This window comes from Daucus carota, chromosome 3 (assembly GCF_001625215.2).
Source record: "Daucus carota subsp. sativus chromosome 3, DH1 v3.0, whole genome shotgun sequence".
NCBI classification, from domain to species: Eukaryota; Viridiplantae; Streptophyta; class Magnoliopsida; order Apiales; family Apiaceae; genus Daucus; species Daucus carota.
The window spans coordinates 56,859,003-57,085,575 of record NC_030383.2 but is presented as its reverse complement, the minus strand read 5'-3'; the positions used below and the strand labels follow the sequence as shown (position 1 = coordinate 57,085,575).

Below are 226,573 nucleotides of genomic sequence, written 5' to 3'. Positions count from 1 at the left end.
TTATGTCATAATTTTGTCTTTTTTTTTTTTTAATTTATCCGGTAGATGAGAATGTTGGTGAAGTGTAGTCAAACTTATTCTGTATATTGTGTGCTTAATATGTTGTTTTTTTTTATCAACTTTTGAGTCACAAGTTTTATTTGCAATTGTATTTTATGATCTTCTAAGGTCTTGTTCATCGTGTTGTTAGTGACATAACGAGATATGGTGATTGTTGGTGATGATAAGAGGGTAGTATCAATTAGTGTGATTTTGAAAAATATTATTCATTAATTTTCATGCATGATTAAAGGCTTTGTTTTGTAAAATTGGTAAGTTTCTTGCCCTCTTTTATTACTCTCTCTGTTTTTTAATATATAACGTTTGACTTTTTGACACACACTTTTAAGTGCTTTGACCGGGTAGTTAAAAGTATTATTTTTGAAGTTTTCTTTTTTGAATAAAAATATATAACCAAAATTTTAATTCACAAAAAAAATTAATTTTTACTAGCCGGTCAACGCACCTAAAGATATGTGCTCAAGTCAAAAGTGACGTATAAAAAAAACAGAGGGAGTATATTGAATTGGCTTTAATAGTAGTTATTGCAGTTTTAAATTTTAGCTATTTTAAATGGTAAGTTGACTCACTTGATTAGTGTTAATTTTTGAATTTTATTTTTTCTCGAATAATTGTTTGTTTATATATGCTTTAAATGCTTTAATTCTCATTAATTAGAGTTTAATGCAATACGTTAACCGGTGTATATTGAATTGTAGTCTTAAATAATGGTTTTTATTTGTACCATTTATGGGTGGCCATGATTGATGGCGTATATTATTGGCCTAATAAACGGCAATTCAGTGCCATTTTGTTGGCTTGTTTATTACATTTTATTTAATTGGTTACTTAAAATTTTAGATATTTTTTGAAGGTTACAGTTTTATATTTTAATACTTTTATCATTAATTATTCTTAATAATTATTTATCTTTTTATATATCTAGCCAAAGTGTCTCCCTTTGGTTAGATATATATTTTTCTTCTGTTTTCTTCTTATATTATCTTATTTTTTTGTCGAATTATTTTTATATTTATCATTTCATTCACTTTTACCATCTTTTGATAAACTATACTGATTTTAATTATTAAATTTATTATATTTTCTTATTATTAATGAATCGTATTTGTTTCAGGTAGCGTGGTCTTACAAGTTGGGACGTTTTCTTTTCGGACATTAAGGTGTTATTGTCTAAACTTCCGGAGATATTTTCATGTCTTTCGGTTAGATGATAAGTTTTTTTAAATGAAATAAACTCGTCGGAGTATTGGCGTATATCGATACGAGCAAGTGTATTTTCTGTCAAAATAAATAAATAAATAAATAAAAAGTGTTAAATAGTAAGAAATATAGAATAGTGATACGATCATTTAATATTTGATTGATTGATAAAAAGATATATATGAGATTAGCGGGTGAATTTAAATTTTGTATCATAAATTATTATTATTTTCAACAAATTCTGAGTAGTTGAGAAATTTTCGTAAGAATATAAAATTCCCGCGGCCTTTGGAGAAAAACTGTGGAGTATAAATATAATGCAAGAAAAATATTTGATGCACATAATTGTATACAAAATTTTGTAAATAATAATATATGGTGGGTTTTAATTGAAATGAGCTTATGTATTCACATTAACCATCCCAATTGAAATATTTCACATCAATTGTCATGTTATGTACAAATTTTAAGTGCATAGTTACGTGCACCTAGTAATGCAAAGCTGGTCTTATCATACAGTGCTTTTAGCTATGGATGACGATCGGGTCAGATTTCATCAAATTCATATCCAATCTGTTAGTTGGATCGGGTTCGGGTTTGAATATTAAAATATAAATCCAAATCCAATCCGTCGTGATTTTTTGGGTTTCGGGTTTCAACCGAATATCTTAAAAAAATATTTAAAAATAATTTCTTTTTAAACCTATATAAACTATGATAATTAAAAATATTTTTTTTAAAATTAGGATTATTGGATGGGATTCTGTTTGTTTAATTTAGAACAATATAAACTTAAATCATATTAATTTTCATTATTATCAATCATTTGATTTATCAATTATAATAAATTTATGTAAATTATGCTTGTACTTGAACTATGAGATAGACGATAGTGGATCAAATTTTTTTTAAATTAATTTTATTTAATAACATGACCTCATGTCATTTAATAACATATTTCATACAATATATTATTGATGAAGTATTTGTCTTGAATTGAATCTCTTATTCTTTTAACCTAATATATTGATATTGTGATAATTATATTACATTCATTAAAAAATTAAATAACATATGCAAAATATACTATAAATAATTTAATATGAATATATTATATGGTGTATAAATTATATATGTGCGTGTGTTCGGGTTTTTTTCCGGATTTCGAATTGGGTTTATGATCGGTAAAGGTCATATCCAAATCCATATCCAAATCAAAAAATCGGGTTGAGTATATCCAAAAATTCGGATTTCCGATCAGGTATCCGTCAAATCAGATTATTTTGCCATCCCTACTTTTACCTTCAGGTGAACCATTTCCTCCGTCCGGTGAACTTTTGGCTATTATATTTTTTGTGAAATGAATGTCTAATTTCAACATGATTCGTATAAAATAGAATGAATAATAAATAAATGTATAATAATTTTATCCCTTCTATCATTCCATTCATTTCATTTTTAAAGAACTCAAATTCTCTATTTTGGAATGCTCCATTAATCCATCCATTTCATCTTTAAAGAACTCAAACCCTCCATTTTGGGAAGAAATATTCCATTGCATTCATTACATCCTCTTAAGGAACTCAAACCCTCCATTTTTCTATTCAAATTTCGTCATACAACATTTGAACTCCCTCATTTTTTTTCAAAATTCTCTCTTCTACCCTATATTATGCTTTTGTTTTCATTCATTTCATTTCATTCATACCAACTAAACATAATATTATCATTTATAAGTGAGGATTTACTTACATATAAAATAACTTTTGATTAATATTTTTGAATAAATTTTTGATATCTACAATTTATTAGATATAGAAATTATTAATTGAATATTATAAATTATTTTTTAAAATAATCTTATACATATTTATAAATTTAATTTCTTTAAAAAATAAATCACTAAAAACATATAGATTTTTAACTTTTTAAATTCTAAAATTCTGATTATATATAAAAAAGAAGTCGGCTCATAATTATTTCTGATCAAAGGTACAAATGAGCTTATCAATAGAAAAATGATCTCTCTAGTGTGTGTTCATGTGCACATAATAACAACTATTTTTTTATATACGTGAGAGATTTTGATTGACAGAAATTTTTGTGCATGTAGCGGGCTATCATTATTATGGGATGGGAGCCGATCAAAATCCACCAACTAGTTGAAAAATGATTGTTATGGACACATACCAGAAAACCAGATACTCTCTCTGTCCCAGTCAATTATATGCGTTTCTTTTTCACTGCTCGCCACGCTTTTTAAGGCTCTTAAAAAACATAGTTATACAACTTATTTTTAAAATTTTCTTTTTTTTGTATAAGAGTATAAATGTTATATTTTTATATAAAAAAAATCTTAAAAGTAATTTACAGAATTATACTATACTAGATTTTCTTACCCGCGCTCCGCGCACGGGTGTCCTAATATTGTAGTTGTTTTTTTTTGGCGTTGTGAAATAATTTTTATGATTAAGAACAGAAAATTAAACCATCAAATAATCCCAAATTAAAAATTAAATTAATAAAATAAAATGTCATTTAAAATCAACATAGCCCGGATGAAAATACTTCGTCCATGATACGAAAACATCAGACTTACCACCCATCATTTCTTCATGCATCATATTTGTATTAGTCTTGCAATTCGTATTTTGAGCAAGTCAAGTTAGACCGTAAGCTCCGAATCTGAAGGTACCTGAAGAAACAATTTCACAATCAGGTGGTTTAGTACCTTATGTGGTCTTCGTTTCTTCAACCATTTTAATAAATTATCGTTTGAAAATATTTTAAATAAATTTAAATTTTAAATGTTTTGAATTATAGCACTTATTGAATCAATGCTTACGTATTAGTTAAGACAGTTAAAAACAAAAATTAGAATGAATGCATAATTTATGGGATTGTGCTAGAATCAATGCTTTGAATTATCGTTTGAAAATATTTTAAATAAATTTAAATTTTAAATCCTTTTTGCTATGAATTATAGCAGTCTATATCCATGTATCGGGAAATATAAAAAAAATTAATATATAAAAATTTCATTATCAAGAGCTAAATTGTAGTGTTAAAAAGTGTTCCATTGATCAGGAAGTATAACAAAAAGTCTTGATTTGGAAATTAAATGTGTTGAATATGGAAACCAGTATATATTATACAAAAAAGTATTGTAATAATAACAGCCAAAATCAGTTAAATCAAATAAATTTTGACTGTTTTTCCTTATTTACATATGGGTTATAGCAGGCTAGACCCATGTATCAAAAAATTTAAAAAGTCAAAATATATAAAACCTTCCTTATCAAGAGTTAAAATTATGGAGTGAGATTTTATTCGAAATTATGACAAAAAGTCTTGATTTGAAAATTGAATATAATGAACATGGAAACTGCAAAAATTTAATAGAAAAGTATTTTAGTACTTAATGTCAAAATCAGTGGAAATCAAATAAAGTCTGACTTCCCTATTTGCATATGAGCTATAACCGTCGAGATCCATGTATCCGAATATTTAAAAATCTAATATATAAAAACTTCCTTATCAAGAGCTAAAATTGTGGAGTGAAAAAGGACTCCATTAATTTGAAATTATAACAAAAAGTCTAGATTTGAAACTTGAATATAGTGAATAGGGAAACATCTTCATATTATACAAAAGAAATAAATGCCAAAATAATTGAAAATCAATATTTTGACTACTTTTCCCTATTTACATATGAGTTATAGCAGGTTAGATTCATGTATCTGGACAAAAATTGCGTCATATTCATTCTCGGTGGTTCTTGTCAAACAACAATGACACACGATAAGATGTAAACAAAAAGTCTAGATCAATAAGCAGATGTTGAGGAAAAGTGAATATAAATCTTCACACGATGAGCATCCGATAGTTGCATAGACGAATCATCTTCATTCAGCAGCTGCAAGGAAAACTCAATAACAAAAAGTGGCTCAATAATGCATTAGAGTACATATGTGCATCCTAATCACTATCAATACGAAAGGAAATTATGCAAAAATAATCATTAGAAATCAAAAATAATCTCAAATTCCTGGAACATGAAATCAATAGAAATCGTGAGGACGGATTTCTTAGCTTTTCTCTGTAGCAAATTATCAAACACGTTAAATACAAAATCATATACTGATTATGATACCTGCAGCGTTCAAACAACAAACTTCAGAACCCGTTCAACAATAATAGAATAAACAAATATACACAATGGAGCAAATATTGTAAATTAAGCTCGAAATAGTGCAAACCTATTTCACGACCAATGGTGTTATTCTCTTTTTGACTTCGAGACGTCATCCCTTGTCGAAGCATCGTCGCAAAAGAACTTTGACAGATACTACCTGATGGATACACGGATCAACGCGTTTTGTGCAAGATAAGTAGAATTCTATTATTAAATAAAGTAAATAAGCGCAAAGCAAAGTTCGTAGGTAGAAAAATTAATGTGAAAAGAAAGCCAAGATCAGTAGTACTGTAGTAAAATCCAATCGAGGACACAAATCAGTTCGAAAACTAAGCAAGAAAACATACTCGTCACGATTAGAGGCTTGGAAGAAAGAATGGTTTTGAATGTGAAATTAAAATTATCTACTTTCATCTGATAAGAATATCATATGCAAATAAGTAGTAAAGCTTAAATCTGAACTGACGTCGTGATCAATGGCACGATTCAAGGATGCGTGATTAATGCTATTTTGAAATTCTAATCTTGATATGATGATCGTGATATGATTTGAATGTGCTCTCAGATCCAACGATACTCGGGTCGGGTTTCTTGAAGATCCGAAATGTTTCATCACAGTGTTAATTTGAATAAGAAGATGCGGGGTCGAACCGGAAGCTTGATGGGTTGATCCACTCCAATGTGAAATTACCATATCAGCCTTAAAAAAGAAAAAGAAAAATAAAGATGAATACAAACAATCAAGGATATGAGGTCTTGATGACGGTTATATATATATATCCACTCTCTACCAAATATATAGACATATAGACATATACATAAATACATATATAGATATGAAATCAATCAAACAAATTAGCATAATATATATATCCACTCTCTACCAAATATATGGATATATAGACATATACATATACATAGATATGAAATCAATCAAACAAATTAGAATAAATAAAATCGTTGTTTTAATTCTTGTCATACTATTGTTTAACGAAAGCTATAATCAAGGAAATTTGAATCTAAAATTAAAGAGAGACAACCATATGATTCCAATTTTGCAAATTTTTAGATGGTAATGGAAAGAATCGAATGAAATTCACTCCATTCCCATTCTGAAGCACCAATCATGCATATAATCAACCAGAGCTAAATATTGACCACATGTGCCTTCTAAATTGCTTACAATTTCTGATCCTCAAAAGATATTATTTTTCAAATAAAATTAAAAAAAATTCAAACCAATTAAATATATAAAAAGCATTGATTATGCAGCTGATTGAACATGCTTAAATATCAACTAAATGCTGCTTCACACACCCTACCATTGCGACGCTCTGTTAGTGCTTTAGTATATAATTTTGAACTAATTTCATATTTATTTTAAAATAAAAAATAAGAGAGTAAAACATATATAATGACACATCTCACATTTTTTATATATAAGAATTACTTTATCAAAACTATAAAATAAAATAATGAAGAAAACAATAACACATAAATAAATTGAACAAAATAATAGTCAAATCATAATTTTTTAAAGTATAACATATTTATTCGTGCATTAATACCTTATTCTTTTTAATATAATCTTATGAAAATATTTTAACTTTACTTTATTTTTAAATATTTTAAGAAAAGACGATTAGTAGTTTAAGAGGTAATCACTCTTTCAATCTATTGAATTTCTTAATGCAATATCATACAAAAATCTTTTAAGTGCTTAGGAAGTCTTTACAAATTTAATTCGAAATAGATAAGCAAAAAATTATAATCAAAAATAGGTAAATATACAAAAATATATATATGTAGATGTGAAATATATTAAATGTATAAAGATAAGAAAATTATTGTTTGAAATTTTCATAAATATATTATAATTTTAAATATTTTAAGATAAGATGATCAACAATTTAAGAGATAATTCAATTTTTGAATTTTTAATTTTTCATGCAACATCGTATAATAAAGTCTTCAGAGTGCTTAGGATGTCTTCTCATATTTAATCAATGAGAAATTGGAAGTAATTAATTACAATTATAGATACGCAAATATATGGATATACACACACATATGAAATCAATTAAAAGAATCAAAATAAGTAAAATAAAGTCTGTTACAATTAGTAAACTTCCCGTGCAAGTTATACTAATTATTCAATTAACATACTTGAAACCGGAGGAGAAAAATAAAAAAGATGAGAGAGATACCGATGAATTTGAGTTTTTAAAATAGATGATAAGAATTGATTTGATTTTGAAAAACAATCAATGCTTTACATATTAGTTAAGACAATTAAAAATAAAAGCTGGAATGATTGTAAGGAAGGAAAGAAAAAATAGGATACATACTAAAAATGACAACCATTCAACACGAATTAAATGTGTCATAATGACATGGAAGGAAGAAAAGGAAAAAATATCAACCATTCAATAGGAATCAATTTTGTTTGTAGTGTGCAATGAATAGGAAGCACAAATTAAGGCTGAAATTATGAGATTACATATTTATAATAACCAATGAGCTGGATTTTACGTGGCATTTACGTGGCATTTACGTGGCTTTTACGTGGCTTTTAAAAAATGAGGTGGACTTTGTGACTGGGCATCATTCAGGAATTATTATATAAATAGATAAATAGATTGAAGTATTAAAGTCTGTGCCGCGCTCCCGTCTCCTAATGTATACTATTGATCGGGCCGGAGGGAGTAGAAAAAATAGCCAAGCATGCCCCCAGCAAAGATGACTTTAAATCTTTGGGCGCCGTCAAGTTTGTTATGTTAAAGTGTATATATATGTCAGCGTTTATTAATAACATGGAAAGTGTTCCGTTAAAGTGCATGTATATTGTATACACCAGCGTTTATGATAAACATCGAGAAATAACACGTGGAGATCCCAAGTGTATACAGGTGTCAGCATCGCCCTCTTCCATTTTGTACAAGTGCATGCTTTTTCCGGTATAAATTTAAGCTTTTTCATCCATTTTATACATCAAAGGAAAAACACAAAGTACTCTCTAGAAGAAAATAGAGAGCCGAAATGGAGGAATCCCATAATTATGACGATTTACCTAGAGACAGTGATGACGATTTATGTAGATTGTGGGGCTTACCCTATTGTCAAGGTAAGCCAAATTAGAATCTCTTCTGATAATTTTCGAAATTAGTCAGAGTCGAACTCGGGTGTCCCGAGACGATAAATCTACCGGGCTATCCAATCGTGTTCATATTATTTTTATTATTTAAATTTTAGTTAGTGTAGTATTGTCTCACAATTGAAGTGTGAGTTCTTTTTTTTTAAATGGCAGGGATTCCCTTCCCTCCTAGACTGACAGCAACAGCAGGTAATTCCGTTTTAATATTTTGTATATTTCTTATTTATAAACTTACATATTGAACTCAACAATCAACTCAAATCACTATTGGTTAATCAAAAATGTCTCTAAAAAGAACGATTTTGTTTTTTAATTTGCTGTATTTTTTGTCCCACTTAACTAAATTCCTAGATCGTTCCCGGTCAAGTGCATACAAAATAGTAAAATTAGTACCGTTAAATTATAGTTTCACAATGTTGTGTAACGATGATGATATTATTTGGAATCACCTAAAAATATAGGGCCAGAGCTCGTGGGACAGAAGGGAGATGGAGCACAAATGATATCTCGCTGTCCAGGTACGAAAGCGTGATACGAGAACAGGATTTGTCTGAGTTATGGTTCCGCAATGTTGTGTAATGACGATGATTTTATTTGGCTTCAGGTAAGAGCGCATGGCCTGAGCTGGTGGGAGAGAAGGGAGAAACTGCGGCGGCGAAAGTGGAGAAAGAGAATCCAGGAGTCCATGCGATTGTGATGCTGGAAGGGAGTCCGGGGACACTGGACTTTAGGTGTGACAGAGTTCGGGTCATGGTTAACGAACATGGAATCGTTGTTCATCCTCCTCACATTGCATGAGCCACGGCCATAACCGTTCCGCTTTACATGTCTCTTTTTAATAAATAAATAAAATGTAGCTGCTGGATGTTGTTTATCCAGTGGCATAATCCTCCTATTTTGTAATTCGAGTTAATATAAGGAATTTTGTCTGAGTGTTTTGCTACTCGGTGGCTTGATTGCAAGACGATATAGTGTTAGACAAAGGCTTGACAGAACAGTTTGAGCAAGTCCAATAGTGTCTTAGTAAAAATCTTATATATATAATAAAATATAATGTCCTAGTGATTTAGGACACTATACAATACATCTATTACAACAATATACCTTATCTTCATGTCTTAATATTAAAATATTAATATATTTGAATATAACTATATATAAGTCAAGTATGAAAAAGTGTGAAAAGAGAGAGAAAGTAAATATTTTATAGATTAAAATGGTTTAGTACAAGTGTGGTAGTGCCTTATAATAAATAAGGCACATGTAGTATCTCGTGTTTTAAGATACCACTAGGACACTGTTGGATTACATCTTTATCCCAAATATGTTAAATTTTAACTTAAAACATCATTATAGGGCACTGTTGGACTTGCTCTTGTAAGTATGAACCTACTACCTATTCTTGATCATAACATAAATTTTCTACTAATGGAGACCGGTATATCGTGATCTTATCAAGACATCCTTTTAACACTAGGAGGTTTTTAAGAGAATCGTTAAATTAACACGGTGACCTCTGAAAGCAAATAGAAATGTTGATTGATCAGAACAGAGTCCTCTACTTAAATTAAGTCAACTATGATTAATGTATTTCTTTGATTTAATTAAACTTGCCTGCATTAATGCTGGTTCCTAATAACACCAAACTTCTTCTCTTTTTTTTTTTTGAAAATAATAACACCAAACTTCTTGATATTTAGAAATTTAATTATTTATTATATATTTAAGTAAATATACTAGATTACTATTGAAATGCTATAAATATATTTCAAGTCATCGTATTTTAATTTAAATTAATGTTAAGTGAATCTCACACATTGGATTTGAAGCCGAGATATCTGATATCATTATTTAGGTAACAATTAATTTTTTTGATGACTAGATGATTGGTTGATATTCGTATCAATTTGTACATATTGTTTTCTAGAATATTGTATCTTATGAATAAAAGAAGTAATAATTCAAAATCTATACAAATATTCGTTAAACGAAGAGTCACAAATTGTTAAGTCTAACAGGTCAAAATGGGTTTAATTGAAACGAGAACTATAATATAATAAAAAAGAAGTTAAAATTTGAGCATTGGGATCTCAGCTGGGTCCGATAAATTCTGAGGTTCAAAAATTTTTATGTTAGTATACATAATAAAAAAATGCAGCACGAATGGATACAGAAGACTCAAATTTTTTGAGAAGATGCTGCGGTTTTAGAAAACTTAAAAAAAAAGTGATTTTTGTTCAAAGTAAAATAATAGATTAAAAATGAATTATAAATAAGTTAATATAATGTTTGGAAGAGAGGTAGAAGTTTTAAAAGAAAAGCTAGCCTTCTGATCAATTTCTAAGAAGAGCTTTTAAGTAAAAAAATTAGAAGTTAGAAGAAAGTTTTTGCTTCCATGACCGGCGTGACATTTTCTTTATAAGCCGACACTTCTGTTATTGTTAAAATTGACATGGACACCAGCATATTTTGATAAGGGTTTTGGTGCATGACAATCCAATGTCCTTGGAGTTCTTATCCAACACACACCTCTATTATCATCAGATCTGTATTTCAAGAGTTGGGATTGAAATTTGTTCTTTTAAGTATCCGTTATAATTTTCCGCAAATATGAAAGGTTCCTATCCGCGGAAATTTTACGCCTATCCGTGGAAAATTATAACGGATACTAAAAAAACGAAGTTTTAATCTGAACTTTTATAATAAAGATCCGACAGTCCTGAAAGTGTGCGTTAAATAACCTGTCATCGCTGATAACAGTACCTTTTTGATAAACATCAAAAAGAGGAGAGTTTTAATTGAACATAACTTACATATATGACTGGGATAACACGTGTTGGAACGCAAGGGTTCACACGTGTCCACTGACATCAAGGTAAGTTCGACCACCTTGCATGCTTTTTTACTATAAATATGGGGCTCCCTCTTCCATTTTGTACATCAAAAAAATCACAGAATACAAGTGCCTACCTGTGGAAACCATGGAATCGTTGCTTAGCTGTCAAGGTAAGTGTTTATAATTAAATAAAGGTAGTAATAGTTCCAAGGTTCAACTCTAATACAATGTAAAAAAATTATAACATTTAGGTTTTTAGTCGTGTTCCCTACAAACCGGTTGCCGGGAAAAGATTATCTAACACACTGTATGGGGTCGTTAAATTTAGATTTCAAAAGCTCAGATCCAATCTTGAGTTTTAAGTTAAATTTTGGCAATATTATTCAGGATCAGGAAAAAGTTCATGGCCGGAGCTGGTGGGAAAGAAGGGACACATAGCAGCTAAGAAAGTGGAGCAAGAAAACCCTAACGTCCATGCAATTATTATGCATCAGGGGAGTCCGGCTACGCAGGATTTCAGATGTGACAGGGTTCGTATTGTGGTTAACAATCAGGGAATCGTGGTTTCTACTCCTCGTATTGCCTGAGCCATATCCAAGTGCACGGATCATCCACTGCATCTCAAAATAAATAGTGAGTTCTACATGTATCGTGTTAGAGCATCTCCAATGTGAGGTGCCAACCAAAGTTGCTAAACATGCTTATTCATCAAAAATATCAATATTTTATTTTCTCTTTCTTTTAAGTTGCTTTTGGCACCCATCTTATCAATATTCACTCCAATGGTTGGCAACTAAAGTGGTCAAAAATACTATAATTTTGTTTATCTAAAACTAGATAGGATATTATAGGTTTTTATGACAATAAATGAATTTTTCCCATTTTGGGAGGGTGCCAAAGGGTGCCAAAAATTGGCAACTTTGCTTGGCACTCCTATCACTCCAATGGATAACCAAAAAGATTGTTATGTCATGTCATGCCACATGGCATTTTGTCACCTCTCTTGGCACCCCCATTCCCCATTGGAGATGCTCTTAATAAATAAAGTGTATGTATGCCGATGATCAACTGGCACTGTAATGCAGCTGGTTTGTGGTTTAATAAACTAAATAAAGATGGCATGCATCTCGCAGCATCGTGCTCTTCTTCAAGAATTTGACATGATTTCTCAGTATTACCGGACCGTTCGGACAAATTTTAAAAAAATAACTTTTAACTTAAAATAAAGAAGTAGATCAGAAGTTAGAAGTAAATAAGTTAATAAAATTTTTTTATGAAAAAAATTGACATTCTCAACTTTTTAAAAATATTTTTACTTATTTCAACAAGTCTAGGTCAAGCATGTGTCGAGTAACTACAGGACTGCCATCTTTTGGGGTGATTGAAATCTGAACTTACAAATGGGAAACAAAGCAATGGAATTATACACATATAAGATATTTGAATACTGCATGTCATATTGACGATGCTTTTGATCAAGAAACATCTGAATCTTTGCTCTGTTTAATTAATTGACAAGTCAAACAGAAAAACTTAGCCATAAACAAAAAAAAACCGGCTTGAAATATAAAATAGTATATCATTTTAATGATTATTTAGAATAAAAGATCATCAATATTTGAACCAGTTTATGAGCATTTTTATTTTCTTTTTTATGGGACACTGATAGCTTCGATCATTTTTTATTTTCTTTTTGAAAATAAACTTTCACTAATTTTGAAATTCAGAAGGTAGCATATCCAACAAAACAAACTTGGAGGAGAAATGACTCTAGCTAACACATGATCCTTAATTCAAATAAATATATGCTCGAATAAAACTAAGTACGGTTAAAATTAACAACCAAACATGTAACTTTGGACATCATGAAATGCTAATGAGAAACAATTATTAAATATTAAAATTAGAAACATAAAAAAGGATCTGTAATAAGTGGAGACACAGAAGATAATTTTTTTTTTCACTACATATATATATATTGGTAGCAAACATCTTTTTTATACGCCGAAATATATGTTATGTTAAGATAAAATAGTTTAACACGTCTGTATTCATATTTAAAATAAGACACATAAGCGATGTTGAAATTGACGATGCTATATTCATAAATTTTTACTCTGTGTTCACAATCTTTTTCAAAAAATCCGTTTGACCTATCAACCACAGTTACATTTCTCGGAAAGTTTTTATCGATAAACCAAATAACCTACTCTCACAAAAAAAGGAGAGAAAAATCACCCATTCTCACTAAACGGAAAAATCAAACACAAACTAAAATGATTAGTTCTGTACCAAAAACCTATATCACGAGATAATCGATCCACTCACAAATTCAAAAAACCCCCGGCAGCGAATAAGAATGAAAATCGAAAATTTATTGATATAGATCTAAAAAAATTTTGCTTAAAAAAAGAGAGATTTATTACGAAAATCAATGAGCAAAAACAATCAAAGAACAAGCAAAGATTTGTTAAGTAAAGTTTGATATGCACATAACAGCATTTTTTTGATAAATATCAAGAGGAGGAGAATTTTAAAATGAACATAATTACAATATATGATTGGGGTAACACGTGTTGGTAAGCAAGTGTATACATGTGTCCACATGACATCTAGGCATCTATATTAACAAAATAAATTCGACAACCTTGCATGCTTTTTTTGAGTATAAATATGGGCCTCGTCTTCCATTTTGTACATGAAAAAAAGAATAAAAATCACAGAGTACAAGTGTCTACCTACCTGCAGAAACCATGGAGTCATTGTTTCGCTGTCGAGGTAAGTGTGTATAAACTATTATAAAGTAGTAATATATATATCGTTTAAATCGAACGAAAATGTAAACAAGAAGAGATTGTATTTTTATAAGTTATAGTTTTACAATATGAATATGTAATAACAATATTATTCATCAGGATCAGGAAAAAGTTCATGGCCGGAGCTGGTGGGAGAGAAGGGACACATAGCAGCTGTGAAAGTGGAGCAAGAAAACCCTAACGTGAATGCAATTGTGATGTGCCAGGGGAGTCCGATGACCAAGGATTTTAGGTGTGACAGGGTCCGAGTTGTGGTTAACAACCAGTATTGAAATTCAGAGTGTGTTGCTATATGAAGAGAAAAGTTGCAGAGAAAGCTCTGTATATTGAAACTTAAGCTACTGTTTTACAAACTGTATGGAAAGGAGAAGATAAGCTATACAGAGTGGTGTTGAGTATATATACAGAAGACCACCACTAACTATGTAACTAACTTCTATATATACAACTTCTATCACTAACTGTATCTATTGTGTCTCTAACTAACAGCTGTAACAACTCAGCTGCTGATGTGGCTGACAAATCAATCATGTTGGTTGAAACTGCACTGCTGGTATATGCTGCATGGTGTGCATGATGTGTGGTTGATGTACTAGTCTCAATAGCCCCCCTCAAGTTGGAAGGGGATGAAGAATACACTCCCAACTTGGATAGAAGGTGATCAAACTGTTGAGATGGTAGAATCTTGGTAAATACATCTGCTAATTGATTGGTAGTAGGTAAATATGTGAGCTGAAGTAATCCTTCCAGAACTTTGTCACGTGTGAAGTGACAATCGATTTCGATATGTTTAGTGCGTTCGTGGAAGACGGGATTTTTAGCAATAGCTATGGCAGATTGATTGTCACAATGGAGGGTGACAGGTTTTAAATTGGTAACACCTAATTCTTCAAGCAAACGTACTGTCCAGGTAACATCTGCAGCAGCAGATGCCATGGCACGATATTCACTTTCAGATGAAGAACGTGAAACTGTACTTTGTTTCTTAGATTTCCATGCAACAGGTGAAGAACCAAAGAGCAGAACATAGCCAGAAACTGATCGACGTGTGTCTGGACAAGAAGCCCAGTCACTGTCTGAATATGCTTGTAATGTGAGAGTATCAGAAGCCTTTAAAAGAATACCCTGATGTGAAGAATGAGCAACATAACGTAAAGTATGATTCAAAGCTTCAAGGTGAGGAACACGAGGTGAATGCATAAATTGGCTGAGAACCTGGACTGTGTAGTTGAGATCAGGATGAGTGTGAGTAAGGTAATTCAGTTTACCAACAAATGAGCGATAAACTTCAGGATCAGATAGCAAAGGACCAGTAGAATTATCAAGTTTAAGAGCTTGGGGAAGAGGTGTAACTGCTTTCTTTGAGATATCAAAGGGAGAATCATGAAGCAAATCTCGAATGAATTTAGACTGTGTTAATGTAATCCCAGCATCAACATAGTCGACTTCAAGACCCAAAAAATAATGCAGCTTCCCTAAATCCTTTATGCTGAAAGTTTCATGGAGATGTGTTTTGATACTCTGAATAGAAGATATGTCAGTCCCTGTGATGATAATATCATCAACGTACACAGCCATAATTGTGATGTGATGATCAGTTTTCTTGATGAAAAGACTGTAGTCATTTTTTGATTGACAATATCCTTGTGTAAGCAATTCTTGTAACAGTTTATCAAACCATTCTCGTGATGCCTGCTTTAGGCCATAAATCGACTTTCTAAGTCGACAAACCAAATTACCAGGATTTGGAATACCTTCTGGTACAGTCATGTATACCTCTTCTGAAAGATTACCATGCAGAAACGCATTGTTAACGTCAAGCTGGTAAATAGACCAATTTCTACTAGCAGCTAAAGCCAACAAGCAACGTATTGTGTTCATTTTAACCACAGGGGAAAAAGTCTCTTCATAATCAACACCATATTGTTGATTAAAGCCCTTAGCAACCAAGCGTGCTTTACAACGTTCAAGGGTGCCATCTGCTCTTAGTTTTACCTTAAACACCCATTTGTGTCCAACAGCTTTCTTTCCTTTAGGAAGAGGCACTAAATCCCAAGTTTTGTTTGCTATTAAAGCTGTAATTTCTTTATCCATGGCTTCCTTCCAGAGTGGCTGTGAAACAGCTTCTTTGTAGTTCTTTGGTTCAGAAATCAAGTCCATCTGTGATAGTAATGCAGCATGATGTGTATAAGCAGTGTGACACTAAAAATCATTAAGATATGCAGGCTGCTTTCTTGTTCTGGTTGATGTTCTAGCAGGTATAGGATCAGAAGTGGAAGAAGTGGAAGATTCAGATGAATTGAGTGAAGACTCAGATGAAGTGGATGCAGTACTGCTATGAATATCAGGTTCAGTAGCAGAATGACTATTTGTGATATTAGGAAAAAGATCAGAATAAAATTCTGATTGAGGAACAGTAACAACAGGAAGATAAATGGGATTAGATGAGTAAAAAGATGGATCAGTTGCAATGTTATGAAAGGGAAAATGAAACTCATGGAAAACAATATCACGTGAGACAGAAATCTTATAAGAGTTGAGGTCAAGAATTTTAAAACCTTTCTGTGTAGGAGTATAGCCAAGAAAGACACTTGGAGTGGATCTTGGATCCAACTTTGCTCTGTGAACCTGAGAAGTAGCTGTATAGCATAAGCATCCAAAGGGTTTAAGAGTACTGTAGTCAGGTTCCTCATTATAGAGTAGCTTGTAGGGAGTTGCATTATTAATGCTTGTAAGTGGCATTCTATTTATCAGATATGAAGCACATAAAACACATTCTCCCCAAAATCTATCTGGTACTCTTGACTGGAATAGCAATGCTCGAGCTGTCTCCAACAAATGTCGATGCTTTCTTTCTACAACCCCATTCTGTTGGGGTGTGTAGGCACAGCTAGTCTGATGTAAAATCCCTTTATCCAGAAAAAATTGCTTCAATCTGCCTTCACATAACTCAGAGGCATTATCTGATCTTACACATTTGACAGTGCCTTTGTATTGTTTTTCAGCAAAAACAATAAAATTTTCAAGAACAGCAGGAGCATCAGATTTATATTTAATGAGATGGATCCATGTATAACGACTAAAGTCATCAACAATAGTAATGAATTGTGCACAACCAGAATGAGTTTTGACCTTATAAGGTCCCCATAAATCCACATGCAACATTTGCAAAATTTCAGTACTCTTTATTGTACTATGACTAAAAGAAGGTCTGGTTTGCCTAGCTAGAGGACAAACATGACAGATAGAGTCATTGACTGTTTTAAAATCACAAGAGAGGGAATTCTGGAGAAGCTTTAACTGAGCAAAAGGCATGTGTCCAAATCTGAGATGCCATTTCTGTGCTTCACTTGTAACAGCAGCAAAACATTGTTTTGGAGAGAGCTTGGATGGAACAGTGTAAAGACCATTTCTCAGGTTACCAAGAGGAGTTGGTTGTCCTTTCTGAGAAAGGTCCTGTAAAAAACAAGAATCATTGGTGAAAAGAATCTGACAATTCTGATCTCTACATAACTTGTGCACAGAAATGAGCTTAAATTGGAAATCAGGCACATGTAGGACATCTTTGAGAATGATATTATTTCCCAAATCAACTGTTCCAATATGTAGAGCCTTAATGTGACTACCATCAGGAATTGTGATACAATTATCAGATTTAGTAATAATTTCATATGTGATGAAATTATCCAATGTTGGAGAAATGTGGTCTGTTGCACCACTATCCAGCAACCAATTAGAGTCAACAAAAGACAACAAGCAAGTTTTACCTGCCAGATTAGCTTGACTGTTGTCAACTTCATCAGATGTGGAAGTCAATTTGTGTTGAGAAAGTAGATTGAGCAAAGTGTTGTACTGTTCTGAGGACAAAGCAGCTGGACTAGTGTCATCAGTACCAGCCATTGCAACAGCAACTCTTCTTTCTTTTGGCTTAAAACCTGCAGGGTAACCATGAATTTTAAAGCACCTGTCAATGCTATGACCTGGAACCTTACAATTGGTACAGTAATAGTTAGCCCCTGATTTAGGCTTCCTGTCCTTGCCATTGTTGTTTCCAAAGTTTTGTGAAGAATTTCCAGAATACTGGTTCTTGTTGTTTCCAGAACCTCTTTTATCTGCATAAAATGCCATACTCTCAGGTTTTGCAAGAGTCATTTCTTTATGATTCTCTTCTTGTGCAATCAGCCTATAAGCTTGATCCAGAGTAGGAGGTGGAGACATCATCAATATATTTGCCCTCACTGCTGAATATTGATCATTCAGCTTCATTAAAAACTGCATTAGACGATGATCTTGAGCCTTCTGTTGGACTCTCAAACTAAGACCACAAGCACAACTATTCTGAAGAAATGGATCTGCATCATCAAGATTGTCCCAAAGAGTTGTAATAGCAGTATAAAATTCAGAAACACTCAATTTTCCTTGAGTGATCTCAGCCAGTTTCTGTTCTAGAGAATAAACTTGTGTGAGAGACACACTACCAAACCGAGATTCAAGATTCATCCAGATTTCTTTTGCAGTTTTCTTAAAAAGAACACTACGAGCAATATTGTCATCAAGATTGAACAACAGCCAAGTAGCAACCAGAGAATTACAACGCTCCCAAGCCAGAAAATCAGCATCAGATTCATCAGGTACCAGTATTGTACCATTCACAAAACCGAGTTTGTTCTTTACAGTTAAACTAAGCAACATAGATCGCTTCCAATTAGCATATCCAGTACCATTAAACTTGACAGAAACAAGTTGAGTAGAAGTATTATCATTAGGATGAATGTAATATGGACTAGAAGGATCTTGATTTGCATTATACGCAGGATTCGTAGATCGAGACATGATGAAATCGAAAGAAATCGATGAAATGTATACTCAGAACAATAGATCAATCAGTGAATCAAAGCAATCAGCGAATCAAACGATGAATTACACGAGAAAACAACGAACAAAAAGCGTAGAAGAGGCGCAAATGAACAGAAAACACCTGGATCGAAGATTATACTAGAGGATCGATCAGATGTCGCAGAGATGAAGATCTGAAATCGCCTAACCAAGGTCGTCCTGCTCTGATACCATATTGAAATTCAGAGTGTGTTGCTATATGAAGAGAAAAGTTGCAGAGAAAGCTCTGTATATTGAAACTTAAGCTACTGTTTTACAAACTGTATGGAAAGGAGAAGATAAGCTATACAGAGTGGTGTTGAGTATATATACAGAAGACCACCACTAACTATGTAACTAACTTCTATATATACAACTTCTATCACTAACTGTATCTATTGTGTCTCTAACTAACAGCTGTAACAACTCAGCTGCTGATGTGGCTGACAAATCAATCATGTTGGTTGAAACTGCACTGCTGGTATATGCTGCATGGTGTGCATGATGTGTGGTTGATGTACTAGTCTCAATAACCAGGGAATCGTGGTCTCTCCTCCCCATATTGCTTGAGCCGGTTCAAAGTGCACTCATCATGCATATTCCATCGCAAAATAAAAATCTACAAGTCTGCATGTACCATGTTTTTAAATAAAGTGATGCCAATGATCCTGCTTGCAGTTCAATAAATTAAATAAAAATGGCACACATCTTTTAGTAGCTTTCATTTGATATGACTTAACAGAACTGCCCTCTGTTGTATATGTATTTCTAAATTAATAGAAGTACATATACAAGGTCTTTGAATACAGCATGTCATGACGATGGATTTGTTTATGGAAAATCTGAATCTTTGCTGTCAAATTAACTAGCAAGTCCTATCGAAAAACTTAACCAAAAAGATGAGGACTTGAACAAAAAGATCAGGGCTTAAAATATACAGGCATCTCCAACACAATAGACTCTTAAATCATATAAAAAAAATTAATCATATATAAATCAATCACGGCTTAAAATATACCAGCATCTCTAGCACAATAGATTTAATATGTCATATTGAAAAATTTAACCATGAACTAAAACGACCCGTGCTTAAAGTACACCAGCATCTCCAACAATTTTAATTAAAATTAATTAATATATTATAAATAAAAATTATGTAAAAAACCAATTTTAATGGACATTGTTGTCTATAAATCAATCTTGATATCGATTATAAATGCACAACCTAAGACCTCTTGTAAGATTCCACGTCATATACTATCATACTATAAAAATATACCCTATTTATAATAATTTGAATGATAATAACATATCATTTTACAAATTTAGCAAATTTTATTCGATGAGTTAATATATCAGCTCGTAGAATCTTTAGTTAAAAATAATTAAATATATACTAACAAATAAAAAATATGTAAAAAATTCAACTCCAATTAGGCATCGCTGTTGTCTATACATGTAGCAAGATTTCATATTGTCTATTAATACGATATTAAACAAAATAAATTTTATTTATAATAGTTTGAAATAATAATAATATACATTATTACAATATAACTAGTACTATCAAAACAAATGTCCTATTAATTCAACAAGTTTGTTAAAAAATTAACAAGCAATCTCAAATATATATTACATAAAAAAATTTAATCAATAAAACTTACTATCTAAAATCGATCGTTGTTTTTGATCGGTTTAAACTCTAAAAGTGACATACATAACCAACTTATTTTAACTGTCGATTTTGTCCTTTTTTTTAGTTCATAAAGTTGAAGGCTTAAAAACAGTTCCCAATAGAACTTCTAGGCTCTAGCCATCCCATTCTTGATGAAAAACAAAATTTCAACTAGCTGGAGATCGGTAAACAAATAAATATTTGTATGATCTTATTAAGAAATCCTTTTAACACCAGAGACATTTAAGAGAGCCGTTAAATTAACACATAAATTTGAAGCCAAGTAAATCTATATAGGCAAGTTATCATAAGTATCAGAAATGTAAGCCGCGTCTCAAATGGCTGCATTGAGCCACATAAATCACACAAAATTTTTACTTCAGGCTCGATCGTCTAAGATAAAGCTTGAGCTTCCTTAAAAAACATGTCATGCTATCTCCAACTCTCTAAAATCAGCGAAAATATGCCGACATTTCTGTTATGTTAAAGTGTTTATGTACATCAGCATTCACGATAACGTACGGCTGGGAAAACACGTGTTGGTGCCAAGTGTATACACGTGTCCACATGACATCTAGGCATCAATTTTCGCACGTAAGTTCAACCATCTTTCATGTTTTGGTTTCGGTATAAATACGGGCTTCATCTTCCATTTTGTACATCAAAAAAGAAATTAAAAAATCACAGAGTATACTAGAGTCAATCTGATGAGCAACCAAATGGAATCTAACAGTTCAGGTAAGTAGTAATCTATGTAGGGTTTTAGTTTTGGTTTCGTAATAAATTTGGATAATGATGATAATATAATTTGGGATCAGGTCGGAAAGAAGCATGGCCAGAGCTGGTGGGAGAGAAGGGAGATGTAGCAGCGGCCAAGATCGAGAAAGAGAATCGGAGAGTACATGCAGTGGTGGTGCTTGAGGGGTCTCCGGTGACACTGGACCTTAATCCTTACAGAGTTCGGGTGTTTGTTAACAAATATGGACTCGTCGTTGATCCTCCTCGAATTGGCTGAGCCATTTTATAGTACTACATGCACTATGTAACTTAATAAATAAAGTGTACTTGGATGCCAATGACCCAGTGGCATTGGCCTCGTGCTTCAAAATGTGCATGTTATATTGTTATGTAATAATTAATAAATGAGTTAATTACAGTTTGTAACCCCTAGGATTGCTCCAAACGCACTTAAGATTTTGAACTATCAAACGTGACATAATGTACCCTGAACTTTACATTCCTGTGCAAGTTATAACCCATAGTCACTATTCCGTCCAAATATGCCGTTAACTTTAACTGTTTGAGAGGTAACATTGTGTATATTAGTTTCCAACAGCTACTTTACCCCCAGTGACTCCTCAAAGTTTATGTATTATATTTTGAAATTATTTCTGAACACACACAACGATGTAAAAACTATTAAAATAATTTTTAAAATATGTATTTATTTTAAAATTTTAAAATAAGTTACATCGTTTATGTAAAATAATAATAAATTTTCAGATTCTAAATCTAGATACATATTTTAAACTTATTTTAAATTTTTTTACATCCTTGTGTGTGTTCAGAAATAATTTCAAAATATAATACATAATTTTTGAGGGCTCACAAGAGGTAAAGTAGCTGTTGGAAACTAATATACACACTGTTACCTCTCAAACAGTTAAAGTTAACGGCATATTTGGACGGAATAGTGACTATGGGTTACAACTTGCACATGAATGTAAAGTTCAGGGTGCATTATATCACGTTTGATAGTTCAGGATCTTAAGTGCGTTTGGAGCCATCCTAGGGGTTACAAACTGTAATTAACTCTTAATAAATAAAGATCATAGTCATCTAGTGCCTTCAGGCTCTCTGTCTTGTTCGTGGACTTCTCCTAGTAAAATTCTGAATCTTCAGATCCATTAACATTATAATCCCATTATATATTTTGGGTTCAGGGCTTCAAAACTCAAAAAAGAAAAAGGAAAAACGAATTGGAAGTCCGCGGCAAAGAACCGCATAAATTCAACATCACATTTTTGTCGAAGTCAACTAATTTTGACGGCATTCTATCGAAAATATATTTTTTGCCGAATAATGATCGTCGAATAGATAGCATGTCGACTATAACTATTTTTGACGGGTTTTCTTTTTGATAATTTATCTTTTATAAAATGCAATCGAAATTAAACTTCTCAAAATTTTGGACTCTTAGTAGAACATTGTTTCGAAAGTATGAATGTCTAGCGATCCATTCTCCATTCAAAATGAGGATTTGATTAGCGTTAAACATGTGATAATTATATATGCATGCTTTAGCCTCCTATATAGACCCGGCCATTCGGGCGGGCCGGGGCGGTTCGGGCCGGTTCAGACGGTTTTCGAACCGTCACAGGAGGAACCGTGACCGGCACGTCTAGGTTGGCGGTCCGGTCCGTGCCGTGCCGGGCTGAAGAAAGTGGAAACCGAAACCGTCTTATACCGATTCTACGGGTTTGGAGTGTTAAGCGGGTTGGCGGTTCAACCGGTTCACGGTTTGGCGGTTCAATTGCCGCGGTTTAGCAGACAAAAGGCAGAATCACACTCACAGTACTACAGTAGTCACAGTAGGTGATCAAGTATTACATAAATCTGATTATGAAGAGATATGATTGGTACATGTATTATAATCAAATTTCTAAAAAAATACTTACTTTAAGAGTTTGTTTATTTATATGAAATATTTATCTTTTAAATTTTATTTAGAATATTTATATTTCTAACAGATAGATTATTCAAAAATTATTTGCAAAACATTTTATTGAAAGAATTTTTTTCACAAAATCAGCCGATTTCTTATTTTTCTAGTTATAAAAAATAAAAAAATCATCAAAAATACTAATTAAAAAATTATTTATCTTAAAGAAATAAAAGTAATTTATTTCATATAATGTTCTTTTTGAAAAAATCCTTCAAAAAATATATTATATCCTAAAATAAAATGACAAGTAAAATATTTTTCATGAGTTTGATTTCCAAATAATAAAGAAATGAAAGAAATTATTATCCCGGTTTTCTCAAACACAAGTCTACTACCCTCGTCTCTAAAAAAAAAGAAAAAAAAAGTCTACTACCCTCGTGTTTTCAGTAATGAATAAATTTAAAATCAAATTTCCAATGAACATGGTAACAAAGTTAATCTAACTGGCATGCAAATCTAATCTAATCTAATGAAGGAATGTACCAAACATAATCCCGGATATCGCGTATAAATAGCACAAACGGTTCGCGGTTCACCGCGGGCTGCGCGGTTTACCGCGGGCCTGAGCGGTTTTGGCGTGCCGGTTCGTAGCGGTTCGCGAATCAAACATACAGGAACCGTAACCGGCTCGTCAGCAACTACGGTTCGTGCCGGTTTGAACCCATCATGTTAAAATACGAGTCAAATGACGGTTCGGGCCGGTTCGGTCCGAGCCAAACCGCCCGAATGATCGGCTCTACCTATAGATAGGGGCGCCGGATAATGGCAAGACCCGAGAAAGTGTCATTGGGGCGTTTAGGCAAGTTTGAAAAAGTGATTTCTTATTTAAAATATAAAAAATGAATTAGGAGTAAGAAGTAAATAAGTTAACAAAATATTTAAAAAAAGTAAAAATTATCAGATATAAGTTAACATTCTTAACTTCTTAAAATGATTCTATTTATTTACACAAACAAGTTAGGAAAATAGAAGTCAAAAGCAACTTCTGCAATTTAAAATCAAACAGGCCCGATGAAATCTAATGTTAGTTTAATTTTAAGAAGCATAAGCTAACATGGAGAAGGTGCCCGTGGCTTTCTATTATCTTTTTGTTCGCTTCTCCATATTAGTTTATGAAATTTAATGAATCACAAACTGATATTAGATTCGTCAATTAGTTAAATACAAGCTCAAAATAATAATTTTGTGTCTTAAACAAGAGCTTAACTTTTTTACAGGTTTATTCTATATAAGATATAGTAATTTGATATGGAAAAAAAAGATATAGTAATTTGAACGAACTTTAAAAAAGTTTTTGCTATCTAATACAGCTAAATGACAGGGACCCTTATTAAAATTATGATATGCAGCTCGGAAGGACGGTGCTTTTAATTAAGTTTTATTGCGAATTACAACTTCACAAAAGAGAAAGAGGTTGTAATCAAATTTGTACATGAAATGTTTTACAAAGTTAAAAAGAAAACAAAATATGATTAACCGCACAAGAAAAATCTCGAAATATTGGTATCGAGACGTATAACACTCTTTCAAATATTGGTCCCCCGGTCCTTGTCTCTATCTTCCGAGAATTAAATTATAAGATCTTCTTGGAATAAATCACCAATCACACTTTGAGAGTTGAGGCGTTGGCACCCTCTTGACACTTGACACTGCCTGTTAATGAAATATGTACTTGAACACTACTCAAATTTATCAAAATATTATATCAAAACTTGAAATCAAAATTGTGACATATATCAGCTCGCCAAGAGGAACTTTGGTTCTTCCTCTACATGCTAATAAATCACTAGCCTCAGTAAAAAAACATGTCATGCTGTCCCTCAAAACTTTATAAGAAGCAAAAATACGACGACATGTTTGTTATGTGCTAAAGTGTACATGTATATCAGCGCTTATGATAAACATCCAGAGGAGAATTTCAAATGGACTATAGTTCGTCCGGTTGAGATAACACCAACACGTGTCGCTGCCAAAGCCTAGACAGGTGTCAACATGACATCTAGGCATCATTGTTCGCAAGGGAAGTTCGACCATCTCTCATGTTTTTCTTTCGAGTATAAATATGGGCTTCATCTTCCATTTTGTACATCATAAAAATTACAATCAAATGGAGTCTCACTGTCTAGGTAAGAAGTGAGTATAAAGTAGGTGTAAAACAGACGGTGCTAAAAAACAGAAGTTTTTTATGACGATTGACGAGTAACTTATGACGGAATTTGTGCGTTTAAGTTATTGTTTCATAATATTTTGTAACGATGATATTATTGTTTGGGATCAGCAGGTAAAGCTTTATGGCCGGAGCTGGTAGGACAGAAGGGAAATGTGGCAGCAGCGAAAATCGAGAAAGAAAATCCAAATGTACATGCAATTGTGTTGCCGAAGGGGAGCCCGGTGACACGGGACTTCAGGTGCGACAGAGTTTGGGTGTTTATTAACAAGCACGGGCTTGTGGTTGATCCTCCTCAGATTACCTGAGCCGTTTCTCGTTTACAAATATACGTACGCTACAATAAACAGGTCTTTTTATAACGGAAACATGTTATAACATAATAAACAAGAAAATAAAGAGTGTACTTGGATGCCGATCATACATGGGCATTCCCTTGGGCTTTTCACTATATGCGTGTTATATTGTTGTGTAATAAATAAAGATGATAATCATCTACTACTATAGTACTGTTATCATGTTCTTAATATGGGTTTGATATATTTTTACGTTCATGCTTCGATGGGATGAGGAGTCTTTGAATACCGCATGTTATAGCTGATCATCACGGACGATCCTTTTACATATTCTAAATCTATGGTGTCGAATTAACCCGGGGGAAATAGATTTTTTCGCCACCCAACTTATTGTTTATTTAAAAACTTACCACATAACTATAACTTTTTTTTTTTTGTCACTAATATTAGGTTTAGATTTTTTTTGTCACTAACGTGAGGTTCGGATTTGATTATTAACACTATGTTATTCTTTTTGGCATTATTATAATTGTTAGGAATCAATAATTTTTGATGATAACATAAACATTTTTGTAACATGTCTTACTTAGAATCTTTATCAAATTTCAGTTGTAATTGTTACATTTCTTGTCTTTGGGAATTATCAACGGATGGGTAGAATAGGATGGCTAATTGTAAATATCCAATGCCATGTAATTTTATCTAAGTGAAGGATATTCAACTGATGAGATGTAACTGTTCAACTGATAAAGACTGGATGATGTTTCAACTGATGAAAATCAAGCATTCAACTGAAGACAAAGTATTCAACGGATAATGCTGAGGAATTCAACTGATGAGACTGGAACAGCATTCAACTGATGGAGTTTGTAATTCATTCAACTGATGAGCCAGGCATTCAACTGATAAAGTCAATAGCAGTTGAAAGCAACCAGAACCTTCAACTGATGAAGCAAAGAGCAGTTGAAAGTGACTAGAGCTTAAGTCTGACAAATCACATGGATCGAATTACACTAAAATAGACATGGAAGCCTAATTAGGAAAATAAAGAAGAAGCAGAAACATACTTATCTCATGCAGTGCAATCTGGATCAAATCAAGATAATGGTCAAAGATGAAGACATCTCAGAAAGCATGCATAAGACAAAGTTGTGCAGCATTGTTTTTAGATTAGAGTGCATTTTGTAATCTAGCTAAAAGCTTTGTAAAACTTGGAGTATATAACCAAGTTAGAAGCATCAGTTGAACTTGTTCAAATTACTTGAGAGAAAAATCTGAGAGTTAGAACTTGTTTGAGTGATGAACCAGCAGCTGTGCGAATTGTAAAACAATCCACAGATTCTTCTATATAAAATCTCACAGGTGGATCATTCAATCCACCCGTATTTTTAATACTTGGTGTTTTTCTGTTTATTGTGTTCTTAGTGTATTGTTCTTGAATCTTTTAAATTTGTAAAAGATTGTATTCAACCCCCCCCCCCCCCTTCTACAATCTTTCTCATAGTTGGTGTAAAATAACAATTGGTATCAGAGCGAGGTTCCCAACAAACAGGGAAAAAGATCAACACTGCTAGAGAAAGATGGGAAAGAAGGATGCTGGAGTGAAGATTCCTGTTCTTGACAAAGACAACTATTTTCACTGGAAAGTGAGAATGCATCTGCATCTGTTGTCCATTGATGAAAGCTATGTGAACTGTATTGAAAAAGGACCTCATGTCCCCATGAAGGTCTGCACAAGTATGGGAGCTGATGGTGAAGACATGGTAGGTAAGATGATTCCAAAACCTATCCATGAATATTCTCAAGAAGATACTGAAGAAGTGCACAAGGACAAGAAAACCATGAATCTTCTGTTCAATGGTTTGGATCAAGAAATGATTGATAGTGTTATTAGCTGCACAAGTGCCAAAGAAGTTTGGGACACCATCAGGACCATCTGTGAAGGGAATGAGCAAGTGAGAGAGAACAAGATGCAGCTTCTGATTCAACAATATGAGTCATTCCATTTCAAGGCTGGTGAAAGTTTGAGTGATACATTTAACAGATTTCAAAAACTGTTGAATGGTCTAAAGCTCTTTGGAAGAGTATATCAAGTTAAGGATTCAAACTTGAAATTCTTAAGAGCTCTTCCTAAAGAATGGAAGCCCATGACAGTCTCTCTCAGAAATACACAAGAGTTTAAAGACTATACTCTAGAGAGACTGTATGGAACCTTAAAAACTTATGAGCTTGAAATGGAGCAAGATGAAGAAATTGAGAAAAACCAAAAGAAAGGGCATTCATCTGTGGCTCTAGTTGCATCTCTGGAGGATACTGTCAAGGACAAGGGAAAGTCTCAAGTTGAAGAAACTGAGAAGTTGGTCAAAGAGGAGAGCTCAGAGTCAAGCAAAGGAAGAAGAAAGGAGAAAGAAGTAGCTGATTCTGGTGAAGAAAGTGATGGAATTGATGAACATCTAGCCTTCCTGTCAAGAAGATTCTCCAAACTAAAATTCAAGAAGAATTTTAATTCTGCAAAATCTTTTAAAGGCAATCCCAAGTCTGATAGAAGCATGGTAGACAGATCAAAATTCAAGTGCTTCAACTGTGGGAATGCAGGTCACTTTGCAAATGAGTGCAGAAAGCCTAAAGTTGAGAAGAAGTCAAGTGAAAACATTGACTACAAAAAGAAATATTATGAACTTCTCAAACAAAAGGAAAGAGCATTCATCACAAAGGATGATTGGGCAGCTGGAGATGATTCTGATGAAGAGGAGGAGTTTGTCAATCTAGCTCTAATGGCCAACTCCACAGATCAAGAAGAAAACACTGGAAGCAGTAGTCAGGTATTCACTACAAACCTAGTTGAGTTAACTAAAGATGAATGCAATGCTACCATTAATGAAATGTCTACAGAATTGTATCATTTGCATGTTTCTTTAAAATCTCTCACTAAGGAAAATAGTAGAATTAAGGAAGCTAACACCTTTCTTAGTGATAGAAACAGTGTTTTAGAAGCTCAATTTATTGAGTTTGAGAAGCTGAAAATTGAGTGTCAGACAGCCAAGGATGATCTCTTGGTTGTTCTGAAAAGAGAAGAGATCATAAGAAAGCAGCTTGATAAGGAACAAGAGATTATTGCCAAATGGAAATCTGGTAGGGATGTTTCCACCAACATCATCAACATGCAAGGTAGAGAGACCTTTGTAGAGAATGAGTGGAAGAGGAGTAAGAAAGTGCTTGAGAAATCTGAGAACAGTTCAGGTGATGAGAATACTGATGATGATCATCAGTTGAAAGGCAAAGTCTCAACTGATGAGAGTCATCAGTTGAACAAAAACTCATCAGTTGACAAGAGTGTTCTCAAGAAGCTTAACAAGAAATATGGTCCTGTTAAAAAGAATTTTGTTAAAGGTGAGAATAGTTTTTCTGAGACCAGTGATAGTATTAATAACACTCTTAATTCCAGTAACAAGAACAAGAAGAAGTTGGATACTAGTGAGCATAAATCTGAGGAGACTAAAAAGAAGAAAGGAAATAGAAATGGCAAAATAGGAGTTAACAAGCACACCAATTACACTCCCAATGCTAGTGCTCTTAGGAAAACCTGCAGCAAGTGTGGTAGTGTAAATCATTTATCTGCCAATTGTAAAACTGTGATTGCTCCTAATTTGTCTTTGCCTATTCCTATGACATCTGTTCCTCACATGAATTTATCTGCTATGAATATGATGCCTGGTTTATTGCCTCACAATCCTTACTCTCAGCCTAACATGCCATATATGTTCAATCCTTACTTCAATGCCTTTAACATGCCTCAATTTCACTCAAATTTGCATGGAATGAACAATTTATGCATGTCTCAAAGGCCTGTGTTTGAAAACAGAGTTGATGTTCCAATTTCTCAACCAAAACCAAAGATTGAACCAATTCAATCCAAGGAAAAGGCTGAGAAAGTGGAAAAGGCTGCTAAGACTAACAAATCTGGACCCAAAGCAATTTGGGTACCAAAATCAACTTGATCTGTTTGTGAAATGTGCAGGGAAACCACAAGAAGAATTTGTGGTACTTGGATAGTGGATGCTCCAGGCACATGACTGGTGATTCCTCCCTGCTCACAAAGTTTGTGGAGAAAGCTGGCCCTAGCATTACCTTTGGAGATGACAGCAAAGGATATACTATGGGATATGGCTTAATTGGTGTCTGGTCTTAAGCACAACTTGCTTAGCATCAGTCAGCTCTGTGACAAAGGTTACAAAGTCAATTTCACTCCTGCAGCCTGTGTTGTCACCAAAGGAGATGACAACAATGTGGTTCTGATTGGACAAAGAAAAGGGAATGTATATGTAGCTGACTTCAATTCTGTCAAGTCTGAATCTATTACTTGCCTTCTCAGCAAAGCAAGCTCAGATGACAGTTGGCTATGGCATAAGAGATTGTCTCATCTAAATTTCAAAACCTTGAATGAGTTAGTAAAGAAGGACTTGGTAAGAGGTCTACCAAAGCTGGAATTCTCAAAAGATGGACTTTGTGGAGCCTGTCAGCTAGGAAAGCAAAAGAGAAGCTCTTTCAAAAGCAAAACTCTTTCATCAATTGTGAAGCCTCTTCAGCTCTTGCATATGGATTTGTTTGGACCAGTCAACATCATGTCTATTTCAAAGAAGAAATATTGCCTAGTGATTGTTGATGATTTTTCAAAATTCTCTTGGACTTTCTTTCTGCATTCTAAGGATGAAGCTGGGAAAATCATCATCAATCATATCAAGGCATTAAACAACAATCCAGATGTCAAAGTTGGAAGGATAAGAAGTGACAATGGAACAGTATTTGGTACCCTAAAGACTCTGGATTTGATCTAATTGGATATTCAGATGCTGATTTTGCAGGATGCAAAATTGATAGAAAAAGTACAACAGGCACCTGTCAATTTCTTGGTGACAGATTGATTTCTTGGTTTAGCAAAAAGCAAAATTCTGTATCAACCTCTACAGCTGAGGCTGAGTACATTGCAGCTGGAAGCTGTTGTGCACAATTATTGTGGATGAGAAATCAATTACTTGATTATGGATTAAATCTCTCAAAAATCCCAATATTTTGTGACAACACCAGTGTTATTGCTATAACTGAGAATCCAGTACAACACTCAAGAACCAAGCACATTGACATCAAATACCACTTCATAAGAGAACATGTGATGGCTGGTACTGTTGAAATGCATTTTGTTCCAAGTGAAGAACAGATTGCAGATATTTTCACAAAGCCTCTTGATGAATCCACATTCACAAGGTTGGTAAGTAAATTAGGTATGTTAAATTTCTCCTAATTTAGAGTGAATTTTTCTGTAATTTGGCAGCCAGAATTTTGATTAATTTTGATTTATCAAAATTGAATTAGTTATAATTCTGGATAAAGTCTATAATATTTCAACTGATGAACTAGTGAAATTGTTTCAACTGATGTTTGAAACAATATCCTCTTGTTTTGTTTTTCATTCAACTGATGACACCAGTTGAAGACGCTTTCAACTGATCTTCATCAGTTGACTAGGAAGTTTAAAGAGGCGCTTATTTCATCCGTTGAAAGTATTATCAGATCTGAGCCGTTGAAATTTCTTTTGTCTCTCACCTACTTTATACACACGATCGTGTGTGTAATTTTTGTAGAGATAAATAAGAGTAATTTCTTCTCAACGGTAATTTCTCAGCCAATCACAGCAATTTTCTGAGAAAATATTTAAGTGTTTTAATTTATTTTCACTTCCTTTCATCTCACTCTTTCGAATTCTCAAAGCTCTCTTCTCTCTCTGTGCAAAAACAAGTTCCAATTTTTCCTCAAGCTTTCTCTGTAACTACAATGGCACCAATGAAGAAGTATACTGCACCAAGTGGGTTTATTTATGAGAAGAACAACTTTGCGTCATTTGTGGATACCAAGGCTGTGGAGGAGAAGGAGTATCACAGGATGATGGAGTTCATCAAGTCAAGCCAGCTCTCCTATGCTATGACTGAAGCTCCCATCATCTACCATGAAATAGTGGAGGAGATGTGGACCTCTGCAGAGTTTAATAGTGAGAATGAAACTCTAACTTTCTCTATTAAAAATGAAACTCATTCTGTTAATGCTGATATTATGAAAGCATGCTTTAAGATTCCTGAAGATACTGTTTTATCTTTGCCTAGTGATGTTCAGTTGGTTAATTTACTTTATGCTATGAATTATGTTTTACCAACTGATGCCTTAGGTAAAATAGAAAGGAGGGGTCTTAGGAGAGAATGGAGTTATTTATGTGATGCTTTTATTAAGGCATTTTCTGGTAAAATTAGTAATTTTAATGCTCTTACTTCTCAGATTTTACAAATGCTTTACATGTACCTGACTAATGAATATTTCAACTTTGGTGGTTTGATGATCCAAGAAATTGGGGAGAAACTAGGTGATAAAACTGATAGACCTAGGAATATTTATTATGTCAGATTTCTTATGATGCTGGCTAATCATCTCAATGATAAGCTAGTTATTACTAACAAGGAAGCCAAGCTTCCCAGTTTTGTGCAGGAAAAGAGAGTCTTTAAAGACCTCTTTAGGATGAATTTATACCCCTCCTTGGAGGTGGTGTACCTGCCAAAAATGGAGGCTGGAAAGCACAAAGAGGTACATGGCTTTCCTACTACTCTTTCTCAACCCTCACCTTCTTTGCTTTCTGCCATCAGGGCTGTTGAAGAGGCCCATCAACAGTCCACACAAGTGGCAAAACCTTCTAAAAACAAGTCTTCTAAACCAACCTCAGATGCCTCCCAAAAGACATCTGTTGTAAAATCCAAGAAACACAAACCTGAGGGGAGTGTGATTGGAGGTTGTGAGGGGGAGGGAAAGGGTGAACATAAAAGAAGCCCTAAGAATAAGGATGGAGAGATGTGTGTTAACCAGCCAAGCCACTCTGCAGTCTCCCAAAAGACTGTAGATGTTAATATGGAATTAAACTCATCCCTAGCAACATCCTCCCAAAAGGATGTTGCTATTGAAAATAGTCCTCAACCAGGGACACAGTCAAAAAGGGGGAGGGACACCACTTCTTCACCAATAAAAGCCTATGGGAGAAAGAAACTAAGAAGTGAAAAAACTGAAGCACTCTGCACACACACAGGCATCCATTCTGGATTTTATGCCTTTAACTTCTCAAAGTCAGATTGATGTGACTTCAATAAATGTGGAGTCACAGCCCCCTTCTTCATCTCAACCAATCACTCATATTTATGATCTTACCATCTCTACTCCTCAAACACAATCCCCAACCTCTTCTGTGGATGTGGAATTAATTCACACCACACTTGTAAATTCTCCATCTTTGGATTTCATGGAGAAGCCCCCATCTGAGATTGATCATCATCATTTTGATGATTTGTTGGATCTTTCTCTTCCATTTCCTTCTTCTGTGACAGTGTGTTCTGTGGATTTTCCTTTAAAATCAATCACCACAGACTCAACTATCACAGCTTCTAAACCTATTTCTTCATTTTCTTCAACTGATCTCCCTCATCAGTTGACAAGTGTTTGTCCTTCAACTGATCTGCTTAACAGCTCTCATCAGTTGAATGCCTCTTCTACTAATGTTTCAACTGATGTCTCTCATCAGTTGACAGCTGCTGCTACTTCAATTACTTTACCTCTTTCTACAGCAGTTGATCACATGGTAGCACAAACACTTTTAGGATTGAGTGGAGTGAGCTATGGAGTGGAGAGGCAGCCTAGTGAGCTGGCAAAAGGAGAGGGTGTGGAGAGTCTGGCATTTTCTTCTAGCCAGGAAAAAGGAGAGGATAAGAGTGACCCTTTAGTAAGGGTAAGTGAGGGAGAGGTGAGTTGTGTGGTGAGCCAAGGGGAGCCCTTGATGCAAGAAAAGAGAGAAATTGAGAGAAATGCAGGTGTCAATGAAGGGTTTAGTGAACAAGAGTTTCAAGCTGAATACAGATCCATATTGGATGGTGTTTCACTAGACCCTGAGACTTTTACTCATGGGATGTCCTCCATTCAAGACTTTGCCAGATTGGACAATCAAGCAGCTGAGAGGCACCTCAATCTGATTCACACTACATCTTCAATGCTTAGAGCAAAGGAGGCATTAACAGCTCTGCCTGCCAATGCTGGAGATGATTTCCATTATGATGATAGTGATGAAGACCTCAATGATGCTCTTGAGGAATCCCTTGTTGAACAACCTACAACTTCTCTACCTTCATGGCTCTCCATGCAGTCTGCCAATGCAATTGTTGTTAGCATGGAGCTGGAAAGGCAAGCCTCCACCATTCTTCAATCACAACCTGGAAGCTCATCCTCCTCTCCAACCATCTCTGCCACCATTGCCAGTCAAGCTCTAGAAAACCTCAAGCTTCACAAGTTTCAATCTCTTCATTTTCAGCATGAGATAGAGCATCTCAATTCTCTTATTGCCTCTGTTAAGACTGATCTGACCAAGCAAATTGATGAAAAGCTTCCAGCTCAGGTCAAATCAGCTCTTTCTGCATCTGAGCAAAAACAACTACAATTGGAGAAGCAAGTGGAAGCTCTGGAAGGAAATGTCTACACCTTAAACTCTAGAATGGATGAGATGTTGCAGCATCAAAGAATTCAGACTGGACTGCTTCAACATCTTCTTCTTGCCTCTGGTGTTTCACTTCCCAGTCCATCCCCTACACTTGCTGCTAACAAAAAGGGGGAGAAAGAATTACCAACTCCTGCAGAATTGATCAGTCAAATTCCTCCCCCTTTCCACACTGAAAGGGAAAAGCAGAAGATTGCAAGGATGAAAGAATTGGACTCCATTGCAAAGAGAGTGGCTCAACTGGGCAAGAAATCATCTACATCTTCTACAGCCACTACAGCTCAAATCTCTTTTCCAACCACAACCACAATTCTCAGGGTGATTACACCTGAGATTGTTATCCCTTTCAAGACAGAAAAGGGTGAGCCATCAATTGTGAATGAATTCAAGCCCATTCTGTTTCCAAACAATTGTGGTTACTCTAAGCCTGGGAAAGATTCAAGCTCAATCTACTTTCCACCAGCCAGGCCTGACAAAAATGAGTACAAGCTTTTGGGCCAAGAGATCAAAAGTTACAAAGACTGTGCAGATGTGGCTTTAAAAGCTCATTTTGCCATCATCTACAGAGAAGGCCAGAAGCTGTTCATTAGAACTGGCCATCCTCACTACTCATTTGCAAAAGCTGAAGAGGTGGCCAGAGAATGTGAAAAAGAGGAGTTTGAATCCCAACTCTCTTTGAACCAAATAGAGGTTGATGAAAGGTATGCTATTGAGCTGGAAGAGGAGTTGGCAGCTGAGTTTTTAAATGAGAAAAGATTGCCTCTTGAATCTTCTCCAAAGAAAAAGAGAGTCAAATCTAATACTAAGATGCCTGAGGCAGCCAAGAGAAGAGAAGAAGTGCCAGAAAAGCCTATCTCAAAGCCTTCTTCTCCAATCAAGGATACCACAGTAGTGCATCCAGATGTCAACTTCCATGATGAGCCAATAATGCCAAAGGAGGAACCAATTGACTTGGAAGATATCCCAATTCCAGCTTTTCTTGTTCAAGAATCCTCTAAGCCAAAGAAGAAAGTCAAGTCTGTGGCTAAGAGGATGGCTAACCCTCCTAAACCTCCAAAAGAACCTGAAAATCCTGATGACTATCTGATCATTGCTAACATTGAAGAAATTTCTGAGTTGGAGCTGGATCTGGATGATCTTCAAGAAGTAAGAGGAATAGAAGCAACTTCAAAGTTACCTGAAAGATTGGCATTCTCTTACAAAAACAAGGGTGATGTCATCTGGCCTCTTCACAGAGTTCTGAATTCTGAGGGATTCAGTTCTCTAACAAAAATATATGGATCTATGAAGAGGACTGGAGGATTTACACCACCTGCAAAGCAAATGGTACTAAAGAGAATCCTTGAGATCAGAAAGGAATGGAACTCAGATGCTAGTCTACAAAGAAGGCTGAAAATTCCCTATACTGGAAAGAAAATTCATCATGAACCTACTCCAGTCATGGAATTTAGGGACAATCAAGGTGTTAGGAGATTTTTCAGACCTAAAGATCAACTCAAAGTTGCTAGCTTGAATACTCTGAAGACTCTCCAATCCAAGCTCAACAGACAAGACAGTGATGAAGAATGGTTTTACAGGATCTTTCAGAAACAGATCAATATTCTTGAAGAAAAACTTAAGTCCAGAAGAAGAAGATCTTCTAGGAACAAGTAACTGCTCAGTCTAGTGGAGCATAATCATCTGTAATCTTTTCTAACTCCAGTATTTAAATTCTGCATTTTATTTTATTAATGTTTTGTTATCATCAAGTGTAGAATTTATGTCTGCATCTTCTCCAGTCATAAATTGGGGGAGATTGTTAGGAATCAATAATTTTTGATGATAACATAAACATTTTTGTAACATGTCTTACTTAGAATCTTTATCAAATTTCAGTTGTAATTGTTACATTTCTTGTCTTTGGGAATTATCAACGGATGGGTAGAATAGGATGGCTAATTGTAAATATCCAATGCCATGTAATTTTATCTAAGTGAAGGATATTCAACTGATGAGATGTAACTGTTCAACTGATAAAGACTGGATGATGTTTCAACTGATGAAAATCAAGCATTCAACTGAAGACAAAGTATTCAACGGATAATGCTGAGGAATTCAACTGATGAGACTGGAACAGCATTCAACTGATGGAGTTTGTAATTCATTCAACTGATGAGCCAGGCATTCAACTGATAAAGTCAATAGCAGTTGAAAGCAACCAGAACCTTCAACTGATGAAGCAAAGAGCAGTTGAAAGTGACTAGAGCTTAAGTCTGACAAATCACATGGATCGAATTACACTAAAATAGACATGGAAGCCTAATTAGGAAAATAAAGAAGAAGCAGAAACATACTTATCTCATGCAGTGCAATCTGGATCAAATCAAGATAATGGTCAAAGATGAAGACATCTCAGAAAGCATGCATAAGACAAAGTTGTGCAGCATTGTTTTTAGATTAGAGTGCATTTTGTAATCTAGCTAAAAGCTTTGTAAAACTTGGAGTATATAACCAAGTTAGAAGCATCAGTTGAACTTGTTCAAATTACTTGAGAGAAAAATCTGAGAGTTAGAACTTGTTTGAGTGATGAACCAGCAGCTGTGCGAATTGTAAAACAATCCACAGATTCTTCTATATAAAATCTCACGGGTGGATCATTCAATCCACCCGTATTTTTAATACTTGGTGTTTTTCTGTTTATTGTGTTCTTAGTGTATTGTTCTTGAATCTTTTAAATTTGTAAAAGATTGTATTCAAACCCCCCCCCCCTTCTACAATCTTTCTCATAGTTGGTGTAAAATAACAATAATTATAGTGGGAGTCTGCAATAATATGGTGATCTGATATCTGATAGTTTATCTTGGAGGACGAGAGTTTTCCACACATTTTTAAGGCTCCTAAAAGTTTTGGTTTCATAAATTATTTTAATTTTTTTGAATAAAAATTTAACATTTGAATTTTTATACACAAAAAGAAAATCTCAAAATTAAGTTATGGAACAATGTTTTTTAAGAAGTGAGAACCTTAAAATACGTGTCAAGCAGTGGAAAGAACTATAAATAAATTAATGAGATGGACGGAGGGAGTAATAATAACATAAATGAGCGTAAAATCGGGAATAGTTATAATTAGAACTCTAAAAATTCATTAAATCATAAATTTGAAATCAATGACTTCAAATAATTTATCATTTTCAATCTATGTATCTATGTATATTATAATTTCTGAACGATGCCAACTCATCAATGCCACCTAATTAAAAAAACTCCACATCAATGCCACATATTTAAAATACTGACACGTCAAGCATATTTCCATATTTATCTAAGAATATCAATTTTAATTAAAATATTGACACGTCAAGCATATTTCCATATCCTATATTATAATACCTGAGTCTACCCAAGTATGCAGTTAACCAATCAGAAAAGAGGAATTATTTTAGGACCAATCAGAATTCATTCCTAAATTTTAGACCAATCATATTGATTCTCCAACTTTCCTTCTACCACTATATGCAGTTAACCAATCAGAAAATAGGAATTACTTTAGGACCAATCAGAAGTCATTCCTAAATTTTAGACCAATCATATTCATTCTTCAACTTTCTTTCAACCACCTTATGCAGTTAACCAATCAGAAAAAAAGAATTATTTTAGCACTAATATTATTTATTATACAATATAATTAATCAATTCCTTTTCATTATCTGATTATAACTCAACTAATTAGACTCCTTTTCATTATCTAATTAAAAATAATCTAATTAGATAATAATAGAATTTGAGATTTACTTTAAGTAATTTAATTTAATTCAATTCAATTTATGAAAAAATAAATTATTTTAGGATGTTAACCAATAAAAAAAGAGGAATTAATTTAGTACCAATATATCATTCCTTATTTTAGGCCAATAATATTTATCCGTTAACTTTAGATAATTTTAAAACAAATCAGAGTCCATCCTCAAATGCAGTTAACCAATCAAAAAAGAAGAAATAAAGCCGCGCTTCGCGGCGGCGTTATAAATTTTGTATAAATTTTGATATGAATTAATATTATAATAACATGAAAATTATTTTGAGTCATCTTCCGGTTAAACATATCACTAATAAAAAAAATATTATAATTAGTATAAAAATTTATTAAAGTGGTCATCCAGTCAAACACAATACTAATAACAAAATTAGTTCGAACCGCTCTCCTGTTCTCTTATTAGTTTTCAATATCTCATATTATAAAAACAAATTAGTTTAGATCAACATCGGTGCAAATTCAAGATTCAGTATGAAATTGAGATAATTCAGATTTTTGATCCGAAACCAGGAGCAGGGATTGCATTCGTATTCCATGATCTCTAAACGATAGTCGATCCTTATATAATATTTGATTGAAAAGAAAATATGATTATTTCATTTCATATAATATGAGGGTGTTGAGCAGAGTATTTAAGAAATAATATTGTTTTTTTTAAAAATTTATACCTATATTATGTAATAAAATTATATAAATGATAAAACAATATGTACTTGAATTTGTAAGTATACAAACTTATTTTTATTTTATAAAAATAACCATTCGGTGCGTAGCACGGGTAAAATGCTAGTTTAAAATATTGACCCGGTGGCATTGGCCTTGTGCTTCAATATGCGCATGTTATATTGTTATGTAATAAATAAAGATCATAGTCGAGGTTTTTCTCACTCCTCTGTTTTGAGAGTCAACTCCCGTAACTAGGGTTCAGGCCGCCACTTCTCCATCTTCTAAATATTCATCTCTTCAGCGGTTAAGCCATCTTCGCTCTCTCATCCTCTCTTCTATATTTTAGCTTTTCAATAAAACCAAGATCTGTGAGATGTTGTTGAGTACTTTATTATCAAGGTTGTTATTCGTGACCATATTTTTGGGATGTTAGTATATTATGTTTGAGTTTTGTGTGTGTTATTATAATACTTTTTAGATCTAAGAATTCGAATATTCTATATGTTAAGCAATTTCAAAACAAAACGGCTATTTGTTTAGCTCGTTCTTTGTTTCATAATCTGATTGTAGTTGACAGTTCAGGAGTTTGTCCCATCTGAGTTCCGATCAGTGAATTCTGTTAATAAAACCAATTGTTTGTCAAAAAAAGATTTTAGTCATCTAGTGCCTTCATGCTCTATGTCTTGTTCATGGACTTCTCGTAGCAAATTTCTGAATCTTCAGACCCGCTAACATTATAATCTAGCCCTCTAACTTTGTATCGTTTGTCCAACTCCCATGATATATTTTGGGTTCAGGGCTTCAAAACTTAAAAGAAGAAAAAAGGAAAAAAGAATTGGAAGATCACAACAAAGAACCGCATAATTTTGACATCAAATTTTTGCCAAAATTAACTAATTTCGACGGCAATCTATCTAAAATAGTTATTTTTGACAGATTAATGACCGTCAAATATCTAGTCTGCCAAAAATAATTATTCTTAACAACTTTCTATTGATAATTTATCTTCTATTTAATGTGGTCGAAATTAAACTTCTCAAAATTTTGGACTCTTAAAAAAACATTGTTTCTAAGACCATCTCCAACCCATAACACCATTTTGGTGTGAAAAATACACCAATTTGGTGTGAAAACTACACCAAATCAAAATTTCACTCCAACCCATCAACACCATATCCTACACCAAAAAGAATCTTTTACACATTAAATGGAATATTCTCTCTTTTTAAGTTATTTATATCATTATTGAATTTGTACTTAAATTTTAACATGTTCAATAAACAAGGACCTAAAATAATTATAAATTTATTAATAAATTCAAGAGGACAACTTAAATATATGAATTCCCATGCTCTTCCCATATGTGCTCGATCAAGGCATTGCGAAGTTCAAAATGAGCTTCCTTATCTTTAATTTGTCGATATCTACTAAGAAAATCTTGAAATTCGTCATCTCCATTTCTTTCCATTTCGACAGCAGCAGAAGATTTTTCCACGTAATCATGTACATGCAAATTCAAGTCTCGTTCATCCTCAACTATCAAGTTGTGCATGATAATACATATGTGAGGTAAATTTAATCATTGTGTATTTAATTTTTAATCAAATCTATTTAAAAAAAACATATCTTCTATATAAGAATATAAATTTATTGATATTTGGAAATAAATAAAAAATTGAGTAAAATAGTAAAGAAGGAAAATTTAAAACAATTATAATTAAAGAATAAATAATATAACATAAGACAACTTTAATGGGACATAGATGGAATAATTTTGTTTTCTTTAACATATGTGAGGGTATAGTAGGTATTTTGGAAAACTCCAAATTTGGTGTAAAAGTTGCACCAAATCAATACTTGACACCAAATTTGGTGTCAACCAATTCATTTGGTGTCAACTTTACACTAATTTGGTGTTGGGTTGGAGTGAATTTGACACCAAATTTGACACCAAAATGGTGTTTTGGTGTTGGGTTGGAGTTGCCCTAAAAGATGAATGTCTAGCGATCCATTCTCCATTCAAAAATGAGGATTTGATTTATGAAGAGCGTTAAACATATGATATTTGTATATGCATGCTTTAGCCTCCTATAGATAAATAGAGGTGCCGGAACGTATTCGCTTCTCCATGTTAGGTTGAGAAATTTAATCTATAAGAGGCGCCAGAGCCATATTCGCTTCTCAGTGTTAGCTTATGAAATCTAATGAACCACGGACTGATATCAGATTCCAGATTCGCCAATTAGTTAAACAGAAGTTCAAAATAATTACCTTTTTGTGTCTTAAACAAGAATTTAACTTTTTTACAGATTTATTTTATATAAGATATAGTAATTTGAACTTATTTTAATAAAACTTTTTGCTATCTAATACAGCTAAAAAACGGGAACCCATATAAAATTATGATATGCAGTAGGGGTGTTCATCAAACCGCCCACACCGCATAAACCGCCCGCACCGCTCCGCACCACACCGCAAAATGCGGTTTTTCTTTTTCGTGGTGCGGTTGCGTGTTGAAATTTTAACAAACCGCGCGGTGCGGTGCGGTGCGGTGCGGGTTGCGGTTTGACATTATACAAGCGCGGTTCAAACCGCACCGCACCGCTGTTTTCTAATATATAAATATATATCACATATAATTACAAATATTTATATTATATAGATAGATTATTTATTATGATGTTATCTCCTGTGTATGTGTGTGTGTTTGTTCAAGTTACTCAACTTAATTTTAATAATTTTACAGTACAAATTAAGATTAGTTTTAAGAAGACAAATTAATATATCACATATAATTACAAATATTTATATTATATAGATAGATTATTTATTATGATGTTATCTCCTATGTATGCGTGTGTGTTTGTTCAAGTTACTCGACTTAATTTTAATAATTTTACAGTACAAATTAAGATTAGTTTTAAGAAGACAAAATTTAAATATTATAATAACTCCAAATTTGTGTATATATATATTATAAAAAATATTTTTAAATATATATAGTTTAAAATTATATTTATATTGTTATTCAAAAGTATAAATTTTTTGAATGTATAAACTACGCAAACCGCATGAACCGCACCACACCGCACCGCAATATTGTGGTGTGGTTTACGCGGTTTTTATATTACGCGGTGCGGTTACGGTTTACGAATTTTCCCAAACTGCATGCGCGGGTTGGTTTGCGGTTTTAGGAAAAATCGCACCGCCCGCACCGCGAACACCCCTAATATGCAGGGAAGGACGACGTTTTTAATTAAGTTTTATAAACTGGATTGCAAATTACAAATTCACAAAAGAGAAAGAGGTTGTAATCAAATTTGTTCATGAAATGAGTTTTACAAGTTAAAAAGAAAACAAAATATGATTAACCGCACAAGAAAAATCTCGAAATAATGGTATTGAGAGCGTATAACACTCTTTTAAATATTGGTCTCGCGGTCCTTGTCTCTATCTTCCGAGAATTAAATTATAAGATCTTCTCGGAATGAATCATTTTGAGAGTTTAGCGTTTAGGCATTGGTACCCTCTTGACACTTGACACTTCCTGTTAATTAAATATGTTCAAATTTATCAAAATATTATATCAAAACTCGAAATCAAAATAACATTATATCAAATATTGGTTACACTGGGTGATCACAAGTGTTACGAAATGCATAAGCAGTATCTGTATCATGACATATATATCAGCTCGCCGAGAGAAACTTTAGTTCTTCCTCTACACGCTAATAAATCACTACCCTCAGTATAAAAACATGTCATGCTGTCCCTCATATCTCTATAAAAAGCAAAAATACGACGACATGTTTGTTATGTGCGAGAGTGTATATGTATATCAGCGTTTATGATAAACATCCAGAGGAGAACTTCAAATGGACTAAAGTTCGTCCGGTTGAGATAACACGTGTCGGTGCCAAAGCCTAAACAGGTGTCAACGTGACATCTAGGCATCATAGTTCGCAAGGGAAGTTCGACCGCCTCTCATATTTCTCGATCAGTATAAATATGGGCTTCATCTTCCATTTTGTACATCACAAAAATTACAGTCAAATGGCATCTCCCTGTCGAGGTAAGAAGTGAGTATAAAGTAGTCGAAAAACAGACGGTGCTGAAAAAAATAAGTTTTTTACGACGAATAACTTATGACGGAATTATTGCGTGATAAACTTATTGTTGTAGTGTGCGCGTTTAAGTTATTGTTTCATAATATTTTGTAACGATGATATTATTGTTTGGGATCAGGTAAAGCTTTATGGCCGGAGCTAGTAGGACAGAAGGGAAATGTAGCAGCGGCGAAAATCCAGAAAGAAAATCCAAGAGTTCATGCAATTGTGTTGCCGGAGGGGAGCGCGACGACTATGGACTTCAGGTGCGACAGGGTTTGGGTGTTTGTTAACAAATATGGGCTCGTGGTGGCTCCTCCTCAGATCACCTGAGCCGTAATTTCTCGTTTCTCAGCAGACCCTACAATAAACTGGTCTTTTTATGACGGAAATATGAACTATATGTAACATAATAATAAAGAGTGTACCTGGATGCCGATCATCCAGTGGCATTCCCTTGTTATATCGTTATGTGATGAATAAAGATGATAATCATCTCCTGCTATAGTGCTATCATGTTGTTGATATGGATTTGTTATATTTTACGTTCATGCTTCGATGAGATGAGGAGAATTTGAATACCGCATGTTATAGCTGATCATCACGGACTTCCTTTAACAACTTCTGAATCTGTGGTGTCGAATTAACCGGAAGTTTTATCAAACTTTGTTGTATTCGATTTTTTTTGACAAATATGACAGCTTATTGTCTTACAAATGAGTATCTGTTCTACGAAACTCTCGGTGAGCCAGGGTCGAACCCACGACATGGGACGACAGAGGATAAATTTTTTATCACTGAGCTATCTAATGGTAGATTGTGGTTAATTAGTAAGGAAACGTAATGTTCGATGAAAAAGTAAAATAAAAACTTATAAACAAATTTTATCAAAAAATATATTATATGACACAGAAGGTAGGGAAAATGGTGAATAAAAATAGAAATATTCGATCTTAAAACATGTGAATGTTTGAATTTTAGAATATAATGAAAAAATAATTAATAGAAGTTATGAACATTTTCTATCCGTAGTACAAAAGTTAAATTTGCTTTCATACAGCACGAAATTATATAACTTCACGTTAAGGTTGTTTTTTTGAGTTCTCTAAGTTCAGAACTTAAAATAAACGCGAAATGTATTTTTGTGTTATGAATTAGAAATTGATTTGATAAATGTATCTGTATGTAATTAGAATTTTAAAATGTTTATTTATGACAATCATATGAATTCAATTTGGATTTAAAAATATAGTATAATCTTGATATCTTGATATCTTTCATTAGAATTTTAAATTATTCAAAAAACTATGTCGCATTCAATCGAAAAATTAAATAATACTTAAAATTTGATGATATTAAATTCAAGAGTATCGTTTATGCTTCCCGTGATATTCAAAAACTTATAACTTCTTTTGAAGTTAAAAAATGATGAACATTACGGAGTGTTTAGTACTCCTTCACTCCGTAACAGTAAGTTGTTTATGTTCACTGTTTGCACGTATTTTGAGACTCTCATAAAATATTGTTTCATAATTTTTGTTTTAATTTTTTTTCTGAATAAAAGTTAATATATCAAATTTTTATTCAAAGCAAAAACCATTAAAAATATATTATGAAACTATATTTAAATGAGTGTTGAAAATCGTGCCAAAAAGTAACGTAAAGAAATGATGGGGCAAAGGGAGTATATTTTACGTGTTTGGAAATTCTACCATAATTCACGAGATTTTGAAGAATTACGGTGAATTCTAAAAATCTTTGCATCAACTCGACAATATTTTATTTCAAATATGAAAATTACAAACAACCCATTGAAATTCATATATTATCATCGATTCACTAAAATTCGATTGAATTCAGATGTTCGGAGTATATATAAATTTGATACAGACTTGGTACAATCTCGCTTTTTAATGACTTATTTTATTTTTATGAGTTTTTTAAATTCTCCCTCCGTCCTTCCTAATTCTTAACATTGGGGTGTGACACTCATTTTAATGTGTCTAAAAAACATATTTCTATAACTTTTCTTAAAGAATTTCTTTTTCTGATGGTATAACTTTTTCTTTTTCTTGTTTTAAAAAAAAAAAATCTTTTTCTGAATTTAGCGTATAAACAGCAAATACGCGGAATAGTAATAAGCCGACATGTTTGTTCTGTTAAAGCGCTCGCCTATGACTGAACACGTGTTGGTGCGCAACTGTAAACAAGTGTCCACGTGACGTCTAGGCATCTATATTTACAAGGTAAGTTCGACCATCTTGCATGCTCTTTTTGGGTATAAATATAGGCTTCATCTTGCATTCTGTATTTCTGTGCATCAAAAAAATCACAGAGTACAAGTGTGTGGCTGCAGAAACCATGGAGTCGTTGCTTAGCTGTCGAGGTAAGTGTAATAAAACCAAGGTTTAACTAAATTACAGATTGTGTTCAAGTTATAACAGTTTTGCAATATTATTTATTGTGAGATAATGAGAATATTATTCAGGAGGAAAAAGTTCGTGGCCGGAGTTGGTGGGAAAGGAGGGACACATAGCAGCTGCGACAGTGGAACGAGAGAATCGTCACGTCCGTGCAACTGTTATGCGTGAGGGGAGTCCGACGACACAGGATTTCAGGTGTGACAGGGTTTGGGTTGTGGTGAACAACCGTGGGATCGTGGTTTCTCCTCCTCATATTGGCTGAGCCATATCCAAGTGCACGGATCATCAACCATGTCTCAAAATAAATATCCACATGTAGCATGTTAATAAATAAAGTGTATGCCAATGATGCAGTGGCATCCTATTAATCATGCTTGTAGTTCAATAAATTGAATAAAGATGGCATGCATCGGGTGCTATCGTTTTTCTTCCAGAATTTGACATGACTTGTGAGCAAGTATTGTGCACAAGTCTGGGTCAAGCACATACCCAAAAACTATAGAAGTGCATGCTGCTTTTTGGGTTATTAAAATTTGAACTTCCAAAACAAAGCAATAGAACTATACATATACAAAGTATCATGATGATGGATTTGCTCAAGGAAACTCTGAATCTTCACTGTCTAATTAATTGGCAAGTCATACCAGAAAAGAAAGAAAAAAACTCAAATGGCGGAATTAGGCTATGTAGTTCAGAGTTCAGACGACATTTAATTTTTCAGGCAGGCCAAGAGAAAGCTTTGATTCCTCCTCTACATGCTATGCTTTAGCCTCCTTAGAAAACATAACATGATGCTGTCCTCAAATATCTAATTAAAGGCAGAAGTATGCAGACATGTTAGTTATATATGGTAAAGTGTATATGTTTACCGGCGTTTATGATAAACATTTGGAGTACGAATTTCAGATAAACTAGACTTATATTTATAGACTCATCATCAAATAGAAACCGCTCTTAAAATAAATAGTACTAGAAACCAATACAAGTTAGTGATGATCTCTGTACAATTTAGTGATATTCCCTTTAGGATTTAGTGATTTGTGTTGTACGAATTAGGGAAAACTTGCAGAAACTGCCCAGAATCTCCAGATATGTTTTAAAAACTGCTCAGAATCTCCAGATCTGTTCACGTTTTTGATTCAGATGGTGGTAACGGTGGTGGAGGTGGAGATGGAGATGGAGGATGGATGATTGTAGTGGAAGTCTGGGCGGCTTGAAGTAAGGGGTTGGAGTGTGCCGGAATAGTGGCGGCTCCGCCGCGTTTTGAAGTTCAGCCGAGGTGGAGAAAGAAGCATGAACGGGGCGGAAGGAAGTTGAAGCAGCGAACAAGATGGGGCTGGTGAAGATGGAGGTGGAGATTGTGTTGTTAGAGAAATAATGGAGGTGGATGTTATGGAGGGGGCGGGCAGGATAAAGGTGGTGGTGGTTATGGAGGGGCGATGACGGAGATGGTGGCAATGACGGATATGGAGGTGGGGTTGGCGAAGATGAAGGTGGAGATGAGGTTGTTTAAGAATTTAATAGTATTTGCTTAAGAATGTGGTGATATTCCAGCTTGGTCTAAGGAGGTTTCTATTGGAGTAAGATTTTATAGTTATATATATAGACTTTATATGGTTGGGATAACACGTGTGCGTGCCAAGTTCGGCCATCTTTCGTGTTTTCTCAGCATAAATATGAGCTTCATCTTCCATTTTGTACATAAAAATAAAAAATACGATTAGTTTACCTTCAAAGCAACCAAATGGCGTCTCGTTGTCCAGGAAAGTGCGTACGAAGTAGTAGTACATATAATTTGTAGCTCAAATACGAATATAGAATTAGAACAGACTGTGTTCAAGACTTCAAGTTATAGTTTTCCAGTGTTGTATGATGGTGATATTATTCTTTGGGATCTTGCAAATGTTCATGACCGGAACTGGTGGAAGAGAAGGGACATATATCATCTGTGGATGTGGAGAAAGAAAACCCTCACATCAATGCAATTGTAATGTGTGAGGGGAGGCATACGACATTATGCAACAAGTCTAGGTGAAGCATATAGTGAATAATCATAAAACTGCCCTCTTTTTGGGTGATTGAAATATACCAAATCACCAAACTTTAATGGAAAAGATTCTGAATTTCCAAAAGGAAAACAAGGCAGCATCTGCTCGAGGCTTCCCATATTATCTGCACTCCCAGCAGTTCATAGAGAAACAAAACATTTGTGAAGTTGCATTATGGAATACAATCTAAATTATCTCCAAATTAACCATGACAACTAAGACCTTAAGATAAATGATACTGTAGGTATTGATGTATATACAGGCTTTAGCACTTGAAACTAGATAATGTAGTCAGACCACTGAGACATGAAAGATGTGTGATCCATAGATTCCCCAGGGACATCCTTGTGCTGTGATGGATGATCCTTTCCTCCCATCAGTCTTGCTGGATTCCCCACAGCTGTTGTTCGAGGTGGGACGTTAATGAGAACTACCGACCCAGCACCAATCTTTGCTCCCTCGCCAATCATCACATTCCCCAATATAGTCGCTCCAGCTCCAATTAGCACCCCATCACCAATCTTCGGGTGTCGATCACCTCCAGCCTTGCCAGTCCCGCCCAATGTCACATGATGGAGAATTGATACATTGTTACCAATTACAGCAGTCTCACCAACCACAACTCCAGTAGCATGGTCAAACAGTACGCCCTTCCCAATTGTAGCAGCAGGGTGTATATCAACAGCAAATACATCAGAGATTCGGGATTGGAGTGCAAGCGCAAGTGGTTTTCGAGACTCAGACCAGAGCTTGTGAGCTACTCGGTGGGCCTGATTGCAAGGCAATATATTGTTAGTAAAAGGCTTAACAAAACAGTTTACACAAGAGAGGAGCCGGAAATTGTGCCACTATCAACATGTACGCTGATAGATTTTTAACATAAATTGTGATACACATTCTTTTTATTGTGTAAATAGATACTCCCTCCGTCCCAATCATTTCTATACATTTTTTAATTTTAAAATTTTCTGAATAAAAAATTAAATGTTCAATTTTTATTCAGAAATAGAAAATCTTAGAAATAAGTTATAGAACTATACTTTACAAGAGCATTAAGGTGCGTGCCGCGTCCCCGTACCCCAATGTATACAATTCAGGGGGATGGAGGGATAAAGATTTAAGAAGACCACTAACAAACACTTCTTAATGCAACCAAATAGACCAAAACAACAGTACCTCTTTATTTCTAGAAAAAAATGAGGATATAAATATATCATATATGATGATAGAAAAGAGTCAAACCAGAGCAATAACTAAACCTGCTTCTCTTTCCAGATATACAGACATAAAAAGTTTGTACATGAATGACCCAAAGCAAAACAGTCATCTCCAGAAAGATAAAGGATAATTTTTTTTTCAAATATGACGATAGGAAAGAGGCGAACCGAAACATCCAAACTTGACTTCCCAAAGATAATAGAATATAAAAAGCTTGTATATGAATGACTCAAACCGAAACAAAATCCAAACTTTCTTCTCTTTTCAGAAATAATAAGGATATAATGAAATTGTTTATGAATGAGCAAAACCAAAACACAATCCAAAATTTCTTCGCTTACCAAAATTAACAAGGATAGACAGAATGTATATGAATGAGCCGAACCAAAACACAATCCAAACTTTTTCCTCTTTTCAGAAAGAATAAATATATATAAATGACCCGAATAAAAAAAAACCCACATTTTCACCCCTTTGCAGAAACAATAAGAATATATGACCCCAACGACCATAGAAGTCAAACTTTCTCCGCTTTCCGAAAAGGAAAAAAATATAAATGACCCGAACCAACACAAAAGGTCAAAATTTCTGCTCTTTAAGGATAAAAAATTTTGCATGTGAATGAGCTAAAACCAAAACAATATTAAAACTTTCTTCCTGCAACATATAAGGATACTTGCACATAAATCTATCCTAAATCAATTACGTAACCAACAAATATTGTACAACACTTCTGATTCCCAACATTACTACTATCCACACTCCACGTCACTAGCCATATTCACGCAATAAACATCTAAAGCATACAAAACAATCACATATAGCATTTCCACAATAACTGCATCAAGCCATCAACTTTAAATGTTAATATCGTTATAAAACTGCTGTATTCATAGTTCATACAAATTGTCCTCCTCCAACTTAATCTTACATTTCAACTACTTATATCTATATTAAACTCCAAAAATGCTAATACCAATCTCGTCAATTACACCTATAATCAACAAACAAAATTACCTAATCAATTTTTAACATAGCCTCTAGCACAACATTTTGTCCATTTATAATCACAGCAATACTCCAAACTACGTAATTATACACTTCTTTTCCACTTACTAAACCTAGATGACGGTAGCTCTCAATGGATAGCTCAACATTTCATCTATATATTATTACAACAATACTCCAAAACTATCTAATTACACACCAGAAGCAGTTGAAATATTATTATAAAAATGATATACATATTTTATCTCATCAATCTCAATTTAAGATTGCGCGCATATTAGAAGCAGTCACACGCACACTAAAAGCAGTTACACACACACACTATAAGCAGTTACAGTATCCTCATCAAGTAATATACATGTATATATCAAAATCAATTAATAATCGAAATACACACATTAGAAGCACTTAGACTTTGTAAAAAAATCTTGTGAATTATACGATAATAATCGAACATAATCCCCTAGGGAAGCCTAATTACATTTTAAACCTCTATTTTTAATTCATTTACAATCAGAACGTTTCAAAAAAAAAAAAAACAAGGAGTAACAAACTAAATTAAACTAATCAAACATCAATTGAAAAAAAAAAAAAAAAAATCACGGACACGAATTACCTGTATAGCTAAGAAGCCTTTGTAATTAAGCAAACAATGCGAGAACGAGACACACGCCGGATCTCTGAGCCTGGCGGCGCGTAGATCAGCCACCGTGGCGGCGCGTAGCTCAGCATCATTGGAAAAAGTATCCAAAAAGAGATCGTAAAGCAACGTAGACAAGAGCGTCGAGGAACAGAGCTTGTTACCGAGATGAAAAGCGAGAGAGCGCTCGAGTGACGAGTGAGAGAGAATCGTTGAGTAGAGGTAACTCGCGAGAGCCGGCTCGGCGTCGGCGTCGCGGCGCGCCTCGGCTTTGATTTGAGCCCACAGCCCGGCCTGCTCGGCGTCGGAGTCGGCCGTCGGTTGCGGCGGCGAGTTCGGCGTCGGCATGGTTGTGTGTATCGGTGTCTGAATTCAAATGCGAGGCTACGGAATATCTTCTATTTATGTTTGTATTTATTTATTTATTAATGCTTACAATAAGATTTGAAAAGGTTAATCTCTAAAACAAAGCGGCCACGAAAACTCCGCCAAGGGCCCAAGGGTCAAGGGATAAGAAATGATCTTGTGCATGAGCCATAAACGGCTGAAGGTTTTAAACGGACCGATTGTTAGGTCGCCTCGGTAAAAATTCGGCTCGATGATCAATTACGTTCAATTATTTAAATAGATATGTCTCTTAATTTTATCGATGAAATATACTTATGACATGCGATAGTACCTTTTATCGAGATTCTTTAATTGGTGAAATTGCAACAATTATGTGAATGATTAAGTTAAGAATTTTTACGTATGTGTTTATGATAATTTCTTTTTATTTAGGTGAATGATCGGTGAAATAATTGTTCATGCACGAGGCTCTTTGTTATCAATGAGATTAGCCGATAAAAATCAATCATCTAATTAAAAAATGATTGTAAATCTATTATCTAATTAAAAGAGGGTTGTATCTACTATCTAAATAAAAAATAATTAATGTGTGCGCATAAACAAACTACAAAATCCGTTAAACTAGTTTAAAAAAGCTACATAATGCTAAGTACTTGCGTTTTTAGCAAGTGAATTGCTTAAGTTGGTTTTATTGGTCAACTCTGAAAATATTTCTAACTTTGTAAAATAGTGTGTGTAGTTGTGCAATCATTAATGCATATATCTTCCATCTCTATACATATATAAATGAAAAACATCTTTTAAAAACACAATGAGTATATTAAACAAGAACATGAAACAAGCAGATAAAGAAAATAAGTAAAACATAAAGGAAATAAGTGAATCAAGACAATACATCTGAAGTCTAAGTCGTCTAAACCATAATAAAGGTTAGCACCAGTATCTATTTCATTTGAAGTCTTATTGACCAGTTCATTGACTATATTATAATTAGCAAAGTTTGTTTCTACTCTCTTTCCATTATTCCTTTTGAATAACCCATAGAGATCAATAAGATGTTTAGGTGTGCTATAGGTACATTGCCAATTGCCAATTCCTCTCAGATCCGCACCAATGACATATGCCTCGGTTCTCTCCTTGTGGCTGAAAAAAAATAATGAGTTGCTATTGAAAAACCATCATATACATCCCATAGGCTCTGCCCAGTTACCTAAAGTACATAACACATCATTCCTGAAGAATGAACGTGGGAAAAGGCACAGAGGAGGACGAGGTTATGGAAGGAACCGTGGACGTGGAAATTTCCGTAGTCGGTTTCGAAATCTGTATCATCCACCTGAAGTGGTAACGTGATGGTTACAACTCAGGCCACTAGAAATGGCAATGTGAAACTTTTTTTTTGAAACAAGTGAATCGCTGTACTTGAGTTTTGCGTGGATTAGCATTCACAGTATACACTACACTGCCGACCTGAACAAAATGCCCGTAGTATTCATATTTTAAGCAAGACATGCAAACAAAGTCTCCCTGTTCTGAAACATTTTAATGGCAATCTATTCTGAAAGTTGCTATGTAAATGTCTGTTTCCTCTATCAAAAATAAAATTATACATGCGAGAAGGTAAATATGCCCAAGGGTTTTCTGACAAAGTTGTGTCATGGGACTAAAGTTCAACTTTGCTGGAACTTGCTTTCTTTCCTCTCCACCACTGTCTGACTCGGTGGGAGACTTTGTTTGCGTGGTTGCGTAATACTTCACTTGTGTCTTGGATTCCTTTTGTAATCTTCTGTTTCCAATCATCCTTTTTAGCTTCTTTTTGCCTCAAAACTTTTCCCTGCAAGATATTTTTAAATATTAGTAATATTCCACAGTAAATAAGCGTGCTTGCCCCTAAGGCCCCGAAGCACACCCATATCATCTAGATAATTATCCTTCTCTTACCAGGTTTGAGGGAAACTCTGAGTCGTCATCATCATCATCTTCCTCATCTGCATCCTCGTTTCCGAGATTTTGCATGTTGTTCATCAGATCATCCCTCGAATACATTTTCATGCCAGGTGCACCAGGCATACCCTAGATTATAGCGACACAAAGAATTAGTGATGTCAGAATCAGTAAGAAGTTGACAGGAAACAAAGAATTCGGCTTTTTCATATATAGGATATGTATGCATACCTCCATGGATTTCATAAGCTTCTCCATTTCTGCTTCCTTCACTGACTTCGGGACAAATGCTTCACCAGGAGTCCTTCCCTGATTAAAATGTAATAGACATTTAAATTTAGTTGCATATGCCAAGCAGCTCATTGTTGAAATGCAATAGGTAATTATTTTTTCATTATGGAATATAAACTCGACCAGCTCACTCTGTGCTTTGGATTAGTACAACTTCTACTTCAGAAAGATTACAAGGAAAAAATTGCTGGGAAAATTGCATGTAACGTATTACATGATACTGTATGTAGCACTACTCTGAAAACATAAGCAGCACAGGACTACAAAAATTAGGCAGGATCTTACTTCCACGAGTTCCATCCAATACATTTCTCCGTTATTTAGCAATGTAAGAAGTTTATGCAACTAAAAAGAGGTAGCATAGTTAGAGCATGCACTGTGATATTATGTCCATTACACGGGAGTGATGCTTGGATATAATATGATATGGAAATGTGGGAACTAGCTCATATTATTTGGCAAATATGATCACTACTGGAGAAAGTTTCACAATAAATACCACAATCTGCTCAAAAAAAAAAAAAGAGAAGATACACAATTCAAAATATTGGCCTAAGACACCACATTGAATATTCACATGGGAAAAGAGGTAATTAGCATTTTATTATGTATATCATTTTATTTTTTATGGATATCAGAATCTCCCAAATGTGATGCCAATCCCTAGGGGTCGTTTGGAACACAGTGGTACGAGGTTGGAATCAAGAATCGGTTAAGGATATATAGGCTTGAGGTATAATTTCTGGTATCATGTGCTGGGTCAGAGTAGTGGAACAGGCATGTTCGGATTACAGTTTTGGATCATTAATTAAAACTAATTTAAAACATTAATGTAATTCATATTCTTTCCGAGTCATTTATTTAATTTTGTTTTCAATGATTCCAATTGATTGCTTCAAGTAAATATATTTGAAATCAAATTGATTCATCATCCCCTCTCTTGTACCCCCGGGTATCAAAAATGGGTTAATCAAAGTGGCCACTGAAGTGGATGCCACATCACTTTACTCACCGGTCTCAAATGAGTATTATTTGAACCATGATAACAAGAAAGATAGGCTGACCTAGACAGTAACTGAAAAGTGCATGAAGCGGGGATAGCAATCATGAAAATGATTCATTGCTGTTACCTTAGGAACCGGAGGTGGCTTGGTACTGCATGCTTTACTGAGGTCTTTACAGAGATAATCAACCAACTGAGTAATCTGGGGTTTTTTCTTGTACAAGAATTCTGCAACATCTGTATCATAGTACCCCATGATCTGCATTTAGGCAAGAAAAATATGTTAGTATATCAAGCAACGCAAAACAGAATTCCAGTACAATTTAAGCACTAAACTACACAAAAGTATATTCCAGCAATAATACATATGAATGTCATCACCTCTTGACAAGCCCGCTCAATCGTTTTGCATTCTGAATTACACTGTCCTTCAGAGTCATATTCAACAAGCTGAAACAAGAATATTTATAGGTAACTGGGTAAGAGTTCAAGACAGTTACCGAAGTCTATCTAATTGAGCACAAAACACACCAAAAATGTTTGTTACTACAAGATACAGAAAAACTTTCATCTACTTGTACTATTACAGCTTTCACTTACAATGTGAGTTCATATATAATCGCTAATTCTCTCTCACACATAACAGGCATTCACATATAACAACATTTAACCAATCAACAATGATCACAAAAATCTCCGCATTTAAAGCCCAAATTCACCATTCTCACCTCCAATCTATCTCCTTCTTCAACAATATCAATTTTCAGAATCCAATCCGCTTCTTGTTTCTTCAAATTACAAACATTCTCCGCAATCTCGATAATTTCATACTCCGAAATCTGATCAAATCATCAAAACCCCAAGATTAGCCCATACTCAAACAGCACACTAACTAATAATCAACCAAACTTACATCAAGAAAACGCACACGTAAAAAAGATGACCTTTTTAGGAGAGATCTGCTGTTGTTTAGCCTCAACTTGCTGATACAATTGATTTGTGAGTTTTTGACAAACCCCACATTTAATGTACGGAATGTCTTCTTTTCTGGCTACCCCAGCAGCTGCTTTCTTGGAGCAAAGAGATGGTACAAATGTGTATACAAATAATATAAGTACAATCAGCAGAGTTGATTTATTCATCATTCAATCTGAATCAGCTGATTTTGATTAGGGTTTTGTGGGATTTGAGATCTCAATTTTGATTAGGGTTTTGTGGAAATTGAGATGGTTTTTGACGACTCTGAGACTGTCACAAGGTTTGTATGTTCGGTTAGTTCGTTGAATATTTTAAATATTTTATATTTATAAAATATTAAGAAAATAGTTTTAAATTAGAAAAATGAATAACATGAGACAATCATACCAGATAAACCAAACCAAACCAAACATACTCAGGGGGTGTTTGGCTTAACTTAAAAAAAGTTACTTATTAAAGTGGAGAAGTTGATTATAAGTGATAAGTAAATTCGAAATTATAAGTTAGTTAAGTGTTTGGCTAATACATAATTTTCAGGTTCACATTTTAAAATTTATAAGACTGTTTTTTCAAAAAGATAATTTGATTTATTATAATGTGAAATTGTGAATTATTAATATTAAATAGACATTTGACAAATTTATTTAAAATATAAAACGACATAAATGACCACAAAGAAGTGAAAAGAGAAGAAGCACGAGAAAAAAGCTAGAGAATGTAGCTTCTTTATTTCTTAAACTTTAACCAAGAATAAGCACCCCCAGCTTCTTTCCCAAACGGTCACCAAAATGCAGAAGTTGGTTTTTTGTCAAAACAAGCAAGAAGCGAGGACTCCCAAACACCCACTCGGTATATCCCGCTTAGAGCAGGGTCTGAATAGTGTAAGATGTAAGCAGACCATGCCCCTGGACTAGAGAGACGGTTTCCGTGAAGACCCCGACTTAGTGCACAACAAATAAAATTGTGTGTGATATAATAGTATATAATACCTTAGCTCATTGCCTTCTTCACATGAAACTTACCTAAACAGTTCTGTTTGGCAACGATGAGTGATAATAATCTGAAACGGAGATATCAAACTGGATAAGAACCGTCATTACACACTTTCTTAAATTAACTTGATTACTTCTTGTGTAATCCATCCATATCCATTCTTCTTTATCCACGTTCCCAAAGCAATAATCGTCAAGACACTAACCGCCACCAACCTAGCTTTCTTTCCTTCCTCCACATCATGTAATACAATTGTAGATTGTGTTGACACGAATTCAGACACCCCCACCATAAGAATATGGTTTCCACTCCAAAACAATTTGGAAACCGTGTGAAACCTTGTCAAATTCTTCAATAAAACCAACATCCGTGATTATCCATTGATATGCGCTGGTTTCCGTAAAAGATCATGCCAAATCAAACTATTGAAGTTTGATTTTGATTTAAACCGATTGATAACTATGAATCACTGAACCATTTACTTGTTGAGTAAATCTGAAGTAGAAAATATGCATGGCCTTTTTTTTTCTTTCTCCGAATGTCCACTAAAACAATGCCCTGCCAATCCTACCAGCATCCACGCAAGCCCACTTCTTGTAACTTCGACAAAATTCTTTAAATAACTCTTTTTGAAGTCAAAACATAGCAAAATTTGGAACATGGAGGAGGCTAATGTTATTTCTCTCTTTTTCTCCTGATTAATGCACGAGTTTTTTTTAATTTCTGTTAAAAAAAAATATCTCATATCTCTAATATCAGGGAAAATTTAAAAAGATGTCTTGTGATTTTAAGTGTTCAATATGATGTTATTTCATATTTTCAATTTACGAATTTTATATTTATATTTTAAAAATCATACACGTGATACTCTTCCTTCTCCTAAACATTAGTCACATGTTAAATTATAATGGTATCACGTGCAGAATCTCAAAAAATAATGATATTTATTGGAAATATTTATAACACAAAGATATAATAAAACATATTTTTTGAAAATATTTTATGAAATTTTAAACCACATATTGTTTATATATTTTATATTTATATTATTTGAACAAAAATAACTGTGGTGAGTGTTGAATAACAAAAATTGGGGTTTAAATTTATATTTATATGTATGTATATTTTTAAATTATAGTACTTATCGGTTTTTTTTATGGTGTGCTCATGGGTACACATTAAGCACCAAAATTGATGAATTTGAATGGTTTCTGTTAGCTTAGCCTCTTTAATAATGATGGATCCCCTACATTTATAACCACCACACCAGTCAAAACCCTCCAATTCTATAGATTTTAATGCGTAGCATGTGCTTATGGGCACACACCAGACAAACCCTATACTTATACACATCTCTTCGTGACAATTCAGGTAAACAAAGTATAAACGTTTAACAATCCGGGTATAACAAGGTATAAACCCGGGTATAACAAGGTATAAACGTTCCATTTACGTATCAGATTGCGCTCATTCTCATATAATTCTAAATATTTTTTAATAATAAAAAAAATAAAATCATTACTATTATTACGAAAGAGACAAAATATTAGCGACATCTATTAAATAATCATAATATTTTAGCATTTTGATAAGAAAATATATTTTTCAGCTAACTTTTTTTTCTTGAAATTACTCTTAATTAACCTGATTAGTGTGAACGATTGGATAGCCCAAGTGGCGGGCATATCCTCTGTTGTCCCGGGACACCCGGGTTCGACTCTGGCTCACCCCGAGAATTATTAGAACATATACTAATTTGTAAGGCATATAAGTCTACATTTAAGTCTACATTGTAAGAGAATTATTAGAACAGATACTAATTTGTAAGAGCATCTTCAACGGCGTTGGCTATAATCGTTGGCTAAATTGGACCTGTAAGGCATTACGTAAAATTTGCTGAACCTGTAAGACATTTTGCTACAATGGTACTGGCTATATTGGTTGGCTATAATTTAAAAATTGTATGTTATTAATATTTTAAATTATTAAAATAGAATATATCAGTTCAATACGGTAATAAATGATGTACAATCTTTCTACAGATTTTCTTACAGACCTGTAGAGGTTCGACAAATTTAGCCATCCATAAGAGGTTGGCTAAATTTATGGAGTTGAGTTTTTGAACCTGTTGGCTAAATCTTTTTATTTTAAGTATGTCAACTCATCTTTTAGCCGAGAACTTTAGATGGTTGGAGATGGTCTAACAGGTAAGCCTGCATTGTAAAAAAAAAAACCCTGATTACCTGATTAGTGTGAACACAAAGAATAAACTATCTCATTATTTTCTTTCCCGTTCAACTCAGCCTTGATGCCCATGCCGCCGTCCTCTTCCTCTGCACTTTCCCGGCTTATAAAAAAGCAATTACAACACAGACCATCTTTACCTATCTCTCTCACCAACATCACACTCAAACGCTTCACTTCAACACTCACCTGTATCTATCACATTCTTTTAACCCTTTTTTGTTAACTTTAACTTTATTTAATCACTCAAGCTACTAATTTAATTCAATTTGGTTTCTTTTGTTGGTTTTACACACAGGTGAGAAAAACCCAGGTGGGAAAAGCCCTGCCTTTATTCATCCTGCTGCCATTGTGCATCCTAATGCTGTTCTGGGTCAGGTATAATATTACCTTTTTGCCTCAATTAATATTTTTTTTTAAAAAAATTATGTAACGGGGTTTCTTAAGGATTGGTGTTTGTGTTAAGGAAATTAAATTTGGAGAAACTTGATGTGTTCTTTTGGTGGTTTGGTCTGGTTTAACAATAATTCTTGGGCAATTGAGCATGTTTGTCTTAAGCTGAAAAATGTATGTTTGTATAATAAGTCTCAGCGCTCTCCTCCTTATTTTCTTCTTTTCCGCTGATCTTGTGTCTTTCATTTGGGTTTTTTTTTCCCGATCATTAAAGTTTTATTGACTAAGGGGCTGGTATTGTATCATGACTTTTAATGACTTTTACTGACTTTTAAAATCTAGGTGTATTCAATTACAACTTTTAAATACTCTTTAAAAGTAAAGAGGTATTGTATCAGGATTTTTAAAAAATCTTTCAAAGTTTGAGGTATTGAATTACAACTTTTAAAGAGTTATTAAAAGTCGGTTGTTATTCAATATATCAATGACTTCGGTGGAAAAATATAATTGATAGACTTTTAATGACTTTCTATGGAAAATTGCATATATTTTCTCAGAAAATTGTCAGGCCATTCTTGAAAAGATTTGACATGACTTTTTTTATCTTCCCTCAATTAACCGGTCGCTCCAACCTAGGGTTCAACCTCTGCGAAAAGTCTCCCCAATTTCGGGGGCCATCTCAGCATGGCCTTTGGTTAGTCAATTGACTTTTTTTAATGAAAGTTCTCCTTTTCTTCTTAATTCCGCGGATTTTGCTTTTCTTTCGAGTGTTTTTTTCAGACATCAAAATTTTTAGCTAAATTGCCGTGAGACATACATTTCTGCATGCCCTCTGTTAGATGAAAATTTTTTATGTATGAAAGAAGCTCTTCCGATCCTTTCGGTACTGTATTTCGGTACAATTCATTAACATGAAAGTCTTATGACAAAACAAAAAGTTGCATCAAGTCATAAGTCACAATTCTAAGCTCAGCCGGGCTGTTAGTAAGGTCTGGTTACTGACGATGTGGGAAGTTGAGAGTGAGGATTCGAACCCATGACTGTACCATAATGAGAATGGGAGAGGAAACCTTGCTGCTAGGCTATTAATCTGGCACTAGGACAAAAAAAATAATCAAAATCCTACATAAATCATCAAAGAAATCATATACAATTATATAGTAATATATTGCAGGTGGGGAAATTGGGATGGGGATCAGGGAATGGGGGTAATCGGGCCAAGGACTGGGGATCGGGTCGGGAAGATATGAAAAACCGTCCCCCGCCCAATACCCTTTTTTTTTTTTAATAAGTTGTCCCCATTCCCCGGCCCATACCTGAAAAATCCCTGCATCCCCTTCCATCTGGTGTGGGGATCGGGATCAATACCATCCCTAGCGGGAAGTGGAGATTGAGATTTGAATGAATAGCTGTGCGTGTAGTGTAGGATTCCTTTACTATGACAATATGGTAGTACTATAGGTAATAGGATGTCCAAATCAACTTTTATTCGTAGCTTTTTTGTTAGGATGAACTAGGACTAGTAAGAGTGATATTCTTTTCTTTTTTCTTTTTTTTTGACAGAAGAGTGATATTCTTTTTTAAAAGGATGGTTTACTGACATAGCTGGATCATTACTTCACTTTTTGATGCTTTTTCTTTGTTTGCTTCTCCGGGGTCCTAGATTTTTCCTTGAATGATTGTGGATTTGTTGAAACCGTTGTGCAGGGTGTTTCAATTGGTCCCTTTTGTAGTGTTGGGTCTACTGTGAAGTTAGGAAATGCATGCCAACTGTACCCTGGTAGCCATGTTTTTGGTAAGTCCGAATTGGGCGATAACTGCATATTGATGACGTAAGTCGACATCTTCAATTCCATCTTCAGTGCACCTCCCTTGTGTGCATGATGTATGAATTCTTGTTTTCCTCTGGAATAACCTACATTGTAACATGTTTAACTACGTAGTGGGGCTGTGGTTGGAGATGAATTACCTGGGAGCACAGCTATCGGGTGCAATAATAGAATAGGACATCATGCTGTGGTAGGAATCAGATGCCAAGACTTGAAGTACAAGGTTATATTCCTATTCTGTTGATGATAAAATTGTACCTGTTTCATCTGTCCAATGTATTTTTTTTAATGTGCTGCTCTCATTAGCTATAATGGGTGAGAAATACATGTCTCTTTATTCCCTTTAAATGTTAAAATTTACTACATTAAGAGGATAAAGAGACAAACTTCTATAGCTAGTAGACAACCTATACCACACTGCAAATGGACTTTACCAAACATGTCAGGCTGTAATTTCTTTTTTGATATTGTTTGATATATTTACTTTATTTCGTTTTACATTCATAATCTAATATTTTATGGGTCAATTATCAAATCACTCATTGAAGTCATTCAATATCAAGTTGGTCACTGATCTCCACGGGGTCTCGCTCGACTCACTAGAGTGATTTAATGATATCGTTTTAGTCACTGCCGTTATATTCTTTCAAATTCTTGACGGAAACCGTAAGACACATGGCAGGCTTCTGATTAGGTGGCAAGAGCTGGCAACATCTGTTTTACAGCAAAGACTATATGTTTGTGTATATATACAAGTGTGTATTTTTTTTACAATTTCAGTCAAACAACAAACTCTACCATGGCTGGTCTATCTAACTCATCTAATGTAAACAGTTTTGTTCCTAATTTTGCAGTTACACAATTCATATAAACTGATTGTAGTAGATGAATTAGATATACTAGCCATAGTAGAGTTTGTTGTTTGAATGCAATTGTTAAAAGGAAACCACACATGTTAAACACTAATATATAGTGACTGCTGTAGAAGAGACATTGCTACCCAGCTCTTGCCACCTAATCAGAAGCCTGTCATGTGTCTTACAGTTTCCGTTAAAAGATTTGAACGGCAGTGACTAAAATGAGATCATTAAATTACTCCAGTGTGTCGAGTGAGACCCATGGAGATCAGTGGCCAACTTGATATTATTGCATGACTTTAGTGAGTGGTTTGATAATTAACCCAATATTTTATATTGCTTGGTACGTTTGTTGGTGAAAAATATTCTAGACAAGAATGACAGGACATGCATTGAAATATCGTCCTATAACCTCACTTTTGAAGCATTATTAGTCTTATAAATACCACATCTGCCATATGTTTAATTGTTTGCTTTCAACACACTGTTCTCGTAAATCAGCTCTTAGCCAAATAGTTTGAATTGTGTTAGTGATTACTCTTCTTCCATGACTTCTTTATAACTGTATTCACAAAATTATTAGATGTCATATTAAATGGCATAAATAAATGGTAAATACATATCATGCCTTACTTTCTCTCCTTGTTGTATGAAATTGTTCTTGGTAGCCCTTTGAACATGCACCAACAGCTGCCTTACTTTATGTTGCTACGGTTTTAGCCGGGAACTGAATGCTTCTTAGAGGTGGGGGACAACAATGACATTAGAGAACATACGTCTATCCACCGATCTTCGAGGTCATGTGAAAAAACAGTATGTCAATATAAGCTATATTCTTATGCTTACTTTTCAAATTTAAACTTTTGATAGTGACTCGCCGTTTTAGGTAATTATTTCTCTAAAATAATTGCTTAAACAGATTATAGGTGACGACAACCTTATTATGGGGTCTTGCCACATAGCCCATGACTGCAAAGTGGGCAGTAACAACATAATTGCAAACAACACCCTTCTAGCAGGTCATGTGGTGGTAGAGGTGGGTCCATTTTGTTTCTGCTAAGCTAAGTGTGAATCAATAATATTATTTCAAAGTGTTTACTCTACAATTACCATTTTTTGATGTGATTCAAGTTTTACTATAGGATTATGTTCACACTGCGGGAGCAAGTGTTGTTCATCAGTTCTGCCATATTGGTTCTTTTTCATTTATTGGCGGTGGTTCTGTGGTAAAATTTTCTCTCTTAGTTTACAATTGTAACAATGAATTACCGTTCAAATAACCATCTGGTCTAACGTCTAAGTATACAATGTGAACATCTTTGAGAATATTAGCGAACTGAGGTGCTTGATTAATGACTTCAATGTTAGGACCATAGGTTAGGAAGATGCCTTTTCGGGTTTACTGAGTGATAGGCCACTTAGGCACTATGCTAAATTTTATTAAAAGGCTTCGTACATTAATTGCTTTCTTCACAAATAATAATAAAGAAAGTTGGTGCATGTTTCTAAAAAATTATTTTATAAAACTCAAAATTGTAATTCCAAATAATTTTTTCTAATTTGTTTTTAGCAACATAGTATTTTTACATTTTATATTATATGTTTTGGTATTAAGTGAAAACATAAATAAAGTGTTATATTTTTTGGTTTATGTTTAAGATACAATATGGCTCTAAATATCTGAAATAAAAATCTTAAATTACTTTATTGTGGTATTATATATTACACATAAATACAATTAAAATTTTATTTTTTTTAAAAGTTTTTGTTTATTTTGATAAAAATATACTTACATGTGATCAACATTAATTCTTTATTTAATTTTGTTAATTTTATATTCGTGTAGAAGAAGTAAATTGAATAAAATTAATGATAACTTGAATATCGCACATTATTATATATTTAAGAGCTAAAAGTTAAACATTTGAATCATGTTGCCCAAATTTGTTCCCCCAAATTAATTATATTAACAAAAAAACAGTCTAATCAATTATGACAGAAGTCACAATTGAATTCACAAAAGTATTTATTCGATAACAACAAATGACATGTATATAAAGTAACAAGTTTGTTAATAAAATGATTATAAGGATTTACAAATGTTTTTTAAATACCTTTGCAGTAAAGTAATATATTGACTGATCGGATCCGAAATTGTAGAATGGAACTTTGATGATTGAGACAATAGGGGTTGTCAATTAATATTGTGTATAGATGCCAAGTCTTGATCACAGATTTAGATAGTTACTCTGTATTACCTGCCAAGAATGTAAAACTGGTCTACCAAGTTATTTAAGACTTGGACAATAAGTGTAGTAAGTCTTGGTAATTAAGATTGTGGTGGACTTATAGCTATATATATAGTCTTTATATATTGATATTTGATAAGTATACTTAAATATTGTTTGGTAACAAGAGGGCGGGTGTTTGAGTTATTTTTGAGTATATAAATTTTGTGACTGGCCATTTTTTAAAAAAGTATTGGGCCTAGCAGCTTTTTGGCCTCATAGACTTACATTCAGGTCTATGAGATTGCCTATCATTAGAGGACTAATGTTTTTTTTAATGAATTTCTGATGCTCATTTCCTCAAAATAAAGTTTCATATAGATTTTTATACAGTGGTAACAAGATCATGCTGGACTAGGTGAAGCATGCAACCTTAAAACTAAACTAAACTGTGTTATATATTTTTAAAGGTGTCACAAGATGTACCAAAGTATATAATGGTGGCCGGAGAAAGGGCGGAGCTACGTGGTTTGAATTTAGAAGGCCTGCGACGTCATGGGTTCTCATCTTCTGAGGTTCATTCTTCTTATTCATAAATTGCTCGCTGTTTTTTTCCCAATATTTAATTGAGTTTCCTAGCTTTGTTTAAAAACAGTGTTTGCCTTCATAATTAATTAAGAAAATGAATAATCAAATTTGGGTTGGGGGACTATCTACTTATCTAAATTTGAAGGTCAGATATCTATCATGTTTAGGTACAGTTGAAGTCTTGGTGTTTTAATTGTTCCTTAACTTTACTGACCTGCTTTACTAGGTGCAACATGGTCGGTATTCCTTCATCTAGCCCGACTTTTAATAAATGTATAATACTTTGGGGATTTCCAGATTCTTTTCTGATTATTCAGTTTCTAGGTGCAAAATGGTTGGTACGGCAAACAGGATTGTCTGTGTGGTCTGTTTATTTTGTTTCGTTCAATTTGAGGGCGTCGAGCCTGTTTTCTGTGTTCTAATATGTACCTGCCTGAAATTTATTATGTTCTTCATAACTGGAGTCTGGTATAGTCTTCTACTATTGGGTTCGTCTACTGATGTATTGTTTATTTACTGTATATTATATTTGTAAAATTTGTTCCTACTTTGCTCGAGGATCTAGATGAGGAGCCTGAAATCAGCTTATAGAAAGATATTTATGGCTAGTGATGGAACTTCCGGAAGCTTTGAAGACCGACTTGCTGAAGTGGTATATCTTGTTATTTTTCTCTCTTTTACAAATTAGTGAACTGATAAAAAAAAAAAAAACCCTCAACGTTCTCTCTCTATACATAAATTGTGCAGGAGCAACATCAAGAATGGGCTCTTGTTCCTTCTGTGTGCTTTATGGTGCAATCCATCCGTAATTCTTTCAAAGAAGACCGTCGAGGAATCTGCAAATTTAGATCTCGGAGTAGTGCAGGATCTGTATGAAGTATGTTAGTTTCCTTATTTTTTCTAGGCAGACATATTTTTTTGTTTGAGAATCACCGTATGTGTCATTGGTTCATAAAGAACCTCGAGTTTTTCACTAGTCTGAATATTGGCAAATATGTGCCATATAATATTCATGAGTAATTTACTTAGCAAAAAAAAAAAAATATTCATGAGTAATTTTTGATAGTGCTATGTACTATTTTATCAATAAATAATATCTCATTCTTCATTTTTCTATGCAAATAGAATCTTTTAAACATTAGTGTATATGCACGGTGTTATTCTATCTGGTGATGTTTGTCTTTGTTAGAAATATTGAGTTCTAGCCGTTGTGAATTTTATTGATAAGTTTATTCGCAGAGAAACACTTAGCAAGTGCTACTTGGCTTTTTGGGTTTCATAAGGAACTGGAGAACAAGAATCATAGGCCCAATACCAGGCACCCTACTGCGTGGAAATATCAGGGTTGAGAGAAATATTTATAAAACTGACTTTACCTCCTGCGTTTTTTCGTATGGTAAGGAGCATGGACTGTAATAATAGCATAGCTCGAGTATCCTTGAACTTGAAGAAGACAGACAATTTGAAAATCGGTTGCTGAAAAGTTTTGCATTATCTCTGTAGTACAATATCTTACAGTCATATTTCAGGGTTTAGTTTTTTCTGTTTAAGCACTGGTAATTTTCTGTGAGTACCAGATTATTCTCTACCAGCTTCACCAAGAAGTCTGGGGTAATTTTTGCCCAAGAGAATGCTGCGGGTTCTTTCATTCCAGGTTTACCCCTGAAATATATCTAGAGGTCAGTATCAGCGGCAAAGCTAGAGGGTACAGCGGATCAACGAAGATGCCTTCTCGCTTAATTTATTTAGCAGTTTATGTTGTGAATTTCAAGGGGAACATCATCAGGTAATATTCTGGGTTCAAACCAGTCATTAATCATTTTGCTATCATTCTTCTTTGTTTCTTTAACTTTTTATACTCTAGTGACAATCAAGAAAAATGTTCTACACTTCTATTTAGTGCTTGTTTGTTTGCCTTTCCATGTCTAGGTATTTCAACTTCGTGGAAGATAGTTATAAATAAATTTGTTTGGTTGAGAAAAGTAAGGGTCTAACAATTTTCATGAAAGTATAAATCCCCATGATATGTTGGAATTACTAACATGCCCCATTCTTAATTAATTCCGGATGAACCCAAGCACTTGTTCGACCTATAATCATCTTGAGAATCTCTAGTTTTGCTCCTGATCTGCAACCGTATTTGCTAAATGAATAAATTATTTATAATTTCTGTTATGATAGTAGTATCTTTCATGTCTTAGGATATCTTAAAATCTTTTCTGTTATTATGTTGGACTTGAACAACTTGAGGAAACAGAAGAGATACTATAACATGCCAACTTGTTGGCATAGGGAATCTGAAAAATAGCTAAGCTAGACAAGATTTTATTATTATACAGTTGGGTCCGACTGCGACTACATCTTCTCACATGAGCTTCCTTATGGCAGATCAAAAGTTTCATTATTAAAAACATTAGTAGAGTAAAATATTATAAAATGAATGATTAAATATTGGGAGCTGAATATATTATTATACTAGTACTAGGAATTTCATTTTCACGGAGGGAGAGATTGCATCCTAAGGTTGATGAAGTATCCACTAATACCCCAAATATATAACGAATCATTACTTTGATATTTAGATAAAAAATAATTCAACTTGCTAGTGGTTCTTATATCATTAAAAACACGTACTATTAATCAATTTAAAAGTTGCATGAGGTCTATACAACTTGTACAGAGTTAATTTTGTTTTCTTGATCGGAAGGTCGGTTTACTGTATTCATGCCTATTTATTATTGAGCTAAATATTAAATTTTAAATTCATGTAACATATTTACTAAAATTATATTAATTCAACCATATTCTTACATTCTTAAATCTTTCTTAATTAATAATATATATTGTTTCAATATAAATAAATTGTTAAAAAAACTTAAATAGCAAATATGTATTACAGGAAAATAATTATTAGTATAAATTACGAGCACATTGTATAAGAGCAAGTGGCTGAATTCATTGCTGAATAAAAATGAGCATCGTTGTTTGAATATCCTCAAACTTTATGCAATTGGCTTGAGAAAGTAGTACTATAACTTATTTACAAGCAAATAGCCATAACAATTTATCTTTTTGGAAGCTGGCCTGTGAGATGGGACAAGTGCAAGTTGCTGAATTATGTTCCTTTAAGCATTCTGAGTTATTCATATCCCACTCCACGTCTTTAAGTTTATCTAAAATCTAAACAAGTAATATCTTATTAGTACTGTTTACGACTTACTAGTATCTTATGTCTTATTCATTACCAGTCATTTGTTTGATCAACTTTACCATGCATTCATCAGATATTTTGTACATTTCTAAAGATCTTGATCTCAAGTGTGCAGTGACGGAACTAGAAATTTTATATATCTAGGACACGAAAACGGAGGAACAATTTGAAGCACGGAAATCTGAACTACTTATTGATCAGAAAACTATTTCTCCTTTCTAGTAAAAGACTGATTATAAATGCTCAGAACAAAAAATTGAACGAAAAACCTAAGAAAAAGAAGGCAACAAGAATTTAACACGGGTCATACAGCAGGTGTCAAAATCATGCCTTTACCATAGGAGCATGACTATGTACTGTACCTTATCAATTTGTACTACAAAAATGTAGATATTTTACAAGTGGGGAGAGTCCCCCATGCTAACTCCATCCTGAGCATATAATAAGAGTAGGTCGGGTTTTTGACAGAGAATTGTTGCAACATATCTTCTCGTGATGACATGTTACTATAGCGTAACTCTTGTATCCAAACGTTTAATTGGTGCACTCTTATCTGATCATACAGTAAGGTCCTTTCTAGTGGTATTTTATTTATGGTGGGGGTTTATTATATTTTTACAATATCCATGATATGCTCTTTGCCTGAAGCTTTCCTCAACCAATTATTGGCCATTAAAGTCAAAAACTAACCAACTTGATAGTCACACTTGAAGAGCTGAAATAACTTAAAAGAAAACTCAAGAAAACAATTTGCAAGTGAGAAAATGTCCCAAGAACTTGGTGGAAGTAAGTAACAAAACATATCCAATCTAATATCTATACTCAAAAACCAGACCAAACCAATCAAAGTTGAAACTTGAAAAGAGGAGCATATTCAGATATTATAAATGAATCTCCTTTTGCTAGTGGGTCTTGATTATTCAAGATATTTCATGTCCTTGTTTCTTTAGATATCTTCTTCTAGCTTCTTCCAATTATCTGTCTCCTAATATCTACTCCTGCAACCAACTAGACTTCCTCTTGCTTTCAAGTTAGATATACATTTCTACTAACTGACGGAATTATACTAACCAAACCAAAAATATCCTGTAGTAAGAAGTACGCACACTTCACTCTTAATTTTGCACAATCTGTTTCCGTAAAATATTAATTTGTTAATCTTTTTAAGTGATAGAAATTGTTGAAAAGTACGAAAATTGTAATTTTTTTAAGGGTATAACCTGACTGACGTGGAATCACAACCGTATAGCCTGACTGACGTTGAAAAACAATTAAAAGGGAATTTGTTTTATAAATCATGAATTTTTGTTAAGAATCAGTGAAAATTGATTTTAAAGCTCCGCTAACTTCAAAATTTAATGATTTGTTATTTTAGATCAATTGTTTTGAAATCCCGATTCCAAAAAAAAAAATGTCAAGAAAGAAATATAAACAGGGATAATAATCCAAGAGAACATATTGGATGAGAACATGGTTATATTAATAGTTCAGTTGGGTTTAGCTAATTTCTGTTATGTTTAAAATTCTAAACAAAGTGGGTAATAAAATAATAATTTCACTTTCTTATCTCTGATAATAAAACATATATTCAACCCACACACAACTAAAATCTCTTATTTGAAGAAAAATAAACAAACTAACTTGTAATAATGAGATAATTCTCAAGAGTGAAAGTCACTCCATTTGATTATGTCTAAATGTCTTAGAGGCTAACCTTAAAATTTGGACAGATTCATATTTAGAACCCTCCTTTTATAAAACAAAGGTGCATTTGCTATATATAACAAGTGTGTCTATAAATATGCACACAAACATTTAGACACACTACTCACACCTCACACTATCAATCTATCATCATCTTTCCATTATATCTTCCTTGTCTCACAATTTATACTACAATATTTTCCCTTGTTTTCATGCTTGTGCATTGTGAGTTTGGTATTGAAAATGGGAAGAAAGTGCTCACATTGTGGAAACATAGGCCATAATTCAAGAACTTGCATAGCTTATAAGGGTAATGTTAGTATGGCTACTAGTGGAAACATTGGACTAAGGCTCTTTGGAGTGCAGCTTGTGGAGATGTCCTCTGCTTGTTCTTCTTCTTCCGTTATTTCGCAGGCTTTTGACATGAAGAAGAGTTTTAGCATGGATTGTTTGATGTCATCACCTAACTCACCATGCTCTTCTTCTTCTCTCGTGTCGATTAATGAGGTTTCGGATCAGGCTTGTATCGGGTATTTATCCGATGGCCTATTGGCTCGAGCTCAGGAACGGAAGAAAGGTATGCATATGTCCTATGTCCTCTGCATTCTACTTGAAAGAAATAATTATGTTATGATTTTTTGTTTTTTTGGATGAAAATTGAATTGTTTAATGAAATTTGAAGGAGTTCCTTGGACGGAGGAGGAACACCGGGCTTTTCTAGCCGGACTACAAAAATTAGGAAAGGGAGATTGGAGAGGAATCTCAAGAAAGTTTGTTACCACAAGAACTCCGACTCAAGTTGCAAGTCATGCTCAAAAACACTTTCTCAGGCAGGCTACTCTCGACAAGAAAAAGCGCCGTTCCAGCCTCTTTGACATGGTATATATACGAAAATTCCTAGCATTTTAATCTAGTGGATACCGTTACCTCTCTATAGTACTAATTACATTCTTTTTCATATTTCTTCGCGCATTTAATTTGTCCACTAATATGATTATCCCGATTCCAATGACAGAGTAACAGTTTGAACAGTAAGCAACGAGGCCTAAATGCAGCTCAGTACTTTGATTTATCAAGTTCATTTGATGAAGTTCATGAAGAGACCAACCTGCCTATGATCGACCTCAATTTATCCGAACACCATAACGAAACCAGGAACCAAGGAACCGACAGCTCTCAACCTGCAGCATCTCACCGTCATTCAACCATCTGGCCATACGGATCAAGAAATTCACAGACAAACTCGACGACATCTTCAAATCCAGATCTGGAGCTTAAACTTGCCGCGCCAAAGGCCAACGACGAAAACAAAGCATCTGAGAGTCTGCAACTAACAGGAGCTATTAGTGTTACCTGACTCAACCATATCTTTACAAAGATCAGATTGCATTATCATAATCACATTTTTTTTTCTCTTTCGGATAAATGGCATAAAGTAATCTGATGAATCAACACCTATAATTATTAATGTAATATGTTCCAAATTATATGCAAACACACAATTTTTTATGGACTTAAACAATACACTAATTATTAAGTCTTGTCTCTTGTGTTTTATCTTAGTGATCCTAATTTATACTACTAGATATATCTGTGATCTGTCAAAGGCAAATCCTTGTCACTAACACATTATAATACAAAACATCATCAATATCTATACCTAACTACTTTCTAGATTGTGCACTTGGGCAAGTGTACAATAATTCATATTTATATTGATACGAGACACATTCTAGCATTCTAGCGGGGCATGACGATTTTTGTACGATAGGTATCAGGTTCGATCCCCTGTATATTATCGATAATTTAACAACCAAACTTTAAATGCAAAAAGGTAGCTAGACATGAATATTGTTGATAACAAATGTAAGGCCATCAACAAAATTCTTGGCCAAGTAAGATTCGCATATTCAAATAATAAGAGTAATGATTATGCTGAGTATTAAAGATCTTGATATTGTACTGACAAGAATGGGCATGATGAATCCTGTCAAGGTACCATAATAGCCACAAAATACATACACTTTCATGTTCATTCACATCTCAAAATAGTATTTTGTGGTATTTTCATCTTATGATTGGAATATTTTTACTAAAAAAAATACATTAATCAAAAATTATCTTAGTTAATAAAAAGACAAATATTGAGGTCTTGTAGCTCAGTTGGTCAGAGCATTGGCCTATAGAGGCTAGGTGTCGAGAGTTCAAATCTCTTCGAGACCATTTTTAATATAGTTGTTACCAATTCCGACTTCCTAAAATAAGATGGAATGCCTGTTGTTATTTGATAAATTCATTAGATTTGGATGGCCTTCTTGGAGGATTCTTTAGCAGTGATTTTTTTTATTTTTTTACAAGTCAAGTGGTTGAGTTTCTTCGAGAGAGTCCTAAAACTGTTGTTTTCTTCTGTCCCTTATTCACTTAATGACATATCTATTGATGTATTTTGTCACTTACCTTTCATCACAGAAAAGAAACTGTGACTTGTGAAACAATAAGACAAGGTTCTTTTATCCTCCAGTATCTGCTTCCTACGTATATCCATTCTTCTTCACATCTTCTTGTGTGGAGGATACAATTCTGTAGACACATTTTCTTTTTGCTCAAACCTGATGCATCATTCTGTACCGCGGCACAGCTAGGCTGAGGCTGACCCTGTTTCCCTAATAATCGATGAAGATAAAATATAAGATTATATCTCTGCAAAAATTTAAAATTCGGTTAATTTCAGCTCATGTCAATTTCAAACCCTGCTTTTCCAGATTTTTGTGGGTGGACCAGTGAAGTAAAATATTAAGGTGATGTTTGGCTCGATCTAAAAGTCCAGTTTCTGGACTTACAAGTCAGAATAAGCTCATTTGTATTATTTAGATAAGGAATTTATAAATCAACTTCGGACCTATAAGACTCACAAGTCGAAAATGTTAAGTTTTTTGGTGATGTATTTCTATTTTTGAATTTTATTTTACAAAAATGTAAAGACCATGTTAAAAGATAATTTATTATATGTTATTATTATATTAATAAATTTTATACCCAATAAGTTGTAAATAAAAAAAAATTATTCAAACTTATAAATTTAAAATTATTTTTAACATATAAATAATAAGCATTTTTTTAAAGTAAAACTAAACCACCCCTGTAATCTGTATGGCTATATATCTGTTCAAAAATTTAAAATTCAGTTAATTTCAGCTCACGTCTATTATCCGCCTCCGGTTTTCCGGATAAACAGAATGTGAAATATGTGCTCTATAAAGCAACACATAACTTTCCCCTTGATGTCCAACAATATAGAAATTCAAAGAAATGGCAATTGATTAAAGCCAGCTAGTATTATCCAAAAAATGAGCCCACAAATTCTGAAGAAACACACATTCAACTGATGCACTTTTTGCCTTTTGTCGAGACTTGGCCCACTTCTTGCCATACAGTCACTCTCTGTATTGGATTTTTTGAAGAAATTTTGCTGGGTACAAACACTAAAGGACCACACTGCTATTCCTGGACACTTTTTTCTCATATTATTACTCATTTATCATTTTTTTGTGAATTTTTTCGCACATAAATAAGATATTCCCCGAGGCAAAGTATGTCTAGTATTTGACATTAATCTTCATCGGTTTTCATCCGTGTTTAGCCTAGACTATTGTAACATCCCACATCAGTTAGTTAGATAAAGAGTATTTGGAATCACATGACTAATATATAACAATTTGCTAGTATTTTTAGACGAAGTCGATGTCCGGAGCCCTTTTTAGAACATGTATAATGCAGGGAAACAGATATATTTGTTATGCATTTTGAAAAATGACGCACCTCTGAGATTTTGCTAGCTTGTGTTGTTGCCATCAGAAAGATAAGGAAGCCACTAAAAACAAAGCTGCTGCTGCTTCTCCTGATTGGAAGAAACAGACTACCTTCTACTGTCTTCCTTGTGTCTGCTTGTTCCTCCATATTTCCATCACTAACACCTTGTCCGTAAACTACACACCGGAATACCAGATGATGCAGCCGGAACTCATCTGCGTTGATATGGTTAATCAGATTAGTTCATGCAACCATTCTGTTGAAATATACCCTAAAATCCATTATGCGCCTTCCTCTGATACTCAAAGTGTTATTAAGTTTCAGATGGTCTAATTTTCAACATGATATGAGAGTCAGGTTTGGCTAAGCTCTCAAGATCAACTCTCCCTTCCCAAAAAATAGTCTAATACCTTAAAGTTTCAAATGAACGTATAACATTCATTCGAGACATTCCAATAATATCTTATGATTTTAGGTGAATCATTTCTCTATTCAACAAAACTTTGGCTAAGGAACTCGATTTACTCGAGTGTTAATACTTAAATACGGATAAGATATTTGAGAACTGCGAATTTGTTGTTACATGGGACAGTTTTTCCGATCATTTTTCACCGTAAAATTCCCCATGTATATTTCTCTGGGTTTTTTTTTTTTTTAACTACATACTGTTCTTTTTGTTACAAAATGAGCAATGTCGATAAAAAAAATTCTTAAGTAATACTTTATTCATGTGATAATTCATTCTTTAGATTTATTCTTAGAATTGTTATTTCAACTGAGACTAGAACGGTAGTGCGAAAACCATGTCAGTATATTGGTCTGATGCTCTAACCAATTGAGCTTCAAGACTTGTTTATTTATTATTTATATACATGATAAATATAAAAATAAATTTTAATTGATATAAGTCCTAAATCACCAACTTTCATTCTTGTTTAATAATAATATGGCTACTGCACAAAATTCGGTTATTGGGGAAAAATCAATATACTTCTAATGTCGAATCAGGATCAACTAGCACAGAAATAAAGCATTGGGTCGAACTTTCTTTGATGTCAAGGTAATAGCTATGAATAGTCATCGACTTCCGGGAAAGGGTAGAAGAATGGGACCTATTATGGGACAGACAATGCATTACAGACGTATGATCATTACGCTTCAACCGGGCATGAGTCAATTCACAAGTTCACCAGTTTTTCATTACTCTAGTTTGGCTCCTGCAGCCCTTCCCTGTCTCACATTTCTTATGCTGAAGATTCAGTTTTGTTTGCAGAGGCTGAAAGCTTCTACGTAGGCCCTTCCTGGGTATCAAAGAATGCTCAGAGAAAGGGATGTAATGACCAGCCCTAACGACACTGGATATTTCTTTGATTCTATGTTAAGCTAACAAGAGAAGAGATGGACAAAGAAGTATGTCTGAAGGGGCCAATTTACTTGCGCTCAGTTGAGACGAGAGAGCAACCACCAGGAAACTCGGCAGTTCTAGTTGCTCTTGAACAATTAGGAGATTCTCTTGAAGAAATACGGGGTCAGACTTATTTAAAATATTGGCTACTCGCAGAATGGAGAACTGGAGCGTTTTCAGCATCGGTGGATGGATCCCTGTTCCACAAGACCAAAAAACCACGATAAATAGATAAAATTTGACAATCCTCCGACCGAGCATAACCAAAAAATATTCCAAATTTCAAAGAATTCTAAACCTTTTCACAAACATCATAAACTATTTGTATAACTGAAATCTTCACTTAAGTGAACATCAAGATATGGAATATAAACTGAGCGCAAAAAAAAAAGATATGGAATATAATACGCATGTATGTATAAAGAGAGTAAAGGCCATATTTGGACAATGTTTTTTTCCTTGTAATCTTTATTCTTTTTGAAATGAATAAGTTATCAGTGGGAAATTAATTCTGAAAATTTGTCACCTGTTCAGCAGCTGTGGTATGGAACAGGACATGTAACATTTGTTTGTAAGGATTGTATTATTTTGTTTGTTTGTCTTATTTTGACTTTCTAATACTTTATCCAGCTGAAAATTCAAGTTTTAGATCTCAAGATGATCTTACAAAGACTGCAGATCAGACATTTAGTCCATGTAAGACGAGCTCTCTTTACTCTTTAGTGCTAGACAGTTTCAGTAAATTGATCAGCATTATTAAATATGGAACATGACCATGTAAAATTAGAAGACGAGGACACCTCTGTTTTAAAATCAGTATATATGAGCAAGTATATCTTTTTCAAGTTACTATTAAAATAAACAGAAACTGCAATCAAAGTTAGCTGACCCTTATCCTTACACTATTTATATACAAGGATTTATGTTCATCAAAATGTACAACATGCAACTGCCTAGATTCAGCATGTCAGGGACTTGGAAAGTATTTGAGTCTGACCTGAACAAAAGGCAGATATTGAGAAGAAGTTTCCATTACAATAAAGGAGAAACCAAGTTTTAGTTAATTATGTGTTGCCGGACAGTGGGTCAATAAATAGTAATCAAGTATAAATACTTGAAGCTTCTAATACCAAATACAACCAAGAGGACGGATTTGTAATGTATACAGAACCTGGGATCATAAGTAGAGAGAGAGTCTTTAAAAGTTAAAGTTGAGTGTGTCTCAGACGAATCATATGAGGACTTTATCCTGATTTAGTGTTTTGCATAGGACTATTGTGGTAGAGATAAAGCAATGTTCTGGAAAGCCAGATTGGCCAAGGACAGTAATTATACACAAAAGATAGAACATAATTGTTCTCCAATATGCCATGAGGTTTAAACATAGCTAGCCTACTTCTTGGTGATAGTCGTTCGAACCCCAGCATGGTGTGGGAGCCGAGGTTATGGCGATTGGTGCAGGACCCAGGTTCCTGTCCCCCTAAGAGGACGTGGGTTCAAATCCCACTTCTGACAGTTTTTTTTCCTTTAAACTGTTTTTGCCTCCAATACTAACTAAACCTGTTAAAGGAGCTCGTCTTAATTTTTTCTAAATAAAGAACTCAGTGCTAATATCATTAGGTGTAAGCAAATACTATGTCACACTCACACACGCAATAAGAATTAATGATGCTTTATGTATACAGATGTGTGTACAGTGTGCTAAAAAGTTTCCAATTTATTCCAACTTCATACTGATCGGACAAAAGCTAATACTACTATATTTAAGCAATTTCTATTTTTTAACAAAGACATTTATTCTTTTTATACTTAAAAATCAACTATTCTGACGACTTTCAAGGGTTAATGCTCTAATTGGTCACTGTACTGGACTAAAATTTTCAGTTGGCCTACCGAGTCAAAAAAGTTTTCATTTAAATAATAAAGTACGTAAAAACTTTCAATCACGAGATTAAGCAAAAAAAATATTTCACCGCCGTTGAACATGTCTTTGACTTTAACGGAAAATGTTAACTTTAACGGAATTTAAGGATTAATGCTCTGTTTCATCACTCTACTTGATCAAACTTTCAGTTGACCTACCGAGTCAAAAAAGTTTTCATTTAAATAATAAAACACGTAAAAACTTTGAAAATGCTACTTTGTTTGATACGTTGCATGGGAGCCGGGATTTTGATGGGATTCAGTCAATGAAAGTGTACATGGAAATGCAAGGGTTTGGGCTCAGGCCATCTGCAACCATGTTTGTTTCGTTAATCTGCCCACTCCATCTACCTATTCTTGTCTCTTGGAAATGCATGCTGCTACTGGCCAAATAGATTTTGCCATGAAGCTGTATAATTCGATGTAGTGTGCTGGTCTAAGACCGGGACCCAGTACTTATACTTATGTAAGTGCTAGTGATGTTTTAATGGTTTATATCAAGGATGCTTATGTTGATCTTGCCTTAAGATGGTTAGGTTTCATGGGTTGCACGGTTTGTGATAGAGCAAAACTTATTCGACATGTGCTTACCCTGGATTCAGTGGGTAATTTGGTTCAAGAAGGTTGTGTACTACGCAGGTTATCACCTGATATGTACTGATGAGATGAACTACACTGCAGATGTTGGCGAGCTTATAAGAAAAAACATCTATTTCCAGATTGCTTGTATAGTTGTCATGTACTCGGTAGGCCAAGTGAAAGTTTTGATTGAGTACAGTGATGAAATAGAACATTAACCCATTAGAAACTTAACGGAGACTGACGGAGTGGCCAATTTGAAAGTTTTTAATAGTACAATTAGTTGACTGAAAACTTTTTTGACTCGGTAGGCCAACTGAAAGTTTTAGTTGAGTAGAATGATGAAATAGAGCATTAACCCCGACTTTCAAGATAGCCAAGTGGTCCAAGGCGCCAGGCTAGGTTTCTGGTCCTCCGGGGCTTGGGTTCGAATCCCACTCCAGACACTTCTTCTTTTGATACTGTCAACGCCTCAACGGTTCTCCCATCTATCAAATGATCACCTGATGAATCAATACCTATTTTTCTTTTAATCGATACCTATGTCCACTATGTATATGTCATAAGCACGCACACACTCTCACACACACAATAAGAATTAGTGATGCTATCTTTAAACAGATGTGTACGGTGTGCTGAAAAATTCCAATTACTCTAAGTTCATATTGATTAGACAAAGCTATTACTACTCTATATATTTACGCAATTCTATTTTTTTCTTTTAATAAATTTCTTCTTTTCATACTTAAAGATAAACTGTGCTAACGACAGATGGCCGAGAGGTCCAAGGTGCCAGGCTGTCCTCCGGGCCGTGGGTTCGAATCCCAGTCCTGGCACTTCTTTTCTTCATACTATCAACGGTTCTCCCATATATCAAACGATCTCCTTTAATCAATACCTAATTTTCTTTTAATCACCTTATTTCCTCTGTGCTAACCTCATTTCGTTGTCATATCCCAAAAAGGCTAAAACCCAGAAAATCAGAAATTATAATAAAAACATAATCTTCATATTTTAACTCAAATTTTATTTTTTTAGAAAGGATATTTTAATTCAAATTTAGTTGGACTCTCTATGTCTTAATTTCTAAATCTCTAAATCACCCATTGTTGCTCTGTTACATAGTGCCCTTGCTTATCTGTTAAGGGATTATACAAACATTAAAGTGACAAAGAAGAAAAGACTTGATTCAAGTATAATACGGCACAGTTTTGTCTAAATCTCAAAAAAGGAATCTTAGATATATCTCAGGTTCCCTTTTCTCTTGATAACAAATACAACAATAGTCTGGATAGTTTGCCAGACTAATAATTTGGTTCGAGGGCATGGCCATATATTCCAATTGGAACAATTCTTTTCCTGGTAGAACTTCTAGAGCAATAGGGCACTCAGACATAACCCATATAATATACAGCAAAGTAATGAAATGTCAAGTTGCCTGTTATACTTGAAGGATGAATAATGATCTATTCCATGTAAGAGAGTGGCATCTGAATGCACAACAGTTGTATCCTTGCCTGAATTTAAATTAATGATTTTATTGTATGCTAAGATGTATTCATTTCAAGTTTGTTAATATATCAGACTGAAATAGACACTGCAAGCCAACTTACATGCATCATAGTAATATTTCTTGAGTAAATTACAAGTAGAAGCAAGCCAACTTACATACATGATGCGGGACTCTTCCACTATAACCTTAGCTGAACTTGGAGAACTCGGATTTTCATATATCCACCAAGCTCCATTCTATATGCAAACAAAAATACATATTTATCGAGGGCATCATGTAATTGATCTAAAACCAATGAGTATGGCTACCAAATCTGACACATAAATATGACACTGGAACATGCAGGATAGACGGTAGTAAGAACATATTCTCAGTACAGTGTTCTAACAGTTTCTGGGCAGTGAACTTACCTTCTAAAGATTGTGCTAGACTAACCAATGAATTCAACAATAGAGCAAGAGACAGTGACACTTGAACTGGCAGCCACATCTACTATGTGGGCAAAATCCAAATTAGTGCAACAACAGAAGTAGAATGCAGATGACCATCTAAAACTTGACTGGTTAGCACAGTAATTAATGTATTTCTACTTCATAATCTCAAATAGCACTTAAAAATGGCTTCAATACCTTTCCCAATTAAGCAAAGGGGAAATATGTTTTCTTTTCTCAGAAAAAAATAATAATTCATAATCAAACAACAATTGCATTCAACTATCAAGTTGAGATCCAATACTAGCTAACAATAATAAAATCATGAATAATGCACTGTAGCTACGATCAATAGAAGGGACAACAAGACTATAATAGCAAATTACAAAGACATCTAAAACTCCAAAAAGTTCATTAAAGACAACAACTTTGCATACCCTCATCATTCTGATATATCAGTCCGAGCTCGGAAAACTATAACAATGAATCAAGATACATAATTACAAAGATATCTAACGAAAAAGACTATAAAAAAAGACTACAACATTGCATAACCTATTGTTCCAATATATCAAATCAAGCTCTGAAAACTATAACAATGAATCAATATACACAATTACAAAGATAAAGATTTAAAGTTCACCACTTCATAACAGTGGCTACATCTAATTAACAATCTACGCGAGTACCATTTAAGATTATAATAAACCCAAAACAAAGATATGAATCAAATCCACAACACCCATCACAAAAACACACTTAAATCAAGATTATAATCAGCTGAAACGAAAAACTCACATTCAAATCTCCAATCTTTGGCAAAACCCATGACTAAAACACACTTAAGGTATAATCATCTCAAATGAAAACCCACCTTTAAATTCAATCTTGGCAAAACCCATGACTAAAACACGCTTAAAATCAAGAATCTCTCGCCAATTGATCACAAGTAATGCCTGAAAATAGATTGAGATAGATACATTGAAAATCCTTGACTGAAATGCCAGAGGGCACCGAAGGTTACAGAACGAGATGGGTTTTAAAATTTTGTGTCTTTTTACCTCGAATATTAAATAATAATTTAATATTTAAATAAATCCGATTTTCACTCCGATTAATTATCGCGCAACTGATTATATCCGATTTCCGATTCATTTAACATTGGTAGTCACTAGTGCGTGTTCCGGAAAAAATTATTAAAATGGAAAATTTTGAAATTGAAAAAATTTATTCGGTTAAGTAATTTTTTTCTGAAACAAGATGTTAATCTAGTAATAAAAAGTCACATGTCATCTACATCGAGTCGAACAAACAGTAAATTATAATCATATGTTCTCATGAAAAGCAGTTAAACGATATTTTGAAAATAATGTATATACAAATACAAGTATCAACTTTATGCATTCTCGTTAAATTAGTGGTACTCTCTTCATCATATCCCGATGGAGCTATCATTTGAGCTATCGACCAAAACTGCAATTCTATACAAAATGTCATCATCAAATCAAAACTCCCGATTACAATCAAGAAACGAAAACAAAACTCTCACTAAGGAAAGAGAACAATCTGAAAATACAAGCCAAAAACCGAAATAAAAGCAAACTGTAAACAAATGAAATTAAAAACTTAGATCCGATAATCGAAGCCACAAAATAGAGGGCTAACTCTCGAATCCGATAAGCTCTGCTTATATTGATTGAAAAATAAAATCAGAAACTCTATTGATGTAGATCTAGAAAAACAAACCAAGCCTAATCAAAATGATAGAAATCCCTTCCCGAAGAGGAAGATTAATGAAGGAAACAAATCAAATAAAACAAATAAAAAAATTTGGGGCTTTCCACAGGTTAAAAGTATGGAAGCTCCGTCGACTATGAAGTGTAAGAGGGAGGCGCCGTCGAGAGAAAAAAGAGCCCAAAGATTTTGATTGATAATGTTTTAATTTTTTGTGTAAGAGTGGTCGAGCATTTGTACACGTGAGCATTTGCCGAAAAGAATTGTCTTATTTTCATTTCTCCTTTATAGTCTTGATTTCGGATCACCTCCACAAAAGCGATTGCATCATCCTTAGGCACTTTGTACAATGTCTTCCTATTCCCATATGCATATAGTTCAGGTTATACAAGTCATGATCCTACATGTGTCGCGCGAACTAGTTAAACAACATTCCCATATACACCGCTGCAACGTAACCCCGGGTATATCATCCTCTATAAACCTCAATGAAAACCCTTTTGACCTCGCAGCTTCCCTCAAATTCCTCTCAGTATCACCTGCATTCAATTCTCGGTTAATCCATATGTGTCGCTCCTTCTGTCCAACTCCACAAATGTTGATCCGAGCATATATGGTTGGATAAGTATGCCATTTGCATAATCAACATCCGAGCATACTTGATCATTATTCATGGAGTTGGACAAAAGAAGAGGTATAGATGGATTGATAGAGAATTTGAATATGGGTGATTCTGATTGGAATTTGAGGGGAACATCGAGAGCAAAAGGGTTTTTGTTGAGGTCCATAAAGGATGATATACCCGGGGTTACGCTGCAGCGGTGTATATGAGAATATTGTTTAGCTAGTTCGCGTGGTACATGTAGGATCATGACTTGCATAGCCTCAACTATATACATACGGGGGATAGGAAGACATGGTACGGAGTGCCTAAGGATGATGCCATCGCTTTTGAGGATGTGATCCGAAATCAAGGCTATAAAGGAGAGATTAAAAGAAGATAATTCTTTCCCGCATGTATGTTTCTCAACCTCTCCTCTATCAAATTTAAAACATTTTCAGACCTTTAAGAATATGTAATTCATTATCATTAGATATTATCCATCGTTAGTCAAAAATATAGTCTAAATTAATATAAATTAAAAAAATATAATAAAAGGAAATTTTTTAAGAAAATATACAATATAATTTTAATAGTTGAGAAGATAAAAAAATTGAGTAGCCTGTAAAATTAATGTGTACAAGTTTGGATATATTGATGGTCATTGAATCATAACTTGTCAACTTCCATTAAACTCTCTCGCTTTTCGGGCTATTTTGCTTGCTAAATTATGGTCGGGATGTACATATTCATATACTGATTCATATAGTAGGGTACTCGAAATCAAAATTATAGAACAAATATGATCACTCACTATAAAGATGCAAATTTAAATGATTCAGAGTAAATAAGCCAATAAATAAGTCAAGAGAGAAACATATAGCATGTAAAATACACCTCAATATTAATAAAAGAATATTACCTGACAGCTTGACTTGATCTCAATCCTTTATGGATTATCATCTTCATCATTTAATAAAAGCAGTCCATAAACACACAATTATAATAGCAGAGCTGCGACCAAGAATGAAAATGTTAGGTTAATATCTCATGCCGCCTTACTCGGCCTGAAAATCATCATCATCTAGAATTCTTTATTTCTAAGTACGACATTAGAATTCATATCCAATATACAAATATGAATATCATCATTAAAATACAATTATACATAATTTAAAAATTCCAAACTAAGTGTATAACACAAATTCGATTAAACTTCTGAGTCATATGTAAAAGATAATATTCAATCAAGTTTATCATAAGAAAAAGATACAATGTGTAAATAAGGGGAAAAAACATACATATGTAGAAGGCTCGATAAAGAGAAAGAAGAAAGATGACAGGTAAAAGAAAACAGGGGAGGCAAAGAGCTGCGCGGCGCATAAAAAAATAGGGTTTGTATAGTGATAGGGTAATCAACCTATTTTATATGTATTTGTGGTGGGCCGTGTATCAGTTGGGCTTAAAATTTCATATGCTTAATCGGGGGTTTCAGAAAAAAATACTGATGGATTTTGTCAAAAAAAAGAAAAAGAAAAATCTAAAATTGATGCACAAACAAATGAATGATAAAAGTAAAAAAGCAAAATTAAAGAAACAATATAAGGAAGGCAAATAGATGTGGTAAAAATAAAGAATTGGCTCATAAAAAGAATGTTTAATATGATGAATTTTGACCAAAATATTCTATATGTATTTTATATGTATGGTTGGGCCTTGTATCCAATGGATTTAATAATATTTTAAATATATTTAGGTGATTCTCACTTGGATTGAGCTTATTCTTAAGACCATGCTTCTAAGAAGGATTGAATAATTCTCATTTGAATTGAACTCATTCCTAGGATCATGCTTCCTAGCGGGACATGCTTGATCCTTGGACCCTAGCAGTATGGTCGAGTTGGATTATATCCTATCATTTTCCCTCCACTCCCTTATACAAATTTTCTGTGTGAGGAAGTACAGAAAAAGAGAATAATGTAACCCTTAGTCCGGATTAGAGTTTTAGTGTGAGCTTTTTGGCCCCCAATCCGGATTAAGATGGATTAGGAGTGGAGTGGTTGCTTTTTTGCCCCCCCCCCCCCCCTCAATCCGAATTAAGACGAAAGAGAGTGTTTGCTTTTTTCAGTGGATATTGAATGATTGCTTTTTTGCCACCCCCGCCCCCAAATCCTGAATAATTCGGATTGGGAGTCCTCAATCCGGATTAAGATGGATTAGGTGGGAATAATGGTTGCTCTTTTTTTTTTTTTGCCCCCCAATCTAGATTAATCGGGATTAGGGATGGAGTGATTGCTTTTTTGGCCCTCGATTCAGATTGGTGCGGATTAGGATTGGTGTTTGTTTTTATAAACTATTCGTATTAAGAGTAGTAATCCGGGTTGATGTAGGGGATCAGGACTGAGACTCGGGTAAGGACTGGCTGTTGTTCTAGTAGGACTGAGATCTGGGTCAGGATTGGGTGATGTCCTAGCAGGGCTTAGATCCGGGTTAGGACTGGCTGTTGTTCTCGTAGGACTAAGATCCGAGTCTAATGTATAGTCCGGACTCATTGCTGAACTAGGACCAATATGTTGCTTTGATAAAATATTTTTTAAGGCATAATCTGGACTTATTGTTGAATCAGGACTAGTATGATGGCTTAGAAAAAAGTATTCTCTAATGTCTAGTTCGGACTCATTATGAGTCAGGATTAGTATGATGGCTTAGAAAAAGTATTTTCTAATGACTAGTTCTCATTGTTGAATCAGGACTAGTATCATTGCTTAGTCCAGAATTATTCTGAGTCGGGACTAGTAAGGTGGCTTTAAAAAAGTATTTTTTAATGCCTAGTATGGACTTATTATGGAATCAAGACTAGTAAGGTGGCTTAGAAAAAGTATTTTCTAATTCCTAGTTCGGACACATTGTTGAATCAAGACTAGTATGATTGATTAGAAAAAGTATTTTTTAATTCCTATGTCGGACACATTGTTTAATCGGGACTAGTAAGATTGCTTAGAAAAAGTATTTTCTAATATCCAGTCAGGTCTCATTCGATGCCAGGACTAGTATGATAGCTTAGAAAAAGTATTTTATAATGCATAGTCTGGGACTCATTGTTGAATGAGGACTAGTATGATTGCCTAGTTCGGACTCATTCTGATTCAAGTATAGTAAGGTGGCTTTTTCCTAATGCCTTGTCCGGGACTCATTATTGAATCAGGACTGGCATGATTGCTTTTGGATTTTGTTTTTCAAGTCCAAACACATTCGTGTCAGGACTAGTGGTGCTTTACAAGATTTATCTAAGTATTGTTAATTTTTTGTTTGATATTTCCTCGATTTTATTAATCCAGGGTCTTTGATTGCTTATCATGATAATAACATAGATTGCTAATAAAAGAAACTTATTCTCATTAATTTCAAAATACTCTACATACAGTATGAAAGATAACAAGGAAAGACTAATCTGTTATAGGATGAGAGCTCTTAGGATTGCTCTAGTTGTTCCTTCATTCTTTGTTTGCTGATTCTGCTTGAACGTCTTATCTTGATGGTAACCCTCTTTTGGTTGGTCATCAGGATTTTTGCCACCCAAACTCCCATTTCGGGTCATCCTCATAGCCCGGAGCCCTCATTCGCCTTGATGAACCTGATACATATACCATAGGTTGCTGCTAAGCTTTATGGTTCATTGTTGATTAGTTCCACTACATAACTTTCGTAGTGTTCTGTATGTAAGTTCCTTCTGAAGATTCTTAGGGCCTCCCTTTCATCCAAGTTTGAAATTTTAATGATTGCTTCCTGAAAACGTCTCATGCAGGCTGAGAGTGCGTCATTATCATATTGTCGGATCATTTACAGGTGACACATGTGAAGCTCATATGTCTTGTTTGCTCGGAACCTTTGAAGGAAGGACTCCCTGAAGTCTTTCAAGCTTCGTATGCTTCGAGAGGGGATCCTGCACCCCTCTTTAAGCCCCTCATTTGAAAGTTGATGCAAAAAACTTGCACTTGGTAAGGTCATTGTAGTAGTTGATTGAAGCTATCTGTTCAAAGTAATTCCGATGCTCCTCCGGGTCTCCTATCCCGTCGATGGATTCAAAATTGAAGTGCTTAATATTCTTTTGCCTGGGTATGGCTTCTAAAGAATGGCTGAAACGGGTTAGGGTTTCCCCAATCTCGAACCCGGAGTCTTTGCTAACTTTCTTCTGCAATTCATGGATCATGTCTCTTAGATTGGCCTGATCCTCATCATTCTCATCATCAAAGATTAGTTCAGGGGTTGCTCTTTTTTTGGTCCGCTTTGAGCAGGACTTGCTCATGAGCTTTTCTTCCTCCAATTGAATCATTCTCCGAATTTTGAGCTCTAGCTTTTCCCCTTCTTCTTTTCGCATATGTTCTCTCTTCGTAGGAGCTTTTGCTTGGTTACTTCACTCTCCTTTTGCTACTTTTCTTATTGTTGTCACCAATCCGATATACTAATAGATTAAAAAAAATATGAGAGTCGGCCGTCCCATCTTCCTCTAAGCCTAATCGCCTCCATCTCCATTTCTTGTACCATCTCTGTCTCCACCTCCATCTCTATCCCCTTTCTTCCTATAACAATTCCCTCTTCCATGCTAATCACAATTGCTAACCTCCGTTTCTCTATCCACAAAACACAGTTTTCTTGTTTTTAATTTTCTATCTAAGAAACATCATTTGTTGGTTTGTCTCTTCATCAATAAAATCGAGTTTTGCACAAAACTCGAAAAATCCTTTTAAGTTTTTTCGTTTGCTTCTGATTGAGTTGTTGTTTCTGTGTTTGAGTGTCTCGCTTTGTGCGATGTGTCAATTGTGAAACCATTGTTTTCAATGGAGATGCAGGCTGGATTACTCGGAAAATCATCATCTTTCATTTTTAATTTTCAGATTATTTGTATTCAAGTAGTTAAGCAATTCGGAAACAAAGCGGCTAATTATTTAGCTCGTTTATTTGTTTTTCAACCTGGTTGCATGATCAGTTGGAGGTTAGTCCCGATTGAGTCTCTTTCAAAGTATTAATGAAATCCGCTCTATATTTGGTAAAAAAAATAGATTAAAAAAATATTAATATTTTAGTTAATAGTAAAAAATTAAATAATACATTAATTAATAACTTTACCTTGTCGCTGCTCAGAGTCCAGACTTGTGTGATCACACTAAATCCCTGAATCAAATATCATTGAGGTAAATCTTTTTCGAATCAATTTGTTCTTGATTTGTTATCTTCTTGGGTTGCAACTACTAGTGTTAGTGTGCAATTACAGCATCAAAGTGTCAACCGCCTATTATTTTGGCTCGGGTTGCAATCTTGCTCAAATTTTATTGTCATTTTGAGAGATTGAACTCAATCTTCTTAACTTTGTTTTGTCTAAATGTTTGGAAGCTAGTTGTTTTGGTTAAATTTGCACCAGTAGCGCATATATTTACTAAGTGATTATGTGCCTTGTAAATTTCGGTTTTAAAAATTGGTTTTCAAAAATAATTGAAATATTAATTTTGGTTCAGTTTGAAAATTAAATTAATTTTGATTGGGTTTTTGATAACATTTTTTTAAAAAAAATTCCGTTTCAATTAACTAAACTAAATCGGTTTGATTTTTACTACATACACATCTCTACTTGCAAGAAAAGAAAAGTCAAAAAATATTACACCCAAGCAGGCATAACACCATACCAAGACGAGTAACATGCATTTCGAAGAAAACACGGTGAGATGAAAAGCTCCAACATGCAATTCCAAGAAAACACGGTGGGATGAAAAGCTCCTCCCTTGGATTGTTTATATCGAAAGACGAAAATTTGATATACATTTTAAATATCTCTCATAAAATATATTTTGATAGATTATTATAATTTTTTTAATAATAAAAATTTAATATTTAAATTTTACACATAACAAAAAAAGTTAAAAAAACATTTAATAATCTATACTTCTTGTGTATCTTAAAATACATGTCAATATCGTTCGAAAAAAATATAAAGAAACGAGAGGTGCCCTGAAATGAAATACCAGGGAAACTAACTTACAAATGTGTGGAAAAAGTACGAAACTCTCCACACAAAGTTAAAACTCGAACCATCATCTCATCTCCTCATCAACCAAACCACCTTTCAGTTTCACACCACCCCTGTCCCAAACTCACCACCTCCACCATGGCAGTAAGCAACAACCTCATAGCAATCCTCAACTTCATAGCCCTCATGTGTTCGATCCCCATAATCTCAGCTGGGATCTGGCTAGCCTCAAACCACGACAACCAGTGCATCAACTGGCTTCGCTTCCCTCTCATTTTCATTGGCATCATCTTTTTCCTCGTCACCTTGTCTGGCTTTGTCGGTGCTTACTGGAATAAACAGGGCTTACTTGCTTTCTTCCTGTTTTCGATGGCGTTTCTCATTGTTGTTCTCATTATTCTCCTTGTTCTTGCCTTTGTGGCTGCGAGGCCTTCGGGGGCTTATGATGTGCAGGGCCGGGGGTACAGGGATTACCGGCTTTCGGGGTATTCGGATTGGCTGAGGAACCATGTTACTAATTCTGATAATTGGGGGAGTATAAGGGATTGTATTTTTGATTCTAAAGTTTGTCCCAAGTTGAGTCAGAAGTATGCTTCTGCTGACCAATTTTATGCTGCTCGTCTTTCTCCTATTCAGGTATGATTTTCATGGTCTCGGTTTTTTTTTTGGATAAATTTTTTCATTTCCATCTTGTTAAAATTTATGAATTTGTGTATGTGGATGGTTTTGTCAAGAAACTTTGTTACAAATTTGAGAAATCAAGAATTCCTCTGTAATCGGTTACATGAATTTATATACTCAATTGCTCCTGCCCGTGTGAGAGACTTAAATCATCGACCTCTTGTTATTAAGAAAATATAATATCCGCCAGGCAGTAGGCTAAAGATGGATAAAATTGGCAGTAGAATAAGATTCTGAGTTGTGACTTAAATTGACTTTGCGAAGTGTTACAAAGAGGTTCTGCTCTGCAGTTTCTAGGATCATTCTGTGGTGAATGCATCCAAAACTTCATAATAGGACCACTACAGCATACTAATAAGTAAACAAGATACTAAAGGGACCTACCATGAGGACCTGTTGGCTCCCTGCTGTCAATTTCATACCAAACACCATCTTCATATGTTTCATTATTGCCAATCTTGCTTTTAATTTTATTAAATTCTGCTTTTCTTATGGTCAAATTTTGGATGATATTGAATTCTCTAGAGCACCTACTCATATGGTAGCTTGATTGATGCGTGTTTCATCTGCATTTATATCGAAAAAAGTGGTTTGATTGATGGGTCTTTGTGTTATAAGTGCAATTCTCCCCTTCAACTAATATTGAACTCGAAATAATTTTGATCCTAATTTTGATCAATTGCTAGATTTTTTCAGATACACCGCTGTTTGTAATGCAACAACTAATTTTAACTCAAATTCTTGAAAATGTACTTATTTAATGGTGTGTTTTGTTTCTAGCTAACGATGATTGTAACATGTGTGCAGTCAGGATGTTGCAAGCCTCCAAGTGTCTGCGGATTCCAGTATGTGAACCCTGTAACGTGGGTGAACCCGATGAACCCAGTTTCTGATCCAGATTGCGCTATCTGGAACAATGAACCAAACCAGTTGTGTTACAATTGTGATTCTTGTAAAGCTGGGCTACTCGGAAATGTAAGAAAGGAGTGGAAAAAGGCCAATGTTATAGTGATAATTGCGGTGGTGGTTCTGATATGGGTTTACCTAATAGCCTGTTGCGCGTACAAGAATGCACAAACTGAAGATCTTTTCAGCCGGTACAAACAAGGCTGGACATAGATTGATTCCCAAATCCCAAACACACAACGCGAAAATATGATCTTGGGCGTGTTTGGTTCATGGTTAATGAGACGGTTAACGAAATCGGAACCTCGTAGCCATCTGGTGGTGTTTGGTTCTTGCTTTAGGCCAGCTTCTTTGTTACTAATGTGCATACTTTACTACTTTTTGATCTAGATTAAATGGCAAAAAATCCAAGACTAGCTGCAGCTTTACTCTTTTTTTTCGGTTATATTCGATATTCGTTGTGCAGTTTATATGAAGATAATGCATATAGTTTCCTTTCTCACCTTTCAATCTCTGCATTTGTTTAATAGAAAATGTTGCACAATGAAAAGGATAAATTTCATTCACCGATCTCCTGTCTGCATGCACATGCGTGCGCACCCGAGTTTTCGGGTTTTCGAAATGCACCTTGTGATTTGCGATGAGATGCCGACCTGAACCGACCGGTGTTCGAAAAATAAGAAGTTTTCTTTCACTAGCCTGAAACTTTAATACAGGAGTTTGGTTGTGGTTACAATTTTTTGGTTTTTTAGGTTTAGTTTAAGAGTCGTTTGTTCTGTGAAACGGTGCAATCGAGAAAATCGGGAGAAGTTGGTATGAATTTAAAGTATCATATTGATATGTGTTTGTAGTGTTTGGTTGAGAAGGGCAATCAATTTATTCAATTCAATTCAAATTAATTTATTAATAATTAAAAATATTAATAAAATTATTATTATTATGATTATATATTTTTGCATCATTGATTATTTTGTATTAAATAATAATATTTAATTGTTTAAATATGAAAAAAATTAAAAATGAGATTGATTCTACTACTTTTATCTCATACCCACCTCCGCCTTGGATATCAAGATTGTTTGAGATATTTGTGTAAATTTATTTATTTTACAACAAAACATCATATACAAGATTGGAGTGGATTAAACCCATACGATTGGGAAAATAGATTATATTGTCACTTAACTATAACTTTTTTTTAGAAATTTACTATCAAGGAATTATTTTACACAATATTATCACTATCTGGGATGGATTGATTATGGGACAGTGGGGTACTTGTCCTGACCTTCGTAATATATATATATATATATATAGGGGGCTTCTCCTTGAGGAACTCATTAAACTGGTAACTTAGTAACTCTGCTAGCAGTTAACCTAAAAAAACTGACAGGGCTAAAGGACACGTACAAGACACGTACAACTTATTCTTAGTGTTCTGTACTGTTGTACAAAAAATATAAATGGGTATACTATTTATTATGAAAAACAATGTTATAAAATTTTAAAATTAAATATTGTTAATAGTACATTAACTCATTCATGTTCTGTATTGTTTTTATGTGATGTAGTTTATTCACCCTATCTAATTTTATTGCGTGCTTTTTATATTTCAACTAGTTCTGTATTTTTTTCTTAATAATATTATTTGGTTTTGCAATTATTTCCTACATGTTCTATTTATAATAACATATATATTTTCATGTTTTGTTTTTTTTTTTATAAAAAATATAGTGTTTTGAAATATAGAACATATGTTCTGTATTTGAAAATTATATTCTGTAAATTCGAAATTTGCTTGTTAAACCTAAAGTTCTGTAGAAACCTACCACAAGTTCTGTAGACCCCTATCAAATAAATATATTCAACATTAAAATATAAAAATTTGAAGATTAGAAAATATACACAATACAACTAATACAATGTCCTGTATTTTTTTATACTCTATATTTTTCTCACATGTTTATTATTAATTTATAATTTCATTATGTTTTATGTTTTGTTATACAAAATATGTTTTAAGTTTTTTAAATACAGAACATATATTTCTATATTTTATAAAAATAATTTTAAACATAACCTAGTTAAGATTATTTAAATACAGAACATAACTTTTTCAAATATAAAAAATAAGAATAAATGTCCTGTATTTTCAAATACTATATTTTTCTCACATTTTCTGTATTTTATTTATATATAATTTTTTTTTATGTATATTACTTTTAGCATGTTAGATATTTTTTGTATAAATATTTTCATTTTAATTTTTCATGTACTTTTCATATAGGTAGTATAATGCACATCCAAAAACTAAAAATATGTATCATAAAAAAATATGATTAAAAAAATTAAGAATATAATAAAATGAAATACATAACCAAGATAAAAAAAACTAGATGACTAAAAAATTAAGGTTTATACATGTGCTACTGTCTCGGCAGTCCAGGCAGTTACAAGCAGCAGCAGTTACAAGCTTTTAGGTGCACATGCAGATATAATCTATGGCCAGGATTGAAAGTTACTAGGTTACTAGAATAAAAGAGTTACTCATTGAACTATGCCCTATATATATATATATATATATATATATATATATATATATATATATATTTCTACTATCATTTTCATCAAATAGTTTATTTTCCCTCATGGTTGAGATGTTTTATAATACCCCAATAAGTATAGAGTCATTTGTGATTTTAGCCATATCATTAAATTTTATAATGAAAAAATAATTTATTTTGTCACTCAAATATTTAAACTTTAAACAACTTACCAGATCACAATTCAAGTCATTAATGTTACATTTGTATTTGATATAAATATTTTGTTAAGTTTGAGTTATTATTGTTAAAATAGCTGCGAATGTGAAATACATAGATGATATATTTTTAAATATTAATTTTAGCAATGGAACACTTTAACTTAGCCTATATTCACGGAGTCTTCTCAATCTAACTATTAATTAATTTGGACATAATCTAACTATTGATTATTTTAATCTTTGTAAATGAATATCTTCAATTACACCCTAAAACAAATCCACACTACAGCTAAAATAAATTACCCTTAATGAAATCCACACTACTACTAAGGTAAATTATACGGAACTTAGTTTGATAATTGAAGAAGAAAGAGACATCACATTATATTATATTAGAGTTATTTAAAATTATGTCCGCAAAGATTGGTTCAGCTGGTTAAAAGAAGGGATTTGTATCTTCTTGGTCACAAGGTGCGTCTCCAGAGGGTAGCGGTTCCTACGTAAAAAAAAATTATAACTTATTTTCTTTCATAAAAATAATAGTTCAAAATTCAAATATATATATCTGTTACTTAGCATCAAATAGCCAGGCTATATATATCTACCACGTCGTGATTTTTTAACAATTAATTATTAAAACTTAACAGAATATCTAAATTGAGAAACGTATGTAAAATTAGTAGTTATATTGATTAAGTGTATTGTTTGATAGTAAATTTTTTAGAAATTCAATAATTTAGTGATAAAAAAAATCTATTTTTTCTTTTATAATTTATAATATTCTCAACAATTTTGTAAAATTATATGTCACAACTAATTAAATGCAACTCTCCTTTATCATTTTCTCTATAAAAACCTTTTAAAGTTGTTTTTAGTTAATTTGTAGTCAAATTTGATTTAACGAGTAACTTGTTCTGCGCAACCAAGGATGATACAATTATTAAATTTTGAGAACGCATTTATTGATTGAGAAAAGGTCCAAAAGGTTACTAAATTAGATCAAATGGGCCTCAATGTCATTTTTGAAAAATAATTTCAATTGTCATTTCAAAACACGATCGAAGTTGTGTTTTGATTTTTTTGAGTAAAACACGACTTAAAGTTGCGTTTTCAGCTGAAAAAATGACTTGAAGTTGCGTTTTGAGCCAAAAACACTGACTTGAAGTTGCGTTTTTGTTAACAAAATATGAATTTGCGTTTTGAAATGACATTCGGAGCCATTTCTCAAAATGACAATAGAAATATTCTACTATCAAAAAGTGCACTTGGGGCCAACACTCATATTGATTTGGGTTGATTTTGATTGTAAGTATGATTGTACATAGCGAAAAGGTATACTCCCTCCGTCCCCCTGATTAGTATACATTGGGGGACGGGGACGCGGTACGGACTTTAATGCTCCTGTAAAGTGTAGTTGTGTAATTTATTTTTAAAATTTTCTTTTTCTGAATTAAAGTTTGGATGTTATATTTTTATTCAGAAAAAGAAAATCTCAAAAATAAGTTACGGAACTATGTTTTATAAGAGCATTGAAATGCGTGTCGAACAGTTGAAAAGAAACGTATACAATTAAATGGGACAGAGGGAGTATATGGTACTCTGTTACAGAAAAAATGTATGTTAGTAAAAATTATTAAAATAAAACATATATTTACAAAATATTATTATTCCTGAATATTTTTCGGTAAACCAATAATAAAAATAACGTCAAAGGATGTTTGCCAGCAATTAAAAACCCTTCTGGGATTAGTTTAGAAAATTATTTGTCTGCCAGATGTTTTCAAATTTTAATCAACCTGTCGGTGATGAAACATCATCGATGAACGCCGAACGCCTTTACAGTCTCATACTTTGGGATGTCACCATTATTTTATTTTATTTCTAGATGTTCCAGCATTATTATTCAGCCAGCTCATGACTGGTAATCATCCATTTGTATCAGGTATTCTAATCATATTCTGATACTTCAACATCGAAAAATAAAAGATGGGCCACCATTCACTGTTAGATTCGATTTTAGACACGGAATGTTCTGAAATTCGAGATTTTAGCAGAAACGGTCATTTAACAGATACTCAGAACCTGTATTAGTATTCACTGACATTTTCAAAACTCGAAAGTGAGAACTATATCCAGCAAACAATGCATACAAATCAGAAGTGGAAAAATCACTTCCTGAACAGCTCAAACATCTCTATGTGTTAATTGCAAAAGAATAACACTCGAAATCCTAATCTCAATCCGCAAAAAAATTAAACGGTTTGCCTCAATACTGTCGCGCTACCAGCAGCAGCAGAAGATGAAGAAGAAGAGCCAGCAGGCTCTTCATAAACATACAAATCATCTGTTCCTCTCAAAATAGAATGAATCAGAACTAGCAGCAGTCCAATCCCCACCCCAACAGCCAGATTATATGTAGCATGCGTTAAAATCAACATAAGAATAGTGACACCACACAGACCAATTAAAACCACAAGATCATCAATTTCCTGGCCATAAACAACCATAGGACGTTCACGTAAAATATAGAGAAACAACCACACAGATACCATGAAAACCAGTACAATGAGGGTGCCCGGGTGCCACAAAAGGCTGAGAAACAGGACCAAAACCGCGATAATGGCATAGTTGATGTAGAAGTAGGAGAAGTTTGTTGAGATCCGGCTGAGGACCTCGTTGAAGCTGTCAGGCATGGTGGGAGGGATCAGGACCTGATGCCATGCACGACGACTGCCAAGGCCTGATCTGATCCGCTCTTTTGCCTGCGTCACAAACTGCTCGGTTGATGAGGAGAAGAGTGCATGTTCTTGAGGCAGTGTAGAAGTTGGTATAGTGCCATAGCTTGGCATTCTAGTGTTCTGCAGAAAAGTTTGCAGAGAAAAATATGGGAAATGCAGGGGAGGGGGAGAAAGGAAGAATGAGAATAGAAAAGGGATGCTATTTTTGTGGATTTTGACAGAGTATAAGAGATCAGATCATCAAGTGTCACACTCTTTGAATTCAAACCAGGAATTTGATGGTTTTTAAATATTTAGCGGAGGAAATAATGCAGTATTTTAAATATTGGAGACCATACGTGTGTGACATTACTCTGTCTCTGTTGTAATTTGCTGTACGTTTTTCATTTAGTCAAATAAATTTGAAGGGAAGTTGCTTGCATTATGACACCACGTGTTGCCTGTTCCAAAATTGAATTGCTTATACATTAAATGACAGTGTACAATATGACAAATGAATGAATACTAATTTGATTGGTAAGAAAAAGAATTTATTCATCTGGCAGACCCTCCATCCAAATTGTGTTAGATTTCTCGGTCCCGCTGAATTATATACGTTTTTTTAAAAATAAATTATATAAAAAGTCTTAAATTATGTGTAAGTATTCTGATAAGTATTTACTCCGTGGTATGGTGTTTTTTCATTTTTTTTTTTTTTTTGCAATAAAAGTACCTGGAATATGGGGTTCAGAAAAACCGGACAACTTGAAGCGATGATGTGCGACAGGATGTAGATACCTCTGGAAGCGCAACAACGCTATTCCAACCAGAACACAAGTAAGAGCGTGCAGTACCTGTACTCGTATTTAAATCTGCCTCGTCTAACTGCAACAACAGCGTATCTGAGTCCGGTTCTGTTCATTGAACTACAATATATAGCACTAGGGAGGAAAATCTACTGGCACTTCATTACACATGTTTCAAGAGCTAACAATAAAAACGATTCATGAATCATGAACTAATGGAAGGGAGTTACTGATGTTCACATTTGGATGCAAAAGCAAGACAATCATATGGGATATGAAAATATAGGGAACTATCCAGGGTCGATGCTTCAAATTATCAATAAGACAAATGTGTGAAGGTTATGTTTCATTAATATGTACTACCAATTTCATATTCTTCTCTTGAGCTTTTCATATATAAGCACCTCCTCAGGTCATATGAAGTCCTACAGATCCATAATTAGTTGTACACGAACTTTATTACTTGGGAACATCCCCTCTGAATATCCTCCAGGGGCCTCCATAGAACTTTGGTTTCATTATTGGCACTGCTTCTCCAGGGTGTTCTTCCCAGTATTTTTCCTGCTCAAATTTGTGGAATTAAAGTCAGAACAAAAACAGAGAAAAATGATAACTCAGGTCAACTGGATGGTGTGGTAAAAAATTCATATATAAAGAGGAAAAGCCACTATTCTGAAATAGCTATGACAGCTGTTGATGTAGAGAGAGACATTATAAAATTATTTAGAAGAATTAAGAGAGAACCAAAGAAGCATTAGTACAAAGTTAAAATTTCCATATATGACATGTGACAACTCTTCCTTTCCTCAACACATGCCCACAAAATATGAACTAGCACTCGATGCCTAGTAAAAGCAGCCTAGAGTTGGATTCAGGTTCTTATGTTCTTTATCAACAATGATCAAAAATGACTTTTCTTTACGGTATAATTTACAGCTGCATACAGTCTAGAACACAGAACATATATTTTAACCTTTAACCACTGATTAGCAAGAAAAACAGTTCATGGAACTGTAAAAGAGGAGCTACTGCTAATTTTACCTTGTGGAGTTGTTCCGTAATTGCTGCACCAACAACCCCAGTGTAGAAGGCAGAGATGTAGATAGTGACAAGAGGGGTAAAAGTTTTTGGTCGCCGATATGGATCAATCATGTCCCAAAGAAGAGTTTTCTCCCATTTTGAGTACACGTGATCTGCATATCTTCTCCACAGATAGCTAGACATCTTCACAGGCCTCCGTGTTCGCTGAGATTCACTGCAAAAGTACAATTCAAATTATGATGATAAGAAAGACATTTTTTTGCAGAAATATACAGAGTTTATTTAAATAGGTAAAGCAATTATAACATGCATATCAAAATCGTAAAAAACAAGTAGTTTGAATGCATGTGCATTATTGTGGATGAACCTCGCACTTGTGAATCCAAATTTGCACAATTGGTAAGATTCAGCAGCTGATATATAAGGTCATTCGGCATTTCTGAATAAAAGTTATCTGAATGATTAAAATATTTGAATAATCTGAACAAATCATAAATCTGAATTTTGAATGATTTATATTATTTGTTAAAAAAATTGATCAAATGTCTGAATAATAATATAATACATATTGTCCTTACTAAAATATAATATATTATTATTATATCTCTTTTTAATTGATTGTAATTTATCAATCTTCGTTACTATCAGATTTATACTATTTTTCCTATTATTTTATTGCTAGAAAAAAAACTGATGCTAATTATTTATGTATTAGGCATTTAGACATAAATATTAATATAATATAGATTAAAAATATCAATCATGCTATTATGTATAGAACAAAAACAATACGAATTTATCACAAACCACTTGAATTATAAAATAGTAATAGTTGTAAGCATCGGAGCTATGAATCTACCTCCAATGCTCGATAGTCAAAAAGCTTTCTTAACACATCAGCTAAATTAATCAATCAGCAATATTTGAATTGTTCAGTTAAAAATAATGTTAATCCAAATGAGCTTAGCAGATGAGTCGGTCAGATTCTGCATTATTCAGCTTCAGTAAACAGCAAACAAATGGGCAGCATACTGATGAAACAATTTTTGAGCAAAACATAGGGCTACATAGATGAATGTGAAGAGGGTTTAGATGACAAGGGAGAAATGAACCAAGTGGATATGCAGTTTGCAACAAGAGCTGAATCTTACTAAAAACTAAAATGCAGCTCATATAACAAAGCAGGGCAACTACTTGAAATATCATATTTAAGAGGGATTTCCTAGACACCCCCGGGCAGGGGTAGCAATTTCGGGTAACGGGTCGTGTTTGTGTCAGCAATCGGGTCGATTTCGGGTCAAGCTAAAATCACTTAAAATTGAATAAAACCGAAAATTGAAGTTATTAGAAAAGAAATTCTAGTTTCGGGTCATTTCGGGTCCATTTCGTGTCAATCGGGTGATTTTCGGGTTATTTTCGGGTTTTGTCTCAGTAAATCGGGTTACGGGTTCGAGTCGGGTTCAGGTCGTGTCTGATATTGCCACCCCCGCTGCTTGTATACACAAGAAAACTTCAACCATGTTCAAAAACTTACAATCATCCCCACAAATGCTTTGACCATAATCAAACACAGCATTAGTGTTCCAAAACTTGCAAATACATGCTACAAGGAATCTAAACTGCATTCCTTTTATCAACTCAGAGAAGGACCCATCAAAATTAATCATCTACAACTCTACCAATGGTAAAGCGAAGACATTCAAAGTTCTCCATAGCATATCCAACAATGCACTTAGATTATTACAACTATCACTTTAAATTTGCAATATATCTTTTAAGTATAATCCCACTCCTCCCAAGAACCAACCCTAATGAGGCTAAAATCACAAACTACATATGTACCCGAAACATTTCTTTCCTAAGATTAATTTTGCCTACCCTTTTGTCAACTCACACACTTGCGAATGTCGAAAACCATCACTGACAACTGCATAAAATACCAACACAAAATCTCTAACAAACCCAACAAAGTTCACATTTTTACAAACACCTGGTCTGCATAAAAATAAAACTACTTCCATACAACAAACCCACATAATAGGCTATACATACAACCAAGATTCAAGACTTTGAACATCATAACAATCAGAAAGTGATAAATTCAACCCATCAAATTTAACAAATGAAATTATTTAAAAAAGGTTTTGTTTAAAGCTAAGCTTGGTGAAATTACAGCAGAAAAGTATTAAAAACAGATCAAAAGAAGGAAAATAAAAACCTTGTCGGCGCCGGAGAACTGCAACGGCGAGTGATCGGAGTGACAAATGATGAGCCAATTTGAGTAACGGTCCTCACAGAAGTATAATTGACCTTTTTCTGTAGAATCTTTTCTTTTAAAATTTAGGGTTTTTTCAAAAAATATATTCTTTTTTACTTTTTTAAAATCTGTAAAATATTAAAAAAATTATTTTTTATAGATTTTTCGCAACCAAATGTAATCGGATGCAACAAATTATATAAATTATTTTTATAAGTGACTTTGAATTGATGCATATAACTGTTTGGTTAAAGTTCTCTTCGTTTTTTCCGATTCAGTTGTATAATTTGAGAATTTTCGTACGATATGAATCCTTTTGCATAAGAAGTGTTTGATTGTGGTTCCGAGAAGGAGATAGTTCGATCATTTATGTGTTTAAACTAATTGGATTATATGTTCTGTTTTTGCATACCAAGTGCTTGATTTTAGTTCTGAGTGGGAGAAGTCATTTATTGAATTTTTAAACCAGTTGGGTATTGTTATACTACATTATGTTTGATTGTGTTAAATTACTGTGTGTAATTGTGTTAAATTAGTACGTGTAATTATTGTGTGACTCTCAATCTACTTTAACAGCTCTCAACCCAATATACGCACTGGGTTTCAAAATTCAAACAAATCCACCACATCTCAAAATTCAAAAAACAAAGAACATCTTTCTCCTAATTGTTCCTAGGAGAATCTCAATATGCAGCAGCTGAAGCGAACGAAAAAGATAAAGATTGTGTCGATGAATCTGTTCAAGAACCCTTACTTTTTAATCTTACTTTTTAATATTTGTAAAATTTTTAATGCTATCATGCAGTCAAAGTGTTGAAAGCAGAATGACAAAGAGACGGGAAGATTGTGAAGTTTGCAAGGATGATAGCACTTCTTCGAGTGACAGAGAGACGGGAAAATAGGTTCATATTCTTCGAGTGAATGGTCCTTTTATAGTGCTGCATCTTAGATACGAGATTGATATGTTTGCTCACTCAGGTTGTATGCATGGCTGCACAACGGAAGAAGCCGACAAGCTGAAGCAATTAAGGTGATTTTGGTATTAAAGTGAGCCTTAGCCAGCAATCACCTCAAGTTCTGCAGATTTAAATGGAGGTGCAGAGGAAACTTCATGAGCAAATTAAAATAAAAACCTCTTTGTGATCGTACCATTATCTTTTCGAATTCATTTTATGATATTACAGGAATCTTATATAGATGATTTGGTACAGATCTACGAGACGATGGTTCTGCTATAAAAAGAGCAAGCTATGGCAAGTGCAAAACTGGTGAGCATAAAGATTTGCCAAGAAGGTTTTTAAAAATGATTAGGAATAAATAATATCCTGTTTTTGATAGTTATGTTTCTAACAATGATTGATATTGTCTTTATTCAGGTAAGCGGGAAGGTTTCTTACAATGAGTGCAAGTTAGACAATCTCAATTCTCACAAGGTATCAGCTTACATAAGCCACTATGACTTGCATACTCCTGATAATAGTAAAAAAAACAATTGAATTTTCTGCCCATTGTCAAGGTGTCGAAAGTAGAAAATATGACAACAAAATGAAAGTCGGTTCGTTTCTTCACACACCATTTTCATCTTCTCAAATTCACAGGCTGCTGCCGTCTCGATCAGAGCTATTACGTGCTGTTCTTGCTGCTGATGTAGTTGGGTAAGAAATTTTATATGTAGTTTATAGGCTTGCAATCATATTAATTATCATAGCACAATGAGTCGGTTGCTGATTTTAAATCATAGGTACGATAACTGCAACTAGGCTCATCATAATACCGTTATACTGAGGGGAGTGACATAATTAAAGGTAATTAGGTAGGAATTAGGAGTCAATTTTGCTAGCTGAATGTTGTAGATTCTAGACAATCTGATTTCTGCAGAAGTATATATATATTATTTGTGTAATCTTTTAATGCCTACCTCATAATTAAGCATGATCATGCTTTACCAATAATGCTGTAGTTACTGATACCATTCTCTATACTCTGTATATACAATAAAGCTGATTTGTAGTATGGTGACTGCTTATTATGTTTAGCTTGGGTATTATTGTATTAATAAGAGCTCCCCTTTATGAGTTTACCAATGTTAACATATATGTACTTGCATATCTTTTTTTCCCCCCTTATTATTTGTAATAAGCTGCAATAACTAAATGATGATTTCCCTTTTTAGATTCCATACCTATGACTATGCAAGGCACTTTGTTAGTGCATGTGCTAGAATTCTCGGACCGGAGGGTACACCTGAAGGAGTGGAAGATCAAGGAAGGCTGACCCGTGTGGTCGCGGTATGCATAAGTTAATATGTACATAGATCGATGTCATCGAGCACTTATATTAACATGTGCAAGCTTTTTCCATTAATTAAATATTTTAATGCTGCCTTTAATTGATAGGTTGGAGAGGAATGAAGTTTGAAATGAAATAAGTATGTGTAAAACAATGTAAGTGTAACGTAGGGATGATATATTTAAGTAGGTGAGATCAAAGTTGATGATGTAGCAGACAATATCGGTGAATGATGCGGGTGGGAGAGAAGATCGAATGCATCTGTACACTAGAATATAGTGATCTGAAGTTTTAGAAAGGCATGAACGAAGTTATGGATGTTGTACTTGGATGTTAAGAAAACAGACTTTACTCCCAATCCTGTGAATTTCAGAAGATGGTAACATATAGTTTAGATGTAAAATATTTGTCTCCCATGTAAATTTCTGTTTCGATATGTGTATAATACATGTGTCTGAATGTTTGGATTTTGATGGGTCCATTGTGTGGTTGTGTTTGTAGATTGAGGGAGGGAGAGAGAGAGAGTTGCTATAGGAACAGAATGAGAGAGGTATTGTTTGATCTGAGTAGTTGAATTTCCAGTATTGTCAGTCTTGGACAGAGTTGACATGAGCCATTGAAGTTGACTCCATGATAGAGATGATCCCATGATCGAACTACTCAATAAGCAGGTACGGTTGAAACAGGGATGTTGCAGTGAACAAAAATTCCCATTGCAGAGTGTCCATTTTTCAGAGTGGCATAAAATTCTTGCAATGCACATTCCATTTTAAGTTATTGTGCATCCTGTATGTTCGCCTCTCTGATAGCTGGCCTCACTATTGTAGAAATATCTGTGTTTCAATTTCAATTTTCGTGATGACTTTCAGTAAGAAATCTTAGAGACCAGTCACTCGGAGTCAACATATTACACTCAAGTAACAAAATTCTGATTCATTCATAAGATAGCAGGCAAAGACCCTATCATAGAAAAACAGTTAATAGTTAAATTATTTCATTTTTACTGTATATAATATATTTTAAAATTCTATACTTCATTTAAAATATACATCTTTAGTAACAAATAAATCCAAATCAAAAGAAATTTCAAATGTAAGCTCAGTCTTATTGAAATAAATTACTTCCTGCCTTAATAAACATATAAGTGTGCTGAATTTTTTAAGACTTATCTCCGGAGTTTGTACATCTTTTTGTCACTTATATCAGAATTTATATTTTATTTTCTGAAATGCCTAATTTGTATAAAATGATTTATGTCCATATTGTAGAACGAAGGAAAAAGAAAATATATCATTTTTTATTTAGTGTATAATAAAACTTAAAATTCATATATTATATTTTCGATTAAATTTTCCACTCCAACATAGGACCTTTATTAAAATAGCAACTTAAGAAAACGTATAAATATATTATTATTATTTTGTCTTTTCTTTCTTGCTCAAATTTATATATTAAATTATAAATATAAAATTTATAATAATTAAATCAGAATTTAATAGTATGTGTTTTGTGATTGACTAGAGTGAAAATCCAAAGAGAACTCAAACAGTAGAGATCTTTCACGATGATGGTTCAGATTCGGCAGAAGAAACTCAATTTTCACCTTTTTAACTTAAGAATGGGTGTAAAGGGTCGCGCTCAAGAGAGAACCAGTCCTTAAAATAGAACCATAAAACCACTAAGGTTCTGCTGCAGAACCTTAAATTTTGAATAGCTTTTTAGGATCTAAATCTAAATACATGTTTTTTTTTTTTCATATTTTTCATCGTTGTGTGTGTTCAAAAATAATTTTAAACTATAAAACATAGATATTGACATTTTTTGCATGTGAAATTCTGCTCAGAACCAGTTTTGATGCCTGCAACTTTAGATCAACAAATACTTAAATAAAATACTAATTAAACCAAGACAATCCCCTGATCTGGAGAACAAAACCACAAAACAGAATAACTCGGACCACTTTATAAAATAAAATCATCTGGAACAACGAGAAGATCTAAGAAAACGAAGGTCAAATCAAAAAAGGTTTTGAATGTTTTGATCCGAAAAATAAACTAAGGTAAGAGTTTCAAGGTTCCCTCTCTAATGATTAGTAACAAAAAAACAATTAAATTTATTTTTTTTAACTGCTCGAGAAGCTGGCATTTGAAATCATATCAACTCAAATTAATGTTCACGATGATTATGAGAGTAATATATTTTTCATCCACAAAATCGGAAAAATTGTTTCATTAAATATTTTTTAATTGTATTTCTTTCTCAAAATCTTTGCATAATTAATTTTAATTAAAAATCATCTCTATAACCATGCGTAGCGGGCAAAAAATCCTAGTTTGAGTAACGGTCCTCACAGAAGTATAATTGACCTTTTTCTGTAGAATCTTTTCTTTTAAAATTTAGGGTTTTTTCAAAAAATATATTCTTTTTTACTTTTTTAAAATCTGTAAAATATTAAAAAAATTATTTTTTATAGATTTTTCGCAACCAAATGTAATCGGATGCAACAAATTATATTAACTTACGAGGAACCACATACTATATTATTAGAAATCACATATTATATTATTTTTTCAAAAAAAAATTTAAGAGCACCCTTACAAATCATATTTGGTAAAGTTGCAAAGTTGCTTTTGGGTGTGGACACTAATTTCATAAATATTTTTGATAGATAGTTAAGTTATAAGAAAATTAAAAAAACATAACATTCGTAAATAAATTTATGAAAATTAATTAGGAATGATTTTATGTCCAAAACCTTCCTTTTTTAAGTTTATTTTAAAAGAACTTAAAAAAATGCAAAAAATGAAAAACAACAATTTTAAAGTTCTAAAAATTTTAAAAGAAAGAACAAAAGATTTTCTACAAGATTCAAAAGAACCAAAAGGGGTGATTATTAAAGACGTTTAGGGTTTCATTTTTCTTTATAGGTTTGAATTAACTAGCTTTCTTTTTCTTTTTTTCATTGCAAATATTGAAATATAATATGAGAAATCAGCCAAACCATCTCTACAATAGTAAAATTAGAGTCCTGGAAAGAATAAATTGTATTCTTGTAAAAAGTTATATTAATTTGAACACTTTTTTATTTATAAACAGTTAAAAATAAACTTAATTAATTAAGCAAAACCCTTTTTCAATTAAAAAATTGAATTCATAAACTTTTAACTTTAATATTTAGACCTAGAAAGAGGGCTAAATATGAATCAAATGGATCCAGACAAGAAAAAGTAATCTGTGTGGAAAGGATAGTTAACAGTTGGCTTTGTTAAAGACAGGGCATTCATTAAGATTTGAAATCTTGTTGAGTTTATAATCATGTGCCCTGGCTTCTGTACCACACCCATAACTTATAAAGTTCCAAGCCAGAAATGCAAAAGCCTCGTAAACAACCTCTGATTGCTATTATTTCCATATGAAACTACAAATATACATAAAAAATAGATATAACCCTTCTCACTGTAACTGTGACAGAGTAAAAACTAGGGATACAAACTATAGACAGATACTTGAATCAAGAAAATCAATCTTCAAGAAGTGCCCGCTTGTTTATCCTTTGGAGCAGAGACAGCTTCAAGGTTAAGATCTCCAACACCTCTCGGCGGTCCAATGCTGCAGCGATCTGTATTGTGCATCTGGATAGCGTCCTTAATCTTTTGAAACTACAATATGGTTTTATTTGTATTAGAGAGTATTGGATTCATATGGCTCTTTGTTAAGTACCATAGAACAAATCAAATTCGCTAGATTAGCACTAATCAAATCCAGCATATACAACTTCAATATCCTTGATCTTTTTTCCAAATTTAGGTGAACTTTCTGTAAGCAACATGCTTAGTTTAAGTATGCAACTTAATTCTTACTGATATGCTTTTTTCTTTTCGTTTCCTAGCTATATCACATACAAATTGAAAGGATTTCTAAACTGATATGCTTTCTTTTTCTTTTTGGCTATGAGTCTTGAAAAATGAATATGGGGAACTGAGTATAAAAAAACCACAAGTTGACTTACTTTGGCAAGTGAACAGGAAAATGCTTCAAGCTGTCCATCGGCTCCACGGTAGAAGTGAAAAAAAGGAAGCACCCTCACATTCAAATTTTTACACATAGGCTTGTTCTCATCGAAATTGACTTTCAAGAACATGATTTCAGGATGTTCTTGTGCTGTTCTGCAGAGCTAGGAAATTCAACACTATATTATATCAGATAGTAGTTTAAAATCACCAATAGTAAGAAGCAGAAACAATACTAAACAATGAAGATCGAACTCCTAATATATGGATCTGGCGGAGCTGCATTATCCTAACTTGTGCTAAACATTGTAGTATAAGCAAAATGTCATTCAGGAGGCCTGCTACTAGAGTACTTCTGAGAACAGGTATGTCTTCCTGATTGGCAATATTTAACAAAATTATAAATAAAATTCTACACTTGGTATGCATAAAGTGTATTTTCTCGTTTATGAGTGGAAGCAAGGAGACAATGGTGATGGACGTGCTTATTTGTTCAGGAACTGACATGATCGCCGGTAGAATGTTAATAAAGTATATAATCCGTGTGATTCTTAATATGTGCCTACGCCACTGCTCCAAAGGTTCACATTACTGCATATTTACTTTATGGCATGTTTGGGAATTTTAATTTCATTTGAGACTTTGGATTTGATCAAATGACATGTTTGGACACACACAAAAAGTTGGATTTAAATTTCATTTGAAATCCTACTCCATTATCCAATAGAAAAATAATTCCAAGTCGAAAAGCGATAATTTGAAATACTCAATCAATAGTACTCTTCAAATGCAAATATTAACGCCTCAACTCCAAAAATTTCTCACTTACCGGTTGGCATCAATTGTTGCACAAACACACACACACATGCACTGATACACACACACACACACACACATTTTAATGTGTAGACTATGTTGTGAGGGAATAAAAGCAATTAGAAAACAAACAAGAAAAAAGTTCAATTACACAAAGCACCCCCACTAGAATACATCTTTCTCTCTATACCGTGCAAATACATACTTTTATAGCTGCAGATGGACAGATATTCAATCCATGAATTATGAAAGAACAAGTAGGATCTATATACCATATCATCTAAGACCGGGAAATTTATATTTTTAATTTTTAGGTGCTAACATACAGCAGGCGGCAGGTGTTATTATTACTTATTACAATATTTTTCCAGTTGAGCATACTGCACAAATAAGATTAATGAATTTTTGATTTATTCAAGAAGATGATCAAAACAGTTCTAAAGGAAAACTACCACAAGGAAACAGGGATGAAAGAACAAAAATAATCACGGGGTATTGATCTCAAAAAAGTTGAATTTAGAGTGTGTGACTGACCAATGTCTACAGGATAATCTGAAACTCAAAAAGCGGATTAATTGATGGCTACCTTCGGAAATAGTGCTCTACAAGAACCACACCAGGTGCCGTAAAATTCAACAATTACTAGTCTTTCTCCAGCCTGACTCAAAGCATTCAAAAAGTCTTGTGTCGAATGAATGTCTATCATGTTCGGCCCAGCAGTTTTTTCCCACCATTTTGGCTGATCAGTTTCAGCAATAGTTGCTTGTACCTGAAGCAGATTTTCCACCCAATGAAGGCAGTACATTTGTTATAAACCAATTATATAAGCAATAAAACGTAATCAAAGAGCACAAACTGACTACAGAAAATTAATAAGTAGTGAACTAGTGATGCATGTATTAGAATGCTTACAAACAGATTCCTACTAAATATTAATTATAAAGTCAATAGCACCCGTGATGTACCAGAAATTACAAATATAAGTCCAACAAGATATCATATGTAAGCACTCGGCATATTTGAACGTGAACTGAGAAAGCTCACATATATATACAAGACAAACATCTAGCAGGTTGGTTTACTTATCAATTACATTTAGATTATTCTAAAATTTTTCATGAGCAAACAACCAGTGAATCATAAATAATTATGCGACAGTGATCAGTCGTACAAGAACCCATATTTAAGCAACACATGACACATGTCACAAATATACACAGAAAACGTACAGTAGCTTGGTTCATTTATCAATTACATGCCTAAATCAAATTTGAGCAATTCAGGAGCTAAAAACAACTGACGATTAAACAAATCAGAGAGTCATAACACACACACACACACACACACACAAATATATCCATCTTACTTCAATTGCGATAGCTGAGAGTGCATAAATTGAGATAAGTAGGGCTACTTCTTGACATTATTGTATAAAACTCCCTTCAAGGGTATGGTAAGTAAATGTGGGTGTTGGGGCATCAAAACTCAAAAGAGTCTAAATTTGTAGATGAAAAATAAGTTAGTATATAGACGAAATGTTCTGACTAACACTTTGACATAGAGTGTATATGATTAATGGTAATTTGGAAATTGTAGTGCAAAAGAGATGTTGTATATGAATAGGGCATTCCTAAATAGGATAATCATTGTGGAAAAAGGGCATGGACGATGGATTCAAAATATAAAGTATCTGACCATAAGAGCATCTCCAACGGCGTTGGCTATAATCGTTGGCTAAACGGGACCTATAAGACATTATGTAAAATTTGCTGAACCTGTAAGACATTTTGTTTCAATGGTATTGGCTATATTGGTTGGCTATAATTTAAAAATAGTATGTTATTAATATTTTAGATTGTTAAAATAGAATATATCAGTTCAATATGGTAATAAATGATGTGCAATCTTCCTACAGATTTCTTACAAACCTGTAGTGGTTCGACAAATTTAGCCATCCATAGGAGGTTGGCTAAAATTATAGACAACAGCTGGGTATGGTTGGAATTGAGTTTTTCGAGCTGGTGGCTAATTTTTTTTATTTTTAGTATGCCAACTCACCTTTTAGCTAAGGGTTTTCAATGATTGGAGATGCTCTAAGGCAGATTTGGCAAAATGCAAAAATATGTGACAAGGAAAAGTAAGACTTTCGCCATTTAACTACATAGAGCTTTTCAGGATGTTCAATACTGAAATAAGTATTTGTATGTCCCCGACAACATGCCAATGAGTGTAAAAGACTCTTCAATGAGCTAAAGCAAATAGATAATATACTATCGGTTTTTCTATGGTGTGCCCATGGGCACATGTTAAACACTAAAATCTATAAATTTGGATGGTTTTGATTGGTTTACACTCCTTAATAATGATGGACCCCCTTGCATTTAAAATAACCACACCAATCAAAACCTCCCAAATTCATAGATTTTAGTGCTTAGCATGTGCTCATGGGCACACACTAGACAAACCCATATACTATTCATAGAGCCTGTTTGCCTGAGCTTTGGGCTTAAAGTTATTTTTGATTTTATCCTGAAAAATGTCTATTATGTCTATTTGTGTCATAAGCTCGAAATTGACTTAAAGATTGAAATAAGCCAGAAACTGGCTTAAAGTCGGAACTTAGTAGGATGTACTCCCTCCATCCCATTTTAAGTGTCCACTTCGTAAATTTCACACATATTAAGAAACAATTAATATAATGTTTTTATCATTATCTTCACACACCTATTCACCTTGGTTATTTATAAATATTAATTACGCATAGCATTACTCCTACTTAAATACTCTGTAGTTTACCTTTCTTCACTTCAAATTATACTCCCTCCGTCCCACAATATAAGTCTCTTTTGGAAAAAAAATTTGTCCCGTAATACTTGTCCACTTTAATTTTCCAATGCAAATATATTGACATTATTCCAAAATTACCCTTGTTTAAAGTTGTATAACAATTAATAAGGGTTAAATAAGAGTCTACATTCATGCATTTATTAGGGGCACAAGTGAGAAATTTTTATCTAATTAATGTTTTCTTAATATGCGTAATTTTTTCAAAAGAGACATGTATTGTGGGATGGAGGGAGTACTATACATTCATATTTCCTGCATTAATGAATTTATGAGGGGGTTTGTTGGTTGTATTTAATACTATATTGAAACTAGTAAAAAAATTACATGGGTTAAAGAGTATGACACATATTTTGGGATTTTTTTTTTTTGGCAAAGTAGACACTTAAAGTGAGATGGAGGGAGTACTTTTTTTAAAAACATATTCTATTTCTATGATTTTTCAATAAAAGTCAGTTTCATCACTTAAATAATTAACCTATTAAATTTATTTTTATTATTACATTTTTAATAACTCATTAGTCACCTGTAACACACAATCTAAGCTACGCACTTATCACATTAAGTCCCTATAATCCCCGAGCCATTTTTAAGTTTACCCAAACGGTCTCATAGTATGGAAACAAGCTAAGTTTCACACCTACATTTCTTGCAATAGTCTTGCAATAGTACCCACTAAAAATTTTGTCAATCGTATTTCTCATGTTATTACCAAGCTACCAATGAAACATTGCAAGAACTAAGTTTATAGTAAAAAGAAATATTATTTTCCATTTGGTTGCTATTTATTTACCTGAACTAAAACAGATAGTTTTACTTACCATATCATAACAAACACAATAAACGTTTTTCACTTATGTCCACTAATATAATCGTTGTAAACTGTCTAATCACCCTAATTTCGCAGAATTTTAAGTTGCTCAACTTACAAGAAACCCGGTACCAAGATTTTTCATAGATCAAAGGCAACAAGTTCAGTTTTCAGCAACAATAATTCAATAAGTTAATCACATAACATTACTGTATGATCATCAAAAAACCGACTTTGGATATCAGAGAAACATAATAACTTCAATAGATTTTGTAGAGTTCCATAAGGGGTATTTAAGTCCCAAAATCCTATAACCTACATACAAGTACAGCTCGCTAATTCATTCAAACATTATATCGTATCCAATTTCAAATCTCACAAACAATTCAAGAATTCATCTACCCTAACCGTCATAAGCATCATATGCACTAAAATTGCAACAATACACACATATACAGCAACATTTATGACTAAAGGTGAAAACTTTACCTTAAAAGATGGCAAATCCCTTCTGGGTATTTTCGATAATTGAGGAACAAAATCACAAGTTGAAGATAAAGAAGAATTAACAGCAACACTAACAATTTTCTTGAAAAATCTTGGATTGGGGTTTGGACTAGGATACAGAGAATTCAAAGATGTCAGTAAAGAACAAGAAGATGAAAGCCTTAAGGAATTAAAAGATAATCTAATCACATCAGCCATTGAACAGAGAAATAGAAATCAATATATAGTAGTGTATATATAGGTGTGTGTATCACATGAGTACAAAGAAGTTGTGTTTGTGAACCATACAAAAACCCTTTTAAATTTTCAAGAATTCATGAATGGATTATATGTACAAAAACCAAGTTGTGTGTGTATGTATTTTTGTTGTTTTGAGTTTCTAATTTGGTTGGTTTTGAGGATATATGGATATGATTCATATGAATCGTAGATGAATATGTTTTGATGCAGACCAAAAGCAAGAATCTTGATCTAGATATGTTTACTTAGATTAAATATCAAAATTGGGAAAAAGTCGAGATGGCCGAGTTGGTCTAAGGCGCCAGATTAAGGTTCTGGTCCGAAAGGGCGTGGGTTCAAATCCCACTCTCGACAATTCTTCCGTTTTTACATTTTACCCTCTGTAAATCAGCTCATCAGTTTTCATTTTCTCGTTTTGTATGTTTCGAGCAGAGTGGTCTTTTTCTTAGAATACCAACATACTGTATGACTCAGTATGAGTGTGATTAAAGCTTTGAAGTTGTTATGTTGTAGAATTTGAAGCCTGAAAAATACCTTTTTTTATTTTGCATCTACTAGCATTGGTCCAGCAATGACTTTGTTCTTCCCACGACAGATAGTATCGCCGCAAAGCCAAAGCTCTGCTCTGATGCTACCAAGATCCCAAACCTAGTCATAAGCGATCCACCTAGGGCGTCTGCTTAAGAACCTCAAAAGTTTTTCATTAAAATGCTTGATTCAATGGTCGCTGTTTCACATAGAAGTACTTGAGTGAAGTGTAATGAGCTATAAGATGATGCATACTACATCATATGCATAACTAGATATAACGAGCCGGAGATTTGTACATAATTCGTTACGAGTACATAGCCTCACCAACAATAGAGCAATTTTTGACAAAGTTTTCAAATACAAAAGCAGCACATCATTGTTGAACTTGAACAATAGTCTGGCCCATCAGTATAATTATAATTATAATATATGAGGTTCTGACAAACATAGTAAAGTACATCAAAGACAGAAAAAGTAGTACTTCTATCTTTTCAGCGTTAACTTCCCTGCGTAAATAGTGTTACACAGACGTATATGATATCCGAAACAATGACTGCTATAGAGTTTATTTGATATCAGCCCCCATGCAAAGTTGAAATAAACACTACAACATCCTTCTCTTCTAGAAGCGTATCGAGTTGACCACTTAGTTCCCAGTCACAATCATTTACAAGAACTAAAACACCGGGCCTCCTGCACAAAGATTACAGAGAAACAAACAAGTCAGATAGAAACCTGCAAGTCTGTGAACATACTAAGTTATGCAGATAAATCATCACTAATCTTCTAATAGCAAATCTAATACAGTAACAATTACAGGGGGGCTTTCACAGAGTTGTTAATTAATGTGATTGTCCTGTAAGTAAAAGAAAACCTGTTCTATGCATGGACTAATAATGCAAGTTGAGGCTTTTTGCATTAATGCCTGATTTATATTATTTTTCCTGCACTAATGTTATGTCTTCAAAAATGCATGTTTTATTTGGCAAATAGGAAGGAAACACAACAGACCAAGCCCTCGAAGCTGGAATTTCAATATAGAAATTTTATGCAAGTATAGAAACATTAATCCATAAGCGAACATGTTCCACATATATCCAAATTCAATGGCACTCCTAAACTGCTGCTGATGTGCTTTTAGGAATTGCCTCAATCTTTTATATGAAACAAGAATCTTAACTTACACTGTATCTCCTTTCATAAACATTTCTGGACGCTCCTTGATCAAATTCTTGCCCACCCAAACTAGCAAATCTTTCATAGTTAACTGTATCAAATACGTAGGCAATGTCACGAGAATATTCTGAACCAACATATAAGCCATTATAGGCCGGAGAAAAAAATTTGACGTATATTTGTGAACTGAAAGCAACTTCCATAAACTTGGCAGGAAAAAGAGAAAAAGAAGCAACTTTCATATAGAAATCACCTTTTCTTCTACATCTTTCTGGTCAACATCGACATTATGGATCTTTACAGAGTCACAAAGCAGCTCCAATCCTCCTCTACATTTGAAGCGTGAAACAAAAGCAATATTTATCTCAATTCATGTTCATCACGCGAAAGAAGTGGAATAAAGACCCTAATCACAAAGAAATACTGCAGAATGCATAATAAGAGCAGTGAAACACACTAAATTATTAGGCTGATAGGCTCTATGTCCATCTACCAGTGAATGATGGATGCTCCAATGCAATACATTAGGTATACATACATATTTACAAACTCAACATCAATTAGTAATTAGGCCTATTAACATCCTTAACAATATCTACAAAATTTGTGACCCCTACCTTTTTCTAATTGCCAGGTACAAGAAATCATCATAATTTAAACCCCGGAAGTAAAATTAAACAGTAGCTTCTCTCAATTTCCAACAAAGCAAAAAATATCATCAACTGTCAACATCTCCTAAACTGTCCAAGATTTTACTCAAGAGCTGGGAATCAACATGGAAACAAAGTACAGACTCCTATAAGGGTAGCTGGGAATGTACGCATACATCTCACCGTCCCCAGACCCCAACTAAACATAGCGGCATGTTTAATTTGGTGTGGTATAGTATAGCTGTATCACAGTACAAAACTTTGCTATAAAATTATAGGCAACATTATTTCACCCAAAATATACACTAAACTACTAAAAATTAGTGAGCTGCTAGACTACACTATCAAGATTAATGCGACAACAGCTTCTAAATCAGCATTATTTTCATCCCTACAACAAACCTCGGCAGAAATTAAATAAATATCTGAAATTCTTAAATAAAAATATGACCTTGACATAAATCAAGAAATTTGACATAAAAACTGAAGCTTGATGGAAACATTAAACAAATTAATGAAAGAAAGAGTTACCCAAATTCAAGAGTGAGCTTCATGTTTAGTGAATTTAGAAAAGCCCCAAGTTCTGTTCTTGATTAAACCCTAATTAGAGTATCTCCCGGCTTCAATGAGAAAAATACAGTGTGAAGTGTGTGGAACACTTCCCCGAATAAAGGAAAAAAGGGGCTGTTGAAAAAAGAAATTCCCAGGACAATGTTCATAGAATCTGAGCTTTTTAATTAAAATTTTATATTATTGTAAGAGATAATATGAAGATATTTTTTCAATATTTTAAATTATATTTAAAAATCAGATGATATTAAGTGTAAATTATTTAAAATTTAATAAAATTTAATTTAATAATATCTAAAAATTGACGGTTCAAACCATCAATTTTTTATATTTATCGGATGATAAATTTTGTAGGATTTTATGTTTTTTCATCAGCTCTACAATATATTATCTCAAATAGTCAAATTAACTAGACTTCCGCATAAAATTATAATAACATAAAATTCATTAAAATTTAGAAATTATTAACAATTGATTAAAATCGGGAATCAAAATTAATATATCGTGAATATTTACTTTCAGGATTTTATCTAAAAAATACACACACATATATATTAAAACATAAGTGACATGTTTTTAGATAACATGTATTCAACTAAGATTTAAAAAAATTATTTATGAAATTCATTTTATAAAATATAAACCCAAAAAAAAACTCATGGCAAACTTGCAGTCGGGTTACTGAACTCAAAAAGTTTTACAAACGGGTCACAGAACTAAATTTAATTGCAGTCAACTCACTGAACTAATAAAAGTTTGCATTTAGGTCACTGCGCCTTTAGGTATCGGTTGACTTTAACGGAATCCGTTAAAAAATAAAAAAACTCTGGAAAAATATTAAAAATTGATTTTCTTAAAAATTCTGAAAACTTAAAAAAAATCTGAAACTTTTGAAAAAACTTTTAAAATATGGAATTTTTTAAAAATATGAAAGTTTATCGAAGTTTAAAATTTTTTTGAAATTATAAAAAATTCAGAATTTTTTCCAAATTTTATTGAAGTTTTAAATTTTCAAATTTTCGAGATTTTTTCGAAGTTTTTACATTTTTTTCATATGTTTTTGAAAGCTTTTCATAAGTTTCAGATTTTTTTTTAAGTTTTCAAATTTTTTTTATAAAAATCAAATTTTTATACTTTTTTTTCAAAGTTTTTTTTTTCTAAAGGATTCCGTTAAAGTCAACTAATACTTAACGGCGCAGTGACCTAAATGCAATTTTTTATTGGTTCAGTGAGTTGACTGCAATTTAAATATAATTCTATGATCAGTTTGCAAACTTTTTGAGTTCAATGACCCTATTGCAAGTTGGCCACGAGTTCAGTGATTTTTTTTGCCTATTAACCTATAAAATATATCAAGATATTTGATTATGATTTTTACTTATGCTATAAAAATTAAAAACTGATAGTATTTAGTAAGAATTTCAAATTATTCTTAAAAATTCGATAGTATTTAATTGAAATAATTTAAAATTTATTAAAATATAATAATATTTAAATTCTGATGAATTTTTTTGAAATTCATAATATACTAAATTGTGTTGAATTATTTAGTGTATTTCTATATTTTTTGAAATCCAATCATAATCCTTGTGATTTTGACTGATTGTGCTTAAATTGCAAAGACTCACATCAATTTTACTACATTTTAAATCAAATCCACATAAAATCAAAATCAGATACAATCCATCTAATTTTATATTTCCGCATAGTTTGTGTTTTTTTGTTGATTAAATGAGGCATACTTATGGAGCAGGCTTTAGCAATCCAAAACTTTAATTAGTAGAATATGCAATGTGCAATGTCAAGTATGTCACAGTGATGCCAAATTTTTAAGATTTCATGGAAGTATATTAGAGTTTATGCATATTTATATCATGTGTTTGAAATTTCAAGTCTTATCAAGTAGATCTATCAAGAAATTACAGCTACCTCCAAACTTTGATTTATTACTTTAACTTTGGAGCCTGGGGGAGAAACACAATGACAAGAACTGCAAGTGAGTACTTAATAAACAGTTCCTTTATTTTGGTAGAATCCTATTACTAGAAATTTTTAGTACACCTGAGGCTTCAGAACAGTCTGAGGAAACGACGAAGTGCCATTGTTAGGTGCGCCCTTTATATTGAGGATCGACGTAACCAAATTGTAAATCTGAACATTCTCAAAAGAAGGCACTTTCTTTCCCTTAGCAAATCTAGGACCATGGCCAATAAAAATGGACCTCATTGAGAATAATGCATTGTCATACCCATGGGCACCTTCACATCCTACACTTTCCGATTTGTTCATTGCCACTGCATATCCTTCGTCGACTAATCCAATTATGGGGGTGATCCGATCACTGTCAGAGTAATGAAGCCGACTAGGCAGGCTCTCTTTGAGATAGACCTTAAGATACTGTCCATTTCCAACTTTTCCAGAGCTCAATGCCTCGTTCATCTTCGCGACAACATCAGCTGGTGAGACGTCAGATGGTGGCCTAATTGAAAGCAATGGATAATATCTTGTAATCCAATTTTCAGGAATTTCAATCCATGGAGCGAATTCGTTAAGATAGATCACTTTCTGATCACATGTGCTAACCATTCCATGATCACCAACCATAATCAAATTAACATCCTCGAAAATTTTTCTTTTCTCTAGGCCAGCAATCATTCTGCCTATCAGCTTATCAACTCGTGCAATTGCGTCAGTGATCTGAGGGTGGTCAGGTCCAAACTCGTGCCCCTGAGTATCCGGATCACTGAGATATAACGTCATGAGTGAAGGTATCTCATTTTTAGGCAAGTCAAAATAGCTCAAAAGTGTATCAACTCGTTCCTCAAAAGGCACAGAAGAATTATATTTCTGACAAAATGCCGCAGGACAAGTCCAATTGCCTTTCTTCACCTCAGAGCCAGCCCAAAAATACGCAGAAGCATTGAGTCCATGATTCACTACAGTCTGCCATAATGGCTCACCAAGCCACCACTTGCCCTCGAGGCGTTTTGTATTAAAGCGCTCACCGCTCTGTGGATCAATAAAAGAGTTATCAACAATGCCATGATAAGCAGGATACAAGCCAGTGACAATAGAGTAATGATTTGGAAATGTTAGTGTTGGGAAAACAGGAATTAGGCCTGTTTCGGCTTCGGTTCCTTGACTAATCAAGCGTTTGATATTCGGGGTTGGGGTTTTGTATTGGTAGCCAAAGCGAAAGCCATCGCAAGAAATCATGATAACAACAGGGTGGGAAAGTTTATTCGATTTACGGGCCTGTCTTAGTCCTCTGGGAGCAGAGGATGCTGCGGTGAGAGTGAAGCAGGTGGCAAAGACGAAGAAAATGGTGGCAAACACTACGCCATAAACGCTCATATGCAACGCTTTAAAGGACTTCATGGCTTGGGGGTTTGAAAGGTTTTGTTGAGTTAGAAAATGAGGCTAAATGAGGAGAGTGATTATAAGCAATTGTGAAGCAGCAGTAGTCAAGTGCTACTTTGGTGGTGTGAAATTTCGTGTTATATGCATTGTTGTTATATAGTGGGATTGTTTTTGCGGTTTTGGTATTGTGTCATGATTTCAATGTTTATCTTTGAAAAAACATAATGCTGCGATCTCTATTGAATGCTTTTCTTTGATTTATGTATACAGCTAAATATTGCATATTATACGCCAAAATTATGAGAGATGGTAGACGTATGCGCAAAAAAATTACTAAGTTTTTAAATACGGATTTTTTGTGGAGTACACATTAACAACCATTTTTTTAGCTCTCATTAAAATGATGACCCCCTGAATGCATAAAAATCTACGCCAATCAAAAATCCCCACCTAATCAAAAATTAGTTGTTCGTGTGGGCACACACTACACTAGAAAGACCCTTTAAAATATCACAAAATATGGCCTCCTTTCTGCTACTAATTATTTAATTTGATTATTTATTTATTTTTCTTGTTTAGTCTATTGTTATTTTGTTAATCGTGTAGTTGAGAGAATAAATTTCGAGAGTTTTTATTGGGACCGTGCTCTTATGATCAAGAGAAAATATTGAATAATATAAGATTTCATTGTTGTAAAGAAAATATTAACAAATATAAATATCTTATGAGGATCTCTTATTTACATTTATTGAATAAAATAAAATTATGTTAGGTCTTCCTCTGATATCTAATTACATTATTAGAGATGAATATTGAATAATATAAAATATGATCGGAATCCATCTCAAATATCTATATATAATAGTTTGGATCGTCTGATTTGTTGGTTGTATCGAGTATCAGATATCATATTCACCTTGTAAGAGATTGATGTATGAATTTTAATGTCATATAACATGTCGAGCAATAAAACCAGTGTGTTTGATTTAAAAATAATTTATGATTATTATTTTATATTAAAATATTAATTATAATAATGTTATTACATATTTGGTATTGTGGTGATTCGGAATTAAAATGAACGTAACTCTCAGGGTGAGTCACGGTCGAACTCAGGACCTGGGCGATAGAGGATAAACTCTTAACCACTGAGTTATCCAACCGTGCTCAACATTTTTATAAAAAATTAATTTATATAAAAATTGAAATTTTTGTAAATTATGAAAAAGATATTATGTTTTAAAACTAAGTGAATGTTGCAAATGTTAAGTGACCAATATAAATTAACTCATCAATAATTGAAGATGTAGGAAAAAGATCCAAGCTAGAGTAGGGTGGACCATAGATCTTGTAACTTGTTGCTATAAAATCTAGCCGAAGATCATCCTTTTTCCAGAAAATGTCTCGACTTTATCAAGATGACAAAGATGGATGTATCGTGTTTTAAACATTACTCAAACTGTTCACGGATGCTTTATTTTACACATGAATGATGCTTTAAACATAAAAACTTAATTTCGATAATTTTTTATATTTTAATACTCACGTCGTAATAATATATAAAAGTATCAAACTACTACTAAGAAGTCACTAAGAGCAAGTCCAAGAGTGCCTTATATTGACATCCTTAAATCAAAGTTTAAGGCATGCGGAGTAATGATTTGCTCCAACAATGTCTTAATTGAGGTTTCAGAAAGGGATCCGGTTTCAAAAAGAAAGACGTTAATTGTGCCTTAATTGAGAGCGTTAATTGTGCCTCTTAAATGAGGGCGTACATTGTGCCTCATAATTGAGTACGTTACTTGTTCCTTATTTGAGGGCGTTAATTGTGTCTTAATTGAGGATATTAATATTTTATTAATTATGTCTTAACTAAAAGTTTAATTGTCTCAATTATGAGTTATCATAATTGTGTGAATTTTTTGATCAGTACATGCATATACTCGTGATTATATTAATTAATTATTGGATATATTTTTTATTTGTATAATATATATAAGCTGTTATATAGATCGACTTATATTCTTCTTGTTTCATTTGTTTTATTTTCAGGATTATTGGAAGAAGACGGTTTTTCTTTTCGGACATAAAAGTTTTATTGTGTAAATTTCCCGGTCATCTTGCATGTCCGACGGTTAGATAATAAGCTAATTTCTTGACTGAAAGAATTATCACGGTGAATTGCCGAATATTTGTGAGATTTATTCTCATTTTCAAAAAAAGAAAAAAAAAATGCTCCAACAATGTCCTGTTGGTGCCTTAGAGCAAGTCCAACATTAATGTCCTGGTATGCGTCTTACAAATATAATAAAAAATAGTGTCCCAGTAATTTATGATATCGTTTTGATACATGAACTCGAACAATATGCCCTATAATTGTGTTTTCTTGTTAAACTAATAATTTATTTGAATTAGTATTGGAGGAAAGTGAAAAAGTAAGAGAAGAGAGATTAATTGAAATGGTGGGACGTTAATATTTTATTGTGAAAATTGGTGTAGGACATGTTTAGTAGTGCCTCAAAAATAAGGTACTTGTTGGATGTCCAGGTACTTTAAGGCACCACTAGGACATTGTTGAAGCACACATTTAATCCAAAACCTTAAATTTTAACTTAAGACACCAATTTAGGACATTGTTAGACTTGCTCTTAAAACACTAAGACATGTAACACGTGTCTTTATTTATGAGGCACCAATATGCATGTCCTAAAAAAAAAATAGTCACAACTCTCTCCTCTCTCCTTTTTCATTTCCCTCCAATAACAATTCAAATATATTATTATTTTAATAATAAGCACAATAATGAGGCATGTTGTTGGAGTTGATATATTAAGATGATATCCTAAATCATTAGGATATTATATTTTATTATATTTATAAGACATTTGCTAGGACATTGTTGGACTTGCTGCAAGTCACGTGCTCATAGTTATAAATGCCTAGTATATCGATAGATATTTTCTGTTTGGTCGTGATACAAAACTGACTTCAATAACAAATGATTTACAAATAAATTTGCTTAAAATTCGAGGTCGAACTCAAATATAAAAGTATATTCTTTAGCTAAGATCCACTTCAAAATAAAATAAAATATGATATCAAACTCAATTTAAAATATATTCAGACAGTCAAGTGGGTATATATATATATATATATATATATATATATATATATATATATATATATATATATATATATATATATATATATATATATTTTAGAATATTTATTATTTAGATGATGATTATGATGTATACAAATTATATATAAATAATATTTTTGTTCGACAAATATAATAAATAAAATATGATTAAATTACAAATTATTAAACGAATAGAAAGTTATTTTGAAATTTTACATTTTAAATAGTACCATATACACAAATGGATTTCAGAGGTTACATTAAATATCTAATTTTTTGTGGCAAGAAGTCATCTAGATTTGTAGTTTTTTGTGGCAAACAGAAAAAAATATCTAGATTTTTTTATTAAGGATCAACATCGAGGATGTTCCTTTAAAAATTAGGATAGAATGCGTTCAAGTAAAACTGAAGAATTGAGCACAATTGGATAGCCGTTAAGGGCTTATCCTGTTATCCTGTTGGCCCAACAGATCCTGAATTCGACTCCGACTCACCTCAAATTTTAAGATTATACTAGCGTAAAAATCCGTGCGAGGCACGGGCCTATTAATTATTAATTATATGTTATATTATTTATTTGTAATAATAGTTTCATTTGACTTTTTATAGTATATTAATTTTGTTAAATTTTTAAATATTATTTTTCTTTTAAAATAAATTAATAATATCTGTGATAACTAATTCAGCATATCACACAAATTTTCATATAAGTGGGATTGGAACAATAGATTTCGCATTTGAAAGATGTTTACAGAACTATTTATCAGTGCATTATTCAATCATCAATCAAATCAAAACATAGTCGAATGTGTCAATAATTGGTAACATATCATAAGAATGATTAGCATGAATTATATTGAAATGGTAAGATAGTGAAAACTGAATTAATATGTTCATGTGAACACTGAGAGACATGCACGTATAGAAGCATATTTACGTGAGTCGGTCATACAGTAAAGATGCACATAATACTTGTTAATTGTTATCTTTCTCTATCCCTCTCTCTTTGGTAAATTTCTGCGTATTTATGTATCTTACTCATTAGTGTACTTTATTAATTATGCATAAATTATTGGTTAATAATACATCGATTATCAGTCGATCGATTGATTATCTATTGCTCTATTTTTAAATTATCATATAAGTTTGTATATATTTAACAGATTGATTTATATTTTTAACAATTTATACGTGATTATTTGTTTAATAGTTAATTTTTAGAATATTCTTAAATTTGACCGACTTGACCGACAACTGGGTCGAGTACCTACACTTCGAGTTGAATATATTAATTGGATATCACTTGAGCCTAACTCTGATAAAACTCGACATAACTCGAGGCAAAATCGATTTATTTTTTTGACAATTTATATGCGATTATTTGTTTAATAGTTAGTTTTTAAAATATATTCTTAAATTTGGCTGACTTGACCCGTAACTCGGTCGAGTACCTACACTTCGAGTTAAAAATATTAGTTGGATATAACATGAGCCTAACTCCAATAAAACTCGACCTAACTCGAGGCAAAATGGTGACAACTTCGATTATACACCAAAAAATTGAAAATTGAAAATCATGTTTAAAAAAATGGAGATCTTTAATTCGAGGTATCCGCATATGCAAAGAAAATTATAATTGAAAATAATTCAAAATATATGCGCATGTAAAAAAAATAATATAATTTTTCAAAATAAAATGGGAATAGGGAGATCTTATTTAGTATTATGATTGTTGAATTTACATGATATATAATTAAAGAGTTAAATGTATAGTGTGTATTTAAAGTATGCTCTATGTGCATTTTGTGTACCTAAACTATCAATTGAACATATTATGTACTCCAACTATTGAATTAGGAGCAATGTGTGTACCACCGTTAATTCTAGTTAACTTCCGTTAACTCCTCTCTATATATACCTCCCCTTTCCTCTCTTTCACTCCAATGCAACTTCACCGGCTTTTATGTATAATGGAAGAAAAAAAATAATAAAATAGTTAAAGATGAAGACCATGAGTTTTTGAAAAAAGTTTAGCTAGTTAGCAGTGGATTAAAATGGTTGGTTATTCGGCGAGTCGATATTTGGGAAAATTTATTTCTTTAATTTGTAAAAAAACTTAACAAATTTTATATGTTAAAGGACGGGGATGCGTACACATTTTAATGTTCTTGTAAAGTATTAGTTTCATAATTTATTTTTTTATTTTTTTTCTAAACAAAAATGTAAATGTTATATTTTTATTCAAATAAAGAAAAATTTTAAAAATAAATTATAGAGTTGTGCTTTATAAGAGTATTAAAGTGCGTGTCGAGCAGTGAGGAAAAATGTTCAGAATTGAATGGGATGGAAAAAATTATAAATTTTTAATAATTAAATTCTTTTTAATTAATTAAATTAAATTAACCACATCGTAAATTTTTTTTAACTAGAGTTTAAAGAGCTCAATGATCTCAGAGACGAGCATGCAGCAGCACGGGAAATGAAAAGTAGACTTAACGGACTTAGCAAAAAGTAAAAATAGACGGAAGCACACGCATTGCACATATTTGTATAGTTCAGGTACACAATGTGTCCAATTATACTTAAGGTACACACAATGCATAAGATGCATAGTACAAGTACACATTTTGCTTTTAACTCTTAAATAAATGTGAAGTTTAATTCACACAAATTTATTTTGTGTAAATTAACTAACTCTATTAGCATTTAATATTTTATTTTTCTTGTAATGAATGGTCATAAGTAAGTGATAAGTGTAATTAGAATGGATAATTATTATGTCAATGCATTAATATTTTTTTTTTGATAAGCAACATTTCATTAATATAAATAACCCAGGATCTTTACAAAGACTTACATCACTGGAGAGGAACTTGATCAAAAACCAATTAAACCAAAGTTAAAATTAAGACATATCACAAGGATATGAACTGTGTGATGCTAACCAACCAAAAGACCACTTAACTATTAACCATACTAATAAAAAAACTTAAACAAACTAAAGAAAAAAACCACCACCTCCACCATGCTAACCCTAGGTTCAGCACAACAGATGAAGGGCCTTCTCTTTCAGTTTCGGCCTCCGAAACCAGGCTGCCCAACTTCGTTCAACAGCATGTCCACTTCTTCGGAGTCGTCATCAGAAACCTCCACCACCTCCACGTTGTTGTCTTCCTCCATCTCCTCATCTTCCCAGAGCCAATCTTCATATTCTTCCTACGACATGGCCTCAAACTCCTCCTGACAAGTACCCAACCCCATGTCGAGACCCCAGAGCTCCTTCACCTGACCAAAGAGGCGACGAATCACCACCAGCCTGGTCCTTTGTAAAATTACCATTATGGCCCTCACCATAGAAGAATGCGATCCCTAATGTAATTACAAAATTACTAGTATTACAAAATTTTAAATGTAATACTGGTAATTTTGTAATTACATGTAATAAAAGGATATAGTGGATATTTCACCACCAATTTCTTTGCTCTTTTTGCCCTTTGTTTCCATTTAATATATAGAAGTAGATATCATATTTGTCAAAAAAAAAAAAAAACAGAAGAATCGGGGTAGTGTAAAATTAAAATCCTATTATTTAATGGTTATTTAAGTAAATCCGTTTCGAAGTTTGAGTTCCAAACACAAAGCATCAACATTTGGTATCATTATTCTTGTTTCGATTCTTTTGTTTCCGATCATTTTTTATTCACTTAAATTGATAATTATAAAAATTTTATTAAAATTTAAAAATATTAATGTAATTATTATTTTTCATATTCATTGAATATGAATAATATCTAGACTTCTTTAAAAATTCTCTAATATTTTAGTGGAAGTAAATAAAAGACGTAGGGGAAGAGTATTGCGTCATGAGTTTCTCCAGATTCAAAGATATCAAAGATTGAGTTATTTTTTTAATAATACTTTCATGTCAATTAATTATATTGAAATACATTATTGATTTTTTTCATAGAAGAAAATAGAAGACATATAGAAATGTCACACATAAATTTTGAAAAAAATCTTAATATTAGAAATAAGACAAATAAACCGCAAAATCTGCATTCAAAAAATTATACATTCTCTAATGAAAGGTCATGTAGAGATGGTCTATGAAGTTTAGACAACAAAATTTTAAAAGAAATCCGGCTAAAAGCACTGATCCCCAGATCCGTCAAAAGAAGAAGAAGAGAGACAAAAAGGAGGAGGAAGTAAAAATTACTTCTAGATATTAAAACAAGATCATCTAAATATGATTAAAAAAAATTAATTAAAGATATGATAAAATCGTCATATACTGTTAAAAAACCCATCAAATAAAATATGACACTCTCGGTAGGGCTGTCAATGGAGCGGATATCCGGTCCGACCCGGTCCGATCTAGGAGCTAACGGAGCGGATATGGATCACCTAAAATAAATCCGATCCGAAAAAAATCCGATCCGATATGTATAGGATATGGATTTAATACGATCCAATCCGAAAAAAATCCGATCCGACTTTATATATTTATTTATTTATATTTATATATTTTTATATTTATATATATTACTTAACTAATATAATATATATATATAAGTAAATAAAAGTAAAACTAATACACAGACTTACACTTGTGTGAAATATCTCTGAGATGTGAAATATCTTAAAATGCATGTTTGGATTTAAGATGTTATCCCCGAACTTACTATATGATTTAAATTCAGAACATGAGACAGTTTCCTGGTCTACTGTTAACTATTAAGAGTGTTATAAGACATCTTAGTTATATAATGACATTGTTAGTTTGTGCAAGTTTGGGCGTGTAACTCTATTTTTTGTTTTGTTTGCGGAAATTTTTCTGCCATCTGAAAATTCTAAATACAAATAATGGAATTTTTTTAAAAATATACATGGAGCGGAGCTCCGATCCGAAAATCCGTTATCCTACGGATCCGGATATGGATCATGTTGTAAAAAATCCGGCTATAATCCGATCCGAATCCGAAAAAATTTAATGGATCAGGATATGGATCAAGGCCGATCCGATCCAAATCCGATCCATCGACACCCCTAACTCTCGGAACACAAACACAACATAACTTCATTTGCAATATGAAACACAAAAAGGCAGGTGAGAAGATAAATATTGGCAAAAGAAAACGAAGAATTGTTTAATATGGTTTCCAGCAGGGGGAGATCTGCAGCAAGCCCTGAAAATTCAAAATAACTTATATGCTATCTTTGGATTATGATCTGGTCATTTTAGCTGTAATCTAAATTTTAAAGAAACCATTTTAGTTTCCAGTAATTCACTTTTATTAAGGTGTCATTTGGCTAATTTATTTCGAGATATTGTTGATAAGAACTTGAAACACTCACTTACAGGGGCAAGCCAAAGCATTATTAATTTAATAAAGCACAGTAAATTATTATAGAGTTCCAGTGTATCTGCAATTATACTGCAGCAACCTGAAACTCCAGCTCTAGCTGCCAGCCTGCCACTGCCATGACAACCCGAAACTAGAAGATTTTAGCTGCGGCGGGTAAGAGAACCTTATTAGGAAAAGATGAGGTACCATTATTAGGAGCACCCTTTATACCGAGGATTGATGTCACCAAATTGTATATCTGAATATTTTCAAAAGAAGGCACTTTCGCTCCCTTAGCAAACCTAGGACCATGGCCGATGAATATGGTCCTCATTGAGAAAAATGCATTGTCATACCCATGTGCTCCTGCACATTCTTTAGCTTCTGATACGTTCATCTCCACTTTAAACCCTTCATCGACTAGTCCAACGATGGGGGTGATCCGATCATTATCTGAGTAATGCAGCCGACTAGGGAGGTTCTCTTTAAGATACACTTTCAAGTACTTGCCATTGCCAACTTTTCCAGATTCTAGTCCCTCCTTCATCTTAGCAACAACGTCAGCCGGGGAGACGTCAGGTGGTGGACGAATGGTAAGTACTGGACTGTATTTTTCGGTCCAGTCTTCTGGAATGTCAATCCACGGAGCTAATTCTTCTAGAAAGATTAGCCTTTGATCGCATGTACCAACCATTCCATGATCACCTAACAAGATCAAATTAACATCTTCAAAAACCCCTCTTTTCTCCAAACCACTAATCATTCTCCCTATCACCTGATCAATGTGAGCAACAGCTTCTGTGATTTGAGGGTGATCAGGGCCAACCTTGTGACCCTGAGCATCCGGATCGTTCAAATACATTGTCATTAACGAAGGAATATCACTAGCTGGCAAATCAAGATAACTCAAAATTGTATCAACTCGCTCCTCAAACGGTACAGATTCATTAAATTTTCTACAGTATTTTGACGGGCAAGTCCAAGAACTTCTATTTACCTCAGAGCCAGGCCAGAAAAAGGTAGCCGCATTGAGGCCTTGACTGGCCACAGTTTCCCACAAAGGCTCCCCAAGCCACCACTTGGGGTCAGAATTTTGCTTATTAAATGTTTCACCAGTGTTTGGATCACGAAAAGAATTAGCAACAATTCCATGATATGCCGGATACAAGCCAGTGGCAATTGAGTAGTGATTCGGAAATGTTAATGTTGGGAAAACAGGAATTAGCCCTGTTTCGGCTTCTGTCCCTTGACTAATCAAACGTTTAATATTTGGAGTAGGTGTTTTGTGTTGATACCCGAAACGAAAGCCATCACAAGAGATCATGATAACAACGGGGTGAGAAAGTTTGTTGAGTTGGCGCCCAAGTAGGATTCTGGAGGGGTGAAGAGGAGGAAGAGAAGACGAGGTAAAAGAGAAGAAGACGAAGGCTGCAGTGATAGCGGTGCAGGCAACGTAGAACAAGAAACTGCTGGCATTGGATTTTGATGGAGGTTTTGCAGGGTGTTGAGTTGGTAGTAATGTGGTCTTTGTGAGCAGAGGTGTATTAGAAGTCATGGTAAATGCAGAGAACAATTCTCTTGGCGGTTCCTATGATTTGGGGTGGGATAAATTGTCATTAAATAGTGGGAGGCTTGAATGTTTCTCCAATAAAAATCTGACAACTATGACCCAAACATTATAGTAACTGATAGTGCCGCGGTGTTATATTGTGAGAATATCGGGGGGTGACGGAGAGTCGAACTTGAGGCCTCCGCTGAACAAGAGCTCTGGTACCATGTTGGAAACCGGTCCATCTGAAACCTTAAGATTTTAGAGGAAGCCCCTGATGGATCTTATGCTATATTTCCAACATCTTTTACATGTGATTGAAAACGATGTTTGGAGGAAGGAATCAATGATATTATAAAAAGACAACATCGAAAACTCTATGCCAGAAGGCAAGATCCAAAACTCTGGAGAAACTTCCTCTTTTGTTTAATCTTCTCCTTCTGGTAATCTTTGTTAGCTCGTCTTTCTAATAAAAAATGAACACGCTCACACACGCAACTCTTGTAAAGGTTGTGAGATAGCGAGAGGTATTTGGTGGTTAGCAAAGTTTTGGAGATGGCTGTATTTGTCTTTTCAATGGAACAGTACTGTAGACAACTGAATAACATCGTTAAGAAATGATTTCACCAGGAATTTGAAACCAAAGTGTTGAAGGACTTGGAGGTACTTATTTTATTTTATCTGGATCTGATATATATGATGGCAAGTACTCTCAGGAGTCTGTAACAGAAGTAGCCACCTATGTTACTCAGACTTGGGTAAGGAGTGTCGCACATGACACGTATCCGAGTGTCAGACTCGGAAATTTTGAAAACCGGGGACACGGGACATTGTCCTATTTTTGGACACGGTACAAGGATACATTGTAGTATACTACTGTAGTAAACAAGTATGGTAAGTTAGACATCTTAACAAAAAGTAACAATAGAACTCAAATTAAACACGAGTTTGTTCGGGATTTGCAAATCAAGCATCTTTTGTATTTTAATTCCATTCTTGCTTCTTTCTTTCTTCTCACGATGGAATTAAAATACAAGTATCCGACACAGGTAGGGCAACCTAAATAAAAGAGTTGGAGTACCATAGGTAGCCATGAAAGTGATTGATGATTTTGTAGTGGGACTGCTTGCTGAGCCTGAGTTCTGTTCTTATTGCGTATGTACTTGGTTTGTGTGGATGGTTCTTTCCCGTGTTTGGTGCTCTTGATGGCTCTTTCTTTGGTTGCCTATAGTCACCGGTATTTCTTCTGTTTATTTATTTTAATATTATTGATCTTTGCAAAAAAAATATTTAAAGATATTCAAGATTTAAAAGGTCTCATAGACTACTTAGCTTTGTGTTCCTAATCAGGTTACATTGTAAACAGAATGATATATTGGAAATTGCAGTGCATTATTAATAGTACACCATATTTATACGGTGATTTATCAAAGCCTAAATGACAAGGGAGACGAAAACATTAGAAGGGCAGTAATCTGCAGTAGAATGTAGTATCACAGATCAGCATCTATACCTTGAACCTCAAACTCCAGCTATAACTGCCCCTGCTATGAAATTCATGAAACTGGAATTTTTTTGTTACGACGAGGCAAAAGGACCGTCTTAGGAAAAGATGAGGTACCATTGTTAGGAGCACCATGTAAGTTCAGGATTGAAGTAACCAAATTGTATATCTGTATGTTCTCAAAAGAAGGGACTTTTACTCCCTTGGCGAACCTGGGACCATGGCCAATAAATATGCTCCTCATAGAAAAGAATGCATTGTCGTACCCGTGTGCTCCTGCACATTCTTTAGCTTCTGTTTTGTTCATCTCCACTTTAAATCCTTCATCAGCTAATCCAACTATGGGGGTTATTCGATCACTGTCTGAGTAATGCAGCCGGCTAGGTAGGTTCTCCTTGAGATAAACTTTCAGATACTTCCCATTGCCAACTTTTCCGGATTCCAGTCCCTCGTTTATCTTTGCAACAACATCAGCGCGGAGACATTAGGTGGCGGGCTGATGGAAAGTAATGGAGTATACCTCTGAATCCAGCTCTCTGGAATTTCAATCCATGGAGCTAATTCTTTCAAAAAGATCAACTTTTGATCACATGTACCAACCATTCCATGATCACCAACCAAAATCACATGAACATCTTCAAAGATCCTTCTTTTTTCCAAACCAGCAATCATCCTCCCCAGTAACTTATCAATTCTAGCAACAGCATCAGTGATACTTGGGTGATCAGGTCCAACCTTATGACCCTGAGCATCCGGATCCTCCAAATATAATGTCATAAGGGCAGGAATCTCACTAGTTGGCAAATCAAAATACCTCAGGATTGTATCGACTCGGTCCTCAAAAGGCACAGATTCATTAAAAGGTGAACAAAATTGTTTTGGGCAAGTCCAAGAGCCTTTGTTCACCTCAGCGCCAGGCCATGAATAGGTGGCAGCATTAAGGCCTTTATTCACCACAGTCTCCCACAATGGCTCCCCGAGCCACCACTTAGGATCAAAATTCTTCTGAGTGAATGCATCACCAGTGATTGGATCAAGAAAAGAATTGCTAACAATTCCATGATAAGCTGGATACAAACCAGTGGCAATAGAGTTATGATTTGGAAATGTTAATGTTGGGAAAACAGGAATTAGCCCTGTTTCGGCTTCTGTCCCTTGACTAATCAAACGCTTAATATTCGGAGTAGGTGTCTTGTGTTGATACCCGAAACGAAAGCCATCACAAGAGATCAAGATAACAACTGGGTGAGCAAGTCTTTTAAGTGGGCGAGAAAGTAAAGGTCTGGAAGCTCGAACTGAAGATTGTGAGGAAGCAGAGGAAGATACTGCTGAGAGAATGAGGCAAGCAGCTAACAAGAAGAAAGTAGTGGTAGAGAGTTGTCGAAGTTGTACAGTTGGGAACAAAATGGGCTTACAAAGTAAACGGAAATGGGAAACCATGATATATGCAGAGAGAGCTGTTGATGAACAAGTGCTTAGCTTGGCTTTTATGTTCTGGCTCGGTTAATTACTGTTAAATAGAGAAGGCTTAGATATGCCTCCAATTTTGTATATGATTTACTTGGTATTCACGAAGTATTTGAAATGAGATGAAGATTAGCATAGCTGCAGCTTTGAACAACAAACAATAATCAAAAACTACAAGGCCATGAGGAAACATGGCTATTGAAACACGTAAACAATTATAAGTCATAACAATGGTTCAAATTCATATCAGAATTTTTTATCTTTTTTGCTAAGTTCTGAGATCTGGGGTGTGGAGAATTGTTGTTAATAGGGAGATTTACTTCAATTAGATATGAGATTTTCTTTGTATTTCTCAAGTACTGAGATACGATGAAGGTTAGCGAGCTCCTTCCTGCAATAATATGCTGCAACGCCATGAGGTAAACGTATATAATAACCACTCGTGGCAATAGTTTGAATCTATATGGATTATGATTATCTGACATGTTTCGTTTTTGACCAATTTATACTATATATTTCTGGATGTGTGCTGCTTACTTGCATGGGAAAGCTCCAGATTGAATTGTAAAATTGTGTTTTATGTACTTCATCACTTTCTTTAATATCATCTGATATGGAACATATCTCAGTCAGGCTGTAACTTCATTTGTAATACAAAACCCGAAGAGGATTTCAACACGCGAGAAGAATATATTGGAGATTTAGTTCGAGTAATTGTCAGCAGCAAGCCTTGATACAGTACTTCACATTCAAAATGGCCTGTAAGTTTCAAGTTGAACCATAGTTTTTTAAATGTAAAGTTCATAAATGTACTTTACATCCACTCTAGAAATGCTTAGGAGGACGACTACGAATATGTTTGTCTGTAAGACTCATCTGTAGTTTTTTTTTGTAGATACAGAGATGGATGGCCCTAAACGAATTCATAGTCTCATAAGCACTTCAACAAAACAAGTTCATAGCCCTCAAGATTTTCTTGGCATTGTTTAATTATTGTAATGATAATGAGATTCTCATTAAATCGTTTAAGTATTGACTGGTGAATTGTTGCAAATAAAAAGATTAAAAGATTTGCTTCAGTTAAATATGAGATTCTCTTGGTATGTTTTGAATACTGAGATAACATGAAGGTTAGCAAGTTCCTGCCTGTAGTCTGAAAAACAGATAATGATCAAAGCTATAATATACTGCAAGGCCATGAGGAAGAATGGTCACTTTCTTTAATATCATCTGCATATGCAACTTATCTAAATCGGACTGTATCTTCATTGGTAAAACAAGACTTTCAGCACGTGAGAAATATATATATCAGAGCAATATAAAATTCTGTAGATTAATTATAACCTGGTTTGATAATGTTGAATTAAATAATTCTTCCGTAGTTTTGGCACAGTCAGTAAATGAATCCTGAGTGTAGGAATTTCAATATATTGACATAGTTTCCCTCCTAAGATTTCATAATGTTGTGATCTTTGCGCTTAGTCAAGATATGCAGAGTACATCTCTTCACCTAGTCAAGGTGCTACAATGTGCCATTTCTCCGACTCAGGTGAGGTGCACGCAAAATTGACAAGCACAATGGAGGCACAAATCATCCGAGGAGAAATCATATCAATTTACAATGAAATAATTATTTACGCCTTTTCAGTACTACACATATGATTGTGTACGAGGCCTTTGGCCAGTAGGATACTGTATACAGAAGTCTGATAAACAATACACATCTTATTGGGAAAAAAAAATTTGAAGCACCAGTACAAGAAAAACCAAGTTATTACTGACCTAATAAAGTACATTAAAGCAATTTCACAGTTTTAGTATGTCAGCAATTATAATCCAGTAACTTCAAACTCCAGTTGTAGCTGCCACTGCTACATAAATCCTCAATTTACAGGTTTTTAGTTGTGGCGAGGCAAAAGAACCTTCTTAGGAAAAGATGACGTACCATTATTGCGAGCACCCTTTATATTGAGGATCGATGTAACCAAATTGTAAATCTGGATATTTTCAAAAGAAGGCACTTTTACTCCCTTAGCAAACCTAGGACCATGGCCGATGAATATGGACCTCATTGAGAAAAATGCATTGTCATACCCGTGTGCTCCTGCACATTGTCTAGCTACTGATATGTTCATCTCCACTTTAAATCCTTCATCAGCTAATCCAACAATGGGGGTGATCCGATCACTATCTGAGTAATGCAGCCGACTAGGCAGGTTCTCTTTAAGATACACTTTCAAATACTTGCCATTACCAACTTTCCCAGAGTTTAATCCCTTGTTGATCTTGGCAACAACATCATCCGCTAAGACATTAGGTGGTGGGCGAATAGAAAGTAATGGAGTGTATCTCTCAATCCAGTTCTCTGGAATGTCAATCCATGGAGCTAATTCTTTCAAAAAGATTAGCCTTTGATCACATGTACCAACCATTCCGTGGTCACCAACCAGGATCACATGAACATCTTCAAAAATCCCTCGTTTCTCCAAACCGCTAATCATTCTTCCTACCAGCCTATCAATGTTAGCAACAGCTTCAGTAATTTGAGGATGATCAGGGCCAACCTTGTGACCCTGAGCATCTGGATCGTCTAAATACAATGTCATGAAAGATGGAATATCACTAGTTGGCAAATCAAGATAACTCAAGATTGTATCAACTCGCTCCTCAAACAGTACAGATTTATTAAACTGTCTACAATATTTTGACGGGCAAGTCCAAGAACTTCTATTCACCTCAGAGCCAGGCCAGAAAAATGTAGCAGCATTGAGGCCTTGATTCACTACAGTTTCCCACAAAGGCTCCCCAAGCCACCACTTCGAGTCAAAATTTTGCTGATCGAAAGAGTCACCAGTTTTTGGATCAATAAAAGAATTACCAACAATTCCATGATAAGCTGGATACAAGCCAGTGATAATTGAGTAATGATTTGGAAATGTTAGTGTTGGGAAAACAGGAATTAGGCCTGTTTCGGCTTCTGTCCCTTGACTAATTAAACGTTTGATATTTGGAGTTGGTGTTTTGTGTTGGAACCCAAATCGAAAGCCATCACAGGAAATCAAGATAACAACAGGATGAGGAAGTTTGTTGAGTTGGCGGCCAAGGAGGAGTCTGGAAGGAGGAAGAGAAGAAGCAGAGGAAGATAAAAAGAGGAAGGCTGCAGTTAGGAATAAAGTTATATTCGAAGTCATGGTAAATGCAGAGAGTGTTCTTGGCGAACAAGTGTTTAAGTTCTTTCTGTGATTTGGGGTGCGATTACTTGTCATTATATATTGGAAGGTTTGAATGTTTTCTCAAATCAAATATGAGAATTTTTCTTATTTTTTTTCTGAGTATAATATGATATGGTATATAAGATGAAGGGTAGCTAGCAGCACTTTGATGAACAAATTATGATGAAAACAATAATATATCGACAAAATGAAAAGACCAAAAGAACGAATAGCCACCGGATTAACTTTATTACAACTTGATTCTTTGTCAATGGAACTTTTCATGATTATAGGTCATGCCATGTTTTGTCCAATTAAATCTTCGATCATACGTTTGCATTGTTCTGAAACCAGGGAAACATTGTTTTTGCACCGCGGAAATAATTTGATTTCTCATCATTGATTTCTTTTGCTGATGCAGGGCACCAACTTTAAGACTAAATCTACATGTCTGCAGCTGCCAGGGCTCTGGGACATCATGTAACTAAAGGAATGTAATGCTGATTGCGTATAAAGAAAAGTCTCCCTGAAAGCAAAAGTATAATAAGATATAACATCACGTTCGAATAACATTCTTTAGTTTGTCTCCAGAGGCAACTGTAATGGACATGTAGTGTGACTGCACGTCGCCAAGGAGGAAGATATCTTCAGTTTGACAATGTAGCTGTCTTATTTATTAATAATGATGATTATACAGTCATTTTGCCTATGCAATTGGTATTTAGTTACCATTAGGATTAAAGGTATCTCTTGATTGAGCTTTCATGTCACTTACTTGCTCGCATCCTTCTGATGCTGTTACTGATGATAAATGGCAATAGCAGATTCCTTGAGTGCAGTCGACATAATACAGAAAGGTGCAGTCTTCGATTCCTGAAACAGTGGGATCATATATGACAATCAAATTGAACATAGTCTTACGGTACACTTGTTAAGAGTTGTTATAATATAATGATCCTTGTAAAAGCCTTTTCTAAAAACTGGTCATTTTAAAATGGTATCGCTGACTGACGGAATACTCGAGTTTGACTCTGTGATGGGCGAGTTTGACTTTGTGATGGGCGTCGATGATCCACTCTCGACCCAAAATGGGTTTGAGGGACTGAGGGGAGTGCTATGATATAATTGATCCTCATAAAAAAACATTTTCCTAACATTTTGAGATTAAGGAGAACCGCGGGGTATTATAATATAATTGATCCTCGTAAATGAAATATATAGTATTATGATAAACAGGTCTTATTTAAGCAGCAGGATAAACCAGGAATTACCAAGTTTGCTAGTAATGGACTCTCCTGCCTGAGCTTTCCTTCCACCAAGTTTCTCATCCCCTTTTAATAATGTTGCCGCTGATTGTCCCGAAACATTAGACATGAGAATGAGAGACAGAAATGCAAAGGTGACTGTGTGCTGCTTCATATCTAATAAGATCATCTATGATCTGTCTGTGTATAAAGTGTATTAACTATATAACCTTGCTTGTAGCAAGATTGAAATTAAGGCCACCATGGTTCCCATATATATACACTAGACCAGATGTTTAACAGTTTTAGCGTTTCTCTCTTCTAAACTATGAATCCTTGCCCAACCCCACAGGTAAATGAATCCGAACTCTGTCTTTCTATCACACTATATCGAAAACAAAAACTTATACAAGTTCATTTATCGATATCTGCAAAGATACAAGGACATCTGGCGGCCATACTGCCATATTTCGGCAGTACTAGAGTAGGTAGCGATTTGATGGTTCGGTAGGTAGTTCTGCAAAGATGATTATGATGCGATCTAACTCGAACGTAACTCTTGCAGTGAAATTATATAAAGTTCGTTCTCAAGGAAGGACGGAATACAAAATCAAATCAAGTATATTACTCCTTTCTATTTAGAAGTTTAGAGAATAAATGTGGTTTTTTACTATCAACTAAATTAAACTAATAAGCAATTAAAAGGATGAATTAACGATGGTAAAAAGCAATCCAAGAATTAGGTTTCTTTGCTGGCTACAATGAATGTCAATCAATCGTGATATGCAAGTCTCTACTCTGCTAAAAACAATCCTTCTATTGATTATAATGTTCTCTCCCAAGATACAAAATAATACCTATAATTTAATCTTGAACTCACTCCTATGATCAATCAAAACCAAATTATAAGCTATCACGAACCAAGGATTTTCTGTTTCACAACTCGCCTAATAATCTCCCGATTAATTAATCGAGTTATGTCTGTCATATCATGTACAAAAAATATAAATCCTCTCCCGATCCATTATAAATCCTATAGATACAATTACAGGTTCGCGACTCCTATAACTGTGTTAAGCGCTCAATGATAGATTAGCATACATAGAGAAATCGGGATATTAGCTCAAACAAACATATTAAGCCAACAAATACTCCCCAATCCTCGGATTAGAGGATTAGTTACCCATAACAATTAAAGAAAACATGAATATATATATAACTGAAATCATGTCACAATAGTACAAGAGTGAAGAGAATACAACTTGACGAAATCTCTCGAACTTTGACTGAATCCCTTCAATCTTTGCTCAAGTTATCTCCCAAAGCTTTCTCTATCTCTCAATACACTCTCTTCGATATTTCTCTAATAATACCAACCCTAATAATAGTGTTTTTAATGGTTTCCTTCAAAAACAAATATAATTTCCTAAAACAAGTTAGATTCTGAAAAAAAATTCGTAGGCTGACTTTGAGGCCTGATTCTGGGCTGATCCTTTTGTCTTTAGATAGTTGGACCACTTTAAATTTGTAGAAAATTCCGATATCTTCGCGTGGGCTGTTGAATCGCCCAATTCTGACGTCCAGAGTTCAAGTTATGGCCCAAACTTGTGCAGGTAGCCCGTAAAATACGAATTTTCACTTGATTAAGCCCAATGAAGCTTGATTTAATCCAACTTTAAAAATATTTATTTTCCTGCCATTAAACACTTAAAATCAATTAGTAATAATCCGATTATTTACAAAATACTAAAATTATGGAAATAAAATCATATAAAAGCATATATAAATATATGCTCTATCAGTAACTCGAATTATGTTTACTGCTTGGGGTGGTCAATAAAAATCAACATTTGTGTTATAATACTCCTTTGTTTGGATTGTTAACATCATTTTTGGCACGTTTTTTAAGACTTCATTAAAATATAGTTTTATTATTTTCTTTTTAAAAATGAGATTCTGAATAAAGGTATGATGTTTAAACTTTTATTTAGAAAAAAAATAAAAAAAACATTATAAAACTACACTTTATAAGAGTTTCAAAATGCATGCAAATAGTTAATATTAACACTCCCATTGAACGGAGAGAATATATGATTATTTTGTATCTTCTTAATAATATATAAAAAAATTAAAAGTATTTATTCATTGATTGAACAAATTTTCTTTATTATATTTTCGTCGAAATAAATGATCATATAATTTAATTTACTAAAGTTCTACTAATAATTAGCATAGGATCTCTTTAAAATTCATTTGATAATATTACAAAATAATGTTGGCACTCTTGATAAATTTAATTTTTTTTTATTATTCCGAAAATTATTTGGTCATGTTACTATAATACATATTTGAAATTTTACTATAATAAGTATATTGTGAAAACCAATATTTTTTTTTTTTTGACAAACAAATAATTTTATTAACAAAAATCAATTATCGGAACACAGTCAGGACAAACCCCCGAACTGTCAACTACAATCTGATTGTGATACAAAGAACGATCTACACAAATACTCGTTTTGTTTTCAGATCGCTTAACACATAGAATATATAAATTCTTTGATCTAAAAAGTAATACAATGAAATATCGAGCAATCCAACCTACATCACCTATGAAACTGGTAGCATCACAACTGACCTTCACATAAGCATCATCTGTAGCCCAACATTTAGAATTATCAGTTGTATCAACTGATATTGGAGCAACAAGGACTCCCAATATATGAAAAAAAAATTGTTGTGAAAGGTGAGCTTTTGCGATATCCACCGTCATCCCAGAATCGATGCAAGTCTTACAGATCACACAAGATACCGTATGAATCCTTTTTAGAGAAACCTCTAACAACGATACGAAAATACACACAAAACACAAAACATGACATACTAACATCCCAAAAATATGGGCACGACCTTGATAACAAGGTATTCAACAAGATCTCACTGATCTTGGTTTATTGAAAAACTGAAATACATAATAGAGGATGGGAGAGCGAAGATGATTAACCGGGATGAAGATTTAGAAGATGGAGAAGTTGTGACTAGACACGGGAGTCGACTCTCAAAACAGAGGAGGCAGAGAGAAAACCCTAATTTTTTGTAAAGTGTTTGTTTAGGGATTATTATTAGTATATTGTCAATCAATCAATTCAAATCATGTTTGTTTTACTAGAGTGCATATTTGATACTGTTAGAAACTAAAAATTAAATTAAAATTATAAAAAGTTATCGATTTTGGGCAGATGATTAATACTCCTGATTTTTTTTTTTTTTTCAATCATCTTCAAGACTTCAACTAATTATATAAATTCTGGTCAGTTGAAGAAAGAAAAAACGTGTACAGAAACACAGCAATGGCGGGTTCATATATAAGCATGGGAGAAGCTCACCACCGCATCACCGACTATCTCAACCGCTTCTCCGACGCCGTTTCATACCAAGACGTCTCTTCTCTCAAGACCCTTCTGTCTCTCTCCTCGAACTCTCCTCATCTTCTCTCTCTAGCTGATGCTCTCAATGTCTTTCAAGAAGATGCCACTAATAAACTCATCAGACAGGCTCATAACAATAACTATCCTGACATTGTGACTCCGCTTTTTAGATCTTTTCAGAATTACAGGATTGCCCATCTCGTTGATTCTTATGTTGCTTATGAAAAGGCTGCAAAGTATGCATCTTTAATTTCTTAATTTTCTTGAATTTTTGAATTTTTAGTGCTTTTTTTTAGGGGTTTTGGTGATTTTATGTGTGTGTATTTTGTGGGTGCAGTTCTTTTATTCAGGAGTTTAGGAACTGGGAATCGGCTTGGGCTTTGGAGGCTTTGTTTGTTGTTGTTTATGAAATTAGGGTTCTTGCTGAAAGGGTAATGTTACTTGCTACTGCTACTGTTGTTTTTTGGGTTTTTTACATAGCTTGTTTGTATGGATTTTCGGAAGTTTTACATATTAGTCTATTATTGGTTTATTGCTATGTGAATTTTTGTATGGAAGCTGTTGAGTGAGAAATGTTGGATAGAGGAGCTGCATTTTATCGAACCCATCAATATGAATGAAATTATTAGTATTTTACTCACCCTGGCTGTTTGTTACAAATTGTAACATAAGGAATCCCCTCCCCTGAATTTCTACTAGAAAATTATGTAGTTTAAGGTAAGTTAGTCATGTCTTATCTCGACGGTTGATCCTGTAATCCAGCACATTAGCGTCGTTATTCAAATCGGTCTCCTGCTTGGTTGTGGTTTTAGAAGTTGCTCATTGTGTATATGTATCTATTGGGTTTATAATATATGACATGTTAGGGCATTGTGTGTGTCTGTATATACTATAATGTGGACAAATATATGACTCTTTGTCGGGATGTATGTTTGCTGTTTGGTATGAGTAATGTGGGCTGTGGGGGAAAGAGGGAATCGTGTCTATATATAATTCGACCACGTTACTATTTGTTGTTAATATTATTGTTTTCTTTGTGTGTAGTTTAATTAAGAATATATTTTTCAATGTAGGCTGATAGAGAGTTGGCCTCCAACGGGAAAACTCCTGACAAGTTGAAGGCAGCTGGCTCATACCTTATGAAAGTGTTTGGAGTTCTTGCTGTATGTTCTATATTTTTGTTTTCTTTATTGACTTGAAATTTTGCAACTCATGAAACAGCTTTAGTTGTTAAATAGTTTTGTAATTAATTTTATTTTTTTTGACATTGTTGATCGAACCACAGTATGTTATTGGCAACGCCTTGATGTTCTCTTCTGTATCTGTAATCAATGTAACTGTGTGCAGCTGTGTTACAGTAATTTAAAGTGGCTCATCATGTTTTGTTTTGGTATTTTGAGAAATGTAAGATTTGTTTAATCTAAACATGCCTATACTAAAATATCAAGTCGTTGTAACGTTGTGGACACACGAATTAATCCACAATGCTGTCACAGCATCAATCTAATCACAGTTTCATGCTTCGAGATACAACCGCTGTAGGAACATAATTTTGGCTTTGGGTGCTTGTTCCCATAGAAGATTCGTAACAAAGACTACCAATTCAATTGTACAACCTATTACTATGAATATGGAAAACTACAAACTGTAATCTTTCATGTTTTGATATGAAAGGGAGTGAAACCTGAAATATAGCTGTTCCTTAATCAATATGTTGTTTTTCTTGGGTCCTTGATCATCTATGTATATTAGTTGTCCTGCTCCGGTTCCACCTTATATGTGCATTGCTGTTAAATATCAGATTGGTATCATGACATCATCAAACTTAGGTCATGACAATGACGTCATTGTCTTCATAATTACTGCAGTAGAAGTGTAGAACTTGTGTATAGCCTGGAAGTTATATCAGCATTAATTTATATTTACTACAGTAAGTAGTGTTATCGGCAGTAGATCCTTCAGTTTGTCCTATATATAGGCTATAGAGGCATAGCCTCATTGTAATACTTGGACAAGTATGTAAATCATTTATCTTTTTTCCCAACTGAATTCTAGCATATAATCTCAGTTTGTAATAGTTACTTACTTGGGAATTCGCAGATAACAATTTTTAGAAACAGTAATAACAAGAATACATCTGATTAAGGAAAAATATTAAGTCTGGTTCCTTACTAGTTTTTTATCTAGTCAATCTACAGCTGTGATTTTAACATCTATCTACATGAATGTCAATATTTTCAAAAAGCTAGATTCTTTGGAAATTTGTTTGAACTACAATAGGTTTTTGATAGAAAACTTTATGTTGTAGGGGAAAGGCCCGAAACGTGTTGGAGCTCTATATGTGACTTGTCAATTGTTCAAAATATATTTTAAGGTAACCCTTTCTTTTTCGCTCTCTTTCATGTTTAAATTTTCTTACCATCCCCTCATTTCTTGTCAGTTATACTAGAGAATATATTTTTATGTGACATAGTGGCTGGAGGTAAGTCCTCATTGCCTAGAGATTGTGCTCGGAGTAATCTTGTTATGGTGGTGAGGCAAAGTCTTTACAAAATGTGAAAATATAAAACTAAAAGTTGTGTGCGTCTCACTTGTGGGGACACCATACTAAGTGCCGATGCTTGTCGTGTAACAATATTTTGTCATCTCAGTATTGAGTTTGTCTTTTTTCACGCATGCATGATTGAACAACCATCTAACTTGCAAATTATGTCATTTTAACTAGTAAGAGGTAATCTTTTGACCATGATGCAGCTGGGCACTGTTCATTTATGCCGAAGTGTGATACGTAGCATAGAAACTGCACGAATATTTGATTTTGAGGAATTTCCTGTCCGGGATAAGGTATGTAATGTGTACTAATTATCAAAATCATAAGCCAAATTGAGTATGCAAGTTAAATGTTATGTCAAGAATTTTCATTCTTCTGTAACTTTGTTCTTGTATCCTAGGTTACATACATGTATTACACAGGTCGTCTGGAGGTGTTCAATGAAAACTTTCCTGCGGTGAGTAGTCTTGAATTCTGTCAATTTACTTTATCCCATGCTTTCTGTATATATACCTAAATCAGCAGAACCTACTTTTGGATGTGTATCAGCGTTATGCTTTAAGTGATTCAATATTTTATTATTAACTGCTTGCAAGTTGCTGCTTACCTTCTTTTTTCAAATAGTTTTGGTATTTGTATTTTTCAGGCTGATCAGAAATTATCCTATGCTTTAATGCATTGCAACCCTCGGAGGGAAGCAAATATAAGGTAAGAGTCAGGTTTCTTGATGTGTGCATTTATTTTGTTTAGTGTTCCATAGTTCCATCAGGTGATGGATGCACTAAAGAGCTAAGAAAGAGTACGGAACTGTTTTTTAGCAGTAAACGTGATTTTCTGAGGTGCCTATAAGATCCTTATCGCCACTGATACACTAGATAGTTTGCCTTTATACATATTGGACACAAGTTTTTTTATTTTGTTTGGTCTTGCTTATAAGTTTCTCTACATATTTTATTTGATGAATCAATATACTTCTCATGTCTTCTAATCTAGACGACGATTTCTCTCTTTAACAAGTGTCTATTCTTTTCGAAACTTATCATAGACAATCATTGAAAAATTCTTTTTCAACTGAAATGTTTAGTAGAGTAGCACTAAGACAAAATAATTGAGATGAACTTTTTATTGTTGAAGGGCTTGTGGAAATAATAATCATGAGTATTGTTTATAATTATCTACCGTCTCGTGTTGCCATAGGATGATCTTGAAGTACCTGATACCTGTCAAGCTTTCGATTGGCATCTTACCTGAAAATTCGCTCCTCGTGAAATATAATCTGGTTGAGGTATATCGGATTTACATATATCTGTAATTTTCTTACCTAAAACTTCATCTAATTCTAATCAAGTATATAGCTCCAAGACTTAGTACTAACATATACAGAGTTGCCTGTTTGCCCACATATTGAATGAAGTATTGATATATCACGTTTTTGCAGTACAGTGACGTTGTGCTAGCTATGAGAAGAGGTGATCTCCGACTTCTTCGAAATGCTCTTCAGAAGCATGAAGATCGGTAAGCTTCTTAATAATTCCATTGTACTCCGTAATAGTTACTATTAAAAAGAAAAGTTGAAGTTCAGTACAATCCTCTTTCCACAGCTTTCTAAGGTCAGGTGTTTATCTTGTCCTTGAGAAGTTAGAGCTTCAAGTATACCAAAGACTTGTAAAGAAAATGTAAGTTTTTTTTTAACATAATACTACAGCTGCACCGACCAAAAAACACTGACCTTCTTGATGGTGAACTGCCAGCTATATCATCCAAAAGCAGAAGGATCCAGCAAAAGCGCACCAGGTTAAATTAGAAGTAATTGTCAAAGCATTGAAATGGCTTGAGATGGACATGGATGTTGATGAGGTACATAGTTTTCAAAATTTCTTGTTTGTAAGATAATTCAGGGTCTCTGTTTTTGCCTCAAGCTATATGCGTCATGTTCAGAACTACCCAAATATTGTGACATGTGCTTCATGTTCTGAATTAATACTCAAATATTGTGACATGGCTAACTTGTGCAGGTTGAATGTATAATGGCCATCTTAATATACAAGAATCTCATGAAGGGTTACTTTGCTCACAAGAGCAAAGTTGTTGTGCTTAGTAAACAGGACCCATTCCCTAAGTTGAACGGCAAACCAGTAAACTCATAGTGAAGACAAACAAGTTGGCACGTATCTGCTGTGTTTATGTTATGAGGATGGCATTCCGAGTCTGGTAATGCTGTTGCATACAGTTTCTGGAACTTGGGTAATTGGGGCATGGACACAGTGCTATGTTGTAGGAAAGATTCATATTTATTAGACAGAACATGTGGCAATGAGCATAAACATGCCCCTTCCTGGTTTTTACAGAAATACAGTGTGATGTAATAGGTTCTTTGATGAGTTCCCCTCAAGATTACTCGGTATAGTTATATTAGTTCAACTGTGCCATTCTCTGTCTAATGCAACTTGCGCTATTTTTGTAGATTTGTAGAAGCTAGACTGCCTTGTACTCTACTACTTATCCATTGCGAGTCTGCTAGAATTTTATTTGCAAGAGTTTCATTGTTGAAACATGTGGAGTGCCGTGTATGCTGGATGCGTTATTTGTAAGATGAAATGTAGCGGATTGTTCAATGTTTATATGCAACAACTATGTCTAAAGACAGCCATTAGAGCAGAGAAGAATTATACCACTCTAGTATCATAGTCTCAATCGATCCGTGTCTTCTAAATACAGATGCATGTATTTTCTTTTCCTCTAATAATGGACAAGGTTCTCTTCCTTCCCACCTCATTCGAGGACCCCTAGGTTATTTACTTTCAGGATGAGGACTTGACATTTCTTACAAAACATGCTTCACAAATTATTTTAAATTTTTTTTCTTGAAAATACATGTCAAAAAATGCATATATATATATATATATATATATATATATATATATATATATAAAGAGAGTGTCATGGAGCATCTTAAGTAGGGATAGTCGAGAGTTTGCTTCTAGTAAGTTTGATTGTCATGGAGCATCTTAATACTCAAGAGTTTGCTTCTAAAAAGTTTGATTGTCATGGAACATTTTAAGAGCAAGTCTAATACTAGATGCTATATATCTATTGCTATTGCTATAATATAGCACCAAAAAGTGTTTTTTGGTGCTAAAATAAAACTTGTACTCCAATGCTAAGTTCTATAACTAGTTTCAAATTTAACCAACTCATTAACTTTTACCTAACTTCTATATAGAACCAACTCATTAACTTTTACCTAACTCATTAACTAGTTTCCAATTTTTAGTTATTGATGATGTCGCAACATGGATGGATCTATCCTTGATTTCAAATATAGAACCAAGGATGCATCTATGCATGGATTCATCCAAATATAACACCCTTTTGAAGTTGAGTTTTTTTACTTTTGATGCTATAATATAACAATAGAACCAAGTATAACATTACATTGGAGTTGCTCTAAGTAGCGATAGTCATCTAGTAAGTTTAATTGTCATGAAGCATCTTAAGTCGTCCAATACACTACTGAATAATGAATATAGCTTTTGAAATAGGTCTTTTTTTTTTAGCTGGGGTGATTATTAATCGGTTTGATCATCAGCTATACCATTTTCATAGACTCGGCAACACTATTATATCTTCATATACAGGATGTAATGGACACTTCTGAGAAATAAAATTGAAGATATCTGTGTTTATAAGCTAAAATCTTTTACAAGCACTCCTAAAATTACAAAAGAAAGAAGAAAACAAAATTGGTTTTAGAGAGATGCCATTTTGGGAGGAAACATGCAAGCTTTCAGAAAGGCGCAATAGTGCAATGCATGGTAAAAACACAGCCGGGGCAATACATTAAAAATCAAGCATCATCTGCGGGAGGTGCATTTTCAGGAAGGGGAGTCTCGATGTTTGAGGGCATCAGTATATTAAAACCATCTGCAGCAGTGGAGACAATCATGCCAGGGATCTGGTTGTGCCAGTGAAGTTCTTTCAAATCTTTTTGACCCTGTAACAATAACAATGTAAAATATTGTCTGGTACTCGAGGAATTGCAAGTTCAATTGTATAATAAATTAAAGCAACAAACCTGATGGACAAATAGAAGTTGTGGTGGCAAATCACTAGGGGCATTCACTTGCTCTCTGATTTTAGCCTTAAACTCGGCCTCCTCTTCTTCATCTCGTTCTAATGATAGGTCCCATACCCTGATAATGACATGTAATGGTCAAGTACAATGTAAGATGTCATTTGGATGGGTAATAGGAGGAGTGACTGGGAGGGTCTTACGTTAGTTGATTGTCGGCTGAGCAAGCAGCCAGTGTAGAGGCTTCGTGTGGACTCCATTCAATTGATGTAACAGGATGTTTATGGTATTCAAAGTGTGCAACAACCGAGTCCCCTTCCTGTTACAAAAGAATGAGCAATTCATTGAACTAATAAATAAACAATACTATTATGTAATACAATCATGGACAGAGTACAAGGAAATAGTGCAAAGGAAAGACAGCTGTCATCTGATAACTGGTGCTTTCTTTAGATAAATGCAACTAATAAAGAGTCAGCCATGTTATATAAATAAGTATAATTTACATTTTAGTATGAGCTTATCTATGGAAACAGCAGAGCTGTTTTCGTTGGTCCAGGTGTTTTACATTGAGTGAGGACAAATGTATGTTACATCTTCAAACTAATTAGAATGACATTTGGTGAAGAGAAGCGCGTAAGATTAGGCTTTGCACACTGAATGTCTGCAATAGATAAATCGTTCTGTGCTCAAACTAATAGTTGGTAAGGTATATATCATCTCATACTCAGCATTGTTCATGGTAGCTAGCTAACTACTAAGAAATATGAAATTTAAGGAGAAAGCCCAATTCCTCAGCAAAGACATAAACCATATTTGAGCCACTCCCTCATGAAAACTCAAAATTTATAGCAAACAACAAAGCAAGCTGTGGGGCTTGTAACCAGTTAGCATATGTTGTTCCTGTCAAAAGGTTGATAGGCAAAAACATCGAAAAGGTGTGCACAGTGGAGTCACTAAGACCATGTACTACAAAATGTGCATAACATACTAGCTGCTCCCACATTAGTGATACAAAATAATACAAACCTTGAGCAATCTAAGATCAAAAATGGAAATTGCCCCGTCATCGCTTCCAGAAGCCAGCATACAACTTGCCAACCTGTTCAAAATTGAGAATATAGTGGGTGATATCATGACATCTGTATAAAAGACAACAGCTTCAATTTAAACATGGAGGTGAATATGACCTATACCTATTCCATGAAATAACATTAACATCTGCATTGTGAGCCTTTATGGAAGTTGCTGGAGATTTCCCTAAACGAGTATCCCATATAGCAATAGTCTTATCCACTGAGCAGGAGGCGAACACAAAAGGTTCGGTGGGACTCCACTGTAAAATGTGGAAGAAAACTATCACATTGTTATAAAAACCTCAGAGTGTGTATCCTATAAATCACTAAAAGTTAAGAAATATACAAAATAAAACTTCAACAACATAAAAAAAAACTCTACAAGGTTAATGCATACTTGTAAATCTTCAACACTGGCCGTATGTCCAACAAATGGCTTAGGATCAATATTCCACGTAGAATCAGATGTTGGTTCCCATAGATGTATAAAGTTCTTGCAATCCCCTAGAAAAAAGGGTCGAAACATATAAAGTTGCATCCTAATAACAGTGTAATAGTTCAAGATACTCCAATAAAATCATTAGCCAATATTTGAAAATGATATCTGTACCAGATACAAGCCTTCCAGGAACAAGAGGATTCCAGTCTAGTGCATAGCCTTCATCCTTGTGCAAAAATTTTGCTAATGGAGCATGATTAGAGACTGTGGAAGCTCCCCGATTAACATCATTTTCAGATTCAGCCAAAGCGTTCAAATGAGAGCTAAAATCCCACACCTGGACGGATGTCAGATTTACTTAGGATGCAAAGTTAGTTGCCTGCCGTCAGCATATTAGCAACTGCATACTAAAATTTTATGTGATTCAGAAAATGTTAGATTAGCTATTAATCATACTCATTCATGTTCTGTGTATTAAAATATAATTTCAACAAAAAAAGATATAGTGGTGGCAATGTTACAAATCTCAAATATGACCCAGAGCACAGGAGCCAAGTTCAAAGATCATAGAATAATTTTAGGAGAATACTCTCAATGAAGAGATCATCAAGGACTTCATTAATTTATTTGAAATGCAGATAAGATTTTTGCATGTTATGATTGTTCATTCTTGCATATGCACTTCGACCAAGAAAATATATAAACACAAGTCTGACCTGCACGTGACCATTGTCACCCCAAGATGCACATATATGGGGGTTTTGTGTCATTGCACGTATCCTATTCACGCCTCCTTCATGAGCGACCTTCCGGAGCTGCAGTTGCATACCAACAAATAACCAGTATCAGATGCAGCAAATTGTAATGGCAGCACAACTGCAGCGTAATGCACAAGAAAAGAAAATTGTACCTGCAAAACTGGTGTTTTAGATCCAACATTCTCCTCGTCCTCGTCATCTTCATCACTATCAGTATTCTCACTATCCATATCAGTGTCATTAGCATCTGCTTTAGGCACTAGTGCACGCCTTTTGCCAGAAATATTCGATACTTTAAAAATTCCAATATAATTCCAAGCAGCTTTTTCTGCCTGTACAAAACCAAAATTCACGTATTATTAACCAAAAACTATGCTCAACGTATTGAAAATTTCCAACCCTCTATTTATTCCTACCATAAAAAATTAAAGTATAAACAAAACCTAGAAACTTTAATGAATGCATCATTCCTACTTTTGCTTATATATTACACGAACCTCCTCATATGATCTCACTTATTTTCACTCTTGCATCCTTTCTCACACCTTTCGTTTACAATGTTTCATTTCATGCTATTCTGCCAACGGACTGAGTGTAATAGTGTACAAATACTAAATGCAATGCAACTGACAAAAAAGATAATCATACCTGAGTCCCAGCCACACAATACATTGTATGAGGGAACTCCGTTCGAACTAACCCCAATGTATCACGAACCACGTCAAAACTGTCATTTCACAAAATATATATAATCAGAAAATCAATCTTCACCACAATAAATGATCAAACAAATCCATTTCAAACAATTAGCTTATATTTTGAAACTTAAGAATAATTAGAAGTAAGAGTCTTTTTTCACAGTGTCATATCCGCAACCTATTTTAAACACATAAACATAAGTTTAACTAAACATACACAGTATATCTGGCTTTTAAGGAGGGCAAGATGTAGGCAAACCTTACCTCCTTCCCATGGAATGGAAATGCCATTATCTTTTTTTTGGGGTTTGGGACAACGCAAAATGGATATAGAAAATAGTTACATACATATAAGCACCATTGATCTACAAGTTCTATACATACCTATGTACTATACGAAATTAAGAAGGACCTTAAGCAGGGCAGTCCAATATTCAATTTATCAACTTGATAGTTACTACATGCTGATCTTGTTTCCTCAGTGACAGAGCCACAAACCCACAGCACATAAACAAGTGATACATACACATTTATACAATATATATGGGGAAAATGAGAAAGGGACCTTAAGCAAGGCCAGCCAATATTAAACGCATGAAGTGAATCATAAGCGGAAACATCACACTGGAGCTCTTCACCTTCTTCTAACTTATCAACACCTGGTCGCCATACTTTTGCAGGTAACTCTGGCACCGATGACGACGAAGAAGCCCCTTCACCACTCTTAGACCCCTAATTTCATCACCCATTAACACGTATCAACAAAAAACATACAAATAAACAACAATAACAATATCAAAATTCCCACTTTTTAAGCCTTAGATTCATCACAAATCATTACAAATTACCAAAGAAACGCAAAAAGAACAATAATTCTGTAAGAACCCCAAATCTTTGACCTCTAGTTTAACCACCCATCAACAAAAATTACCAAAAGGAAAAAAAACAAAGAACTCTAAAAATAAAATTGAAATAACTTCTTGAAAATTGATGAATTTAAAATCGAAAAAAGATACGAAAATACCTTGTTTTTGCGCTTGGCCTTTTTTGGGTTTTTGATGCTCCTAACCATTGTTGAAAAAGATTCAAACTTGAAGAGATTTGCCGAGAAGGCGGATGGGAAACGAAGATTTTTGTGGGGGGTTTTGAGGGCTAGGGTTTTAGTAAAATGGTTTGTTGGGTTATGAGAGGGTTGGACTGGAATACGGGTCGGGTAAAGAGAGCCCAAATAATTTGTGTGATTAGAATTTTTATCGTTTTTGAGGTAAAATTGTTTTCGGGAAATAGACTTTGCACTTATATATTTTTATGTTTTCTAAATTTATAGTTTTATCATCTTATTTATGTAGTACTATCGGCAAATAAATAAAATCAGATGTAGATGTCGTTAAACAATTTGCGAAATATTTTGACTATGTTCAAAAGATAATTTCTCTAATATTTTTTTTAACAAAATTGTTATAATATTAAGCATCACCAAATCTGATTTTAAAAGTATGAATATATTTAAAAGATTATTAACAATTTAATACTATCATTTTCGCAAATTAGTTTCCCTAATATATCAAATTAATTCAATTCCAGTATCAGATAACATATATTAAAAAATTGCAAACATTTTATTAGAATAATATAATTTAATCCTTTTCATGTATTTTATTAAACAATAACTTATTTCTAAAAACTTATAAAGTTGAAAGCACTTCTTTCTGTCTGTCTATTTTTATGAGTTTTATGATCATTCTTTAATATAAAATATTCATTTCACTTCAATTTTCAATTTTCTTTTTGTTTAATATTATAATATCTATAAAAATTATAAAAATTGTGTATTATAAGAATAATATCTTCGGATTTCAATACATATATATATATATATATATTATTTATTGATGGGGTTAAAAATTAAAATAAGCAAAAAATTATTTATTAGACTTCAAGGTGTGAAGGCCCAATCAGTAAAAGCCCGAATACTAAGTAAATTTGTACGAGATCAATACTGATAAAAGGTCGGACCAAGCACGATTCTCGTAGATAATCATTCATGGGAATAAACATTGACAACACAAGATAAGATCTATATAAAGGGTTCTACTTCTCCAAATTAAAAATACGTTTTGGACTTGATTCTTCTCCAAACGGAAGATACGTAGGCATCTCGCGCACCGAGAATAGTCCAAAACACGAAGCTCACACCCTCGTAATTTTATTCCATAACATTTATAATATGTATACTAATGACTTTTGAAATAATTATAAGAATGAAGACCAAGAGGTGTGAATCATAGAGTTCGAGTTCCCACTAAGCATGTGTGATCAATTAGTGAAAAATAAAAAGAAGGAAGAGTTAAATCACATTCATATCGGTACCTTTTGAAATAATTATAAGAATGAAGGTCAACCATTAAATTATAGAGTTCGACTTCGAAGCATACGTGTATAATCGATTAGTGGAAAATTAGAAAAGAGAAAAGTTAAATCATAATCACTCGACCAATGAGATCAAAGATAATCGAGGGTTGTTATTTGTGGTAGCCGGGCCAGTGAAGAGCACTCCCATCTAAATTTCAAATTCAACTAAAAGAATCCACTCCCTAATTTTAGTTAAAATTTGATAGTAAACCTTTTTTAAATCGGTTGTTCAAAATTTAATTTATGTTTCTTAATATTTTCGAGATAAGGGAGAATTGTACTTGAACTATCAAAACTCTATTTACTTAGGTACTGTTTGGGGCTGTTTAAAAACAGGTGGAAAACTGTTTGGTAGATTTAAAATTAGCGGTAAATCTAAAAGCAGTTTTTCTGAACATCGACTTTTAGTTGAAAAGCTGGTTTTAGAAAAAGCAGATCCTCCCATAATTTTGGAAAAAGCTGTTTTCAGCTTTTACAGGAAACTGTTACAAATTTCACTATCAAACTTCACCAAAAAAAAAATAAAATCATCTTTTCATATTATAACTCAAAATAAGCAAATATCAAAAAATACCAAACAACACTCCCAAACAGACGTTTAGTTGTGTTCTAGTATGTTATTATTCTTTGTTTTCGGGTTTTCTAGTTTGGTCATCATTTTGGAGTTTGAACTTTAAATTTTTTCTATTTAAATTCTCAAAAACATCTTAAATATTTTTGAGTTAAATGATACTCCCTCCGTCTCAATGAATTCTTTATACTGGGATTGAGCCAAGAGACTAAAAAAATATATAAAGTAGCAGACTAAAGTACTCATAAGAAATAGAAAAAAAATGGAGAATGGTGAGACTCATCTGTATTTAATGGATAGATATGAAAGTAGATGAAAGTGGTAAATGGTATTGGGGTTTTATATTATAAAATTTTACTACTTTCGTAAGAGATTTTAGAAAAGAAAACGGTAGAAAATCGAAGGTAAATTTTTAAGTGATTAGACGGAGATAGTGTAATGTAAACTTTGTAAACACAAAAGTTGTACACCAAAGTGCAACCTCAAACCGAATACAAATAGCTAAATAGCGGAAAACACACTAAAAACTTTTTTGTTATAGATCTAAAGGTAAAATCAAGAAATACATGTGTGAAAAATAAAACCACTGATACTTCCTCCAAATGAAACACTTGTCTTACATGCCGCTAGCTTCAGCCGGAATATTCCTCATGGTGACCTGATCAAATTGAGAGAGATGAATTCTAAATTGAATTTATCGCAAATAGTAATGTGAATACATATATAAATACATGTATCCACTAGTTTCAAAATATTATATAAGTTATAGATAATAATTATTTACTTAATAATTCATTAAATTGGAACTTGACTGTAATTGAAACCAAACAATTTAATTTAACTTTTTTTAATTTCTAGTATTTTTTTTATTTCAGTTTCGATTTGATTATATATGAACCATTTTTACAGATTGAGATTCAATTTCAAATTCCTGGTATGAATGACAGAAGTGTGACTTGTAATAAGACAATAACCGGTACAAACATATACATGCAGCGGTCTGTCCTTTAATCACACAACTAGTCAGAAAATTTCAAAAGCCTCCTCCCTTTTGACAGACACACAAATTGACCAGTCCCTTGCATTTTCTTTTTGGTCATCTGTGTCTTGTTCACAACTCATATTTATAACCACACATCTGCATTTTATGTTAGTTTCAGTCTACGACCACGTACCCTATTGAAGTTTTACACTATATGTTATGTACTGATCATGCTACATATCCATGCAGATCCACTTTCCTAGTTATCTTAATATATGCCTACAAAATGACTTTTCACCATAATCAAGGACAAATTAAAGATAGCAACCACCAAGCCTTTCGGATATAAAATCATAATGGGACAATAATTAATTTATCGGAAATTGTTAAGCGACCAATTCTCCCAAAATCTCAAGGTGTTAAGAGGAGGGCTTATCAAGATCATAAGATCTGATATTATGTTAAGTGACTGATTCTAGCTCCTTAAACCTCAAGATGTTACGAGGACTGCTTATCAGGATCATATATTATACTTACAGTGATCGAGATTGTGTGCTTATGTGTGCGTGTAGCTGCAGTAGCTAGCACAAACCGAGCTCAGAATACACAGGCATCAACATGCATAAGGTCTTGCATGGATATACTAATCTATATATGGTGTCAAGGAACCATACAAACATGAGCTAAGAGGGACAAATTTCTATGTAAAATTTATAATTAGACTAACAAGATCGATTTGCTAAAAAATTAGAAACATTAACAAGCAGATAAAAGCAAACAGACACTGAAAACTCTGAAATTAGTACTTCTCCGACCAAAAACTATGCACCACACAAAATGATTAAACATTTTAAGAAAACCAGTCCTTATTGTAATAACTAACAAAGATCAGCTAGAGTCTTTTTGAAAATCAAGAAAAAAATAATAAAAAAAAAAAAGACTAGCAATAAAGATAAAATACTAGATCCATACATATTATTGACGATGAGTGTGATGAAGAGACATGGCCATGAGCAAAATAGCAGCATCCTTCTCGTCTTGCGGCAGCACTTGATGATAAGCCAAATTATTAGTAAGATTCAGCAGAAAATCCTCCAGACAAACCTTTTTTCCAGCTTCATCCTCACCCTCAATCATAAGGTTGCAGCTCCGTTTCTTGAATTTCGCAACACTCACACAAGTTTTATCCTTTTCTTGCTTTGTCTTAGTCTTGAGTTTATTATACTTTTTGGTTTTTATCACTGCTGGTGGAGTTGTCTCTTTCTCGAAAGCTGTATCATTAGCAGCTGCCGCCATGGCCCTCCTTGCCTTCCTTTGCCGAATTCCACATGCGTTGCAAAGTGACTGTACAGATTTAAACAAAAAAAAATATTAGCCTTTATTTAGATTTATAACAAAAAAAATATTAGGGTTTATATGTTACCTTAGGGCCTTGAGGTCCGCTTCGCCATAGAGGGGTCTTGGTAGTGTTGCAATCTGAGCAAGTCCTGATTGGGTGGCTGATCATGCTGTTTGAAGAAGTGTTACTGGTGTTATCAGCTCCGATAGGCGATGAGGGCGGCGGCTTCTGATCTCCAAGCTTGATCAGTGTAGTAGTCGTTTTTAGTGGTGGGGAGTCGACGTCGTTCTTCATCTTATGCATCCACCTCATCTTAGGGGACATCAACTTGATTTCATTGTTATAGTTATAAGTACTCTCCTGATTTGCATACTTCTCCTCTTGTTTCCATATCGAGAACTTCAGTCCAGTGTCACTGGTCTCATTCTCTATATCAAATGATCCGCCATGTGAACTAGCCAAGTTATCAGCCTGATAAAACAAGTAAAAAAAGGTATTATCTATCAGATCGCTTATATAAAAAAAGATCAACAAAATTACTTCAAGATATTATGTACAGGGCTTATCAGTATCGGACAATATATTTCAACAAGTTTAAAATTTAATTAGAGTACTTATCAGGATCGTACAATATATTTCAACAAGCTTAAAATTTAATTCCTGGGGAATTAATATATGTAGTTAAAAGCTTATTTGCATACCAGATCTTGTCGAAACTGTGACTGCTGAATATCCTGTCGACAGATTTCATCACTCTGATTTTTAGTAGTTTCCAAGTCGAAAAAATTATGAGTGGTTATGTAAGAACACGAAGATGCATCTTGATAATTGTTTGAGCCGAAAATACTAGTCTGCTGAAGAAGATCACCATGATCAGCAGATGTGGAGGGAGGAGAAGCTAGTAAATTCAGATAAGTTGGAGTCATGATCTAGAACAAAAAAAAAGAAAGAAAAAAGGCTAGGCAGCTAGTTCTGATGGATGTTAATAGAAAGTTGCTGTGAACAATACATATATAGTAATGTAACAGTCAAATTAGGGTTTGAGAGCTGAAAAGATCTAGCTGGGGAGAAGTGAGGCAGCTAGCTAGAGATATGGAGAAGGGCTAATGATTGATATTGATCATGAGCCAGCTAAAAAGAGCAAAATGAAAAGGCAATTGCAAAGGCAATAATCAAAGGGGCGCCTGGTTTTATCTTATTTATTTATTCTGGTCTTTATGAGCTAGGGATTCACGTGACTACATGAGTAACATGACCCATCAGTTTTCTTGTATTTACCAACACAGGTTTTGAAGACAAATTGCACATCAAAGATGAAAGATTTGAATCCTGCCGCACCATCCTATGATTTATATGGCTAATGCCGTATTTGCAGTGACAATTTATCTTTTAACCTAAATCGTGCAAAATAATATGTGATATTGACGTGGGATCATTCATCCTTGAGAGTTCTTAATTTACAGATCGCTATGAGCTTAATTTAACTGCGAACTAGGTCATTTCAATATAGTATTTTTAGTTTCATTCAACAATTTAATGAAATTATTCAATATTATTTGTGAATTATTATTATTATTATTATATATTTGAGTTATACCCGTATTATCATTTCAAACACAAATGATATCATAAAAATATCATAAAAAAGAATTTTTTATTTGACTATTATTTATAGGCAAGGGGTGTATATGGTTGGAGTGTTATTTTTGTGAAGAGATTGACTATAATTTTTATTTTTTGTATGACAACTAAGTTTTTAGCTAAGGGCCGTTCTTGGAGATGCTCTGACAATCATTTTTTTTGCCAAATAAATATAAGAAATTTCATAAATCACAATAAAATCATGTTGGGACACAATTGACCTAACATATAAAAATCATTGATAGCCCAGTGTTCAGAAATCCTAATTGCATAAAAGGTTGGAGAAACTGCATCCCAACTACCTAGCTATATACATGTGCCGTAAATGGAGTACTTCAAAAAATAACAAGGCTCCATTGTGAAAGGTGAGCTCTTGCAAATAATCATCACTGCTCCAGCCTTAATACGGACTTTCCAGATCTCCAAGACACCAGTTAAATCACTCTCAAAAGACCAAAATAACGAAACCTAACACACCAAAATATACTAATTAAATCAAACGACACACTAGACATAAGACATGAAAACACTCAAAAGATGAATACAAGATTCTCTCACCCAAATGTGAATATTATTAAAGAAAAAATGAAAAATTAATAGGCGGGAGAAAATAGATCTCGTAAGATGATTGTGATTATTTAATTGAGCAGAGGGAAATGGGAAGAAGAGACTGCGGATGAGGGGGAGTGGTCAACTCTTGTTGAAACCCTGAGTTATCTCTCTCTCTCTTTGTTCAACGTGGAAATAGCACAATCCTGATGCTCTAACAATCTTAATTAACAACGTGGTGGTTATTGCAAGAACTCACCTTTCACAATCAAAGATTGTTCATACTTCACGAATTTACACTTTCGGCATGTCTATAGCTCGTATCCGGCATGTAGATAGCTGAGGTGCATTCGGCATGTCTATAGCTGGTGTCCAACATATAGATAGCTGTGGTACCGTTTCTCCAATCTCAATTTATGTGATTGGTGTTTTTGAACATTGGGCTAACAATAGTTTTCACGTGATATGGTCAATTGCGATGTTACTATTTCCAGAGATGTTGGTGCAAGTTGGATCGCTTGGAATGTCTTTGATTTCATTTTTAGCTTTAAGAATTTTTAAATTCTATGTGTTAAACGATTAGGAAACAAATCATCTAATTATTTTTAGTATGTTATTTGTTTTACCACCTGATTGTATCGACAGTTTGGGGTTTGTCTATATTCGAGTTAATAAAATCTTTTTGCATTTGTCAAAAAAAAACAACAATTTGTATTGTTTTTTATATTAACATAACAAATACTAACATAATAATTGACAATTATTTAGTAAAGTATAGTAAAACCCTCTCAAGTTTAAAGTCGTATATTTCGGACATGAGAAATTGATATTAGGCTATAATGGGAAATTGATATGATTAATTAGTTTTTTATATATTGGTACATAATATATTATTATCATAAATTTTCAAATGATATTCTAATCTGTCAAAATAATGACTAAAAATTCGATAATCCTAAATTGATGAAATACGATCATAAATAAAATATAGAGATATCATAAAAACGAATTAAAATTAGTTAGATGAGAATACATGTTGTGAAAGCTCTATTCAACAATATAATTTATTTTAATTAATTATATTAAATAATACTTTTGAAGATGTTATTTGCGTGAATGAGATTTCTTGTTTCTTGTAGTTATTTAGATAAAGAAAGAACTATGTTGGGTTCCAAAAATTATTATCAATTTTTGTTCAAATCTTAATTAGTAATATATGAATATTGGTTAATATTAACGAAATATGTATATGCACATAAATCATTCAATTAAAATAAACTGATATGTTATCTTAATTTGGGAAAAAAATTTGAATATGTGGCATTACAAAAAAAGATCTTTTTTGGTCTTGATTAATATATTAATTCTCAATAAAAAGTATATATTAACATAAGATAATTATTTTTTAAGATTATTAAAGTCTATTTAAGGTAAATAAAGAAATTTAGTATAATGTCTATATAAAGTCGATTTCATTTACATTTTACTACATGCATGTATAATAGTACATTCATATAATTAAATTGTACACCAAAAAAATTTAAAAATATTATTCTAACTAAAAACAAAAAATAAATCAAAATAAAACATTAATTTTGGGCCATGGACTTATGGACCTATGCTAAATTGCATGCAATACATTAAATAAATGTATTGTACTCTCACGGTTCAGGTTCGCCGCCTCGTTCACCTGAACAATTAACAAAGCTCTCAAAATTCTTGGCAACCACCCCAGCCGCTGATTCCGTCAGGCCGATATACATTTTTAGGGGCTCTGGTCATGGCCTCTCGTTTGTTAAATACAGCGTACAAACTAAATTTGAAAACTAGAGTGTTTTTTTTTTTTTTACAATGCAAGCTTATATGCCTTACAAATTAGTATATGTTCTAATAATTCTCGAGTTGAGCCTTACAAATTAGTATATGTTCTAATAATTCTCGAGTTGAGGCAGAATCGAACCCGGGTGTCCGGAGACAACAGAGGATAAACCCACCACTGGGCTATCCAATCGTGCACATATATAAGTTGGGTAACAAGGTATTATCATTCCTTTCGACTTTGTATTATATTTTGTTATTAAATAATTTATTTCTTATAAATAAGTTAGAAAAGTTTATTGATATCTTGTTATAAGTTAAAAACTGAGAAGTTGAAAATGTCAACTTATCTGATGAGTTGTTTTTCTTTATACAATTTGACTTTACCAAGTATAATCACTTTAAGAGATAATTAATATACATTATTATTATATTAATAATATTTATATGTAGTAAATTATAAATATCCAAAATTTATCTAAATATGTAAATTAAAAGTCACTTTTCACTTATAAGTCATTTTTTACTCATAAACGATATGGCCGTTTGCTAAACTTATTTTTAAAAAATAAGGACTTATTTCTAAAAAATAAGGACTTATTTCTGAAGAGAAGAGACATAGTTCTATTTTTTTAAAATAATCTTTAATATTTTTTCTAAATAACGAATATAAAATAGCTCTTTACAATTATATATAAAACAATTATAGAAGTATGTATTTTCAAAAAAATAAATAAGCCCTTAAATTATAAAAGAAAAAATTGCGCCAAACAGTTCTAGTACTTCTTTTAACTTAAGTCATATGGCTTAGTTTCTAAAAAAAACTTAAGTCATATGGCTTTATAATTGTAATACGTTGTTTACGAGATTCGGAACTCACAACTTTATAAGAGTATATTAGATAGTGAAAATTAAAGAATTAATCAATATATTTACACTAACAACCAAATTTTATATATTTAATGTTGATAATATGATATAAAATTTTACAAATAGAAAAAGGGTTTTCTTTGCCGGCTTTTGACCTTACGTGCATGTCTTAAATATTTATGAGTATATTAGATAGTGAAAATTAAAAAAATTAATCAAAGTATTCAGCAGATTACACACTAACAATCAAATTTTTACGTATTTAGTGTTAATAATATTATAAAATTTTACAAATAAAAAATGTTACATGTCTTTAAATATTTAGTTGTAAAGTAGATAAAATCTTCTCTTCCTAGTCCTTATTTACATACTATAAGCTTGAACAAGCATGCGTGTAAGGAGTCTTGCTTTGCTGAGAGATTTTTGTAAACAATAACTAGTAGCTACATATATTTTAGTGTGTATTTCGGTTCATGGGCATCAGAATATTTGGATGTGAAGTCGGTGTCAAACCTCAAAAAACATTAAACTCGTCACTTATCCTTCAACAGAATTAACAGACGATATTGATCCATCACACCAGTAGTATCTTAGTAATGTAATAATATACATGTAAAATTATCTATAGTTTGTAAAAGAGAAAAAGAAAATGAATGAAAGATAGATGGGCTACGTATGGGACGTGTAAATCACAAGTGCAGAAACAAGGGGATGGACCAAGAGGCAGGGACAGATGTGGACATGGTGAAAAAATGATGCACGTTAGCTTTGTCAGTAATATGGGTAAGTCCAAATGCAGGTAGTTTTCATTTTGGTCCTCAAAATCACACGGGCCATACCCTAATTGCTACATGACACTTTCTCTTCAATGTCAACTAGCTTGCTTGCATCTATGGACCCGATCCGGATCCCTGCATAGATCTCCATTTTGATCTCATGGTCATCATATGCTAGCTAATATTTCAGATTCGAACTTTCAGGAATCATCATGGCCTTATCCATCGATGCACTCTAACTAATTATTATATTAATTATCATAATTATTAATTTAGGTGTTAGGGGGTGTTTGTTTATCACTTAAAAGCCGGGCTTTTGGGTTTATACCAAACGGCCCCTTAATCTGATAGTTTTTTTTTATTTTCGACTACTCTATATGCAACTAGGAGACAGGCTATGCAGAACGCTCGAGATTAACTTATTTCAATTGAAATCCGTTTAAATTTATTATTTTGACCCAATTTTGAAGGCTGCAATTAGCCACTCTTAATCTCGGTATTGTTCTGGACATTGAGTATGAAATTTGATCAAATGACATGTTTGGATATATCGAAAAATTGAAATCCGGATTTCATCGAAATCCATGACTTCAAATACTAGTATATATAAGAGAATTTGAAATGAAATCTCAAATCATACATTTTGAAATTCAAAATTTGAAATGAAATATATGTTTTCATATGAAACTTTTTTTTTACTGTATGCACATATGGAATGTTTTGACAATACATTGATCAGATTTATTCGCGTTTAGAGCTTGTAAATAAAATTATGTATATAAATAGATAGTGACATTTTTGTTTAGTTTCATACTCCTATAATTGACTCTACCTCCTTCAAAAAGTTGCTCATCCTCAGAGTATAGAATGCTTTCGTCTCGTCAACATCGTGCCCTCGTATATACTCTATTACTTCTCATACATTACTTCGTTACTTCAGTAAACGTTGTGTATAAATTTGCAGGTATATTCATTCTAAATTTTGAGGTTGAAAAAACAGCTAAACAGCATTTAACTTAAAAACCAGCTGGGTATTACAACTAGCTCGATTAGAAGACAGTATTTGTTCATGCCAAGTCTTACATGTGTGGATCATAGATTCTAAATTCTTTTGGTTCATGATAATATTTTTGTTGTGTCCGGTTGGAATGAATGATTTGGGAAGAAATGGAAAGAAAATTAAACAATATTATTGATAATTGTTTACAAATTTCGTTACCTCCTTTCTTATATCATCATGTACATGTTCGAGAGACCACACCTTCAATTGGGAAGAAATGCTCCACTCTTTCGTATCTTTAGGAAAAAATGCTCTATTCTCTTGTATCTTTAATTTATTCTCAAATCTGGTCAACAATTTTACACTCATTTAAATTTTATTTAAAACTTTCCTTTATTTCTTTTAGTTTAAAGTGATTTTACTAATTTTATTCCATTATTCCGGATCAAAGTTAATATTAAAATTTTTGTTTCAATTCATTAATTAATTTCATTATAATGTCAGCCTCATTCAAATTGAAAAAAATATAATCCCTCTAGCTCATTTATTTTTATTTGGATGGGGCAAAGATGATAAAAAAAATATAAAATGACAGGAAAGAGAATTAAAAGTAAACATGGGATCAATAGTGTGTAATTAATAAAGTTTTAAGGTAGATGAAATTAATGCGTTAAATTAATTTTTATACCATAAATTTATAATTAAAAATTACTATAAAAACATTGAGATCATAATCCAAAATATATATAAAAGTATATAAAAAGATCAAAGGCAGTATATAAACAGAAAAACATAAATGTCCTTTAGCTGAAGATACAAGGCAATAATACTGTACAGTAATATAACAACTAAAAAAGATCGAAAACAAGACAACGAGTACTAAAGAAACAGACGAAAAAACACACGGGAAGGTTTCTATTTGAATCGAGACAAGCTGATTTCTACCTTAAAAGAAAATAAAGGACCAAGTACATGGGCAGGCTAACAGTAATTCAACGACATGTATCAGCTTCTTGTCATTTGTTGTTTAACTGCTGCACACAGATGATCAATATAATCAAAACGTCATTAATAAATAAAAATTTCATTAGAAAATTTCTTCTGCATTTTTTATTTTTAAATAATTTGTTGAGTAACAATAAAACAGCTAAATATGTGATTTGCCAATAGTAACTAGCTACTAGCAGTTAAAAAACAGGTACGTATATATGAGGATATGTTGTGGGTGTTTGGCAAAGCTGACTTCTGGACTTTTTTGACAAAGAAGTTAACTTCTGCTTAAATGAAGATGTTTGGCTAATTCTAAGAAGTACTTATATTGAAGCTTAAAAGCCCCCAAAAAAAAATTTATGAAATCTAGCTTATTTTGGGGTTTTAGCTTATTTTAACACTTATAATCAATTTACACCCCGCTCCTGAATTTTAAAAAGGGAGGAAAGCAAGTGAAAATGAAATAAAATTATTCAACTTTCACTCCTACTCGTGCTCCTGAGATTTTTAAAGGGAGGAAAGCGGGTGAAAGTGAGTGAAAATATAACATAGTTTCACTCCAAAAGTTGGATGAAAGTGAAAGCACACTTGTTTTCACTTGCATTCACTTGTTTTCTCTTCTAAAAAAACTCGGGAGTAAGGCCTTATATCCAAACACTTTTAGTAACTTATAAATTTAAACCAACTTTTCACTTATAATTTACTTTTTTATTTTAAATAATAAGTCACTTATTTTAAGTTGCCCGTAGTTTAGTACAATAATGCAGCAGGGCAGGGTTGGAAAAATGGGGATAAGGGGTCTGGGATTACCTGGAGCCAATTGTATGCAATTTGGTTTATTCGGATTTAGACCAAAAATAGTCATGGGGACCATTTACACAGTCCCATCTACAGACTGTTATTCACAATTATTTTACTACTACTACTTTGCTAGATATTCAATCTTTTGTTTCTTCTCAAATTTAAATCGGATTTTCCCATTTACTGATTACTTTTCCCGCCGTATCTCTCTCTTCTTTAGCGGTTTTACGAGTTACATAATTCTTTTGGAGTTCATAAATCTTTTGAAGGTTATCAAAATAATATAAATTTTTATAATAAGAATTAACTAGTGTAAAAGTTCATGCAGGACACTTGTCTTTAATTTAGTTAATATTTTAATATGTTGATATTTCAATAGTTTTTATAATTTATAATTTTTATATTTTTGTCAAAATTTCGGTGAATGAATATTTGATAAATTAATTTTCCTGTCAAGGCAAAACAAAGATTATCGATATCTATATATTTCTAATTTCAAAATGAAATAAATCTCAAAAAAAATGTCTTATTTATCTAATTTTTTTATGGCTATGATATTGTTTAAGTACAATTATTTACATTGTATAAATATCTTTGATTTGTTATTGAAACAGCGGTAAAATAAAAATATTTCAAATAATTCTACGGATTACGTATTGATTTTGTGTTAATACAATAATCAATTAAAAACGTTTTCTATTTCAATACTATGAATGAATAATTTTTAAGTGAAAATGCTTTACATGATTTTTTTAAATTTGTAAGGATGTGATGGAAATAAATCCACTTTGGGTTAAGAGTTAAAAACAAGTATAAACACTTTCTTATTTATTTATATTATCGTATATTACGTATTGAATTTTATCGTGAAAGACTCATTATATATTGAGAAATGATATGATCCAATTTAAAGGCCCAAAAAATTATATCCTTAGCTGAAGTGATGTTTGGTTTGCTATAAATTTATTTGAAAAATTGTACTCCTAGCCGAAATGATATTTGGTTTGATAAAAAATGTATTCTCCGTCTTTCTTATTTCTTTACAAGTGAATTAGATATGAACGAAAAATGTTTAAATTAATAAAATAGAGAAAAAAAAGAGAATAAAATAGTGAAACCAATTGATATTCAATATATATAAGTTAGTGTAATGAAGAAAATTATTGATTATAAATAGTTTTTATATTATAAGTGATAAGTCCATATATTTGTAGCCTCCATTTCTTCCGTTGATTTCTGATGTTGCCGCTGTTAGATGGGAAGCTTGCAAAACATGGCCTGACCGGGGATGCTGGCCGTCAAGCCCCTCCGGCCTAAGGATGAGATTCTGTTTATAAAGGAACTGATAAGAGAGTATATGAGTACGAGAGAGTGTGTGTGAAAGAATGAATGATACCATCCCTTTTATAAGGAGCCTCCTCTCGACCCGTCCTCTTCCTGCTATATTATTTGTGTGACGTATATATTGTATAGTTAAAAATACTATAGAACCGGGTAAAAGACCCACCGAAAGCGGGATATTATATCACGGAGCCGGGTAAAAAACCCTGTAGAGGCCGGGTACTATCAATAAGATTTTATATTTTAATAAATTTTGAAAGGGAGACCTACAAACCTACTAAAAATAAGTAAAAGAGTGTTCGGCAGCTCGGCATAAAGGAGTAAAGTTCGAAAGAGCCGCAGCTGCATACCTTTTTAAGTTCACTTTTCACAGGTATTGTTTGGGCCAATTACAACGTCGACAATCAAACATTTGGCATTTAGGTTCTTCAGGTTACACTACTAGTAATTGTTGGCCCAGCTATGACGAAATTGTAAATATGTACTATTGGGCTTCACAACTTTTATCCGAAACTAAGAGTGAAAATTGCTGCCGAGTAGCAAATACTAAACATGTTCCTTTTGATAATAGTTTAAAGATGTTTCCTGAACCAGCCCAAAGACCATTTATCCCATTTTAGGTGAGTGTTGAAATCAAGAGATTAATTTTTTTGAATTATTAATTTAATTATTATTTTTATATATGTTTAATTATTTACGTTTAATTATATGAATAATGATGAAAATAACAAAAATAATGTTAATTTCTCGTACCTTACTAACTCGTCCCCCCGTTATATCAAGAATAGATCTAAAACTAGCTAAATGGATGATTTTAGTCTCGCAGGATTTATATATATTATCAAACTATCCATTAATCGAGATTAAAAAATTATTATTTTATTATATTATAAAAAAAATATTCACTCTATGAGATTATTCATGAGGAGATAAACTTGCTTGAAGCAGTTAGGCTCGCAGTACAGTGTATTGACTATTGAATCAATTGCTTGTGTGTTGATTATACACCAGATTGAAATGGATAAGAATTTGAAAAAAGAGGTCCACGCAATTCGTTGGGTCCTAGAAGCTTCTCCTTAACCAATAGAAAAGATAGAGTGAAAGAGATTGATAAGTTGAAAAGGATTTTGGTTTTGTGAAATCAAAGCAACGAATATTAGGATTTTTATTCATAAAATAGATATAAACACACGTAGTTTCGACAATGACTATGAGATATTATCCCAATTTATTTTAAACCAATCTCATCAATTCGTCACAGATAAGGCACCTCCTTTTTTCATGGATCAAATTTAGCTCCTTCAGAAAAATATGTCTTCTCATCTCAAAAAAAGAATTGGGTTAGGCAAATTTATTTTGAAGATTTGGATTTCCCGTATCCGAAACTTCGAAACTGAGGTTTTCTGTAAAATTAGATTACTGATTCTTCTAAAATAGTTTTTAAAAAAACAATACCATAATCATTCTGTTATCATAGTCAGCAATATAATCTCTGAGTAGTGCCTGATCCATTGTGGTAGTAGTTACTAGTTGCCACTTGACAAAGATCACTACTGATGGCTTTCGCCTTTCGGTCGAATGTTAAAAAAATTAGTGTCGGAGCACTGTAGGATAGCTCAGTGGTCAAGAGTTTATCCTCTGTCGTCCCAGTTCATGTGTTCGATCCTGTCTCACGCCGAGATTTCTGAGAACAGATACTCAACACGACATACGTATATAAGTAACAATGAAAAAATATCCGTTAATTTTATTTTAAATTTTTGATGTATATTAAATGATCTTATTTTAAAAAATTCAGTGCCTCGCATATTTTTTGATGAATGTATCACTCGTATGTTCTCAATCAGCTGTCTGGAAAAATATGCATGGATGTAAATATTGTAATGATTAAGGACGGTGAACAAACAACTGACTTGGCCATACCGCACATACATGTCATCTAATGAACCTAATAGCTTAGTTTCAAGAACATGCAAGGCCTTTGGTTCAACTCCCAACCCACAACCAACAAACACATATGTGTTGAGTTTGGTCCAGTTGTTTAGCCAACCTCTGTACATCTACTAACCAAGTTTTAATCAGAGGTTAGGTATGAAAGTTTAGTAACTAATTTTAGTTAAATCTAACTGAATTAAGGTATGCAGTAATAATCATATGTCCTAATCCTAGTACAACTAATTGCGTTGTGAAGCCCTTAATTATATGAGTTGGTAGTTGTTGAAGTATGTAAGTCCTAACGGTTTGGATGTGATGAGTTTCATCTTTTTTAAGCAATTTGTAGATATGGTTCACATTGCTAATCACAGCAAATTAGAAAGAATTATTTGATGCAAACCATTTCAATAATACAGACTAAACTAATTAATTTGTTAAACCTGTTACTGTAGTGCTTGTTGTAGTGTCAGTCGTAGTCATTAACAGTAATGGTGATGTTATTGATATAAAAAACTAATGTCTCCTCTTGAGATATTATTTTTGTAATTTAATTCAGTGAAGCAATTAATTTTAAGTACACACGACTGTGAGAAGAGAACAAAAACAAACAGAGAGGTTTTGGATTACTTCGAAAGAAGTGTTTATTATTTATTTATAAAAAAGTTGACTATAAATTTTATTTTAATTTTAATTTACGTGTTTGGATAATATTTTTGATATTTATATTATATCAGATAAAACATTTATTATTATAATAATAAATTATTATAATTTATCTCTCAAAGTGATCATAAATATTTTTTGTAAATCAAATCACTTGAAGAAATTAGAATTTTCAACATTTTAGATTCTGACGTAAAAATCGGAAGTTTGATTTATAAGTCTTTTCACAAACAGTACTAATAAACTGCTTCTGATTTCTAAGTTTAGAAACTAGAAAAGAAAAAAACTTGATCAAACACATTAAGAATATATCCGCTTAAATTAAAGACCGATCACTATATATTTCGACTATTTTGTTCGTCTTTAAAATAGATTGTCTACTTTTATTTGTCCCCATCGATCCATATTGTTCATAGGTTTCCAAGTTGTGTTGATAAATTTTTGTCACCATCCAAAATTATGATAAATCGCTTATGTTGGTGCAAAAAAACTGTTGGGGTTGATTGAGATGTATAAGACCTCAGAGTCACAACCTTTGACAATTGAGATAAGGCATTGATCACGGTAACATTATCTATAAGAGGCTGGACACTTTTTTATAATAATTATGTATTATTTAAATTATATTTATTATATGCACGCCAAGAAATAAAAAAGGTGCAGTGACATTGACTCCAAGAGTTTTTCTTTACAACTCAATTTGATCAAACAAGCCCAGCAAATTTGACAAGTGAGAAGCCTATTGTTTAGCTTGTTGATCACCCTTTTAATCAAACACATTTGATACTGACTCAGCACTCAAATACTGAACGCAATCACAATTATATACATCTGATTGCAGACCATTTTTTTTGTTGTTGTTTATATTTGGGTCAAGACCGATGATAGATTTTTAAAATTCTCAAAATTTTGATAGAATTATGAAATATAATTGAACCCTCTTGTTTGATCCTGAACCACACGTTATAATACCAAATTTTTGATATTGGATCCTGAATCAAATCATCAAATATATATTATCGAATCCCTTATTCTATCCCGAATCTAAACATATATTATCGAATTCCCGTTATCCGGCCTCGTACCAAATATGTACTAGTATAAGATTAAAATACACGACGAGATCTTCAGATCACACGATGCAATTAGTAGATACTGGACGGCTGAAGGTAGGGGAGAGCATGGCCGGTTCGGTTCGGTTTTGGGATAAAACCGGAATCGGAACCATATATCTTCGGTTTTAAAAATTGAAAACCGCAACCGCCGGTTCGGGTTCGGTTTCGGTTTCGGTTTAAAAAACCCCGGTTCGGTTATATTCGGTTCGGTTTCGGTTACAAAACCGACAAATATAAGAATAAAAAATAATATACGAACGAGACAAATTGATGCGCGTAATCTAGATACAATAATTAACACAATAATTAATATAACATTGAAGTTTCTTGCCAATAATACGAAACTAGCTCTAGAATTCTCATACAGAATACCATATATTCCAAAGATCAGAACTTCATGGCCCAGACATCTCCATGTTTAGGTGGTTTTTTTGGCGCATGATTTATGAAGAGAAAATCAGTTAATAAAGTACCAGATAGAAGATAGAAAATAGAAGATGCAGACCAGCAATTAGCATATGATATATTCACCGAGTATATACCAACACAGATTTATGTTTCATGTATTAGAATAGATTTATTGATTTTTAAACATGATATAAATTATATATTTATTATATATTACGGATATTATTTATTATATTATTATTATTATTTTAATAACCGGTTCGGTTCGGTTTTTATCGGTTCGGTTGGGAGGTATAACCGGAACCAAACCATTTAAATCGGTTCGGTTTTTAATTTTTCGGTTTCGGTTTCGGATCGGTTTTCTCCGGATCGGTTTTCTCCGGTTTTTCCCGGTTTCGGTTCGGTTTCGGTTTCCAATCGGTTTTTTGCTCAGCCCTAGCTGAAGGTACTATTAGGTAGTTGACATTAGAGTCAGAAACCTCTCGACTCCTTTACTTGAGGAACAACTTGCACAAAAAAATTGTTTTCAAGATATGATCGATCAAAAAGCATATATTTATTCTTATAAATGTTATTCTATTATTAAATGAAATTATGCCCTACATAAAATAACATAAATGCCCCAGATAGCCCCACATGAAAATTGGAGAGATAAAATGGATAAAATTGCCACCAAAGCACTCAATCCACAAAGTTATATTCAGCTCGAAAAGGTCAGATAAAGGCTGGTTATATAGGTGGTTGTGGCATTCTCATCTATATGTATATTATCTCGTCAACTTTCTGTTAGTGAGTGAACATCGCAACTGTAAAGACCGTAATTCTGTAATTAACAGTAGTAATAATTTGTGCTAATTTCAATCTGATAACTGGCATGCTCAACTAGTCTAATTGGCAAATCATTCTGTAATTAACAGTAGTAATAATTTGTGCTAATTTCTGTTATGAATTCTAACCTTTTTTATTAATTAGATTAATTTTGACGAATTCATTTGATTTTCATTTTGGCTGATTTTATTATTGATCGATGTATGTACATAACCAATTTACAAAAACTGAATTGTAAAAGTCATCAAAGCGCAATTAGTCGATTAGTCTCGATAATTGTATCGTTCTTTTTTCATAATGAGACATAATTTCCATCCCGCCTCGTAACAACATTTCATCAATAACAATTTTATCATCCACCAAAAAATTTACTTGAATTCTCCATGCGAAGTTACAAATAAAAACCTTAATTATCATAAATTTAGAAAAGATCGTTCATATATTTTATAATCAAATAATTGAACTGTACTGGTCTTTGTTCTAAGAGTAAACTTGAGAGTTGTGTCCAAAATTTACATCGATTTTCAAAACGTTGGCCAGAGTTTCTCTCAAAAAGATGGCCAAAATTTGGCTTCGTTTTTTTAAAAGTGTGGCTTCCGTTAAATGTCATTAACGGCAGTCTAACAGGAGACACATTTTTTAAAAGCGGACCAAAGTTTGGTCACTTTGCTGAGAATTTGGAATTCATTTTTACCCTTTTGTTCATTCCAAATTCTCAGAAAACGGGAGCCACACTTTTAAAAATCGGAGTCAAAGTTTGACAATCTTTTTGAGAATTTGAATTTTTTAAAAAATCGGTGTAAACTTTGGATACAACTCTGAAGCTTACTCTTGTTCTAATTAGTAATTAGCGACTCTATATTTAAACCGTTTTACGTTTTTCACATTGTTTGAGCATCTATAACATCTTCCGCCTTGTCGGGCAATCGAGTAAATAATATTAGTTGATAATTCAAAATTCAAAACACTATTAATTTCACCAAATTAAGCACTTTTCTTTTTTAATTACTTTAGCAAAGTTAGGTTAAAGGTACGATCCACAAAAATATATATAGCATAATAAAGATATACCCTACGTCCGGTTAGTCGGTTACACAAAAGGGCTTGAGCGGCACAAATTTTAGCACTCTTTCTTGCTCACTTCATTCGGGTATGTCAGTCCCTCACCTTGTTTTTCGCTGTGTATTTGAAATAATTATATCTAACTTTTGAAAAAAAATAAAATAACATATTTTTATTTAAAAATAATACTTATAAATATATAATCAAAATTCTTAAAATTATATACTTATATATAATAAGCGTAAGGGAGATAATTTGGTCGCATGGTCCTCTGGTCCAAAAGCTTATCATCCGTTGGATCTTATATTGAACAAATAAGCACCGTTAGATTGGAACAAAATTAAATTCTGTTCCAGAAGGCAACTGATATCTACTTGCATGTTTATAATTCCTTTTCTGAATCCAAAACAAATTATGTCTTTCACATGTATATGATTTTTTTTAATCCTAAATAAATATTTCCTACCAGTTTTATTCGTAGAATCATATAAATCTCACCGTCACAATTTTTTTATAATATATTTTAAAATTAATAAGCCGGATTTATGTGAGGAACAGATAAAAAACCTTTTCTTAATCCAAAATAGATTCTACCTTCTTATTGCATATTTATGATTCCTTTTCTTAATTCAAAACAAATTATGTTTATCAATTTTAATTTAGAACCATATAAATTTTTTTGAAAAATATTTAAATCACATTATAATAATTTTAATATAAAATACATTTATTAATATAATCTAATAGGAGTTGGCATAACGTATTCCACTCAAAATATATTAAAATTTAATAGATAAAATTTAATACTTTGACATGATACATACGAGAAAAGGAATTGCTTGATTAAAATAATTTATTTGAAACCATTAATGGCTGTGATGATGTATTTACCAAAGTTCTAACTTACAAACAAATCATAATTTCGAATTTTATTTTATTGAAAATTTTAATTTATTATTTATAAATTAAATTTTTTCACACCATTTAAAATATATTTAAAAAGTTTATAAATAATTAAAAAGCTCCCGTGCCTTGCACGGGCTATAAGCTAGTATGTATAAAAAATTTAAGGAACTAATTTATTAAAGAAAAGGACTAATACCTAAACGAACAAATGGGACCGAAAAGGCAATCATTCAAGCGGAAGTTGCATCGTAAATTTGCGATAAATATTTTCATTATTATAATTTTAATTTATTTACTTTTTGTTTCACTTCATACCGTCTTTTTCAAGGATTATTATTTTTCTTTATAAAGGAAATAAGGTGAAATAATGTTACTATATGGTTTCTCACAATGTTAGGTAATACATAATTTAATAATGTTAGTTGGTTCAAAGTTTGAAGCACTTGATCCAAAAGTAACCATTCGTTTTCTAAACAAAGACTTTCGCTTATATTTTATTGTCATGCAACTTGTAAATGTTCGATATGTGCCGATTAGTATATATTTTATAACCGATCGATGACGCCTTTGTTTTGATTTTTCTAAAATACAAACCACAAGTAAACATTATTTTCTTCATCGAAGTATGTAGTATCGGTACATCGTATTTGGTTGTCTTCAAGTTCCGAAAGGAATCGTTTGTGAATAAATTGCGTCAGAGTTGAGTTTGATTTCAAAAATTAAACTATTTTACATGTTGGCAATTTTTCCGTACAATTAATTTTATCTTAGATTCGAAGTGTTTGTTCATGATTATATAACATATATATGAAATCGGGTTGTAGGGTAGCTAGATGATAATTCATAATATTATTATTTCAATATATTAAGTATATATTTTTTATTTAAGATTTGAACTTTTCACTGAAAATTATCATTAACAATTTAATCACTTTACAAGCGAGTATGGGATAGAAAGGGTGTGTAAATGCACTTATAATTTGTCAGCATGTATTTACGGGAAACATAATATTTGTTCTAATTTTTAATTTATTTTTCTTTGTCATTGTTGAAAACTATCATTTTATTCTTTTTTTTTTTGCCTTCCATTGGATATATGGGAGTATATTTTTATAGTGAAAATTTTATAGCTTGTAATTTTTTTAAAATTTATGATCTCATATTTTTCTATTTTACCTTTTTTGTGTTATTCATTATCAGAAAGACTTCTCTATTGAAATTTTAAATGTAAATTTCGAAAAAACACATGATCATCCTGCCTTTACACTAAAGTCTGCAGTATGTTTGTCGTAAAACTTCGGATATCATAAAGGGTAAAGTTATAGTAATAAAAAGCTACTGCTCCTTTGGTAGTTCCGGGACTCTAGCTTTATTTCGTCCGTTTAATTAGTTCGGCAAAAGTGTGACGAATATTTTGATCATTGCTCCGAGAAGTTTGTTTACGTTCAGTGTTTATACGTATTTTAAGATTTCTCAAAAATATAATCTCAAAATTTTTTAATAATATATTTTTAAATAAAAATTTAAACATCAAATTTTTATTCAGAAAATAAATTCAAAATATAGTCAAATGATTCAAAATATTGTATGAATATGTTTCTAGTTCTAACCTATGATGTATGCTGTGACAACCCGGGTCAAATCCCGAGTCTTTTCTGAAAATCAGGTCAAGTCCCGAATTCCGAATCTGAAAATAAGCCTAAATATACTTGCCCAATTGCAACAACTTGGGTAATCCATAAGCCCACCACAAGCCCCAAAAATTCATGATTTGTTGGTGTAATTAGTAGTAGTACTTATGCTTATAAACTGAACTAAAGTCTCCACACTCCACGATGGGACTGGAGCGTTACAAACTCCCCCATTTAAATTCCTGACGTCCTCGTCAGGCCGAAACGGATAGCGCATAGGCCCAGATCGAACCTCTCTAGTCATTGTGGGATAATACCGGCCGGCTGGCTTCGTGTCCCCGCCTTCCAGATCTTTGTTCATTGTGGGATTATACCACCAGCCTTCGTGTCCCCACCTCCGGCAACTTGACGAATCAAATCTTTCGAGCTCTGAATACCATATGTGACAACCTGGGTCAAATCTCGAGTCTTTTCTGAAAATCGGGTCAAGTCCCGAATTCCGAAACCGAAAATAAGCCCAAATATACTTGCCCAATTGCAAGAATTTGGGTAATCCACAAGCCCACCATAGGCCCCAAAAAATCATGATTTGTTGGTGCAATTAGTAGTAATATTTATACTTATAAACTGAACTAAAGTTTTCACACTCATTGATGTGGGCCTGGGGCGTTACATATACATATCATTTCATGATCATATTAGGAAGAAAAATGCTTGAGACACAAAATTTAATACAAACTTTGTTATAAAATGACTCTGTTAAATTTTGATGGGAAGATGTTCCTGTATTCACATAAATAATATCAATTAAAATTCACAATATTTCGATAGTCATGCCATCGAAATTTTGTATCCGATTTTATGTTTAGAGCATTATTTTATTTAGAAATTATATGATTTAACAACAAATAAAGAGTACTCCCTCTGTCCCTCTCATTTGTTTACAGTTACTATTTTGGGATGTCCCTCTCATTTCTTTACATTACCATAAATAGTAAGTTTTTCTCATCATTACACCCACTATCTTCCCCCACTATCTCATATTTAACAATAAAAACTACTATTACACCCACTACTTTCCTCCACTATCTCAAATCTATTATTAAATATTGATAGGTCCCACCACTTTACCCACTTTTCATCTAACTTTACTCATTTTTCATACATTGTCTTGGTCTCCGTGTCCCCCTCCAATGTAAACAATTGAGGGGGACGGAGGGAGTACGATATAAGGGTTGAAATTTAATAATGGCAGTTTATCAAACAAATTAGCTGAACGAACACAATGTACTTGTTTGATAAGATGGTACGGTACTTGATAAAAGAAGTTAGTAACCAAACCATGGCGATAAGATCAATTACTTTTAATTTGTTTTCATATAGGAAAACTTCACCCTTGATTAATTTAATTCCGTTATAATTTAAGCATGCAAGTAAAATAAGGTGAAAACCAAACAACCCATATTTCCAATGTACTAGAAACAAAAAGATATCTAAAGACTTGTTCTCAAGCATTTTAGTCCTCCTTACATTCACTTGTTCCTATAAAAAATTCAAAATTGAGTAAACTCCACTCCCCTTCATTTCAACTTGCAACAAATCACATACAATTTATTTCACACAATCCTGTAAAAAAATTAATCCGACTGCACCTAACACTTGAAATTCAAAACACAGTGTGAATAAATAAGACACGTATTCTTCAACACATCATATATAAAAACTATTTTCAGATTTCAAAAACGAGTCGAGTCAATTCGATTTTTTCAACTATATGTTCAAGATCGGCTCGATTGTTATCGAGCCGAACTCATACCGAAACACTACCACCGGAAAAGAATTTCTGTTAACATGCAAATAAATTTGGACGAAAAAACAAAACGAACAAATGCTTCGGGCCTAGTTTACCCAAATCATACTCATGCTAATAGAATCCCTAAGCAATTAATATGCTCATTCCTTGATTATCAATAAACATACAACAAACAGTCAAAAAGTTAGCTCCAATATACACTTGAATACTTTGATTGGCTATTTGGCTTGTACTGTATTCAGTTTACGTATAAGAAATGCTGGGTGGCTCCCACTTCCCCCCACAAAATGTGTATAAAAAAGTTGCACACTTCCCCATTCCCACCCAAAACCAAACCAATCTCCCCCTGCAAATCTCACAAGCATTCATTACACTTCTCAACAAATTTCATAAAGGAAGTGTTTTTCCTGCTAATTGCTCATTTTCTTGGAACCCCTTGTTCTTTAAAACTTGTTTCATAGTGCTAGTATGTTGTAAATTGAAAAAAACAAGAACCATCAAATTTTTAGCCCCTAAATTTACTTGGCTCATTTCAATGGGTTTTATATGGAAAATTTCAACTTGGGTTGTGTCTATAGTGTTCATATTGTCATGTATTTGCAGCTCTGTTACTGCTACAGTTACTTATGATGATAAAGCTATCATCATTAATGGTCAAAGAAGGATTCTCATTTCTGGTTCTATTCACTACCCAAGAAGCACTCCTGAGGTATTCTTTCCCTAATGCACTTCACACACACATAGAAATTCTTAATTTTGTTGGTTGGTGTAATCTTGGTAGATAAAAATGGAGTCTTTAATTTAGTGTAATTTCTTGATTTTTGTAATTGTAGATGTGGCCTGATCTTATACAAAAGGCTAAAGATGGAGGCTTGGATGTAATCCAGACTTATGTGTTCTGGAATGGACATGAACCTACTCGAGGAAAAGTAATGTCGAAAACTCGAAATTATAGCCCAGATAGAATTTTGTTTAATTATGTGTAGTTAGTATGTGTAGGTGTAGTCTGTGGGATTTTAATGCTAAACTGAATGATTCTTTGTTTATTGCCTATGTAGTTTAATTTTGAAGGGAGGTATGATCTTGTTCGATTTATTAAAGTGGTACAACAAGCTGGCCTTTATGTGCACCTTCGAATTGGCCCTTATGTTTGTGCTGAGTGGAACTTTGGGTAATTTACTTATGTACTTAATTATAACTGATATTCTGTTTATGTTGCTGGTAATATGTTGTAGGGTCCGTTTATATGTTAATAGTATGCGTAAATTTACAAGTTAACTATCTTGGTAAAAATAGTAAAATTATATGCTGATTGTCCTCTCTGTTTTATGCTCTGTTTTGATGCAGAGGATTCCCTACTTGGCTTAAGTTTGTACCTGGAATTTCATTTAGAACAGACAACGGGCCTTTTAAGGTTGGTTATGTAGAAAATCAGAAATTTAAGAATTATATAAATTTACCACTTTTCTTAACTTTTGACTGTTTTGTGTACTGATATTGACTTTGATGAACCAAAGGTGGAAATGCAACGTTTTACAGAAAGAATCGTCAACATGATGAAGTCAAATAGATTATTTGAACCCCAGGGCGGTCCGATTATTATGTCACAGGTCATTTAGCTGTTTTTAGTCTTGATACTGTAGCCTGAAAGGGATTGCTCTTATTAAATTAATTCTGAGTTTAATATCTTGTCAACTCAAAAAGGGTGACGTTTAATCATTTTGATGATTACATCGTGCAGATAGAGAATGAATATGGACCGATAGAATGGGAAATAGGTGCTCCGGGAAAATCTTATACCAAATGGTTCTCAAGTATGGCTGTAGGCCTTAACACTGGTGTTCCATGGATCATGTGTAAACAAGAAGATGTCCCTGATCCAATTGTAAGTGATTTTCATTAATAGTTGCACTTTTTTTGAATCAGAAGAAACTTTATTGTCAAGGAACGCACACACAAGTGATGTTGTACATGAAGCACAGTCACTGGCAACTGCTTCCATTTATATGGCTTTGAAATTAGAATCATATTGCCTAATTACAATCGCAGATAGACACTTGCAATGGTTTCTATTGTGAAGGCTTCTTTCCAAAGAAGTGGTACAAACCTAAGATGTGGACTGAAGTCTGGACTGGCTGGTAAGCTACATGGATGTACTTTTTAATATATCAAACATGATAGTGAATTTGTCTAAAGCATGCGACAGGAACTATGTTAGACTGAGGCCCTTGGTCAAGTCCCCTAAACTACTCATGCTACCACTCCTTTGCCTATTAGTTACAGCACCATAAATTTATAAATACTGTTTGATAAACCACTGGCAATATATATAGGTACACGGAATTTGGTGGTCCAGTCCCTTATAGACCAGCTGAAGACTTGGCCTTTTCCGTTGTACGATTCGTACAGAATAGGGGTTCTTTCTTTAATTATTATATGGTAAGTCAAAGGTTTTTATATTTATTTAAAAAGATGACGTTTAATAAATGATATTCTTTGAGTTGAACTGATCCTTTTATCTTATATGTCAACTTGTATCTTAGTACCATGGAGGGACTAACTTTGGCCGTGAATCTTCGGGTTTGTTCATTGCCACTAGCTATGATTATGATGCTCCTCTTGATGAATACGGTATGCATAAAAGTTCTAAAACATATATAGTACATTTCTCGTTTCTTCCATTGTGCTTCAACTATGTTTATCAGCAAGTACACATTTCATAAATTTATAGTTATACGGACATAAAATAGTTTTGACGTTGTTCATTGTGGATTATTTATTAGGATTACAAAGGGAACCAAAATATGGACATTTGAGACTCATGCATAGAGCCATTAAGCAAGCTGAAGCAGCTTTAGTTTCAGCATACCCTACAGTTTGGTCACTTGGCAAAAACTCTGAGGTAGCTGGCTAAAGCAGTTCATGAATGCTTTTTTTTTTGTTCAAGTTAATTGTTCTTCTCACATATCTCTTTTTACAGGCTCATGAGTACAGGGCAAAATCTGGGGCGTGTGCTGCATTTCTCGCCAACTATGATACTAGATCTTGGGCGAAAGTTGACTATTTTAATAAGCTATATGACCTTCCTCCATGGTCCATCAGCATTCTTCCGGACTGCAAAAATGAAGTTTTCAACACTGCTAAGGTGATGCAATATAAAGCTAATGCATTGTGCTTACAGTAATCCATTTATCCTTCTTCTTTAAAAGTTAACTCTGTCTGCATCATTTGTGACTTCTAATGACAGACATTCTGGAAATGATAGAAATTTTTCCGTTTTCATATATAAAGTTTCTAAAACTGAACATATAAATTTTGTTAGCTTTCCTAATACTAATATTACCTAATAATTTTGCAGGTAGGTTTCCATGGTTCTCATATGAAGATGCTCCCTGTTAGTGCAGCTTTCCATTGGCAGTCATTCACTGAAGAAGCTCCAACTGCTGATGATGGTGATACTTTCACAAAGTGGGGGTTGTATGAGCAGTTAAATCTTACTAGAGATTACTCAGATTATTTGTGGTACCTCACAGAGTAAGAACTATAGTCTATAGATACTATCATTATCCTGTCCTGTGAAAAAACTATTACTAAAACTCTAACTATCTTGGTAAAACAAATTTCATATTCTTACTCTGTTCTCACCAGCGTGAATATAGCCTCAAATGAATGGTTCCTCAAGAACGGAAAAGATCCTATTCTTACGATTGCGTCAGCCGGACACACTTTGCAGGTTTTTGTCAATGGACAACCGTCAGGTAAATGGACTAATAGTTGTTGCAAGATTTTGTATTGTGGAGTATCTCCCTAATTTCAAAATCTGTCTCCAATTTCTAAAACTGCTTCACAACTTTTTATAATGAAAGCAGTCGTAATATCCTCTGATAAATATAAAATGAGGAGTTTACTCTTGCATTGGAGTCAATTATTAGTGCTTATCTTTGTTTTCATCGTTTAAATGTTCTTTAATTTGTGAAATTTCTCTTTAATGACAGGAATTGCTTATGGAAGTCTGGAAAATCCAAAACTGACATTTACCGGCTCCGTTAAATTGAGGGCCGGCATTAACAGAATTTCTTTGCTAAGCTCTTCCATGGGTCTTTCGGTTAGCTTCGTCAAACCTTTTGCCTTACAATTTTTGTTTTCGATTATTATTTGTCAGCTGATATGACATCTAATCTAAATTCCTTCACAAATGTGTTTCAGAATGTTGGTGTGCATTATGAGACATACAGCACAGGGATTCTTGGTCCAGTTACCTTAAAGGGTCTAAATGGGGGAACACGAGACTTGACAAAGCAGAAATGGTCCTACAAGGTTTGCAACTTTGCATATGAATATCTACAGCTACAGTTCCTTTAACTGTGTACATCTTAGAAACATTAAGATAAAGACTGACCAAAGTTGGTTTAAAGAGAGATTGGCAAGGACGTTTTGAGGATTTGCGATCGAACTTGACATCTTTTTTTAACTTCAAGAAATGATAAGAGAGAAACAGTATATATCAGAAATTTAGTCAATGCAATGTAGAAGGCTCGAGGTACAGATAAAGGGGTAAATCTTGATCCCGTTTTTTCCTTGTTGTCCAGGTTGGTTTAAAAGGCCAAACTATGAGTCTTCACACACTTGGTGGAAGTTCTTCTAGTAATTGGCTAGAAGGATCATTGGTTGGTCAGAAGCATCCACTATCCTGGTACAAGGTAATTTCATCAATTCAAATTTTATTTTTATGGGCAGAGTTAACGTATAGAGATAAATAAGAGCTATATATGGTAAATGTGGTTTTTATTCATCAATATTTTTAAACTTTTCAGGCTACTTTTAATGCTCCACGAGAATCTGGCCCATTAGCATTAGATATGAGTAGCATGGGGAAAGGTCAAATTTGGATAAACGGCGAAAGTGTTGGACGCCATTGGCCTGCTTACATCGCTCGTGGTAGCAACTGTGGCACCTGCAGTTATGCAGGGACTTACACTGAAAAGAAGTGCTTGAGCAATTGCGGACAACCCTCTCAAAAATGGTGAGACGAGAGCCCTATACATATTTAAGTGCCAATTTTTTTTTTTTTTTGCAACAAAAGGGAAAAAAAAAAGAAGAGTTGCTAAAGTACAAGTGTCAAAATTTTGTTTTCAGGTATCATGTCCCCCGATCATGGTTAAAACCAACCGGGAATCAGCTGGTTATTTTTGAAGAATGGGGAGGTAATCCATTCGGGATTTCACTGGTCAGAAGAACATTGTGATCAGAAAATCGAAGCTGCTGCTGCTGCTGCTGCAGCACTATACTATACAGAAGAATATAAATAAAAGTTTTTTACTTGTATAATTGTATTACAGCTCTCAGAATGAAACCAGATAATTTCCTGGTTCATTCAAGCGCCCTTAATTTGTGGTGTTGAAAATGTATAGTCAAATGAAACACCAATAGGCCAATATAGATTTCGAATGTCAAATGTATATTAAGCCTCTTGTAACCAAATAAGCTTCTTCCAATATATGAATATATATATTTTTTGTCTTGTCCCAAGAATTTTCTTTTCTTTTTTGCTTTGTCATGAGCTTTTATTTCTGTAGCCTTTTCCGGTAACAGTCACCAAATATTGCATGAGACTGGTTCAGACATGGAATTATCTGTGTAGTCTTTCTTATAGTTTGTAAAATTCCACAAGCTTTATCTCCTCTCCACAAAAGAAAGATGCTTCATTGTGATGTCTAAGGAAGATGATTCGTACTTCGTAGACTGTAGTAGAGCATTTCCAACGATAAAAGCCTTGTCAATAGTGTAATAATTGCTCTTCTTAACAAAAATTTTACTCAGATCAATTTAGCGGCCAACAATATACATATTACTCTTTGAGATGCTATTATAACACAAATACTCGTATATTATAAGGCTGTTGAGACTCCAATAGAGTTTGTCCAATTGAACAAATAAACCCTTTAAATTTTTTTTATTACCTGCACGTCTCTTATATTTGTCCTTTTTACATATGGACCCCTAAATCAAAATTTTGCTCCAATGAATTCAGCTGCATCTTTTTAAATGTAGGTTCCGTATTGTATAACCTGAGTCATGTTCAAAAGATAACCATTAGAGAGAGAACCCATAAGTATGTAAAAAATGTCAATATCCATATATTATATTTTAAAATTATTTTTGAACACAAACAACGACGAAAAAACATGAAAATAACATGTATTTAAATTTTAGATCCTAAAAATCTATTTAAAATTTAAGGCTGTGCAGCAGAACCTTAGTGGTTCCATGGTTGTATTTTAAGGACTGATTTTCTCTTGAGCGCGATCTTGTATAACTACAATGAGTGTAAAAAAAAAAGAGAGAAAAAAAAAACCAACATGAGATATTTTCACTTGAATGACCTTGATGTCATTTTGTATGAGCAATGATGTCATTTTGTATGAGCAATAAAGAGATTAACTAGTTTGATTGCTCATAATTTTTTTTATATATAAGTATAAGTTAATTGATTGTCATTAGCACAAGTACAACAAACACACGATATTGAATCAGGGACGGGAAAAACTCAATATAACATCGAAATATTGTATATACAAACAAAATACAACATGACATAAAATATTATGAATATAATGGCAGTGATTGGCTGATCGCTAATTCAGTTATATTCAATTTCCACCAGAATCGCTGTCAGTTGAGATTTTATACCTTTTTATTTATTTTAGAGGTAAATATGAAAGCGCTCGGCAAAGAAAAAGAAAAAAAAGTAAATATGAAAGCGGAATTAATTCAAGACTTATATCTCGAAATTTTCATCGTGCTTTTTATATTTCCATAATTATATTTTGTTAAATTGATTCGGGCCTTATCCCAAATGATGTGGGCCTTATAGTAGATGATGCAGCATAGTAGATGTGGCATGATAAAAATATACGTATATTTGATATAAAAATTTAGATAATTTAAAAATTATTCAAATTGTAGTTAGTAATATTTTGTATTGATCGGTTCGATTCATGTTAATAATAATGATGATTCTCTACATACATATAAATATTCATCCGATTAAAATTAGTAATCTATTTGTCACGTCATTTGAGAAAAATTTGATATAAAACATTAATATGTAGCACTACCGTACTTGATATTAGGAAATATTTTTGAAATTAGTTTGAGACTCAATCTATCGAGTAATGCTATCCCAAAATCCTGTCTCATTTTTTTCTCTAATTAACCTGACGAACAAAAGACTGATTTCTATTGGGTGGTTTACTGGTTTAATTGCATATAGTGGGTTGCATTATTTTTAATACGAGTGAAATCAATTATTAATTACGATTCGGAAATAATTTTTGGGATATGTAGTTTGCTAGACTTCACATAAAATAAAAAATCAAAATTAAACACAATCTATTAAAATTCATATATAAAATTCATCAAAATTCCAACTCAAGCCTAGTTTCTTTTTAAAATTAAATAAAATATCATTTTCCGGATAATGCAGGCAAAATTTTTATTTGTTCATCCACCATTCATCCAACATTTTTCTTTTTGAACAAAATAGAAGATATCTCTCCTATTTATTATCATTTGTACGCTAAGAGATAATTTACTCTTTATGACCCATTATCAATATTTTTCACATTGGAATATCTTATCTTTTCAGCGTCTTTAATAGATACTACCTTCATCCCAAATTAGATGAGATAGTTGATTTTGGGCACGTAATTTAAGGTGTATTTACCGTGTTGTTCTGAAATTTATTTTTTAAATTTTTTTTATAAATGAAAATTTCATATTTAAATTTTTATTTGTAAAAATAAAATTTCAAAAAAAAGTAATGTAGCTATGCGGTCAATGAACTTTAAAATGCGTGTCCGAAGTCAACGAGCTCATCTAATTTGGGATGGAGGGAGTATTATTATTTATGACCGCTACTTAGTTTTTAGTGACCGTTTATCAGCGTCTTTAATAGATATTATAATATATGACCGCTGCTTAATCTTTAGTGACAATTTATCAGTATCTTTGATACTCTTCCTCCACTATATACGATGTTATTTTCCATGGTAGTAATATGTTGTGAAGTGGAAAATCAAGAATCAAATTTGTAATCCTCAAAATAACAGTCCTTTTACGATGGATTTAGTACATTCGAATATCTTATCTTTACTATTTATGACCCCTTATCACCATTATCACTATTTTTTACATTCGAATATCTTATCTTTACTATTTATGATCCCTTATCACCATTAGAGAGAATAATTATTATTTGTGACCGCTACTTAATTGTTAGCGACCGTTTATCACCGTTAAAAGAATCTTTAATACTTGTGACAACTACTTATTCTTATCTTGTCGAAATCCCTCCACTATATAAAATGTTATTTTCCATGATAGCAATATGCTGTGAAGTGGAAAATCTAAGAACCAAATTTGTCATCCTGAAATTAACAGTCCTTTTACGATGGATTTAGTATGTAAAATATTAAGTTGGCTTGTGTCTCTGGTTGTTATATTATCATGCACCTGTAGTTCTGTTAGTGCTACAGTTACTTATGATGATAAAGCTATCATCATCAATGGTCAAAGAAGGATTCTCATTTCTGGTTCTATTCACTACCCAAGAAGCACTCCTGAGGTATTCTTTCCCTAAAGCACTTCACACACATACACAAATTATTAATTTTGTTGTTTGGTGTAATCTTGGTAGATAAAAATGGAGTCTTTAATTTAGTGTATTTCTTGATTTTTGTGATTGTAGATGTGGCCTGATCTTATACAAAAGGCTAAAGATGGAGGCTTGGATGTTATTCAGACTTATGTGTTCTGGAATGGACATGAACCTACTCAAGGAAAAGTAATGTGTAAAACTCAAAATTTTACTAATGCAGTGTATATATGTGTGTTCCTTATGCTAAACTACATAATTCATCATTTTTTTCCTTTCCAGTTTAATTTTGAGGGAAGGTATGATCTTGTTCGTTTCATTAAAACCGTGCAAGAAGCTGGCCTTTATGTCCACCTCCGAATAGGCCCTTATGTTTGTGCTGAGTGGAACTTTGGGTAATCCATGTACTTTAACATGTTGAATTGTAACTTAACTAGATATGGTGATCTCATATTCTCATGTGGATTGTTCTCTTTGTTTTATGTTCTGTTTTGATGCAGGGGATTTCCTGCTTGGCTTAAGTTTATTCCTGGAATTTCGTTTAGAACAGATAATGATCCTTTTAAGGTAGGTTATATAGAAAATCGGATATTCAAGAATTATTAAATTCATTATTTCTTAACGTTTGATTGTTTACTGATTTTGACTCTTGTGTTACATAGGCGGAAATGCAACGTTTTACAGAAATGATTGTCAACATGATGAAGTCGAACAAGTTGTTTGAACCCCAGGGTGGACCGATTATCATGTCTCAGGTCCTTGAGCCTTTTTTTTAATAAACTGAATCACAAGTTTAATATTTTTTTAACTTGCAATTAGTAAAAAAAGAGCGACATTTTTTTTTGATGATTATGTTGTGCAGATTGAGAATGAATATGGTCCGGTAGAATGGGAAATAGGTGCTCCAGGAAAAGCTTATACAAAATGGTTCTCAAGCATGGCTGTAGGCCTTAAAACTGGTGTCCCATGGATAATGTGCAAACAAGACGATGTACCTGATCCAATTGTAAGTGAATTTCAATTATAGATGCACCTTCTTATCAGCAGAAACTTTCTTGGCAAGGAGTTACTTGGCTTTGAAAATAGAATCATGTTTCTTTAATTGTAATCACAGATAGACACTTGCAATGGTTTCTACTGTGAGGGATTCTTTCCGAAGAAGTCGTATAAACCCAAGATGTGGACTGAAGTCTGGACAAGCTGGTAAGCTACACGGATATAATCTTCACTATATCAAACTTAATATATCGAATCTGCCTAAAGCATGGGATTATCTACCTAAGATTGAGGCTATTGGCCAAGGGCCCTCAACTAATCACACTGCAACTCCTTTACTCATTATTTACTGTGGGATAATACATGGTCCATGTTTATATGCAGGTTAACAGAATTTGGTGGCGCGGTCCCTTATAGACCAGTCGAAGACTTGGCTTTTGCAGTCCTACGATTCGTGCAGAATAAGGGTTCTTTCTTTAATTATTACATGGTAAGTCAAAGCTTTTCACATTATCTGGAGTGAAACTAAGTCATTAGATTAAATGATGTTATTTGAGCTGAGTTGATACTTTTCATTTACATGTGGACTTGAATATTACTGTATCAGTACCATGGAGGAACTAATTTTGGCCGGGAATCTTCTGGTTTGTTTGTTGCCACCAGCTATGACTATGATGCTCCTCTTGACGAATATGGTATGCATAGTTTCTTAATTTGTGTTTCAACTTTGTTCATTGGTTAGTAGGAATATTATCAATGGAAGGTTATACATTCATAAATTGTTTTTGACAATGTTCATGATGGATCATGTATTAGGATTACCGAGGGAACCAAAATATGGACATTTGAAACTAATGCATAGTGCCATCAAGCAATCTGAAGCAGCTTTAGTTTCAGCTGATCCTAAAGTCTGGTCACTTGGCAAAAACTCCGAGGTCGATCTAACTTAGTTGGCTAAAGCAGTTCACAAATGCTTTTGTTTTTGTTCAAGTTAATTGTCCTTCTCACATATCTCTATTTACAGGCTCACGAGTACAGGGCAAAAACTGGAGCTTGTGCTGCATTTCTTGCCAACTATGATACTGAATCTTCAGCGAAAGTTACCTATTTCAATAGGCAATATGACCTGCCTCCGTGGTCCATCAGCATTTTACCGGACTGCAAAAATGAAGTTTTCAACTCTGCCAAGGTAAGGAAATTGAAGCTAATGCATTATGCTCAATAATTACTTCAATCTTCTTGTCACGCAAAAAAAATAAACTTTGCAGGTACATTCCAATAGTGTTCATTTGAATATGGTCCCTGTGAAAGCAGCTTTCGATTGGCAATCTTCCACTGAAGAAGTTCCTATTGCTGATGATGATGATACTTTCACAAAGTGGGGGTTGTATGAGCAGTTAAATCTTACTAAAGATTTCTCAGATTATTTGTGGTACCTCATAGAGTAAGAACTATCCTCTGAATGCTAATCGTTCCTACAGCTCTAAAAATCTTTGTACAACAAATTTTATGTTCTTACTATTTTATTTCCAGTGTGAATATATCAGCGAATGAAGCGTTCCTCAAGAATGGAGATGATCCTATTCTTACTGTTACGTCAGCAGGAGATGCTCTGCAGGTTTTCATCAATGGACAATCGTCAGGTGAATTGACTAATGCGTGGCTTATAATTCTTTTTATAAGAACATTGTTGCAGGATTTCATATTGTGGACTAATAAAATCTCTTTTTAATGACAGGAGTTGCTTACGGAAGTCTGAAAAATACAAAACTGACATTTAACGACACTGTGAAATTGAAGGCTGGCATTAACAAGATTTCTTTGCTGAGCTCTTCTGTGGGTCTTGCGGTTAGCTCATCAAACTGTTAGCCTGAAATTTTTGTTTAGATCATAATATATATTTCCGCTAGAATTAACATTCTTAGATTCCTTTATAATCTGTTTCAGAATGTCGGTGTTCATTTCGAGACATACAATATAGGGGTTCTTGGTCCAGTTACCTTAAATGGTCTGAGTGAGGGAACTCGAGACTTAACAAAGCAGAAATGGTCCTACAAGGTTTGCATACATCTACAGTTTTCTATAATTAAGAGAGGAACTTTTTATATGAAATCAAGTCGATACAATGTCAAAGACTTGAGGTACTGATAAAGGCTAAAATTTGATCCCTTTTTTTCTGATGTTGAGCAGGTTGGTTTAAAAGGCCAAGCTTCAAGTCTGCATACACTTGGTGAAAGTTCTTCTGCTCAGTGGCTACAAGGATCCTTGGTAGCTCAGAAGCAACCGCTGTCGTGGTACAAGGTAAATTTATCACATCATCAATTCATCATATTTGTATGCGCCAATTTGACAGATATAGATTGAATTACAGCTTTATACAGTAAATGAGGTTTTCTGTATAATTGTTTTAAACTTTGCAGTCTACTTTCGATGCTCCAGAAGGATCTGACCCTTTAGCATTAGATATGAGTAGCATGGGAAAAGGTCAAATTTGGATAAATGGCGAAAGTGTTGGACGCCATTGGCCTGGTTACATAGCTCGTGGTAGCGGTTGTGGTAATTGCAATTATGCTGGCACTTATGATGAGACTAAATGCTTGAGCAATTGCGGAGAACCCTCTCAAAAATGGTAACAAGCTTTAAACAATTTGAAGTGTCATTTTTTGTCGTAGAAAGGAAAAAATAAGAAAAATTGTTGAACTATTAGTACTGAACTTTTGTTTTCAGGTATCATGTTCCCCGATCCTTGTTAAAACCAACTGGGAATCAGGTGGTTATTTTTGAAGAATGGGGAGGTAATCCTTCCGGGATTTCGTTGGTCAAAAGAACGGAACAAAATTGAAGTAGCTGCTGCTGCTGCACTAAATTTAAACAGAAGAAAGATATCACAAGTTCATACTAGATAAAATTCTGGTTAGAATTTGGGCTCCCTTCAATTGTGGTGTTGAGAACATATAGTGGAATGAAGCACAAAATGACCAATATAGATTTTAATTATGAATGTGTATTGAGCCACATGTAACCAAAGCTTATTCCAATATATAACTTTTTGTCTTGCTACAAGAACTTTCTTTACCAAATAGAATCTTTATAAAAATTAGAAAATAGAAACTACACAACATTGAGTTACCGGTATGATAGTTGGGTTGATCCATGCGATATGATATGGTTGTGCCTGTAGTTCGGTAGGATTTAGTCATACATGCAACATGATATAGTTATGAAAAATGCTTGGTGTACATAATTGTGTACAAGATTTTGTACATAATGACATGTGGTGGTTTTAATTGGAATGGACCCTCTGTATTTACATCAACAACTTCAATTAAAACTCACCACATCAACTGACATGTCATTATGTACAAATTTTATGTACACAATTTTGTGCACCCAGCACTACTCTATAGTTATACATGCGACAATGATAATTTGGATCCGAATTCCTGGCATGTGATTAGTGCAGCCATCTACTAGCTATTATTTTTAGCTACCGCTGACAGTTGTTTGACAGCAATCTCCTGAGGGATCATCTCCCCATCATCTTTCTGCAGGAGATTTTTTTTTTCTATCTGGTTTATTAGTACTTGTGTTTGTAGTTTTTTAACCCAGGCACCAGAAATGCATGGAAAACACTTGGAACCAAAATAGACATAAATTTAAACTAAGGAATCATGTGCCAGCAAAACGTTTTCTTTTTAGCAAATTAATGTCCACTGAGAAGCAAACACTTGAATACTTTCTAAATTTTCTGTAAAGCACAAACTGTTGTATTAAAATCATGACAAATGATGAGTAGTACGCCGCTAAATGAACTGAGCAGAGTCAAGTTTTTTCTTATCGAGTTCGAATTTTTACTTAACAAGTCGAGTTTGATGGTTAAACTATTAAATCAGTAAAGTTTAAGATGCTCACGAACAATTTGAGTCGAGTTGAGTAGTTCGAGCAGTTCGTTAAATGCATATCCTAAATACATAAATCATTTCAAATAATGAATTAACTTTTTAGATCCTAACACTAATATAGTCGATATAATTTTAACCTCGATAAATAAATACCCGAATCATTTGTTCGGATTTTGATCCCAGACGAGGTAAGTATATCGTATACACATATAAATTATGTAAGCATAGCTTTTAAGCAAACATAGAAGAGATAAAGCAAATAATTTGGAAAAATAAACAGATTCTGTGACCAGGTCATGACGGTAAGATCGATTAGTTTAATAAAGAAATAAGAGTTGCTGAAATTCTAGTGTCAAACTTTTGTTTTCAGGTATCATGTTCCCTGATCATGGTTAAAACCAACCGGAAATCAGCTGGTTTTTTTTGAAGAATGGGGAGGTAATCCATTCGGGATTTCACTGGTCAGAAGAACACTGTGATCGGAAAATCGAAGCTGCTACTGCAGCACTATACTATACAGAAGAATATAAATAGAATTTTTTTACTTGAATACTTGTATTACAGCTCTCAGAATGAAACCAGATAATTTCCTGGTTCATTCAAGCGCCCCTTCAATTGTGGTGTTGAAAATGTATAGTCAAATGAAACACCAATAGGCCAATATAGATTTCGAATGTAAATGTATATTATGCCTCTTGTAACCAAATAAGCTTCTTCCAATATATGAATATATATATTTTTTGTCTTGTCCCAAGAATTTTCTTTTCTTTTTTGCTTGTTCATGAGCTTTTATTTCTGTAGCCTTTTCCGGTCACAGTCACCAAATATTGCATGAGACTGGTTCAGACATGAAATTATTTGTGTAGTCTTTCTCATAGTTTGTAAAATTTCAAATGTTTCATCTCCTCTCCATAAAAGAAAGATGTTTCATTGTGATGTTTAAGGAAAATGCATTGTAGACTGTACGTAGTAGAGCATTTCCAACGATAAAAGCCTTGTCAATGGAGTAATCATTGCCCTCCTTAACAAAAATTTTACCCGATTAATTTAGCGGCCAACAATATACATATTACTCTTCGAGATGTTATTAAAACACAAATACTCGTATATTATAAGGCTGTTGAGAGTTGAGACTCCGATAGAGTTTGTCCAATTGAACAAATAAACCCTCTAAGAAAATTTATTACTTGCTACGTAACAGAGATTAATGAGGGATAATTCTTAAATGTAGGTTTTGTATTGTATAACCAATATATTTCGTATTGTATAATCAATATGAGTGTGAAAAAAAGAGAGCAAAACACCCGACATGAGATATTTTTACTTGGATGACCTTGATGTCATTTTGTATGAGCAATAATGGGATTAACTAGTTTGATTGCTCATAACTTTTTTTATTTACAAGTATACGTTTATTGATTTTCATTAGCACAAGTACAACAAAGTACACACCATATTGAATATGGGGCGGAAAAAACTCGCTATAACATCAAAATATTGTAAATACAATCAGAATATAACATGACACAAAATATTATGAATATAATGGTAGTGACCGACTGATCACTAATTCAGTTAAATTCAATTTCCATAAGAATCCCTGTCAGTTTAGATTTTATACTTTTTTATTTATTTTAGAGGTAAATATGAAAATGAAACCGTCCGACAAAAAAAAAAAAAGAAACGAGGTAAATATGAAAGCGAAATTAATTCAAGACTTATATCCCGAATTTTCCGTCCTGCTTTTTATATTTCCATAATCATATCTTGTGAAATTGATTCGGGCCTTATCCCAGATTATGTGGGCCTTATAGTAGATGATGTAGCAGAGTAGACGCGGCATGATAAAAATATACGTATATTTGATATAAAAATCTAGATAATTTAAAAATTATTCAAATTTTAATTATTAATATTTTGTATTAATCGTTCGATTCATGTTAATAATAATGAAGACTCTTTGTATACATATAAATCATCCGATTAAAAACTGTAATTTATTTGTCACGTCATTCCAGAAAAAATTGATATAAAATATGAATATGTAGCACTACCCTACTTGATATTTGGAAATATATTTAAAATTAGTTTGAGACTCAGTCTATCGAGTAATGCTACCCCAAAATCTTGTGTCCTTTTTTTTCTCCAATTAACCTGACAAACAAAAGATTATTTTTATTGGGTGGTTTACTGGTTTATTTGCATATAGTGGGTTGCATTATTTTTAATACGAGTGAAATCAATTATTAATTACGATTCGGAAATAATTTCTGGGATATGTAGTTTGCTAGACTTCAGATAAAATAAAAAATCAAAATTAGATACAATTCATTAAAATTCATATATAAAATTCATCAAAATTCCAATTCAAGCCTAGTTTCTTTTTAAGATTGAATAAAATATGGTTTTTCGGATAATGCACGCAAAATTTTTATTCATCCAACATTTTTCTTTTCAAACAAAATAGAAGATATCTCTCTCATTTATCATCATTAATTTGTATGCTAAAAGATAATTTACTCATTATGCCCCTTTATCAATATTTTTCACATTGGAATATCTTATCTTTAGCTTTTATGACAGCTTATCACCGAGATATTATTATTTATTACCGCTACTTAATCTTTAGTTGGCCGTTTATCAGCGTCTTTAATAGATATTATTATTTATAACCGCTACTTAATCTTTAGTGACAGTTTATCAGCGTCTTTAATACTCCCTCCACTATATAAGATGTTATTTTCTATGGGAGTAATATGTTGTGAAGTGAAAAATCAAGAATCAAATTTGTAATACTCAAAATAACAGTCCTTTTACTATGGATTTAGTATGTAAAATATTAAGTTGGCTTGTGTCTCTGGTTGTTATATTCTTATGCACTTGTAGTTCTGTTAGTGCTACAGTTACTTATGATGATAAAGCTATCATCATTAATGGTCAAAGAAGGATTCTCATTTCTGGTTCTATTCACTACCCAAGAAGCACTCCTGAGGTCATCTTTCCCTAATGCACTTCACACACACACACACACACAAATTATTAATTTTGTTGTTTGGTGTAATATTGGTAGATAAAAATGAAGTCTTTAATTTAGTGTATCTTCTTGATTTTTGCAATTGTAGATGTGGCCTGATCTTATAAAAAAGGCTAAATATGGAGGCTTGGATGTTATTCAGACTTATGTGTTCTGGAATGGACATGAACCTACTCGAGGAAAAGTAATGTCGAAAACTCGAAATTTTACTAATGGAGTGTATATGTGTGTTTTCTTTGTGCTAAACTGAATGATTCATGAATTTGTGCCCTTTCCAGTTTAATTTTGAGGGAAGGTATGATCTTGTTCGTTTTATTAAAACCGTGCAAGAAGCTGGCCTTTATGTCCACCTCCGAATTGGCCCTTATGTTTGTGCTGAATGGAACTTTGGGTAATCCATGTACTTTAACATGTAGAATTGTAACTTAACTATCTGTCTGTCTCTGTAGATGTAATGATCTCATATTCTCATGTGGATTATTCTGTTTTGATGCAGGGGATTTCCTTCCTGGCTTAAGTTTATACCTGGAATTTCATTTAGAACTGACAATGATCCTTTTAAGGTAAGTTATATTTAAGAATTATTAAATTCATCACTTTCTTGACTTCTGATTGTGTACTGATTTTGACTCTTATGAAACAAAGGCGGAAATGCAACGTTTTACAGAAATGATTGTCAACATGATGAAGTCGAACAAGTTGTTTGAACCCCAGGGCGGACCAATTATCATGTCTCAGGTCCTTATGCTTTTTTTTAATAAACTGAATCACGAGTTTAATATTTTGTTATTTTGGAATTAGTAAAAAAGAGTGACATTTTTTTTGATGATTACGTTATGCAGATTGAAAATGAATATGGTCCGGTAGAATGGGAAATAGGTGCTCCAGGAAAAGCTTATACGAAATGGTTCTCAAGCATGGCTGTAGGCCTTAATACTGGTGTACCATGGATCATGTGCAAACAAGACGATGTACCTGATCCAATTGTAAGTGATTTTCAATGAAAGCGCGCACATATTTGACGTAGTACAAGAAGTAAAGGCAGCTACTTCTATTTATTTGGCTTTGAAAATAGAATCATGTTTTATTATTTGTAATTGCAGATAGACACTTGCAATGGTTTCTACTGTGAGGGATTCTTTCCGAAGAAGTCGTATAAACCCAAGATGTGGACTGAAGTCTGGACAAGCTGGTAAGCTAAACGGATATAATCTTCACTATATCAAATTTAATATACTGAATCTGCCTAAAGCATGGGATTATCTACCTAAGATTGAGGCTATTGGCCAAGGGCCCTCAACTAATCACACTGCAACTCCTTTACTTATTATTTACTGTGGGATAATACATGGTCCATGATTATATGCAGGTTAACAGAATTTGGTGGCGCGGTCCCTTATAGACCAGCCGAAGACCTGGCTTTTGCAGTCCTACGATTCGTGCAAAATAAGGGTTCTTTCTTTAATTATTACATGGTAAGTTGAAGCTTTTCACATTATCTGAAGTGAAACTAAGTCATTTGATAAATGATGTTATTTCGGCTGAGTTGATGCTTTTCTCTTACATGTCGACTTGAATATTACTGTATTAGTACCATGGAGGAACTAATTTTGGCCGGGAATCTTCGGGTATGTTTGTTGCCACTAGCTATGACTATGATGCACCTCTTGACGAATACGGTATGCACAGTTTCTTAATTTGTGTTTCAACTTTGTTCATTAGTCGAAGGTTATACGTTCATAAATTTTTTTTGACAATGTTCATGATGGATCGTGTATTAGGATTAGCGAGGGAACCAAAATATGGACATTTGAAACTAATGCATAGTGCCATCAAGCAAGCTGAAGCAGCTTTAGTTTCAGCAGATCCTACGGTTTGGTCACTTGGCAAAAACTCCGAGGTCAATCTAACTTAGCTGACTTAAGCAGTTCTCCAATGCTTTTGGTTTTGTTCAAGTAAATTGTCCTTCTCACATATCTCTATTTACAGGCTCACGAGTATAGGGCAAAATCAGGGGCGTGTGCTGCATTTCTTGCCAACTATGATACTGAATCTTGGGCGAAAGTTGACTATTTTAATAAGCAATATGACCTTCCTCCATGGTCCATCAGCATTCTTCCAGACTGCAAAAATGAAGTTTTCAACTCTGCCAAGGTAAGGAAATTTGAAGCTAATGCATTATGATTTACAATAATTACTTCAATCTACTTGTCACGCCAAAATATATAAACTTTGCAGGTACCCACTAGTGTTCATATGACTATGGTCCCTGTGAAAGCAGATTTCAATTGGCAATCGTCCACTGAAGGAGCTCCTTCTGCTGATGATGGTGATACTTTCACAAAGTGGGGGTTGTATGAGCAGTTAAATCTCACTAAAGATTTTTCAGATTATTTGTGGTACCTCGTAGAGTAAGAACTATCCTCTACGAATGCTAATCGTTATCTTGTCCTTAAAGCATTTGTTCCTACCGCTCTAAAAATCTTTGTACAACAAAGTTTATGTTCTTACTATTTTCTCTCCAGTGTGAATATATCATCGAATGAAGCGTTCCTCAAGAATGGAGAAGATCCTATTCTTACTGTTATGTCAGCAGGACACGCTTTGCAGGTTTTTGTCAATGGACAATCGTCAGGTAAATGGCTGTCATAATTTTGTTCAAATGTCTAGAACGTTCTTTAACTTACAAAATCTCTTTTTAATGACAGGAGTTGCTTACGGAAGTCTGGAAGATACAAGACTGACATTTAAAGGCACTGTGAAATTGAAGGCCGGTATTAACAAGATTTCCTTGCTGAGCTCTTCTATGGGTCTTGCGGTTAGCTCATCAAAACTTTAGCCATGAAATTTTTGTTTAGATCATATTATATGTCCTCTAGACTTAGCATTCTTAGATTCCTTTATAATCTGTTTCAGAATGTTGGTGTTCATTTCGAGACATACAACATAGGGGTTCTTGGTCCAGTTACCTTAAACGGGCGAGACTTAACAAAGCAGAATTGGTCCTACAAGGTTTGCATACATCTACAGTTTCTTATAATTAAGAGAGGGACACTTTATTTGAAATCAAGTCGATACAATGTCAAAGACTTGAGATACTGATAAAAGGCTAATTTTTATCTCTATTTTTCTGATGCTGAGAAGGTTGGTTTAAAAGGCATATCTTCGAGTCTGCATACACTTGGTGAAAGTTCTTCTGCTGAGTGGGTACAAGGATCCTTGGTAGCTCAGAAGCAACCGCTATCATGGTACAAGGTAAATTTATCACATTTTCATATTTATATGCGCCAATTTGACAGATATAGATTGAATTACAGCTGTATATGGTAAATGAGGTTTTTTGTATAATTGTTTCACACTTTGCAGGGTACTTTCGATGCTCCAGAAGGATCTGACCCATTAGCATTAGATATGGGTAGTATGGGGAAAGGTCAAATTTGGATAAATGGTGAAAGTGTTGGACGCCATTGGCCTGGTTACATAGCTCTTGGTAGCGGTTGTGGTAATTGCAATTATGCTGGCATGTACGATGCGACTAAATGCTTGAGCAATTGCGGGCAACCCTCTCAAAAATGGTAATACAAGCTTTAAACAATTTGAAGTGTCAATTTTTGCCATAGAAAGGAAAAAAAAAAGAAAAAAATGCTAAATTCTTATGATGAACTTTTGTTTTCAGGTATCATGTTCCCCGATCATTGTTAAAACCAACCGGAAATCAGGTGGTTATTTTTGAAGAATGGGGAGGTAATCCTTTCGAGATTTCGTTGGTCAAAAGAACATTGCCATCAGAAAATTGAAGTAGAATACAAGTTCATACCAGATAAAATTCTGGTTAAAATTTGGGCACCCTTAGTGGTGGTGTGAGAACATATAGCAAATGAATCACAGAATGGCCAATATAGATTTTGAATATGAATGTATATTGAGCCACATGTAACCAAATCAGCTTATTCCAATATATATCTTCTTTGTCATGCTACAAGAACTTTCTTTACCAAATAGAAACATTATAAAAACCAGAAAATAGAAACTAAACAACATTGAGTTGCCGGTATAGTAGTTGTGTTGATCCATGCGATATTGATATGATTGTGGATGTGATTCGGTAGGATATAATCATCCATACGACATTAATATAGTTATACAAGCGACAATGATAATTTGGATCCGAATTTCTGGCATGCGATTTGTTGAACTCACAGTTTGTTAAGCTAACATGGAGAGAGAGAACAGAAAAGTAAAACTTGTATTCAACTAACTAAGTCTTACAGAGTGCTTTACACTACAATATATACAAGCAAGCTAACTAATTCTCTAACAAACTATATGCTGTTGACAGGCTGTATGTACACGTGTAGTATAGAGAATAAATATTAATCATGTAATGCCAACACCCCCCCGCAAGTTGGAGGGGAGCACACCCAACTTGGACATAATGTTCTGATGTTTAACACCATTCAGGGCTTTGGTGAACACATCCGCAAGCTGTAATGCTGTAGGAGTGTAGGAAAGTGAAATAAGACCAGAACTTAGTTTTTCACGAACGAAATGGCAGTCCAAATCAATGTGTTTCGTTCGCTCGTGGAAAACTGGGTTCTTAGCTATGTATATTGCAGATTGACTATCACACTTCACTGGAATAGGTGTCACATCTGGAACAGAAAGTTCATTTAGAAGACGAGATAGCCAAGCAAGTTCAGCAGTAATGCGGCGGATAGAACGGTATTCAGCTTCTGCTGAAGATAAAGAAACAGTGTGCTGTTTCTTTGATTTCCAGGAAATAATGCTGTCACCTAGCATAACAACAAAACCACTCACAGATTTTCGAGTATGTGGGCAAGCAGCCCAGTCTGCATCGCAATAGGCAGTAAGATTGTATACTGGATTTGAGTTGTAAAATAAACCTTGACTGGGAGTAAGCTTAAGGTATCTGAGAACATGTAAAGCTGCTTCCCAATGTGGAACTCGAGGAGAGCTCATGAATTGACTAAGGTGTTGGACAGCAAATGATATATCAGGACGTGTGTTAGTGAGAAAATTCAGTTTGCCAACCAACTTTCTGTATGAAGAAAAGTCAGAAACAGGATCGCCTTGATCATGGATAAGTTTAATAGTAGGATCAAGAGGACTGACTGCAGGTGGAGCATCGAGACAATCAAATTCTTTGAGCAAGTCTTGAGTAAATTTGGTTTGAGAAACAACCATACCAGATGAAACATTCTGAAACTCAAGACCTAAGAAATAACTCAGATTTCCCAAGTCTTTGATTTTGAAGGTGTCGTTGAGAAAGGCTTTTACAGCAGTAATCTCAGTTAAGTCATCCCCAACCAGTAAGATATCGTCAACATAGACAGCTAGAAAAACAGTAGATGATCCTGTTTTTTTGTAGAAGAGTGAGTAGTCATTCTTGGAATAAGAATATCCCCGTGACAAGAGAGCACAACAGAGTTTGTAATTCCAATTTCTGGATGCTTGACGAAGTCCGTAAAGGGATTTAATGAGTTTGCAAACTAATGTGGAATCACTAACTTCAAGACCTGGAGGTAATTGCATATAAACATCTTCAAATAAATCGCCATGTAAGAAGGCGTTGTTCACGTCTAGCTGGTACATGTGCCATTGTTTCTTAACTGCAGTAGCAACAAGAGTTCGAATAGTTGTCATCTTAACAACTGGAGAAAAAGTTTCAGTAAAATCAATACCAGCCTTTTGAGTGAACCCTTTAACAACTAGTCGAGCTTTGTAACGCTCGATGGAACCATCAGCATTATGTTTTACTTTGAAAACCCAACGACAGGAGATTGCCTTTTTACCAGGAGGCAAGGGGACTAACTTCCAGGTATTATTGGCTTCTAATGCAGAAAACTCAGCAGCCACAGCCTGCTGCCATTCTGGGTAGATCATTGCTTCTGCAAAAGATTTAGGCTCTGCAACTGGTATTTGGAGAGGAAGTGGTGTGGGAATAGCACAGCAAACAGATTGAGGAGAAAGCAATGAATTAAGAGGAATACAATTTGAGGTAATGGTGCATGAACACAAAGAATCTGAACAAGCATTATGTACAGAATGAACATAATCTGTTAGATAGTTTGGCAGTTTTGAAGTTCTGGTTGATTTTCTGAGAGGTGGTGGCTGTGGTGAATCTGAGACAGAACTTTCAGATTGTTGAAATGAAGAGGAGGACTGTATAGGTGTATGAGAGACTGTAGGAGTAGAAGAGTGTGTGGGAGACTGTGTAGAAAATTGTGAAGGGATAGACTGTGATGGTGACTGTGATGGTGACACAACAGTAGGAATAGATTGATCAGGAATAGGGAAATCAGGGACAGGTAAGGGAAAGAATGTAGAGGAATTAACATCTACATATGGAAAATGGTTTTCATAGAAAACAGCATCTCTGGAGATTAAAATTTGCTTTGTTTCCAGACTGTAAAATTTATAGGCTTTCTTGCCCTGTGGATAACCAAGAAAGACACAAGTGATTGCTCTGGGGGTGAATTTATCCCTATGAGGTTTTGGAGTAGTCACCAGGCTTAAACAACCAAAAGGTTTTAAGTGATCAAAACTGGGTTTTTCCTTGAGTAATACTTCATAAGGAGAAAGATTATTTAAAACTCTGGAAGGAAAGAGATTAATAAGGTGAGTGGCTGTAAGGATGCAATCACCCCAGAACTTAACAGGAAGCTGTGATTGGAAGAGAAGAGCTCTGGCTGTCTCTAGTAAATGCTTGTGTTTTCTCTCCACAACTCCATTTTGTTGTGGAGTAAAAGCACAAGAAGTCTGATGTTGAATGCCTTTAGATTTAAAGAAATCTTTAGCAGCATGACTGAGACCAATTTCTAAAGCATTATCAGACCTTACTGATTGTACAGGTAATTTGAATTGTTTCTCAGCTAAGATAATGAATGATTTAAGGAAGTCAAAAGCAGAGCTTTTGTTAGCAAGCAAATAGGTCCAAGTAGCTCTAGAGAAATCATCTACTATGGTAAGAAAATATCTGAATTTGTTGTAAGTGGGAACCTTGTATGGGCCCCAAACATCAACATGAATTAATTGAAAAGGACTTTTACTGTGAATATGACTGACAGGAAATGGCAACCTTTGTTGTCTTGCCTTAGCACAAACAATACAAGGTACATCAAGCATAGAGTCAACATTACAAATATGTAATGATTTAAGTTTGTCAAAAGGTAAATGACCTAATCTGGTATGCCATATCATGCATTCTTTATTATTACTAGCAAAAGTCTTACTAGTATTAGCAATAGAAGCAGAAATGACATTTGGAAAGGTGACAGAAGTGTCTGATGAAGATGATGAAGATGCAGAGCTGGAATATGAAAGAAGATACAAGCCTTTAAATGCTTTACCAATTTCCAGTTGTCTCTTCTGTGAAGATTCCTGCAAATAACAAAAGTCATTAGTGAATTGTAAGGTACAATTCAGCTGACTTGTTAATTTGCTCACAGAAAGAAGATTGAACTGGAACAGTGGAACATATAAGACATTGGCAAGAGTGATATCATGTGATATTGGAACAGTGCCAATGGAAGTGATGTGTAAAATGTGACCATTAGGCAGAGATATGGTTAGAGGTGTGTTTAGGATGGTAAGTGAACTGAATAAATGTTTCTGTGAACACATATGATCATTAGCCCCACTATCTATGATCCAAGTAGCAGAGTCAGATTGAGACATACAAGCAACTATAGAGTCTGAACAGAGAGAGTTACCAGCAAAGTTTGCATAAGAAGTATCTTGATCTGGTGGCTTAGTAGTTTTGAGAAGCTGGAGCAATTGAGAGTACAATTCTGGAGTCATAGCTGGAGCAGAATTATTTGATGAAGTTGTAGAATCTGCAACTGTGTCAGGAGTAGAATCATGTTGGAGGACATCAGCATTTGCAGCAAACCTTTTAGTAGACTTTGTGAACTTGAAATCAGATGGGAAGCCATGAACTCTGTAACATTTGTCAATAGTGTGCCCTGTCTTCTTGCAGTATTTGCAAGTAAGATTAGATTTCTTGAATTGACCCTGAGAAGCCTGAGAAGTCTGAGAAGAAAATGGCTTGGAATTGACATGAAGTGATGTAGAATCTGTTATCAGATTGTGAGAAGAATGAATTTCTCGTTGAGCTTCTTCCTGTAGAAGAAGATTGTACACTTGACTGATGGATGGCAGAGGATTGGACATCAGAATAGAACCTCTCATCACATTGTAAGATTCATTTAGACCCATAAGGAATTTGACAACTCGTTGATTCTGACGCAAAACAGCATTCTTAGGTGCTGCTTCACAGGTGCAAACAGGAGTGAGGCAAAGAGAATCAACATCATCCCACAAGACTTTCAATCTGGTGAAGTAATCAGCAACAGTGCTATTTCCTTGACGTATTTCACAAAGATCCTTTTGCAAAGCAAACAGTTGTGTTCCATTAGAGACATTATAGCGCTCATCAAGTTCTTTCCACATTTGATAAGCCGAATCAGCACGACTAACACTACGAGCAATGGTCTTGTCCAAGGCACCAAGAATCCATGAAATTACCATGTCATTACAACGAGACCAGCTGGTAAACGAAGGAGAAGAAGGATCTGGTTCTGGAATCCTTCCATCAACAAACCCTAACTTGTTGCGAGCAGATAAGGCAATTCTCATTGATCTTTTCCAACTACTAAATCCAGTTCCATCAAAACAATCACTCACAAGTTTCATTCCTGGACTGTCTGATGATTGCAAATGCAGTGGATTATCTTGAAGAGTGGTAGAATTGTGATCGAAAACATGATTGTTTGAAGAACTCATGATGTTACAACTCAAAATAATCAATCAATTAAGAAGTGAAGACTAAATCTCTGAATTAATCGCTATGGTAACGAACAATCACCAGAGTAAAACGAGCAAGATTGAACAATCACGAATCAACAAAACAACGAAGCAACAAATATGTACAGTAACAGAGAGAAACAACGAAATAAAGTGAGAAACGAAATCACCGGAGAAATCACCGGAGATGAACAAGCAGCGGAGATGAAGGAACAAGCAGCGGAGTTACGGCGGAGATGAACGGAGATGAGTAGATCGGTGTCGCTCTGATACCATGTTGAACTCACAGTTTGTTAAGCTAACATGGAGAGAGAGAACAGAAAAGTAAAACTTGTATTCAACTAACTAAGTCTTACAGAGTGCTTTACACTACAATATATACAAGCAAGCTAACTAATTCTCTAACAAACTATATGCTGTTGACAGGCTGTATGTACACGTGTAGTATAGAGAATAAATATTAATCATGTAATGCCAACACGATTAGTGCAGCCATCTACCAGCGATTAATTTTAGCTGCCGCAGAAAGTTGTTTGACAGCAATTACCTGAGGGACCATCGCCCCATCATCTTTCTGCAGGAGATTATTATTTTTCTATCCGATTTATTAGTACTTGTGTTTGTATTTTTTTAACCCAGGCACTAGAAATGCATGAAAAACACTTGGAAGTTTGGAACCGAAATAGACACAGATTTAAACTAAGGAATCATGTGCCAGCAAAACCTTTTACTATTCCTTTTAGCAAATTAATGTCCACTGAAAAGCAAACGCTAGAATTCTTTCTAAATTTCTGTAAACCACAACTTTCGTCTTAAAATCTTGACAAATAATGAGTAGTATGCTGGTAAACGAACCGAGTCGAGTCGGGTTTTTTCTCATCGAGTTCGAGTTTTTACTTTAACGAGTCGAGTTTGATCGTTAAACTTATCAAATCGAGTCAAATTCGAAATGCTCACGAACAATTTGAGTGGAGTCGAGTAGTTCTATCTATTCATTAAATACATAAATCATTTTAAATAATGACTAACTTTTTAGATCCTAATAATGATAAAGTCGATCTAATTTTAACCTCGATAAATAAATACCTGAATTATTAGTTCCGATTCCGATCCGAGGCTAAGCTAAGTTTAATTGTATAACCATATAAATTATGTAAGCATAGCTTTAAAGCAAAAACGTACAAGATATAAAGCAGATAATTTGGAGAAACAAACAGAAACTGTGACCAGGTCATGACGTTAAGATCAATTAGTTTCATTTTTGCTGTTGTAGGAAAAGTCTTCTCTTTTCATAACAACTTCTGCATTTCGTTACAAATTAAGTAGGCAAAGAAAACATATAATTAAATTATCGCCATAACCATAAAGCAATGAACTAATAACACACCTACCTGTTTTTAGTGTAACCATCTTTGTCTAATCTTTATTATTGTCTTCAACAAAATCTCCAAAAGTGTAAATACAAAATTTATTTATCGAATATTAGTGCTTTGCTTGGATGCTAAATACAACCGTCCTTCCAGATACATGGTCCAAACGAAGATTGTTTGGTGCTGAAACTTGAATGGTAATTCCTACAAGCATTATTATATTTAATGCGGGTGGGTGGGAAAACTCGAACCTGATATTTTTGATCTGTCAGTGAGCTTAACTCTGGTATAATGTTAAGTAAATAAGTTATCTTTCCACAAAATACTATCTTCAAAAAAACAAAGGTTTCGCAAAATACTCTAACAGGATCTTATATTATTCAACATAATTTTCGGGTTCTCGGTTTATCATGGTTTGCATAGAACCTTTTTCCAAGAATTATAAAAGGTAGTATTATAGAATGATGAGAGATAGAGAAAAAGTCAAGAGAAGTGAGATCAAAGGCAGTTGTAAGTACCTCAAATAGAAGAAAGAAGTTTCGTGTAAAAAATGTTGAGACTTAAGAGCTATTTGTACACACATTACATTTATGATATATCTACTCCTCAATTATCTCCCTTTAAAGTGCTTTGAAGTTGGCTTTTTTCACATTTGTATGCCAAGCACAAAAGAGCCAAAACAAAGAATGCAACTCTTTTTCAAGAGATACTAATAAAGATTGCAAGCAAAGACTCACTTTCCTCTTGCTTACACTCTTCTCTTACTTGTTAAGTTCTAGCAGTATTTGTGAAGTGCATGAACAAAAAAGCAATAATTCAAGCTTAGCTCAATGTTGAAGATCAGCATTTTGCTAGTCATTTTTTCATTTGTTTGCTCTTCTGTGACTGCCACAGTTTCGTATGATGACAAAGCTATCATCATCAATGGTCAGAGGAGGATTCTGTTTTCGGGTTCTATTCACTACCCAAGAAGCACTCCTGAGGTATTCTTTGAGCTTAATATGTTATAAGTCTTATCATATTTTTTTATTTATTTTTTATTTGTGTGGGAATGTAGATGTGGCCTGATCTGATTCAGAAGGCGAAAGACGGAGGATTAGATGTTATTCAGACTTATGTGTTCTGGAATGGCCATGAGCCATCCCCCGGAAAGGTGATCCTCTTCCTGATTGGTAACAGAATTGAGATTATAAACGTAATCATACTTGACATTGATATGAATTTGTGGAAAGTAGGAGTTCAGGTTGTCAAGTTTGTCCCAGAATACCATAATGAAGAAAGTGATGTTTGGAAATTGAAATGTGTTTCAGGCATTATGTGTTTTCGACATGTGTGACACTTACAAAGTTTTTTCTACTTACTTTCCAGCGTTACATCCCATGAGTGACACTTGAAAGTTTATAATACTGAATGCTGGTGCGATACAACCCTGCACAATTTCTATTCGCAAAGATTAAATTTCTATACCTTTTAGACAATACAGACCTCATTTAAAAATAACTTGAAAAAGATATATTATAGAAATTTAAAGGAGAGGGTCCTCTGCATAATCTACAGTGGAATTAAGGCTGCACTTCGAATATTTCCACTTCATTATGCATGCATGACTTTATGCTAAGCTGAACAATTCGTTTGATGTCTTCTTCAGTTTAACTTTGAAGGAAGATATGATCTTGTTCGTTTTCTCAAAGTGGTACAGCAAGCTGGACTTTATGTCCACCTTCGAATAGGCCCCTATGTCTGTGCTGAGTGGAATTTCGGGTAACAGACATTCAATGTATTTAATTTTGTCCAGAACTACCAAATGTATCTTAGATATGAAAATGTAGTCTGCATAATAGAATGCAATTAGGGAACATGGGTGCTTCTTACATAGAAGTATATGTATAGTCATTTTGATGATTTAATGCTTTGTTTTGATGCAGGGGATTCCCAGTTTGGCTTAAATATGTACCTGGCATAGATTTTAGGACGGATAACGAACCTTTCAAGGTTAATTGCATCAAAAATTGAACCTTTAATTAATTATGTTAATGACTGAAGCTTTCTACATTCTACAGCTCTTGGCTAATGCTCACTTTACGCATGCAGGCAGCAATGCAAAATTTCACAGCAAAAATTGTCGATATGATGAAGTCAGAAAATATGTTTGAGCCTCAGGGTGGCCCAATCATAATGTCTCAGGTCACTTTACATTAACCCTTTATACCAAAGTATAGTACAAATGATTCCACTGTTAGTTTTCTATAAGTGATTAGTATTTATTAATAAGGAATAGCAATACATAATAATTTTGATTATTAGTAATCTATACAGATTGAGAATGAATATGGCTCAATAGAACGGCAAATTGGTGCTCCTGGAAGAGCTTATACAAACTGGTTTGCACATATGGCTGTGAGTCTAGACACTAATGTCCCGTGGATCATGTGCAAACAGGATGATGCTCCAGATCCGATTGTAAGCAAACTTAAAGGCCTCTTCAGATGGAAGATCTAATAGCTTTAACGGAGTTTTCTCTTAATTTGTGCTCTGCATCATAAATTACAGGGATAATTATGCTCACATTTTTTTTTGAAATGACAGATTAATACTTGTAACGACTTCTACTGTTCAAAACACTCACCTAACAAGCCGTATAAACCCAAAATGTGGACAGAACTCTGGACTAGCTGGTAAGTTGCATGACTATAATCTGTTTTATACACTTAATACTTGTGTATGGAGAATATTGGAGATTGATACTAAAAACCTTAATATAATTTCACAAGTCATTTGTAGGAGAAGTCTTCCTAGTCTCTATCATGTCATCTCTAATAGTTTTAGTACAGTTCATACGTTTATCAGTACCCTCTACAATTCTAATATGTTAGTAAACATCTCATTTACATAGGTTTACAGAATTTGGTGGTGCAGTCCCTTACAGACCAGTTGAAGACTTGGCATTTGCAGTTGCCAGATTCATACAAGCAAATGGTTCATTCGTCAATTACTATATGGTAAGTCACTTTTGTAGTGCCTAGGATTGTTTTATACCCTTCATCACACTTCTAATATCTGTGTATATACAATGTGTTAATCTTTGTTCTTAATTATCTTATCACTTGTTTTTCAGTACCACGGAGGAACAAACTTTGGTCGGGAGTCTGGTCTCTTCGTCACCACTAGCTATGACTATGATGCACCTCTGGATGAATACGGTACCCCTGCAAGATTCCATAATACTAATTACTTGATTTCGTAGTTTTCTTTTAGATTAGTAGATGCAAATTAAATTTTTTATTTTAATATAACTCTTTTGCTGCTGTACTGATCAATAATGTATTAGGATTAATAAGGGAGCCAAAATGGGGGCATCTGCGACTGTTGCATAAAGCCATCAAACGATGTGAACCAGCTTTAGTTTCATCGTATCCTACAGTTTGGTCACTAGGCAAAAATTCTGAGGTTAGTTGATTTAGCTGAATAGAATACTAATATAAAAAAGTAATGTATTTAAATCCCTCGTCCTCACATACATTCATTTGAAGGTTCATGAATATAGGTCAAATTCTGGAGCTTGTGCTGCATTTCTTGCCAACTATGATACCACATCTTCGGCAAATGTAACCTATTCTAATATGCAATATGATCTGCCTCCTTGGTCCATCAGCATTCTCCCTGACTGCAAGAACGAGATTTTCAACACAGCAAAAGTAAGGAACGTACATTTATTACATAAATTTGTAACATGCAGAGACAGTCCATGTGAATTTTGAAAGTGGGAATTTTTTTTCTCTGTGTCCTCTGAAATTTAAGAACACATTAAGTTTCTTCAGATGTCACATGTTCTAATAATTCAAATATGTAACCATAAACTCTTTACAGGCGATTCATGGTGCTCACATGAAGATGATTCCTGTAGGTGGAGCTTTCCCTTGGCAATCATCCATTGAAGAAGTTCCAACTGCAAATGATAGCGATGCAGTTGCAATGGTGGGATTGTACGAGCAAATAAATGTCACCAGGGATTCCACAGACTATTTGTGGTACCTTACCAAGTACGTAAAGTAGACAATCAGTTCTTTGATCTCTTCTACAAAAAAAGAATAGGGCTACATTTTGACATCTACTCTACTAAACTTGTCTTCTCTAGTGTGAATATAGCATCAGATGAAGAGTTTTTGAAGACCGGAAAAGATCCTGTTATCACTATAGCGTCTGCAGGACATGCTTTGCAAGTTTTCATCAATGGACAACCATCAGGTAGATGGACATAAAAAAGGCTTTTGAAAATTCAACAAAGCCGCCTAAAAATTTCATGTAAAAGCATTTTCTTGTATATAGCTTAATTTTTTATATAATGCATTCAATGTTTGTTAGGAGTTGCCTATGGAAGGTTAAAGAAGACAAGTCTGACATTTACTGGCGATGTGAAGTTAACGGCTGGCACTAATACGATCTCTTTACTAAGCTCATGTGCAGGTCTTCCGGTCAGTTGACTAATAGCTACCTGGCTTCTTTTAGAAGCTATACGGCTGGTAAAATTTACTTTCAAGTCTATATGAATCTAATTGTGAAGTAATTGCAGAATGTTGACCTGCATTATGAGAGATGGAATGCAGGAGTCCTTGGTCCAATAACCTTAAGTGGTCTCAATGAGGGAACCCGTGACTTAACAAAGCAGACATGGTCATACAAGGTCTGCTTTTACAGTATATACTTTTTTAATACCATGTACTTCAAGATTTGAATGAATTTTACACTAGAAATTCTTGAGAAACTTGAGATCTTGATGGTGATATGGTGTTTTTTTTTGAAACTTGTAGCTCGTGTTGCATGGTTTCTTATATCTTTCGCTCAATCATTGTCTAAGCGCTTTCATGTTTTTGATGTTTGCTTATATGAGCAGGTTGGCTTAAAAGGCGAAACTCTAAATCTTCACACAATTGATAGAAGTTCCTCTGTCAGCTGGTTGGAAGGTTCCTCAGTTGCTCAGAAGCAACCCCTGTCATGGTACAAGGTAAATCTATAAAATTGCTAAATCAGTGCATGATTGATTATGGTGATCTTATGTCCCTCTCATCAACTGCTATGAATTTGCAGGCTACTTTCGACAATCCTCAAGAACCAGGCCCATACGCTTTAGATATGAGTGGCATGGGAAAAGGTCAAATATGGGTAAATGGTGAAAGCATTGGACGCCATTGGCCTGGATACATTGCACGTGATCATAACTGTGGCGCGTGTAATTATGTTGGATCCTACAATCAGAATAAATGCCTAACCGGTTGTGGAGAACCCTCTCAGAAATGGTGAGACACTTTTTATATTTTTTTCAAATTCTGTGCCTCTAACCAAGCGTTCAAGAGGTCATAACTAGTGGTCTCCAGGTATCATATTCCTCAATCATGGCTCAAACCTACTGGGAATCAGTTGACTATATTTGAAGAATGGGGAGGTGATCCGAGTAAGATTTCTTTGGTTAGACGAGCATTGAGAAGAAATTGAAGCTGCTGCAGACTAAAAAAGAAAGTAAGTTGAAAGATTAAACAGATAATGTTCAGTTCATATTACTTGATTATAGCTCAAAGGTAAACACAAAACTATCTCCTGTTAGTCTAAAGAAGCTGTATATCCAAGTCCTTGTGGTGAGATTGTATGGAATATCTTCCAGAAAAGCCAATATAAATTCAAAAGATTTTTATCAGCTACATTGATCAGACCCTTCATTTTCTCTTGCAAAACTAAGTTATCTAGTATATCGCGAAATCTGCAAAAACTAATATTTTTATTTGCTATATCATCTGCAAAAACATTACTGTCACCAGCTTGTTTTTCTCTCTTGGCATCTGCCAGACAAACATAAAAGTGCAGAGTAGAGCTAGCAGGTATGGGCTAGGACTAACCCACACCTGGTCCAAGTGCCTAACATACAGTAAAAGTTAAGAAATGAAAATGTAGATCAGGCCCAAGGTTAGAAACAAAGTTATTTCTAATGAACAGGATGCAGCTGGAGAGAAACAAACAACAAATGCAAAGATTTGTATTGTTGGAGAATCAAATCTAGCACCAACTATTGGGGCATAGAGAAAACCAGTAGTTAGGGGACCAAAGTGCTTCTGTTAACTACAGAAACTGGGGATCAAATCAGATACCAATCCTTGTTTTCTTCTGCTAGTCTCAGAGAAAGCATTTACCTACTGAATTCTGCATAAATATATGTTCATGCATCCAATAAGACAACACCCTCCTCCAGTAAACACACACATTTTTTTTCTGTCATAATCAGAACAAAACCGCATGAAAATTAATCAGCGTTACACTGTACAGGGTCTTTTCCTATCAATTCGACAGTAAAAAATAATCCCGTTTTTCTTGTAGTGCACTTATATCCTCGCCTCGTTACTAAAAATTTGTTCTTTTTAGTTGTGTTTTTTGAATATATGAAGATTTGTTATGCTTATGAAAAAAAATCTTCCAGGACTGGATCTGTTAAGAACATGATGCAGTTTGGACTTGTTCTTCCACTTTTAAACTGTCAGGACACTTTAGCAACAGAGAGCACAAGTTGACCAACTGTTCTATTCTCTTTTCAAAAATCCTATACAGTGTTACAGAAGTTGTAATTCAAGAATCTAATATATATTTCAAATGACATAATTTGCGATTTTACGGGAACTAACAGCATTGACACATATCCTATCAGCAATCAGCATCAGCAAGGACAAGAATATTTCTGTTTAGGTAACATGCATTATAATTTATAGATTTGGTATTATGCATATTGTTAATAATAGTACCATATTACCCCTATGATTAGACCTCAAGCTAGATCCAAGCCTATAAATTTATTGTGTGGTGGTATTATTTTAGTTAAAGAATTTTACTTTACATCATAAGTCTTTTTAAAGCAAGGTTTCATTATCAGTTGGTTTGATAAGTACAGAAGAATTAGATAATTAAATTAGGCCTAATGATCCAATAAAGCAATCCAACTTATGTGTATAATAGATTTGGGAATCAGCCAAGGGGCCATTACTCCAAATTTTGTAATAATAATTGTCTGGTAAAGACAGTTGAAAAAGATGAGCCTGGAAGTTGGTGATCTCATGATATGTATCAGAAGAAAAAGGACTTAATTATTTTTACAAAGTATTATTTAATTATTCATGTGCCAGTAGCATTTTGGCACCAACTCGGAAACTTTGGTTTTGGACATTTTTTAATTTTAATACCAACAAAAATCTTAAAGTAAAGTCGGACATGCTTTCATTTTAAGCCTACCATCCCAAACAAAGGGAAACACAGTATATTTAAAATTATGATTTATAATAATTTAATATAATAGTACTGCTCAGTTTAAATTATTTGTCCAGAGTAATTTTATATTATATATGACTTATTATTACTAAAATAATAAAATAAATTATTAGATTACTTATTTTAGTGTTTAAATTGATTTTTATTATAAAAAATCAAAAAAATAGAATAAGTTATTGAAAAAGTACATCCTCCTCAATCTGACTATAAATCTGATTTATTTCTAATTTAAACCAACTTCTAAGTTATTACACAAATGTATAATTTTGAGTTTAAAGTCCAAAGTTTATTGAATCCCTGCATATATAAGCCCAAATAAACACAAAAGTAGAAGCAAACTTCTAATCAAGAAAAGCAACTTAAAATCTACGCCAAACACCCGTGTAAATCTTTGCAAAAGCAATTTTCAATCAACAAAACTGTCCCGTAATAATATATTTGCAGAACTCAGGTTTCATTATTAATTTTTGAAAATCAGCCGAAAGATCGAAAGAACAATGATGTGGGGATAACTCACAATAGATTGAGAATCCAATAATCCAAGTAGTGCAGAGAGCATTGATTGGGTGCATGGAGAATCTTGATGAGTTAAAGAGGGTGTCTCAATGTATGTCTTCATATGCACGGAAGGGGAGCTTTCAACTCCAGTGCATGGGTCCAAAACTTGCTTAGGATAACCCCTGTGTGTGTAGAGATTCCCAACTCCAATAATATTTCTTCATCACTCACCCAACTTGCACTCTTTGTATCAACATCAATTTCATGGTTTTCAAGAAGAATCAGATTTCCCAAACAAATTTAGTGGAGGTCTTAATACGTTAAATCTCACACTTTCAAAATGATATGCTCACTGTTTTTTGCGTCTAGACTCGAAAACGCAATTGATGATTGTAGTAGTCTCTTGCAAAGGCTCCGGACTGTTTATTGCATGTAAAGAAATGGACGGGACGGAAGGAGCTAGCAAGACGTTGAGATAAATATAAGCGGATTCGTCAGAGCATGGATCTGAAGACACTTTTTCAATATTGATTGAAGCAATCAGATTGCCACGAGCATCACTAAAGTTACTGATGACATTACTATTGTTGCCTAGTATATTTGGGCAACCAACAAAATGATTGACACCTTATTGGCCCAGCTAGGTTAAATTTCTGCATAGGTGAGTAGTACTATTCGGGGCCCTTTTAAAATCTGCCCCTTTGAATTATTCTCTACTTTTTGGCCAGGCCATAGATTGTCCCCAACTCCCCCGCATCCCCAATGCCTTTAACTTAATTACAACTCTCCAACATTATTTCCGTTTCCGATCCTCAGTCGTGTCGTGTACTTTCGTGTCGTGTGAACTCGAACATGCAAACCCGCATGAGTTCGATGAGAATGAATAATATCTAGGAGGAAAGAGAGCCGGGTTTATCGGATCCTGTCTGACTGACCCAATCAAAAGAAAGTCATGAGACATGAGATGGGCCAAGGATGATGAGATCCAAAGCTAGCTAGCCGCATTTCATCTTCCTCCTTTGCTTTTACAAATTCAATGCCAATCAATAATTTAACCTTGACAGCAACAACCAGAGAGTTTCTTTCTTTCAAGGTCCAAGACATGATGAAATTAAAAGGAAAAAAAGCAGCTAAGAAATCACAATCAAACAGAAAAAGCAATGAATAAACATTGTAAAAGAAGCTTCTTTAATTTCATTCAATACATCTCAAAATGTCTACATCTCTCCCTTTCATTCCTCCAACCTCTTAATATACCCATAATGCAGAGATCTATCAACATTATAACTTAAACAAATCTTTCCTATAATGATATATGATCATACTAAAGAGGAGATGATAGACAGGTGTCCCCATTAAGCTGGCCTACTTTTTTTTTAAAAATTATTTAGCAAACAAAACAAACAAAGCCCCCCTTAAAGATCACTAATACACTTGTAATATTTGAGAAGTCTATTAGCTTCTCTTAAGCCACTAAAATAAGCTCCATGAGTGGTTGAATAATGAGTTCTGTGAGTTGCTTCCCCTGCAAATAGGATTTGTAGTGGAGCTGGAGCTGAGGCTGACCCATTTTCTGGCAATGGCTCAGCCAGCTTGTCTATATCTTCTCCACTTGAACCAACTGCTACATAACTATATGAGCCCATGAACAATGGATCAGTGCCCCATTTGGTCCTTAAAACATTGGTAAATTTCAATTCTTTTCCATCATAATTGCCTAAAGAACTTGCATTCCCATTGCATAATTTGGTTGGACTTGACAGAAAACTCGAGATTGTTGTCGAAACCTTATTGAGGATCTCCTCATCATCAAGGGACTCAAGTGCAGAAGCTTCTTTTCCTGCCAGCCAAGCTAGAACCACACTTGATTTCTTGTAAATTGGACTTATGTAAGCCGTTCTTCTCAGCCACCAAGGAATGTTGGGGTTTTTTAGTTTCGAATCGGATTGATGGAAGGCCATTTGCAAGAAAGGGAATTTGCTTGACTCATTGGTTTCTTGATCATGGGTTGTGTTTACTTGCAAGAACAACTTGTTAACAACTCCATATCCTAGTTTCGAGATCGCTTGGTTCTTGAAACTGGGAAGGGGAGGTAAGAACATAGTTGATTCATCGCGAATTCGAGCTTTAAGCACACCTAATGACACAGTGACAATTACATGATCAGCTGAAAAAGAGGTTCCATCAGAAAAATGTAACTTGACTGGCCTAGTTGTGCCATGACAACTGCTGGGCTGCCACTCAATCTTTTCGACTTTTCGGCCTAATTGAATCATACCATCCGGTAAAACAGAGGCTATAGATTCAATTATACTCATGTAACCCTTAGCAATGGTGATTTCCTCACCAGGAAACATCCTGTACTCACTCTCAGCATTATAATCAAGATTCAGCAAATCCCCAGCTGAAGTATAAGTCCTCTGAGTATTCTCATGCATTGCAAAAATAGCTTCTTCAAGCAACTTTCTACTCCAACCAACATCTTCCTCACCATTCTTCACTGAATCCCAGTAGGCCTCAAGCCCATTCCTCAAAAACAAGCCAAGACTTGGTTTTTCAGACCCACAATTCAAGAAAGCTTTGGCTGCAACATTTTCTTGAAACTCAACATTCTTACCCTGAGCAAAGTCCATAAGTGAGTTGAACAGATTTGTAATAACCTCAACAAGTGATGGACTCACCTCAAACCCCCCTTCAGCAACTGTAACAGGGTCATCAAGAAACCCATCCATACATTCCCAGGGCTGCTCAGACTGTAAAGACCCAGTCTCCTGAGCAATTTTATGAACTGGGCTGTTCCCAATCCCATGGATCCAAGTTGCACCAAGCTCAATCCTATCACCACCAAACTCTGAAGTGTTGATTCTTCCACCAATTCTTGACCCCCCTTCAAACACACACACCTCAAAAGACTCACCATCTTTCTGAGCTGTGTAAAGCTTGTTGGCAGCTGTGAGGCCAGCCATTCCTGCACCAATGATCACAATTCTTGGCTTCTTGACCACCATTGTTAAAGGGCTTGACAAGGCTGTTTGTTCTGGCTAGTTTCACAAGCATATAAAAAGAAATAAGTGGTGTGCAGTGGATGAGAGCTGAGAGAGTGTGGAGTATTAAATATTGGGTGTGAGAACTCCAGAGTTGCTAAACAAGGAGAATATAAATAAGGAGGACATGGGGTTTGATGATTAGATTTTACATTAACACATTAAGTAGAATTTATATACGTATCTTCTTTAATAAAGACTGTGATTTACTTTAATTGAACTCTAAAAAGCTAATGCTCCCAAATCACCCAAGGCCAGCCCATTATCTCTTCATATCCCTGTCTCTACACAGTGAGTCAGTGACACCATTTCTGCACCTTACAAAATTTAATATTTAGACAGAAAATTTGGTGCATGCATATAATCTCATACTCAATGTACACTTCATTAACTTCGAGATTCGGATGATAAAACACGTTAACATGAAGTTGCGAACTCTGCAACTGCAACTTCAGATTACGAATGCCAAAAACACGTTAGAACATTATTCGCAACTTCATGTTGCAACAATCAAAACATGTCCATCATCGATTTATCTCTGTTATGTAACTTGACGATCTGATTATATTTCCGATTATTCAATTAATCATCATATTAATTCCCGATCAATTCAATTAATCTCCGAGTTTCACTTATGACACTGATATAAATAGGTTAAAGAAATGAAGTTTAGCCAAAAAATTCGAACACAAGTTGAGTGAATCAGTTACATCACATATGGTTGGACAAAATGCCTCAAAACATAAATGTACTTTCTTTAATTTACACTGCTTTCCCTTTTTATTATTTTAGGTGTCAGCTGTGAAAGCAAATGCTTGGTAATTTGAATACGCAAATAGAGATGTACCTTGTTCAACTTGTGTGATGTTTATCCTCCGTCTGACAGAATCATATATAGCCAATCACCCTTTACAAGCACATTAACAGGATGTGGTTTGCTTTTGCCTCTCGTAGTCGTATGTTTACACCCGTAATTGCACTTAAGTTTCTTGCTCGTGGACGGAACTAAACAGTTATCGGTTCTCCCAAAATCTTGTAGCACATGATAATTGTGTCCGTTTGAGACCAATATTAAAATTGGATTATGGACGAGGACGAAAATGTAAATTTTTTTTTTTTTTTTTTGTCAGGACGAAAATGTAAATTGAGAATGAAGAATATGAAAACAGATTAACAAGAATGTGGATGATATGAAATCCTAAAAAACCGAGTCTAATGAGAATGAAGTTATCATTTGAGGCAAATATTTGCTAATCCAAACTCTAACATTGAATTTGTGATTATGATATAAATCAATTACGGTTTCAATAATAGTATATATATTATTCTAGATTATAAGATACTTGTTTGCAGCTTATAACATATTGTATGCTCCAAATGATGTTGTTTTGGAAAAAGACTTGGTGTATTTGAATGTTTAATAGGTTCACCAACCTAGCATGTGAAAGAGTTAGCAATGGGGCCAACAATCTGAATCCAGCACTTGAGAAATTGTCGTCATAGATAATACATGTATAGATTTGTTCAACCAGGTAATCACAGTGGTGCCATATATAGCAACTTTGCACCTTCGTCTATACCAGCCGGCTAGTCCACTACATTATTTCATAAGTATGCTTCCTGTGTTCGGATTTCCGTTTAATTGAGACAATGTGTTACAATCTCGTAACAATAAATCTCTCGATTAATCACCGATTTTTTTTAAAAATGACTAGAATAGAATAATAAAAACAAGAAGAATAACTTGAAATAAAGTCATTAAGACAGGAGAAGAGAATAAGATTCACATTTCTACCCACTGTCGTATCGCCTCTATGGCTCTATCTGTATACGGAACTTATGTTATTCAGACTTTTGCGTCGAAATACTCGTGTTGGACACTCTGTATTCGGACATCAACGCTTGGACGATGACTCCTATTATAAATCAAAAATATGTAAAACTTTTAAAATATTACTGAAACTAACACATGAAATATATTCATATTCGACACTTTTATCCGAGTCCGAGTACAAGGAAGTGCAGATAATTTGGCCTCATTATCTCTCTCTGGGTGCTGCTCGTGCATAACGAGGACGAAAAGATTAATTTAACAGGAAAATGAACTCAACAATGAATATTTCATCATAATTCGCTATAATTAACACACGTTAGTTTAGTACGTACAACCAAAGAATCATTGATCGAAACAGAGTAAACAAGTACTACTACGTTCTCTTCTGACTTGCTGTCATTTATTAGGTGAGGTATCATAATCAATTGCGTAATCAATCTATAAATACGTAATTAGTCAACTTAATTCTCGAGTTCCTAATAACATTACTCCGATCCACATAGTCTCTCGTGCTTAATTTTGCCTTTTCACACACTTCTTAATGTATCCTCTAGTCCTTTCTAAAATATTTTTACTGGCTGAACTTCAAAAATCACAGATACATATTTTTAGTATCAATTCTTTCGAAATAACAATTTAATAAGAAAAAAATCCTATTTATTTGGAAGAGTTTTTCGATCCGAGTTTCGTCAGTGATGACGAGATTGCTAAATTTTAACTTTTTCAGCGGTTAGATTGGTAGATTGGGGTCAAACAATTGATGATATGAAAATGATGGATTGGTAGCTAGGGATGTAAAGAAGAGATGGGGTGTTTTAACTTTTTCACCTTTGGATCACAAATATTTCACTTTATGATTGTGAAGAAATGAATAGGGTAGCATGTGTTACCAGTTGTTTCTCATAATTAAGAAACCTAGCTATGATCTATAAATATAACCCTACTTCTTTCAATTCTCACCAGCCATATAAAGACACAAATGTACAAAATCTTTCAAGTGTTTTTTTGACACCCCCACCCCACAATTTGGGGTGATTTTAGATCTAGAGGTTGGGCTTAGGCTCTTGAGTCTTGAGCCCCCAATTGTCCCACTTCTCCCAATTCCCTTCAAATCAACGCATGTTAAGGTCTCTTATTTCCCGGGGTGCTAGTTTCTAACATTCCTCAAATTTCATCATGATCTGTAATTTGAGTACATTAACTATTGGAAACTACTCCCTCTGGTCCTTATTATAAGTCATTTAGATTTTTTACACACAATTCTAGGTGCTTTGACCACACATTTAAAATTATTTTTTTAAAAATTTTCATTTTCAAAATTAAAATATATATCACATATTTTAATTCAGAAAAAGAAAATTTTAAAAAAAGTAATTTTAAGTAGGTGGTCAAAGCACCTAGAATTGTGTGCAAAAAATCTTAGTGCCTTATAATAAGGACCAGAGGGAGTATATTGTAAAATTTGAACGGTTTTTTTTTTTGATAAATGAGTTAATTCAATAATAAAAAGCCATACGGCATCTACATAAACAGTCGAGTCGAACCAACAAAATACAGAAACAATCACTGATTAATCCATTCTTCTTGGAGATAAAATCACGTGATTTGTTGAAGATGATATATACACATTCTTCGTCACTTTCGCTTCCGCCACAAACAGTTTGAGCTATCGACTGAGAATGCAATCCTCTGACAATTTCTATTACTAAATCAAGCATCATACTCACACAAACGGTGAGAAAATAACAAAACTCACACAAACGGCGAGACAACAAAAGAACCAAAACCAAGCGTGACAATCTAGCAACCAGATGCCTAAACGAACTATTAGCTAAACCAAGGCAATCCCTAGATCCGGGAACAAACCCACAAAAACAAGATAATTCGGGCACTTTCGAGAATAAAATCACTGGGAAGAACGAGAAATCCATAACTCCGTGAAATTGAGATCTAAGAAAAACAAAGGGAGATCGGAAAAGGGTTTGAATCCTTAGATCCGAAAAGACAAACTAATGTCCAAAAAAGTTTTATTAAAAGAAGGAAGAAAACACAAAAGAAAAGAAATAAAAGGTTTTGGGGCTCTCCACCGGTAGAGATCCGGTGGAAGCCCCTGTCCGCTGCCGAGAGAAAAAAAAGAGCAGTGAAAACTAGGGTTTGCAGAGGAAAAATCTTTGAGACTACATTAATCAGCAACTCATTAAAGAAATTCATTATCAGTAAAATAACAAATTCATTGGATTCTTGATGAAACAATTTTGCATTTAGTTTATAAACACATTGAATATACCAAGTTAGACATGTTTATGCAGTGGCGGTGCATCTCTGGCCTACTAAAATTATTAGTTGAAAACGGAAAAAATTATCATAATTTTAAATACACACATACAGGCAGTGTTACAGAAATCGGAAATCGGACCTAATCGGTTGAGCTACCGATTCAGGGATTAATCGGAAATCGGGGATTAATCGGAGTGAAAATCGGATTTATTTTAATATTAAAATATTATTTAATATTTAGTTATTATTATATTAGCTATTTAGTAACTAATATATTTATTATATTCATAGACTCTATTATTATTCATATTTAAAGTAATATAGTATTTTAATTTTAATAATTTATCATATATACTTCGATTAAGAAATATATATATAAGGATTAATCGGATTTCAGAAATCAAATCGGTGACCGACCTTGCAGGGGATTAATCGGGGATTAATCGGTTAAATCGGGGATTTTTAGAACACTGCATACAGAAGAGTGATCAAATACAAATCTTTAATATAAAAACTAAAAACCAAAAACCAATTCATTTTAGTAATATTTTTAATACAATTTAGTGATATTATCTTTAAAATTTAGTGATTTGTGTTACAAAAAATGGTGAAATCTTCTAGAAATCGATGAAAATTCTTGGATGTGTTTCTTGTACTTGATTCTGGTATCTTTAAAATTTAGTGATCTGTGTTACAAAAAATGGTGAAATCTTTTAGAAATCGATGAAAATTCGTGGATGTGTTTCTTGTACTTGGTTCTAGTAGTGGTGGAGGTAGTGGAGATAGTGGAGGTGAAGGTGGAGATGAAGGTGGCAGACATGAAAAGAGTTAATGGAACAATAATTTCGATTTATTGGTGGGTGTCGCCAAACTGGGGTTGTTGTAGCTGTAGATAAACTGGTGTTGTAGAGATTGAACGATATCAAATGGTTGTGATGGGTGTGTATGATGAATTTCAGTGTCGATGTCGAGATTACTCGAGATGGAAGCTACTGGGGTAAAACATGCATTAACACATGTATATATATTTAGACGGTATGTAGGGGTGGAGATGTTATCAACGGAAAAGTTCAATATCTCTATAGTATGACGGTAAACGAACTGAGTTGAGTCGAGTTTTTGATCATCGATCTTGAGTTTTTATTAAATGAGTCGACTTTAATCGTTAGGCAATTGAATATTATATATTTTTCCGAACGGGAGTTTGTTAAGAATCGAGTCGAGTTCGAGAACAATTTGTGTCGAGTCGAGTCGTTCGTGAAAATTTGAATATTTATAAAAAAATTACTTAAAACAAGTTCCTGAATTGATGATTAATTAATTTATTTATTTTAAAAAAATTAACAATCCAACCGTATGGGTGTTATGATTTACCTATTTGATGATGTTACAAAAATATCAAAAATAAAAAATATATATGATGTAAAATGTTAACAAACTAGTGAAATTACTACAACTTTAAACAAGTTTGGTCCCGAATCGACCTTAAATTTTTCCAAAATTTTTTCTTAATGATCCAACCACGTAGATGTTGTGATGTATTTATTTTAATGATGTTAGAAAAATAGCAAAAAATAAAAGTATATTTGATGTAAAATTTTAGCAGTCAACTAGCGAAATTATTACAACTTAAACTATGCTTGGTCTTGAAATGATGTTTAAATTTTTTTTAAAAAAAATTCTTGACAATCCAGCTGTACGGATGTTGATATATACTTATTTTAATGATGTTACCCAAAAAAATTTATTTCTATATTCTAAAAAATTAAATATTGAAAATTCATATATGATATACTCCCTCTGTTTTTTATTATTTGACGCTTTGATTTTGGGCACACATTTTTAAGTACTTTGACAGGGTAATTAAAAATATTATTTTCTAAATTTTTTTTCTGAATAAAAATATATAACCAAATTTTTTAGGGAATTTATCAAAAATACCACATTTTTTAAGTTTTTTTGCGATTTTACTATCTTTTGAAAAAAGTTGCAAAAATACTAATTTTTAAAATTTTTTTTGCAAAAATACGGTATGCAACTAGATGCAACTTCAGTAAATTGGCCCCGCAGGGATTGCGAATATGGTTGAACCTGGTTGCGAATATGGTTGCAGGTGGTTGCAACGGGTTGCATACAATATTTTTACAAATATTTTCAAAAATTTGATAATTTTACAAAATATTTAAAAATGATATAGTATTTTTGCAAAAACAATTTTGGACTTGAGTATTTATGAAAAAACCCCAATTTTTTATTCACAAAGAAATGTATCAAAAATAATAAATTTTACTCTCCATTCAACGTGTCAAAAGTCAAACGTCAAATAAAAAAACAGACGGAGTATGGTACCGAAGAGTCTGCTCGAGTCGAACACTTATAATACTCGACTCGAGTTTCTTAATAAACAAAATTTATTATTTGAATTGGAGTTTGATTACAAACCGAATTAAATCAAAACGAGATTTAAATGAATCGAGTAGAACTTGTTTGTGAACAGTTTGGTTCGTACACAACTCTACTATGCACCCATTGTCTGGTTGTGTCACGAAATTAAACTATCTAAGGCAAAAATTTGTATGACCAACATAACCGCACAAGCCTTGTTTATTATCTTTATTCAAAATAACTTAAAGTCTCAAAAACTCGAAATATGTCCAGTAATTTGTAAAAATTTTAAAACAAAAGACTACAGTTAATTCTCTAAAGGCACCCTACTATTTCAAATGATTAGTCTTTCCTGTTTAAATTTAACAATAGTTTTGCCGTAAGTTGAGTATAATTAATTAATTAATTCCTATACACTTGTACCGATGTTAAATCTTGTACTCCCTCTGTCCCTCTCATTTCTTTACAGTTTTTTTACACTGCTCGACACGCATTTTAAGAGACATATAAAATATAGTTGCATAACTTATTTTTAAAAAATTTCTTTTTTGTATAAAAATATAAACATCAAACTTTTATTCAAAAGAAAAAAAAGTTAAAAATAATTTATCAAACTACGTTTTATAAGAGCATTAGAATGCGTGCCGAACCCCCGTCCCTCAATGTAAACAAATGAGGGGGACGCAGGGAGTATTGCTGAAGAGATTTTGCAGAAGGAGATCACATCCTTTGTGAAAGGGAACAGAAGCGCGGAGTTTTTTTTTTTGACAATGCAGGCTTATATGCCTTACAAATTAGTATCTGTTCTAATAATTCTCGGGTGAGCCAGAGTCGAACCCGGGTGTCCCGGGACAACAGAGGATAAACCCACCATTGGGCTATCCAATCGTGCTCAGAAGCGCGGAGTTTATGTGAACGAAAATGTATGAATGTAGTAACACAACATACATTTTCGTTTTCAGCAATAAGACATTCTTAGTTGAATAACATGTAGTTTGTGATTTAAAGATTATAATAATATCAATTGATCTTCTTTCAGAAAATCCTCAATATACAACTGTTTCACTCAGTCTTATATTTCACATTTAGGGGCTGATATTGTATCATGACTTTTAATAACAAATTTTGAGATAATGATTTTAATGGATTTTTATAGATTTTAATGACTCTTCTTGACTTCTTAAGATTTAGAAAAAAAATCATGACTTCTAAGACAATGACTTTTAAAAACTTTAACAGACTTTTTATTACAAATTCATGACTTTCAAATACTTTAATAGACTTTTAAAATCATAAATAACGTCTTTGAAATCCTCTAGACCTTTTGCTATACCTCTCGATCTTCTGGTATAACCCAATTTGGGTGTTGTTCTCAAATCTGACGACTACAAAATCGAGAACAAAGTATTATTACTGTATTATATGGAATATACTATAATATTTTTTTTTTGAGGGTAGGAATATACTATAATATTGTTTACTATAATATTTATAATAGTCCTACATGATACTATAGAACAAAACAATTTTCAGAGATGCCTATAAGAAAGCAATTATAACTACGATGAGATATAATAACAAAAAAACTCGACACAGAAGCTTGATAGCACTGAAAGTTATGATAGCACTATTGAGCTTGAGAAGCTTGTTACACCACCACCGCTGGAGGTATAATACAAGTTTAATGTTTTATATCCTTTTGTTCAGTTTTAAGAAAAATCATATGATAGATGATAAGTTCTATACAAACAGTCAGGAACATGAAGATATTGACTGGAAAAGAGCGGAAAAGACTGGTGGCAGAGAGGAACCGGAAGTGATAAGCTCTAGCTCTAGCGACTGGTTAATTGAGAGAATATAAAGTCATGTCAAATCTTTTCAATAATGGCCTGACAATTTTCAGAAAAAATATATGTAATTTTCTATAAAAAGTCATTAAAAGTCTATCAATTATATTTTTCCACCAAAGTCATTGATATATTGAATAACAACTGACTTTTAATAACTCTTTAAAAGTTGTAATTCAATACCTCAAATTTTGAAAGATTTTTTAAAAATCCTGATACAATACCTCTTTACTTTTAAAGAGTAATTAAAAATCTTAATTGAATACACCTAGATTTTAAAAGTCAATAAAAATCATTAAAAATCATCATACAATACCACCCTCTTAGTTTAGTTTTTTATATGTTAATTATAAGATTTTGGAGTAAACTACATGTCAGCACAGATTATTTTTTATAAATAATCGCCAACAACTAGTTCCAGTTGAAAAGAGATTACATTTTACTCATATCATCTATCTACTTAATTGTTAAGTTCTACCGGAAAGAACTACTTTCCTATATCTACCTAATTTGATTAAATTTTTGATAGGTTTTCATGCTCATTTACATGTTATAAAATAGTGGTGGAAGAAATCTTTCCACAATTAAAATTGACAATATCATTATTGGCATTTTTTTGTTAAATTTCATACTCCTTAGACTCATGTTCAACTAACATGTGATTAATTTGCAACTGAAAAGTATGAATATGTTTGATTAGAAGTTAGATTTATGTGCACACCCACTGCCTTAGTGTTTACTGTATAAAATGTTTGATTTGAAGTTAGATCTTTGTGCACACCCGGCAAAAATTTGTATAACATGAGCCTTGTTTATTTATTTTATTCAAGATAATTTCTCATAAAGCTTTGTTACAAACAAACAGCAGTCTGTAAAATTGGTTCTTCGTCGGTACTCATGCATTCCCGAACCCTTTTATTAATGATAAACTGCTATTTTATACTTAAACTTATTACTGATTTTGGAAATTGATGTTGTACTTGGCTTGTTTGTTGTTCCAGAAGATTCCCCAGTGCCTCTCGACCTCCGGATCCCTCTTGTTCTCGTCAAACAAATTGAAGATATAAGTCTCAATACGCTTCTGAGGTCTTTTTGGAGTCCCAATGCTCTGTACATGATTAATCAATCCGTTGTTATGAGTCCTGGCGTTGTCAATAGTAGCTGCAGAGTGTCCTTCCGTTGGCCATCCTACTTCGGAGACCACCACATCCAAGGAGGATCCGCCAGCCTTCTCTAGCGCGGCGTGTACACTGTCCACCATTGAATCAAACAAGTTTGTGTAGATAAGTGGTCCGTCTTGGACACGAGTTTGTGCAGACCTGAAAGTAGCGTAATCAAAACGAGCACTTCTGGATTCGCGGTGGGCTTGAGCTTCTAAGTCCATAGGGATGTCTTCCTTTACGTGCACTAAGCTGTAGAAAGGGTGAAGGTTGACGAGCAAGGGTGCATTGTTGTTGTGAACTAGGAATTGGATGATTGGATCGATGAATTGTCTGGCTTCGGGCCTGAATTCACTCTGTGATGGCTGATAGTTCACGTTAAGAATCTCGGATTGGTCCACGGCTGTGGTGACTCTCATTTTGTTCTGGAGGCCGAATGCAGAAATTGCGTTCTGGATGTTTTGCATGGCAGGGAGGACAAACTGCGCGAACTGGGAAGTCTGGTCGTGGAACGGAGTAATTCCATTGCCAACAACAATGAACCTGAAATTGACGTTCTGATAGTTTTGGACATTGCCTTGGATCCACTGCTTGGCGTTGTCCTGGTTAGAGGCAATCCACGGGAGATGGTCGTTGGGGACGCCAAGCACAACTTCAATGCCCGTGTTCCTGAGGGAATTCAGAGCATTATGGTCCGGGCCATAAAGTCTAATTCTCCTGATCCCGACAGATTGGACAAGACCCACGGCTTCTTGAGCTGACGGTTGATTGTCAGCAAATGTTCCATAGGTAACACCTACAGGTTGCGCTTGGTTGTCGTTCCTCAGAGCACCTGCAATAATAATTTTATACACGTTAGTAAATTTTAAAAAAAAATTGTGCAAAATTATCGAAACAAGCTTATATAATAGCTGCACGCACCTAAGGCAATCTGGAGGAAGCTTGAAGATAATAATGAAAGTAGCAACACTACAAAGGGAATTCTCGAATGCATTTTGATAACAAAGCTCTGGATACTAAGAGAACTCTTGCTCTACTTTCTTTGATGGTGATCTGCATGTAGTACTTGGGGTCCTATTTATAGTGTGGAGAAGGGGCCGGGTCGGGTCGGAAATACTTGAATGAGGGCAAAGTGATAAACACCAAGGCAAATGCGGCCGAAATGACATGCAAGTTTGTTACAGCGAGAGCATCTCCAATGTGAGGTGCCAACCAAAATTGCTAAACATGCTTATTCATCAAAAATATCAATATTTTATTTTCTCTTTCTTTTAAGTTACTTTTGGCACCCCTCTTATCAATATTCACTTCAATGGTTGGCAACTAAAGTTGTCAAAAATACTATAATTTTGTTTATCTAAAATTAGATAGGATATTATAGGCTTTTATGACAATAAATGAATTTTTCCCATTTTGGGAGGATGCCAAAGGGTGCCAAAAATTGGCAACTTTGCTTGGCACCCCTATCACTCCAATGGGTAGCCAAAAAGATTGTTATGTCATGTCATGCCACATGGCATTTTGGCACCTCTCTTGGCACCCCAGGAGATGCTCTGATAAGCTACGTGCCGAAGTGTTTCTTTTACGTGGCTCGCTCAGGTTGTTTTGAAACTCAAGTGCGTCGTTGATTGCATGAGACCTGGGTTGAGGTCCAGGTTAGTTTTTGCCAAATTAAGGAAATATGTGGCAAACCAGTTCACGAGAATTGGCATCGAAGATATACTTCACATTTTTGCTCATTGTTCCTTTCGAAACAAGATAAGCACCAGTTTTTTTACTAGCGTCATGTAGATAGATATATAGTTCGAAGTTTGGAGGCACCGATGAAATATCAAAATAGGGGGTTATCCGAACTCCGATTTGACTGAGAATTGACTCGAAAAATTTTGATATATGATTATGAAAATGAGCAAAATTATTTTATCATTAAATCGAGTTAAATTTGCTATTCATAATCCAAATGAATCTACAAAATCTTGAATTCATAATCTAAATTAATCTAGAAGGTCTTAAAACTCAATAGCCTATATCATCCAAAAAAAATTAGAACCAAATAGATATGGTAACAAAATATAGGTGACAGCACTGTATGCTGTAGCGCAGAGAGTGCAGACTCCCGTCGTGGCCGTTTTAGAGTTGAAAGATCTTCATAATTAATGTCCAGTTAAGAGGAATCAGAATCTTAAATATAAGTGTTGGTGTTCGAAATAACCCTGACTTTAAGAGTTCCGATCCTAGCATTTTATGTTATGTAATTGGAATTCCATTTTTATTTTATGGATAAATTATTCATTTGACACTATCTGGGATATTCATTCGCATACTCTTCATCTCATTATTTATTTCCATTCTCATATCTCATTCACACGTTTTTTTAGATTTTCAATCAGAATCGTGTATGATTTAAATTATTTTTAAGTTTTGATATCGATCTATTTCGATAAACAAAACCAAATCTAACTCAAAAATTATTTGAGAGTACAAATTAAATAGTATAAATTTAGACTCTCAATTTTTAGAACAAATTTGATATAGGTCAAATCAGTATATATTGTTAAGATTATACCGAACATCGTAGCTAATATGTACGTTATGCTAGACTCCGTTATTATTCTAGAAATCAGTGATTAATTTTGATTAGTCTCTGTTCCATACTCTTTGAACCGGTTAAATATATAATTATATGATTAATTATGATTAATTCAATTAATTCTTATTTCATGTTTTTTTACCAATTTTTACTTTTTAAAACACTGAACTCCATCATTAAACCCTCTCCTTTGTTAACACTTTCTCTTAATGGTTGAGCCTGAATTTGTTGATGATTATGCCTCGTCAGGGAAAGATCAAAATTAATGTGCATGGTTGTTTCCTTGTCAATGCTCTTCCCAATGGCAACGTCTCTAGCATCGGTGTGGTTGTTCGCAACAGTCGTGGGAAAATCTTGCGTATGATTTCGGGCTCCCTTGGTATTCAGTCTCGCAGGTTGAATGAGTTTCAGGCCATGTTGGAAGGATGCAAATGTGCTTTTCTGGAAGGTTGGGAACGCTTCATCCTGGAATCAGACCACTTTGAGTCATTCTGGGAATGGCGAAACTCTCATCTTGAAGGCGTCCACCCGGATGATCAGTTTATTGTGCAGCAACTCAACCAACGCAAGGCTGATGCAAGCTTTGATATGGATATCTCTCTCTGTGATCTTGAAGCTAACGCTTTGGCTGAGTATTTGGCTGAATATGGAGCTCATCACTTCAAAGTTATGGTGATTATGGCTCATCCCTTTGGTAGGGTGTTTGAGCTCTGGCACTTGGACATGGGATTAGGTCAAGCTGACCCTCATTTTGTTGCTGTTCATGAGGCTGAACTGGAGCCTGCTGTGGAGGATGATGCTGAGGATCAAGCTCCGGTCGTTGAAGATGGTGCTCTAGATGCTATGGATGCTATTGCAAATGTGAATGGGGTGGAGATCATTGAGCTGGAGTAACTATGGAAGTTCAAGGGTTTGTTCAGGAACTGCATGGAAAGGGTCTTTAGTTATATCTTTTCTAGTATCACTAGTAGTAGTAGATCATTAGTAGCAGTAGTGGTCAGTTTATGCAGCTTTTGGAAGGGTATTATGTCTGCTGAAATTAAATGTAATGATTGCTAGGGAATCGTTTGGACATGCTAGGGAATCGTTTGGACATGTTTTGCTGATCTGCTCTGATGTACTGGTCCATTATTATTAATATAATCTCCCTTTTGCCTTTCAAAAAAAAAAAAATTTGACTTAAATTTACTAGAGCATCCTAACGGGATTGACTAAAATTGGTTGGCTAAATCTGTATAGTTCAAGATGCTCTTGTATTAAAATCTCAAAATTAGATTACATCTATACTATGCTATAATATGTCAACATATATATAATTTGTTGTCCAGAATGTTTTTTGTTTATGTTTTTTTTTTGGTACTCTCCCTATGGAACTAGAAGTCTATAACATATGGAGGTCTATTACTCTTATAAACACTTATCACAATACATTATCATATAATATTTTATAAAAAAATTATAATGAAGTTAAAATAAAATTATAAATATACAGTTTGAATATTGTTTTAACAAGAATCCTCATACAACTCTTTATAACTCACGAACCATTACGTAACCCGTTCTAACTCGACAAATATCTTTTTTCATACATATAAAGATATACGAAATATGAAAAATCTGATTTAAAATTAATTTAATTATCAAATTTGACACTCACTTCGCACCAATATATCATCGGGGCATCCTCGAATTTTCGGTCTCATTTGAAACATCGTTTCAGAAATTTACCAGTCTTAAAATTAAGGAAAATAGATTTTTTTTTTCCACTCAACTTACTATGTTTTTAGAAACTTGCCACCCAACAAAATTTTTTTCGTTTTGCTCACTAATGTTAGGTTTGGATTTTTTTTAGCCACCAATTTAGGTTCGGATTTTTTTTTTGTCAGGATCTACATGCTCGTAGATGAGTTGTATCATAGATACAATAACCGCATCAGAGATTTCTTTCATTCTAGAAAGTTTATCATTTAACCGAAAGATACGCAAAGATATCTCCGGACGTTTAGATAATAAGACTTTAAAGTCTGAAAAAGAAAACCCAGTCTCTTTCCATGATCCTGAAAATCAAACAAACAAAGAGAAACATAAGAATAATAATTAAAGTAAAAAAAGTGTATATTATAAAAAATATATATCGAATTATGACGTAATTCCTAACAGAAAACATAATATCTTATTTAACAATATGAATATTAAAACTTATACAAAACAAGAGATAATTATGAAAAAATATAATGTCTAACCAAAGCGAGAACTTTGGTTAGACACACAAATAATAAAAATTCATAATTCATACTAATATTTACTTGTGAAAACAAATAACACTAACAAAAGATTTTATATTTTTGTCAGGAAAATAAACAAAAAAATTAATCATACTCTTTTGAAAACTTATATAATATAAAAATATATTACTAATATATACTCTCCAAATTGCAAAATACTAACATTAAAATATAAATATATTAAACTAAATATTTCATAAAAATAAAAAATAAACTCACTAGTTATATTTATGAAAATATTTGATATATATATATATATATATATATATATATATATAAACACACACACACACATAAATATATACACAGAAATAAAGTTAGAGCCAGCAAGCGTTATATATAATATATTTACAATGAATAATACTCTAAATAATTATCATTAAAATAATATACTGATATTTACTAGTCATCAGCTATGACACAAAATACCTCTTAAAGGTATAATTATACCATCAATTATTGCCTCCAAAAAATGGCACTTAGACTATTAAAAGTCACTAAACAAGCCGTAAGACTTGACCTCCAAGATATGGTACTCAATTTCTATCACATATATATCACACGACATTTATTTAAAAAATTCAAAATTTGAATCTTAAAAGCTTAATAAAAGTAATCAATTTTCAAAATTAAGCAAGTAATTGATTATAACATATATCACACAACATTTATTTAAAAAAAATTCAAAATTTGAATCTTAGAAACTTGATAAAAGTAATCAATTTTCAAAATCAAGCAAGTAATTATTGTAACATATATCACACAACATTTATTTAAGCAATTCAAAATTTGAATCTTAGAAAGTTAATAAAAGTAATCAATTTTCAAGATTAAACAAGTAATTGATTGTAACATGTATCACGCAACATTTATTTAAAAATTCAAAATTTGAATCTTAGAAACTTAAAAAAAGTAATCAATTATCAAAATTAAGCAAGTAATTGATTGTACCATATATCACTTAAGAATAGTTGACCAACATTCCTTAATACAAACAACACATTTAAAGAGCATCAAAGGCACATTTAAAACATATTAATCAAAAACAATTTTTTTGCCTAACAAATAATTATTAGCATAACTTAAAAAATGCTAATTTTTAGGTTTTTTTAAAAAAAACACAAAAGATGTGAAAGTTGGGAAAAGATTTTCAAGATCCTTAATAACCTATCTGAAAAAGTACGAGGAACGAAATTCGTATAACAATACAAATCAAGAAATCATGAAAACACACCCAAATTAATACATATTAAGAATATATGCATTGAACTCAAACAATAGTAATATTGTGACTAGTCACGAAAGAACAAGAATATTAATGTAAAGTTTTCGTACAAAAACTATACCGGCATCAAAAATCATAACAATGCACCTCCATGTACACTAAACCAAAAAGATATACATCGGAACGAAGAGCCGATCAAAAACTAATTTAGCACAACAAAGATTCACAAAAATTTTAAAAAAGATGATTCATAAGAAAAATGATACACACTAAATTATGAACAAAGATAAGAAAAATATATTAGTTTGACGATAAATCAAGAATAAATCTATGAATAGAAGCGGTTTTAAAATACAAGGATATAATTCACAAAGACTAATCTGACGAAGATCCTCTTGATTTTGATGTGATTTTACAACTTTAGAAAGATAAAAACTTACTTGATATATAACTCAACCGAAGACGTCTTCGCGATCTCAAATCCGTTGCCGTTTGTTTCTTGATGGCTCACCCATTTGATCAAAACCACGCACTAGTACTAGTCAGCAGTGGGGGACTCACGTGGCAGGGTGACGTGGACCCCAGTGCTGACGTGGCAGGGGGTAGAAAGTGTAAGTTTTTGGAAGTTGATGGCAAAGCTAGGGTGGTGATATTGTTAGTTTTTAAGAGTTTGAGGGGATATTTGTTTAATTTTAAAACGATTTGATTACTAGCATTATGATAAATTTTTTTGTCACTAAATTTATTGCCTCTTTAAAAATTAACCATTCAACTATAATATTTTTTATTTTACTCACTAATGTTAGGTTATTTTTTTTTGTCACTGAAGTTAGGTTCAGATTTGATTATTAGCATTACATTAATTATTTGTAGTATTATTAAAATATAGTGGTAGTCTGTAATATTTTGATGATTTGGTAAATGTCCGTATCTTCATATATAGTACTTTATGTCTCCAATGTCGTTTACATAGGGTGATAAGTTACGAAACTATGTTTTATAGGAGTTTTAAAATACGTGCTAAGCAGTAGAATAAACTGTAAACTAATGAGAGGGATGGAGTGAGTAATAATAATAAAATGATGCATTATAGAGGACAATCATCGAAAATTAAGTTAACCTCTCTATTTATTTATCTTGAAAATTGTAATAAGATAAAGTTATTTTATTTTTTTGAAGCAAGAGATGAAGTTATTAAAATTTATGAAGATAAATTTAAGAGAGATCTTAGACGGAGCTAGTCGATTGAAACTTTAATAATGAAAGATGATGCATCATATCACTCAATTACACTTTATCTTATTAGGGAGGGTGAATTGTTTGAAA

General features: G+C 33.6%; 21 protein-coding genes, 2 long non-coding RNA genes, 2 other non-coding genes and 2 pseudogenes across 28 annotated transcripts; 12 read left to right on the top strand and 15 right to left on the bottom strand.

Annotated features, from left to right (window-relative positions):
• Window positions 1-14,198: 14,198 nt before the first annotated feature.
• LOC108212756 (proteinase inhibitor-like) lies at window positions 14,199-14,533 on the top strand. The gene is made up of 2 exons (XM_017384471.2): window positions 14,199-14,223; window positions 14,361-14,533. The coding sequence occupies exons 1-2, from the start codon at window positions 14,199-14,201 to the stop codon at window positions 14,531-14,533; spliced, it is 198 nt and encodes a 65-aa protein (XP_017239960.1).
• Window positions 14,534-47,663: 33,130 nt separating this feature from the next.
• LOC108213044 (serine acetyltransferase 5-like) lies at window positions 47,664-51,000 on the bottom strand. The gene is made up of 2 exons (XM_064089622.1): window positions 50,452-51,000; window positions 47,664-48,379 (listed from the first exon to the last, which is right to left on the bottom strand). Exons 1-2 carry the CDS (start codon window positions 50,821-50,823, stop codon window positions 47,888-47,890), a joined length of 864 nt encoding a protein of 287 aa, XP_063945692.1. The 5' UTR covers window positions 50,824-51,000; the 3' UTR covers window positions 47,664-47,887.
• A 1,294-nt stretch (window positions 51,001-52,294) lies between these two features.
• On the bottom strand, window positions 52,295-55,333 carry LOC108213041 (uncharacterized). Its single transcript, XM_017384772.2, has 7 exons — window positions 55,006-55,333; window positions 54,790-54,900; window positions 54,443-54,511; window positions 54,189-54,320; window positions 52,999-53,076; window positions 52,765-52,896; window positions 52,295-52,657 (listed from the first exon to the last, which is right to left on the bottom strand). Exons 1-7 carry the CDS (start codon window positions 55,204-55,206, stop codon window positions 52,487-52,489), a joined length of 894 nt encoding a protein of 297 aa, XP_017240261.1. The 5' UTR covers window positions 55,207-55,333; the 3' UTR covers window positions 52,295-52,486.
• A 2,940-nt stretch (window positions 55,334-58,273) lies between these two features.
• LOC108213033 (probable acyl-[acyl-carrier-protein]--UDP-N-acetylglucosamine O-acyltransferase, mitochondrial) lies at window positions 58,274-66,064 on the top strand. Of its 3 annotated transcripts, none has more exons than XM_017384762.2 (11): window positions 58,274-58,467; window positions 58,575-58,654; window positions 60,377-60,501; window positions 60,613-60,721; window positions 62,076-62,168; window positions 62,275-62,391; window positions 62,498-62,581; window positions 64,054-64,158; window positions 64,737-64,823; window positions 64,919-65,048; window positions 65,411-66,064. In XM_017384762.2, exons 1-10 carry the CDS (start codon window positions 58,341-58,343, stop codon window positions 65,045-65,047), a joined length of 1,056 nt encoding a protein of 351 aa, XP_017240251.1. In that variant the 5' UTR covers window positions 58,274-58,340; the 3' UTR covers window position 65,048; window positions 65,411-66,064. The 3 variants fall into 3 exon arrangements, with proteins under 3 accessions (XP_017240251.1, XP_063945691.1, XP_017240250.1); XM_064089621.1 differs by having other exon boundaries at window positions 65,400-66,064; XM_017384761.2 differs by lacking the exon at window positions 65,411-66,064 and having other exon boundaries at window positions 58,275-58,467; window positions 64,919-65,312.
• A 3,012-nt stretch (window positions 66,065-69,076) lies between these two features.
• LOC108213042 (transcription factor KUA1) lies at window positions 69,077-70,595 on the top strand. The gene is made up of 3 exons (XM_017384773.2): window positions 69,077-69,663; window positions 69,769-69,965; window positions 70,102-70,595. The coding sequence occupies exons 1-3, from the start codon at window positions 69,330-69,332 to the stop codon at window positions 70,441-70,443; spliced, it is 873 nt and encodes a 290-aa protein (XP_017240262.1). The 5' UTR covers window positions 69,077-69,329; the 3' UTR covers window positions 70,444-70,595.
• A 639-nt stretch (window positions 70,596-71,234) lies between these two features.
• On the top strand, window positions 71,235-71,309 carry TRNAY-AUA (transfer RNA tyrosine (anticodon AUA)). The gene has a single exon. It is a non-coding gene; the product is annotated as a tRNA-Tyr (tRNA).
• A 2,467-nt stretch (window positions 71,310-73,776) lies between these two features.
• LOC108213082 (uncharacterized) lies at window positions 73,777-79,793 on the bottom strand. The gene is made up of 3 exons (XR_001805159.2): window positions 79,622-79,793; window positions 78,472-78,552; window positions 73,777-74,498 (listed from the first exon to the last, which is right to left on the bottom strand). It is a non-coding gene; the product is annotated as an uncharacterized LOC108213082 (long non-coding RNA).
• A 7,306-nt stretch (window positions 79,794-87,099) lies between these two features.
• On the top strand, window positions 87,100-89,201 carry LOC108213046 (tetraspanin-2). The gene is made up of 2 exons (XM_017384777.2): window positions 87,100-87,740; window positions 88,593-89,201. Exons 1-2 carry the CDS (start codon window positions 87,243-87,245, stop codon window positions 88,902-88,904), a joined length of 810 nt encoding a protein of 269 aa, XP_017240266.1. The 5' UTR covers window positions 87,100-87,242; the 3' UTR covers window positions 88,905-89,201.
• Window positions 89,202-93,707: 4,506 nt separating this feature from the next.
• On the bottom strand, window positions 93,708-94,304 carry LOC108213064 (PRA1 family protein F2-like). The gene has a single exon (XM_017384804.2). The coding sequence runs from the start codon at window positions 94,302-94,304 to the stop codon at window positions 93,708-93,710; it is 597 nt and encodes a 198-aa protein (XP_017240293.1).
• Window positions 94,305-95,158: 854 nt separating this feature from the next.
• On the bottom strand, window positions 95,159-98,395 carry LOC108213076 (uncharacterized protein At4g29660). Its single transcript, XM_017384822.2, has 3 exons — window positions 98,238-98,395; window positions 96,020-96,233; window positions 95,159-95,539 (listed from the first exon to the last, which is right to left on the bottom strand). Exons 2-3 carry the CDS (start codon window positions 96,200-96,202, stop codon window positions 95,438-95,440), a joined length of 285 nt encoding a protein of 94 aa, XP_017240311.1. The 5' UTR covers window positions 96,203-96,233; window positions 98,238-98,395; the 3' UTR covers window positions 95,159-95,437.
• A 164-nt stretch (window positions 98,396-98,559) lies between these two features.
• Window positions 98,560-101,299, top strand: LOC135151334 (uncharacterized). Its single transcript, XR_010290136.1, has 6 exons — window positions 98,560-99,178; window positions 99,255-99,371; window positions 99,488-99,544; window positions 99,653-99,931; window positions 100,450-100,564; window positions 100,673-101,299. It is a non-coding gene; the product is annotated as an uncharacterized LOC135151334 (long non-coding RNA).
• Window positions 101,300-103,947: 2,648 nt separating this feature from the next.
• LOC108213056 (thioredoxin-like 2, chloroplastic) lies at window positions 103,948-110,012 on the bottom strand. Its single transcript, XM_017384789.2, has 4 exons — window positions 109,536-110,012; window positions 105,978-106,160; window positions 104,575-104,739; window positions 103,948-104,224 (listed from the first exon to the last, which is right to left on the bottom strand). Exons 1-4 carry the CDS (start codon window positions 109,749-109,751, stop codon window positions 104,093-104,095), a joined length of 696 nt encoding a protein of 231 aa, XP_017240278.1. The 5' UTR covers window positions 109,752-110,012; the 3' UTR covers window positions 103,948-104,092.
• A 54-nt stretch (window positions 110,013-110,066) lies between these two features.
• On the top strand, window positions 110,067-110,147 carry TRNAL-AAG (transfer RNA leucine (anticodon AAG)). The gene has a single exon. It is a non-coding gene; the product is annotated as a tRNA-Leu (tRNA).
• Window positions 110,148-110,722: 575 nt separating this feature from the next.
• Window positions 110,723-112,849, bottom strand: LOC108213075 (ubiquitin-related modifier 1 homolog 2). Its single transcript, XM_017384821.2, has 4 exons — window positions 112,682-112,849; window positions 111,754-111,829; window positions 111,509-111,591; window positions 110,723-111,017 (listed from the first exon to the last, which is right to left on the bottom strand). Exons 1-4 carry the CDS (start codon window positions 112,702-112,704, stop codon window positions 110,900-110,902), a joined length of 300 nt encoding a protein of 99 aa, XP_017240310.1. The 5' UTR covers window positions 112,705-112,849; the 3' UTR covers window positions 110,723-110,899.
• Window positions 112,850-114,717: 1,868 nt separating this feature from the next.
• Window positions 114,718-116,241, bottom strand: LOC108213022 (uncharacterized). The gene has a single exon (XM_017384744.2). The coding sequence runs from the start codon at window positions 116,096-116,098 to the stop codon at window positions 114,773-114,775; it is 1,326 nt and encodes a 441-aa protein (XP_017240233.1). The 5' UTR covers window positions 116,099-116,241; the 3' UTR covers window positions 114,718-114,772.
• Window positions 116,242-124,549: 8,308 nt separating this feature from the next.
• Window positions 124,550-126,171, bottom strand: LOC108213014 (uncharacterized). Its single transcript, XM_017384731.2, has one exon. The coding sequence runs from the start codon at window positions 126,120-126,122 to the stop codon at window positions 124,719-124,721; it is 1,404 nt and encodes a 467-aa protein (XP_017240220.1). The 5' UTR covers window positions 126,123-126,171; the 3' UTR covers window positions 124,550-124,718.
• Window positions 126,172-127,467: 1,296 nt separating this feature from the next.
• On the bottom strand, window positions 127,468-129,188 carry LOC108212755 (uncharacterized; annotated as a pseudogene).
• A 1,500-nt stretch (window positions 129,189-130,688) lies between these two features.
• On the bottom strand, window positions 130,689-132,417 carry LOC108213019 (uncharacterized). Its single transcript, XM_017384741.2, has one exon. It carries the CDS (start codon window positions 132,351-132,353, stop codon window positions 130,986-130,988), a length of 1,368 nt encoding a protein of 455 aa, XP_017240230.2. The 5' UTR covers window positions 132,354-132,417; the 3' UTR covers window positions 130,689-130,985.
• Window positions 132,418-136,796: 4,379 nt separating this feature from the next.
• Window positions 136,797-142,141, top strand: LOC108211251 (enhanced ethylene response protein 5). The gene is made up of 12 exons (XM_017382797.2): window positions 136,797-137,207; window positions 137,309-137,402; window positions 138,045-138,134; window positions 139,280-139,345; window positions 139,726-139,815; window positions 139,923-139,979; window positions 140,169-140,230; window positions 140,720-140,807; window positions 140,961-141,037; window positions 141,124-141,198; window positions 141,274-141,379; window positions 141,538-142,141. The coding sequence occupies exons 1-12, from the start codon at window positions 136,894-136,896 to the stop codon at window positions 141,667-141,669; spliced, it is 1,251 nt and encodes a 416-aa protein (XP_017238286.1). The 5' UTR covers window positions 136,797-136,893; the 3' UTR covers window positions 141,670-142,141.
• Window positions 142,142-143,155: 1,014 nt separating this feature from the next.
• Window positions 143,156-147,759, bottom strand: LOC108210561 (protein HEAT STRESS TOLERANT DWD 1). Its single transcript, XM_017381898.2, has 12 exons — window positions 147,590-147,759; window positions 147,131-147,297; window positions 146,516-146,594; window positions 146,020-146,199; window positions 145,826-145,924; window positions 145,281-145,446; window positions 145,068-145,174; window positions 144,791-144,930; window positions 144,624-144,696; window positions 143,798-143,913; window positions 143,598-143,715; window positions 143,156-143,516 (listed from the first exon to the last, which is right to left on the bottom strand). The coding sequence occupies exons 1-12, from the start codon at window positions 147,635-147,637 to the stop codon at window positions 143,370-143,372; spliced, it is 1,440 nt and encodes a 479-aa protein (XP_017237387.1). The 5' UTR covers window positions 147,638-147,759; the 3' UTR covers window positions 143,156-143,369.
• A 2,220-nt stretch (window positions 147,760-149,979) lies between these two features.
• LOC108211687 (putative GATA transcription factor 22) lies at window positions 149,980-153,077 on the bottom strand. 2 transcript variants are annotated; one of them, XM_017383350.2, is made up of 4 exons: window positions 152,571-153,077; window positions 151,954-152,340; window positions 151,503-151,874; window positions 149,980-150,206 (listed from the first exon to the last, which is right to left on the bottom strand). In XM_017383350.2, the coding sequence occupies exons 1-3, from the start codon at window positions 152,793-152,795 to the stop codon at window positions 151,506-151,508; spliced, it is 981 nt and encodes a 326-aa protein (XP_017238839.1). In that variant the 5' UTR covers window positions 152,796-153,077; the 3' UTR covers window positions 149,980-150,206; window positions 151,503-151,505. The 2 variants fall into 2 exon arrangements, with proteins under 2 accessions (XP_017238839.1, XP_063945689.1); XM_064089619.1 differs by lacking the exon at window positions 149,980-150,206 and having other exon boundaries at window positions 151,299-151,874; window positions 152,571-153,076.
• A 19,250-nt stretch (window positions 153,078-172,327) lies between these two features.
• LOC108214399 (beta-galactosidase) lies at window positions 172,328-177,537 on the top strand. The gene is made up of 18 exons (XM_017386383.2): window positions 172,328-172,725; window positions 172,850-172,945; window positions 173,075-173,187; window positions 173,364-173,430; window positions 173,534-173,626; window positions 173,758-173,901; window positions 174,066-174,154; window positions 174,350-174,455; window positions 174,560-174,647; window positions 174,800-174,918; window positions 174,997-175,161; window positions 175,375-175,550; window positions 175,665-175,774; window positions 176,012-176,121; window positions 176,223-176,333; window positions 176,606-176,716; window positions 176,831-177,039; window positions 177,153-177,537. The coding sequence occupies exons 1-18, from the start codon at window positions 172,552-172,554 to the stop codon at window positions 177,259-177,261; spliced, it is 2,190 nt and encodes a 729-aa protein (XP_017241872.1). The 5' UTR covers window positions 172,328-172,551; the 3' UTR covers window positions 177,262-177,537.
• Window positions 177,538-180,350: 2,813 nt separating this feature from the next.
• Window positions 180,351-184,725, top strand: LOC108215252 (beta-galactosidase-like). The gene is made up of 18 exons (XM_017387668.2): window positions 180,351-180,642; window positions 180,766-180,861; window positions 180,955-181,067; window positions 181,173-181,239; window positions 181,335-181,427; window positions 181,535-181,678; window positions 181,787-181,875; window positions 182,053-182,158; window positions 182,276-182,363; window positions 182,485-182,603; window positions 182,693-182,857; window positions 182,937-183,112; window positions 183,202-183,311; window positions 183,407-183,516; window positions 183,616-183,726; window positions 183,859-183,969; window positions 184,089-184,297; window positions 184,396-184,725. The coding sequence occupies exons 1-18, from the start codon at window positions 180,469-180,471 to the stop codon at window positions 184,508-184,510; spliced, it is 2,196 nt and encodes a 731-aa protein (XP_017243157.1). The 5' UTR covers window positions 180,351-180,468; the 3' UTR covers window positions 184,511-184,725.
• Window positions 184,726-188,460: 3,735 nt separating this feature from the next.
• On the top strand, window positions 188,461-192,539 carry LOC108215253 (beta-galactosidase-like; annotated as a pseudogene).
• Window positions 192,540-199,456: 6,917 nt separating this feature from the next.
• On the top strand, window positions 199,457-204,493 carry LOC108214741 (beta-galactosidase). Its single transcript, XM_017386904.2, has 18 exons — window positions 199,457-199,783; window positions 199,858-199,953; window positions 200,449-200,561; window positions 200,726-200,792; window positions 200,892-200,984; window positions 201,117-201,260; window positions 201,387-201,475; window positions 201,694-201,799; window positions 201,916-202,000; window positions 202,129-202,247; window positions 202,331-202,495; window positions 202,668-202,840; window positions 202,936-203,045; window positions 203,163-203,272; window positions 203,371-203,481; window positions 203,692-203,802; window positions 203,886-204,094; window positions 204,173-204,493. Exons 1-18 carry the CDS (start codon window positions 199,631-199,633, stop codon window positions 204,288-204,290), a joined length of 2,172 nt encoding a protein of 723 aa, XP_017242393.2. The 5' UTR covers window positions 199,457-199,630; the 3' UTR covers window positions 204,291-204,493.
• A 3,272-nt stretch (window positions 204,494-207,765) lies between these two features.
• LOC108214742 (probable polyamine oxidase 5) lies at window positions 207,766-209,753 on the bottom strand. Its single transcript, XM_017386907.2, has one exon. It carries the CDS (start codon window positions 209,606-209,608, stop codon window positions 208,016-208,018), a length of 1,593 nt encoding a protein of 530 aa, XP_017242396.1. The 5' UTR covers window positions 209,609-209,753; the 3' UTR covers window positions 207,766-208,015.
• A 9,023-nt stretch (window positions 209,754-218,776) lies between these two features.
• LOC108213358 (glucan endo-1,3-beta-glucosidase, basic isoform-like) lies at window positions 218,777-220,197 on the bottom strand. Its single transcript, XM_017385147.2, has 2 exons — window positions 220,069-220,197; window positions 218,777-219,979 (listed from the first exon to the last, which is right to left on the bottom strand). Exons 1-2 carry the CDS (start codon window positions 220,139-220,141, stop codon window positions 218,940-218,942), a joined length of 1,113 nt encoding a protein of 370 aa, XP_017240636.2. The 5' UTR covers window positions 220,142-220,197; the 3' UTR covers window positions 218,777-218,939.
• Between the last annotated feature and the right edge of the window lie 6,376 nt (window positions 220,198-226,573).

Bases quoted from the DNA above. Each gene is read 5' to 3' on its own strand.
- LOC108214399 (XM_017386383.2), top strand. From the start codon at position 172,552: ATGGGTTTTATATGGAAAATTTCAACTTGGGTTGTGTCTATAGTGTTC. The intron at 174,919-174,996 runs GTAGCTGGCTAA...CTCTTTTTACAG, and splicing joins CACTTGGCAAAAACTCTGAG to GCTCATGAGTACAGGGCAAA. The intron at 175,551-175,664 runs GTAAGAACTATA...TGTTCTCACCAG, and splicing joins TATTTGTGGTACCTCACAGA to CGTGAATATAGCCTCAAATG.
- LOC108213076 (XM_017384822.2), bottom strand. From the start codon at position 96,202: ATGTCTAGCTATCTGTGGAGAAGATATGCAGATCACGTGTACTCAAAA. The intron at 95,540-96,019 runs GTAAAATTAGCA...AAATTTGAGCAG, and splicing joins TTACGGAACAACTCCACAAG to GAAAAATACTGGGAAGAACA.
- LOC108213046 (XM_017384777.2), top strand. From the start codon at position 87,243: ATGGCAGTAAGCAACAACCTCATAGCAATCCTCAACTTCATAGCCCTC. The intron at 87,741-88,592 runs GTATGATTTTCA...ACATGTGTGCAG, and splicing joins CTCGTCTTTCTCCTATTCAG to TCAGGATGTTGCAAGCCTCC.
- LOC108213075 (XM_017384821.2), bottom strand. From the start codon at position 112,704: ATGAAGCTCACTCTTGAATTTGG. The intron at 111,830-112,681 runs GTAACTCTTTCT...CTTCAAATGTAG, and splicing joins AAGCTCACTCTTGAATTTGG to AGGAGGATTGGAGCTGCTTT. The intron at 111,592-111,753 runs GTGATTTCTATA...TATTTGATACAG, and splicing joins AGAAAGATGTAGAAGAAAAG to TTAACTATGAAAGATTTGCT.
- LOC108213358 (XM_017385147.2), bottom strand. From the start codon at position 220,141: ATGCATTCGAGAATTCCCTTTGTAGTGTTGCTACTTTCATTATTATCT. The intron at 219,980-220,068 runs GTGCGTGCAGCT...TTATTATTGCAG, and splicing joins CTTCCTCCAGATTGCCTTAG to GTGCTCTGAGGAACGACAAC.
- LOC108213033 (XM_017384762.2), top strand. From the start codon at position 58,341: ATGCCCATGCCGCCGTCCTCTTCCTCTGCACTTTCCCGGCTTATAAAA. The intron at 58,655-60,376 runs GTATAATATTAC...ACCGTTGTGCAG, and splicing joins CTAATGCTGTTCTGGGTCAG to GGTGTTTCAATTGGTCCCTT. The intron at 62,582-64,053 runs GTAAAATTTTCT...ATATTTTTAAAG, and splicing joins TTATTGGCGGTGGTTCTGTG to GTGTCACAAGATGTACCAAA.
- LOC108212756 (XM_017384471.2), top strand. From the start codon at position 14,199: ATGGAGTCATTGTTTCGCTGTCGAG. The intron at 14,224-14,360 runs GTAAGTGTGTAT...ATTATTCATCAG, and splicing joins GTCATTGTTTCGCTGTCGAG to GATCAGGAAAAAGTTCATGG.
- LOC108214741 (XM_017386904.2), top strand. From the start codon at position 199,631: ATGTTGAAGATCAGCATTTTGCTAGTCATTTTTTCATTTGTTTGCTCT. The intron at 200,985-201,116 runs GTCACTTTACAT...TAATCTATACAG, and splicing joins GCCCAATCATAATGTCTCAG to ATTGAGAATGAATATGGCTC. The intron at 204,095-204,172 runs GTGAGACACTTT...AGTGGTCTCCAG, and splicing joins GGAGAACCCTCTCAGAAATG to GTATCATATTCCTCAATCAT.
- LOC108210561 (XM_017381898.2), bottom strand. From the start codon at position 147,637: ATGGTTAGGAGCATCAAAAACCCAAAAAAGGCCAAGCGCAAAAACAAG. The intron at 145,925-146,019 runs GTACAATTTTCT...ATGCAACTGCAG, and splicing joins CTAAAACACCAGTTTTGCAG to CTCCGGAAGGTCGCTCATGA. The intron at 143,517-143,597 runs GTTTGTTGCTTT...TTATTGTTACAG, and splicing joins AACTTCTATTTGTCCATCAG to GGTCAAAAAGATTTGAAAGA.
- LOC108211251 (XM_017382797.2), top strand. From the start codon at position 136,894: ATGGCGGGTTCATATATAAGCATGGGAGAAGCTCACCACCGCATCACC. The intron at 139,816-139,922 runs GTATGTAATGTG...CTTGTATCCTAG, and splicing joins AATTTCCTGTCCGGGATAAG to GTTACATACATGTATTACAC. The intron at 140,231-140,719 runs GTAAGAGTCAGG...GTGTTGCCATAG, and splicing joins CGGAGGGAAGCAAATATAAG to GATGATCTTGAAGTACCTGA.
- LOC108213042 (XM_017384773.2), top strand. From the start codon at position 69,330: ATGGGAAGAAAGTGCTCACATTGTGGAAACATAGGCCATAATTCAAGA. The intron at 69,664-69,768 runs GTATGCATATGT...TGAAATTTGAAG, and splicing joins AGCTCAGGAACGGAAGAAAG to GAGTTCCTTGGACGGAGGAG. The intron at 69,966-70,101 runs GTATATATACGA...TTCCAATGACAG, and splicing joins GTTCCAGCCTCTTTGACATG to AGTAACAGTTTGAACAGTAA.
- LOC108213041 (XM_017384772.2), bottom strand. From the start codon at position 55,206: ATGATGAATAAATCAACTCTGCTGATTGTACTTATATTATTTGTATAC. The intron at 54,901-55,005 runs GTCATCTTTTTT...TGATTTGATCAG, and splicing joins AGCAGATCTCTCCTAAAAAG to ATTTCGGAGTATGAAATTAT. The intron at 54,512-54,789 runs GTGAGAATGGTG...TTCTTGTTTCAG, and splicing joins AAGAAGGAGATAGATTGGAG to CTTGTTGAATATGACTCTGA.
- LOC108214742 (XM_017386907.2), bottom strand. From the start codon at position 209,608: ATGGTGGTCAAGAAGCCAAGAATTGTGATCATTGGTGCAGGAATGGCT.
- LOC108213022 (XM_017384744.2), bottom strand. From the start codon at position 116,098: ATGAAGTCCTTTAAAGCGTTGCATATGAGCGTTTATGGCGTAGTGTTT.
- LOC108211687 (XM_017383350.2), bottom strand. From the start codon at position 152,795: ATGACTCCAACTTATCTGAATTTACTAGCTTCTCCTCCCTCCACATCT. The intron at 152,341-152,570 runs GTATGCAAATAA...TTGTTTTATCAG, and splicing joins CACAGTTTCGACAAGATCTG to GCTGATAACTTGGCTAGTTC. The intron at 151,875-151,953 runs GTAACATATAAA...AAATCTGTACAG, and splicing joins GCGGACCTCAAGGCCCTAAG to TCACTTTGCAACGCATGTGG.
- LOC108213064 (XM_017384804.2), bottom strand. From the start codon at position 94,304: ATGCCAAGCTATGGCACTATACCAACTTCTACACTGCCTCAAGAACAT.
- LOC108215252 (XM_017387668.2), top strand. From the start codon at position 180,469: ATGGATTTAGTATGTAAAATATTAAGTTGGCTTGTGTCTCTGGTTGTT. The intron at 181,068-181,172 runs GTAATCCATGTA...GTTTTGATGCAG, and splicing joins TGTGCTGAGTGGAACTTTGG to GGGATTTCCTGCTTGGCTTA. The intron at 183,970-184,088 runs GTAAATTTATCA...TAAACTTTGCAG, and splicing joins AACCGCTGTCGTGGTACAAG to TCTACTTTCGATGCTCCAGA.
- LOC108213056 (XM_017384789.2), bottom strand. From the start codon at position 109,751: ATGGCTGATGTGATTAGATTATCTTTTAATTCCTTAAGGCTTTCATCT. The intron at 106,161-109,535 runs GTAAAGTTTTCA...AATCTGCTTCAG, and splicing joins GGGATTTGCCATCTTTTAAG to GTACAAGCAACTATTGCTGA. The intron at 104,225-104,574 runs GTAAGTCAACTT...ACCATATTGTAG, and splicing joins TTTCCTGTTCACTTGCCAAA to TTTCAAAAGATTAAGGACGC.
- LOC108213044 (XM_064089622.1), bottom strand. From the start codon at position 50,823: ATGCCGACGCCGAACTCGCCGCCGCAACCGACGGCCGACTCCGACGCC. The intron at 48,380-50,451 runs GTAATTCGTGTC...CCTTGCAATCAG, and splicing joins AAGGCTTCTTAGCTATACAG to GCCCACCGAGTAGCTCACAA.
- LOC108213019 (XM_017384741.2), bottom strand. From the start codon at position 132,353: ATGACAAGTAATCGCACCCCAAATCACAGAAAGAACTTAAACACTTGT.
- LOC108213014 (XM_017384731.2), bottom strand. From the start codon at position 126,122: ATGACTTCTAATACACCTCTGCTCACAAAGACCACATTACTACCAACT.